Source organism: Haliotis rubra, unplaced genomic scaffold (assembly GCF_003918875.1).
Source record: "Haliotis rubra isolate DU_JTF1 unplaced genomic scaffold, ASM391887v1 Scf11, whole genome shotgun sequence".
Lineage (NCBI taxonomy): Eukaryota > Metazoa > Mollusca > Gastropoda > Lepetellida > Haliotidae > Haliotis > Haliotis rubra.
This window is the reverse complement of record NW_025765003.1, coordinates 383,723-672,080: the sequence shown is the minus strand read 5'-3', so window position 1 is coordinate 672,080 and position 288,358 is coordinate 383,723. Positions and strand designations below refer to the sequence as shown.

At 39.6% G+C, this 288,358-nt stretch overlaps 4 protein-coding genes across 4 annotated transcripts; 1 reads left to right on the top strand and 3 right to left on the bottom strand.

Annotated features, from left to right (window-relative positions):
- Positions 1 to 57,852: 57,852 nt before the first annotated feature.
- On the bottom strand, positions 57,853 to 259,769 carry LOC124284125 (zinc finger and BTB domain-containing protein 24-like). Its single transcript, XM_046720186.1, has 7 exons — positions 259,599 to 259,769; positions 256,909 to 258,128; positions 255,046 to 255,511; positions 253,980 to 254,087; positions 189,968 to 190,055; positions 89,941 to 90,003; positions 57,853 to 58,006 (listed from the first exon to the last, which is right to left on the bottom strand). The coding sequence occupies exons 1-5, from the start codon at positions 259,663 to 259,665 to the stop codon at positions 190,006 to 190,008; spliced, it is 1,911 nt and encodes a 636-aa protein (XP_046576142.1). The 5' UTR covers positions 259,666 to 259,769; the 3' UTR covers positions 57,853 to 58,006; positions 89,941 to 90,003; positions 189,968 to 190,005.
- LOC124285353 (extensin-like) lies at positions 145,556 to 148,141 on the bottom strand. Its single transcript, XM_046721568.1, is given in 2 exon segments — positions 145,556 to 145,906; positions 147,653 to 148,141. Coding segments are annotated over 2 exon segments (840 nt in total).
- Positions 164,939 to 165,520, top strand: LOC124285344 (proline-rich extensin-like protein EPR1). The gene has a single exon (XM_046721558.1). The coding sequence runs from the start codon at positions 164,939 to 164,941 to the stop codon at positions 165,518 to 165,520; it is 582 nt and encodes a 193-aa protein (XP_046577514.1).
- A 4,779-nt stretch (positions 259,770 to 264,548) lies between the features above and the next one.
- On the bottom strand, positions 264,549 to 267,550 carry LOC124284134. Its single transcript, XM_046720196.1, has 2 exons — positions 267,440 to 267,550; positions 264,549 to 265,444 (listed from the first exon to the last, which is right to left on the bottom strand). Exons 1-2 carry the CDS (start codon positions 267,450 to 267,452, stop codon positions 264,639 to 264,641), a joined length of 819 nt encoding a protein of 272 aa, XP_046576152.1. The 5' UTR covers positions 267,453 to 267,550; the 3' UTR covers positions 264,549 to 264,638.
- Between the last annotated feature and the right edge of the window lie 20,808 nt (positions 267,551 to 288,358).

The window sequence follows — 288,358 nt, the reverse complement described above, 5'->3', positions numbered from 1 at the left end:
GTGTTTGAAACCTCTAAACAGAAACTAGGATAATGCCCTTTATTTGGACCGCCTCCGTGGTGTAGTGGTTAGAGCGTCCGCCCGGAGAGCGGAAGGTCGCGGGTTCGATCCCCGACCGCGTCATACCAAAAGACGTTAATATATGGTACTGTTGGTCCCTGCCTGGCGCTCGGCATTAATGGGTACAACAAGGACTGGTCGGCTCGGAATCAGTATAATGTGCCTGAGTGGGGTATTCATGCTTCACTGCGGCATGGTATCTCAGTGGGCTAGCACTATCAAACCAGCTTCAGTCTGGGCTAGTACAAGCAGCCGCACACACGCATGCACGTCGTCATATCTGCGAAATATTCTCAAGCACGACGTTAAACCCAATTTCACCTCACCTCACCATTTATTTGTCCGATTTCTTGAACTGGGTGGGCATCACACGTACTTACCGAATGGGCATTTGAGGTAATATGTTTCAAAGTAATATATTCAGTAATACTTATAGTAATACCTTGCTATCGTGAGTTCATGGACGAGAGTAGTTCTGCCCCCAGTGCTGTAAGTTCACAGTGCTACCAGACAGATGAGAATGGAGCTGTACCAACATGTAGAAGTAGGTCTGTCAGGACAGAGAGGAGTAGGTCTGTCAGGAGAGACAGGAGTAGGTCTCTCAATACAGTCTGGTAGGTCTGTTCAAACAAGCAGCAGTACGTCTGGCAGTACAAACGGGAGTAGGTCTGTTCAATCAACCAGCAGCAGGTCTGTTCAATCAACCAGCAACAGATGTTTCTGTACAAGCAGCAGTAGGTCTGTTCAAACAAGTAGCAGTAGGTCTGTTCAAACAAGTAGCAGTAGGTCTGTTCAAACAAGTAGCAGTAGGTCTGTTCAAACAAGCAGCAGTAGGTCTGTTCAAACAAGCAGCAGTAGGTCTGTTCAAACAAGTAGCAGTAGGTCTGTTCAAACAAGTAGCAGTAGTTCAAACAAGCAGCAGTAGGTCTGTTCAAACAAGCAGCAGTAGGTCTGTTCAAACAAGTAGCAGTAGGCCTGTTCAAACAAGTAGCAGTAGGTCTGTTCAAACAAGCAGCAGTAGGCCTGTTCAAACAAGTAGCAGTAGGCCTGTTCAAACAAGCAGCAGTAGGTCTGTTCAAACAAGTAGCAGTAGGCCTGTTCAAACAAGCACCAGTAGGTCTGTTCAAACAAGCAGCAGTAGGTCTGTTCAAACAAGCACCAGTAGGTCTGTTCAAAGAAGCAGCAGCAGGTCTGTTCAAACAAGCACCAGTAGGTCTGTTCAAACAAGCAGCAGCAGGTCTGTTCAAACAAGCACCAGTAGGTCTGTTCAAACAAGTAGCAGTAGGCCTGTTCAAACAAGCAGCAGCTGGTCTGTTCAAACAAGTAGCAGTAGGCCTGTTCAAACAAGTAGCAGTAGGTCTGTTCAAACAAGCAGCAGTAGGTCTGTTCAAACAAGCAGCAGTAGGCCTGTTCAAACAAGTAGCAGTAGGTCTGTTCAAACAAGCAGCAGTAGGCCTGTTCAAACAAGTAGCAGTAGGCCTGTTCAAACAAGTAGCAGTAGGCCTGTTCAAACAAGCAGCAGTAGGTCTGTTCAAACAAGCACCAGTAGGTCTGTTCAAACAAGCAGCAGTAGGTCTGTTCAAACAAGCACCAGTAGGTCTGTTCAAAGAAGCAGCAGCAGGTCTGTTCAAACAAGCACCAGTAGGTCTGTTCAAACAAGTAGCAGCAGGTATGTTCAAACAAGCACCAGTAGGTCTGTTCAAACAAGTAGCAGTAGGCCTGTTCAAACAAGCAGCAGCTGGTCTGTTCAAACAAGTAGCAGTAGGTCTGTTCAAACAAGTAGCAGCAGGTCTGTTCAAACAAGTAGCAGTAGGTCTGTTCAAACAAGTAGCAGCAGGTCTGTTCAAACAAGTAGCAGTAGGTCTGTTCAAACAAGTAGCAGCAGGTCTGTTCAAACAAGCAGCAGTAGGTCTGTTCAAACAAGCAGCAGTAGGTCTGTTCAAACAAGTAGCAGTAGGTCTCTCTGTACAGACAGGAATAGGTCTGTCAATACATACAGAAGTAGGTCTGTCAATACAGACAGGAATAGGTCTCTCAATACAAACAGGGGCAGGTCTTTCAATACAGACTTTAGTAGATCTGCCAATGCTGACCAGAGTAGATAAGTAAATACAGACCAGAGCAGATCTATCAAGAGAGACAGAATTAGATCAATCCATTTTACATGGAATAAACTCGAGACATTCTTTTGCACTATGGGGCGGTGGGGTAGACTTGTGGTTATAGCGTGCGCTCGTCATGCCGAAGACCCAGGTTCGATTCCCCACATGGGTACAATGCGTGAAGCCCATTTCTGGTGTCCTTCGCCGTGATATTGCCGGAATATTGCTAAAAGCCGCGTAAAACAATACTCACCCACTTTTGCACTCTGCAGCTCCCTGTATTGTTTTTGTTGCTGGGTTTTTTTCAGGTGAACAATTGTCTTGCCTTTGCGTGTGTTTCTATGTGACGTCACCGGTGAGTCAGGAAACATTTCCACCTTCATCACTACGAGTAATACGAGTTGTATTACACAGTATACATAAGATACAGTCAACCAACTACAATTGACACTGCTTTTGGCATAGATTTATCATTATTATGGGCATTTATTTATTTGTCAACAAACCTCTGAAATCAACAATTCAACACGATCAAATATCACACAATGTCACCCCGACAGAATGTCAAGAAACCTGATATGAGGGGTTAAACAATTATATCAAATTATCAATCTGTCCTCTCGTCCGTCAAAGGACTGGTAATAGACATCGCTGACTATCCTCGACCGCTACTATAGCTGTCTGGCCAGAGTTACCATAACTCGTGCCAATCACTTCGCTTTAACATACCGGTACCATATGCACGACTAGCAATCATAACCACAACGCTATGCTGGTCAATCGCCAAGCATCTATCGATCCAAATATCGCTATGAAAAGGGATAACACGATCTAATGCACATTTCAACAGCATTATTTCGGAAATGAGTAATTGGCGATCATTTCATACATGATATATAGCTCTCTCTCTATCAGTTTTCATACACCGAGCGATAGCACTGTTCAGCAATTGATCGCGCGACCTCAGCGGCTGGTCGCGTGAAGGGTCCATCCTGGGTTATTTGCTCTAACGATCCGTCGATGTGAAGATATTATATTTTGAAAGAAATGTATTATATGAGAGCAAGTAATGATGGCAGGTCAAATGTAATAACTGTCTCCCGTCAACTTTCATCAAGCGCTCGCGCAACGTTGGCAGCGAGGCAACGGCACACAACGCCCGTTCCTGGAGACTGGTTTAGCGCTGGTTGGACGAAACGTGTTCGTGACGTCAGGGCAAATTGTATTACCCGGGAAAAATTGTCTTTTTATGCTTTTTTTCACAATTACAAATAGGAAAAAGATACCATTTCTCCCGATATGACGAGCACAGTCCATTGTTAGAGTAATTAGATTATTTTTAAGTGTTGCCAAAAACGTAAATAGGTATGGCGTTTTCGCCTGCGAAGGTTAATAACTTTTTGAGAGACATATTCTGCTAAAATAAGCCTTCCAGAATTGTATTATGTTATATTCTAAAACTAACTTTATGGCTAGAATGGTAATTATTTGAAATGATAAAACTCGAGACCAATCTTGGGTTTATATCGGGAACTTTTAGGCAGGGTGGTGTCCTTAGTTGAACTTGGATCAAATTTCACGGTAAACTGTAATAGAAATTAAGATCTTGTTGTTGTTTTTCAAAACGATACCTTGCTCGTTTGGCGTGTGGATACGGCAATTGGAAGTCCATTTGACAGTCGAGACTCAGAAAGGTTATTGAAAGATGTATTATCTCGAGGTAGTGTGTATCTCGCATAGTCAGTCGAACTGTGAAACCACGGGAATCCATTGACTGCTTATGTTACGTTCGTAGTACGTACGCACTCGGCGTCGATTCAGATCAGGAAGAATCGTTTCTAAATGGAAATATTACTGCGTTGGAATGTGTTGGAGAAACAAAATCCTTCACCCGAGACAAAGATTTGTTTGTTGGTATGTTGTTTAACGCCGCATTGAGCAACACGCCAGCTGTATGTAGGCCTGTAAGTAATGGGTCTGGACCAAATAATCCAGTGATAGATATTATGACAACGATCCGCGTCATTAGGTTATGATGACATACAAATTTATTTTCTGTTTCACGCCACTTTGAAAAGTATTTGTCAGTTACATCACGGAATGACGTGTGATGTGTTTTATTAAGTCCGAGTGGCGCAGGTCTTGGATGCTTCCATAGAGCAATGGTCGCGACTTCGGAACCCAGTCTGATTATGTGGCTATGTTTCAGGGCTTGTCAGCACCATATCGGCGCTGGTGGGCCAAAGAGATAAACATCGAAGACCCCCTTTAACTGAAAAAACACCTGCCTTCCCGAAAATGACGATACAACTTGTTTCAGCCATTTTCATGTTCGTTAGTGGACGTGTTTTTTGGGAGGTGGGGTGGGTCTGTGTTGTTTTTGTTAGGTTCTTGGTTGTTGTTATTTGTTGTATTGGGGAGTGTGTGTGTGTGTGTGTGTGTGTGTGTGTGTGTGTGTGTGCGCGTGTGTGTGCGTGCGTGCGTGCGTGCGTGCGTGCGTGCGTGCGTGTGTGCGTGTGTGTGTGTGTGTGTGTGTGTGTGTGTGTGTGTTCTTGAGTGAAAACTGGCAACTGCCTAATGTACCATCTCAAGGTGATAAAAAATTCGGCTCGCTAAAAATTGAAATGTTTGGTTATGGCATAACTATTTTTATATATTTATATTTAGAAACCAAAACTGTTACATTGGGAACTGGCCACACACTGAATAGTCATTACTACGCTGTGAGCTGACAAACATTGTGTCTTATGGATAACTCAGTATCTTTCTTATGACGATGGGGGTTTTTTTTAAAATGGCAGTAAAAGTGACCGACGCTCATGAGTGAGTGAGTTTAGTTTTACGCGCACTCAGCAAACTTCTTGTTATATGGCATCGACTGACGCTCATGATTTAAGTATCATTTTGAATAACGGGGGTGAATATACCATTCTGAAATCTTTATTATATGACGGTTAGTGTGGGTCAATGGCTTTTGCGCCACTTTCAGAATTATTCGAACCCGGCTCTTCTGAGTGGAGAGCTAACGCTTTAACCACTGGGCTACCCGATAGCCATTGATAGTAAGCCAGTGCAGATTTATACCTCTTTCAGCAATATTTCAGCAATTTCACGACCGGAAACAGCAGAAACTGACTTCGTACCCATGTGGGAATCGAACTCGGGTTTCTAGTTCGACGAGCGAACGCTTTAACCACTTGACTACCCAATCGTGCCTAATCAGTGCCTAACAGGGATAAAAGGTGACTAAAATGTAGAACCTATTGATTCATTTCTTATAAGCCTGAGAGCTAAATGTATCTACATCATTCTATAATTCTGTTATTTGAAAAAAACAACAGTGATTGCATCTTTTATGCGCTACCGTTCACAAAACTGTTACACAAACTAACTGACCAAGGAACCGTATGTACATCTCGGACAAGACTGCGACCTCCTTTGAAAGCCAGATTCCCGAGTTTTGATTCCGGAAACAGTCGATGATTGCCGAACAAAAACTTTGATGATTAGTACGGGCTGGACGTGCGTGACCTCTGTCGGCAGCGGCGAGAGGTCAAGAGGGCAGCTCAGATGAGGATCACCCAGGATAGGGTATATTGATTAGTGGGGATTGGGACTGTAATTGCACATTTTGTAAAATATCTCCATACACTCTCACCAGGGGGCGCTGTGAGGAATAGCGCCCTCGTTGTGACGTCACGAAACTTGACAGTTGCTTCCGTCGTTAATAAATGATAGCTCTGTGTCTAATCAATGGAACATTTTAGACAGAACTTGAAGCGAAAGGCGTTGATTTACTTCTAATGTTAAAGAAGGCGGACTTGCTTTTAAAATGGGAATTATATTCTTTCAGAAGTATTTAGTTTATATTAAATTATTTGGTCATTTGTTTCCGTACCGGACGTGCAAGAAGAATGATAGTTGAGATTAAGATTCACTAATATGGGGCTTCAGGTTAAACGAATTGTGTTGTTTGAAATAAACAATCGGAGCGCGCATCTGGGAAAAGCCTATATGATATCTCGTTCATCTTATCATCACGGGTCCCTAGAATCGGTGCGTGTCCTGAAAGCCGATTAGACGGGTAACAAGTATGTCCAGTGTGAGCGAATGACTATTATTTGCTTCTAGGGAAATACGACATCACGCCAAGAGGTCCAATGCCATAACAATACACATCACATACTTCTGGGCATCACACATTGTGAGCATCACACGTCACACATTACTAAGAACCACACATCACACATTGCTGAGCAACATAAAACACACTGTTGAACGACATATATTATTCACTGCTGAACAAGAAACGTCACACATTGCTGAGCCATAGAAATAGCGCATTCTGAGCAACAAACGTCATACTTTGCTCATCCAGACACACCACACATTGCTCTGAGCAACACACACCACAGATTGCTGAGCAACACACACCACACATTGCTGAGCAACACACACCACAGATTGCTGAGCAACACACACCACAGATTGTTGAGCAACACACACCACACATTGCTGAGCAACACACACCACACATTGCTGAGCAACACACACCACAGATTGTTGAGCAACACACACCACACATTGCTGAGCAACACACACCACACATTGCTGAGCAACACACACCACACATTGCTGAGCAACACACACCACACATTGCTGAGCAACACACACCACACATTGCTGAGCAACACACACCACACATTGCTGAGCAAACACACACCACAGATTGTTGAGCAACACACACCACACATTGCTGAGGATTGCTGAGCAAACACACCACACATTGCTGAGCAATTGCTGACACACACACACACATTGCTGAGCAACACACACCACACATTGCTGACACACACCACAGATTGTTGAGCACACACCACAGATTGCTGACACACACCACAAAACAACACACACCACAGATTGTTGAGCAACACACACCACAGATTGCTGAGCAACACACACCACAACTGAGCAACACACCACAGATTGCTGAGCAACACACACCACAGATTGCTGAGCAACACACACCACAGATTGCTGAGCAACACACACCACACATTGCTGAGCAACACACACCACAGATTGCTGAGCAACACACACCACAGATTGCTGAGCAACACACACCACAGATTGTTGAGCAACACACACCACACAGACACATTGAGCAACACACACCACAGATTGCTGAGCAACACACACCACAGATTGCTGAGCAACACACCACAGATTTGTTGAGCAACACACACCACAGATTGTTGAGCAACACACACCACAGATTGCTGAGCAACACACACCACAGATTGCTGAGCAACACACACCACAGATTGCTGAGCAACACACACCACAGATTGCTGAGCAACACACACCACAGATTGCTGAGCAACACACACCACAGATTGCTGAGTAAAAGACAACGCAGATTGCTGAGCAACACACACAGATTGCTGGGCAAAATACATCACAGATTGCTGAGCAACACACTCAACAGATTGCTGAGCAAAAGACAACGCAGATTGCTGAGCAAAAGACATCATAGATTGCTGAGCAAAAGACATCACAGATTGCTGAGCAACACACACAGATTGCTGAGCAGATTGCTGGGCCAAGACATCACAGATTGCTGAGCAAAGAAAAGACACATCACAGATTCACCAGTTAGCTGAGCAACACACACAGATTGCTGGGCAAAATACATCACAGCTCGAGTCACAGATTGCTGAGCAAAAGACATCACAGATTGCTGATCGAGTCACAGATTGCTGGGCAAAATACATCACAGATTGCTGATCGAGTCACAGATTGCTGGGCAAAATACATCACAGACTGCCGATCGAGTCACAGATTGCTGGGCAAAAGACATCACAGATTGCTGATCGAGTCACAGATTGCTGGGCAAAAAGACATCATTGCTGATTGCTGATCAGATTGCTGGTCACAGATTGCTGGGCAAAGACATCACAGATTGCTGATCGAGGCACAGATTGCTGGGCTAAGGACATCACAGATTGCTGATCGAGTCACAGATTGCTGGGCAAAATACATCACAGATTGCTGATCGAGTCACAGATTGCTGGGCAAAAGACATCACAGATTGCTGATCGAGGCACAGATTGCTGGGCAAAAGACATCACAGATTGCTGATCGAGTCACAGATTGCTGGGCAAAAGACATCACAGATTGCTGATTGAGTCACAGATTGCTGGACAAAAGACATCACAGACTTCTGATCGAGTCACAGATTGCTGGACAAAAGACATCACAGACTTCTGATCGAGTCACAGATTGCTGGGCAAAAGACATCACAGATTGCTGATCGAGTCATAGATTGCTGATCGAGTCACAGATTGCTGATCGAGTCACACCACACACAGCTGATGAGCAACAGGTATCACATATTGGCCCTTAACGTATTCAATATTTCATCTGGCCGAAAATAGTTTGACTATAGGAATTGTTTTTAAATTTCGTTTTTAATACTGTTATGATTATTTTCTAATCCGCAAACAAATTATAATTTACCAAAGGCTGATGTTCTTTCAAACTGTAGATCTCACATGTTTTGAGGTGGACGGGTGTGAATTGCAATTACACAAATACGAATAGGTACCCCAATAACACTAACAGCTGTACAATAAATGTTCCCTTTCCACAAATAATTAGTTGAAATGACCAAAACAAAAATTTCAAAGCGTTATTTACGAGTATTTCAATTTCTTGACATCCTTTGGGCCCTTTGTTTTAATTTCCAAATCGTCCCAATGCATGTTTTTTCATCATTGTCTATGGTTCAAGTCTTATAAATGTGAGACTTTTTTCTCCCGTGAAGAGTGTAATTTCCTCGCACGGTGCCTGCCACTGCGTGCTCCTGCTGCAGAGCCCGACTCCCCTAGTCTTTAATCAAGCCGGTCCGAAATGAACTTGCTTGATGAAATTCTCTAAATTACAAAATGTCACTTTGTCAATTTACTGTCTTGTCTTACGAGATCAATAATGCAGAAAATAAAAACGTAAATTAGAGCGGAGAACGTGGGGAATAAAATCGCAATGGCGAAGCAGACGAAACTACGTCGTCACTGCCAAGCCGATTTGCAGTTAGTTTTTGACAAATTCTCGCCATTTTATGTCTTAGGGCTGTCTACGGGAAAGCAAGCGACAAAATTCAAGTTGTTATGATTTTAAAAGGAAAAAGTGAAAGATGTCTACGAAGCGTGAACGCGAACGTGTCGCGCACGAGAGGGGGCGACAGTCATTGATGTAATCTCGCGTGTGGGGGGTAACACGGCGAGAAAATCACATTAAAACAGCGATGACGTTTGGTTGTAGTCTGAGAAGCGAAGCTGATGTGATCCCGTCAGGAAATTTCTGTTGACGAGTATTTGTATTAAAACCTTACAATATTACGTTGAATAGACTACAACGCAGTCACTCAAAAACCCATCTTCGCTCTCAGTTACAATGTAAATTTAGACACCATATGAAAATCCAATTTTTCCGCCCGGGCTCTCGTAAGTGAGATTGCTCGTGTTATGGGCGATCCAAGATGACAGGCTGGGAGAGATATTGAAATTCAAGTCAGGCTGCGCATATTGCTATATTCTCAGCTTAATCAGCCATGATTCTCTTGCATTAGACCGCTTGACCTCCCTGATTAACCTATAATTAATAAACAACCCAGTGTTAAAGCCGAAGAAAAGCCTAGGACGGAGGTCGCGTAACGTTCCCACCTAAACCATTTCAGTCGAGATGAACGTCCTCTCAACATTAAGCCTATGGGTGAGGAAAATGCCCCTTCTCTTTAGATAGGGAGTCTCTATAGATCGTTTCTCATATCGGAAATGTCCAAAACGGCTCGAAAGGGTGCATATTAAGTTACCAAAGTCAATCGGAACTACGCCGAAATTCAATTGTATGTATTAGTCACAACTGGGGGTCGAACAACGATAGAAACCCAAGCTGTCTGAGGCGGAAACTACCCGCGATCCTACAAAGAAAATATTGAATTCCATTGCTCCGAAAGACGTGGGGAAAGCCACAAATTTAATTACTTCCCTCACGTAGAAATTCCTAGGTATTCCCTGGCATTAATTTTTAATCTTCACAATTGGGAATTATGCCATCTCCGCGTATCCTCTTTCTTACCTTGTATCAATATGGTTTGGGAAATACCCCGGATTGAAAGATACAGCGCATGCTCAATCTAATTAGAGGCAACGGAGAAATTAACAAGCAAGTTATTCGTAGTGCAAACAGCACAAGAGCGTTTAGGGGCGGGGAAGAGGGGGAAATTTATCAGTATCCCCTCGCCTTGTATCTGTGTAACGATAGACAGGCTAGTTCTAAACGGGTTCTGGGCAGCGGGTGTTTTTATATTACCCTCCAATTGCTTCCCGTCGCCTAGTGTTTAGATACAATTTAATCGTTCTCGCAAAGACGTCACCCATGTTCAACCCCCACAGTTGTGACTCCCGACAAACCGGATCGCACCCCTGTGTGACCCCCACCCCCGAGACGGTAATATGACGGGGGTCAGTGCCACTACCTCCCAATTCTCGCACTAAATAATTTCTGCAGCAATTTGGACGTTGATAAGGAGGGTTTCTGTCTATGAAGTAATTAATTGTACAAGATATCTGAAATTGACCTAAACACGCACGAAGTCTGCGAACTATCACAAAGTTGGATATCTTCGGCTGAAGTCTATTTTCCCGACCCCCCATTTTAAACGCAGACCCTCCCCTTTTGCAGGTAAACTCATCCCTGCATGTATATAAATCGATAATTTAGTACTTCTTTACATAAACTATATTCGATTTTAAGGTCTGCGTGACTTAATTATTTCTCTTTAAAAACCTCTTGTAAAAAACAGCTGGTATTGGTTAATTGTCAAAATGATCCTTAAATAATAATTCCACGGCCAGAAATGCAGAAAACTGAACATATGTGTTATGGTGGATTTGCATATACGTGTACTTCAAGTTATGTTTTTCGACGAGTCTAATCTCCACCGTTTTTCTGATCGATTTTATAATTTAATTTGATATTTTTTCAATTAACCCATCGATTTCCGCAGAACATATTTGGTCAGATCGAATGTTGAGGTACAGATTCTTTTGTTCTTCAAGCATTTGAAGAACACACATTACGTTAACTTGCCAGGTAGTGCCACAGCAACAGCATCTTTCGGTAACCGAATCAGACTCTTTTATCAAATCCCTACTGTTATATCTGGCAAAATAAATTACGACAACAAGGCCTGCTTGTGTGTATCATCATTGGGTGGACAGTTAGACGAGACACGCCATCACAATGTTTCGAAAGTTCGCGTGAGGTTCATGGCCGATTAAAATATTTCTGTTTTCTCCTCTTCACCTTTCCCACTCCCGATTGTAAAACAACATGTAGTATTTGTCTGCAGACAGATTTGCATCATCACCAGAGCTGAGTGCTTCAGACGAACACAAGTAGCGCCCGTCACAACCGCTCGACATGGAAACGGCCCCAGATAGTTTTAATTTTGTTGTCAACTCTGAGCCTAATCGCCTCCCCTCCCGCCACTATCTGTGCCCCGGGGTCGTCTAGGTGGCGTTATCTTAGGGACTACATCGCGAAAAGATACATACGCGCTGACTGGCGGAAGCTTTTCCTGCACTGTGTGCCCTACAGAGGCCTGTGTGCATTGAATCTTTGTTGTTGAAAAGAAAATGAATACTCTTGTTACATAAAGCAAATTAAGTAAAATGAACCTAAAAGGCTTTAATAAAACCTTAAAGTTTAAAATGCATCATGCTTCATGTTGAAAGTCTCCGCTCAAAATGATCGACCTTTTATAACAACTCATAAGTTCACCATTTTTTAAGGATATGAAACCTCAGAGGCCTTGCATGATTATTGGAAATATTATCTGGTAATCTTTTAATGTATTTAAAAATCAGTTTACGCGGTTCAATGTACATGTAATACGACGGAAGCCACCTGATCGTCGTAACATCGTCTTGTATTCGTCGGCGTGTCGTTACACGCCGGAACCCTACATGGTTGTGTTATGTGGCAATGGTTCAAATTATATTGCTGTTATTAACATCAGCGCGGATCAAATGCGAATATTGTGTATAACAATAACTGAGTTTGACATGGAAGATAATACCCTCGTTTGTAAATGCTATAAACACTGTCTGTATTTTTTCAATGCATTTCAAGTTTTACTGTACATGACGTTGTTTATTTTTTCTTTCGACAATAATCGTGTTTTAATAGCATGATATCACGTGATATTTGAGAGCATAGTCATATTGACTGAATCAGGGCTCGTTGTAGTCTGTCATACAATCCCTGAAACAAATATATCCAAGAAAGCCCATGCAAGTCTAGAATATGTGTCAAGTCTAGATTTCCACAATGTCTGAAAATGAAGAAAGTCTCAGGGCTCCTTTTTATTACATTTTTTTTTTTTAAATGAACTGGGCTTTTTTCTGTAAAATATGTTCATTTCAGTGACTAGTTGTTAGTCAAGGCTCGTTGTGAAAGAGGCATTTTCAGTTGAAGACGCACAGAATAGCGTCTAGCTGTGTTATGGTAAAGCAAGGTGTATGGTATTCTTATTTAAGACTTCCAGTGTCAAATATAGATATGTTTTTATGCACACACATACACAGACACATACACACACACACACACACGCGCACGCACGCACACACACACACACCCATCCATCCATTACATACATACATACATACATACATACATACATACATACATACATACATACATACATACATACATACATACATACATACATACATACATACATACATACATACATACATACATACATACATACATACATACATGCGTACGTACGTACATAATGTATTTTATGTATACACTTTTTCACCTGTCACAGTTTACTGTTTTAAAGTTTCACTAAGGACTCGCTTACGATATTCGTAAGCCAGTTATGAACAATAGCTTTACGATCGCTCCATGGATCTGAAGACAGAATCTGTTATTGTTAAATGATTTGATAAAAAAACGCATGCTGTATATTAGCTCGCCACTTTATGCCACGCTTATAACGTCTCTGGGTAACTTCTTGGAGAACTTTATCAATGCTTATAGCTATGCCTGGAAAAGGACCATCGTTATTCAATACAAGTATACCTTATTTGAAAGAGTTATCCATGGGAATGTGTGTAAGAACTGAAGACCATGTAGGAATATAAATATACGTTCGACCGAGATAGTGGATAGCTAGCAAGATACCCAATCCCCTATATAGACAGTCGGATAGCTAGTTTGATAGACAGCTAATACTGTACACCCATAATAACATACCCAGCCTTGCTCCAAGGCTGTACTGAATGCTGAGCCTATCGATGTATAGTAATTCTATCCTTCGAAAAGGCAAGTCTAGATGCGCGGACAGTACTATGGACCCCAGTCTGTAATTTATTATTTTCTAGAAATTACCATTTAAACTATTATTTTTTACCTCAGAGATTTATGCAAGTCTATAATATACCCACTCCACCAAGATAGATAGACCAATAGCTAGATAGACAGACCGATAGCTGGATATTTTGACTGACCTCCACGGCACAGATAAAACGACAGACAGATTTCACCAAAGTTGTAAACGCAATAAACCTTGGGGACGTTCTCCCACCTCAATCCTCCACACTGTGAGACAGCTGCAAAAACGTTGAAGTTGGGGTTAAACCTTGTCTGTCATACAGACCCTGAAACAAACATATCCAAGAAAGCCCATGTAAGTCTAGAATATGTGGCAAGCCTAGATCTCCACAGTGTCTGTAAGTGAGTGAGTGAGTATGGTTTTACGCCGCTTTTAGCAATATTCCAGCAATATCACGGCGGGGGACACCAGAAATGGGCTTCACACATTGTACCCATGTGGGGAATCGAACCCGGGTCTTCGGCGTGACGAGCTAACGCTTTAACCACTAGGCTACCCCACCGCCCCACAGTGTCTGCAAATGAAGAAAGTCTCAGGGCTCCTTTTTATATTTTGATTATATTTTAAGATTATTTTTTACGAACAGTTTTCTTCTGTAAAATATGTTCGTTTCAGAGACTTGATGTTAGTCTAGGGTTAAACCAAACTCACTCACTCATTCAAGATCCACCCATAATGGCAGGGCTAAGTGGCTTCCAAGACAGCTTTTTCTTCCGGAATAATATCGAATCGCCCAACCACTAAACACGACTTGAAGGGTAGAGAAGCCACCCAGTCTCCCTGTTTACCGATAAGAGCTACCTCCATCCCATACCCACACCTCCCTAGGATCTGAATCTTTACCCCGTGCGCAGCGTAAGAATGCTGGAGTAATTTTTTATGATATTTTCTTAATACGAGGGACGGTGGGGTAGCCTAGTGGTTAAAGCGTTCGCTCGTCACGCCGTAGACCCGAGTTCGATTCCCCACATGGGTACAATGTGTGAAGCCCATTTCTGGGGTCTTCCGCCTTGATATTGCTGGAATATTGCTAAAACGGCGTAAAACAATATTCACTCACTCACTCTTAATACGACACGACAGCCCTTCCACCGAACCTGCCAACTGAGCGTATGTGCACCCAGACCCAATGGTTCTACCCTTTAACCATCCCCGTCCAATTCCAATCTCACCCCTGTTGGCGACGTCGTTGCGCGCTGAAGTAGTTTATGACGTTGACCGTTGCCCCAGTGGCACAGTTACACCGAAGCAAACGTGATTAACCGCTTTGTATTTCTGTAATAACCAACCTTCTGTTGATAAATTTCTTTTCTTAGGCGGATAGAATTGAGAGAAAATTGGCTAATTAATATTTGGGCTACCGGACCGGCCGTATAAACAGATTGGACAAGGGATGGCGCGGGCGTCCGACCTGGCTTGGAATCAAATTAGCATTGCAGTTCGTCATCTTTGTAGAGTGTTACCACTTTGTGAACAAGAATGATGCCACTGGGTTCTCCACGCCGTGCAGGATTGGGGTTAAGATACGGTGAAGTTGTAAACAGACGCTCAAGTCTTGCTTGGGGGCTATCGACACCGAAATACGATATAAGAATTACTGGTCCATTTTTCTACAGACATTTACGATCTCAGCTTGAAGAAGTCGGTTCATATCATAATGCTGTTATGATATCAAACGTCCATCATTCTTTTGTACATGGTTTTAGGAACGGAATTAATTCATTATGTATAATGATATTATTATATATTTTCTATAAAAAAAAATATTGATGTATTTTTGTGTGTGCGTGTGGGTGGGGTGTAGGGGGCAGTGGGATAAACTCGTATCAGCTTGAGCATATCGTTGTTATTCACGTTTTTACCCTTTGTCATATTACGTATATTACTGAAGAAGGTTATCCATGAAGAAATATATTAAAATTAAGTTTTAAAATGTTTGATCACAAATAAATACATAGTTTTATAACATTAAATTAAATTGGCTTAAAATTCTATTTCCACAAAGTCAAATATATATATATAAAAATTACCTCGGTCAAATTTAACCTTTTCACAAACAAAATACCAGAGTTTAACAGATGTCTTAAGAACAACAGAAATGGCGTCTATTGTTGCCATTTGAAAGAGAGTCAAAAGTCAAAAATGAAATAAAAACGTCTCCAAATCTGCATGAATGACGAATTTCACCCTGTTTCCTATGTAGGCGGGGTGAACTTTGTTTGGCTTAATTCAAACAATGGTGGTGTCTAGCTTCACAAATGGAACGTATGTATGAATTCCATCTAAAAAGCATTTGCTTTCCGGGCTGAAAAAAACAACCTTAGTGCAGCGTCTAGACCTAGATTCTTGTTATTTTCTCACAATAACTTTCACACCGTTGCCTATTAGATGTATACACAGAATAAAAGGTATGTATGATGGTAAATACGGAACATTATGATTGCATTTCCGAGTGCTTTGACATTTGAGGTTGCTCTCTCCGAGGTCCGCGCCTTGTTGTGTCGGTTTATCTCTTTGATCTCTTCTCCGGCGATGAGAAACATCGTTGCCTGCTGGATTCTATCATCGACAGATATGTGAATTTTTTCTTTCAAGATTATCTATTGAAAGGGTATCATAATATTGCCGTTGGTGCAACCCGATCTCATCCCAAACAAACGCTACCAACCCACAAAGGAGTGCAAACTGTTTTAAAATTTCATCTGTCAAAGACCAAGGAAACACTCGGGTGATATTTTAAGAGTATTTCCATTAATGTTGCCTGCCCTGGTCTTTGAAAAGATACTTCTGCAAGATGGCTTGATGTGACTGCTCTCTTTACCAGCCGCTGCAGTCATGGACCGGGGGAGGGGGAGGAGTATGAGGATGCTAAAGATGCGTTCTGTTGGCTTGTTAGCAGCTGACCCAAGCACCGATCCAAGTGAAACCTATAATTATAAAGTCAGCAGGCCAACTTGCTCCCTGGGCCCCAAATTAAAACATGTCACTCCTGTCATTGTAGTTTCCGTTCAAAAACACCGGCGTTGACTGCCCCTGAATATGAGAGGCAATATTCGTTTTGTGAAGCTCTCCTTCCTCTATCGGCCAGCTTCCCGTGCGCCATAGGTCGGTCCAGACTCGCAAATAACCCGCTACAGCCTCAGGAAAGCTGATTTTGAAGCTTTTATTCAGAATGGATACAGATACAAATTTGAATAAATGAAATAAACAGTGTGCACGATCTGTGCGTGCTAGTCGGACAGAGAGAGCGGACCAGGGCCGGCTTCTATTGACGAGTCAGTAGACCGCGGATCGCAACCATTCATTGCGAATTTATGGATTTCCTCCTCTCATGATCTACAATGCAAAACGCGACTTGACTGATTTTGGCTGCCGAAATTGATGTTTGCATATCAAACAGTGATTAATCTGCTCGAGGTGCCATTTCTAGCCATTCTTATTTCGAATGGACATGACAGGGATAGCCTTTCGGACAAGTTTAGATGACAGACGCAAAGGGGCGTCTTGTCCGACATGTCCCGCACGTGCTGGTCGCGCGCGGCAAACGGGTCACGTGCCACGCGACCTCTCCTGTCTTTGCTATATGAATAAGCAGACGACAATTTGAGGGTCAGACATCTCCAGGAAAAATAATTACAAGACACTTTTGTCATCACTCTCCCGGGAGAAGCAGCCCCGTGTGACACTTAAAAACACGATTATAATGAAGTAGAAGCTAAAACACAATAAAACAGCTGAAAAATGAACACCCTTGCTAATTTCGAAACAAAACAGGCGACACGCACCATGAACCGATCTTGTCCTGCACACACGTTGGGCTGACAGTCAGAGTAACACTTCTGCCGCTCCCCACACCCGGAGAATATCCGTATTGCTAATAAAGTGCGCCCGCCCGGGGTTAGGGTCGTATGCATTGCAGTGCTGGGGGCGAGTCTCAATTTATACTGGAGATATTTATCTGTGTGGTTTGTTTGGGAGAGTAACGTGTGGGAAAAATACTGTTCTGTTTACAAAACATCTCACATTGTTGTCGTTGTGCTGTGGCGTGAATAGCTGCAAGACTGCTGATCGCTCACTCACTCACTCACTTACTCACTATGGTGTTTAATCAAGTGAAGCTTTTTTCCGTTCGACAATTTTTCCTTTGCTTGACATTTTGTTTTTTGATTGAACATCTAGAATGATTATTACCAATAAATACACCAGATATGTATGGCTCGCACAAACGCGACCCAATGGTTGATACCATGAGCAACGCCGTCAGGGCAGGATGTCAGTCAGCAGGGTCACAGATTCAGGCCATCCAATACTCATTTGTCGGCGTGGGGAATCCCCGCAAAGGAGATTGCCAAGAGAATTGGAATCTTTTGAAATGTCAGAGTTACCCGCCCTTGTCGACAAAAACGTCTGTGTCAGGGTTCGAGCTGTATTTCAGCCGAGCATGTTCATATTCCTCCTAACATCTCTCATTGTGTATCGCAAGTCGGTACACGAAGCTTCCGTTTCAAGGACGCGTGTATTTTTCGAAGTTCGATGCAAACCAAGACGACACGCGCGTCGATGACCCTTATTGTCTGATCACGACCGGCATTAAAACGGCCACATTACAGTCTACAAGGTCAGGGGCTGGATCAAAAGTTCGTGTCAGATTAATTTTAATTCCTTCGGTTTGCCTATTTGAGAGTGAAACAGATTTACAAGTTGTCTTTTCGAAAAAAAGAAGGAAAAATACCCCGGTATATTTACAGGTCAAGTAAATACATACCACCTGCCGTCGCCAAAACGAACAGCATCTTCATTCCAGGTGTAAAAACGAGTTGAGTGAAAAAGCAGTCAACTTGACACACTCGAAAACCCTAACGCGCAACCGCCTTTTCGATTCATTGCGAAGTAGGAGCCGTTCACAAAAGAATATCCTTGAGGATGCCAACAATTTCACAATTAAGCTTTTGGTGTATGTCTCAAAACTGAAGAAATTAACCTTTTAATCCCGTTTCGTAATTTTGAACTGCCCCCTAATAGGGTCCAGGCTGTCGAGGTGTCACTATACCCATATTTACGTCATGCTGTTGAATGTGAAACACGCAAAAAACCCATCGTTTTTTATGATTAAAACAAAATCAATATTGCCATTTTTCATCATTAATGTTCGATGGACAACTATCCGAACCATTATACCTACGTGAAAGAAGTAATTACGATACATCATGTTATTAAGTCAGGAAGACATTAAATAGCGAGGCCAATACATCATCGTCTAAATCCTAGAAATGTAACTAGAAATGGGGATTTTGACAAATTAATCCGCTTACTGTTATTCTATATAAAAGTAATCTTCGATCATAAATTGCAAGGGATGACAGTCGTCACGATCGGGCGAGAAGAAACGCCCCCAGCAGCCGAAGATGATCAATGTATCAGTCAAGTTATCGCTATGCGAATATTCGCCTCGCCACAGATTGATAAATCTGGGCTGGAATCATGCAATATGGCAATCATCTGATGGTTCTCTGTGAACAAGAGGTGGGTCTAATTTCAGCTGGTCATAAGTCTTCCGCCTCCCGACCCTGCTCAGTCAGTTCCAGAGAGCGATCTCTGGTCTGGTGTGACCGTCTCGCGCATTATAAGAAGCGCCATCTATATTTCATCGATTCATTATATGAATACATGTATATGGGAAGCATAAACTAGGCGCCGTACTTGGAGAGAGGGTTATTAGAAAAGATGAATTTAATGGAAAATTGGTTCTTTAAAATTGTGTTTGTAAAAGATACGAATAACGAGTTTTGAGATAAAATGGTATTTTTTCATAATGTCTTCTTGGGAACGTTGCGGGAACGTTACAGACACCGCGTGTCAGTTGATATGAACATTTCGTGAAATCAAACTTTTAGCCAAACTTCAGATACTAAACAAAAGTACCTACAACACCTATTATTGGACGAAATTCAATAATATAGGGCTTCTATTGCAAAGAGGATATCTGGGTAGGAAATAGACATAAGCCTTTGATTTATCAGGGAAAACAGAACTTCTAGTCGATCTGGCAAATCGGTTAATTATATACTTTGCAGCTTTTGGCATTTTTTCGATAGTGGAAATCAACAGTGGTTTGGACACACCCATCAGTGGACCTGAACCTGGATTTGTGTAGAAGACGTAGACACATCAACTATTCTGCTAAATACCAGATAACATCCAAACCAACTATTTATAAACGTGTAAGTCAATACCCGTCGATATACCTACATATGTTGCAGAATCAAGGCATGAACACATATACACGTGTAAGTCAATACCCGTCGATATACTTACATACGCTACAGAACCAAGTCATCAATGCATATACACGTGTAAGTCAATACCCGTCGATATACCTACATATGTTGCAGAATCAAGGCATGAACACTTATACACGTGTAAGTCAATACCCGTCGATATACTTACATATGTTGCAGAATCAAGGCATGAACACATATACACGTGTAAGTCAATACCCGTCGATATACTTACATACGCTACAGAACCAAGGCATCAATGCATATACACGCGTAAGTCAATACCCGTCGATATACCTAGAAATGTTACAGAATCAGGGCATTAATGTGCATATTCGTGGCTCTCAATTCCCACCGATAATGGCCCAATCAGGGATTTAGTGTACGTACAATTCTGACTGATTTTGGGAAAGACTGAATGTTGTTTTACGTCATATTCAACAAAACAAAACTGTGAATGATCTGGCAATTCATTGGTCGGACACACTGCAGCCACTTGATTCGTGGTTTAGCCTGATTCACCGACAACCATGTTGTATTTGATGACGTGTACAGATATCCCCATAGACACTATTATCGTGGAAAAGGACAAGACTGTGTACAGCAGCAATGGTCGCTGCGATGATGAGTGAATGTTGCAATGATTTTTCAAAGATACAAGTGAAAAAAAATGGAATAATTACTCAACTGCGTCATGTTCAAACCGCTGGTTACTTTGTACATGCACAAAAGAATTGTAAATGATTCAATAAGAGCAAATCGAAGATCGATAAAAAGCCACATGAATATGTTCAAAACAGCAGGAGAGTGGGTACGTGCAGCGCGACATCTGATCTCCACGTGACAATACAGGAGTTACCTCCCTTGGCGATCAAAGCTCTCGCACCAACGGAGTTAATTTCCACAACGCATGTATGCACACAGGCCGTGAAATGGCATATTATATAGTCCTGCTTATGTCGATTATTGTGCTTTCTTTAACAAAGCACTGCTTTAGGATACAGCAATTGTGAATAATTTCAAACTATCTCCTGCCGTCTTGTAATAAAATATTGAAGACTTCGGTGTCAACATGGCCGACTGAAAGTTTTACATCTGACAAGAGGCTCGCGTTCATTAATTATGTATTATTTAAATAAACAGTGGCTTAGTGTATATAGTCATGAGAGACTCCGACCCGGTGAGCTGGTGTATCTTTTGTTGATGAGACAACGTCGGATGATGATGATGTACACGGTTCCATGTACTATTTAAAAGAAGCGGTTACATTTTTACAAAGGAATAATATATACAGCTTATTGCATATGAATGTGATTCTGTATGCGACATGCGCGAATAAAGGCCTTTGTCTAATCCTGTATTCACTTCCACAAATCATGCAATAAGCGGGTTTTTCAAAATGCGTCTTTTATGTGCAGCTATCTAGGCAGAACGTGTTTCATTAAAATGTCATGAAGAGTCGGGGTTGGGCGATTGAGGGGTTGAGGTTGGATTAGGTTATGAATTTGTTTACAATTTTTATTTTCTTTAGACATTGTTGAAAGTAACATGGATATTGAATGTGTCGACGCTGTGTGTAGTTTAGTTTTTTTTGTTCTGAAACGACGCAGACTAGCCGTGTTTACCTTCCAAACTTGACAATTTACCATTCTAAGCATTTTTCACCGGTTTATATCCGAGCAGAACGCATCCATCTCCCCCTCCTCTCCTCCCTAGTCTGATGGAGCGTACCTACAACATTACCACCACCACCACCACCACCACACCACCACCACCACCACCAACACCAACACCAACAACAACAACAACACCAACACCAACACCAACAACAACAACAACAACAACACCAACACCAACACCACCACACCAACACCACCACCACCAACAACAACAACAACAACACCACCACCACCACCACCACCACCACCAACAACAACAACAACAACAACACCAACACCACAACCAACACCACAACCAACACCACAACCAACACCACCACCACACCAACACGGCCGTCATATATACATAACAAGAGAAACATACCCACCCATCCACACCACCCCACACCCACAATCACATCCCCATTCACACACACATTTACACCCACACCCATACTCACTCTCACATCCACATCCACACCCAGACCCGCATTCCCACCCACTCCCACATCCACATCCACGCTCACATCCACTTTCACATCCGCATTCAAACAACACACCCACACTCTCATCCACCTCCACCCGCCAACACCCTATCTTACACCAACACCCATACCCACATCCACCCATACTCTCTACCATCCACACTCCCGCCCCATACACCTACCCGAACGAAGCACACTAACTCCAAACTCAGCCAAAAAAACAAACCCGTCCACCAACCTACCCCTAAGAAACCTATCACCGCCAAAACCCCGATAACGCTCACGAGTACTCCACCCCCAAGAAAAGTGCCAGTTTATATACAAACTTTCCAAATGTGCTGACCACCAAATCTCGGCACCGCTCCCCCAACCCGCCGCTCCCAGTGACAGCAGCATTACTTTCAGAGGCCGCGATCCCTATCCCAGACAGGAAGCCATTCATGTAAAATTTATATACCTAACAGAAATCTTTCTTTTTAGAGAACGCAATTGAAGAAAAAAATAATAAACTTTCCTGTGGTCTTGCGATGGTGTACAATGACGTCACTGACCTCGAATCTACCCATGCTTCTCCACACCGAAATGGACACGGGTTCAACGTCACGGCTTCGCGGGGTTTATCAATAATGCAACACAAGGCAGCCGATATGAAATAAATCTACAGCCTCATCAAATGATCGCAGTACAAGCGGGGTCTCAGGATATAATTCTTTGATTTCGCTTGGGTCGGTAAGGTAAATCGGAGGCAGATATAGCCATTCATCACGAATATGTTTTCCTGAGACGGGCCGGTTTCAGCGCTAATTGTTTCTGAAGAACGACGGCGAGGTGGTTGTCACGTCATTCCAACCGAACGCACCCAGTACACCCGGTGGCGATCGCAGTGCGCATGCGCAGACAGACCAAATCGTCATAAAATTACCTGGGTATGAAATAAATATGAAATATGACACTGTGTGCGGGCAACATGGCTATGATAGTTAATGAGTTAGTACCGCTGGCAGTTTGGAACTATCCTGGAAGTAGATTTTTTCCCTCCACCTGATTACTTTTAGATGGCTGCGTGTCGGGGTCGACAGGCTACCATTCAGGTCTTACTGCGTGAACTTTACAACGTCGGCCATTGTCTGAAGATACAGCAAAAGAGTCATTTTTTGACATCTTGAAAGGTGACAGAACGGTGTTTCTAATAAAATATTATTATGTTATATGCTATATAATTGACGTAGTATAGGGAGTGGGTGTGGTTTTACGCCGCTTTTAGCAATATTCCAGCAATATCACGGCGGGGGACACCAGAAATAGGCTTCACACATTGTACCCATGTGGGGAATCGAACCTGGGTCTTCAGTGCGACGAATGGGCGCTTTAATAATTAGGCTGTCCCACCGCTCCTCACGTATTTTATATCTAAAAACAAAGTTTGTCTCGTCGAGTAAGTGAGTTGGGTTTTACGACGCTTTTAGCAGTATTCCAGCAATATCACGGTTTGGGGACACCAGAAATGGGCTTCACACATTGTACCCATGTGGGGAATCGAATAAGGGTCTACGGCGCCACGAGCGAACGCTTTAACAACTAGGCTACCCCACCGGCCCTTCTCGTCGAGACTCCATTCCTTAGGTCGTCGCAATGTTACTGGCCTATTGCTGGTTATATACAGCAAAAGCTAAGTGTACAAAATGTGCTGGTTTGATGGTGTCAACCTACTGAGATACAATGCCCCGGTTGAGCATGGACACCCGACCCAGACACCGTGAAGTGACTCTAAGACAAGCAATCCTTGTTTCATTTTTATTTTTTCCACAAGGCACGGTAATAAGAATTAACATGTTGCAACGTCATTTTAGCGGTTATGACGCGTCCTGGCATGGAACCACCGACCTTCAGCTGTCCGTGCATACGCGCTATCCACTTGACCACTGGCCATCGAGATGTTCCATGACGTCTTAGTGACTTCCTGTTCTGTATGACCAGGATTTATTAGCAGATAGCCTCTGTGGAGTTTAGTTTTACGCCGCTTTGAGCAATATTCCAGTAATATCATGGCGGGGGGACACCAGAAATGGGCTTCACACGTTGTACCCATGTGGGGAATAGAACCCGGGTCTTCGGCGTGACAGGGGCGTAGGAACAGTTTTCAGAGGAGGGGTGGGGTGGGGTGGGGGCTAATTTATTCAAAGTATTGAAAATCAAAATGAAATTGTAGTTATGGTAAGGTAGATATGGTTTCGTCTTGAAAAAAGTCCCCCCCCCCTCCCTGTTCCTACGCCCCTGCGTGACGAGCGAACGCTTTAACCACTAGGCTAATCCACCACCCCATCAGATAGCCAAAATTGACGAACATATAACTGTTAAATAACCAAGAGAAATAAATAGAGTGTGATTGTATAATCTCATCGTGTTCACTACTCCACCTTTCTTATCTTCTAGTCTGCGGGCTCCTTACACTGATGGACTTTGCAACAAGATATACAACCGCTGATTAGCCATATCTGGAGTTTAGTCCATCTATTTCCGGTATCAGTTTAACCGCAATAAAAACATAGTAGAATATACACGTACGTGAGAAATTTCATCATATTTCCCTGATTTCCATCACATAACAATGTCCAACCCTTGTACTTAATGGAAACACCATGATCTTTACATGGTATCACAACAGCAAATCCTTGCAAACCTCGACCAGAGACTAGACCCATTCCTTAATACTTCTCTATCGGCCTGTTGTTCCTCACTTTCCTCCACCAGAGTCCATAGACTCCATACCTATCCCTTTTAGTCTCTCACCGGTTTTGTTCTTTCCTCTACCAGTAACTACACCCGTTCCTCTATAATTCTCTACGGGCCTGTTGTTCCTTTCTTCCGTCCACCGACCATACCCATTCCTCGAGATTAAGTCTCTATCCTTGAAAGCAGCCTCCCCTATTGTTCTGTCCCCTAGGGGTAGGGTAGCCTAGTGGTTAAAGCGTTCGCTCTTCGCGCCGAAGACCCGGGTTCGATTCCCCAAATGGGCATGTATGAAATGTGTGAAGCCCATTTCTGGTGTCTCCCGTCGTGAGATATATTGCTCGAATATTGCTAAAAGCGGCGGAAAGCCATACTCACAAACTCATTCACTCACTCTCATTCACTGTGTCCATCCCTCTTATGTCTCCACCGGTCTGGCTGAGGACTTTTCTTACCCCTGACAGAGACCACACCCATTGCCCTGTCTCTAGATTTGCACAAGTCTCCAAGGTAATATTTAATAGTTTAAATGATAATTCCTAAAAAAAATATATAAATATATCACTCGAACAGACTGAATATTTATCCAAGGTAATATTTAATAGTTTAAATGATAATTCCTAAAAAATTATAAATATATCACTCGAACAGACTGAATATTTATCCAAGGTAATATTTCATAGTTTAAATGATAATTCCTAAAAAAAATTATAAATATATCACTCGAACAGACTGGCGTCTTGTACAGTCCGCTTATCTAGACTTGCCTCTTTAAAGGATAGGATTATTATACATCCATGGGTTTAGCATTCAGTGCAGCCTTGGACAAGGCTACCCTGTACAGCTCTACCGGGCCCATCCCCTCTGTCTTATCTCGGTATATGGTCTGTGTAGCACCATAACAAATCCAGCCAGGCTGCAATAACCGAGATCAATTATACCGCACTAGCCTAATTCACCAAGACCATCTTCAAAAAAGTTATAAAAAATAAAAATAATGACACCCTGCCCAAACAGACCCCGGCGGAGTTATAAAAAACGAGCATGGTACCCCAATGGAGAATATATTTGATATCATATGAAGATCGATACCAATAAAAAACCGGAAGCCATTTCCGCCCGATACAAGCAACCTTTAACTTCATCGCCTGTCTGCGGCGCTAGGGGTCGCTGCTCCGCTTAACAGCCATAATTCCCTTCACGACCCTATTTCATGACCTGTCATCGTGATGCTCGTCCTTCGCAGACATGGCTGCCAATAATATTTTCGCAGACAACGTGATCCCAATGAGAACAGACTGGACCCTTGAGGGCTTCAGCCATACCCTTCATATGATTATGAAATTTCATTACATGTCTCGCGACGACCAGCGCTCGAAAATGAACGAGAGCGTAAAGGGGGCGAAACGTATCTTACCGTCAACAAACTTTCCTTAATATTTCTTGTCACAACGAACTGACAGACCCGTTTCGGCGACCAGACAGACTTGTGTGAATAAATTGTCCCTAGCGACATAAAATCTGATCAAAAATAATATCTGCAATAAATAAATGAAACGCCATTCTCCGTCGGGAATTAGTTGAGATTGGATAAACAGAATATTATTTTAGAAAAGCGAAGGCCCACGATGCTAAATCATGTATAATGACACTTACATATTACCTGAGAGAGGCGCGGTCCCAGGACAGAACCTTCTGAAACAGACAGGGCAAAACAGCGCCGGAGACGCCATTGTTTTTTGCAGTAACTCTTGGGGGAAGAGGTCCTTCAATATTTCAATATAAGGACGCAGTTATTGTCATCAATTATATTTGCCGTGGACAGGCTTACCGCACAAAATTGTAACAGAATAAATCAATATTTTTACAGGCACATAAAAGGCACCGCAGGTGTAGAGCAGGGCTGCATGTTTTTGTAACTGGTCCGGACGGAGTGTGATAAGAATTGGTCCCCGATATGCCATTGTCCAGACTTACACGACGATACTCGTTTTGTGTCATTGTAGGGCGTCAGGCGTATTCCTGGCGGAGAAGCATCCCTGTTAGCAAATCTTGAAAGCTTTTTACATAATTCAGAGCTGTATACATATTAAACGAAGGAATAGAACAATTGTACTTTCGATATTTTTGTAAGTTGTAATTTTTTGCCTTTGGTGCATGGGCCCTTTACTGTCGTTGTCATGATGATGATGATGATGATGATGATGATGATGATCATCATCATCGTCGTCGTCGTCGTCATCATCATCATCATCATCGTTGTCGTTGTCGTCGTTACCATCCAAACATCACTCAACATAATTATAGCATACAGTCCCCGAAAGCGTTACCGATAACGTTAAATTTAAATAAAAATTTAATTTAAACCCTTGGGTTTAAGGAACCAACGGGTCCTTCAATTTCAGAGGATAAACAGACAGATGGACAATACTTTATTATTGCATGACTTTTGTAAACGTATGTACATACATAAAACAACATTGTACTAATATACATTGACGACATTTCAAAAACAGGACCGAGTATTGACTGCTATTGGTCTGATTGATTGAGTTTAGTTATACGTCACCATTAGCAATATTCCAGCAACATCACGGCTCGGGACAACACAAATGGGCTTCACACACTGTACCCATCCGGGGAATCGAACCCGGGTCTTAGGCGTGACGAGCGAACGTGTAACCACTACCCCACCGTCCAGCTATAGGGATGAGAAGAGCTGACAATGGAATGGAGTCGGATGGGGTAGCCGAAGATCTATGGATAGGGGTTATGGAAGTGTTGTTTGTGGGGGTTGGCTGTTTCATGAAAACAATGGTCTGGCTCTCGTAAGAAAGACTAATATCAAATAACCATACTTCTCTTTGTCGCGCTTGTCGCTCAAGGGTTGTCACCTACCCAAGACATAACCTTTTTTAATAATGTATATCTTGAGTTATTATTTAATTTTTATCGCATTTGTAAAGTATGATCCATACACGAGTAATAATACTATTTTGTTAATTTTGTCGCTTCCACCACTGTTATGTAACAATCATGTTCATAATGATAATTATAATTATACAGAAAAATAGGCATGTGATTGATGTTCTTAAGTTGTAGTTCTTAAGATTGTTATAAAATAATTATAATACTATTACATAAATGTATGTTATTAATATGTTGTATGTAACTATTGTCATTAATATTATATCATTGTTTACAACCCGCCACACAGTTATGATAATTATTATGATAGAAAATTATTTCTGCATTTTATGCTAAATATGCATTCGTATCTGTGAGTGTCTTCATTCTCAAGGGGAAGTAACCTATAGTAGTTAATGCGTTCGCTCATCGCGCTGAAGACCCGGGTTCGATTCCCACATGGGTACAATGTGTGAAGCCAATTTGTCGTGTCCCCTCAGTGTACTTAATATTGCTGGAACATTGCTAAAAGCGTCGTAAAACTAAACTCACTCACTCGTGTTGTTGAGTCGTCGTTGCTGTGGTTGTATTGGTTGTGTTGGCTGTGTACAGTGTATCAGTTGCGGAGAGTCACCCACTTACAATCACCATACAATCAAGATTGTACGAAATCCCACAGCCAGGATGACTATGTACAACAAAGAAGATGAAAGAGCACAGGACGTGCGTAGTATAACTTCATCGGACACAGCTTACTCCAGGATGATAATTCACCGTTCCGTCCTGCCACATACATCAAGTTATAATTTACCGGAGTGAGAGAAAAAAATTATCCAATTACAAAATACCCGACACTTTAATCCAAATAGATTGCTCCGACACAGGGCCTTAACGAATAACCAGATATCAATGACGATATATACAAATGGGTCCCATTACGGACTGTTGTAGTTTAGACCACATCAAAAAATATTCTTGTTTCTCAACACTTTTTCAAATAAATATAGGTCGGGCGGTCGGATTTTATTTTTACATTTTAACTTATTTTTTTGTGACAAACCCCTTGATTTCTGTGGAAATTGACACCTTTTCTCCGATAGAAAATCAGAACTTGGAAGTGTCAAATATTCATGGACATTTTGAAAGTCAAAGTTACATTTTTCTCTTGTGTAATTTTCTTTTTAAAATCTTAGGGTCGGGTTGAATTTTTGGGTCAGGCGGTAATGAGAAACAATATTTTTTATATATATGGCCTTAGCTAGCCTTGCTCCACAGCTGTACTGAATGGTAAGTCGATGGATGTATAGTAATTCTGTCCTACGAAGAGGCAAGTCTTGATAAGGGAATAGTTAAGGACGCCAGACTGTTATATTTTTAAAAAATTGTCATTTAAACTATTTATGCTTACCTTAGAGACTTGTGCAAGTCTATAGTTTAGCAATCTATGGAAGACAACCGACGATCCGTTATAATTGCTTTTCTTTGTGTTTGGGAGCCTGGAAGATGGTTCGTAGGGATTAATTTTGGTACGCGATATTAAGATTGGCAACGTGCGTACACATATTCACATCAGGATCGGTATGTGACCAATGACCTTGCATTTATTTAGTAGTGTACTAAAAATAATTATATTGTGTTTTTGGTGTTGTGTAAGCCGTGGATTCTTCAAGATAGGACTTGCTTACCCTTTTCTCAAAACCTTGTCTAATCATGAGTTTCATTGATCTGTTCATATAATCATCACCTTAATTTGCCTTTTAAGTCCAATCTGTATCGATGGGTAATGACCACTGGTCATTCTCAGGATACCAAAAGACGTTAAAATATGGTACTTGTTGGTCCCTGCCTGGCGCTCGGCATTAATGGGTACAACAAGGACTGGTCGGCTCGGAGTCAGTATAATGTGTCTGAGGTATTCATGCTTCACTGCGGCATGGTATCTCAGTGGGCTAGCACTATAAAACCAGCTTCAGTCTGGGCTAGTACAAGCAGCCGCACATACACGTAAACACGCATGCACGTCGTCATATGAGCGAAAAACTCTTAAGCACGACGTTAAACCCCATTTCACCTCACCTCACCTCACCTCACCTCAGTTGTTGACATGTTATATTTACGGCAGGTGTATTTTCAGTACCATTATAACATCTGTTTTCACTTCATCTGGTTGACGTCGTTCTTTGATTGTATATATTTAACAAAAAAGATGATTAGAACAAATATGTTGATATGTGAATAAAATATCCTATCAAGGCAATCATGATTTCCTACGGTAGAAAACTCACCCGTGTTTAACTTAAATCGATATAATGCAAAAGATGAATCAATTACCTGTGATATCCCTACTGTTTGGCTTTGAAACTATTAGATAAATACATTTTATGTTGAAAAGTGCAAGACAAAAAGGGTTTTATTTCGGGTAAACTTGCCCTTTGACTTGAAGGTATGCTTGAGACAAGTCGCAATAATAAAATTGATAAATTTAATTCGTCCAAACATAACTTTGAAATTTAAAATATTAAATATCAGCCTTGGAGCTACAGATTACTTATTAGACACAATGTCTCAGTTTCTTCCAAGTGTCTAAATTACACCGTCTAGACATAGACTGGAAATGAGATCCAGAATTTTGAACACGGCATTGTTTTCCCTGATATACACGATCTAAGAAATAGAAATATACATACTATATTTGATATTAACATGACAAGGATGCCCATATGTTTCATCCATCCCCATCCGCGACTTGAGTGAGCTGAACCGTAACATCGGACCTCCTGGTTCAGTACCAACCGAACACTGATAAACCGAACAGTTAGCACTTACCCAAAAAGTCGCCTTTACCGTTAGCTACTTATACATTCGGTCAGGGGCAGGCGCAGTTAGCCCAGCATTGTTTGGGATCCTCAACAAGCGCGGCACTCGGAAGGGGTGAAGTTAACAGGGGGGATAGCTTGATCACAACGTGGGTAAATCCCCAATAAAACACAACAGCCTGTGAAATCAACACAGTTTCCACCAGATCCGCCCTAGTATCGTTATTCAGTTAGTTCCTTTCCGGTGGGGCCCTACATGAAAGCTTTCCACCATAACCCACCACTAAGCCAAACGGAATAAAATAAATGTCCAAATAAATTGGGCTTTAGAGGGATTAAGTGCTTTTTGGAGACACATTCGGGGCCGGGGAACCATCTTTATACGTACAGGCCAAAATTTAACAAAACAAATGTACACTAAAGTGGACTTGTAGAATTCTCTCCAAAACAATCTGACCTCCATTTGTCATGTAAGTACATTCTGTTATGTTAATGATACATCGAGATGTTTTTGTAACAAATAGATGACAAACGGTACTAATTCTTTGACTTAAACCGAAGTTGCCCCGTATTTCAGTTCAACTGATCATAAACTTGTATGTTGTTTGGGTTTTTTCTTTTTCTTTCGTTAATTTTTATTTATTTAAAAACAAAACATTTTGGGTCACCAAAGTCGTTATTTGTTCTTGACAAACTACTGGCAAGGACACCCAAAGAGCGACACCTTATAACCCTGTCCATTTTCTTCATTTGCCTTTATGAGAATTCTGAATCATTATAAATGTGTTTTTTGTGACATTCCCATTCCTCCCAGGTAATAACCAACATTAAGAATCAAATAAAACGCCCCAAAATCATATTTCAGTATGCTTGTTCGTCTACTAAGTCCTGTGAAATTAGCGTGGAAGAGGCTTGTTTTAATTAGAAAGTAGCCTTGTGTATTAGATCCGTGCGAACGAATCCATCCAACCACTGTAGCCCAAACTAATAAGACGTCACTAATTTTAATAGGACACCAATTGGTAAACACCAATTTTGATAAACCCTCGCTGGTGACTGGACCGAATATTGAGAGTTTTGATAATCTGTTCATTTTTAGGGTACGGTATTATTTTCCCAACAACTAATTAAGACTTTCAGATAGGATATTAACTCGGCCACCTTCCAGCTGGTATGGAACGAGGAACTAATTTGGTATGGTTGAATTTCGGTTTCTAAAAAAAGAATGAATATTATGGTAACTGAACTCAAAAGTCTAACGCCTTCGGGCTGTCTGTCCAATGATGGTGCTCGCCATTAATATTGGACTTTTCTTTGAGTGTATTGTCCTCTTCATGAGATTACCCTTTTTCGTAAGTAATGTCAAAAAACATGTGTCTTGGAAATTTTTCAACACATCAAATGGATTTGAACCTGACTTAGTTCAATCCCTGCTTTGGGATACAGTTTAGGTATAATGTTAGAACCCCTGTTTAGTATAATGGTAAAACTCATTCTTTGTGTAAAGGCACAGCGAATTCTTAGAATATTTGTATATCTCATGCAAACTATTCACTCCTTCTTTGCATAAAGGTATAAATATTTTTTGGTATAACAGAACAGGTTATTCATAGCATATGTAGCATACTGATATAAGTCGTTTTGGTATCATGGCAGAACATTTATTTGGTATAATGGTATAGCATTCTTAGTATAATGGTATAGCATTCTTAGTATAATGGTATAGCATTCTTAGTATAATGGTATAGCATTCTTAGTATAATGGTATAGCATTCTTAGTATAATGGTATAGCATTCTTAGTATAATGGTGTAGCATTCTTAGTATAATGGTGTAGCATTCTTAGTATAATGGTATAGCATTCTTAGTATAATGGTATAGCATTCTTTGTATAATAATATAGTTCATTCTTAGTATAATGGTGTAGCATTCTTAGTATAATGGTATAGCATTCTTAGTATAATGGTATAGCATTCTTTGTATAATAATATAGTTCATTCTTAGTATAATGGTATAGCATTCTTTGTATAATAAATTAGTATAATGGTATCATTCTTAGTATAATGCTATAGCATTCTTTGTATAATAATATAGCTCATTCTTAGTATAATGGTATAGCATTCTTTGTATAATAATATAGCTCATTCTTAGTATAATGGTATAGCATTCTTAGTATAATGGTATAGCATTCTTAGTATAATGGTATAGCATTCTTAGTATAATGGTATAGCATTCTTAGTATAATGGTATAGCATTCTCTTAGTATATAATAATATAGCTCATTCTTAGTATAATGGTATAGCATTCTTAGTATAATGGTATAGCATTCTTAGTATAATGGTATAGCATTCTTTAGTGGTATAGCATTCTTAGTATAATGGTGGTAGCATTCTTAGTATAATGGTATAGCATTCATTAGTAATAGTATAATGGTATAGCATAGCATTCTTAGTATAATGGTATAGCATTCTTGAGTATAATTATAGGTAATAATGGTATAGCATTCTTAGTATAATGGTATAGCATTCTTAGTATAATGGTATAGCATTCTAATTAGTATAATGGTATAGCATTCTTAGTATAATGGTATAGCATTCTTAGTATAATGGTATAGCATTCTTAGTATAATGGTATAGCATTCTTAGTATAATGGTATAGCTCATTCTTAGTATAATGGTATAGCATTCTTAGTATAATGGTATAGCATTCTTAGTATAATAATATAGCTCATTCTTAGTATAATGGTATAGCATTCTTAGTATAATAATATAGCTCATTCTTAGTATAATGGTATAGCATTCTTAGTATAATGGTATAGCATTCTTCATTCTTATAATGGCATTTCTTAGTATAATAATATAGTTCATTCTTAGTATAATGGTATAGCATTCTTTGTATAATAATATAGCTCATTCTTAGTATAATGGTATAGCATTCTTTGTATAATAATATAGCTCATTCTTAGTATAATAATATAGTTCATTCTTAGTATAATGGTATAGCATTCTTTGTATAATAATATAGTTCATTCTTAGTATAATGGTATAGCATTCTTAGTATATCATTCTTGGTATAATAGCATTCTTAGTATAATGGTATAGCATTCTTAGTATAATAATATAGTTCATTCTTAGTATAATGGTATAGCATTCTTTGTATAATAATATAGCTCATTCTTAGTATAATAATATAGTTCATTCTTAGTATAATGGTATAGCATTCTTTGTATAATAATATAGTTCATTCTTAGTATAATGGTGTAGCATTCTTTGTATAATAATATAGTTCATTCTTAGTATAATGGTATAGCATTCTTTGTATAATAATATAGTTCATTCTTAGTATAATGGTATAGCATTCTTTGTATAATAATATAGTTCATTCTTAGTATAATGGTATAGCATTCTTTGTATAATAATATAGCTCATTCTTAGTATAATAATATAGTTCATTCTTAGTATAATGGTATAGCATTCTTTGTATAATAATATAGTTCATTCTTAGTATAATGGTATAGCATTCTTAGTATAATAATATAGTTCATTCTTAGTATAATGGTATAGCATTCTTTGTATAATAATATAGTTCATTCTTAGTATAATGGTATAGCATTCTTTGTATAATAATATAGCTCATTCTTAGTATAATAATATAGTTCATTCTTAGTATAATAATATAGTTCATTCTTAGTATAATGGTATAGCATTCTTTGTATAATAATATAGTTCATTCTTAGTATAATGGTATAGCATTCTTAGTATAATGGTATAGTTCATTCTTAGTATAATGGTATAGCATTCTTTGTATAATAATATAGTTCATTCTTAGTATAATGGTATAGCATTCTTAGTATAATGGTATAGCATTCTTTATTATAATATAGTTCATTCTTAGCATTCTTTGCATGTATAATATAGCTCATTCTTAGTATAATGGTATAGCATTCTTTAGTATAATAATATAGCTCATTCTTAGTATAATGGTATAGCATTCTTAGTATAATCTATAGCATCATTCTTATATAATGGTATAGCATAATGGTATAGCATTCTTTGTATAATAGTATAGCATTCTTAGTATAATCGTATAGCATTCTTAGTATAATGGTATAGCATTCTTAGTATAATGGTATAGCATTCTTAGTATAATGGTATAGCATTCTTTGTATAATAATATAGCTCATTCTTAGTATAATGGTATAGCATTCTTAGTATAATGGTATAGCATTCTTTTGTATAATATAGCTCATTCTTAGTCATTCTTAGTATAATGGTATAGCATTCTTTGTATAATAATATAGTCCATTCTTAGTATAATAATATAGCATTCTAAGTATATGGTATCGCTCATTCTTTGTTACCTAGGAAAATTAAATTCATCATATAAAGGGCACGGATAAACTAACTCACTCACTCCTTCATTCAACAAAAGTGACCGCCAAACCTCGCCACTAGTTTTCACAAACTGTCACTATATGGACAGAAACCCTAAAGGGCCAGGGCCAAGACATCTGACATACGCCGAAACCACCTGGCATGGGTACGTAGCTAACCCCAGGACTCACAGACATAGATCCAAACCCTTTAGTAGAATCAACTGATGGCAGGGTATAAGGTGTACATTTCAGGTGGTCACAGGTATTGCAGAATCTACGTACGTAGGTACCCAATATCTATGTAGTTTACTCATAATAGCATCGTCGCTAGCATCGTCGTCGTCGACAATGTTGTCACCATCTCATTTTCCATCTCCCAACCTCCTTTTCCTCTTTGATTGTAGAAATAGTAGCAGAGACCATATAATAGATAGTAGTGAGTGAGTTAACATTTTACATCACATCGGCATTATTTCAGCCATTGAGCGACGAGACCAAGTCTGCATATATATAGTCCACTTTTAAGTACAAACGTAGTAGTAGTAGCAGCAGCAGTAGTAGTAGTAGTAGTAGTAGTAGTAGTAGTAGTAGTAGTAGTAGTAGTAGTAGTAGTTAGTAGTAGTAGTAGTAGTTAGTAGTAGTAGTAGTAGTAGTAGTAGTAGTAGTAGTAGTAGTAGTAGTAGTAGTAGTAGTAGTAGTAGTAGTAGTAGTAGTAGTTAGTAGTAGCAGTAGTAGTAGTAGTAGTAGTAGTAGCAGTAGTAGTAGTAGCAGTAGTAGTAGTAGTAGTAGTAGCAGCAGCAGTAGTAGTAGTAGCAGTAGTAGTAGTAGTAGTAGTAGTAGTAGTAGTAGTAGTAAGTAGTAGTAGTAGTAGTAGTAGTAGTAGCAGTAGCAGTAGTAGTAGCAGCAGCAGTAGTTAGTAGCAGTAGTAGTAGTAGTAGTAGTAGTAGTAGCAGCAGTAGTAGTAGTAGTAGTAGTAGTAGTAGTAGTAGTAGCAGTAGTAGTAGTAGCAGTAGTAGTAGTAGTAGTAGTAGTAGTAGTAGTAGTAGTAGTAGTAGTAGTAGTAGTAGTAGTAGTGCTTTTAAGTATTCACCCATAAGTATGATAAAAATTGCAACTGTTTCAAATACTAGTATCACTCTGTTGTCTTTAAGTGCTGATATTAAACTTTGAAACAATGGTTCAGGAGACATTGTGGTGTAGATTTGACTCAATAGTGGGGAGCGGAAAGTTAACTCCTGAGCATCAAATGTTTAATGTTGACACAATATGCATCTCTAAACATATTGGTTGTTGTTTCAGTTAAGTCAGAGATCGGACGTTGGCACACCACCGTATCCTGTTTCTTTGGAATGAGATACACGCTCTCTTTATCTGATATTAAGGACGCCATTAATGCCCCTGACCTCTGCCCCAACAACCGCTACCCCCGGGGCGGTGATGGGGGCAAGCTGCCAAATCTCTTGACCACCGTCCCAAGAGGTTTGCAGATAGTTTGTGATCATATTTACAACAGCTCATCGCCATTCGGACTAATATTTGTCCATGCGTGACCTGTCGTGCTCCGGCCATGTCCGGAGAGCCCCCATACGCGGTGAGCAAATAGCCCCCACATGTCGCGAGTGGCCAATTACAAGCAGCCACAGGTCCGGACTAGTGGACGGGGAAATATGATAGCTATTCAACTGACACCTTCGCAGTTTTCTCTCAAAACCTAATACTAGTTGACAGGCAAATGCTACTTGCCGTTGCCGCCACGTGCAACTCATTCAACCGTTATTGAGGAGCGGGTGGGGCGATGTAGAACCTGACTACAACATAAGATAAACTATACCCTTGAATTAACGCCCAGTCATTTTTCTGACCTCCCTATATATATTCTCCGAAGCCGCAGGTGCTGAGCGGAGCTGTAAGAATGGTGTTCAAGAGTTTAGAATTTCATCCTGTAAGTCCATGTGGACGGTTTGCAGGCATCGTACAAGTAATACAAGTTCATAAGTCTCAGAAATAAAAGTTCATTGTTTTGTTTCAAAGGAAATTCGTATACAATTTATTTAGCTGAAATTGTTTGAAAATTAAACATTCAGTTTCTAAATGAATGTATTTTTTGTTTTCTGTTAAATAGTGTTATAATGGATGGCCGAAAGATAACCCGAAAATCTCAGAGTGATTTCAGTTCTCAGAATTTACGGAATGGTTTGAAATAAAAAGTTTATGTTTGTCATAATGAATGTCTCTAAATATTGAACATTATCATCTTCCAAAACACTTTTCTTCACCCTCGATTACCCATTGTATTGTTACAGAATGCACTGGTTAATCGAGTATGTCTCAGGAATTTACTGTAAAGAGTTGCGCCCCTTAGATATGGAAGGATCCGAAACGTCGTGATGTAACTCAGATGTTGTTCAAAACTCAAATTATTCACGCAGTGAAAACAAATTCCTCTGGTCCATGCCCTTTTATCTCTAAACAACAGAGGCGCAGGAGGGCGGGGGCAGTGGGGTAACCAAATGAATTTTTAAAACGTTCGCTCATCATTCCCAAGACCGGACTTCGATTCCCCTCATGGGTACAATGTGTGAAACCAATTTCTTGTGTCCCCCGTCGTGATATTGCTGGAATATTGCTAAAAGCAGCGTAAAACTAAACTCACTCACTTATCTAAACAACAGCCATGCAGAGAGCTCCTGACCCCATTTGCACCCGGCATTAACCCTAGGTCATAATATCGACATTTAGTTGGATACACTTCGCTTTACACGCGTTTAGACCCTCACCCCAAGGTCGGCTTACTCCCTGACAAGGCCAGATACCCGCCCCCAACTTGTCAGTCAATCCCTCAGTCAGCAAAAACGCTGACCCGTGAAAAGTCAGCCACCCAGTATTCTCCACCAATTAAACTGGTTCTGGCTGTGTTTCGCGCTAGCTGCTTCTGCATGCTTGGCTAATTAGTGCATGTAACCGTTATACCCTACCCAGGGGACCCTCTCTCGTCTACATGCCACCCCCCACCCCTGAAGAATGAGCGCGTTACACACGACATGATAATTGAATCGATACAGTATAATTGGCGAACAGTTGCAGCCCCTATTTCAGGACCTAAGCCCTATTAGGAATTATCATGAAAATTAAATGTTCTCGCTGTTGCGCAATAATTTGATTTACTGAAAGAGCTGTTTATTTCCATATCATAATTACACTTTTGCATTATTCATGCAGTATTATACAATAGAATATTGAATGAACTGGAACAAATTTGTCAAATTTTGTCTGTCAGACGTTGATGCGAAATTAATTTGACCGTTTTAGTTAATGCCAATGTCCAAATTTCTATATTCCGACTATAACGTATAGGTGAACAGAGAGCCAGGGGACAGAGGGCCTTCTCGCGATGCTGTCGATTATTGTACATTCCGTGAAGGCATTTACAATGTATTCCGACATGTATATAATGTGCATTCCCAGAGGTGTTTTGCAAATGATGTGTAAACCGTCAATTTTGAGCAATAAATAAGATATTTAGTACCTTTCAATAAAACCTTGGCAAAAGAGTCACCATTACATCGATGACGTCAGTCATGCCAGGCATCGCTAATTTCATGAGGATTCTAGTTCATGTTTAGTCTGCTGCAGTCGAATAATGTCGCCTCTGACCCAGCGTTAAAGTGGTTATCCGGGCACGCAAAGGTTTCATTTTAAACTTACTGCTATTGTAAAACTTTTCAAAAGAATGTGAAAATGTTAACCGCTTGAATAATAAAAAACCTGATCGCATGAGTGAGTATGGTTTTACTCCGCTTTTGGCAATATTCCAGTTACCTTCAGCATGAGACAAATTACATGTTATACGGATTAAGGCTGACATCTTGTCTATGAAAATAAAGCCCGTGAGGATCCGGGTTAGAATGAACCTTCAGTAACCCATGCTTGTCGTTAGAGGCGACTAACGAGATCGGGTGGTCAGGCTCGTTGACTTGGTTGACACATGTCATCGGTTCCCAACTGCACAGATCGATGCTCATGCTGTTGATCACTGGATTGTCTGGTGCAGACTCGATTATTTACAGACCGCCGCCATATAGCTGGAATATTGATGGGTGCGGCGTAAAACTAAACTCACTCACTCTCTGAAAATAACTTACTTTACAGAAAAAAATAGTTCCTAAATTATACTTAAAATATAAAAAAGGAGACCTGAGACTTTCTTCATTTCTCAGAAACTGTGGTAGCCTAGACTTGCCACATATTCTAGACGTGAATGGGCTGCATTGGTATATTTCTTGCAGAGTCTGTACAATCTGTACTAATACGGAGTCTTTGCAGAGAAGAACGGACATTTCACATACAAGGAGTTTTTCAACGAACATTTAATACTTTTTTTGTGACCAAATCTAAAATAACTCATCCTCGACAGGTAAATATTTCCTTAAATAAACAATGTTAATCTTAACGCATTTCGGTGGGGAAAGAAAAAATGCAGGTGGGTCCAAATGCTTCAAACTTACTTTATACATACACTTACAACTGTACATGTGTACGGTATAAAATGTTCTACCCGTTGTTCCCTTCTCGTTACCCGTCACGTGATTGACAGATCACGTGGTGGTTGTCAATGCAGTGACAGACCAACTCTCGTCCCATCTCACTAACTGCGATAACTTGAAGAGTGCCACTTGACAGGCTGGCTACAGCAAACACGCCTGTCAATGACCATTCGCGGCTGAATGAGCCGGCCAATATGTATTCAATAATCTGCTCTGTATGATCACACATCGTAACTGTCTGCTCGCGGTGTTGCGCGCATTAACGCCGTGTAGCATTTGTTCTTAATGTTTGTGCAAGGAAATTGACAGTAGATGGCGCCGGTTGCAATGCGTTGGACAGCATCTGGGCAGGGCGGTGGACATAATTGCTGGTTTCCTCACATCACCATAACAATCGCCATATCAGAATCACCCGCTGTTAATACTCGCTGATTGTCAGATTCCGATGGAGATCGGGCTAACGGTAAACACATTCATAAACTCAGCCGTCCGACTGTGGTCAATGGTGGTCACTTGAAAAGTCTATCAGCGAGGCGATCAGACAGTGGACACTTGCGGTCAACACCTTCATGAAATCTCCGATTTGGGCATGAATATTGGCTTTCAAATGACGAGGGAGTCTAGAAGAGCTGTAGCTGACTGCCACAGTGGAGTTTGGGAGCCTGGAGAGCGTTTCACATTGGCGTATATTGTCGAGAGGGTCTTTGAAGTTGAGCAGTTACTGACATGATACCAACATGAGTGGCGTGTTGTTAAGTGTCAATGAATACATAAATAATCACTGAGCTTGAAAAACCCGCGGTGAAAATGTCATTAAAAGTGGATTTTGTAACTAGAGTGGCTCATATGCATAATATGCCGTTAACGCTCTCAAAACTGCAAGTATTTCTACGACAGCTGCCGCTACAACGTCGTCTACGACAATAAATATGCAATAATTATGACAATAAATGTATGACTTCCATGATAAATATCGCTACAATTCATACAAGTGGCATTTGGGCGGTGGGGTATAGCCTAGTGGTTAAAGCGTTGGCTCGTCACGCCGAAGACCCGGGTTCGAATCCCCACATGGGTACATTGTGTGAAGCCCATTTCTGGTGTCCCCCGCCGTGATGTTGCTGGAATATTGCTAAAAGCGGCGTAAAACCAAACTCACTCACTCACTACAAGTGGCACTACAACTCCTCCGACAAATTCTGCTACTGTATCTACTGCGAGAAATACCTCTACGTCTTCTACGACAAATACGACCACAACATCTTCTACTATAATTACCTCTACAACGTTCACGATGACAAATATCCCTGCAAATACTACCACAACATCATCAACGATTGCACTAATTTGAATCATCATGTGAAAATACAAATGTATTCAAGTTAGTGCAATCGTTCATTAGTGACATTTGTATAGCACATTGATATTATTCTGTATAAGCTCTATCTCTTTTTCACTCATATTACTTCTTTGTCCGCTATCTGTCATCTTTAGTCGCGGGAATTTAAATAACCTATGTACATACCAAGGAGAGGGTATTCTAAGTTGAAGAACTTGTTCCTAATCCTTTTATGTTTAAAACAAAACTACAGCATCTTCTATAATTACCGCTACAGCATCTACGAAACATACGTCTACAAATCTCGCTACAACTTCATCAGCAGTATAAACTACTTCCACAACAAAATGTACACCAGAATCTCGGCATGTTCTGTGCCTCCATCCACGCGGCTAGAAGTGAGTTGTTTTTCGCCGTCTTTATATTTCCTTTATATATTACAACATGGCAGATTGAAACTGGAGAAAATGATCACTTTGGTTAAACCCACGGGTTAGGCTTTGTCAAACTAAGAGTCATTATCAATACGAATCTGGGATTCGAAACCTCGATTATCGAATCCTGACACGACTAAGGGAGTATAATCAATGCCGATTTCACAATGCCAGTCCTCTGAGATATCCTACCAGTTTAGAAAAGATACCAATTTACATTTTATACGGAGAACTAGCCGGCCAGTCCAAACCTAAGGTTAACGTATTTTTGGTATGACGCGCCCAGGAATCAAACCACGACCTTCCAATCTCCTGGCAGACGCTCTATCCACTACACCATTGAACAGGTTTTCTGCCTATATTACAGGCATTACTGAGATCTCCTTTAAGATGGATCCCGACAAACGGGATTTTCTTCTAATAGCATTTCATGAGAACAACTGAAACGACCATATTGCCAGTAACCTGCCTATAGCTGGCTTAGTTGAGTGAGTGAGTTTAGTTTTACGCTGCTTTTGACAATATTCCAGCAATATCACGGCGGGGGACACCAGAAATGAGCTTCACACATTGTACCCATGTGGGGAATCGAACCCGGGTCTTTGGCGTGACAAGCGGCTGGCGTGGTTGAATGTATGTGAGTGAGTGTGGTTTTACACTACTTTTAGCGATATTCCAGCAACGGACACAAGAAATGGGAATCGAACCCAGGCCATTTTAACCGCTTGGCTAGCTACCCCACCGCCCGCTGCTTGAATATAGGCGAAGGTCTTCTTTCGGATTACCACGACGTGAATGAATGATGCTGGACACCACTCTGAGCAATACTACTGTAATATGACTGCGGAGAGTATGATTGACCTTCGAGAGACTCCAGATGTTAAAAGCTCAAAATGTGTTCCAAACCGTGGGGGAATTATCCAAACCGCCACAACAACCACATCAATGCCGTTCTCATGACTCGCGTGTCACGCCGACAGCGAAGGCAAGGCAAGTTGGAACATATTTGTGACAATAAAAAGTAAAAAGTCTTGAGATCGGTTGTATATACCGTCAGAAAAGAATGTCTGAAAGTTTTCTTGTCTTCTAATATGTCAGGTATTCTGCCAGTACAGGACCCAAACATCCTTTGAAACAGACCCGTAGGAAACCAGCAAGTAAGCGAGAATGTTTCACGCCATTCGAGCCCATTTACGGCGGAGAGAATCAAACCCGGTCCTCGTCGTAATGAGCCAGCGCTGTAACCACTAGGCTACTAGACCCCTTCGGTTACGAACACGTTGACTTGCACAAGTCTCTAAAGTGAAAATAATATTTTAAATGATATTTTCTAAAAAATATGAATAACATACTAGCGTCCTTCGCTTATCTGGACTTGCCTCTGTGAAGGATAGAATTACTATACACCCATGGGCTCAGCATACAGTGCAGTCTTGTAGCAAGGCTAACTAATACACTACACCCTGATTTCTCCATAATGTTTGACTGACCTTAGACTAATGCTTAGTCTCTGAATATATATAATTTTGATAGTAACAAACAAGCCCATTTAAATTGAAAAGGAGCCCCAGGGAGACCAGAGATTCACCCGAACCTGAGGAAATCTAGACTTGCTTTATTTAGGGCGTTAGCACTGCATAGAGGGCTTGGCAGTAGGGAAAATAGTGTGGTTCAGGACTGTGAGACAGACTAGACTGACCTCTGAATAATCCTTCGACTTCAACACAGTAGAACCATCTATTCCCGATTGTACGACCACTGCGTTCTATTCTTTCAGTTACACATTGGTCCGATCAGTATGACAACCAACCTTGCGATATATTGTGGCAGTATATATTGAAATGCATCGATAATCGGTTAATCGCAACAGACGTAGAAATAACTACTCAAGACGGAGCGGCCATCTTAATCACTGGGTTCATCCTACATGGCTTTTTCACTTCCAAGAATTGATGTCAAATGTCCGAGCAGAAAACTATGTTATTTACGAACACTGGTCATCTGGAATTCGGACTTCCGTAATATATTTTACAACAAAGCCCAAAACTAGCATTTCGGTCACCCTTGGCCCACGTGACGGGAACCAGACCCGGAAGATGACGTCCGCCATGTTTGATCTTGCCGCTCACAACATTAATAAATGATAGAACCCCGTGATTTAGCCGTCATTCAGCACCCAACATAGCAGAAGCCCTTCATCACTTCTGGAATATTTTCAATTCCGGACCAGACCATATATTTATGGTCAGACAAGCAATCTTTACTCGCATTGGTAAATCGGATCAGTTTAAGTATTTATTGTCTGTTGGTAATAACAGTAAAAGTAATGGTAAATATAATGAAGATTTAGAAAGACTTACGTTTTTTGTGTGGAAATCACATAAGTTCTATACCATTACAGCACACAGCTGGGGTTATCCGGCCCGAGATATGACAGCTAAACACGTGGGAGAAGTTTTCTGAAAAACATAGGGTTAAAGTTTGGCAGCATGATCGGAGACTGTTCTTGGGGAAAAGTACATAGGCGTCAACAACTGAACGGAGACTAACGTCACGAAGTTGTACCTTCTTTGAAACAAACTCTTCTGAAGGCTGAACGGCCACACCTTATTTCGACGCGATTGTAAGAACGAATCTATATAAGAAACAGGCTTTTACCCACCTGTTCTTGTTCGTTTTTTCCTATCCTATATTTCAGTGAAAACATTCTTGTCAATATTCATTCTTTGTACATGTTAGCTTGTGTATGTGAACGTTTCATTAACTTTCCGGGGATGCAATACATGTGATCCATACATCTGGAGATGCAATACATATGACCCAAACATCAACTTGACCCAAACATCTAGAGATGCAATACATATGATCTGAGAATACATATGACCCAAACACATCAAACATCTAGAGATGCAATAAACACCCTGAACATAAAGGGATCAACAAGGATCCCAAACAGCTAGGATTGCAATGACACCCACCCACCAATAAATATCCAAACCATCAACGGATAAAGTATATATATGGGGCGTGTTTTGCACCCTTCGATGTTTATAATGGGATGCAACAAACCATATCAAAAGTATCTGAAAAACCAAATAACACCCCAAACGTCTAAGGATGCAATGAAAACCCCCTACATTTTGGATTTGAACAAACACGCCAAACCTCTTAGTATGCAATAAACACCCAAAACCTATATAGCCTATATAGATATATCAAACCTCTATAGCCCATATAGACATATCCAGACCACTAAAGTCTATATAGATATATCCAGACCACTATAGCCCATATCGATATATCCAAACCATTATAGCCCATATAGATATATCCAGACCACTATAGTCCATATATCCAGACCACTATATATATATCCAGACCACTATAGTCCATATAGATATATCCAGACCACTATAGTCCATATAGATATATCCAGACCACTATAGTCCATATAGATATATCCAGACCACTATAGTCTATATAGATATATCCAGACCACTATAGTCCATATAGATATATCCAGACCACTATAGTCCATATAGATATATAGATATATCCAGACCACCATATAGATATATCCAGACCCATATAGATATATCCAGACCACTATAGTCCATATAGATATATCCAGACCACTATAGCCCATATAGATATATCCAGATCCTATATCCATCAGACCACTATAGTCCATATACAGATATATCTCATATAGATATACCCAAACCACTATAGACCCATATAGATATATCTATAGTCCATATAGATATATCCAGATATATCCAGACCACTATAGTCCATATCCAGACCACTATATATCCAGACCACTATAGCCCATATAGATATATCCAGAACCTATACCCCATATAGATATATCCAGACCACTATAGCCCATATAGATATATAGATATAAACCACTATAGATATATCCATATAGATATATCCAGACCACTATAGTCCATATCGAGTCCATATAGATATATCCAGACCACTATAGTCCATATCGATATATCCAAGACCACTATAGCCCATATAGATATATCCAGACCACTATACATATAGTCCATATCGATATATCCAAGACCACTATAGTCCATATAGATATATCCAGACCACTATAGTCCATATATAGATATATCCAGACCACTATAGTCCATATAGATATATCCAGACCACTATAGCCCATATAGATATATCCAGACCACTATAGCCCATATAGATATATCCAGACCACTATAGCCCATATAGATATATCCAGACCACTATAGCCCATATAGATATATCCAGACCACTATAGCCCATATCAGATATATCCAGACCACTATAGCCCATATAGATATATCCAGACCACTATAGCCCATATAGATATATCCAGACCACTATAGCCCATATAGATATATCCAGACCACTATAGCCCATATAGATATATCCAGACCACTATAGCCCATATAGATATATCCAAACCTCTATAGCCCATATAGATATATCCAAACCACTATAGTTCATATCGATATATCCAGACCACTATAGCCCATATCGATATATCCAAACCTCTATAGCCCATATAGATATATCCAGACCACTATAGCCCATATCGATATATCCAGACCACTATAGCCCATATCGATATATCCAAACCACTATAGTCCATATCGATATATCCTTACCACTATAGCCCATATCGATATATCCAAGCCTCTATAGTCCATATAGATATATCCAGACCACTATAGCCCATATAGATATATCCAGACCTCTATAGTCCATATCGATATATCCAAACCACTATAGCCCATATAGATGTATCCAAACCACTATAGCCCATATAGATATACCCAAACCACTATAGCCCATATCGATATATCCAGACCACTATAGTCCATATCGATATATCCAAACCTCTATAGTCCATATCGATATATCCAAACCTAATATCCAGGTGTGCACCCGTCGTACACATAAAAAGTGCACCTGTAATAAAGTCAGACTGTTATATACTGATATGGGTAAAAACTAGTCTTAGTGCACTGGTGCTAAACAGCTGTCCATGCAAACAAGTGATCATTAACATCAGGTAGAAACCTTTCATTGACACCTAACACCTGAGGTGAGGTGAGGTGAAATTGGGTTTTACGTCGTGCTTGAGAATATTTCGCTCATATGACGACGTGCATGCGTGTGTATGTGAATGCGCGGCTGCTTGTACTAGCCCAGACTAGCTGGTTTTATAGTGCTAGCCCACTAAGATACCATGCCGCAGTGAAGCATGAATACCCAACTCAGACACATTATACTGACTCCGAGCCGACCAGTCCTTGTTGTACCCATTAATGCCGAGCGCCAGGCAGGGACCAACAAGTACCATATGTTAACGTCTTTTGGTATGACGCGGTCGGGGATCGAACCCGCGACCTTCCGCTCTCCGGGCGGACGCTCAAACCACTACACCACGGAGGCGGTAACACCTGAGATTTATTTAGGCATGCAATTAACGTATTAAACATATAGGTATTCTATATGACAGTCTTCAGCATATAGGCATCCGTTTGACATGTCCCAACCTCTGTGGCACAATAGTGAATGAGAGGAATCTCAGGAATCTCACTTATCAATGGGGCTCCTTTTCAATTTAAAAGGAATATTTGTTTCTATCGAAATTCTATATATTCAGTGAGTGAGTTGGGTTTTATGCCGCTTTTAGTAATATTCCAACAATATCACGGCGGGGACACCAGAGATGGGCTTCACACATTGTACCCATGAGGGAAATCGAACCCGGGTCTTCGTCGTGACGAACGAACGCTTTAACCGCTAGGCTACCGCACCGCCCCTGTGGCACAATACGTTTTGCCATCTGGACTTATAAAGTAAAAACCATCAGATTGTTTTATTTATTATATTATATTTTTTTAAATATTTGTTCTACCTTTATAAACTAACTAAAATCCATTATAATGAATAGTGTCAATCTTCTTTCAGTGTTGACACAATAGTGCCGCGTCACAGACATGCATCATGGTGTCCAGTATTCCAGACCAACTATTGTACAACGGTAATACAAATCTGAAATCTAATCCTTTCGCAATATGTATTTCCCCTTTACATCGCAAAACTACCAGTGATCTTGTACACTCACAGTCACTCCGCAATACAGAATCCCCTATACCACATCCCATACTCCCCGCATCTAACGCTTTCATCATTTCATCCGAGAGGATAGCATCCCAATATGCATCTTTCCACGTAATACCTCAAAAAGCAAAACCTAAGCGTAGGAAGAATTCTGTGCCTTTGAGCTCACCATTCACAGGTGTTACCCGACGTTCAAGAAGTTATCGTTGGAAATCAGCGCGTGGAGTTACGGTCGTATCCTTGCTTGCGTTACGTGCCTCACGGCTCCGTGCGATGCCGACTGCCCTCCATCAGTACCAAGATACAGCATCTGGAGGGCCTGTTTCTCTCTGTGAAAGGTTTAAACAAGAAGGAAGCCACGTGGCTTTTTGCAGAGATATTTTTCGACTGAAAATATCTTTTATTGTCTATAAATCAAAGCATGTTTATACCTCTGATACCGCAATATACCGGCTCTGTTTCCAACCACGACGGCACGGCCTATCTCCCACGTTCCGCAGAGCAACGGCACGACGCAATATGCTTTATGCCTACCTTTGTGAAGCGCCATTTGGAAGATCTTTATAGATGTGCCAAGTGGCAATATGGAACTTATAGCATTAATGGCTCTACTATTTACTTAAAAACATTATGCTTCAAAGCCCACTTACGGGGAAATTGTAAACTTTGGAATCTTACAAAACCGGAATGTCGGTCTGAACGCACTGATAAAACGGAGTTAACAACAAATAAACACATGTTTTTTACGTCATCTGAGTATTATATGGGGAGTTTTTGCTGTACTTTTTTATGAGTGGAAATATTAACAATGTGCTACCTCTGGTTCTGCGTCTGTAGGGGATGCCAGTGAAAGAGGTAATTGATTGAGTAACTGAATGTTATTTAATGCCGCACATAGAAATTGTTCGGATATCACGACTGCCAATACATAATTGCTTCTCGGAAACACCAACTAGTGGCGGACAGCATGAACAACGTCCAGTAGAAAGATGGTGGTAGTAGTAGATGTAGTAGTTGTTGTAGTAGTAGTAGTAGTAGTAGTAGTAGTAGTAGTATATAGCAGTAGCAGTAGTAGTAGTAGCAGTAGAAGTAATAGAAGTTGTTGTAGTAGCAGAAGTAACAGTAGTTGTGATTGTAGTAGACGTAGTCGTAGTCGTAATAGTTGTTGAAATAATAGTTGTTTTAGTAGTAGTAATAGTAGTCGTAGTAGTAGTCGTTGAAGTCGTAGTCGTAGTAGTAGTAGACGTAATCGTAGTAGAAATAATAGTAGTTGTTTTAGTAGTAGTAGTAGTAATGAGTGAGTGTAGTTTTAGGCCGCACCCAGCAATATGGTGGCGGTCTGTAAATAATCGAGTCTGGACCAGACAATCCAGTGATCAACAGCATGAGCATCGATCTGCGCAATTGGGAACCGATGACATGCGTCAACCAAGTCAGCGAGTCTGACCACCCGATCCCGTTAGTCACCTCTTACGACAAGCATAGTCGCCTTTTGTAGCAAGCAGGGGTTGCTGAATACCTATTCTACCCCGGATCTTCACGGGTCAGTAGTAGTAGTAGTAGTAGTAGTAGTAGTAGTAGTAGTAGTTGACACGCACCGAGCCTCACCAACGATCCCTATTTGTCTTCTGGGGACATCTCCTAACCTGACTCGGTAGCTATAGTTGTTGTTGCAGTTGCTACAGTTGTAGTAGTCTCCATGGTGTCAGTAGTTGTGGTTCCTGAGATGGGGTGACGTGAAATGGGGCGTAACATCGCGTCTAAAGTCATTGCACCCATCTTGCGACATTCATGTACTGCCTACGCGTCACATTGATATTCCCATTAGACGCAGTATGCGGACTACAGATGTGTACAGGGCATTTTCTATACTTCAAGCCGTGCGCCAGGAATGAGTAAGTGAGTGTTTTTAGTGTTACGCCGCGTTCAGCAATATTCCAGTAAATATCACCAGTGGTGACCCCAAAATGGGCTTCACACATTGTATAGACCCGTGAAGAACCGGGTTAGAGTTGATCTTCAATAACCCATGCTTGTCGTAAGACGCGACTTTAAGGGGATCGGGTGGTCAGGCTCCCTGACTTGGTTTACACAAGTCATGTCATCGTATCCCAATTGCGTAGGTCATTGCCCATGATGTCATGGATTGTCTGGTCCACACTCGATTATTTACAGACCGCCGCCATATAGTTGGAATATTGCTGAGTGCGGCGTTAAACAACAACCCAGCTAACCAACCCAAATCACATATTGTGAGGAATCGAAACCCGGTCTTTGGCGTGGCGAGCGAACGCGTATACCACTAGGCTACCCCACGGTCCCACCCAGTACCAACAAAAAGTGACTATGGTTTCACGCCACTTTTAGCAATATTCCAGCAATATCAAGGCGGGGGACACCAGAAATGGGCTTCACACATTGTACCCATGTGGGGAATCGAACCCGGGTCTTCAGCGTGACGAGCGAACGCTTTAACCACAGTACCAATAAGTGTAACAACAACTACCATCTTTTCGTATGACGCGGCAGGGATTCGAACCAACACTCTTCCACTCCCCGTTCAGACGCCCCATCCACTAGACCACGATAAAATCCGTCTTTATAGTAACATCAGTATTAGAAGCAAAGACTGTCGTAGCAGTCGTCGTCACAGCAGCAGACGTTGAATTATTAGTTGAACTAGTAACCGCACTCGTAGCGGTTGCAGTAGTAACCGGCGTGGTATGATGGCAGCGTGCAGTGTTGTGTGAACCAGCGTCTCATCGTGGGAACCAGCACCAGAAGCCCACATCGTGTACAACGACGTATAAAGGCGCTGCAGCAACGACGGCAGTTGAGGGCCATAACTGTCATCCCCGCGAGAAGTGTATCCATGGATGTTCTCGGGAGTGAAACGCTCGTGGCATGTGCTTCAAAATGTTGACATCAAGTCCCAAAATGAGCCTGATTAATTACCAACTGCTCATTAATTAAAAGTGAAATACGTTTGGCATCCATGTTTGATATGAGTAATATTAGTTCCAAGTCTGTCACGGACGTTTTTCATTTCTCCTTCATTCACCAGCCTTTGAGAGCAACTGGAGATTTTATTATCCCGTTTTTGTCGAAAAATGTCAAAATCATTTTAGCTTGATTGAAAAAACTAGACAGCCCATGGATCATAATTATCGATTTGAGTCATATTTCCGATGCACTTCAATATTACTTCAAATTTGTAGACAGTCGTCAGTTGTTTCTTCACTTAGGTTTCAACACTAACTGAACGCTGATGAATAACTAAAGGGGCAGACTGGCTCTATTCATCACACACCACCTCCCAAAAAACCATTGATTGTGTCATAAACGCGCTAGAAGGATATGATATTTTATTACTTCAAAGAGAGGCTTTTTGTCCTAGCTTTGATGTAACCATGCCATATTTGTAAGGATCTCTGAAAAAGCTGTCTGGCTGATTGTAAGCTGGTTATTGGAATTTGATTGATGGTGTATCTTCCAAGAATGAGTGTCATCCATATTTGCATGATGCCAATGACCCGACTGGGTTATCAGAAACTCCTAACTCAGCAAGTGAATCAGACGACCCCCCAAACCCCCTAATGGCCTAATTTCGTGACCCTGCCTTTGAAATTAATTTTTCATAAGCCGCAATAAAATTCACGACCGCGACAAAAAGCGTGTCAAAATTATAATCGGGACTGAGAATAGGTTAAACATGCGAGTAACGTAATCCCACCGTCTTGAATTGAGCTTTCAAGGTATCGGAGGGAAGTGTCCATTGTTCACGGAACACCAACTCCACATTTCCAAACTGTTTCACAGGGACACAAACTTCAACTAGCCGTTTAGTGCATGGCGTTTCTGAATTGGAATATTCTGCAGTATATTCATGAGCGCAATATATTGAAATATCATTAACAAAATGTTTGCTCTGATTCTATTTCTGAATTCCGGTAAATTACAGCGACAAAACCTTTTCCCAAATTTAATGAATCCGCTGTATGATTCTGTCTACATGTGCATGTGTTTATGAATCATGGTACGACAATGGTGATACCAGGTGTTCGCGAAACACGTCGGAGTGAGTGAGTGAGTTAGGTTTTACGCCGTTTTTAGCAATATTCCAGCAATATCACGGCGGGGGACACCAGAAATGGGCTTCACACATTGTACCCATGTGGGGAATCGAACCCGGGTCTTCGGCGTGACGAGCCAACGCTTTAACCATAGGCAACCCACCCCTACCACACCATACCCCACCCCTACTCTCGCACACACACACCATCCAGAATGAAATAGTGTCAGTATTTCTGCATGTTTCTTATGATTTACATAATCCTTTAATCGACGATGACTGACTGACTGAGTTTGGTTTTACGCCGCTTTTAGCAATATTCCAGCAACATCACGGCGGGGGACACCAGAAATGGGCTTCACACAATGTACCCATGTGGGGGATTCGAACCCGGGTCTTCAGCGTGACGAGCCAACGCTTTAACCATTAGGCTACCCCACCGCCCCTAATCGACGATGATGATGATGATGATGACGACGATGATTATGATGATACACGTACTACTATCCGTATCACTACTAGTGTTTTACATCAATCATACCTCTTCTGTAGCGTCACGTGATACTCAAGACCTTGATGGTGACGATGAAGTTCAACTTGTAGTACAACTAGTCACTGATGTAAGACACACTACCCCTGCAACATCAACACTGATAATCATAATGTACGTAAGACAAAGAATTATTGTGTTTTTTGTACAACGAGTGATCCACAAAGAATAACCCCCTCTACACCAAACGGGGATGGCGACAAAATCTATATACTACTTGCAACGAAACTAGTCATTAATACAAAACTAGAACAACATATCATTTTGATATACGGAATTGATGAAAACAGAAAATATACTATTTGTCAATTGTGAAAAGTATTCTTCAAAAACATGACCGTGACAATAAAGGTTAAACTATTAATGCTACAACTAATTCTAGCTCTAAATCAACCCACCAGTACCATGAACAATGATTGCCATGAAGATAAATGGCAATAAAAGTGATGCTAATTGCTCTTTTTCTAGTCATTAAGTTTAAAAAAACCTTCACAACAATAATTTGCAACATTAGATATACGGTATGACCTTAGAGACATTTGACACCTGAAACCGGCACAGATTGTAATGAACTCATTGCACTTGTCAGCCATTGTTAGCGTCCAGCTAATTGTCTGTTTTACACAGATATGCTGCAAGTATTTATTCATCTGTGTAATTATTAATCTTATAATATTTTAATAACAGAAATATTCAAATAATTATGTTGTAGTTCTCCTAAGCAATGTTTGTCAAGAAGGAAATATCCTCTCTAACACAAATACAATGTTAGTTTCTATTTCGAAACATTTGTCATATAAGAAAGTGATATCACATCTTTGTAAACGGAGAAATAGTATCATGTGTCTGTGATAAAAAAAATCTTTTATTTCCCATTTAACGGGAGGTGCCCTCTGTTTTCAAGATACACTGAGAAAACACAGGATTCAGATTTGAAAATTGTCACAAAACTGTTAAGGCTCTGTTAATATTTGATCAAATATGATAAAAATGAAAACTTGTCCAACGAAGTTACGATTAACATTGACAAGTCTATTTCAATGTGGTCAAATTTAAATATGGGGTTGAAATGTATAATGTCAGATTTCTGAAAATATGTATTGTTAAACAAGATGCAATTCCAGCCTGTCTTAAAATATTATTGTTCTCATGACTAAGCTGTTTGTATACTGCTTACAAATAAGATAATGTTAGACCGTCAAATTAGATTTAATTTATTAATATCATGGCATAACATTCTTAAAGTCCATGAGAAAATTCTCACCTTTTGAGGGAAATAACACATCTCTGTTAGTTATCCAGTACTTAAAATGGACATTTACCTGGCACTCAAACTAAAGGGGAACCTGTTCTTAATTGACATATTAGTAATGAAAGATTGAATTTACCACAGTCATTCTCATGGGAGTGAAATAATCATTTATGCTGAAACTACTTAGAGTCTACTCCAGTGACACAATGGCTGGTTTGTTGTTGCGATTCTCAAAACCATGTAGGAAAATACACAAAATACCATATTGTCATATGATATATCTTACTCATCAGGTGACCTGGGTCCCCATCCACACAAAAATTATAGGGTTACAAGCAATTTAGTCTGTCATACAGACCCTGAAGCAAATATATCCCAGAAAGCCCACACAAGTCTAGAAAATGTGGCAAGTCTAGATTTCCACAGCTATGAAGAAAGTCTCAGGGTTCCTTTTCATTATATATATATTTTTTATTATGAGCTTTTTCTCTGTAAAATATTTTCATTTCAGAGACTAGTTGTTAGTCTACAAGCAGTTGTAAGTATATACTTTATCATAGGCTTCAGTAAGCAGATCAGTATCTTCATTACTGAGAATAATGTTGTTTGTGACACACAACTGATAAAAAGCTGAGGAACTTGAAGGAAACTGTCATTTTTTAAATAGTATAGTGAATAAGGTTTAGAAGGCAGTCCTGGTGTATGAAGTGTGTAACAGATATTGAGTGAGTGAGTTTAGTTTTTCGCCGCACTCAGCAATATTTCAGATATATGGTGGTGGTCTGTAAATAATCGAGTCTGGACCAGACAATACAGTGATCAACAGCATGAGCATCGATCTACGCAATTGGGATACGATGACATGTGTCAACAAGTCAGTGAGTCTGACATGTCATCATACACCATGTCATGGATGGTTGTTCATACTGTCAACCACTTGGTGTGTGGTCATATCTGCCTAGTTACTGTCTGGAAAAGTGTTTCTGTTACTATGGAGTCAAATACATCAACGATTGTCAATCATATATATATATATACACACACACACACTTATATATGTACATATAAATGTATGCACAGACACGCACACACACGCACACACACACACATACATACATACATACAAACATACATAACAGCAAAAGATCTTGTGCAGATAAAGGAGTTTTGGCAAGAAGAAATATCTGGACTCATCTTTTATATATATATTCTGATATTCTTGTTATACTTGTACACTTGTTATCAAGATGATGATGTGTGTTTCAAGATGCAACATCCCATTTCATCATCTAATTCATCATCATCTAACAGGCACAAATATGTTTCCTCTTTCCAGTAAACAGGCCAAGCAACCAAGTGTTTCAGGATCCAATGATGAGACTGAATCTCAAATCGGGGATCATCACCACCAGCACTGGTGGGTCTAACTGAATTGGTAAGAGTCTAAAAGTTTCCTCACCTTCATCAGAAATCCCTCAACAAACTCACACAGTGAATCAACCTAAATAGTGTTCCAAGCAGTATTGCACCCAACTCACTTCCAAAAAACCGTCCCATCTTAAAGAGTAATTCTATGGTGGGTCTAACTGAATTGGTAAGAGTCTAAAAGTTTCTCTACTTCAGACTGACCCCTAGACTGTGGCTTAGTCTCTGAATATAGCGGTGGGGTAGCCTGGTGGTTGAAGCGTTCACTCTTCACTCCGAAGCTCCGTGTTCGATTCCCCACATGGGTACAATATGTGAACACATTTCTGATGTGCCCCGCTGGAACATTGCTGGAATATTGCTAAAAGCTGCATAAAAAAACACATCTCACTCACTGAATATATATAATTTTGATAGAAACAAATACACCCACTTAAATTGAAAAGGAGCCCCAGTGAGTTGGGAGATCCTGAACCTGTGGAAATCTAGACTTGCTTCATTTAGGGCTTTAGCATTGCAGGGAGGGCTGGGTTGAAGGGAAAATATTGCGGTTCAGGGACTGTGAGAGAAACTACATTACAGGGAGGGCTGGGTTGAAGGGAAAATATTGTGGTTCAGGGACTGTGAGAGAAACTACATTACAGGGAGGGCTGGGTGGAAGGGAAAATATTGCGGTTCAGGGACTGTGAGAGAAACTACATTACAGGGAGGGCTGGGTGGAAGGGAAAATATTGCGGTTCAGGGACTGTGAGAGAAACTACATTACAGGGAGGGCTGGGTGGAAGGGAAAATATTGCGGTTCAGGGACTGTGAGAGAAACTACATTACAGGGAGGGCTGGGTGGAAGGGAAAATATTGCGGTTCAGGGACTGTGAGAGAAACTACATTACAGGGAGGAAGGGAAAATATTGCGGTTCAGGGACTGTGAGAGAAACTACATTACAGGGAGGGCTGGGTGGAAGGGAAAATATTGCAGTTCAGGGACTTTGAGAGAAACTACATTACAGGGAGGGCTGGGTGGAAGGGAAAATATTGTGGTTCAGGGACTGTGAGAGAAACTACATTACAGGGAGGGCTGGGTTGAAGGGAAAATATTGCGGTTCAGGGACTGTGAGAGAAACTACATTACAGGGAGGGCTGGGTGGAAGGGAAAATATTGCGGTTCAGGGACTGTGAGAGAAACTACATTACTGGGAGGAAGTTGAAGGAAAATATTGCGGTTCAGGGACTGTGAGAGAAACTACATTACAGGGAGGGCTGGGTGGAAGGGAAAATATTGCGGTTCAGGGACTGTGAGAGAAACTACATTACAGGGAGGGCTGGGTTGAAGGGAAAATATTGCGGTTCAGGGACTGTGAGAGAAATTACATTGCACCAAACTTTCCAATAAATCATGGTGTCTTCAAGAAATGCTGTAAGTAACACAAGTTACAGTCACAAGATTCCAAATGTCATCCATGGTATCAGTTTCACACAAGGTAGGAGTAATGCTTCACCTTATTATACTGATTTTCTGCCTTATTAAATCAAGATAAAGAAGACAAAATCATACTGGGTTTTTATATAAAATAGATGGTTTTAGGTTACCTTGAAGTCAATTACATGTACGATATTAGTTGTCAGGATATTAATTTGAAACTGGCTGTTGATGATGAGGTTAATTGTTTTCAGGTCTTCAAAATCTTAACAAAAAATTAAAAAACTATTTATAACGAATAGGGTTTGAAATACAAATACTTGTATTTGAGATCTGCATTTTCATTTGGTCTGGCTCATCTGTGTTCAGCCTTAAAGGACAGTGACACCAAACCAGGCAATGGGTGGTGGGTAGCCCAGTGGTTCAAGTGTTCGCTCATCTCACTGAAGGCCTGTGTTTGATTCCCCGCATGGGAGAATGATATGATAGATATTGGAATACTGCTAAACCCAACTCACTCAAACCCAGGCAAACTACTTCAAACTGTTTGAAACAACACAAATTTCAAACATTCAGATGTGAATCAAGTTGAAAAGAGTGATTATGAGTGTGAGAGTGCAGTTGAGTGAGTGAGTAAAACGCTGGTTACCGCAATAACTTTAAATTACCCCATGAAACATACAGGTTTGTGCGAAAGTTCATGATTGTGACAAATCACAAATATGGTTGTCTTTGAGAAACTTTGTAAAGTTCAGGTTTGTGGTTTAGAGGGGTTACACACTATTAAGAGTCTGGGATAAGAAGAAATCAACACTTTTTTGTCAGTGAAATACTTGAGAGATATTTCAGAGAGTATTGGCACAACCATTTAGACATAACGTCCAGGTTTGTGTATTAACGAGGTTACAATGTGTAAAGTCGCCAGGTTAGACACATTTTTATCACTTTACGGTTTACCTATCTTTTTGCATATTATCTAAAAAGGTGGAAATAACATTTTTTATGACACCTGATCAATCTGGAATTCAAGATGATGTTGGCAACATCTATACAAAGTTGAAGGGGCCTTACTATATACTGCTGGATTCTTAAAAGGATAATGTCATTCCATTTAAAACCTATACATCTGACACATCATGAGAATTGGTCTGTGTACCTTGGAACCATAAAAAATTCCCTTTCAAAAGTGCAGTTCTATACTAATCACTGATTTATTTAACAAGATTTCACTTAAAATATAACAGTCTAAATCAACATGGGTACAGAGTACATCAACGTTTCATTTTTTAGAATCACACTCTGAGGGTGTGACAATTTAGTGTAGAAATATACTGCTCAAAACAAGTTAAGAAACATCTACTGGAATTTAAAGCTGTATATTGCAAGGCCTCCCAGCTATGACCCAAAAATGTTATCACATGTTCAAAATATATCACTTCATAATTCAGACCTTTCATAAATAGTCCATCTCCAGGTCTTGTTCTGACGCAGAGACATCAAGCCAGGTGTCTGTTACTGCAAGGGTACACTTTGTGGAAAGTGCCCGAAAATAACATAAATCATAAATAAATAAACAAATAAATAAATAAATAAATAAATAAAACAGATAAATATGTAATTAAATAAAATCCTGATCATATAATTGAAAGGTTATATTATATTGATGATTGAAATAGCAGATCTAATTACCAATCAGCAAAAAAACACAAGTCCCACAATGCACCTGTGTTGTCATGGGAGACAAGAGGGCCTATATGCCTCTGGTGCTATTGGCCACACCACTGATATTATTCATCACAAACAAAGTGCATCAATTATACAGGGCAAGTTTATTCAAAGTTTACAGTCTGAACACATCGGAGTCTTCATCAGCCACTGAAGCTTCATTCTAGTGATGCAGCTGTTGCAGCCATCTTGGTCTCAAATTAGAGAGATCCTCACAGACTAGCTCCAATGCCCTTTAGCTAAAAAAGAAAAAATACAGTGATGATTATCACAGTGACTAAATGCTTCTTGAAAGGAAATCAGGGACGCGCACAGGAAACGTAACACTAGACGCTGTTGTCATAAGAATTTTTCTGCAAAAATTCTGTGCAATTTTTAAGTATCGTTCATCTACACAGTGTCATATCAGCACCCACCCATAGTTGAAAAAGTTCACAGATGAATTTAATACTTTCTCAAAAAGGTTTATTTATAAAAAAAGTATAGCCTCAAATGAAAAAAGATATATGCCAAGCTTAGGGGTTAAGTTACAAGCATTTGTAAAATTTGACAAATCATTTGTGAGTTGACCTGAAATGACACTCCCAGATGTCAAAATCTCGTATCTATGGCATTGTGTGGCCACCAAGAAGCTCAACCACGTTCTGTGAAAATTTATGTCCACGGAGCAAAATATACCAGAGTGAAGATCACATTTCAACCATTTGTGAAATTTCAGAAAGCATATGGTCTACCGCAGATGACTACTTTAATGGCCGTAGAGGCAAAACATGGTTGCAGCAGAGCAATATGGCTGTAATACCGCGCTCATAAATGTCATCCGTCAGAGACAAGCAAAATGTCATGGATAGATAGTGGGAAATAAGGGGACACCATAGCATTCAGCCTTCACCTTCTATCAGGCATAAACTGCTAATTGACATATGCCTGAGAAAATTGTTTCAAATTCCCTATTTAATCAAATAGCATGCAAACATTTCTCCTGTCATGATAAGATTAGAGATATGGAAAATTAATAGGTTTCCAGGTTTGCGGGGAACAAGACTTATGTGTGCGCCTATAATATCAGGGATAGCGAACAAAGAAATTTATGACTTTTGGAAAATATTTCTTTATGAGGCCGTGCATGTTTCTTCATGGCTGATTAGAGGTTATACGAGGTTCGGGAATGGCATTCGTAAGTTGGTTGTTACACGTCTCAGATAGGTGGCCTTCAATGACAGGCACAGATGTCTCAAATCCACCAAGGAGCAGGCATCCACGCAGACTCCAACTTGGCTCCAAGGCTACATGATGGAGCCATTGAGGAGTGAGTGAGTTGGGTTTAATGTCAATTTGAAAATTATTACAATGTGTCACCCACTGCTGAAAGCCAACTGTGACTGAGATTGTTTAGGATTTTAGTTTTGTTTAGTTTTACAAATTTTGCCAACACATGTATTGACTTACATACACAGGATGGAAGTAGATGCATATCTATGATATGAAATTATAGGATCCTGGAATGCAAAGGGAGGTAATTCTGTGCTGTGCCACCAAGTCTCCAAGTTGTTGTGGTAACTGTTGGATCAACCTAGTACTGACTGCCGTATACCCATTATTTACTAGTAACTTGTTTCTGTGTCAGAATAGGCCCCAGCACATACTCCTTGTCATCCTCCAAACATGAGTGGGTCGGTGGGGTAACCTAGTGGTTAATCGTTTATTTGTCATGCTGAAGGCCCACGTTTGATTCCCCACATGGGTACAATTAGACTAACAACTAGTCTCTGAAATGAACATATTTTACAGAAAAAAAAGCTCATTGTTAAAAAAATAAAATATAATGAAGAGGAGCCCTGTGGAAATCTAGACTTGCCACATTTTCTAGATTTACATGGGCTTTCTCGGATATAGTTGCTTCAGGATCTGTGTGACAGACTAGGGTACAATGTTTGAAGCCCATTTCTGGTGTCCAACACCGTGATATTGCTGAAATATTCCCGAAAGTGGAGTAAAACCTCACCTACAACAAACATGAGAATCAGGAGGTTACAATATTCCTGACTGTGTCATGTATCACATGGCATGCATTGGTGCTCATGCTATCAATCACTGGTCCAGGGTGGAGTTTTGTACAGATGTAGCCTGAATATTGCTAACTTCGCTATACAACAACATTCATGAAAATTGGAAGAATATCCAAGGGCTTACACAAGCACATTCTATTTCTTACCCTTATATTGTCTGTGTCCTTAGCCACTTAAAACATCTATGTCAAGTCGAGGCGGTGGGGACGCCTAGTGGTTAAACCGTCGCTCGTCATGCTGAAGACCTGGTGTTCGATTCCCCACATGGGTACAATGTGTGAAGCCCATTTCTGGTGTCTCCCGTCGTGATATTGCTGGAATATTGCTAAAAGCGGCCTATAAAACCATACTTACTCACTCACTCACTCACTCACTCACTCTATGTCATGTCAGTATATGGAGACAAGGTTCCGTGTACTACAGTAAGGCAGATAGAAACATGATGAAGAATACCACAGTTTACCATTAGGGATCATTACCTTGAAGACAACAGTTAGGAATATTAGCATCATAAACTTGAAAACAGCAGTTAGCCATTAGGATCATGTCTCAAAATGCAAAAATTAGGTACTTAGGAACAAGGTCCAATATTCTAAAGTTAGGCATTTAGGAACTTAAGCTCTGCCTCTGGACCAATGGCTACTGCTGACATGTTCATTGAGACAATCCACAGTCCATACCTGTATCAAGGGCTTTATTGTTAGGGCGGTGGGGTAGCCTAGTGGTTAAAGCATTCACTCGTCACGCTGAAGACCCAGGTTTGATTCCCCACATGGTGTCCCTTTCCGTGATATTGCTGGAATATTGCTAAAGGCGGCTTAAAACTACAAACTCACTCACAAATACGACTGTATTTCTAAGACCAATTCTGAATCAGTACATTTCAAAATTCCAAGCAATATGATTTTACAGTAATATTTCACTTTAAGTGGCAGTTATTTCAGTTGCAGGCTGTATTTCAGAAACACGATTCCCCATGTAATGTGCAGAATAAGTCCAGCTCCTCTGCATGTTGTCTGTCTTCCACAGATACTTGTGATCGGTGCTGTATATATAAAAGCTGAGCCGGAATGTCATAACTGTGCATGTGTGTAACGTAAATAACACACATGGCCCTGTCAAGCTTCGGTATGTGGCATAAGCTGTCTGTTTATATCATGTCTATACACACATGGCCTATTTATGAATGTATATAGCAATGTCACTCTGTCGAGATCAGCTGAGTAAGCAATTTATATATATTATCTTAGACAGTGGTATGTGGCATTGAAGTAGGTTTGATAGACACTAATAACCTCAAGTGCGGCTTGTTCAAAATATACCCTATCCTGAAAAAGAACCAGCTTCAAATTGAAAAACTGGAGTTGTCAGATATGATGAATTACAAATGTCACAAATTAATTACAAAAGAAATTTATAATGTTTAAGTTAAAGGTTACACAATCGTGGAGATTATTTTCCATTGAGGGCTTGTATTGCCTCTTGGATTAATCACTGTAAGTTGAATCATATGCTTACGATAAATAGTTATACGACATCCTTGATGGCAAAAGCATATTCTGCCAAATACGTTGAAGATAAAGAACGTCTGATTATGTTTCACTTAATGCTTGGTTTGCTGAGGAGATATTTTACCAGATAAGGTCTATAAACTTTTCAAACTGACGGCTGCCATTAGCCCCTCAACAGTTTTTTGTTTTAAAATAATGGATAGTTGATACGGGGTAAAAACAAATGCTGATAAATATATGAAAAAATATATAACAATTCCTGGAAAAAGTTAACAAATGTGAAACAAAGCATAAGGCACTGTAGCTAACCTGGTAAAATGATTAATCTGTGGGAGCGATATGATGGAAATCTGTTTGTGTAATCAGAGGTTTTCAAAATGGCTGTATTGGCAGCCATATTGCATTTCAGATCAGTATCTTCTTTACTGAGAATAATGTCATATGTGACACATAGCTGAACATAGCTGAGCAGCTTGAAGGAAACTGTGATTTTTTAAATAGTATAGTGAATAAGGTTTAGAAGGCAGTCCTGGTGTATGAAGTGTGTAACAGATATTGAGTGAGTGAGTTTAGTTTTACGCCGCACTAAGCAATATTCCAGCTATATGGCGGCGGTCTGTAAATAATCAAGTCTGGACCAGACAATCCAGTGATCAACAGCATGAGCATCGATCTCCGCAATTGGGAACCGATGACATGTGTCAACCAAGCCAGCGAGCCCATCGACCCAATCCTGTTAGTCGCCTCTTACAACAAGCATGGGTTACTGAAGGTTCATTCTAACCTGGACCTTCACGTGTCAACAGATATAGAAGTAATTGAGGCATAACAGATACAGAAGCCAGTTCTGGTGTACAGAAGCATGAAGTGTGTAACAGATGCAGGAGCCCCCTTATGCATGTATTTAGTGTGCATTGTATTTGTATTGTGTGTGCATTCTGTGCAAGCATTATATACATAGTGCATGCATTATGTGTTATTTGGATCATGTGCTTTCATACATGTGAACTATATAGAATCACTTGAATATTTTGAAAATACATCAGCATAAATTACTCAAAATATTATTGAAAATATTATTGTAAAGAACCAGTATGTGAGCATCATTGTCTTCTCCCCCTTTAAATCTGCCCGATACACCCCTCCCCTCCCCGAGCATATATTCCAACACAACAGGAGCTAACAGTGCTAAAGAAATACCGATAACCTCACAGCATTTATGATACATGAGTTGATATCTCTCCAAAACAATACAACATGAAGGATTCCAAGAATATAGAATAGCTCCTCATACAAGAAAACAGAGATTTCCCTTACAGTAAGAAGACAAAACATGGCTAGTTTTCTGTCACAGATGAACTTTTTCCACCCAACATCAGAAATATTTATGTTTTACGTGGAGACAGTGTTTCCAGTAGTCATAACAGAGTTACATTCCATATACATGACCTTCACCCAGGGGACATAACCCAGTGTATTACCTGTGTCTTCTGCTATATTTATTGTATTAAGACTATGTAACACAATACTGCTGTCCAATAAAGTCAGAAAAAGCTAACAGGTCATTGACAAGTACAAATATTTTCTGCATTAAGGGTTACAGTATAACAGCTATTTTGTTTGATAATTCATATTTCCTAAAAGCATTTAATTTAACGATCATGAATCTGTACATAATTGTTTCACCAAATCAAATATCTTTATATGCTTATATAACAATGTTTCCTCATTCTCAGAGACAAAACAAATCTGGAGAGATATTATTGCTTGAAATTTCACAATACTTGTAAAGATTCTTATCACTCCATCACTGACATGCCTTTGAAAGTGCGTGTGACGGGAATATGTATTGTGAAAGTGTGGTACTCTAGACTTGCCACAAATTCTAGAATTGCATGAGCATTATTAGGTATATTTGTTTCACGGTCTGCAAGACAGACTGCCATGGGAACATGATACTGTTAAACTGAACAATTACAACCTTGGTAAAACACGGGGGAACAGTCAGACCATGGATCATGACTGGATCTTTGATTACAATCCATAACCAGCGCCTCCTGGTGGATAAGGGACATAACTCAGGATCTTGTATCGCTGGCCATCTGTGTCCAATCGGGACCAGGGCGATGGTTTGAATCATACAAAACACCATACACTTAGAAGATTTTAAGCATGAATTAGTATGGTTTTGTCACTTTAGCGATATTCCAGCAATATCATGGCGGGGGACACCAGAAATGGGCTTCACACACTGTACCCATGTGGGGAACTGAACCTGGGTCTTCAGTGTGATGAGTGAACATTTTAACCACTAGGCTACCCCATCGCCCCTAGAAGCTTTTCAGGTGATCGTGTGTGCTATCAGGTGATCGGGTTTGGTAAAACTAAACATATTAAAATACTACAGCTATAACTATTTGGTGATATATTTTTAAGAAACAACAGAATTATTAAATGAAAATCGGAAATCACAAAGTGCATCCCTTTTTTTTCAGAAAATGTATTCATATTTGATGTTATACAATCCTGGGACTCTTTCACATAGTGATCATAAAGTTAACTAGATGAACGAGTGAGTTTAGTTTCACGCCACTTTTAGCAATAGTCCAGCAATATCACAGCGGGGACAACAGAAATGGGCTTCACACATTGTACCCATGTGGGGAATCAAACCCGGGTCTTCAGCATGAGAAGTGGGCTCTTTTACCATTAAGCTACACCACCGTCCCTTAACTAGACGAGACAATCTCAGAACTTCTGAAAGTTGGAGTGAAACTTTTCCTTGTGAGAACATAAGCCATTCCACTGTGATACTTCCATGCATGAAGACCTCAAAAGGAAAAGTGAGAGGACTGACTGATTGACTGAGTTTGGTTTTACGCTGCTTTTAGCAATATTCCAGCAACATCAAGGCGGGGGACACCAGAAATGGGCTTCACACATTGTACCCATGTGGGGATTCGAACCCGGGTCTTCGGCGTGATGAGCCAATGCTTTAACCACCAGGCTACCACACCGCCCCAACATTGAGAGGAAAAAATGACACTCTCCACGGCAGATTTTTTCATCTCTTCTTCTTTTTCAACAAAATGCAAGCTATTTGACAGCAGCCTGTAAATATCAATCCTGAAACCGGCTAGACAATGATTGATATCATGAGCAAACTCCACAACAATGTGGACAGACTGACCCAGCGTCACTACGTCACCCATGCAGTCACCTCTCTAAACTTGCATCAGTTGCTGGGAATCTATACCAACCCAGAATACCTGCTCAGGTCACTATAAAGATATACTGAGGGAAAAAAATAAGGGATCACAAGAAAGCACAAGTGTTCCCTTATTTCTTTCCAGGTTTCTTCACAAGCTATGTGATACAAAGCTTGTGAGTTTTAGTTTTTAGTGAGTTTAGTTTTATGCCGCACTCAGCAATATTCCAGCTATATGGCGGTACAAAGCTTGTGAAGAAACCTGGGATAAAAATAAAGGAACACTTGTCCTTTCATGTGATCCCCTATTTTTTTCCTTCAGTATATTTTGGTTTGATATTAAAAAACATGTCTTTTCAAATATTAATCAAAAAGATTATATTGATATTAAAATTATTGAATTTGTCTAGCAATATAACCCTCACAAAAGATTTTTCTAGGCTACCTAAATATATTGCAATTATTAAATAATTATAATGTATTCTGTTACAGATTTCTGTTATATATACATTTTACATATCTTCAGGATTGCTATACTGCCATGTTTATCATTGTATTTATAGGGAAATGCTTTTATATTGGTTTTATATGTCTGTTGATGAATCCTAATTCTTTCTGAAAAAAATATTGCTTAAACCACAGATGATAATCAAATCACACTGCAGCAATAAATGAAGCTGAAGACAAAGATATGATGCTCTCTCTTTCCCAAACCCTCCTCAACCACCACCACCCCTCCCAGATCTTCCCCCTCCCACACCCTGGAACAGGTGTCCCCCGTTTTCACAGCCAGAGAGAATATAGACAGCATACCATTGCTTCATATTTTCTACATAAACATATTAATCTGGGCCGATGGGAAGAATAACAGGCCTAACTGATAAACGGGATGGGTGGTAGGATGGGGAGGGGAGATTCCTAAATATGCCGGACCACCTCTGGGAGAGGGATATCTCCAAGGGAATATTTCCTGGATAATTGAAAGAGAGGATTTGTTTTGATTTGGGGAAAGCCTGTTACTGTAGCTGGTACCTGTCAACTGCCTGTTTCATCATAACAATCTTCTCAGCTTCATCTCCGCCACTTTCAAGCTCAGCAACATCTCAAAATGTAGCAGTACAAAGATTTAAAAAATTCAGTCACCATGACAGAATGTTTCTCCCAAATAAACAACTGGATACAATTACACTTAAAAATGGAAAAATAGATATCACCAGACAAAACAAACATATCAGATTTTATGCTTTTTTGTCTGTAATATACAAGGACACGTTTCTGAGAATTATTCAAGGATGGGGAAATATTACTGTTTTTACATGCTTGTGAAATAACACTGCTGGAGTGTCAAAGTATTGTACATATGTTGAGGCAAGCATTCAACATTGTATGTGCATTGGAGGACTAATTCAACATTGTATAAAACTTATTCAACATTATCCATAATTTACAGACCGACTTTCCATTGTATGAATCCAATTCATAAGTATCATATATATTCTATATATATCTTGCTGAAAAACAATCAACTTGGTAAATATTTTGCATGATAAATTCATCATCACATACAAGAGATTCAACATGGCAAATATGTTGCAGGATAAATTCAACATTGTATACACATTGCAGGAAAATGCAGGATAAATTCAACATTGTATATTCAATGCAGGAAAAAATCAACACGGTAAATATGTTGCAAGGCAGATTCAACATTGTTGTGAAACAGATTGACTCATTTAATAAATGTTTGATTCACCATTGTACATGTATTCTGTCTGTTATAGCTGTTATGTAAAGCTGTATAATGTTTCATGCTTCCACATAATTCCTGGGTCTCAATGCTATCACGACTTGAAAACTATGATGACAGTCTAAGAGTTGCAATTTGACTTCAACAATAGGCTATGGTATCTGCTTGGTAATAATGTTGACATTACTTGATAATATAAATAATGTCAATATTCATCAAAAAACTGTATATGATGAGTGAATCATTTTGACACATTTTATGAATTCTTTATGAACTCGCATATTTTAAAAATGGAAAGGAAAACACTCAAACAATAATCCAAGATAACAGTTCTGAAAGAGTTATTGCACAAACACCAGGTGTCGATGATACAATGTAACACATGTCCGATAATCCATCATTCACTGAAAGCTTTTTGTCATTTATAGGCACATCGACTTTTCTAAAACATATCACATTACCATATTTGTATATAAGATATTGTAGAAGATAGCTTGTTTTCCATATTTTTCACAATTTCTTTATAATGTTATCATTTATTTATATACATGTTGTGTCAGTGTTTTGTTATCTATTTGGGTGATGTCTGATATATAAATACAGCAGGTATTACTAGTATCTATTTTATAGGTTGAGTATAACATCGTCACAGGTGTAGGCACTTTACTGAGAGTCATATATAGGGTGATATTCTTATATAGGTGTGGGGGTTGATATAGGGAGGGGTTGGGGGTGTAAATTAAAATGTGCTTGCTAACTTCTGAAATGATCCTTGGGTTTTACAGAAAACAATATTTTTTAGCTGAAATACACTTTGATGTAGATTTTAATTTAATTGTTTCACTTCTCTTCCAAAGAGGTGAGGTGAGGTGAAATTGGGTTGAACATCTTGCTTGAGAATATTTCGATCATATGACGACGTGCATGCGTGTGTATGTGTATGTGCAGCTGCTTGTACTAGCCCAGACTTAGCTGGTTTTATAGTGCTAGCCCACTGAGATACCATGCTGTAGTGAAGCATGAATACCCCACTCAGACATATTATACTGACTCCGAGCCGACCAGTCCCTGTTGTACCCATAAATGCCGAGAACCAGGCAGGGACCAACAAGTACCACATTTTAACGTCTTTTGGTATGACGCAGTCGGGGATCGAACCCGCGACCTTCCGCTCTCTGAGCGGACGCTCTAACCACTACACCATGGAGGCGGTTTCCCTTCCAAAGAAAAATACTTTCATGTATTTTACCTTGACTGGAGAAGTATGCTAATGAAAAGATGTTAAAGGACATTATAGTTCATCTGTCATGCCACGACCTTTCATATTATAATGGTTTATCTGTCATGGCTAGCAATAGTATTTAATCAGCACTGAATAAATGAAATCAATAGTTTAATATAAGTTTTCATAGACAAGTGCAAGATTTTCACACACAAAAAAAATATATTGAAAAAAATGCAGTTTGTGTTTTTCTTTCACAAAACACACTGAAATATACTCAGTGAAATTTTTTTTAGGCTCATGGATATGTTTTTGTAATAAGACCAAGCACACAATTTCACAAAAGTATTTGGTCAGTATATTTAAAATCTAAACTCAGATAAGCTCCATCCATACTCCCTCACTTCATGCCCTTTATGGCAATTCTAGGAGATATAAATTGTCTGTGAATAACATCAATGATCCCAAATAGTTTATTAACGCGTTTGGTTTTTAAATTACATTTAGCGGTCTTAAATCAACGATAAAGGACCGCAAAATGGAAAACAGAGTTTTATCTTCTAATTATAACCTTTCATAAAGAGTGTACTCAAATAAAAGAATAAAAAGTGGGAAAAAGTATGTTTGTCAGTTAACTGTCAGTCATATCATTGTTATTTTTAATGAAAAGACGTCACAAAATAATTTATACAGCATTATGATTAATATGCTTCAAAAAGGGTTGGGGGAAGGCGTGCACCCCTGCACACCCCACGCCCATTTGAATCCTGGTATGAACATCACCATTCCATTAAAATAAATGTTCCTCTTAAGTTAAATATATAAAGCATACATTTGATAAGATTAATATATAGTATTTACTTTATTTCCACCAAAGGTATCTCTAATCTCCACCTTCCATACTGCTAAGCACCTCTGCACACCTTCATATGTCCCGCAAAAACGTCTGATTAGATTAATCTATGTAATGTGTTGATGGACGAACGTGAACTAGCAGCAATATTATGGATGCAAGGATTCTAGGGTGGTGAGTTTACTGCTTCTGTTATGATAAGCATAAGTTTCTCTGGTATGGCAGCAGGGAGGGCCCTGTCAGATTCTAATAGCCCATTACACACGTGTCAACACTTGCATATACACACACGGTGGGGTACCCTGCTACCGTAGTCTCTCCAGTTTAGCCCTGCAGGCAGATATGTTTTTGAACACTGCTGTTGGTTTTATTTATTCATTAATTTAAGAAACAAAATAATTTTCTTTGAGAGAAGAAACAGGTTTTATGTCACAACTAACAATTTTTTCCAAAGACAAGCAATTATATTTTACTATCCTACGGAAACTGACATAAGCAGTCTCTTAAGTGGACTATGCTCAAGAGTCTGGCTCTACTCTAGAATCTGGTTATGTTCAGGAGCCTGGCAGTGCTCCGGAGTCTGGCTATGCTCTGGAGTCTGACTGTGTTCAGGAATCTAACTATGCTCAGCAGCCTTGGAGTGTTCAGGAATCTGGTTATGCCTAGGAATCTGGCTGTGCAGAAGAGTGTGGCTCTGTTCAGGAATCTAGCTATGATCAGGAGTCTGGATACTCTGCTCTGCTAAGTTTTAGCCTGAAAAAATGGACTCACTCACTCACTCACTCACATGCACTTCTGGCCCAGAAAGGAATAGTTCCTATGATGTGACCATGTACTATTTCCCACACACAAATCTGTTTTAAACCAAACTTGCTCTTTCATTTCTCACCCAGAGATAAATATACTGGACAAAATAAGTTAGAGATATTGGTATTTTTATGATTGATATTTTATCAGTGTGTCAATGAATAAATAGATCATTATTTACAATTTCAAAATTTACATATATCCCAAACTATTTTTGTCCAGTATACTTCGGTCACTTTGTTCTGACATCACTCTATCATGTGATTTTTCCCACTAACAATTTCAGCGAAACCGATGTCTATATAAGACCGACCTATCTACGTTCTGTGTCATTTGTGGAAACCAAATATAATAATTCCTCCATTTAATGTTTCCTAAGACAAGGCTGTAGACAGGGAGATTTTAAAATCTCCAAGCAAAAACAGGGTGCTTTCACCTAACAAGAAATTTCTGTGACAGTGAGTTTAACTTAATGCCACTCTGAACAGCAGTTCAGTGATCACAGCTTGTCAGGTTGACATCACACTGATAGAGTCTATGAATTGTTTTATCACACAAAGCAGTACCAGTACTCTCCTTTAAAACATTGCTCTTTCCTTTTGGCTGCACCTGCTTTTATATCATAGGTTTGGGTTCAACAACATATACATAACATTTTTTAAATTCTATAGTGATGGTGTAGAAATTGGTTAATGTTGACGTTTTACACAGCACAAACCATGCAGAATTTGAACTAGATCCTGTAACTCTCCAGGGACACAACTCTTCACATGAAATTCTAAGTCTTTAGACCAACCTTCCCGTATTATCCTCAAACATGAAAAATGCTTAATAAACTAGATATATCTGCATCATTCGTCATACAGCTGAAATAAGATTGATAAGATATTAATTACATAGCATTCCATGAAGGAACAGTGGCAATATTCTATAACCTACAAATATATATTTGCTGGAATATTGCTGAGTGTTGCGGTAAACAGCAATCACTATTTCATACTAATGAAGCTGCCTTATTGTGTCATACCACTAAAATACACCTGAATTTCCACACCTGACTTGTTGCCACGACTACGGTTCCTGCTCCTCTCTGCTGGTGGCCATCCCATAATAACCAGGAAGTGCCTGACACACGCCATATCATTATAATCCCAACATTGAAGGAGGTGCATTCAAATGTGATTAGCGAAGAGGTCTGACAAACCCATGACATAACAAGTCCCCCCCATCAGCAAATGGCAGTGTTGATAAGTATGACGGCACCAGGGAGGTAGAGAAATTGGCCAAAATTGCTAACAGCAAGACGAAATTGGAGGAATTTCTCCTAAGTAATTTGTGAACCGTATTTGTGTAACTGTAGCTAGGTTGGTTTAGTAATGCGATAATGTTTGGAAGATATGACATGGAACCCCTCTCCCAGCTGCACGGCAAGGCTCTCCAGGTTACAAACATCCTCCCTCGTACATTCAGATCTGACACAACCTGTCTTCTTGCTTATTATATCTTTCCCATGGTTTAAATACTTTCCATTTACGTTTCGCTCTGTCTAATAGATTCCGACATTCTCCCCCGCCCCATCACGTTCCAAACTCCCCCTCCCCAATTCCACACCTATACCCTATTTATGTATTGATGTCAGCAATCATATTTCTTACTTCTGTCCAATGTCTCTTTGGCTCCTAATTGGCACCGCTGGCTGAGAGGAATGCAAAATTGCTCCCATAACACAGAAATCTTCAGGTCAGGTTTTACACTTTAGACGAGTGGGTGGCCATGTCATCTAAAGTGCCACTATTTGCTTACAGAGTTAAGTCCCTTAGGTATGCCTGGAAGCAATGATCATGGTTTTTACTGATTATTTTTTTAGTTTTGTCAGCACTATAACAGGGTTTTCACCTAGTGTAGGAGGGGTTTTACCTAGTGTAGCAGGGGTTTCACCTAGTGTAGCAGGGGTTTCACCTAGTGTAGCAGGGGTTTCACCTAGTGTAGCAGGGGTTTCACCTAGTGTTTTCACCTAGTGTGTCAGCAGGGTTTCACCAGTGGGTTTCACCTAGTGTAGCAGGGTTTCACCTAGTGTAGCAGGGGTTTCACCTAGTGTAGCAGGGGTTTCACCTAGTGTAGCAGGGGTTTCACCTAGTGTAGCAGGGGTTTCACCTAGTGTAGCAGGGGTTTCACCTAGTGTAGGGGGTTTCACCTAGTGTAGCAGGGGTTTCACCTAGTGTAGCAGGGGTTTTACCTAGTGTAGCAGGGGTTTCACCTAGTGTAGCAGGGGTTTCACCTAGTGTAGCAGGGGTTTCACCTAGTGTAGCAGGGGTTTCACCTAGTGTAGCAGGGGTTTTACCTAGTGTAGCAGGGGTTTCACCTAGTGTAGCAGGGTTTCACCTAGTGTAGCAGGGGTTTCACCTAGTGTAGCACCTGTGTTGCAGTGCATGGAGTCATCCCACAATGACATCCTTATCTTGTCAGGCTACTGTGGGGTTTACCTCCTTGGTCATGAGGGCGGTGGGGTAGCCTAGTGGTTAAAGCGTTCGCTCATCACGCCAAAGGCCCGGGTTCAATTCCTCACATGGGTACAATGTGTGAAGCCCATTTCTGGTGTCCCCTGCCGTGATATTGCTGGAATATTGCTAAAAGCGTAGTAAAACTAAACTCACTCACTCACCACTCTTTGGTCATGTAGATATCTGACCTTGGTTTCCTGGTTTCAATCTAATTAAGGAACCTGGAAATATTATGGCCACAACACCCACTTTCCATAGGAAACAAGCATGCCATGATTTGATTAAAGAAACTCAACTCACTCATATTTGGCCTGTTTAGATGTCTCTTTGAATAAAAGATGTTTCTGGCTGACCAATAGTTGACAGTATATGTGATACTACTGTTAAATCTTACTGACAACCAGTGGTCGACATTGTGAACACTGATTCCCACATCAACCAGCACCACACAAGCAATGACAGAGTCATCCTTCACCAGCCGCCTTACACCCAGTCATCATTAACAGTCACAGATAGGATAGGGTCAAACCAGCAGTTTTTATTTGGTCTCTGCAATATTTTCCCTTCCGCCCAGCCCTAATCTGTCTCACCTGAACCACATTATTTTCCCTACAGCCTGGCTCTCACTGTAATGCTAAAGCCCTAAATGAAGCAAGTCTAGATTCCGTCTCACAGTCCCTGAATCACATTATTTTCCCTACAGCCCAGCCCTCCCTGCAATGCTAAAGCCCTAAATGAAGCAAGTCTAGATTCCATCTCACAGTCCCTGAATCACATTATTTTCCCTACAGCCCAGCCCTCCCTGCAATACTAAAGCCCTAAATGAAGCAAGTCTAGATTCCATCTCACAGTCCCTGAATCACATTATTTTCCCTACAGCCCAGCCCTCCCTGCAATGCTAAAGCCCTAAATGAAGCAAGTCCAGATTTTTCCAAGTTCTGAATCTCTGGTTTAATCTCCTTTTCAATTTAAATGGGTTTGTTACAATCAATATTACATATATTCAGAGACTTAGCATTAGTCTAGACCCACCCTTTCTGAAATGCTGAAGCCTAGCATGAAGCAAGTCTAGATTTTCCCAGGTTCAAGTTCTGAATCTTCTACCTGACTGGGGTTCCTAGTCTCTCGTTACAGACCCTGAAGCAAATATATCCAAGAGAGCCCACACAAGTCTAGAAAATGTGGCAAGTCTAGATTTCCTCAGCTGAAAATGAAGAAAGTCTCAGGGCTCCTTTTCATTATATATATTTTTTTTTTACTATGAACTTTTTTCAGTAAAATATGTTCATTTCAGAGACTAGTTGTTAGTCTATGGGGTTCCTTTTCAATTTGAAAGGAGTTATTTGTTTCTATCAAAATTATAGAAATTCAGAGACAAAGTGACAGTTCAGTCTAGGGTCATACCACTGGGGGGGGCAAAGAGTTAATTGGGGGTGAGGGAGCTTAGTAATGGAGGGGGAGTTGGAAAAAAAAAAAAAGGGGTTGGACCTAGACTAATGCTTAGTCTCTGAATATATATAATTTTGATAGTAACAAACAAGCCCATTTAAATTGAAAAGGAGCCCCAGGGAGACCAGAGATTCAGAACCTGAGGAAATCTAGACTTGCTTTATTTAGGGCTTTAGCACTGCAAAGAGGGCTTGGCAGTGAGGAAAATAATGTGGTTCAGGGACTGTGAGACAGACTAGGTTGGACCCACACTGCCCTACCATGGACCTGGAACATTGCCATGTATCTTCCTTTGAATCAGTCTCTCCATGTCCTACTAATATACAACTTTAACAATGCATGTTGGGCACTGTTCCTTTGGTCTATCCGCAGCCATTAACAATTCATTAACAAGACACATTAACCTAATCCCTTCATCTGTGGGTGATCTGGTGCATTATCAGCTAACTACTTCCTTAGATCTTAATAAAGATAACTTTTACTGGTTATTTTTTGTAATTTCAGTATCTCTTTTCTATCCAATTCAATACTAAATTATACACCTTGTTAACTAAACTCAGTAACCCTGTTTCCAATTCCCCAGACAGCATATTCCCAGCCAGCATATTACCAACCTGCATATCCCCAACTGGACTTGCACAAGTCTCTAAGGTAAAATAATAGTTCAAATGATAATTTCTAAAAAATAATATATAACAGACTGAGGCCCTGCAGTGTACTGTCCACTTATTTTGAATTACTATACATCCATGGGCTCAGCATTCAGTACAGCCTCCAAACAGCACATTTGAAAATGTCTCGCCATAACAAGTAACAGTAAAAATGTGCTTTTGTCGAAACAAATTACAGACGTTTGTGGCTTACATCCTATTACACACAATTCCCCTCCCATGTGTCTTTGTCCACACTGTGATATATTAATAACAAGTCACTTTGTTATTCATAAACAATATCAATCAAACTCAAATTAAGATCAGAAAATAACTACCCATGCTCGAATTTCTCTTTAATTCCTCATTACCCTAATTCATTAATAAGTACCAACTACCTCTGTCAGTCCCCCCAACCCCTCCTGAAATAGTTATCCCTTACGAGAAAAACTACTCCTAACATCATTCCTCCACCACTCAATTGTCCCTCCCCTCCCCCCCCACCCCCACATACATATACACACATACCATCATCCCTTCACCATATACTATCAACACCCTAATTGCTCCCTCCCCATCTCTTCCATGTTGGTATAAGTATCTGTGTGGCACCCCACCCTCCCTCCCCGATCCCCACCCTGAGAGCTTCTGTCAATAATACCCCAGCTGGGCTGTCCGTCAACATTGACAAGTACTGGTCACGCCTACTTTGCTTGAAATTCTATAATATTGATAAAACTATTTTTTACCTAATTAAAAAATCTAGGTTTCACAGAAAAAGGTATGTATGTATATATTTTTTTAAAGTAAGAAAAATCAAATGAACTTGAATAGAAAGCGTGAAAATAGATGACTTTGACAGAAGGTTGAACTAAATTTATTATAATTCTCATAGTAACTAACTTTAATATATATATGGAATTGCTCAGTATCTCTCCTTCATATGTATAATACTGTTTATCTTTTTTCTTACCGAAACATGTTTGTTATTACTTTAAAAAATTACGGGTTCGTCTCATATTTGCCCTCTATTAACTGACATTCAATATGGTTGTACGGCAAAATGATAAAATAAATATTTTCAAAATAGATATACTTTCTGCAATTAGAATTTCAAGTTATTTTCTTTTCTTTAAAAACTGCCCTTAACAAACCACACCTCCATCAAGTGCCAATATGGTTTGTTATTTTGATACCATTTTCCATGAAACATATCTTCTATCTGACGAGTTAAAAAAATAACTAACAGTAAATAAAAATGAGATTTTGCAACTGTGCTTTGAAATATGTCAACAGAGAACCTCGAAGTGATGTAGATCCTATGCACCTGCCATTTTGGTGGGAGAGACATAATTGTTTCAATATTTGGACAGACGTACTTTTATGTTTACTTTGTATTTGCGACATCACTTGTCATCAGGTTGAAACTCAGAGGATTTAGATTCAGAGACGAGCACATCCTTGTTCTTGTGAGAGATGACAGAAATATATAGACAGGAAACTGAAGTTTGTTACCAAACCTAAAAAAAGACATACCCAATGTAACAAAATATTGGGAGGTTAAAGATTGTGTTGGGAAACATACATTCTAATTTACTGAAATAACTATTAAATCAATTTGATTAGGACATTTAACACTTTGAAAATAAACACATAATAATCAAATTTTAATGATTATTTTATGCATATTATACATTTATAAGTTTTATACATTTAATTTTAAATGGAAATACACATTTTTGAAAATTTTGGTTAATGTTGAAATTTTATTAAGGAAAATTTTAAGTTTAGCTATGATGCATTGCTGTTTCATTTTAAATGCTTTAAAAAGTTACGGAGTTCTTGATTTTATCACAGACTGATGATACAAAGTCATTCATCACTGACTGAGCAGACTCCTAGAGCTGAAAGAAAGCATTACAACATATGTAACCTGGTCTAAAAACTGTGGATTTTCTTCTTAATTATGGAAAATCAATAAATGGCATAGACATTATTGTTCTTTAAAGCTGAAAAGTTAATTAAATTAAGACATCTTTGAAAACATGTGTCCACTGAAAAACAAACGGGAAACTTGAACATAAGCAGTGGATGGCTTAAATCAACAGAAAACTAAGCAGGAATTGGAAAAAGTATTCCAAGTTTCATCGAAACTGTCACACACATACCTCGTGTAACACCATGTTTTTCTTGACAATTCATTCACACATGGGTTTCAAGACCAAATTAACTGGAGAATTGTGACTTTCAAAATTTCCTTTTTTTATGACAATACACAGGTTGTGTTATTTCCGTGAAAAAATATCACGACTGATAAATTGAATTTTTGGCAAAAAACACCATGACAATATGCTGTTGTTTTCTTTCGGGAGAAAGGCATCTTTAAGCAGGATGAAGACTGTAAAGCTTCTGTTTTGGTCTTCTTTGCGTACATCAACGTTTGTGGGATAAATTATTGATGTGATTGGCCTAGCTATCACCAACACCCTTTCACAGATTCAAAATCTCTTACTGAGCCTGTCACCTCCTTTCTCCCCAATAAAAAATATGACAAAAGTTGATAACGTTTTTGGTCAAAAATGTCAGTTTCCATGTGTGAACCCTTCTGTATTTGGCACTTCAGGAGATGAAGCACATGACACAGCATCAGAAAATGAAACGTTAGTTCTGTGCCGGGAATTGATCAGGGGTGCCCGTCAATCGGAAATGTCCATGTTTGTATGGAAGGCCGCCTTCGCCAGAGTCTGCATCTGACCGAAGCACAGCTAAGTAATTTTCTAGACACAATAATCTTGGTAATAACCTGCCCTCGGCCAAACCCTCACAAAGAACGGGATCGGTGCTTAATATTACATAACTCAAGGGTGTTATCTTCACTGTAAGGAGAAAAGAAAATTATATCGTTTGCTCAGAATGGCAAAATAATACCCCATGGCCTCGAGGGACATCTTGATGAAGAAACAATGCAAATTTGAATCGGAAAAGCGTGAAAAGAAAATCCATCCCATCTCCTGGAGCTGATAAGCTAAAAGAAATGACGTGCGGGAGAAAGAGGCAGGATATTGTCGTGCACAACTTATGTTTATTACATTACCATCGTAAGTTGTTTTACTTCTATCAGCCAACGAAATGAGCCTGGAGGGGCGTCGACCCACCATTACCCAGAGGCTGAAATATGATTAATCTCAGCTCATAGATTGGGGGGTCCACACTTGCCTCATAGCCTGACAGAGATACACTCAATTACTCTCGCATAAAACAGCAACGACAACGTTTGTCATACCCTCTAGAAATTAGTAAGGTAATTACTAAGCTTAACCTTCGACCCCTGGCTGTCACAAAGGTCAACAAAAAGCCCTAACCTATTTTCAGCTTTGGAAGTAAAACGGAAAAAGTGAATTTAGTTAATGAAATGGGAGTTTGGGCAATCGGGATAAAGGAGATTTAAACAGGAATGACACATGACACAACTCCGAGGTGAATTCGTAATTGTGGATTATTATATTGGTCATATCCCGGTAACACATTTTCATTGTTTAATTTGTTAGTTTGCATTACAAAAGGCAGATGCTCATCTGCATGGAAGACTGAGGGCACATTGTGAACCCTCTAAAGCTCTTAAACATGGAAATTTACGCATAATTATGCAAACATGTTTTGATTTTTTTAAATCAGCTCCAAACAATGACCATTTTAGCCAGTTAAGAAACCAAGATTAAACAATTAACGCCATACTGTTTCCTAAATAGAAGGATTTTGTTTGACATGAATCACAACCTTTTTAACTTTCTTCAAAGGTATCAAGAGTTACATGAATTGTTTTGAAAGAATACATTATTCAGTCTAGTGTTGTTTGAAAACGTAAGAGGTATTTCATAAATTCAACTGTATGACTGTACCAATGTTTGCTTAACCTGTGAAGATTGGAATAACAAAAGAAGGGGGGTTGGGATAAGGGGGTGCATTGACTCAATGGCCAGCCCTGGGGATATCACACGTGGGATGTTATTATGGTGTTGGGGGTGGGTATATATGCTGTGAGGGTGCTGGGGGTGCATAGGTGAGGGTACGGGATGTTGAGTGGGGTTGGGTGGGGGTGGAATGGAGGTTGGTTTGAAGGTTGGGTTTTAGGTTTGTAGGGGGTTTGAGATCTGGGTTGATAGGCAGTTTGTGTGTTAGGTGTGAGGTAGGTGTTTTAGTATGAGGTTTGAGTGTTGATTGTGGGATGTTGGTGCTGGGTGTGGGTGATGGGTTGAGGGGGTGTGGTGCAGGGAATGGTAAGTGGGTATAGGTGTGCAGGTTGATTGTAACTGATGTTCCGGGGGGGATTACTGGGGGGTGAAGGGTTGGGTTGTGGAGAGTGGATATAGGTTTGTTTGTTTGTTTGAGACGTCCACTTCTATATTGCTACACTTTCAGTGAGATATCCCCCAAAAGACTTGCTTTTAAGTGCTGAACAGTGACACACCCATATTCCATATGTACATGAGAGCTGCAAGAAAAAGTCTGCACCAGATAAATCAGTGATTGATTTTATTGGATACAATGTTATGAAGTTTGTTTGGTTGGTTGGTTTATGACGTACTCAGCAATATTCCAGCTATTATGACAGTGGTCTGTAAATCATCGATTCTGGACCAGACAATCCAGTGATCAGCATCACGAGAGAGTGGGTATAGGGTGCAGGGTGCTTGGTTGTGGGACCTGGAGTACCAGGGGTGGGTTTAGAGGACAGGGGTACAGCATGGGTTTATGGAGAGAGGTTGAAGGGGCTCTGTTGAGAGAGGAAATAGGGTGCAGGATGGTTGGGTGTGGGGACAGGGGTACAGCATGGGTTTACGGGGGGGGGGGTGAAGGGACTCTGTTGTGGAGAGTGGAAATAGAATGCAGGATGGTTGGATGTGGGGACGGGTACCAGGGGAGGGTTTATGGGAAGGGGGGTTGAAGGGGCTCTGTTGTGGAGAGTGGAAATAGGGTGCAGGATGGTTGGATGTGGGGACAGGGGTACCAGGGGTGGGTTTAGGGTACAGGGGTACAGCATGTGTTTACAGGGAGGGGGGTGAAGGGACTCTGTTGTGGAGAGTGGAAATAGCAGAGGCCCAGATAAGCTGCGTATCCGGGTAAAATACGCATAGAACATTTCCAATTACGCATTGAAAAAATAATTGTTGCGTACCAATTACGCATTTAAAATGTTAGAAATGCAAAAAGTTTAAAACAAATGCGTACGGAATATATTTATAAAAATCGCTTGCGTAATGAAAAAGACATCGATTGCTATCAAGTTGTACTGCTAGTATAGGACAAGTGTTGTACTGTCAGTATAGGATGAGTGATTTTTTATGAAATCATTTCCATTATATTAAAGTTGGTTTTGATTAGGTATGACATAAGGCAGAACATACCTGCTTGGTAAACTTAATCAATGACATAATACTTAGGTGAGTAAAATGACTGAAATACGCACATATTTGAAAGCAGTGGGTAACGGAAAATGAAATACCCACTCAATCTTCATAATATCCACTCCAAAAAAATACAGTGGGTACAGTACCCACATGAGCTAAATCTTTCTGGAGCTCTGAATAGGGTGCAGGATGGTTGGATGCCGGGACAGGGTTACCAGGGGTGGGTTTAGGGGACAGGGTACAGCATGGGTTTATGGGGAGGGTTGTGAAGGGTAGGGAGAGGGGTGAGGGAGGTTGGGAAGTGGAGAAGTCGTCTGAGTGTGAGGTATCATATGTATGAGGAATACATTAGGTGATGTTTTGCTGGAGGTGAGAGCTTCAGTATGATAGGTATAAAGACAGTGAAAGTATCCTGCCTAGTTTGCATATGAATTAATGGTAGGTGGGAGTGAAAACATTCATAGGAATACAAAGAAATTTAAAATCTGACAATTGATCTACCAACCAATCCATACAGAAAAATTATATGAAGGGTTCTAGGAGAACAATACAGTGACGTCAGGATCAAGGGAGATAACTCAGGGGTAGATTAGGTATACCACTAGGAATAGCTATGACTTTGTGTTAAAATTTCTTTTGATTTTCTGTATGTATTCTGTGAATCCACAGGAATAAGGCTACCATAATCCATTGGGAATGTTTACGTTATAATTACCGGTACAGTATTTAGCTTCAGATGGACTTATGAATTGAAACTCAGTAATAATCATGTCCTTTTCTGTGAGAAGTGCCACTTGATTCAACGTCACCGTACAGATTGATTACTTAAGGAAGCTCTCTCACCGTCATATTTTAATATCATACATAAGAAAGGTGATCTTTTTTCATAAACTCTTGAATGTAATTATAAGCCAATCATATTAATACTGTCTAGCATTTCATTAATCAAACAGCCATCAACCTAGACACAGCAGTAATAATATATCATAATTTCCAACTTCTGAAGGCCATTTTGAGACATGATGTCTATGAAGGCAACAAATCACCAACAGAAAATCTAATAAGAATCAAATACCAGGTTCAATATCAGCAAGGATTCCTTTCAAATATCATAATATCTGCAAGAAATTTCCGATGTGCAGATACGATGTGCAGATACAATATTCCTGAAATAGCTCCTTTGAGGGTAAAGGAATTGCACTGCAAATTTGCAATCAGAGATCAATTGCCTTGAATATTAAAATGGGGTTGGAAAAGTAAATGACTAACACCAGCAATCGGTGTATGATTGTGTGTCAATCAAAATGAGATGACCTGTTAACTTCTATATGTTACATTAATATAATGCTAAACTTTCAGTGGGATATCCACAAAAGACTTGATGGTAAGTGCCAGACAGTTAATCACCAGTCGTCATATGAGGGGCTTTTAGGATATTTTATGATTATGTAGGGTAGCCTAGTGATTAAAGTGTTTGCAGATAGTGAGAATATCTCTAGTTCAACATGCCATAATGGAAGATATAATGAGGTAATATATCAAAATATCTGATAAAGACTGGGCAAAGAGGGATTGACAAAAGAGAGTCTCTATTTCAAAACGTAAATGCTTTTGGGTTTGATTACCCCCATGTGGGTACAATGTATAAAGCCCATTTCTGGTGTCAAGAGAAAGAAAAATTAATTTATAACATTAATAGCCAATTCAGTACATTATAGTAGGACATCGAAACCTTTCACTTTATGCATTTACAACTTGGTCGACAAACCATCATAAATCATACTATTGTGATGTCTTTGAATTCATTTTAAGCGTTTTTTAACGTCATTTCAAATTTCTCAAAATGCCAAACTTGATTACAGAGTGTTACAGATCCTATCAGCACACTGCTAATTATATCATGGTACAAAAAAGGATCCCATAGAGCTGGGTCTAGTTAGGGACTGCATGGGCATTCCATCTCTCAGAATAATGGCTTTCCTGCAATAGTGTGACATTGAAACCCATCAGCATGGCTTGTTTTGCCCATATTCTGTTCTCTCGGCCACACACAGCCAACAAATTGCTGTCTCTCCTATGCCTCCTTAACCAGCTCCTGTAGGTGTTGTCCCATCATCAGAGAATGCAACCTGGTTTGTGTGTACCAGAATTGAACTTTGCTTCCACTATGCTACTGTCTAAATCATCTGATCAATGGCCTTGGTTTCATTGGAGAGATAAATGTGTTTGTGATATGTCAATTTGGGCTTTCCTTGGACAAATTTAACATTGTCAACATCAAACTGCAGAAACACAGTGCAGGCATACAGAGATGACACAGGTTATACATTTAGACATGACACACAGAGACACAGCACATACGGATATGTCAGACACATCAGACAATACACACCCACAGATGCCACACATACAGATATGTCACACACACAAACGTCACACATCAGATGTTACACAGAGATGACACACATACAAATATGTCACACACCCAGATACATCACACATACAGATACGTCACACACCCAGATATGTCACACACCCAGATACATCACACATACAGATACGTCACACACCCAGATATGTCACACATACAGATACGTCACACACCCAGATATGTCACACACCCAGATACATCACACACCCAGATACATCACACCCCCAGATATGTCACACACCCAGATACGTCACACACCCAGATACGTCCCACACCCAGATACGTCACATACCCAGATACATCACAGATACATCGGACACCCAGATATGTCACACACTAGTACATCACACACCCAGATACGTCACACACCCAGATACGTCACACACCCGGATACGTCACACACCCAGATACGTCACACACCCAGATACATCAAACACACAGATGTCACACACCCAGATACGTCACACACCCAGATGTGTCATAAACCCAGACATGTCACACACTCAGATATGTCACACACACATCAGACGTTACACACAGATAGATAGCACACATACACATACATTACACACCCAGATGTGTCACACACACATCAGATGATACACACACACAACAGATGATACACAGACAGACATGTCACACAGAGAGATGACACACACACATTCACACATTAGAACACACACTGATGACACACATAGATACCTCAGTCATCCACATGTCACACACACACATCAGACATTACACACACATAGATGACACACATACAGACATGTCACACAGAGAGATGACACACATTCAGACATTAGAACACACACAGATGACACACCTGTCATCCACATATGTCACACACACATCAGACATTACACACACACAGATGACACACATGAATACCTCAGTCATCCACATGTCACACACACATCAGACATTACACACACACAGATGACACACATAGATACCTCAGTCATCCACATGTCACACACACATCAGACATTACACACACAGATGACACACAGATACCTCAGTCATCCACATGTCACACACAAAAACAGACATTACACACACACATACAGATATGTCACTCATTCAGATAAAGACACATCACGTACAGAGAAATGACACACATGCAGATACATCACATACACATTACACACAAACATGCAGATACACACTGAGATGACACACATACAGATATTCACACACACACATGTCACATACATCTGATGTTACACACATACAGATATGTCACCCATCCAGATGTCACACACACATTCAGACATTACACACACACACACACACACACACACACAGATGACACACATACAGATATTCACACACACATACACATGTGTCACTCATCCAAACATATCACACACACTCAGACATTACACACACACACACGTGACACACAGATACACCACATACACATTTAGACATTACACATACATTACAGATACACACACACAGATGACAAACATGCAGATATTCACACACATGTCACACACACATCAGATGTTACACACACAGATGACACACATACAGATATTCACACACATACTGGTACATTACACACACAGACCTATCTCCCAGGTAACACAACAACCAGCTTGAGGCCATTGTGTCCAGTGGTACAAGGCACCTCCCAGTCAGCCAGACAAGGGTTAACGTAGTCCCACAGATGGGACAGCTCGCCCAGAGACAATCAAGTATCCTTATTATGAAATATTTCAGCCTGCTTATAAAGATCAAGGGAATGTTTCCAAGTTATGAATTCAAGCAGTTACTGTGCAAACACTGATATGAACTGCAAGTGTGAACTTCAGGCTGTCATAAGTCACCCCATGGGGTCCCAGCTGACTACTCTCCACACCGAACTTCCTACAACAAATGATTGATATGTTTACAATTTTCGTTTCAAATCAGGTGGTCATGAATTCGTAAGAACATCAAACAGCCTTTCAAATATACAATAAGATATTGTTTGCCTTTTCTTATAACTTATGATTGATGTGTTTAATATTTTCGTTTTATATCCTGCTTTTAACAATCCAAGTACATGCAAACACACATATATTAACCAATATGAAATATTCGCAGCATATGTTTGCTTATTTGTCGGAGAAACATGAATTAATGAAATCTTTGACCGGAGTGCCCGTGTCAAGAGAAAACAGTATCGACTGGGTGCTTGGTCTGTCTGCCAGATATTAAAACTCAGACAGTCAACTTGAGACAAACATACACAATTAATGGCTATGAAATTGGGGTTGCGATAGCATAGCTATACATATTAAGTTTACTTGTCTAAATACAAGATTAACCAGCCAACAGGCCTAATGGATTACATGTAAGTAGAAGGTTTTCAAACCTACAGATCAATCTGTAACTTTGAAGAGATGGTTTTATTGCTCTGTTGATAGTAATGTTTAATACTTTACTCTAATTAAACATAAATTGATAAATCTTGCTGATAAAGAAGAAAATGTGATAGTAAAACAAATTTCTTCTCCATTCCAAATATTTCCTTGGTGAAAGTAACGATATGTATTTATTGTACATATTTGTAAGTTGCATTTTTTTTAAAAATCTAATTTCTAAGATCTTTCTTTCATTTTTTTTTGGTACAAATGCATTGATTCATTTCATTTTGGTATATTCAATGATGCAATAAATGAAATGTAATTTTATATGTTTTATGTCCCAGACTGAGGCTACAGTTATTTTGTACATCTTTTAATCCAAACCAGTGAGAGGGCAGCTGAGTGTGAAAAATAAGTAAAAAATAACACATAAAAAAAGTAACTCATGAAATGTAAAAATTAACAAAAACATCAATCTGACCAGTCTTTTTTATGAGTGTGCATCTGTAAGAGTAGTTTTTTCATCACAGCAAGACAGAAATGTCCATAGCTACTATGAAAATTAAGATAGAAAACTATCTATTTATTCATGTAGGAATGAAAATTCAGGGTAGGTAGGAGATTGGAAACAGAAAGAAATATGGATAGCCCAGTTCAGGTGAGTGAGTGAGTGAAGGAGGGTGTGTAACAATATATCAGGTACATCCTGGTGAGTCAACGTGATGTGGGAGGAAGGTTTTATGTGACACAGTCAAACAAGAAATCAGCAAATCTTGGCAATCTTACTCTCAGTGCAAGTCATAATGTCTCAGAAATCTCTCAAAATGATCTTAAATCACATGTTCTTATTTTTTTCTAAAATATCATTTGAAACTCATTTAGGTATTTGTTTTGTTCCAGATGAGTAATTGACATGCCTTTGCATGCATTTGTGATGAGAGACACCAGTAACACATGATATCCTCATCTTTTTCTGAACATCTGGTATCAACCGTCACCATTTGATAATGATTCACAAGCACATGCTTATGATATAGTCAGAATTGTTCGATCAATGCTGTTTTAGTAGAGAGATCAGATTAACATGGAAAGGGTTTTGGTTACATTCATATATTAAAAAATCTTTACATCATATTCCATGCTTATAGAATAACTCATGAGGTAGAAAATTGCTAGTGTGTCACAAGTGAAATTAATGCTTTTCGTTCCAAGCTTTGCCTGATATATTTATTAGCCAATATGAGTGAACGACAGATATTGTTCTTAATTTAATATGCTATTTCAGGACCCCCCCAAACATTTACACAGAAATTACAAAGCACAGGAAAATATGTAAAAATGGTTATCTTTTCACATAAATAACATCGTAATTATAATTCAAAAACAAGATTCTGTGAACACATTCATCCTCGGTGTTAATTTCTTCCAAAAAATTAAAAATGTTTTAAAAAATGGGACATAACTTCATAGCAGGCTGTTTCTTAATCAGTCCCTTTATCTTGTAAAGAAAACTATTTGGCGAAAGTCTTGACACATGGTAACAGAAACAGCCAATGCCATTGTTGAATTATCATCCAAGGTCAAAGTTTATTCAAAACTGGAAATGACTTTCTTACTGAAATAAGATTCTTATTTCCACCCGTCTCGTCTTTATCTTTCAAGATGATGCACTTGTTCACACAATGCTAGGTCTTTGTTAAATGACAGTCTTTATCTTACAGAAAGACTTAAAGGTTGTCGCGCTTCCAAAACCTCTCAGAGATTGCACCCAATTGTCTATCCCTTACCAGCACTGAACTACTTCCCAACTCTTTATCCAGGAGTAACTCCCTATATAAACCAACAATAAATTATTACTTTATAGATAAAAGGAATAAACTTTTCCAAAGCATGTGAGGGAATGAGTCATTTAGCAAGCCTCCTGTTTAACCTCTATGACGATATGTTCGCGCAGGTGTCGGAGATATTTACGATCCAGCTCTGGTCCATGTTACCAAATCTCACCTCCGAGGCCTTACTGTTCACATTTACGGCCTACATCTGTAAGTTTTCCTTGTCAATTGATTTACGCTGCATATTTGCTAAGTAGAGGTCTATTTTAATCTGCAATTTCTCCTTTATAGCTGTGTGGCTGAACAGATCCGATTACTTGCAAGGATTCCTGTTCTCTGAACAACCAGTCCAACTCTGTAATTATGAAACTGATTAATTCTGATCAAACTTCGCAGTCCGGCAAAGGGTAGTAAATTTGGGGATCTGTCATTTATCCTCAAGAACCTTTGCTATATGAGCTTTCAAAATTGTTCAAAATCTGGGGGGTCGTCCAGCGGAGGAAACTGAAGCTGTAACGTACAATAGGTTCATTAGCTACCTGCTAACCCTGCTTCTCTAAGCAGACTTGTTATTTACAAATTAATAATAAAAGTTAATTTATGTGCAATATAAATTACTGCCATGTCAGCAGGTCTGTCATTATCTGGTTTTCCGCTAAGGTTCTTCTCAAACCGAACCTACCATTGTAATATAAATCATAACAATTAACATGTACATGATCATCATAAGTCATTTAACGTTACATAACTCATTTCCCCGGCCCCCAGCAGGGGGCGCTGTATTCAAGTCAACTTATGCAGTGGATATTACCCGTAAATTAAGATAATTAAGAATCCAAGATTTATCCGACTGTCTGTAATTTCAATTCAAATTACTTTCTCAGTGGCAATATATGTCGTCCACAACATATTTATATCATTGTATTGATTGAAACGGATATTTGTCATGCATTGCCATGTCTACATATTGGCGCTGGTTTAACTATTGCGGATACAGCAAAATATTGATTCAAAGTCTTCGTGGGCATTTCTTAGAAAAACGGGAGGAAATGGAAAAATGGCTTGGTACATAACAGTAGAAGAAACAGAAAGTATTTTCAATGGTTGTGAAAACGGAAACAAAAGAAACATAAAATATCATAATTCACTCATTTGTTTGAGCTTAAGACCACACAACTGGAAATTCGTCGTAGCGTCTGTGTAGTGGGGAAGTTATTATTCATGAGTCTGTTGATGTTTCGGGTGTTACAGGTCTCGAAATAGGGTTATCCGTTATCATTAAAATCTCTTCTTGCACAGGAAGTGTTATGCAAACATACCCACATGTGTGATACATGAAATAATAATAATGGTAATAACAGTGATATTACAAACAATAACTATCATCATTATGTATGATAAAAAAATCATCATCATCATCATCACCACCACCAATACGACCACCACCAACCTCATCAATAATAATAATCATGATCATCATCAATTATTAATCACCATCATCAATAATAAATCATTCATCATTATTAATAATCATCATCATCATCATCATCATCATCATCATCATCATCATCATCATCATCATCATCATCATCTGTAGAGGACCTGTCTCCACTTAGTGATAACTGGTCCAAGACACTACAGAGAAACCAGCTGTGACATGTTGTCCACTTGTAAGCCTGTGTGAGGAACAGTGTCTTTAGTTGAGATGATCTTGAAGACCGTACCACAGTACAGGTCCGGCTTTGGCAAAAGTTTGATCTCCATAGAAATAGCATGAAGGCTACAGCAATGATAAATGTAATATTTTCTGACATTTGATTCTATAGATATAATATGAATATTCGGCCATAATGAGTTATTTCATGTTCATCCTATCCCAGTAACATATAGCTAGCTCCATGAGTGTCTTTCCCAAGTTGATCCAAATAAAAAACCTACACATTTTGTCTTGTTTCTTTACAAATAAATTCTACAAAGTCCTACAAAATATTTACATTTCATCTGTTGATAGTGAATGTCCACAGACTAATGTATGTTTGAAAATTACAATAAAAACATAACTTAAAATAACTCTCCCCTCACAGCTTCAGAAGAAAATCTCAAAATATTTTTGGTAACCTTATATGACATACAACTGAAAAGAGTTATGATATAAAGCATGAGCTAAAATGTCATACATTCAGATATGGGGGAATGATATGATATGATATGATATGAGATATGATATGATATGATATGATATCTACACAATTGGAACAAAAAATCCTTAATTTAAATCTAAAATATGCAAAACTACATGCCCCCTCACAGCTGAAAACTACTCAACTCAAAGTGCGCTGTAAACACAATATGTGTTAACCCCCACACAAAAGTTGCTGTCTCTAAAGGATTATTTTTTTTGCATGCTATTGAACCCTATTGCAAAGCCATGTAATTGAATACAGCATTAAAAAAATAATTCCATTTTTTCCAGCAGCAAATCCATTTTTTGCAACAGCGGTTGACAGGTCCGCGTAGAATTTATAATGTTGAAAAGTGAGTGATTTGTGACATGACTTGTGCATTGAGGCAAGTCTGACGATCGCATTCCCAGACGGGTAAAAACAAGGAAGGTTAACCCCCCTCTTTGTTCAGGTCAAGGAGGGCATTGGCGCCGGAGTGATGAGCAGTTGGAACACAGAACATGGATGCTTTTATGTGATGTCATTTCAGATTGTATATGAGGCATTCACTCTGGATTAACCATAGACCCTGCTCCAAACAATCCTCAGCCTCTCGGAAACTGGACATAATCCTTGAATATTATTGCCCTAATAATGCTTTATGATTTTTGTAATGGATTTTGTTTTCAATATCATTGTTTCATTACATCTTGTTTTTGTTCATCAAACCAGATACAGAATAAATCTTTGAATGATGAGTTCTTAATACAATATGAGAAATTTAAAAAAAATACCTTTTTGGATAAATCATGTTATTTTTAAAACACATACATCTGATGATACAATCCTTATGATGATAGTTGATGCATTACTATAACAACACATTTATGTATTTACACCCTTTCACACATAAACATTTACTGGAAGATTCTCTTTCAGTTCCGAAACTGTCATCTCATTCTTAACAACTGAAAACTTGGATATTCTTATGAAATTATGAAATAACAAATTTATCAAAATACATCCAAAATGCATTCAATGATAATTGATGCTTTTCCCTGTCTAAAAGGTCACTTTCGTAATGTCTGTGTCATATAGCTAGTCTTTAACTAACCAATCTTGAAACATCTTTATTTCTCAGCAAAGACAGGTTAAATTTCCACGTGCTATGTTTCCATTGCATCTATCTGGCCAAAATCCTTCCAATAATGAATTTACCATGTTCCCCATTGCTACGCCCTTCTGGTCAAACCATACATCACAATGGCTGCTACATGTATCACCAGGGCGCCCTCTACCGCAGTAAGGGAGGTAATCTGTTTAACACTCCAGGGACCAGGTTAACAAGGTACTGGTCAAGGCAGGATGTAATGTATTTACCAAGTCAGGAATTTATGATGAGCTGACTCTGGTGCAATATAGTTAATTAGACAAATCTGGAGAATATTTCTCAAAGTTAAACCATTACTCATGCCTTTTACTCCGAGAATGTTCTCCAAGTGCAGCATTCTAAGAATACAGTTTATGAGGAATAGGCAGTTTAATGACTTTCCCAGACCTTCTAGTGTTAAAGGGGTATTTTTATATTTCGTAAAACAAAAACTTTTGTCAAGAGTGTTTATCTTTTTTAGCATAAAGATGCGGACATTCAGCAATCTATATTTAATACATTGAGCTTCCGGAAAGGTCTTCCATCATTTTCTTTCATGATATTATCAAGATAAGAAGTTAAACAGTAAATATATTCAATTCCCAACCAAATTTTAAGTAGAAATATACTTTGATAAGAACTCCCTTTTGTCGCTTCCATTTCGTAGATGCTTTGTTCTGTTTTTACGTCAAAGATCCATGTGTGAATATCTTTGAGGCACTGATTTTTTTTAAAGAAAATCTAGCTGCACATGAATCTAGATAATCAATTTATATAGCAATTACATTAGAAAAGAGAAATTGTAAGTTGACAAACCTCAGTGACAGTATTGATACCTCCAGGCAGCCTTTTGATATTCTGTGGAGTGGAGGTGATGGTCTGAAAATTGAAAAAATATATAAATCTGTTCTAAAAAATAATGGAAACAAAATGATATTTCTTTCTATGATTTAAAAAAATAAGTGGACATGATGGATGTTCTGAACGATAATGTGTTTTGGGATTCACATCAGTTGTCGACTCTTCCTTTCAGGTTGCAGTGGGGTAGGTAAGTGGTTGAAGCTTTTGCTTGTCATACCGAAGACCTAGGTTTGATTCTCCATATGGGTACAATGTGTGAAGCCAATTTCTGCTGCCACCTGTGGTGACATTGCTGGAATATTGGTAAAAGGCTGAGTAAAACCATACTCACTCACATCAGAAAAAATGTTTCATTCAAATAACAATTCTCCACTATTCCCAACCAAATATGAAAAATAAATGTATGAGTATTATCTGGTTGGTTTTTTGATGATCTGAGAAATCTCTTGTAGAACACACAAACAGTTGAGATTCTTTGAATCATACAGCTTCAATTAAATTATCAGCATTTAGTTTACAACAAGGACCAGTCTTGAATAACCATTTATGAGTCCCAAACAACTTGTTTTGAAAAGGTAGCAAAATTCTTTGTTTAAACTGCAGTATAACATAATAATTTCCCCCTGAAAATTCATACAAACTAATTTTTTTCGTCATAAACTTTATTTACTGTCTAACATATATGGTTAGATGTAAACCAAGTTTATGCAGTCACAATACTACAAAAACATTTCCTTAGAAAATTTCATTCTATTGCAAGATTACACTTTGTGTAAGTTAGAAATTCCATGAAATACATGTGATAAAAATGCCCGAAAATGATATACCGGGTCATGAAAATGAGTAAACTGATTAACAAAAACACAAATTCCACAATATTTCTGTAATTCTGCACTAAGTTACATTTTCTGCAAATCTTTCTGCCATTGAAGAATAGTCTAGAACTGACATATTGTGAAGAATATTGTAGCGAAAATTTGGAAAATCTAGTTTATAAGGAAATATTTGAAGCATAGTGATGTAAATAGATCACATCAACCCAATGTCTTTTGATACCAAATATATCAACATGAGCTGATAATACTTAAAATTGCAACTTTTTGGTGATATCATTAACAATTATTGAAATATTATTAAAATAGACATGAGGTTCAGATTGAAAATCATTCTTCAAATTTGGTCAGTTAGTAAACAATAAGAAGAGTGAGTGAGTGAGTTGAGTTTTACGCCGCTTTTAGCAATATTCCAGCAATATCACAGCGGGGGACACCAGAAATGGGCTTCACGCATTGTACCCATATGGGGAATCGAACCCGGGCCTTCAGCGTGACGAGCGAACGCTTTAACCACTAGGCTACCCCATCGCCCCAAACAGTAAGAAGAAATGTGTTGAGTGTAAAAGTACCCTTTTGAGCATTACTTGCCACAGATTAGTGATGTCATTTTGACTGTGATGTCATGGTAACGAGATGGTACTCACAATTGGTAATGGAAACCCAGCACACCTATTGTGATACCGGACCGAGAAATAAATTTCCGACTCACCACAACTAAATACTTGCACTATACTAAATCCCTATTTTTTCATATCGGGCATTTCTTCTGTCCCTATTGTCTACCTGAACAAATTATATTTATCAAACTATAAACATAAAACACAAAAATCACCCAAAACTAGATATTTTCGGTGTGATGGACAATTCTTCAGTTCAGCTGCTTCTAACAGATAATAAGAGGGAGGGATACATCTTGATCACAAAGCATCACTTTCATTGGTTGGTTCCAGCCTTTGATGTTGGCAGCTTATACTGAACCTGACACAAACATCACTGTTTAACAGATAAACTACTAATGTATTTTTCTTATGGCACACAACACTGGGGGCAACCCGATATTTTTTCCAAAAGTCGTCAAAATTTTGAAATCTCACTGCTGATATCGGTGGTAATATTCACTGTGTGTGATACACTTAAGATCTCGCTAAGTTTCTTCACAAACTAACACAATAACTTCAAAGAACCAATACCGAAATCATTTATATCATAAAACAGAGAGATATACAAAGGTGAACAGAAAAAGGGAGTTATGAAGTTTACGTATTTTGTATCATATATTTCACACCTGTCTTAACATCTTAAAAAATAAACCTTAGAACATCGTTGTTTACCCATCCCAAGTAATATTGCAGTTCTATTCTAACTAAAGATATTGTTTGCATAGTACGTATATAGAACATTAAAGTCAGTGGGTTGACTCTGGGATCAAAAGCATGAGTTTGCATAGAGAAAACATATGTCTCATCCATGCTCTGACAAATAAAATGAAATAACTGTATTTAGCAGGCAGTGTCAAGTACCTTCATGGCTTCCCCTTAAAGATAAAGTTGTCAGAATTAAACTGAAATTACTCAGAGCTGACACATACGACCACCAGTTTGTGTAGACAAGGGGAGACAACTAGTTCCCTTATCTTAAAAAACTTATTTGATTATATGATCTTTGTTTAAAAAAAAATCGACAATGATCTATCATAGTTTTTTAACAATATGTTTTAACAATTTTGAACATAAACATCAGAAAAATGTTAAATACCGTCAAGTGACATTTAAATTATGAAGTGCTGTCTGTGTGAATAACGGTACAAACAGCACTTTGGGGAATTATTTCTTTGAAGCGTTTATTCCATGAATGTTTTTTTGGTATGGCATTTGTGCTTAATTTGACGAGTACAAATATCATCGCTATTCGCCACTATGGCAATGTATTCACGAACCGGCAACTCGGACAACATATGATGTTGTACTCGACTATACAACACCCAAGGGGAACTTTAAGATACAAATCGCCTATGGAAATATCTTCCCAGGGAAAAAACGCCAAAGGTGGATAGAAATTTGTAAAAAATCGAGATGAACTTCAAATCTGTTTGTTGTGTCTAAATGTCAGAAAAAAATGTTGATTTTTTTGCTGTGAAGTTCTTTGAACAAAGAAATTTAGTATTGAAATTGCTGATCATCTTGGAGGTGAAGTTTACATGTACCAATATGGCTGGTTTGGCAAACCCACTATAAGCCCCACCGAGGGGCAGGGGAAGGTGTTTGAACAATAGATTTTCCCACAGCCCGTGAGGGGAGGAGGCAGGTGAAATATGATTTGAGTCGGTGTTAGTCCTCGTTCGCCCCACCCAGAGACAATAGGGTCACAGCCAAAGCACACATACACAATATTAAACAGGATATAGGCTTCATACAATGAGAGGACAAGATTTGGGTTGGGACACACATATTTCAAATACATCCAAACCATCAGAAACACTGTGGGAAGATAGGACATCCGTGCCCCTGTCATTTTGCCTCCTAACCCCCCCTCAATTTTCCTTAGGGTAACAACCATTGCATTCCCTCCTCAGACACATCACACTATCATTTTATTTCACCAAGCTGTGAAATGTGCAGGTTATCTCAAGAATTACAAATTCACACAAATCTCCCTACTAAGACCTTTAAGAGCTATCACCCCCTCTCAAAGGGCTCCTGGGTCAACCGCGGGCAAACCCAGCAAAGCTGACAACAAACAAGGCAGGGGGTTACTAAACTCCGACCCCACATGGAAAAAACTGGGGGACAGAAGAACGTTCTGTGTTTATTGATTGTTGAAAAAAAGATTGAGCATGTTGCAATGAAAGACAAGCGGATTCAGCCTGAGTCTTGTCCCTGATGAAGAAATTCTAGGTGTGAAGAAGACAAGAAGCGATGAGCCAACGGTGCCAGTATGATAGCAAGTTAGGGGTGATCCTTCACACAGATGGATCGCTCTCTACAAGACCATACACCTAGTCATTAGGAAAACACTACGTACTTTTAATAACTAGTTAGCCTTCAGGAAGAAAGTTTTTAGCCAAATCCAATCATCTGGGGCTGAATTCAGTGATGGGCCCCGACGGTAAATATATGCATGTCAAACAAATGTGTTTAAGGTCGTTTATTTGGCTTTTCATACCTGAAAATTAAAAAATCCATTGAATGTCCGAAGTACGATCTCACCAGCTCCCCACATCACGGTCAACAGACTGAAAAAAAATCACATTTTTCTCAAAAGGTACTAGTAGATTAAACTTTACAAAATGTACAAACTTTCAAAATCTATATAACTGTCTGTAAAAACACCCCTGTCACTTAACATTAACATTAGTTACTGAGAAGAGATTTCATTCAAAATACATACAATAATAAGTATTAAGGCGAATATGATTTCATTCAAAATGCATACAATAATAGATATTAAGGTAAATATGATTTTGTTCAAGATTCATACAATAATAAGTACAGTAAATATGATTTCATTCAAAATTTATACAATAATAAGTGATATATTAAATATGAAAACATGAGCAATTTATAAAAACAATATATTTGAACCGAGTAGAATTTAACGGACCTCATTTGGTTGAATTTTTATAACTAAAATTAGTTTTTTGCTTCACAGAACAAAGGTATAATTGATAACATTGTAAAGGTGAGCGAAGATAGAATGAGCCATCATTGGACCCTTGATTGACGACAAACAGAGTTTTTCACTGATCTTCGCCCCATCACTTTCTCACGGCACTCCTCAAATTCTATCTTTTTCCTTCCTCTTTTTTCCCATAGGAAGGCAGACAAGTTCAAAGAAATTTTTAATAAGAGAATCTTTATGTGCCAGCCTCTATCGTGTTCCGATATGTCAACTTATGCGGCACCTGACAAAATGCTAAGCTGCACAATCTGTTATTCTTGCTAAAAAACTGGCCCAACTTGCCAAGTTGGTTTGCGGAATATAATGTTTAACATGTAACGCTGAAACCTACAAGGGGTGAGATTGATGTACTAATGTTCATGACAATTTATTAAAATTAACATGGCACATTACATCCATAAATGTCACGGAATGAGACACGGTAAGCTCACACGGTCCGTTGACAGAGTGACTTTGTAGGCCTCATTACCAGCCTTTAAAGGATTTATTTGAAATCTAAGTTTGTGTTAACATCAGCGAAATCAGGATTTTATAGTTGGTCATATCACAAGGTAAAGATGCAAGTCTTCATGGAAGACTTGAATGATCACATGACACTCGGTGTAAGCGCAGATATGTCGAGACAAAAACGAGCAGCATCCGTGCCTCATTTTGATTGTTCCCACGGTGACGAAGGCGACTTGTCTTTGCTAAGTTGTTGATTCGATTCCAGAGTTTATTTGTCTTTGTCACAAATCCAATTTTATAAAAAGACGGTAAAAAAAGGGAAGACCCTTTTGCAGTGCATTGTCATAAATAATGTCGCAAATTGTGCATGTCTTTGGTAGCACGCTACCAGGTGTGATTTATCCCGGACACATTTGGGATTAGTTTTCTGTGATGAAATTCAATAGCATCATGTTAATTATTGCCTGTTACACCTCGCCTTACAATACCTGCTCCCAAACTTGAACAAATCTGCTTCTATTTACAATATATCACTTGCATATGTCCAAATGTGGGGAGGAAGGGGGTGGGGGATGCTGGGGGGGTGAAGTTAAAACGGATCAGTGTTGTCAAAAGGAGAGTGGGGCAGGGCTGATACACATGGGGATGAGTCAGGCAGAAAAGAGGTGTTGGGGGGAGGTTCGTAAACACGAAGGTGGTAGTCTGTGGGGGTGAGGGCAGAGACGAATACATTGGGTGGGGCAGTAAAGGAGAGAGAGGGGGTCAGCAAGATGTTTGGGAGGTGCAGCTGATGGGGGGGGACTTGTGGAAGAGGGGGAGAGCGACATTTGGCAGGGAAGTAATTTCGGGGAGGATTGGAAAACGAAGATAAATAGTGAGGATGGGTGGACCAGCAGGCCTAGGAGAAGCAAAGTTTGGAGGGAGGGGGCAAGTTCGCAGTGAAAAACAATGGAGGAAGGACAACTTTCAAAGCAGTGACACCATTACATACTGAAAAGTACTCCTGCACTCAAAGTTTAATGGTGACCATTATAATCTGTCCGCTGGTTTCTCTTCATCATGATAACACTGCCATTCCTTATGTTTTATAGCAAGAGGGTTGATTTTACCCGACTCTTTCATGGTTGATAATCTCAGAATCCATAAGCTGGATATAATTACAAAACAATTTCATCATAAAGTTTTTAAAAATCTGTTCAACTGATTGATTTTCTTCCTGATATAACACTCAGTGGTTTGACAGGAGATAGTGATTAACCTAATTACTTTTCAATTATACATATCACTGATATTATCTTACCACAGGAATACACTTCAGTCTGGGAATAAGAAGCCTGCAGTATCAATGAGCATTCAATTAGTTTAATAATTCACCTATAAAATTTCAAGTCATAAAAATTAAAATCATAAAATGCAATGAACCCAAAGTACAAATATGATGAAAAAGCATCATCAAAAACATAAAGTAAATCATATTACAAAATTAATATAACATGAATAAAGTAATGATAGTAAAAATTAATAAAATTAATATAAAATAATAACATATTTCTTTAACAGTACACTGTTCAAACCAGGAAATACCTATCTGCATCTGGGAGTTTATGCTACAAAAAAGAATTTTGGACAACTGATATATATATGATCACAATCGATATTGTTCACACCAGTAGGCCCTGGGTGGTAAAATGAAGGAATATTTGAGACAAGCGAAGTAGACTCTACAGAAATGATATGTATGTCTATGGTGGTATGGCTCCCGGTCTAATTTCCCCAGTTCCTTGACTAACCAAGTTGCTGTACGCTATGCTATTTTAGTGAATTCATAGTCTAAATGTGCTGTCAGAATCAATAGCGGCCACTCGGACTCCTGTTACCAAGAAATAGGGATTCGGGGGGCGCAGGAGCATGTTGTAAATATGAAATGTGTGAATAAAAACGAAAGTCCCTCGACAGCCATACAGTCAAATATACATGCCGCGTTCATAAGTCATTTTTTCTCCATGTGCTAACGAGCTTGGAGAAAGACTGGACTTTTTTTTATCACTCTCCAAAGAACGAAGAAAAATGTACACTGTGTGGCCTATTCAGACAGGGTAACGAGACGACTTGGAGAGATCATGTCGGCCACCATTAGATCGGTATTAGTTCATGATGCCATCACATTGGATGTGTGTAATTAGCAAACTGTTTCTAATTAATCAGTAATAAGCATTTGGGTAGACATATGGCGGGAATTATTGATGTGCTTTCTCAGCTGTGGTTAGCAAATGTGTTGGGGTTGTACTGTAATCATGAAAAGAAGACATTTAAATGTATCATTCAAACTGTTCTATACATATAGACGGGGCCATGGTTAGTCCTGCTGCCTCAATACACTTACAGGAATAAACGAATAAAATTGAATTCATCATTAATTGGTTAGATTATCTAAAAAAGACCACAATGGGTTTGTGTAAGTGAAAAATGGAAAGCCAGAAAGGAAAAAGTGAAATATAGACAAATGTTGAAATTTACATCTGGAACATCTTAAAATGGTAACATGGTAATGTTGGAAATTTAGTACTTCATTCAAATAAAGAATGAGATACCCTACAGCAGTAAGTATCCATACAAGATATCATTATGACTGATTACTGACGCATGGTTAACCTGTTAGCGGGTATTTTAAGTTGGATTACTTGTATCCAATCCCTTTCACATTTGTGAATAAAATATGTTTAAATCAAATCAACCTGTTAGCAGCATCCAGGATAGACTTGCACAAGTCTCTGAGGAAACAATTAACAGTTTTAATTATAATTTCTAAAAGATGATAAATAACAGTCTGGGGTCCTTATGTCTCTTCGAAGGATAGAATTACTGTACAACCATAGGCTCAGCATTCAGTACAGCCTTGGAGCAAGGCTGTATTCAGGCTTAATGGGGAACTAGTTTTGAATATTCATGGATTAACGATTACAAGAAGTTACCTGATGACAGAGGAAGTCATATGTACCTGATGAAAGAGGAAGTCATATGTACCTGATGACAGAGGAAGTCATATGTACCTGATGACAGAGGAAGTCATATGTACCTGATGACAGAGGAAGTCATATGTACCTGATGACAGAGGAAGTCATATGTACCTGATAACAGAGGAGGTCATATGTACCTGATATCATATGTACCTGATGACAGAGGAGGTCATATGTACCTGATGACAGAGGAGGTCATATGTACCTGATGACAGAGGAGGTCATATGTACCTGATGACAGAGGAAGTCATATGTACCTGATGACAGAGGAAGTCATATGTACCTGATGACAGAGGAGTCATATGTACCTGATGACAGAGGAAGTCATATGTACCTGATGACAGAGGAAGTCATATGTACCTGATGACAGAGGAGGTCATATGTACCTGATGACAGAGGAAGTTATATGTACCTGGTGACAGAGGAGGTCATATATGTAACTGATGAAAGAGGAAGTCATATGTACGTGATGACAGAGGAAGTCATATGTACCTGATGACAGAGGAAGTTATATGTACCTGGTGACAGAGGAGGTCATATGTACCTGATGACAGAAGAAGTTATATGTACCTGGTGACAAGAGGAAGTCATATGTACCTGATGAAAGAGGAAGTCATATGTACCTGATGATAGAAAAGTCATATGTACCTGATGACAGAAAAGTCATATGTACCTGATGACAGAGGAAGTCATATGTACCTGATGACATAGGTAATTCATTTAGCCATACTTATTTATTTGATCATGTCGGTCATCTATAACTAGAAGTGTAAGAAACACTTGGTATCAGACATCCGGAGATATCTGATACTTTTCACAACAACATTTCATATAAACTTATCCAGGTACATTTATCACTTCCAGTGGGTCTATCCCATCTTGCCCTTTAATCTTGATGAAGGTCCATATCATCATCATCATCATCATCATCATCATCATCATCATCATCATCATCATCATCATCATCATCATCAAGTGACTTAAACAAAATACAAATATAACGATCATTGATTAATCACTTTACACAGGTGTATCACAATCAACGGAGACGCCCTACAGTCCATCAAATTCACACTTCCTTTGTGAGAACTTACTTTAATTGTAAACAAGCCAGACAAGAAAGAAAATCAATTTTAAGTAAATTTCTCAAATCCCTCTCACACACAGAATGAGAGAGACCCTAGCAAAGGGAGATAACTCCATTTCTCTCCATTTTTTTACCTGCCAATCTGACTTTAAAGGTACATTACTCACAAAAATTACAACTGATAAACAATGAAAGATATCTAATATGAATGCACATTCAATGTTTAACTGTATCTCCATAATTTAGTCCCAAGCTTATTGCACTCTTTATTGTATATACATTAATTTTGAAAACAAATTAAATATACAATTTAATATTTTAACATTAAAACATTATAACACTTATACAATTTAATAATTTTTAACCGCCTTCATAGGAAGTGTATTTATTCTACAGTAACTGAAAACAATGTACATGTTCACATTGCCCACCTTGACACGTGGAAGGAGTTACAGCCCATTATGTTAAAGCATTAATATCGATTTGTTAACATAAATGTGAAAAGTTCATTTTTTTTATCAAAAGAGCACCCAGGTGCTCATGGCTACTCTCACGTGTTATTTTGTATTCGTCTTCCATTCAGAGAGAATTCCTTGCACATGAAGTCACAACCATATGCCTAAATACAAATATCAAATGTTTACACTTAATGCACTGAGGGAAGCCAAGCCATTCTGCAAGTCTTTAAAACATTTTTCAAAGACAACAATATCTGAAACAATATGTAAAAGAATGGGAATACTTCTCCATATGTAAGAAAGGCGAAAGTTTATCAAAAGACCGGATTTCTTACGAAGCTCTCAAGTTGCATAATCAAAACCTGTTCTTGACTACAATAATTCTAAACACATTTTTCATTTCCAAACAGCCTGGAAATTATATGGCCTTTAGAATGCTTTTATCTTTTTGCGGAGTAATAATATCAACTTGCAACATTCTTGTTAAATGCTGGTGAGGTTCCGGTGAAAATGGCGGAGCCCCCACCATCTGTAGATTATCAAAGCTCACACGGCCCCCCCTTGACAAATTAGGACTATTTATTTTTTATCACAACGGGGAAATTTGGCCCTAGGGGAGCTGAAAATAACACTGGTATATATTAGAACATCAAAGCTTTTGAACAGATTATCTCGTGGATTAGATTACACAGTGGGAATCTCGGCCTCAGATGCTCTCCTCTGCCAAAACAAAGCTGCAAATTTTTGCAAATATTTAGCAGGTGCATAAACTTCATTTTCACCATTCAAAGTTGAAATATCCACGCCGAAGAAAAAGTATCGAGAAAGATGTTAAAGATAAAAAGAATTTGTAACTCTCCAAACAAAGAGAAACAGATGTACAGACTTCCTGTACAGTGGGGATTTTGCCGATGATATTCACATGTACGCTAATTGAATAGCTCGGTTCTCTATGATATTCCAACGCCAAGACTGAAAAAGCTGCATGAAAGTTCAAAACACACTTATAAGCAAAAATAAATCTCCCATTAGAGAAACTATTTGTTCACTGTAACTGTGCAAACCCGAGAATAATGTTTGTTGTTGTTTTTTCTCGACGAGTTGAAACGTTCGCAACCATGTTTGAGTTATAACTGGAAGTCATCAAAATAACAAGCAAGAAAACACAGCCAGATGCCGGGGAAGTGAAGGTATCAAATCTACCACAAAACACCTCATGGACACACGAGGAAACACGACAACACACTCAGGTAGAGCCACACTTAACATCCTCTCCCTTCATCTATCTAAATACACATGGATACTGAGCATATAGGCAAACAGATGCCACAAAAAGCATGGCAAGGCAATGGATATGAAACTAGTCAGATAGAAACTAGGGGAATAAGGAAACTACTACAGGTATAGAATTTGTGCTGTAATGAAACTAACACAGGTATGAAACAAGGGCATCCATGAAACTAACACAGGTATGAAACAAGGGCATCCATGAAACTAACAGGTATGAAACAAGGTATCCATTAAACTAACACATGTATGAAACAAGGGCATCCATGAAACGAACACAGGTATGAAACAAAAGCATCCATGAAACTAACAAATATGAAACTGTGGTAGTTATGAACTAAGCCATGTATGTCAGTGTGGAAGTAATGATTCACAGGTATGAAACGTTGGTAGTCATGAAACTAACACAGGTAAGAAACTAAGGTAGTAATAAACGAACACAGGTATAAAACAAGGTTAGTAATGGAACTGTAAGAAACTATGGTAGTAATTAAACTAACACAGGTAAGAAACTAAAGTAGTAATTAAACTAACATAGGTATGAAACTTTGGTAGTAATTAAAATAACACAGGTAAGAAACTATGTTAGTAAATAAAAAAACACAGGTAAGAAACTAAAGTAGTAATTAAACTAACATAGGTAGGAAACTATGGGAGTAATTAAAATAACACAGGTATGAAACTAGGGTAGCAACTAAACTAACACAGGTAAGAAACTAGGGTGTAGAGATGACACAATCACAGCATGAAACAAGTGTAGACATGAAACAAGTGTAGACATGAAACTGCCATTACATTAAACTATCACAGAGACGAAAGAAGTACAGCCATGAAACTATCAGTATATGAAACTAGCATATGCATGAAACCATTGTAGATATGAAACCTGTAACAAACACAGACAATGAACACAGAGTGATGGGTGTACATGTAGAAACTAATTACACTGAAGAGAGAAACAGAAAGGTTATGTGGAGTAAAACCCAGGCTTTCTGAGCAAACACATGTCCCACCATGCAGACAAGCTAAATCAATGTCTTCAGTACAGAAAGGTCTCCACAGACTGCAAGCAAAGAGGCTGTGTTAATTGTTCTCAACATGGAGAAACCTGCAGGTGGAAGCACTGATCTCTGGCAGAGAGTTCCTGACAGTCACCATTCAACCATTGTACACGTACAGCTAAAAAGTCCCCTTGTGTTAACACAAGATGCTGATGTAACAGTGAACACAACTGTTTGTCTATATGTTTTTCAAATGCCGAGCATCATGATAAATTAGGGAAAGGTGAGTGAATGTTGTTTAATGCATCCATCAATTCCATGTTTTTCATAACAGGCAGCAAATAATCCAATCTAGGTGAGGCAAACTAGTGGTTGAAATCAAGAGCATCAACCCAGTATGTCAGAGCATGATGACATACAGTCAAACAGGCCATATACTGTAACAAGCATATTGACATTAGTTTCTAATATTCCCCAGTAATATTTCCCAGCAATATTCCAGCAATATTTCCAAGCAATATTCCAGCAATGACCCAGCAATATTCCCCATACAATATTCCAGCAATATTTCCCAGCAATATTCCATCAATATTTCCCTCCAATATTCTATCAATATTCCCCCAGCAATATTTCCCAGCAATATTCCATCACTGACCCAGCAATATTCCTGCAATATTTCCCAGCAATATTCCATCAATATTTTCTAGCAATATACCCCAAGCAATAATCTATCAATATTTCCAAGCAATATTTTAGCAATATTCCCCCAGCAATATTTCATCAATATTTCCAAGCAATATTCAACCAACAATATTCCAGCAATGATCCAGAAATATTCCAACAGCAATCCAGCAATATTTTCTTGACAAACTAAGAACTGACTTCAAACATGTACTGCTCTGGAGAATCCAACCCAAAGAACACTTGATCTACTACACCACCCTACTATCTCTAGTGATGATAGCTTAAAATGAGAGTACCTGTAAAATACACCTACACAAAGGCTGGAAACACACTTCAGCCAGTATTACAATTTGACAAACACTTTTGTAAACAGTGCCAGTGGTTGGCACTGGCTAAAATAATGAAGTTTGAAACCTGTCTTTACATATCCTCATCTGATAAGAGGCTGATGCACAGACAATAAAGTTTTAAAGAATGTTATTTTTAAAAATCATTCCACAATTCTGCAAATCAGGTTTTTATCTTGACCTGTTCACATGCCGAAATTCAGCCCCAAGTTTGATGAAATAGTCAGTACAATTAAAATCATCAATTCATGTAAAAGAAGTCTATTCATATAAAATCATCAATTCATGTAAAAGAAGTCTATTCATCTATTCATATAAAATCTCATTTCATGAATCTGTTCCAGCTATATGACATTATCAAGCATCATCTCCCTTCACATCAATATGCTTATTAGCAAGTAGTTATTTAATACAAGAAAAATTATATGCAAATAACCATATAAATTCAATTACAAATATCTGACTGACATGGCACATTATTTACAAGAAATCGATAAGCAGCCATTGTCTGATACACAGCATATGACCCATAATTCCAGGTATCGCTCCCGACACTCATCAGTCATCCCATTCATGTCTGAACCTATTAATTTTTTCACGTACTAGTTATCGTGGAAAAATTTGTCATCATTATCGACACCATAAATCAATTCTCTCCTGTTTATGACTAGTTTTCATAATTGATGAATATTGTACAATAACATTTTCGTATAACGTTGATCAATATATCCAATTATTATTATGACAAATGCGTGTTTGATGATACAGGCTTAAGCAGGTGTCACATACTACACAGAGATTGTCATTTCCGCGACGATGTTCGTGTCATAACATACATCAATCAAGTGAGATTGTATTATGATTAAATAATTCACTGGTATTGATCCGGTTGCCGTGTCGGCAATTCAGATGATAAATTCATAACTATGAGTGCTTGATGCGACATAAACGCATTACGGAGTGTTTTCTTTGCGCTTGACACGTCTCGTCTGTGACAAATACTTCTGTGATTGAAACCTGAGAGGAATACATATCGCGTGATTGACAGCTTTCAAGAGCAGGAGGAGCAATTTACGACTCTCTTCTTCTTGGAGTAATATCGCAGATTTATTAGAAATATTTCATCTTTTGTGACAGCACGCTCCGAGCCAAAACAATCATATTGTCAGAGGCTGTTTTTTCAGCTAATGTTTTAGGTTCATTATTATATCTTGCTATTGATTCCCGTCTGTTTTTGACAGGTTTATTATTTGAGTGATAAACAAATTCAATAACATTTACCTTTTTTATACTGCATTGGTGTGCAGTGCTTCTAAGGAAGTGGCTGTTGTTGCTTTTTGTATTGTCTTGAAATAACACATAAGCAATGTGACAATGTGTTCTGATTTAAGCATCGGTTTACTTAAAGACTGATTTCTGTCTTTGATCGGTGGCTTTACTGAGGTGGTTGTGGGACTGAGTATTTGGGGTTTGGGGGGTGTGGGGTTGAGTATTGGGGGTTTGTGGGGTGTGGGGTTGAGTATTGGGGTTTGTGGGGTGTGGGGTTGAGTATTGGGGTTTGTGGGGTGTGGGGTTGAGTATTGGGGGTTTGTGGGGTGTGGGGTTGAGTATTGGGGGTTTGTGTGGGTGTGGGGTTGAGTATTGGGGGTTTGTGGGGTGTGGGGTTGAGTATTGGGGTTTGTTGTGGTGTGGGGTGTGGGGTTGAGCATTGGGGGTTTGTGGGGTGTGGGGTTGAGTATTATTGAGGGGTTTGTGGGGTGTGGGGGTTGAGTATTGGGTGTTTGTGGGGTGTGGGGGGGGTTTGTGGGGTGTGGGGTGAGTATTGGATGTTTGTGGGGTGTGGGGTTGAGTATTGGATGTTTGTGGGGTGTGGGGTTGAGTATTGGGGGTTTGTGGGGTGTGGGGTTGAGTATTGGGGTTTGTGGGGTGTGGGGGTTGAGTATTGGGGGTTTGTGGGGTGTGGGGTTGAGTATTGGGGGTTTGTGGGGTGTGGGGTTGAGTATTGGGGGTTTGTGGGGGTGTGGGTTGAGTATTGGGAGTTTGTGGGGTGTTTGGGTTGAGCATTTGTTTGTGGGGTGTGGGGTTGAGTATTAGGGGTTTGTTTGTTGGGTGTGGGGTTGGGTTGGAGTATTAGGGGTGTTGTGGGGTGTACAGGGGTTTGTGTAGGGAGTTTAGGGTTGAGCATTGGGTGTTTGTGGGGGTTGAGTATTGGGGGTTTGTAGGGTGTGGGGTTGAGTATTGGGGGTTTGTGGGGTGTAGGGTTGAGTATTAGGGGTTGTAGTATTGTGGGTGTATGGGTTTGTGGGTGTAGGGGGAGTTGAGTATTGGGGGAGTTTGTGGGGTGTGTGGGGTTGAGTATTGGATGTTTGTAGGGGTGTGGGGTTGAGTATTGGGGGTTTGTGGAGGTTTGTGGGTGTGAAGGGTTGAGTTGGGGGTTTGTGGGCATTATATGAGTATTAGGGTTTGTGGGGTGTGGGGTTGAGTATTGAGTGGGGGTTTATGGGGTGTGGGGTTGAGTATTAGGGGTTTGTGGGGTGTGGGGTTGAGTGTTGGGTGTTTGTGGGGTGTAGGAGTTGAGCATTGGGTGTTTGTAGGGTGTGGGGGTTGAGTATTGGGGGTTTTTGTGGGGTGTAGGGTTGGAGTGTTTGTGGGGTGTGGAGTTGTGGGGTGTGTAGGGTGTTGAGTATTGGGTGTTTGTAGGGTGTAGGGTTGAGTATTGGGTGTTTGTGGGGTTGTGGGGTTGAGTATTGGGTGTTTGTGGGGTGTAGGGTTGAGTATTGGAGGTTTGTGGGGTGTGTGGGTTTGAGTATTGGGAGTTTGTGGGGTGTGTGGTTGAGTATTGGATGTTTGTAGGGAGTATTAGAGAGTGTGGGGAGTTGAGTATTAGGGGGTTTGTGGGATTGTAGTGGTTGAGTGGGGTTGAGAGGAGTTTGTGGGGTGTGGGGTTGAGCATTAGGGGTTTGTGGGGTGTGGTTGGAGTATTAGGGGGTTTGTGGGGTGTGGAGTTTAGGTGCTTTAGGGTGGGGTTTGTAGGGGTGTTAGGGGGTTGAGTATTGGAGGAGTTTGTGGGGTGTAGGGTTGAGTATTGGAGAGTATTGTGTGGGAGTTTGTGTTTGGGTGTAGGGTTGAGGTTTGTGTTAGTGTTGGGTGTGTAGGGTTGGAGTATTGGGGTTGAGTGAGTGGTTGAGTATTAGGAGTTTGTAGGGTGTGGGGTTGAGTATTAGGAGTTTGTAGGGTTGGGTTTGTGGAGTATTAGTATTGGTGTTTGTGGGGTGTAGGGGTTGAGTATTAGGTGTTTGTGGGGTGTGTTAGTGTTAGGAGTTGAGTGTTGGGTGTATTAGGTGTTTGTGGGGTGTGGGGTTGAGTATTTAGGTGTTTGTGGGGTGTAGGGTTGAGTATTGGGTGTTTGTAGGGGTTGTAGGGGTTGAGTGCTAGGGGTTTGTTGGGTGTAGGGTTTATATAGGGTGTGGGGTTGAGTATTAGGTGTTTGTAGGGTGTGGAGTTGAGTGTTGGGTGTTTGTGGGGTTTGGGGTTGAGTATTGGGTGTTTGTGGGTTGTGGGGTTGAGTGCTAGGGGTTTGTTGGGTGTGGGGTTTATGGGGTGTGGGATTGAGTATTGGGGGGTTTGTGGGGTGTGGGGTTGAGTATTGGGGGTTTGCAGGATGTGGGGTTGAGTATTGGGTGTTGGGGTTTATGGGGTGTGGGTACTAGTACTAGTATATGGGGGAGAAGCAACAATGTGAAGTTGGGCTGGGAGGACCAAGGAAAGTGAAACGTAAATGAGCTGGTATAGGAATTTAGCAGTAAGAGTGCATCAGTTTGGGGGTTGGGCAGAGTAGTTCAGCATTTTGGTGTTATGAGTTTGGTGGGTGGTCAGTTGTGTCAGGGGCGGTGCATGTGGCCTAAATCAAAATGCAAACTGACCTTACTGAGTGTGCTACATGTAATGTCAGCAACAGACCAGCAGCAGACCAGCAATAGTCCAGCAATAGACCAGCAATGGTCCAGCAATAAGTCAGCAATAGACCAGCAATGGTCAAGCAATAGTCCAGCAATAGGTCAGCAATAGACCAGCAATAGTCCAGCAATAGACCAGCAATAGACCAGCAATAGTCCAGCAATAGTCCAGCAATAGACCAGCAATGGTCCAGCAACAGGTCTGCAATAGTCCAGTAAAGTTCCAGCAATAGTCCAGCTATAGACCAGCAACAGACCAGCAATAGACCAGCAATGGTCCAGCAATAGTCCAGCAATAGTCAAGCAATAGGCCAGGAATAGACCAGCAATAGAAAGGCAATAGACCAGCAATGGTCCAGTAAAAGTCAGCAATAGAAAGGCAATAGGTCAGATATAGGCCAGCAATAGTCCAACAATGGACCAGCAATAGGCCAGCAATAGGCCAGCAATAGTCCAAATAGGCCAGCAATAGTCCAGCAACAGACCAGCAATAGTCCAGCAATAGGCCAGCAATAGTCCAGATAGTCAAGCAATAGGCCAGGAATAGACCAGCAATGGTCCAGCAACAGAAAGGCAATAGACCAGCAATGGTCCAGCAATAGGTCAGCAATAGACCAGCAAATGGCCAGCAACAGACCAGCAATAGACCAGCAATAATCCAGATAGTTCAGGCAATAGGCCAGCAACAGGCCAGCAATAGTCAAGCAATAGGCCAGGAATAGACCAGCAATGGTTCAGCAACAGAAAGGCAATAGACCAGCAATGGTCCAACTATAGGTCAGCAATAGACCAGCAATAGGCCAGCAACAGACCAGCAATAGACCAGCAATAGTCCAGATAGTCCAGCAATAGTCCAGCAATAGACCAGCAATGGTCCAACTATAGGTCCTAAATAGGCCAGCAATAGAACAGCAACAGACCAGCAATAGTCCAGATAGTCCAGCAATAGACCAGCAATGGTCCAGCAATAGTCCAGCAATAGACCAGCAATAGGTTCTCAATAGGCCAGCAATAGACCAGCAACAGACCAGCAATAGTCCAGATAGTCCAGCAATAGACCAGCAATGGTCCAGCAATTGTCCAGCAATAGTCCAGCAATAGACCAGCAATAGTCCAGCAATAGGTTCTATATAGGCCAGCAATAGACCAGCAACAGACCAGCAATAGTCCAGATAGTCCAGCAATAGACCAGCAATAGACCAGCAATAGACCAGCAATGGTCCAGCAATGGACCAGCAATGGTCCAGCAATAGGCCAGCAACAGGCCAGCAATAGTCAAGCAATAGGACAGGAATAGACAAGCAATGGTCCAGCAACAGAAAGGCAATAGACCAGCAATGGTCCAGCAATAGACCAGATATCGGCCAGCAACAGACAAGCAATACGCCACCAATAGTCAAACAATAGGCATGCAATAGGTCAGCAATAGTCAAGGAATAACACAGCAATAGTCAGGGAATAGGCCACCAATAGTCACACAATAGGCAAGCAATGGTCCAGCAATAGTCAAGCAATAGGCCAGCTTGATACACAGAGAACGGGCTTAACAGAATGTTCCTCACATAGATTTCACATTTAATGAACTTGTTATACTCTATCATGATGCTTTATAGTAGATTTTTGCATTTTAATTACCAGCTGCCAGGAGCCGAAGATAAAAGAGCAATAATATTTCAAAGCTTTGGTCATAACCAAACACAAGAAAGCCTTCCTAGACACATATTTTTAAATGAGACGGAAAATATCAACATGGATGACACACAGGACATCAATCAACTATTTCAACGTGATATCGAATAGATTGAAAATTTTCACAGATGCTTTCAAAGAAATAGGAAGTTATTACTTTTTACAATGATTTGCTGTCATGAAAAATGGCACGGAGATGAGATGGAGGAATGCTGCACCCCCTCAACCTGATGATAGGGACAATATGTTGCCCGCTGAGATGACCTGTACTCAATCCTTAGAGTAAATGCGTCTCGAACTGACCGATATTTGATTTAGTAAGTACTCGCCAACAAAAGTCATGTCAAGCCGATACTACCAGGAACAAAACGGGCAGGAGATAGGGGACAGATCGGACGGACCACGAAGCGATATTAAAGATTGATTTTTATACTGCAAATGAATGGAAGATCACAGCTGTCCGTCTTGGGCGCAATTCTATACTCATGTTGATACCACTAAATATCCTCAATCTGTCTGCAATAAAATTGCCAATATCCTGATCGAGGGCGAATGGCATTGCAGAGGAATCCGAAGTGACCGGTATCAATCGTGATGACCTCTCCGCAGTCTCCGGTGTCATCTTAACTCTGATAAGTGAGGGCAGCACTTGCTGGGGACGTGTATCAAATTGCAGGGTTTGATCTCTCCATGTTGCCTTTAATGATGTTTTATGCTGAAATCCCTATTCTAGCCACAGTTTCTAATGGCCCCTCCGCCAGACCCATGTCCCCTAATTATTGGAATTTCCAGGCAAATCGTAGGTGCGAAAGATGATACCGGCCCCACATACACAGTGCACGCTTTGATCAATAAACTCAACTAATGATGAAAATCTTAAATTCTTTCCTTTTCGGTGAGAGCAGAGGGATGAGTGAGTTATTCAGGTTTCGAGTATGATTTGGTCTACAAGAGCATCAATTCTATCAATAAAGAAAATTAGCGGGAGGAGAGAGTCTCACTGAGGCTGTGATTATGGTAGAGGCACTTCAATCATGTGTGATCGCGCCAGCCTTGACGGTAGTATATGGGTTATCATTTCAGGTCTGTGATGTAATGAAATTATTGGAGTATCAGCCAGAATTAACATCACTTCCTTAGGAAGACCATATGTATCGCGACACACCGACTCCAAGTTAATACTGACAGGAAATTGTTATCATTTCAAATTGAAACTGATTGAATTAGGAGGAAAGAGGTAAAAACGTTCCGATTGAAATGACCATCAAAGGCGGGCATGTTTTCTGAGAAATAGTTCAGCTGACCCAAGACATGATAGGCCGAGTCCCGACGCTGTAGATAACCTCCCATCTCCATGCTGACGCATTAGGAACCCAACAATACCAGCAGAGAGAAAATTCATCAAGTCAGATGAAAATAGCTCTGGTATGCCGATATATATCATACATCATGCAAATCAGATCTTTTCAGACTTTTTTTCGTCTGTTTGTTCCGAGAAATTATTTTGCCATCTTTCCAGGAACGTGTCGAATACGCCAGGACACACAAGTAGAGTCAGCAGCATGATAAACTATTCATTTAGAAAAAACACACCTGTGGTGAACAATTCTGTCATAAAAAGATTTTTTCTTGCGGGAGAAATTATTTTTCCATGTTTACTGAATGATGTTCATCAAAGCGTATATTAAGCACCACACACAAAGTCGCAGTGAAAAAGGTAAACTCTCACTTGCAGGGCCGACTGATTTGAAAGCCATTCCATACATTCATAACTCAATGTGGAAAAAGAAACCTGTTAAAGTATTTGTAGATGGGGAATCTCATGATCTGGTTAAATGTGTTAGCAACAATGGACGATGTGGGTTGTTTTTGTTTTTATGAACATGGTAAAATTGGTGGAATGGGGCTTCTGCAGCTTCTTTTTAAAATCTGGACATTTTTACGGGACATTGCGTGTAGGCGAACCTTACCATTATTAGCTAGGTTCAACACAAGATGTTTTTATCACCGTCTTGCAGATTTATTTCATTCAGATGTCAAGCTGTGAATTTTCATAAAAAAACATAGCTGTCCATTTTCCCATATGTTTGAATGATATGAAACTGTAATCAATATGGAATGTTCACCCAAGAAATATTCACATTTCCAAAAGTTTAAAAAAATAATTTTCCAGGAAAGAAAAATCACAGATATAAAATTCAGTGCATTATGAAAAGTAGGTTTGAAAGGTCAAAAATAAATGGTATGATTATTGATCACTATTTTTTTATAAGGAACTGATTACATTCAACCGGGAAACAAATTTAAATGGAACAACGAAAAAATCTTAAAATTTGACGTCATGCTTTGACAAAAGCCACAAACAAAAACAAAATGCATGCTTTCAGCACTTGCGTGTACTTGAATTCCCATTAACTGACTTCTGCAGGCCGAGGCGGATATCCCTTCATCTTAAACATATCAAACAGCAATGGTAAGTTATGAAAACACGGGCATTATCTGGCAGGATATGGCATGGGTCATGATAGGCCATTTCTAACCCCACACCCTTTAAACGTGCAACAAATGCAATCTTTGACATATTAAGTTACAAGTGATATATCCCTATGTAGCCATTCATAAACTTTCATATTTCCTCCCTAGCTCTGACTTTTACCATATGCGCCAGTGCCATGTTTCCATCGTGAACAGTATTTGGTCCTTGGACACAGTTTCCACATTTAGAGTGAGTGAGTGAGTTTAGTTTTACGCTGTTTTTATCAATATTCCAGCAATATCACGGCAGGGGACACCAGAAATGGTCTTCACACATTGTACCCATGTGGGAAATCGAACCTGGGCTTCGGCGTGACGAAACAAACGCTTTAACCACTAGGCTACCCCATTACCCCCGCTTGGAAAAGTATTTCAGTTATATTTACATCACAGTGTGTCAACATGAAGTGGGTAGAAAGCCCAAAGTGATGCAGGTGTCAGATATTAATATACTGAGGGAGAGTTCCTTTATTTGTTTCCAGGTTTCTTCCCAAGCTATGCAATACAAAGCTTGTGAACAAACCTGGAAAAAATAAAGGAACACTTGTGCTTTCATGTGATCCCTTATTTTTTTCCCTCAGTATAATTTGGTGAAAACCAACAAGCACGGGTATAGAGCTGACAAAAGCAGAAACATACATGTGGCAAATTTAGGTCCATCTCAGTTCAGCAACTACTCCTATGTGATGCTCCATTTAATTGACAAAAATCTGTGGAAAAGTGTTTGAATTTATGCTTCCTTTAACAATACTCCTGCAACATAAAGAAAGAAGAACAACCTGCATGGACTGTGCCCTATTGGGGAATCGAACCCAGGATTTAGGTGTAACACGTGACCACATGGCTACCTGATGACACCCTTAAGTCTGTGTGAATCACTGATGATCAGATGTATCTTTTTTTCACCCGATGATGTGACTGAATCAAAGTGTTATTAAATCAGACTCACTCAGTCAAAATCTGAGCAAGTGAGTGAGTGAGTTTAATTTCATTGACAAAAAGCTGTGGAAAAGTGTTTGAATTTATGCTTCCTTTAACAATACTCCTGCAACATAAAGAAAGAAGAACAACCTGCATGGACTGTGCCCTATTGGGGAATCGAACCCAGGATTTAGGTGTAACAAGAATTTGTTTGACCACATGGCTACCCAACGACACCCTTAATCACTGATGATCCGATGCATCTTTTTTTCAATCAATGATGTGACTGAAACACTGTTCAAAGTGTTATTAAATCAGACTCACTCAGTCAAAATCTGAGTGAGTGAGTGAGTGAGTTTAGTTTTACGCCACACTCAGCAATATTCCACCTATATGGCAGTGGTCTGTAAATAATCGAGTCTTAACCAGACAATCTAGTGATCAACAAAAACATGAGCATCGATCTGCTCAATTGGGAACTGATGACATGGGTCAACCAAGTCAGCGAGCCTGACCACCCGATCCTGTTAGTCGCCTCTTACGACAAGCATGGGTTACTAAAGGCAAATATTCTAACCCGGACCTTCACGGGTGTCAAAATCTGAGACTGTCATGCATAGATATATATGTTTTTAGGTGATTGCTTAGTATAATGTTCCTGAATGTGTGTGTATCTGATCCTTTGTGAAACACTTAAACAACATACCTGGCTGAAAAAAATAAACACCCTTCATATTTTGTGTTGTTATAATTTTTAAGATGAAATAAACATTATTTTGATACTGTTTTCTTCCCACGCTGCTAGTCACATCACTGCCATTAAGAGATAAATTGCCTGTTTGAAATAATAATCAGCTAAATTCTCTTTCTGTCTTGAGCTGAGCGTGACCTATTTGTAAAGTATGCTTGAGCATGAAAAAAATGGTAAAAACTAAGAACCTTTACTGAACAATACATGAGTGAGTGGGAGGGTGGATGTGTGCATGGTTGGATGGATGGATGGATGGATATGGATGGATGGATGGATGTTTGGATGGATTTTTGGATGGATGGATGGATCATGCCACAGTTAGTAATATTCCAGTTACTGACCAGAAGTCCACAGAAATCAGTGACTGTCAGCATGAACATAAGACATATAATCACTCACTAAAGCTCTACGGCAAAACTACGTTTAATATTCAGTGAACCAGAATCTGGGACCTTGACAAGCAGTGACATCAGTGAATTCCTAGCTCAGCCTGAACAGTCTCAACAGAGCATCACACAATCATCATGGTTAACTAATGGCGAACTTATTTAACAATGCCCCTAGATATTCCTTAATGAATTAACACCTGTAGTTCTCATCTTTGCTGGGGCGGTGCGGTAGTCTAGTGGTTAAAGCATTGGCTCGTCATGCCGAAAACCGGGTTCGAATCCCCACATGGGTACAATGAGTGAAGCCCATTTCTGGTGTCCCCGCCGTGATATTGCTGGAATATTGCTAAAAGCGGCGTAAAACCAAACTCAGTCAGTCAGTTAGTCAGTCAGTCTTATCTTTGCTCAATGAAAGATTTTACTAATTGCGTTACTGGTTATTCAGCCTGTTCAGCCAGCGCTGAAAGCATCCGATGTTTACTTTCATGTTTGACAGTAGCAGACAATTTCCTTAACCTTCTCCCGACTCAAACAATTCATGGAAGAAACGTGTTATGTCTTTGTGCATGCAAGCAAAATCACCTTTCAAACAAAGAAATTGCAGACTACCAAAAACATGATATTCCTTTACAAACGTAGTACCTATCAATTTTGGGTTTTATAAGATGGGGAATAGGGTTGTCAGTTAAATTTTTTAAAAACAAGAAGGACCACTTATACACAGATTTAAAAAGTATGTCTGCAGTCACATTCATTTAGACTAAAAAACACCTGAACCTGATGTGTTGTTTTGGTATCTCACACATTTCGTTTACTGTGAAGAAGAACACTTACTTACTATGTCTTAAATCACTCGCTGTCTTTAACACAAGTTTTTATTCCATCTCAAAAGCCATACCCATTGAAGAACACACACAAGTTTCGAAATGTTTATTTCCATTTTGTTTTGAAATTAAATATTGTGCTATGTAATATTCATTGTATTTAAGTGAGTGAGTGAGTGAGTTAGAATTTAACGTCACCTCGGCAATATTTCAGCCATATAGTGACTGTATTTAAGTGACACAGAATGCATACCAAACCCCACTTTTCACCTATACTTAAGCTCTCCTTAAAGACTTCGAAATGTCTTACACAAATTGAAATGACCTAGCGGAATACAAGCCAATGGAGGACAATGTTTTACTTACACTAGAAAAGCAAAGGACATATGCTCCATCAACGTCCGGTGACATCTTCCTTATATGCTTACTTGCTGAATTTATCAGACCGAAGGTGTTAACTCTCGCAACTTTCATAATTACTTTGTCACTTAAGTATCTGTATGCTTGTCCGCAGCAAATTCATCAGTGACAAAAAACTTGTCGTTCCCCATTTTGTAATTCATCTTTCCTTCCTGGCATCACTTGCTCTATAATCTAAAGATGGAGTTTTTCTCACATCAAAATAAGCAGTTTTTGCATAAGCTTCAATTATTCCCACTTCCTCCTCTGTATGTTGCCAGACCTAACTGAGATCAATGCTAAGAGTGTTATGGATATGTCTGTATCACATTCCAACATCTATTATAGCAAAGCCTTTTTCTAACATTTCTGCTGTACAATAATGATCATTTTTTTGATGAAAAGAACAAAACATTTTGGGGAGTGATGATGTGAAGATTTAGACCAAATATAATGTGTACTGCTTGTCATGTACCAATCTAGTTCAAATTTAACCCAAACAGTAGCTCATCTGCTCTGGAATCAACATGGAGAAGCCAATAGATACCGGCTAGCTACTCTGTTCAAGAATCCCAACAAAAAGACAAGCAGGAGGTACTGGAGAGATTCCTGCAACAGATTCTACACAGGGAGACAAGCAAGCAGTACTGGGGAGATTCCTGCAACAGATTCTACACAGGGAGACAAGCAAGCAGTACTGGAGACCATTCCTGTAACAGATTCTCCACAGGGAGACAAGCAAGCAGTACTGGGGACCATTCCTGCAACAGATTCTCTACAGGGAGACAAGCAAGCAGTACTGGGGATGATTCCTGCAACAGATTCTCCACAGGGAGAGCAAGTAACAGATTCTCCACAAGCAGCAAGCAGTACTGGGACCATTCATGTAACAGATTCTCCACAGGGAGACAAGCAAGCAGTACTGGGGACCATTCCTGCAACAGATTCTCCACAGGGAGACAAGCAAGCAGTACTGGGGACCATTCCTGCAACAGATTCTCCACAGGGAGACAAGCAAGCAGTACTGGGGACCATTCCTGCAACAGATTCTCTACAGGGAGACAAGCAAGCAGTACTGGGGACCATTCCTGCAACAGATTCTCTACAGGGAGACAAGCAAGCAGTACTGGGACCATTCCTGCAACAGATTCTCCACAGCAACAGGAGACAAGCAAGCAGTACTGGGAGACATTCCTGCAACAGATTCTGCAACAGACAGGAGACAAGCAAGCAGTACTGGGGAGATTCCTGCAACAGATTCTCTACAGGGAGACAAGCAAGCAGTACTGGGGACCATTCCTGCAACAGATTCTCTACAGGGAGACAAGCAAGCAGTACTGGGGACCATTCCTGCAACAGATTCTCTACAGGGAGACAAGCAAGCAGTACTGGGGACTGGGGAGATTCCTGCAACAGATTCCTGGGAAACAAGCAAGCAGTACTGGGGAGATTCTCTACAGGGAGACAAGCAAGCAGTACAGATTCCAGACAGACAAGGAATGGCTACTAGGCAGCAACAGAGTTACCATCTCCTTACAGTAGACGTCCCTAGCCGTATCTGTACACAGCTATCCTAAGTGTTGGCTTTAACTACAGTGTAACTAAAATACTTATGTTCTTATTCTACAATGGATGAAATAACATAACATCAAGAACCTGAAAAACTTCAAAAAAAACATAGGACGCACAACAGATGCTTCAGAACAGCAGAACACTAAAAGGGCTCTGGTTGTCCCCAATCCAGAACCAAATCAGAATACCATGGATTGAAATATTATCCCAGCTGTGAGAATTGGCTTTTCGGGATACTTCTGATTGTAATAGGGGAATCTGATGAAGCACAGTGGCCCCATTAGGGAATCCTGTCAGTAACTTGCAAATATTGGCAGAGGACATACACTGTGTGCGATAGAGTGGAAACTCACAAAATGAGATGATAATTCAAGTGGAAGGGACACCTACAAGAGCAGACAATACTTTCTAATTCCTGAGGTTTTTGTTCCATACCACTGCCATGATGCCAGTGACATTTAGTGAAATGTTTATCCATCATGACTGTTTTTTTGCTGGTAAACTTGTGGAAACAGTTACGTAACTGAGCCAGTCAGCCATTTGATATGATGTACACGGCTTGTTAATTTTCCACACCATAACACATTTTTGTTTAGGTGGTATATCTGTGGGCTTGATTCTCATGTGACGGGCTAGATAATTTACCACACCATAACAGATTTATGTTCGGTAGTTTATCTGTGGGCTTGATTATCATGTGACAGGCTAGATAATTTACCACACCACAACAGATTTCTGTTTAGGTAGTGTATCTGTGGGCTTGATTATCGTGTGACGGGCTAGATAATTTACCACCCCATAACAGATTTCTGTTTAGGTAGTGTATCTGTGGGCTTGATTATCATGTGACAGGCTAGATAATTTACCACACCACAACAGATTTCTGTTTAGGTAGTGTATCTGTGGGCTTGATTGTCATGTGACGGGCTAGATAATTTACCACCCCATAACAGATTTCTGTTTAGGTAGTGTATCTGTGGGCTTGATTATCATGTGACAGGCTAGATAATTTACCACCCCATAACAGATTTCTGTTTAGGTAGTGTATCTGTGGGCTTGATTATCATGTGACAGGCTAGATAATTTACCACCCCATAACAGATTTCTGTTTAGGTAGTGTATCTGTGGGCTTGATTGTCATGTGACTGGCTAGATAATTTACCACACCATAACAGATTTCTGTTTAGGTAGTGTATCTGTGGGTACCACACCATAACAGATTTCTGTTTAGGGAGTGTATCTGTGGGCTTGATTATCGTGTGATGGTAATGTAGTTAAAGGATGTTTTGTAAATAATGGTTTTGGTGATGCTGCAGCTTTTTATGCAGGTATTGTATTTTCATGCGTGCAACAAACACTTTTGCCCCCAACATACAGCTGTGAAGAGGGGGTGCATACTATGCATGCATACAATACAAATACAGTATCAATCATAATCAGCAGCAGCAACATCGGCATCAGCGGCGGCATCATCATCATCAGCATCACCAATATCATCAGCAGCAGCAGCATTGGCATCGGCGCCGCCATCATCATCATCATCATCAATATCAGCAGCAGTAGCAGCATCAACATCGTCATCGTCATCTTTATCGTCACCATCATCATCATCATCATCACCAATACCAGCAGCAGCAGCATCGGCATCATCATCATCATCATCATCATCATCATCATCATCATCACCACCAATATCAGCAGCAGCATCAACATCATTGTCTTCATCACTATCATCAACGTCAACATCATCATCATCTTCATCATCATCACCTGTGTTGTCATCATCTCCTATGTGATGCTGTCATCAACCCTGTGTTTTATCCATGATTCATAATGGAAACACCAACAAAAATCCATCATGTACACTGTGGAAAAAGTCCCTACTTTATTATAAAGTTTTTGTTTTTAAGTTTGAATGATTCTAAAAACAAATCAATGATGAAACCATTAATTGATAAGGGGAAGGAGTTTGGAAGTCATTGAAGACGGGCACGGCCACTACGAGTCAGGGCCTCCAGCAAATTTGTCAAAGAGCAAATTCCTTGCTTGACATTACAGATCAATTTTGTCTACGAAATGGCGACCTAATAGCAGAAATTGCATTTTCAGCGTTGGATACACCCTCAAGTCACAAATAATGTGGTTACATTTTCCATTTCATCAAAAAACAACCTTTATAGGGTGTCGGACATGGTCCGAGGAAAGTTGGTCTCCTGACGTTTAAACAAACGAGATGAAAAAGCTGCCATTGTTTCAGCAAACGATGTTTTTCATACGCAAAATCATACAAGTGGCAGGCGAATAAGATTTGTACATGCTGAGGGATCGCTATAACACTTTAAAATGTGTCCCAAGATTTGACGCCTCATTTGAAAGCATTTTGCCATTCTAAATGCGGCTCGGATGTGCAATAACTATGAATTATCCGACACAATTTGCAACTAAAGTCATCATGTTTTTTGTGTGTCCAGTCTATTGGGGTTTGGCGTACTCCTGGCTAAAGACTCGTTATGGGGCTCGGTACAGGTACAAAGTAACTCCATCCCCGCGAATGTCGGGTCCTCGCACCGAGATTGTGGTGTCCCCGCAGTGATCAATCCCCCTATAATTTTACTACATTTTGGTCTGAGCAGTAAATCATTTAGATAGCACATACAACAGTCTATTTGGAAACAAAAGTAGTTGTTGTCCGCTGCAATCTAACAAATGAGTCGGTGTGTAAAGTGCGATAAATTGTTCGAATGTTTCCGCAGAATAGAAAGCTCCAGTTTAGTTTCTGAATAATTCACATCAGCTTCTATCCCAGCCATGTTGTCTGCCATGCCAGCTGCAAATATTACCGTTTCATAACAATTATATGATGGCCATTCTTGTTTTAGTTCCACAAAGCATACATGTACCTTATCAGATGGGTTTCAAAATCACTGATACTTTTTGATTTTCGTTCATGATAATTAAAAAGATGTTTTTCATAATCATGCTGGACTCTTAAAACATTCTGTATGAATATTTGGGGTGATCAATAATGTTTTTTGTTTGCTTCAAAATGAGGTTTTGGTACTAGATGCATGGATGTCACAATTATTGTCAGATCATAGATTTTTGGACATTTTCAGATGGCAGTACTTACTTGGGCTATAATGAGGGGCATGGCATCACATAGACATTATTCTTGAATGATGGCATGTATTTAGGATAAAGTTATATTTTATAAGTTAGTGGCATATTTTAGAATTGTTCATGCAATAATCATGAAAACAACAGTTGTTCTATAATGTGATAAAATTCAGACCTCAAGGGTATCTTCTTCAGTTTAAATGTGAGTGAGTGAGTGAGTGAGTGAGTGAGTGAGTGAGTGAGTGAGTGAGTGAGTGAGTGAGTGAGTGAGTGAGTGAGTGAGTGAGTGAGTGAGTGAGTGAGTGAGTGAGTGAGTGAGTGAGTGAGTGAGTGAGTGAGTGAGTGAGTGAGTGCGTGGATGTATAGCATATGTAGCAATATTTCAGCATCAACACGGCAGGGGACACCAGAAATGGGCTTCACACACTGTACCCATGTGGGGAATAAAACCCAGATGTTTGGCATGATGAGCTTCAAGCACTAGGCCACCCCAATGTCAATGGTGACAACAAGCAAACAAATCCAATCCCAGAATCCCTCCAGGTCTTGATCCATTATTTACTACTCCATTGTAAATACATCAGATTTCAACAAAAAGATGCATGCCTAATCCCTGGGGTTTGAACCACCTACGACTGAAACATTGTATTTACCTCACTCACTCACTCACTCAAACGCTCACTCCTATCACCTACAGTGTGTCACTCAATCACGATCTGTGTTTTCAATGGGAACACTGATTTGTGATGAACATAAACTTTTACGTGAGGTGAGGTGAAATTGGGTTTAACGTCATACTTGAGAATATTTCGCTCATATGACGACGTGCATGCGTGTGTATGTGTATATGCGGCTGCTTGTACTAGCCCAGACTGAAGCTGGTTTTATAGTGCTAGCCCACTGAGATACTAAACCTTTAGGACACATGTGCATTGATTTGTGATGACAATGTGTAACCTTTGGGACACATACGTGCGTGTATCACATTCATGACAAAATGTCCCTCCCCCAAACCAGTAGCATGTGAACCCCATTACATTTATATAGCATGTATTCACCACAGTGCAAGACATGACACAGGATGTCTGTTTGTCATCAGAATTCAGGAACAGGAGATGATTTTTATAATCGTACGCCACAGATGTTCTTTACAAACTTTTATCAGTTTATCCATTTTTCAATGTATCATTTCAGAGAGCTTCATTACCCTTGAACAAATGCCAACCTATAACTACTAACCTACAAACCTGGATAAACATGAATGAAAACACACACACACACATATGCACACGCACATGCGAGCCTACCTACAAACACATACAAACGTACCTATGTACCAACTTACATCAACCTTGCTATCTACCAACACACACTTACCTACCTATCTACCAACACACTTACCAACCTATCTACCAACACACACTTACCTACTTATCTACCAATACACACTTACCTACCTATCTACCAACACACTTACCAACCTATCTACCAACACACACTTACCTACCTATCTACCAACACACACTTACCTACCTATCTACCAACACACACTTACCTACCTATCTACCAACACACACCTACCACCCTATCTACCAACACACACTTACCTACCTATCTACCAACACACACATACCACCCTATCTACCAACACACACCTACCTACCTATCTACCAACACACACCTACCTACGTATCTACCAACACACACTTACCTACCTATCTACCAACACACACCTACCTACCTATCTACCAACACACACTTACCTACCTATCCACCAACACACTTACCTACCTATCTACCAACACACTTACCAACACACTTACCTACCTATCTACCAACACACTTACCTACCTATCTACCAACACACTTACCTACCTATCTACCAACACACACCTACCACCCTATCTACCAATACACACCTACCTACCTATCTACCAACACACACCTACCACCCTATCTACCAACACACACTTACATACCTATCTATCAACACACACCTACCACCCTATCTACCAATACACACCTACCTACCTATCTACCAACACACACCTACCTACCTATCTACCAACACACTTACCTACCTATCTACCAACACACTTACCTACCTATCTACCAACACACCTACCTACCTATCTACCAACACACTTACCTACCTCTCTACCAACACACACCTACCTATCTATCTACCAACACACACCTACCTACCTATCTATCTACCAACACACACTTACCTACCTATCTACCAACACACACCTACCTATCAACCAACACACCTACCTATCTACCAACACACACTTACCAACCTATCTACCAACACACACTTACCTACCTATCTACCAACACACTTACCAACCTATCTATCTACCAACACACACTTACCTACCTATCTACCAACACACACTTACCAACCTACCTATCTACCAACACACACTTACCTACCTATCTACCAACACACACTTACCTACCTATCTACCAACACACACTTACCTACCTACCTATCTACCACCACACACTTACCAACCTATCTATCTACCAACACACACCTACCTATCTACCCACACACACTTACCTACTTATCTATCTACCAACACACACTTACCTATCTACCAACACACACTTACCTACCTATCTACCAACACACACCTACCTACCTATCTACCAACACACACCTACCTACCTATCTACCAACACACACTTACCAACCTATCTATCTACCAACACACACTTACCTACCTACCTATCTACCAACACACACTTACCAACCTATCCATCTACCAACACACACCTACCTATCTACCCACACACACCTACCTACCTATCTACCCACACACACTTACCTACCTATCTACCAACACACACTTACCTACCTATCTACCAACACACACCTACCTACCTACCTACCTACCTATCTACCAACACACACTTACCTACCTATCTACCTACCCCCTTATGTAACACCATGTGTCCCCATCTCCCCCTGTGTAAGGTATACCTCCCAGATGTCCGAGCTCCCCACTGTCAATACAATCATATTCCCAGCCAGTATCCTCTAACACTGCTTAGCAGTTGACATATTATTTCTCCTCAGCCTTCTGACCTATAACTTCCTCATTGTGCCAGCATCATATCACCAGCTTCTTCCATCCAGGACACTCCATGGCTTAAAATGGAGGACAGGAGACACTAACTGATGTGGTTTCAACAAAGGTTAAGAAAACTGTCAAATAACTGGTCAAAAACAGAACAAACAAAAGTGTTGCCAATGTCACCTCGTCACTTACGTATCACACTTACTCCGACTACACTAAGGTCAGTACATCATCATACATCTTGTAAACCTCTATCTTCAAATAACAAATACAAATATGAATCAACATGAATCCAAATTTGATAAAATATATTTAAAATATTTAGTCTGAATTTAAAAACGCATTTGAATAATTTCCAATAAAAATGATTCCCTATGTGAAGATTTCTTAAGTCTATGACTCGGATAGTAATTCAACCAAAAATACATTATTTATTTTTTCCGATAGATATGTAGAGTACAGAATCTGACTTCATATTAGATGGTCAGGGAATTTAATCATCAGCCAAAAATCACTGCAAAATACAAAGCAATCCGATAAAATTTGTGTACCTAGAGCTCAAGAGAAGTTTTGGTTCATCAGCCATGTAGTCAATACTCATGAAACTGCTTCTCTCTATGTTATGACTTTGCATATAAAACCCCAAGAAAAGTAAGTTTCAATTAGGCAAGATGAGTAATGTGGCGTGCTTCTTTTTCCTCCCATTTAGAAGTGGGTGAAGGATAATAGAAAACCATAATCATGCAGTAGCTTGCACACAAACACTTTTCCTTGCCCAGTCTTGTATCCCCAGTGCTGTTGAATTCAATTCACATCGCACTCGTCAAGATTTTCGAAGATAAACTCCAATTGAACAAGCGCTACTTTCAAAAGGCGCACATAATTGATGGTAGGGTAAACTGGGCTCTCGAATGCAAAGTGCAAAATACCTGTGATCAATCAGAAACATATAGCAGGCATAACTCCCGCCGGGGCCATTCCATCTGGAGAAAGTCATTATATATAATATGCAGGAACTGATCAAACCCATCATCATGGTATGATGGGTAATAAACTATATTAGGAATCGTTGCTAGTCATTGAAATGGGCGAGTAAGAATAGAAGAAACTAATAGAGGGGAGATGGCGACAAGATGTTAATATTGTTGGCACCCTTTACCATGATTAATGACATCTAATATCAGATTGTTGAAAATTATGGACGAGATATTGATATGGCCCATACAGCAAAAATGACACCCCATGGAAATCAGGCAGGACTGCAACTTTTCACTATCGTCTTCTAGTGTAATAATTTCATTCAGAAGTGCATTTCCTTCTGTGAGAAAATTTCATTACAGTCCACGAAGATTGATTTCATAAATCAAGCGTCAGACAAAGCCCAAATGTCCTGTAAGTCGTACCACAGTGGATGTAAACACGGCTTTCTGACATAATGCTCATGCTGACTGCCTATTGTTGGAAACGGGGTAATTTGAATGCATATTCTGCAATTACAATATGCTATCGCTGCGGCCCAATGATGATGGAGAGGCAGACGAGGCCCTGGCTGACAAAGAGCGCGGGCTTCCAAGTACATCAATCATAACGCTCTCATGAAATCAGACATCATGCATTAATAACGCGTTGACTCCTTTGCCATCCTAATGCCCCTGATATGATCTCAGAGCAACCCTCTTCCTTCTATTCCCAGGATCTAACGCATCTTTGGCACATTTCCCGTCATCTCGTCCGAAGAGCCGTGTTCGGCAAAGCAGAAAAATCGTTAGTCAAAGACTCCATTTGGCGACATGAGGGCCGCGATCCCAGTTGTCCCGAGTCACCCGGGTTAATTAGTGTGTCAAAACAATTAACAGCTTGACTTTGCAAGGTGAAGATGCCTTACACCTAAGCCATAATCGTGATATTGTAATGACGGCGTTTCCAGGCTGCTAGTACCGTCGTTCGTCATAATTAAACACCAAAAAATCTTATTTACTGACTTCCATCAGGACGATGGACGGGCCATATAATTTTCAGGAAACATTTTACAGGACAGGGCGAGAAAATTGAGAATTATCGTTGATGTAATAATTCCTTTCAACTGTAACAGATGATAAACCCACAATTTTCCCTGGTCATTCAAAGCCTGATTTCATCTATCCGTCTCTATTATTAAAGAGATTTGCTAGGGAGATCAGTCATTTCAGATTGGCAAGTATAATCCCCTTCTCGCATCTATGCTAAACAATGTGTCAATGTGTCCCTCCCTCTAACAATGACTCGCACCGCCACAGTCGAGAGCTAATCTCGGCGAAAAGACATCTTTTCAACTTGTTACCAGTTGAAGTGAAGATTACATCTGAGCCACTAGCAAAATTCAGAACATTGATTGTCATCTGAAAAACAGATTGAAGCTAATTAAACCATTAAAATCAGTGATTGTTATCATATATGGGTTACATTTTTAGGAAAGGTTAATGTACTGTTCTCCAGACAACCCAGGTGTCTCCTTAAGGTGTCTTACATAGGAATCCCAACACTAGATGTAACAGTGACTTCTTGTGTAGATAGGTACACCCACCTCATAGGATTAGCACACCATCTTCAAGTGTATCTTAGGCCTTGATAATAACATATTTGAGGGATGAAGCCTCAGAATGAAGTTAATGTGGTAAGCCATTATGAGTGAGTGAGTGAGTTTAGTTTTACGCCACTTTTAGCAATATTTCAGCAATATGATGGCAGGGGACACCAGAAATGGGCTTCACACATGGGGAATCGAACCCGGATCTTCGGCGTGATGAGCGCACGCTTTAACCACTAGGCTACCCCACCGCCCCGGTAAGCCATTATGAAATGTGTGTACATGCATAAGTTTCTAAATAAGATATAGTAAAGGTTTGTTATTTAAAAGGGGGAAATACATGGCATATTTTAGTTAGTCATTTTTAGTCACTTGGTTCATAAACTCAAATTGTAAGATGACTATCAATCAGGTGCTTAAAAATTATCCTGATTACACAGAGTCAATATTTCACACAAGTATTACTAATTACAACCTGTAATTACAGACTGTATTGACTGACTGACTGACTGAGTTTGGTTTTACGCTGCTTTTAGCAATATTCCAGCAACATCACGGCGGGGGACACCAGAAATGGGCTTCACACATTGGACTGTATTGACACTACAGACACTACAACAACACTTCTGTTCCTACACACTAAAATGATACTAATGACAGAAATGACACTTTAGACTGATTGACACTATAGATTTAAATGATGCTACTGACATATTAGACACTTAACGCTGTAATAAATTACAGGTATCAATGGTTCTATGGACTAAACTGACACAATATGCACTTAAGACTGCAATATGACAGATATCGAAGGTACTACAGACTAAAATTACACAATTGACTCTTAACACTGTAACAGATTACAGATATTAATGGTACTATCAATATAAATGACACAATTGACACTTAAGACTGCAATGATATGACAGATATCAATGGCACTATGGGCTAAAATTACACTAACAACACAATTGACACTTTAGACTGCATTGATAAAACACATATGAATGATACAATGGATTGCAATGATACCAAGAGCTTGAAAAAAAATAATGAATGTCACAGACTACAATGTCAGCTAAGAAAGACACTACTGACACTACAGACATGAATGACACAAATGACATTAGCACTGCAATGACATTATGGACTTAATGACACTAATGATACTACAGACGGCAATGGTACTAACCTCACAATTTGACACATTAGACCTAAATGACCACAGTTCAGATTCCAATGGCAATATTTACTGCAACGACACTAATCATAATAAATGTTGATATTGACCTTCTATCTTGACTCTATCCACTTGTTTCCTATGCTGACATAAAAAAATTTAGGATAACATTGATAAATGTTGATATTGACCTTCTATCTTGACTCTATCCACTTGTTTCCTATGATGCCATAACAAATTTAGGATAATATTGATAAATGTTGATATTGACCATCTATCTTGACTCTACCCACTTGTTTCCTATGACATAACAAATTTAGGATAATATTGATAAATGTTGATATTGACCTTCTATCTTGACTCTATCCACTTGTTTCCTATGACATAACAAATTTAGGATAATATTGATAAATGTTGATATTGATCATCTATCTTGACTCTATCCACTTGTTTCCTAATGCTGACATAACAAATTTAGGATAACATTGATAAATGTTGATATTGACCTTCTAACTTGACTCTATCCACTTGTTTCCCTATGATGATATAACAAATTTAGGATAATAAATGTTAATATTGACCTTCTATCTTGACTCTATCCACTTGTTTCCCAATGCAGATATAAAAAGTTTAAGACAAATGTTGATATTGACCTTCTATCTGGCCTCTATCCACTTGTTTCCTAGCTGATATAACACATTTAGGATAATAAACCTAATGTTGACCTTCTATCTTGACTCTATCCACTTGTTTCCTAGCTGATATAACACATTTAGGATAATAAACCTAATGTTGACCTTCTATCTTGACTCTATCCACTTGTTTCCTAGCTGATATAACACATTTAGGTTAATAAACCTAATGTTGACCTTCCATCTTGACTCTATCCAATTGTTTCCCAATGCTGATATAACAAGTTTAAGACAAATGTTGATATTGACCTTCTATCTGGCCTCTATCCACTTGTTTCCTAGCTGATATAACACATTTAGGATAATAAACCTAATGTTGACCTTCTATCTTGACTCTATCCACTTGTTTCCTAGCTGACATACATTTAGGATAATAAACCTAATGTTGACCTTCTATCTTGACTCTATCCACTTGTTTCCTAGCTGATATAACACATTTAGGATAATAAACCTAATGTTGACCTTCTATCTTGACTCTATCCACTTGTTTCCTAGCTGATATAACACATTTAGGATAATAAACCTAATGTTGACCTTCTATCTTGACTCTATCCACTTGTTTCCTAGCTGATATAACACATTTAGGATAATAAACCTAATGTTGACCTTCTATCTGGACTCTATCCACTTGTTTCCTAGCTGACATACATTTAGGATAATAAACCTAATGTTGACCTTCTATCTTGACTCTATCCACTTGTTTCCTAGCTGATATAACACATTTAGGATAATAAACCTAATGTTGACCTTCTATCTTGACTCTATCCACTTGTTTCCTAGCTGACATACATTTAGGATAATAAACCTAATGTTGACCTTCTATCTTGACTCTATCCACTTGTTTCCTAGCTGATATAACACATTTAGGATAATAAACCTAATGTTGACCTTCTATCTTGACTCTATCCACTTGTTTCCCAATGCTGATATAACAAGTTTAAGACAAATGTTGATATTGACCTTCTATCTGGCCTCTATCCACTTGTTTCCTAGCTGACATAACACATTTAGGATAATAAACCTAATGTTGACCTTCTATCCTGACTCTATCCACTTGATTCCTAGCTGACATACATTTAGGATAATAAACCTAATGTTGACCTTCTATCCTGACTCTATCCACTTGTTCCTTGGCAGATATAACAGAGGCCCACCAAATCGAAACAACAAGCATAACGTTTGATTACCTCACAAAACATCATTCTACTTCTTTACATTCTTGGGTCCCGCCACTGATTGGAAGCCAGTAGCATATCCTGCTCGGAGTGAGCATCACTGGGACACATAACAAGACTAATTGCCACACACCTAACTCCAAGTCCGACACCCCACCGGTGCTGATATTGTTTCATTACTGGAAGCATTTGTATTCATCAATCTTTTATTATGACAAAGAATAAATGCTTTTTATCCCCAGGTCTTGTCAATTAAGGGACAATAATTCATACAGTTCAAGATCTTGTGGCCAGTATGCATTCTATGATGACGGAAGACAAATACACGAACAGGGACTCCATTTGCTCTGGGATGACATCTGATGACCATGAAATAATATTCCTTCACATGGTGTCCATCTTAATGTTTAAATCTGATTGCAATTAGATCCGGCCTTTGTTTAGCGTCCTCATTAGGCAACTTTATCCATCAATTACATTGCAAAATTCAGAATAAATGAAAAATATTTTTTACAGTCTTCATTATACATGTGATATTTGTTTTTCTGTTATTCAAGGTCAGTCTTAATACTACCTTTATGAGTTTTATTATTTAATGGTAGAAAGGAATTGTTTATTTCACATGTGAGTCAACATATAGAAAGTGCGGTTAAATTAGAGGATAAAGATTATGAGTGTTTAATTAGAAGTATCCTTATCATAACAGCAGTTTTCTTTAACTTTATAACAATTTATAGAAACAATATGTCAAACATGAAATACATCTTTTTACTAAAGAGCAATAACATACTTGAGATAATTAGGTAATAGTTTAACCAAAAAGTACAACTAATCACACTAATTTGTCAAACAATAAACTAAACCCTTCCTCTCGTTTGAGTCTGAATTCTATTAATATTATACATACTATTTTCCTAAAAATGTACTATCATAGTAAGACAATAATTCATTTTAATAAGAACACAATGACATGATAATAAAACAATCTTACTAGTATCATTGATTATATAGAAGATTATCATATAAATTGATAATAATAATCATTTAATATATCAAAAAAAACAAAAATAACGAAACTGTAAAATAAAAAAAACATGATGTTAAACATGGTAGAAAATTTTGTTAATATGACTTCACAAGGGAGGTCACTGGTGATGAAAAAAAATACCCTTTTTCATTTCCAGGGAAAAAAAGGGCCCCAAAATTGTATCAATTTATAACAAAGGAAGAACAAGAATCGTAATGCTGTTACCGTTCCCCTCTTCCTTTGTCTGTCATCATTGCCGTTTGACTGAAACCTTTGTGGATCGCGTTGAAATCATATCTTCACAATGATTGACGCCAAAATTAGATTTACCTGACAGTCGTAGTGCTTTAAGATTTCTTAGCCATGGGCTAAATTATGATATCTTGTTATAAGTCTGTTTCTGCCATGTTCGGCTGTCAGCCATAACAACAAGAGCATGTCATCAAGCCCAGCTGAGACAAGCTTCATCGCAAAGTCTATTCACTTCCCCTTTTTATCAGATTTGGGAAAAAACTCATTTTCTCTGAGAGTTCATTTCATATAGTCATTGCAGGGCTCCCCTGTGTCACGGAGAACCATTCAACTTGTCAATCTTTTTGTCCATTTTTGAGCAAAACAGATTCTTGTGAATTCGCTCAAATTCCAGTCACTGCAATTCATTCATAACTATTTTTTTTTATGAAATTGTAGGAAAAACATTTTTTCTTTCGTTAACTTCATTTCCCCTTGTCAGCCATGCTACTATCTGGAGTGGTTGGGCAGGAGGTTTTTAAATTTTGACAGAAAATGATATCTTTGAAAAGAAGAAGTGAGATGTATTCCATTGATATTGACAGGGATAAAAATTCCTCAATAAATGGAAACATCAATCACAGACTGTTGGAGATGGGGACAGAATTGGTCAATGGCTTAAAGACTCACTGCATGACAGGAGCTGAGCTTGGGGATTATTTATATAGGATCTCCCGAATGGCTCCAAATCGAAGACCACTTTGGTTACTGGTTCCATGCTTGTTAAAGGACCAGCAAAATGTGGATTGGTTGGTTACAAGGCCACTGGTGAACATTCAAAGACATTAATTCTGGTCCAGATGCTAAGCTGGGAAGATTATTTAATTTTGATCTTCTTAAAGGCTCCTAATTGAAGACGGCTTTGGTAACTGGTTTCAAGCAACATGCTTGTTAAAGAACTGGCAAAATGTGGATTGGTTGGTTACAAGGCCACTGGTGAACATTCAAAGACATTAATTCTGGTCCAGATGCTAAGCTGGGGAGATTATTTAATTTTGATCTTCTTAAAGGCTCCCAATCGAAGACGGCTTGAGTTACTGGTTTCAAGCAACATGCTTGTTAAAGAACTGGCAAAATGTGGATTGGTTGGTTACAAGGCCACTGATGAACATCCAAAGACATTATTCTGGTCCAGATGCTAAGCTGGGGAGATTATTTAATTTGGATTTCCTTAAAGGCTCCCAATTGAAGACGGCTTTGGTAACTGGTTTCAAGCAACATGCTTGTTAAAGAACTGGCAAAATGTGGATTGGTTGGTTACAAGGCCACTGATGAACATCAAAAGGCATTATTCTGGTCCAGATGCTAAGTTGGGGAGATTATTTAATTTGGATTTCCTTAAAGGTTCCTAATTGAAGACGGCTTTGGTTACTGGTTCCATTTTGTTAAAGAACTGGCAAAATATGGATTGGTTGGTTACAAGGCCACTGATGAGCATTCAGAGACATTATTCTGTTCCAGATGCTAAACTGGGGATTCTTTGATTTGGATTTCCTTACAGGTTCCCAATCAAAGACCACTTTGGTACCTGGTTCTGTGTCCAAACTTGTTGATGAACCAGCTAAATGTGGATTTGTTGGTTAAAATGGCTGCTGGCAAACAGATAGAGACATTCTGTATTTGAGAAATCCTGAGAATCTGTTCATTCTACTTCTCAGATCAACAAATATAAAGTGATTTCTCTGACTTGAACCATGTCACGACTGATATATAAATATATAGTTTCTTGATAATTTTGGATAATGACCCAGTTGTGTCAGCTTAACTTGCACCAAATGAACATTCAGATCTGCAAGAAAATCATTGGCTCTGAGTCGACTGCAACAAAACATGATGTCCTCATTTTTGCAAAACATGTAACCCAGGCTGATTGTGTGTTCATAGTACCCTAGTATAAGCCCATGACTTTGTAGGAGACTGAGGTTCAGTAGGTTGAAACTCAACATGAATTTGCACATTTCCCTTAAACGGCCCACCATGTGAGACAATGTAAAATGTGTATCATAGATCAAACAAAAACACCTAGGACATCTATCACAACATCCCTTTCCTCTACCCTTCCTCAGCTGTCAAAGTATCCTGACAAATGTACCCTGTACCTTCCCAAAACCAACAAAATATACTGAAGTAAGTATCTTGTACCTTGTCACCTTCTTCCCCCAATCAAAGTATCCTGACAAATGTACCCTGTACCTTCCCAAAACCAACAAAATATACTGAAGTAAGTATCTTGTACCTTGTCACCTTCTTCCCCCAATCAAAGTATCCTGACAAATCTGACAAATGTACCCTGTACCTTCCCAAAACCAACAAAAATATACTGAAGTAAGTATCTTGTACCTTGTCACCTTCTTCCCCCAATCAAAGTATCCTGACAAATGTACCCTGTACCTTTCCAAAACCAACAAATATACTGAAGTATCTTGTACCTTGTCACCTTCTTCCCCCAATCAAAGTATCCTGACAAATGTACCCTGTACCCTCTCCCACCCATCAAAGTACCCTGAAATGAGAACCACATACTTTCATACCAGTGATTCTCCACTCACTCTTATTTCTACACAAAAGAAGTTGAACGTCAAAAAGATTCTTTCATATCATCAAACTCAATATGTCATACAAGAACAGATTAACTATAATTTGCTAAAATCAATGTTCTCTGACTCCTTTTGAGTAGTACAAAACAACTTAAATAACCATCCCAAGCTGACAAGTGTTTAAATATAAAACTTCAATTTTTTATTATTTTTAAAATTGAAATTCATATTTAAATTTCTCAAAATACAATTTATATTCATGTTTTTCTACATCTGAAAAACAAATGTAAAAAGAAGCCACAAGCTGACAAATGTTTAAATTTAACACTCCATTCAATTTTGTCACAAAATGAGAATAAATGTTCTTTATACATCTGAAAACAAAAAGTAAATTTGTAAAAAGAAAAAAAAATCTTACAGAAGCAACATGATTTCTTTTCTCAACAGAAACATAAAATTAGCACTATGTTCCATCCAAGGCAGCCTACATATATGTGTTGCCTTAATCCAGGGTTCTCTTAGTCTGCTCTTGTTGTGCAAATTGTGTTACTACACGATGCATACATCAAAATATATCTCCATCATCATATGAACCAGCTTCCCCTTCAAATGATAAACCAACATTTTATTCCCCCTTTTTGTCTTCCAAGCAAAGGTTTGGGCTTACATCTAATCTGAGTTTCACAACAGGCTTTGTTCATTTCATAACACAAAAGCATTCATAATTCAATCAGATTCACTATAAACCTTCTTCCTTGCAATATCATAAAAGAACAAGATAAAAACACGTTGAGTTAGATCACCTTGAAATCTTATTAGTATCGGAACAAAAACTTTATTACAAACTTATTTCCATCCTGCCCTCCAGGCCTAGCCATATCAAACACTAATTCTATATGATTTGCTCATCAAAGTTGCTTGGGGATCCAATTCCATTTTATGGCACATATCCTAATACCCCTCGGACACATAATGGGATCATCTTACATATGAGATTCCATGTTGTCCCTCTGGTAGATTATCAAGGAGAAACTATGTCAGGGGTAAGCAGGTGGGAACACCGCGAAAGATTTATGAAATCATACTGCCCTTTTCATGTTATTTGTGTTAGTCTCACAGATGAGGTCCCTCCGGGAGGACAAGACAACCATTGCACCTGTCGGGGAGATATACGACCTAAATCTAACCCTCTTCAAAACCTGAAAGCTTTCTGTTAGTGTGTTGATCTGCTTATAATCATGTTTGTCATATAAGTATTTCGCCAGTAACTTTTTCATAGCGAGTGTCCATTGTATAGTTTCATCGACTTTCATCGATAATTTTATTAGTGTTGTATGCTGGCCTTATGCCCGGGGCATTACGGTATTACCATATTTAACCAAATTGGCAGTTCCTGTTCTCCCGGGATTCTTCATGGTGTAAGACATGTTATTTCTCTATCAGCTGCTCCCTTGTTAATTGCTAATTATCTACAGCACTAGCAACATGTTAATTATTAACCATCATGCACCAGCAGTTGCCGGCATGTCCTCAGTGGACCACAAGGTACATTCCGGGACTGCCACAGACCGGTGTGGTCCGGTTGTCCAGAGAGGGCGTGGGGCGTGGCAGGGTCAAGAATTCAAGTTCTCGATCTCTCTTTCAGTCATTCAAATAAATAAATCACCTACCTCACTCACTCACAGAGGGAGAAGGGAGCAGGAAAGTGTGGGTGCGATAATAAAAATAAGTCACATAATGAATTCTTTGTTCTGAATAAGTGAGGTGAGAACAGTAAGTATAATATCACCAGCGTGGTATGACAGCCAGCCAGCCAGCCAGCCAGCCAGCCAGACAGACAGACAGAGAGACAGAGAGACAGACAGATAGACAGAGAGCCAGACAGACAGACAGACAGACAGTCAGACAGATGGACAGACAGACAGACAGACAGACAGACAGCATGACTGTCTGGTCCAGACTTGATTATTTACAGACCACCGTCATATAGCTGGAATATTGCTGAGGGCTAAAACTAAACTCACTCACTGACTAAAATCTACATTGCATGATTAGCTAACACTTGGACCACAAGTTTCCAAGACATGTAGGCTGACTAAATATACATGTACTCATGCAGGAAACAAATAACAACAAAACACACGAAGACATTTAAAACAATTTTGCATTTTCAAACAGTCAGTGAACATCTATAAAAACCTTTAGAAAGAAGACTTGAAAGTCATAACTCAAAGCATTGTTTCAAAGTTATTCTCTAGACAATCAAAATGAGAAAAGATCTCATCAAAAGAGTCATAATTCACTGTAAAACGAAAACTGCTTGCATGCACTTAAATGTCAGGTAGGATAGGAAAAGTAACAAAACATTTGTAGCATGTACACATCTCATAATTGTCAATATTGATAATCGAATCAATATTCTCCTTAAGTGGCACTCAACGACTTTCGGACTTGGAAACATGCATTTTCATACTCTCCACAGCTTATCTCGGGAAAAATATGATGGCCATATTTCATCCCCAGCCATACCAGTCTAAACCCTGGCAGAAGCCTTGTTGAGATGCTCCTTAAAATGATTATAATCTTTTATTGCACATTCGGAATGACAGTACACAACAAATTACCCCCAAATCAATGGGAACTGAAACAATAATACTCTTAGAAGGCTAGGGTGGTTTACATTGCAGGGTTTACCAATCCTTGGCGCCACTTCAGCGCCAGATTTACTGTCAGACAATAGGAATGTTATGAGGTTATATCCCATATTAGATATCATGATATATGATTTTGTCATACAATTGATTTAGAAACATGATGCCCGTCATTTTTGCAACTTTCATCAGCCAATACATGTGTTTTGAACAGGATTTTTCCCAAAGTTGTGATTTTTTATTGAGAGTATTTCAAGAGGGGTATTAGAGCTCTAAATCTCACTTATACAGATTAAACATAACATAAAAGCTGAAGATTTCTCCACAAACATTCTTGCAGTGATTCATGGCTCACTATTCCAGTTAAGCTGCTTTGAACATAGCACGGAACACTGTGTTCCTGCCGTACAGATTTCAATAGATAACCATGATATAATCGCATTGCCTTCATAGAATTACAGTGACGTTCTGGGGGAGAAATTGATATTGTTTTGCATGCATTTGCAGATTTCAAACAGCATGTTTGAGAGTTGTATGACATATCCATCTAAATTAGGTGATGTTCAGCAGTATACAGAAGTATATGTATATATAAATAAATCGTAAAAATAAGGACACAAAAAAATATCTTTCTCTCCTACGCGTTGAAACTGTCTGTCTGTTTGTCTGTCCATCTACACTACCTTCACACCCTTACCATACACAATCAAACAATACCAAAACACCCCTACACTACCATACACAACCCCGACCCTACCTACACACCCTACCCTACCTATACATACACCCTACTCCTACCTACACAACCCTACTCCTACCTATACACACAACCCTACCCTACATTCAAACCCTACCCTACCTATACACTACCCTATCCTACACACCCATTCCTACCTAAGCACACACCTACCCTACTACACAACCCAGCTCCTACCTATACACCCCTATCCCTACCTACACACCCTACCCTACCTATACAAACCTACCCTAACTACACACCCTATCCTACCTATACACCCTATCCTACTAATACACACCCTACACAACCTATACACCCTCTACCCTACCTAACTACCCACCCTACCCTACACAACCCTACCCTACCTACACAACCCTACCCTACCCACACACCCTACCCTACCTACACACCCTACCCTACCTACACACCCTACCCTACCTATACACCCTACCTTCTCCTACCTACACACCCTACTTCCTACCACACACCCTACCCTACCTACACACCCTACCCTACCTACAAACCCTACCTACACACCCTACCCTACACACAAACATCCTATCCTACCCACACACCCTACCTTCATGCCCTACCCACACCTCTACTACACACCTACACCCTACCCTACCTACACACCCAACCTTTCATGCCCTACCCACACACCCTTCCTACCTACACACCCTACCCTACCTTCACACTCCTATGCCCTACCTACACACCTACCCTACCTTCATATGCACCTACTCCCTACCCACACACCCTACCTTCATGTCCTACCCACACACCCTACCCTACCTTTCATGCACTCCACCCACACACCACTTACCTTCTGCCCTACCCTACACACCCTACCCTACCTACACACACCCTCTACCTTCATGCTCCTACCCACCCACCCTACCTACACACCCTACCTACACCCTCACCCTACCTACACAGCCTACCCTACCTACACACCCTACCCTACATACACACCCTACCCACACACCCTACCTGACTCCCACACACCCCTACCCTACCTTTCATGACCTACCCCTACCCACACACACCCTACCCTACCTACACACCCTAACCTACCTTCACACCATACCCTCATGCCCTACCCACACACCCTACCCTACCTCCACACACCCTACCCTACCTACACACACCCTACTCCTACCTTTCACACCCTTACCATACCTACACACACTCTACTCCTACCTTTCTCATGCCCTACCCCTACCAACACACCCTACATTCTACCTACACACCCTCCCTACCCTACCTTCATGCCCTACCCTACTCCCCTACCCTCTACCCACACACCCTACCCTACCTTCATGACCTACCCCTACCTGCACACCCTACCAATATACCTACACACCCTAACCCTATCTTCATGCCCCACTCCCTACCTACACACCCTACCTACCACACACCCTACCCTACCTACACACCCTACCCTACCTACACACCCCTACCCTACCTACACACCCCTACCCTACCTACACACCCTACCCTACCCCACACCCCTACCCCTACCACACACCCCTATCCCTACCTACACACCCTACCCTACCTTCATGCCCCTGCCCCTACCTTTTACACCCCTACCCTACCCACACACCCTACCCTACATACACACCCCCTACCCTACTACACACCCTACCCTACCTCCATGCCCTACCCCTACCTACACACACCCTACCCAACCCCACACACCCTACCCCTACCTACACAACCCTACCCCTACCTACTCACCCTACCCTACCTTCATGTCACTGCACTCTCTACTTACACACACACCCTATCCTACTCTACACACCCCACGCCATCCACCCTACCTACACAGCCTACCTATTCCTACACACCCTACCCTACCTTCATGCCCTACCCCTACCCCACACACCCCTACCCTACATTCATGCCATGCCCTACCCACACACACCTCCCTACACACACTATCTAACCTATTCACACACCCCACCCCTATCTTCACACTCTACCATACTACACTCCTGCCCACACACCCTACCCTACCTACACACCCTACCACTACCCTACCCTACACACCACCCTCCTACCCTACCTACACTACCACACACACCTCTACCCTACTTACACACCCTACCCTACCTACACACCCTACCCTACCTCCACGACCCTCCACATACACCATGTATGAATGAAGCAGTACACCGCCAGCAGTCAAGAGATGCAGTCACTCCTCATCATGTACAATGTATTCCTGTCCTTGCCATCAGTCAGTGTCTATAAGTCATCCCTCGGTTCCTGTCAAAATAAATCACCTGGCCATTTCTTTGTCTGTTAATAACAGAACTGTCAATGTAAAAGAATGCTATGCACAGCTCAATTCCTCATTTTAAGTCAAATGACAGTCATTATGCTTTCAAGGCAATTACATATAAGCCTTTATTTCAGATAGATATTCCATTATACGGATCCCCCTTCTATCCAGAGATCATTCCATTGGCAAGAAAGATGGCACAGATTTATGTATGCTTGCTGCTTTGCATGTCCGATTACATTGAACATTAACCCAAATGATGCATTGACCAAAATAACACATTAATAAACATATAAAAAATGGATTGGCTTATAATTTCACATTTAGAGCCTGACTTGATGGTATTCCATGATAAAATTCATTTCTGGAAATGAAACATTGATATATTGCTTGTTAATACCAAGAAAATAGTTGATCTGATGCTTTCCCAAATTATCTGTGAAACACACAGCTGGATAATCTTCCATTCATCAAGCGGGGCTTGTGGTTGGAAATAGCTAAACATTGAATGAAGCACATGAAATTTTGAACTTGGTGACCGAAATATATCATTTTCCTTCTGCACCCGAAATTGAGTACTCACCTCAGCCACCAAATTTGATTGACACTTTCAAGATGTTTCAGCTTTTTCAACGACTTAACCTCTTGTACTTACGATAAATTTAGTTCCCACATTGAAATTTTATTGCTTAATTTTCCAGGGAACAGTCTTCATTACAGCAGCAAAAGCTATGATATTGATATTACCCACGGAGCGAAGTAGCAGAACGTTCCGCTTGACTCCCATCCCACACGGAGCATGTCCTGCAAGGTCTGGCAAAGGGTGTTCCTCCAGAACATCAGAGCAATATTATGTGTGTAGACAGTCAAGGTGGCAATACACCATGTGCACGTGACAGGATTCTGACAGTTACAAACAAGATGCCACCACCCGGGAGGGAAACTTAATGACGAGGGTTAGTGGTGTGCAAGTCTTCGTGTCATGGACAGCATGTTGAAAGATGACCCACGTATGACAGAATAATCACCAGAGTTTATCACGTTTGGCATTTATCCTGATCTCCAAATGATTCTGTTTCATATGCAGATGTTTAGGTTAAAGGATGTATTGAATACAAACCTTAATAGAAAATGGTGTCATGATCAATTTAGATGGAGGTGTTATGATCCATGGGAAAAAAGTGACGTGATCCATGGAAATAAACATGTTATGGTTCATGGGGAAAAGGTGTAATGATCCATGGAACTGAAGGTACTATGATCCAAGGAAAAGACTGACTGACTGAGTTTGGTTTTATGCCACTTTTAGCAATATTCCAGCAACATCACGGCGGGGGACACCAGAAATGGGCGTCACACATTGTTCCCATGTGGGGATTCGAACCCGGGTCTTCGGCGTGATGAGCCAACGCTTTAACCACTAGGCTACCCCACCGCCCCCCAAGGAAAAGAAGGCATGGCCCATTGAAATAGATGTGTCATGATCTGTTACTAAATAGATGTGTCATGATCCATTGAGATAGATGTGTCATGATCCATTGAGATAGATGTGTCATAATCCATTGGAATAGATGTGTCATGATCTGTTACTAAATAGATGTGTCATGATCTGCTACTAAATAGATGTGTCATGATCTATTACTAAATAGATGTGATGTGATCTGTTACTAAATAGATGTGTCATGATCTATTACTAAATAGATGTGATCTGTTACTAAATAGATGTGTCATGATCCATTGCTTAATAAAGGTGTCATGATCCATTGAAATAGATGTCATGATCCATAGAAATACATGTGTCATGATCCATCGAGATAGATGTGTCTTGGTCCATGGAAATAGATGTGTTGTGATCTGTTACTAATTAGATGTGTCATGATCTGTTGCTAAATAGATGTGTCATGATCTATTACTAAATAGATGTGATCTGTTACTAAATAGATGTGTCATGATCCATTGCTTAATAAAGGTGTCATGATCCATTGAAATAGATGTCATGATCCATAGAAATACATGTGTCATGATCCATCGAGATAGATGTGTCTTGGTCCATGGAAATAGATGTGTTGTGATCTGTTACTAAATAGATGTGTTGTGATCTGTTAATAATTAGATGTGTCATGATCTGTTACTAAATATGTGTCATGATCTGTTGCTAAATAGATGTGTCATGATCTGTTACTAAATAGATGTGTCATGATCTGTTACTAATTAGATGTGTCATGATCTGTTACTAAATATGTGTCATGATCTGTTGCTAAATAGATGTGTCATGATCTGTTACTAAATAGATGTCATGATCTGTTGCTAAATAGATGTGTCATGATCTGTTACTAAATAAATGTGTCATGATCCATAGAAATAGATGTGTTATGATCCATGTAAAATAGATGTGTCATCATCCATTGAAATAGATGTGTCATGATTCATTTAAATAGATGCGTCGTGATTCATGGAAATGCATGTGTCATAGTCTGTTGCTAACTCGGCATTATAATCTGTTGATAAATAGTGCAATGAGCCATGGAAACAGGTATCATAAGCCTGATAATGGAAACAGAGGTGTCATGATCCACTGAAACATAGGTGTTATGGTCCATGGAAATACAGGTGTCAGGATCAATAGAATATTGACACCATCATATACCATCAAGTATACTGTTCTAATGTATAAATAATGTGTAAAAAGAATGTGTGGAAGGAACTATCTTATTAATTATTAAATTTAACTACATCTGACTTAAGAACAATTTCACAAGTAATTCAACAGAATTAAATCAGGTAATATTGCTGGGAGACATGAATAGATGGTGACACGTGAAAGTAAAACTGAAAACTATTTGCACTGAAGCTTATTGTTCCAGAAAAGAAAAAAATATCAACATCAGGACTTTTTTTCCATCGTTTAACCCCCCCTAATGTCCCCTTCCTTTTGGCATGTAACTGAATTCAATGAGTCAACAATTTCTACTTAAACTAGTGGCAGTTGGACTGTAGTATCTTTTTTAATGATCTTGAGACAAAAAGGCCCTACTCTCCCCTCCAAAAAAGTTTAACTCTCATATGACATGGCTTGACTGAATCCAGAAAACCTGGTCAACTCAATCAACCCTTTCACAATGCATACAAGAAAATGGCCTCAAAAGCTGAATTTCATTAATGTACACTGTTGACCAATTTTGCTGCTGAAGAGGACGACACGATTATTTTCCCTGTACAGGATTCTTCATTACTCTTACAGACTCCCCGCGAATTTGACATTTATGAAATAAAAAAATCTGGACAGGATCATTTGGAAAGATTAACTGTACAAGATTAAACCTCTCGAATGTTCGCCTCTCCTTCAGCATGGGAGGTCAATGGGCTATTTGTCATGAGGTCCTGAAGGTCGCCCTCTCTTGTCCCGCACAGCCCTCAAATTATTTCTGTAATCCTGTGCACTGACTCAAATTCCTTTTAATTCCATTGCGCAGTCATAAATCATAAGCCCATTGACCTGAGAACATCATGTTGCTTTTAACATAGAAGATGAGTTTCCTTGCTCATATAATGGCCTGCCGAGCTTTAAAATATCCCTTTTGGCCGGAGGTCCACGCAATATTTCTATTTTCTCGGCTCTATCTAACCAATAAATTGCTTGGCTATGTGACAGTCTCGCAGCAAAGCATGGAGGTAACCTCGACCAGTTTTTATCCAGACCTCTATCAAAAGAAGTTTAATAAATAGTGAACGGATAAGGGCCGAGCCGAATATGCTGCTTGTCTTATATTTCATAAAATAATGAGCCTTGTGAGGCAATTACTGACTTTATCAGGCGCGGATCTTTGCGTCTCATCGTTGTGACAAGGCCTGATGGATGTGGGATAACTCCGTCATTCATCTCTGCTCATGACAAAATTCAAAGCATGAAACTGGAGGACCTCCGAGCTTGGACTGTAATTGCATATTAACTCGCCAACATCCGACAAAAATGGATGGAAAAGCCCAAAATGAGAAAAAAACGTCAGCAGCTGACAGAGAAATGAAATTTTTCATAACTCGGATGCTGTCGCAGTGGCAATTATTTGCGTGGAATGTTTGATGAATGTAGAAGAGTGGAGAACGGGCCCCAGTAACTTTCTAGCAGGCTTAGATCAGGTGGCATAACAATTCCCTGTCATACATTTCAAGGCAGAAAAAGGAGAAAAAACATGGAAAAAACACTCCTGAGGTCATGGACCACCAAACTGGAGGTTCATTCTCCTGTTCAACTTTCTGAATGTTTCTAATCTCTCTGCTGTCAAGAAAGTGTTTTTACTGTTCCCAGACTGCCAATCAGCTGACTGCGAGAAATATGCAACAATGTAATTGGATTAATTATGAAAACACCTCGATATAAGATCTATGCGATATTCTCCCTGCCATTCCCAGCATGATCCTGTTTTCCTGACAACTGCTATACATTTATTTTGGTAAACTGGAATTTCAGATGAAATGATTGGACTAAAAACTACAATTTTTGACAAATCTGAAGATCAAGCCATGACTAAGAATAATTGCTATTTTCTTGTCTGTTTAGTTCTTTCTTAAATCATTTTTCCATTTTTCTGTCAATTTGCTCTGTATATACGGTTTTAACACAAACGCCAGCAACTCCTGCTTGTTGTAAGACTAACAAGATAGGGTGGTCAGTCTCCCTCATCAATCACAGATTTCCTGATGGATTCCTTGATTGGAAACTGAAACCAACCTTTCATTGATGAAACTGAATGATCAGGCAGAAATCTGTTGTATAAGATGATGCTTAAAGCAAACTTTGGTTGTAATAAACAGGAAGGGACTACTGATTTTAGTAGATCATAATTGTAGCTTGTTATATGCATTTGCATTTTATTAGACAGCAAATGACCGGGACAACAAAATGTTATTATATCAGTTTGTTATAAATGTAGAATACTGTATACACATGGGGTGAGAACAGGGGGTCTGAACTGAGGTTATACAGCTCCAGGGAAACAGCAGGGCGTCATAGATGTTATATAGGCACAGGGCAACAGCATGGTATCAGATGTTATATAAGCACAGGGCAACAGCAGGGTATCAGATGTTATATAGGCATAGGGCAACAGCAGGGTGTTATATAGGCATATGGAAACAGCAGGGTGTCATATAGGTGTTATATAGGCATGTGGAAACAGCAGGGTGTCATATAGGTGTTATATAGGCATAGGGCAACAGCAGGGTGTTATTTATGTGTGATATAGGCATAGGGCAACAGCAGGGTGTCTTACATGGTGTTATATAGGCATATGGCAAGAGCAGGGTGTCATATAGGTGTTATACAGGCATATGGCAACAGCAGGGTGTCATATAAGTGTTATATAGGCACAGGGCAACAGCAGGGTGTTATATAGGTATATGGAAACAGCAGGGTGTCATATAGGTGTTATATAGGCATGTGGAAACAGCAGGGTGTCATATAGGTGTTATATAGGCACATGGCAACAGCAGGGTGTCATATAAGTGTTATATAGGCACAGGGCAACAGCAGGGTGTTATTTATGTGTGATATAGGCATAGGGCAACAGCAGGGTGTCTTACATGGTGTTATATAGGCATATGGCAAGAGCAGGGTGTCATATAGGTGTTATACAGGCATAGGGCAACAGCAGGGTGTCATATAGGTGTTATATAGGCATAGGGCAACAGCAGGGTGTCATATAGGTGTTATACAGGCATATGGCAAGAGCAGGGTGTCATATAGGTGTTATACAGGCATGTGGAAACAGCAGGGTGTCATATAGGTGTTATATAGGCATAGGGCAACAGCAGGGTGTCGTATAGGTGTTATACAGGCATAGGGCAACAGCAGGGTGTCATATAGGTGTTATACAGGCATAGGGCAACAGCAGGGTGTCATATAGGTGTTATATAGGCATAGGGCAACAGCAGGATGTAATTTATGTGTGATATAGGCATAGGGCAACAGCAGGGTGTCTTACATGGTGTTATATAGGCATAGGGCAACAGCAGGTTGTCTTAAATGGTGTTATATAGGCATATGGCATCAGCAGGGTGTAATATATGTGTTATATAGGCATAAGGCAACAGCAGGGTGTATTATATGTGTTATATAGGCATAGGGCAACAGCAGGGTGTTATTTATGTGTGATATAGGCATAGGGCAACAGCAGGGTGTATTAAATGGTGTTATATAGGCATAGGGCAACAGCAGGGTGTTATTTATGTGTGATATAGGCATAGGGCAACAGCAGGGTGTCTTACATGGTGTTATATAGGCATAGGGCAACAGCAGGGTGTATTAAAGGGTGTTATTCATGTGTGATATAGGCATAAGGCAACAGCAGTGAGTGAGGCATAGGGCAACAGCAGTGAGTGAGTGAGGCATAGAGTGCAGCAGGGGTGTATTAAATGGTGAGTGAGTGAGTGAGTGAGTATGGTTATATAGGCATAGGGCAGGGTGTTATTCGCAGTGAGTGAGTTTGACTGAGTGAGTGAGTATGGTTTTCCAGCAATATCAGCAATATCGGCGGGGGACACCAGAAATGGGCTTCACACATTGTACCCATGTGGGGATTCGAACCCGGGTCTTCGGCGTGACGAGCCAACGCTTTAACCACTAGGCTACCCCACCACCCCTGTCTTCACATGATGTGTGTGAAGTCTGTCATACAAGCCCTGAAACATATATACCCAATACAAACCATGCAAGTGTAGAAAATGTGGCAAGTCAAACAGCTTCAGGTTCAGGGTCTCTGGTAATGAAGAGAGTCTCAGAACTCCTGTTTACAATATTTCATTATAATAACTTGAGAAAAGTTGTTTTTTCTTTGAATATGTTCATTTCAGGGACCAACGTTTGTCTAACAATGCTGGGATGCTGAGACAATACACGATGGAATCTGAGAAACAAAACAGAAAAATATACCCAGTGATTTGAAAACGAAAATAAATATTATAACATCAACCTGCAAATAATGAAAATATTTATGGTCAACATGGTGATCAACTCTGGATTATAACTGCTGTGACATTTCGGCATTGAGTCTTACACCATATTGAAGCAAGTCAGTATTAGAATGTTCACCAAAGTATCAAGGCAATGAACATAAAGAAGCCGATCATTCATATTATCCCATCATCAGTTACATCCAGCATCTGAAACCCACTCACATATCTCATACAGGTCGTTTAAGTTACGGACTGTGACCTTTAATGGAACGTTCACAAGGAAACCAATATGAGCCGGCGTGATTATCTTTTCTGATGAGAAGACATGTAGATAGACATATTCCATGAAAATTAGACCTTGTTCACATTTGTAATCTGGACATGTAATACATTATGCTGACATAATTTATTTAATTCATGTGAGATTTTCCCAAACTACGATAAGAGAAATGAGTGTTATAGTTTATGACATTTTCAAATTGTGTTATAATGCGTGCACAATAAGGTCGCATAGGAAAGAGAAGGTCACGGCAGACATCATCCGTAGTTATACATGGTAATATAGCAAAAACTCACATGAAAATGATACGCTTAACATATAAGTTCAAATCAACTATCATTATTGTGTAACAGCCGAAGGAAAATATGAAAAAAAAACATATTTGTGTTTGTGGGAATATGGGCGTAATGACGTGTGATTAATATAGAAGCTTGCAATGCTGTATAAGGAAATATCAGGGTCATTTTAGACTGGGGGGCTGGGGTGGGGGTTAGTAGGGGAGTAGATAGATGAGGGAGGGAGGGAAGGAGGGTGTTTTTTGAGGGGAAGAGTCTAAGATGGAGATGCGGGCAGATGTTGTGGGGAGGGGGTAGGGCTTCATCAGGTGAGGGTGGAAGGTGATGCAGATGGAGGGGGTAGGGCAAGGTGAACAAAGTAGAGGGAGGGTAAGATGGAAGCTAGGAGAAGGGCGAGTTGGAAGAAGGGTGGGACAAGGTGGATTGAGATGATAGGAGGTTGGGGCAGGGTTGAAGGAGGGTTGGACAGAGTGGAGGAAGAGTGGGACAGGTGGAACAAGGTAAATAAGGGTGGACAGGGTGGGAGAAGGATGTGGGGCAAGGAAGAGTGAGTGAGTGAGTGAGTTTACTTTTATGCCACACTCAGCAATATTCCAGCTATATGGCGGCGGTCTGTAAATAATCAAGTCTGGACTAGACAATCCAGTGATCAACAGCATGAGCATCGATCTGCGCAATTGGGAACCGATGACATGTGTCAACCAAGCCAGCGAGCCTGACGACGTGAGTCGCCTCTTACGACAAGCACGGGTTACTGAAGGCTCACTCTAACCCGGACCTTCACGGGTTGGGGCAAGGTGGAAGAAGGGTGCTATAGGGTGGGGCAAGATGAATAGGGGTGGCACAAGGTACATAAGGGTGGCACAGCATGGGGCATGGAGGAAGGAGAGTGGGATAGGGCGAGACAAGGTTGAAGGATGTAGGGACAGGTGGGGCAAAGTGGAAGAAGGGTGGAGCAGGGATGAGTGAGCAGAAAGGAAGGCGGAGTAAGGTTGAAGAAAGGTGGGTCAGGGTGAGACAAGGTTGAAGGATGGAAGGAACGAAGTGGGTGGTAGGGTAGGTCAGTGTGAGGCAGGGTGGAAGGAGGTGGGTAGGTCAGGGTGGGGCAGGGGGGAAAGGAGGGTGGGTAGGTCAGTGTGGGGGCAGGGTGGAAGGAGGGTGGATAAGGTCAGTGTGGGGGCAGGGTGGAAGGAGGGTGGGTAGGTCAGGTGTGGGGCAGGGTGGAATGAGGGGTGGGTAGGTCGAAGTGTGGGGGCAGGGGTGGAAGGAGGGTAGATAGGTCAGTGTGGGGAAGGGTGGAATGAGGTTGGGTAGGTCAGTGTGGGACAGGGTGGAAGGAGGGTAGATAGGTCAGTGTGGGGCAGGGTGGAAAGAGGTTGGGTAGGTCAGGTCAGGGTGTGGTGGGGGCAGGGTGGAAGGAGGGTGGGTGGGTCGGTGTGGGGCAGGGTGGAAGGAGGGTGGGTAGGTCAGTGTGGGGCAGGGAGGAAGGAAGGAGGGGTGGAGTGGGTCAGTGTGGGGCAGGGTGGAAGAGGGGGCAGGTCAGTGTGGGGAAGAGGGTGGAAGAGGAGGGTGGGTGGAGTCAGGTGTAGGGGCAGAGGTGGAAAAGGAGAGTGTGGGTGAGGGTAGAAAAGGTCAGTGTGGGGCAGGGTGGAAGGAAGGTGGATAGGTCAGGTGTGGGGCAGGGTGGAAGGAGGGTGGGAGGGGGTGGGGCAGGTCGTGGGTCAGTGTGGGGCAGGGTGGAAGGAGGGTGGGTAGGTCAGTGTGGGGCAGGGGTGGGGAGGTGGGTAGGTCAGTGTGGGGCAGGGTGGAAGGAGGGTGGATGGGGTCGAGGTGTGGGGCAGAAGGGTCAGGGTGGGTAGGGGCAGGGTGGAAGGAGGGTGGGTAGGTCAGAGGGGTGGGGCAGGGTGGGAGGGTGGATAGGTCAGTGTGGGGCAGGGTGGAATGAGGGTGGGTAGGTCGGGTGTGGGGCAGGGGTGGAAGAGGGGTGGGTAGGTCAGGGTGTGGGGACAGGGTGGAAGGAGGGTAGGAGGTCGGTGTGTGGGCAGGGTGGAGAGGTTGGGTAGGTCGGTGTGGGGAAGGGGTGGAAGGAGGGTGGAGTCCAGGTCGGTGTGGGGTCAGGTGTGGGGCAGGGGTGGAATGGTGGGTAGGAGGTTGGGTGGGGTCAGGGGTGGGGCAGGGTGGAAGGAGGGTGGGTAAGGTCCAGGGGTGTGGGGCAGGGTGGAAGGAGGAGGGTGGATAGGTCGGTGTGGGGCAGGGGTGGAATGAGGGTGGGTAGGTCGAGGTGTGGGGCAGGGTGGAAGGAGGGTGGATAGGTCGGTGTGGGGCAGGGTGGAATGAGGTGTGGGGGTGGAATGAGGTCAGGTGTGTGGGGCAGGGTGCAGGAAAGGGAGGGTGGGTGGGTCAGTGTGGGGCAGGGTGGAAGCTGGAGGGTGGGAAGGTGTGGGGCAGTGTGGGGCAGGGTGGAATGAAGGGTGGGTAGGTCAGTGTGGGAAGGGGTGGAAGGAGGGTGGATAAGGAGGTGTTGGGCAGAGTGGAAGGAGGGTGGGCTGGGTCAGGGTGGGGGAGTGGAATGAGGGTGGGTAGGTCAGTGTGGGGCAGGGGTGGAAGGAGGGTGGGTAGGTCAGTGTGGGGCAGGGTGGAAGGAGGGTAGGTCGGTAGGTCCGAGGGTGGGTAAGGTCAGTGTGGGGCAGGGTGGAAGGAAGGGTTGTGTGGGGCAGGGTGGAAGGTCAGGGGTGGAAGGAGGGTGGGTAGGTCGGTGTGGGTCCAGGGGTGGGGAGGGTGGGTGGAAGGAGGGTGGATGGGTAGGTCGAAGGGTGTGGTAGGCAGGGTGGAAAGGGAGAGGGTGGATGGAGGTCAGGGTGAAGTGTGGGGGCAGGGTGGAAGGAGGGTGGGTAGGTCAGTGTGGGGCAGGGTGGAAGGAGGGTGGGTAGGTCAGGGTGTGGGCAGGGTGGGGCAGGGTGGAAGGAAGGAGGGTGGGGCAGGGTGGGGCAGGGTGGGAAGGAGGGTGGGCAGGTCAGTGTGGGGCAGGGTGGAAGGAGGGTGGATAGGTCAGTGTGGGGCAGGGTGGAAGGAGGGTGGGTAGGTCGAGGTGTGGAGGCCTTGCAAGGTGGAAGGAGGTTGGGTAGGTCAGTGTACAGGCAGGGGTGGAGGAAAGGGGTGGTTGGTCAGAGGTGGGTGGAGGGGTGGATAGGTCAGTGTGATAGGGAAGGGGAGGGTGGGAGGGTGGATAGGTCAGTGTGGGACAGGGTGGAAGGAGGGTAGATAGGTCAGGGTGGGGGCAGGGTGGAAGGAGGGTGGGTAGGGAAGAAGGGTGGAAGAAGAGTGGGTAGGTCAGTGTGGGGTAGGGTGGAAGGAGGGTGGGGGCAGGGTAAAAGGAGGGTGGGATGTTGTGGGACATGGAAGAAGGCGGGTAGGGCAGGGTGGAAGGAAGGTGGCGCAAGGTAAGAGCGGGACATGGTGGGACAAGTTGGAATAAAAGTAGGACTGGGAGAGAAGTAGTGGAGTGAGGGTGGGGCAGGGTGAGAGGGGTGGCATGGCATGGCATGGCATGGCAAGGAAAGTTACAGGAAGGTGTATCAAGGTGGATAAGGTGGAGGGACGGCAATCTGGAAATAATACATTTCTGTCAAGGTCAAATATATCCACTTAAAAAATATTCACAAAAAAATCTCCATGACAATAAAAGTATCCCGCTATACATTATAAAGCAACGAAAACAAAAAGGACAAAGTATTTTAAGCACTGAGCAAAACAAATTCAATTTCCATGCCTTCTGTAACATCCAGAAAAAACCTGAGTATAAAACAGGCTGCACAATTAGACCTGACTCTGGGAGACAGATGCATCTCTCACTAGCTCACCCGTGACCCGTCATTTCATCTCAAGTTGTTAAGAATGTATTTGAACTTATTTTTGGTAAACTAGTTTGTTATGGAGTAGGCCCCTCGCCCATACAGAACACACAGGTTATAATATGCTCAGAATTAACAGGCTTGCCAGCTCCCAGCCTTATTGTTGAAAACAGTTGTTAAATAGATCCTGTCTGATGCTGTACAATCAATTAAACTTAAATAGGCTCTGTCAACAGAAACGGCTGACGCTGCACATGTAAGTGCATGTACTTCCCCTTCAGTACAGGGATAATCCGGATTAAAATTAAACCTTTATCAAATATGCACTCAAACAGTAAAACATAGTAAGTTTTCCTCATATCTATTTTCAACAAAATATAAGAAAGAAAAAGACAAAAAGTTAAGGTTCACTGGATTTAAAATATTTTTATAAGTTAGGTTTGGTGAGAACTGTTTATTCTTGTACCTACCAGTACCTAGACTAAGCTCAGTCTCTGAACATGAGGAAATCTAGACTTGGTTCATTTAGGGATTTGGCATTGCAGGAAGGGCTAGGTGGAAGGGAAAATAATGTGGTTCAGGGACTGTGAGTCAAACTTCAGGAGACCTAGTGAGTTGGGAGATTCAGAACCTGGGAGAAATCTAGACATGCTTCATTTAGGGCTTTAGCCTTGCAGAAAGGGCTGGGTGGGAAGATAAATAATATGGTTCAGGGACTGTGAGACAGACTAAACAGTACCCTTCCAGTACGTGTCTTTATTACCCACGTGGTCAACGTATGGGTAGTTGCATACTGATCTCGTACGTCACACGAGTGTCGTATCGCGTTGACCTCTGTCGTAACAATTTGAGCTGAGATTCTAACAATTTGATTGGATAACCGATGACCTCTCAATTAGGTCACGTTGTTACGGAACTACTTTTTCATTCATTACAAACACATGAATTCATTCATTCTACAACTTGTATGCATTGTGGGAATGTAAACATTGCGAATGTTGCCGTGTCGCTGTTTAATTGTGAGTCCAACAGAGACATTATATCCGTCGAAAATCTTAAAACGCAAAGTTTCCACCAGTGATGTTAGCCGGGTGAAGCAACTGCAAACTAAGAAACAGGGTGCTACGGAGTAGTTTAATGTAGGAGGCTGTACGAGGCGATGACAACTGATATGTATCGTGACGTCGGTTACCAAGGGGGCAGACGAGCAAGGCGTCGTGACGTCATTACAGTGTGACGTCATGCAAAAAGTGTACTACAGAACAAAATTCTTGCGCAACCTCTTTATGAAACCAGTTTCGGTTTGAAACCATAAAAATAACAAAAATACGCTATTTTGTCAATTTAATGCATGTAAGACGTGGGTAATAAATAAAATACCATACTCGGTCTCATAACATACTAATTATACATAACTCGTGACCTTCCTATGGTTTCTGACCTCGCTTTCACTCGGTCAGATACCATAGGAAGGACACTCGTTTCGTATAATTCATATGTAATGAGACCGAGTGTAGTATTCTCTATGTCTCCCAAATAAATTAAATATGAGATAATTTTGTAAGTCTAGATTGCCTCAGCTCTTCACAGAAATTAAGGATTGTTCTGAGCTCCATGTGGATTTGTTTTGTGTATAAATGCTTATATTTTCAAATAGGATAACTTATTTCTGGGATCTAATGTCAGTCTATACAGTACAAACTTTCAACAAAGACACCTATAGAACATGATCCATAACTCACAGATTTGTGAGTTGGTGAGTGAGTGAGTGAGTGAATGAGTGAGTGAGTTTTAAGCAGCACTTAGCAATATTCCAGCTATATGGCGGCAGTCTGTCAAGAATCAAGTTTGGACCAGACAATCCACTGATCAACAGCATGAACATTGATCTACGCAATTGGGATACGATGACATGTGTCAGCCTAACCACCCGATCACATTACTTACTTCTATTGCTTGCTTCAATGTTACAGATTTGGTGGTAAGACAGTAAAATTGTCCATAGCACGGCAATCCCCCAACATTGTGGATCAGTGCTCACAATATCAAGCACTGGTTTGTCTAATCCAGATCCAATTATTTACAGGATTGAAGAAAAATGGTTTGGAATCATGAATATTTTTTGGCAACATGGTTCTTACAATTTCCATAAAAATATTCATCATCTCCAATGCTTTTTATAAGTAAACATTGTGACATTAAGCCATGCAATCAAACATGTAATTCATATTTCTTAATAAGAATTTAAACCAAATAACATGACCTTAACTGAGGTTTCATTCCAGATGAATGTGTCTGTTTCAGTTGAAATTAACTACAGTCAATATCTTGTGCAAACACTACAATGTACATCAGCTGTTCTAAATTTATCTACCCCTCCTCTACACAGACTAGTCATATCCCTAAAGTAATTAAAGATCCAATCTGTGTCGTTTGTATGAGTAATCTGTTTGTGTTATGTCAGGTTGATTTTTTGTAAAACAATAGCCATCTCTGAGGATTTCATAAACAACGTTAAACTTATACCCAAAGATTACCTTAGTTCCCCACAGTTCCTCATAGCAATAATAGGCATCTCAGTATACGGCATTGCTGACTTCCCCAAGGATGACTCTATAAAACATATTCTCTTTATTACATGCTGGGAATAAGAAATATGGTTAAAAATGCTCCAATGTCACGTGAGAATGTAAACTCAGACCCTTGGACCAGGAGTGAAAGCTTTACCTACTAGGCCACCCATGAGGAATATGAATCTTGTTATTCTCCTAGAGTATTCTTATATAAATATTATTATCTTAATCACATGCTTGGAATAACAAATATAATTATAGAGAATTTATATATAATTTGAGAATCAAACTCAGACCCATGGTTTCAATGTGAATGCCTTTTTAACTGGGCCATACACATGGAAATAAGTATTTTGCTGTCCTACCAGAGAATACTTATATAAATATTATTTACTTAATTACATATGTTGGGAAAAACACATATGATTTCATAAAATACCCCATGTCACATGAGAATCAAACTCAGACCCTTGGCCCACGAGTGAAGGCTTTACCAAACAGGCCACCAACAGGGAATATATTTATTTATTTCCTCCAGACATGCTTATATATATATCATTCTCTTAATTACATGCTGGCAATAACAAATATGATTTCATAAAATACCCCATGTCACATGAGAATCAAACTCAGACCCTTGGCCCACGAGTGAAGGCTTTACCAAGCAGGCCACCCACAGGGAATATATTTATTTATTTCCTCCAGACATGCTTATATACATATTATTCTCTTAATAACATGCTGTGAATAACAATTATGATTTAATAAAATACCCCATGTCATATGAGAATCAAACTCAGACCCTTGGCCCACGAGTGAAGGCTTTACCCACTAGGCCACCCAGGAAGAATAAGTATCTGAGCATGTATTATATGAACCCTATGTGAGTGTGAATATTTACCAAGCAGCGGGAGCTTTAGATGAACGTGAGTAAAGCAGCATTAACAAAGCATATATATAACCAGCAGCTAATATTTGTTTTCTACAAGGCTTACAGCCTGCAATGCATCCGACTGTCGTGTTAATCAATAGTCACCATTCATTACACACAAGCCTCTTAATGGTCGTGTATGGACTGCCTGAACTTCTCATAGTAATTTCCTTTGACACCTGCCAACCTCTGTGTAGCGACATGTCCGATTGTACACTGTCCCATTACATATTAAATGAATGTTGTCTGTTATCAATATTTTCAACATACAGCGATGAACCTTATTAGATTGAAAAAGTGGTGTACATGTGTTATCTTAGAAGTGCCAAAATGAATTCCTGTATATCCTGTGTGAGAGCATGAGTGCTGTGTTGTCAGCACACCTGAATCCATTAATCACAGGATATGACATCTTGGAGTGTCCCTCGCTAGTATGGTTTTCTTTATGTATGTTAAAGTTGACGGTCTCACAAATTAAATCATGTCCCCCTCTCTTAAGCCCCACATGGCTCTGTTACATGAATGTACACTCGCATTTGAATTAAAAGGACATAAAGTTGACTCTCATCATCTGACACTTGCTATGTACAAGTCGTGAGGTTATCCTACTCAGCTGCTGATAGGATTCAACTTCAACTTTGCATTTGTAAGTATCACCCACTAACACTGTAACAAATCTCCACTTCACATCTCTTGGTATCACCCACTAACACTGTAACAAATCTCCACTTCACATCTCTTGGTATCACCCACTAACACTGTAACAAATCTCCACTTCACATCTCTTGGTATCACCCACTAACACTGTAACAAATCTCCACTTCACATCTCTTGGTATCACCCACTAACACTGTAACAAACTCCACTTCACCTCTTGGTATCCTCTTGGTATCAAATCTCCACTAATCTCTGTAACAAATCTCCACTTCACATCTCTTGGTATCACCCACTAACACTGTAACAAATCTCCACTTCACATCTCTTGGTATCACCCACTAACACTGTAACAAATCTCCACTTCACATCTCTTGGTATCACCCACTAACACTGTAACAAATCTCCACTTCACATCTCTTGGTATCACCCACTATCTCCACTTCACTGTAACAAATCTCTTCACATCTCTTGGTATCACCCACTAACACTGTAACATATCTCCACTTCACATCTCTTGGTATCACCCACAAACACTGTAACATATCTCCACTTCACATCTCTTGGTATCACTTACTAACACTGTAACAAATCTCCACTTCACATCTCTTGGTATCACCCACTAACACTGTAACAAATCTCCACTTCACATCTCTTGGTATCACCCACTAACACTGTAACAAATCTCCACTTCACATCTCTTGGTATCACCCACTAACACTGTAACAAATCTCCACTTCACATCTCTTGGTATCACCCACTAACACTGTAATAAATCTCCACTTCACATCTCTTGGTATCACCCACAAACACCTCCACTTCACATCTCTTGGTATCACCCACTAACACTGTAACAAATCTCCACTTCACATCTGGTATCAACAAATCTCCACTCCTCACATCTCTTGGTATCACCCACTAACCCACTTCAACACTTGTAACAAACTCTAACAAACTTCACATCTCTTGGTATCACCCACTAACACTGTAACAAATCTCCACTTCACATCTCTTGGTATCACCCACTAACACTGTAACAAATCTCCACCATCTCTTCACATCTACTAACACTGTAACAAATCTCCACTTATCACCCACTAACACTGTAACAAACTCCACTCACACTTGTAACAAATCTCCACTTCACATCTCTTGGTATCACCCACTAACACTGTAACAAATCTCCACTTCACATCTCTTGGTATCACCCACTAACACTGTAACAAATCTCCACTTCACATCTCTTGGTATCACCCACTAACACTGTAACAAATCTCCACTTCACATCTCTTGGTATCACCCACTAACACTGTAACAAATCTCCACTTCACATCTCTTGGTATCACCCACTAACACTGTAACAAATCTCCACTTCACATCTCTTGGTATCACCCACTAACACTGTAACAAATCTCCACTTCACATCTCTTGGTATGACCCACTAACACTGTAACAAATCTCCACTTCACATGACTTACCCACTAACCAAAGAACAGCTCTATCCCAGATAACCTACCAGTTTGCCCTATCCCAAGTACACCCCGGCCCAGACTGATAACCTTGATTATCCTTTCATTGGATAACTCACAAGTCAAGAAATACCTTTATCAAACCTAACCTCCACCCCAAGTATACCCTGACCAATACATATACCCAAGATATACCCCTGCAGAAGAACTATCAGTACCCAGGATATACCACAGTTCGAAATTTCCTTTGGAGAACCATCAGTCATATCAGATTACATTCTAAGGTAACAATTTTCCTTAATTAGCCCTTTCTCTAGCTCCTTTATACTCTTTACCCCAAGTCAACCACAACAAACCATTTACAGCCCTTATCAACTTTCAGCTAAGCATACATCTATTTATACAATAACCATAACCTAAACAATACACCCCACCCAACCCAAACTTACCCCACCCACTCACCCCAAATATACCCCTTGTACAATTAAAAACCTTTACCCACCTCCCTGAACGAAAAATATCACATAGAGCTTTTACCACCATTCCACCCAAATTCGACCTAACCCACCTCAAATATACTGGACAAAAATAGTTAGGGATATATACGTAAATTTTGAAATTATGAATAATGATCTATTTATTCATTGACACACTGAGAAAATATCAATCAAAAAATACCAGTATCCCTAACTTATTTTGTCCAGTATATATCCCAGTAGATGTAAAACCAATCAGACTGCTTTCCAAAAATGAAAATTTACACATCTCACAAACAGTAACAAATGTCCATTCATTAGCCTATAAAAATACTAACACACCTTAATCCAAGGCCCCACTTTTCCATTAAATCTGTACCCCCAACCGTCTCCACCTCACCCCCTGAAGACACAGGGCACCTGTCAAACATGTCTGCTATTCAGCATGTATCTGTTCTTTCTGTAATCCCTACTAACATTGATATGGGCAAATTGTCTCCTATTACCCTCAAATGACAAGGATAATAGGTGTTTGTTATAATTTACACTCATAAATCATCCGCCTCACAATGGTTTGATAATAAGCCCGAGTTTAACCCGGAGTGATCGGGATTGACGTCTCGGCATCAAGGATGCCGCATATTAGATTCGTCGCTCATCACAGTGATAATGGAATATGATCAATAAAGCTCCCGGCTCTATATCATACCACGCACAATGACGGTTATTAATCAAAGATGCGAAGTGAACAAAGTTTAAGAACGAGTTGATCCCAGCGAAAGCCGGGTTAAATGGAGGCGTGAGCCCGGGGTGTCACAGGATGACGGAGTCTGACAGCCGAGGAGGAGGATGTGTAAGTTTAATATTCCCCTTCTTTCAGAGAAGCGCTGACATTTTTTCTAAAAAATGCAATATTTGATCCATTCGTGGATCACACGTATCGAGATGCCAATTAACCTGCCCCTTGTCTGAATGTGATTGCCACAATGTCAGAGGGGGACACAGATTGAGTCACACACAACAGCGGATCTCCGCGCAAGTATTTTCTAATACTTCTGTCCCCCAATCCTACAGCGATTATGGCATTAGAATCTTCGACTCGTCTAATAACTAAGGGGTCAGCAAGCATTAACCCCATTTTTTGCCAATAATTGCATTATCTGACGGCTAAAATTGCCGGGGCGACCACTCGAGTTCCCCATTGCCATGTGACAAACCCATTACACCTCTTCTATTGATATAGTGCGCCATCGAAAACATATGAATTACATTTAATAATCCTGTATGACAAGCAGCCTTGCAAGTGAAAATGAAATTTTCTGGTCTTGAATATTAGGGAATTCTTAAGAATGGCGACCTGAGTGACACTTAATCAATAACTATAGCAACGGACCGCAGTTGTGCTACAATCCATGCTGTTATAACCCGGATTCATATTGCTTACAGCATGTGCTAAGAAATTGAAATGTCGTGGCCCCTTCACCGCGCTCCTCACACACAAAAATAATTTTGTAATTCACTTCAAGAGGCATGAGTATGAATTTGGAAACTTTATAAACACAACCCACTAAAACTTTCCTGCTATGGGCAGTCAGCGTTTGGCAACATAAATGACAGGTTTTCGTATCGCGGCGATAGTGCTGTCGTCTTTTTTATCCACTTTTACATGATATGTATGGGGCAGTCAATATTGAATTTGCGAATTCCATTTAAATTTGCATCACATAGACATGAATGCTTGATAACCTTTAAAACTTGGTCATATTGAAAAGTTGCAAACTTCCATAATTTGATGGAAAAAGCTTTGCCTGTCGGAACTTCATAGGACATTAAGTCCTGCAGCAGACATATTTATCTAATTTCAAGGTTATTTTGGAGTAGCAATATGATCATTTAAAATTGATTGCAGGAAGTCAACAGGTGAACACATCTCTGTGCTGTAACAATGTCAGGGCTGGAGGTTTTCATTTTATCCCGTTTTGTTACACTGGAATTAAATTAACAATTATTAAATCCCAGACTTTGTTCCTTGCTGTTCAAATACCTTATATATCATATTCAACAATACACATGTGAAACCCACAGTTGGTGTAGTTATACTCAAGTGAGTGAGTGAGGGAATGCTGTTTAATGCTGTTGTAAACACTATTAAGCTAACTCTAGCCCTAACCCTGACATTAATCTACCCTGACTTTGGAGGCCCTATCACTAACACATATTTACTATTGAGTCTAGAGGCCTTAACTCTTACTTAATCTTGACTTTGGAAGACCTTAATTCTTACTTAAGCATTAAAAGGCTTCTAAACCTAACCTTTACTTAACCCTGACTTTGGAGGACATTTCACTAACCCATATTTAACCCTGACTTGGGAAGACTCTAATACTCTCTTAATCCTGACTTTGTAGGCCCCAACCCTGACTTAAGATTGACTTTAGAGCCAAAGTATAGTGTTTCGAGCATGCTTAAGGCTGTGGAGTGAGTGAGTGAGCTGGGTTTAACACCACTTGGAATGGTATTCCAGCTATATCATGGTTTGCCAGCTGAATGGTTGTGGAAAACCTGAGTGAGTTAAGTTGTACACTGCACTCAGCAATATTCCAGCTACATGGCAGGTATCTGTAAATAATCCAGTCTGGGCCAGATAATCCAGTGATCAACAGCATGAGCACAATTGGGATAAGATGACATGTTGTCACCCAAGTCAGCGAGCCTGACCACCTGATCCCATTAATCGCCTCTTAACACAAGCATGGGTTACTGAAGATCAATTCTATCCCGGATCTTCACGGGTCTGTGGAAAGCCTGAAGTCATGCAGGTCTCAGATGTTCATATTGGTAAAGGTTCGCTGAGTGGGTTGACACATGTCATCGGTTCCCAATTGCACAGATCTATGCTCATGCTGTTGATCACTGGATCATCTGGTCCAGAGTCGATTATTTAACAGACCGCCACCATATAGCTGGAATATTGCTGAGTGCGGCGTAAAACTAAACTCACTCACTCACTCATATTGGTAAAACCAATGAGCACTGGTATTGTGCCGACAAACCTAGGGACATTATCATTGAGAATTGGGATTCAAACTCGGACCTGGGGGCAGTGGAGTATCCTAATTGTGATAGCACCTGCTCATCATGCTGAAGACCCGGGATCGATTCCTCACAAAGGTACAATGTGTGAAGACCCCTTCTGGTGTAGCCTGGCATGACATTGCTAGAATATTGCTAAAAGCAACGTCAACCATACTCACTCACTCACTGTTTCAAGCATGCTAAAAGGGAAGCTACTCTACACAGTGAATTCCTTAGATCACTGGGCGTCTGTTCCCCTTTATAGTGTAGCATAGCCTTGCTCCAAGGCTTTCTGAATGCTGAGCCCATGGATGTATAGTAATTCTATCCTTTAAAGACGCAAGTCTAGATCAGTGGACAGTACGGACACCAGTCTGTTGTCTATATTTTTCAGAAATTTCCATTTAAACTATTAACTATTACCTTGGAGACTTGTGCAAGTCTAAGTGTAGCACTATCATAGTTTAATACTACCCATGCCTGGGAGAATGTAGAGGGATATCCCTTATCCTGACCTTGTCATCTTGCTGATCAGAAGGTCTGATGTTCAAATCCCACCATGAGACTCCACAATAACATAAAACAAATCTACATAACTGAAGAACTCAAACCAGTGTCTTTGAATATTCAGTCATTTGAGGGCAGGAGTCTTTTCATCAATACTGCGTTACACATCAGATAAAGAAGCTGACATCCACAGACCAACTGTTTCTTCGATGCACGTTATCAATTCTCACCGATTCTTTCAACATTTACCTTGGCCACCATCTTTTTCCCCCACATCAAGCCTCAGTATTAATTACAGGCTTACATAGCTCTGAACACAGAGGTGCCCTTTCTTCTAACATATGCAAACTAGCTTGACATCCCTAACTGACAAAAAACAATCATTGATTCAGTCTGAAAAAACAATCCTGGCATTTATTTAGAGACAGGGCAGTTATTAGTGTTTTATTGATTAATTCATTCACAGTGTCTTGTGACTTGACACTTATTAGGCCTGAGCTCCATACACCTCCAGTACTGCTGGGGAGTTCGGTATTTAATGTCATACCATCATGGTTGAGATTGCCAGCTTCCTTAATGCAGGAATCCAATACTATAAAACAAACAGAACAGTAATGGCTTTGTCAAATTGTCAGTGACAACAAATGTTCCAAAGCTGCCAGTTTCTCTTCTTTATCTTGCCTATCCTCCATCAAATCCTAATTAAAAACATCACTCATACATCCAAAACATTCTTATCTTCCAACCATCCCAGCATTGCAAAATGTCAAATCACTCACAATTTCACATATCCCCTCTGATCCCATCCAATGACAGATATTCCTTCTTCTTTTCTAACTTTGCCAATCTCCTAGCCCTTTCCCAACCCTTCCTAATCTTCCATCCTACTCTTGAAAATCAATCCTGCTATCTTCAAATCTTGCCCTCCCAATCCCAGAAAATCCTTCTTCTATCCTACTCCAATCTTCTAACCCATCCTGCTATGCCCACTCTTTTCCATTCAAATCTTGCCCATTTTCCCAACCTTCCTAACACAGAAAATCCTTCTTCTATCCTACTCTTGCCAGTCTTCTAAGCCTATCCTCTATGCCCACTCTTTTCCATTCTTGCTATTCCCACTCTTTTGCCAATCTTCTAACCCATCTTGCTATTCCCACTCTTTTCCATTCAAATCTTCCCCATTTTCCCAACCTTCCTAACACAGAAAATCCATCTTCTATCCTACTCTTGCCAATCTTCTAACCCATCCTGCTATTCCCACTCTTTTCCATTCAAATCTTCCCCATTTTCCCAACCTTCCTAACACAGAAAATCCTTCTTCCTATCCTACTCTTCTGCCAACTCTTTTCCCATTCAAATCTTCCCCATTTTCCCAACCTTCCTATACAGAAAATCCTTCTTCTATCCCATCTTCTAACTGCTATGCCTACTCTTTTCCCAAATCTTCCCCACTTTCCCAACCTTCCTAATCCATCTTGCTATTCCCACTCTTGCCAATCTTCTAACCCATCTTGCTATTCCCACTCTTTTCCATTCAAATCTTGCCCATTTTCCCAACCTTCAAATCTTCCCCATTTTCCCAACCTTCCTAATACAGAAAATCTTCTATCCATGTTCCCTTCAATTCAAATCTTGCCCATTCTTCTCTTGCCAATCTTCTAACCCATCTTGCTATGCCCACTCTTTTCCATTCAAATCTTCCCCATTTTCCCAACCTTCCTAATACAGAAAATCCTTCTTCCATCCTACTCTTGCCAATCTTCTAACCCATCCTGCTATGCCCACTCTTTTCCATTCAAATCTTCCCCATTTTCCCAACCTTCCTAACACAGAAAATCCATCTTCTATCCTACTCTTGCCAATCTTCTAACCCATCCTGCTATTCCCACTCTTTTCCATTCAAATCTTCCCCATTTTCCCAACCTTCCTAATACAGAAAATCCATCTTCCATCCTACTCTTGCCAATCTTCTAACCCATCTTGCTATTCCCACTCTTTTCCATTCAAATCTTCCCCATTTTCCCAACCTTCCTAATACAGCAAATCCATCTTCCATCCTACTCTTGCCAATCTTCTAACCCATCTTGCTATTCCCACCTTCTTCCATTCAACTCTTGTCTGGTTTCCCACCAATTCTAATACAACAAATCCTTATTCCATTCTAATCTTGTCTGTATCAGACTCATCCTAATACAGGCAATCCTCCACCCATCCTAATCTTCTTTTTCAACCCATCCTGATATTGCCTATTCTTCTTCCACCCAAATCTTGCCAGTCATCCAACCCATCCTAAGAAAACCAATCCTCTTCCCAGCCAAATCTTGCCCATCTCCTAACCCATCCTAAGAGAGCTATCCCTCTACCCTCACCCATCCATGTTTGACTGTTTCAGTGATATTGTTGACTGTCACCTAAAATACAGCCTCAATGGTTAAGTGGATATAGCGTCTGCCTTGTGAGAAGGTTGATGGTTCAATCCCCAGCTGTTCTTTAACTTTAACCACTTTGGTTAAACACATGAGAAAAGGCATGATGGTGACAAACCAATAAATATAAACCTCCAGTGACCTCACTCTATTGTTCTTGCAAGGCAGTATTTCTAGTCATATCCCAATGGCCCATCGATTAGGGGATTACTTAAATATTGTCCCTCTGCCCCGGGATATTACTTCAATACTGTCCCTCTGCCCCAGGATATTACTTCAATATTACTTGTTTTGAAGATTGATATAACTTTGTCTTGCTATCACTGAATGCGATCGTAAAATATGACATTATTGAAAACTTTCAACATGTAGTGCCGATATCTGGTTTCGAACCTGCAACCCTTCGCTTATTAGCTTGGCAGTTTTATCCACTAGGTTACGAAGGATCGCTGTAAAGAATAAGATTGTTTGTCAGCATGAACCATGTGTTCCTCACAAGATGGGTAGTGCGGGTAGCACACATGCAGGACACGGGTAGCGCGTGCAGAGCACATGCATTGTGTGTGCAAAGGCAAGGTGTCGGCTGCCAGTCTCATCCCAGTTGATTCCAACAGTAAATACCAAATATTGAAATTATATCTTCGGTCGGTTTATAAGTTGAATATAACATGAGCGGTGGGCATTATTGAAAGTAAGCCCGCTCAGGAAGCGGGCTTACTTTTCAATAATGCCCACAGGTCATGTTATATCCTACACATATAAATAGTTGGATTTGAACACTATCACACTACTCTGCTATACTGAGATGCATACAACTTCTCACAGCACCTTAGACCATCCACCAAGCTAATTTGAAGAATGAGTGGTTCCGATCAGTGATTTGGCTCAGCATTCTGACAGCACCGGTCTTGATCCATCTATCAACCACTGGTTTATGTGATCCAACATTCACATTAAGTGATGCATTGTTTGACATAAAAAGCGTTTCCTCAGTGCCAGCTGTTACCTGTTGTGTACCTGTTGTGTACCTGTTGTGTACCTGTTGTGTACCTGTTGTGTACTTGTTGCATATTCCTCTTCTACTGCAGCTTCTGTTGCACAAAGCTTTCTTGTACTAAGATTTCATGAGTCTCACATACAACCTTCACAGCTAGTCTGTCTCACAGTCCCTGAACCACATTATTTTCCCTACTTCCTAGCCCTCCCTCCAAAGCCAATGCCCTAAATGAAGCAAGTCTAGATTTCCCCAAGGTCAGGGTCCTGAATCTCCCAACTCACTGGGGCTCCTTTTCAATTTAAATGGGTTTAATTGTTACTATCAAAATTATATATATTCAGGGACTAAGCGTTAGTCTACCCTCACAGCCAGTGAAACCCATTTTGTGCACATGACCCCCAAAATACCTCTTTGAATACCAACAGATATCATCCAATTGTGACTATGACCAGTGATGGGAGTTCAAAGTTTCGTTGAAGTTTGGACATCGTTGAAGTTTGATCACAAGGTGTCATTTCACTGTTGAAGTAAAGCTAAAGACACTATAGGGTGGAAGGACTGCAGTGGAGTGGAATCATATAGTGGAATCCACGACTTCAATAAGGGGGTTGCATAGGATGCAGTGCCAAAGTGACCTGGCACCTTTCACCCACCTTTGGATTGCTGCCATTTTCATAGACCGTTCTCCTGTTCATGGGAATGCAAGAAAAAGGTGACACTATCGTCCCACTGAATCATCTCCAAAATGAAAAACAGAAAGAACTTTCCACCCTAATTTTGAAATGTGTATTTTTTCCATTCAAAGTTGCAATCTGAGATGAATAATTAATAGGAAATGTGAAGAGTGACAATTGCCATCACTGGGGGGCAAAAGATTGAAAATGTAACTTAACAATTGGACTGCCTGACATTTATTAATATCTTTGGGAATTGTCCAGGTATGTGTGTTGCATTCCCAGAAGGTTACCCACCAGAAGAGATGGTGCTTGACAATGCTAGTTTGAACTTATCGTGAAATGCTGAGTCCTATTTTCTCAGTTGGTTTAGGAGAACAGCATGGAAATTGAACTTCAGGTGTTGCATTCCAGAAGGCCCCACAGAAAACAACTTGGAGTCATTGCCATGGAAACGTCTCTAAATATTGGCGAACGCTTGTGACACTTTCATGCCTTCTGTAGGAATATTACTGTGTGTTTAGTTGTCCTAGACTTGTCCTATAGTATAAGTTCTTGCGTCATGGCAACAAGTTGAATGCATCCCACTTGACACACTTTATCTTGCACACACTGATATCCTTCCTCCTTTTTCCCTCCATTGGTAACTATGGAGCCAATCCATGCCTCTCAGATCCACCCCACCAACCCTCACAGCTACCCTCATCTCTTTACTACACCTTAAAATGGTATATGTTAACACTTCTCATCCAAATGGAACATTTATACCCTTCTACCTCCCTCTACTACCCTGTCCTTGGCTAGATTATTGTCTAACATCACCACTCCTTTCACCATAGACTTGCACAAGTCTCTAAGGTAAAATTAATAGTTTAAATGATAATTTCTAAAATATAATAAATAACAGACTGGGGTCCTTGGAGTCTACTTATCTACACTTGCCTCTTCAAAGGATAGAATTACTTTACATCCATGGGCTCAGCATTCAGTACAGATGGAGCAAAGCTACCTTCACTCCTCCAGACCCTTGAGCTTGGCCAAAGTGTAACCCTTCCTCCATTTTTCTTCCATTGCTCTGTATTGAGCAAAGCCACATCCTTCACTTTTACTCTTTTAAACACTCACCCCACCATCTTTCTCTCACCTTCATCCTGAACCTACAGTACAATATTTTGACAACTTACCCTCCCTCTCCACCTCACCCACTTACCTAAACCATCCATGGCTGTATTTCACCCACCTACTTCACCTCACCCACTTCCCTAAACCATCCATGGCTGTATTTCACCCACCTACTTCACCTCACCCACTTCCCTAAACCATCCATGGCTGTATTTCACCCACCTACCTCACCTCACCCACTTCCCTAAACCATCCATGGCTGTATTTCACCCACCTACCTCACCTCACCCACTTCCCTAAACCATCCATGGCTGTATTTCACCCACCTACCTCACCTTCTCACCCACTTCCCTAAACCATCCATGTATTGTATTTCTCACTACCTCTACTCTCACCTCACCCACTTCCCTAAACCATCCATGGCTGTATTTCACCTACCTACTTCACCTCACCCACTTCCCTAAACCATCCATGGCTGTATTTCACCCACCTACTTCACCTCACCCACTTCCCTAAACCATCCATGGCTGTATTTCACCCACCTACCTCACCTCACCCACTTCCCTAAACCATCCATGGCTGTATTTCACCCACCTACCTCACCTCACCCACTTCCCTAAACCATCCATGGCTGTATTTCTCCCACCTACCTCACCTCACCCACTTTCCTAAACCATCCATATTGTATTTCACCCACCTACCTCACTCCTCACCCACTTCCCTAAACCATCCATGGCTGTATTTCACCCACCTACCTCCCTCCTCACCCTCTCACCCACTTCCCTAAACCATCCATGTATTTCACCCATTACCTTTACTCTAATCCTAAACCCATTTTCCTAAACCATCCATGGCTGTATTTCACCCACCTACCTCACCTCACCCACTTCCCTAAACCTGGCTGTATTTCACCCACCTACCTCTGCACTCACCCACTCTCCTAAACCATCCATGGCTGTATTTCACCCACCTCTCAATTTCTCACCTCACCCACTTCCCTATCTCCTTAAACCATCCATGGCTGTATTTCACCCAACCTACCTCCTCTCACCCACTTCCATACCTAAAACCATGGTTGTCTTTCACCAACCTAGTACTCTCCTCTCACCCATTTCCATAAACAATATTGTATTTCTCACCAACCTACCTCACTCACCCACTTCCCTTAAACCATCCATGGCTGTATTTCACCCACCTACACCTCACCTCACCCACTTCCCTAAACCATCCATGGCTGTATTTCACCCACCTACCTATCTCACCCTCACCCACTTCCCTAAACCATCCATGGCTGTATTTCTCACCCACCTACCTCACCTCACCCACTTCCCCTAAACCATCCATGGTTGTATTTCACCAACCTCACCTCCTCACCCACTTCCCTAAACCATCCATGGCCCATGATCCATCCTACCCTCACCCACTTCCCTAAACCATCCATGGCTGTATTTCTCACTCACCCTCCACTCCCTCCCATCCCTCACACTTCCCTCCCCCTACCCCCACTCATCCTACCCTCCCTCTCCCCCTTCCCCTACCCCTACTTCCACCTCATCCTACACTCCCTCCCATCCCTCACACACCTCCCTACCCCCTACCCTCCCATCCTACACACCCCTCCCTCCCTCCTCTCCCACTTCCCTCCCCCCCCACCCATCCTCCTCCCACTTCCCCACCCCTACTTCCACCCATCCTACCCTCCCTCCCCCTCCTCACTTCCCCCCCTACTTCCCACCCATCATGCCCCCTCCCACCCATCCCCCTCCCATACCCCCTCCACACTTCCCACACTTCCCTACCCCCTACTTCCACCCAACATCCCCTTCCCCATCCCACACTCCCCTACCCCTACCCATCCTATCCTCCCCTCCCATCCCTCACACTTCCCTACCCCCTACTTCCACTCATCCTACACTCCCTCCCATCCCTCACACTTCCCTACTGACCATCTCCACCCATCCTACACTCCCTCCCATTTCCCTCCCCCTACCTCCACCCATCCTACTCTCCCACAGCACTAAGTACCTCTAGCATTAATGTTGATTTAATGTCCTCAGTGAGATTATCCTAAGTGTTCATTACTCCCTCCAGTGCCAGCCCTGCTGCACGACATCCCTTCTGAATCCCCCGTGTCACACAAACATCCTTTGTGACACAGCTGGGACCCTCAACACCACCTCAGGTGCATACCCTCGTCATCAGCGTTAACCATGTAAAAGACAAAGTTAGCGCTAATCTGTGTCCATCGCTGCTAAATAGCCATTACACTGGGTAAATAATTACATGCCATACTGAATCATTTAGATAAGTAAATACTGGACTTCATACAAATCTGAGCAAGCAAGTTAAATAAGATGAATCAGAGATACCTTAACCTCAAGGATGAGTTATTCATTAAATCCATCTTTTGCATGATTCAGGTAAAATGGAGGGTAAAAGATCCGCCCGTAACCCCCACTTGAAATGTATTCTATTCCTTGGGATTATTTCGAGGGTTTAGGGTTAGGTTTGGGGCTAGATTTTAGGGTTAGGTTTAGGGTTAGGGTTTAGGGTTAGGTATAGGCTGTTTATAAAAAAAACCATAGGCGTATATTCTTAGTCTTATGATGCTTAAACAAAATACGGGAGGGGTGTCACAGACTGAACAAAACCCTACACCTGATTTGCTGATCTGAGCTGACAAGGGATCTGAAAAAGCGCAGACAAATCTGTCATACAGACTTCACACAAATACATCCTGCCCACGCAAGTCCAGATTTCTGCATTTTGAGGTCTGATATTGAAGAGAGTCACTGGGCCTCTGTTTGTTATATTTCATCAAGACAATTTAGAAACAATTTCTTCCATAAATCATTTTCATCTCAGAGACTAGATGCAAGTCTAATCACTGAATCCTAACTTGATACTAGCCAATATATTTATCTATTGTTATAACACTGAACAGGGTGGTGGTGTAGGCTAGTGGTTATGGTGTAGTTCAATTCTCCACATGGTCAAGCCCATTACTGGTGTCTCCCAATGATGTTAGTAGAACATTGCTAAAAGTAGCATAAAACAATCTGTCTCTATATATAGTTCACCCACCCACCGCACCTCTCCCCCATCCCTTCCCGATCCAGGGGATGGGGTGGGAGGGTGGTAGCCTAGTGGTTAAAGCGTTCACTCGTCACGTCGAAGACACCGGTTTGATTCCCCATATGGGTACAATGTGTGAAGCCCACTTCTGGTGTCCCCCGCCGTGATATTGCTGTAATGTTGCTGAAAGCAACGTCCCACTTACATTTTTAAGTCCCTTGCCAAGGGTATACTATTTTACCTTTTCAGGCCAATGAATCGAAATATAAATAGATAATACAGCCATACAGCCATCCTAGGAGACGCCATTTTGTATTGTGCCCAATTACCTGGGTGAGTGAGAGAATGAGTTGTGTTTTAGGCCGGTTTTAGCAATACTCCAGCAACATTACGTGGGGGACACCAGAAATGGGCTTCACACATTGTACCCATGTGGGGAATCGAACCCGGGTCTTCAGTGTGACGAGCGGATGCTTTAACCACTAAGCTACCCCACCGCCCCCTCTTCACCTGAAGGCAAGAGGTAAACACAGACAATCACACCAACACAAATGAACACATCACAGTCACCTGATATGACAATTAGCATTGACCAGAAACTGAGGCAGACGCTGATGAAGCAGGCAGACGTGAAGGGGTGGGATTGAGGGGGTGGAGTATTAGCATGGAAAAGGAGGAGGGGGAGGTGGGGGTCAGTGGAGTGGGCAGATGGGTGGTCAGGTGACCGGAGGCAGATCTGAGTTAATTTGGGGTGAATGAAAGGTTGGTCATATCAGGGTGAACTTTGGAAAAGGATGAAGAGCTTTGAAACATATGACATCAAAACCAAACATTCTTGGAATGTTTTTCTTATCTATGAAGCCTGCATCGACCTTTTAATGCTCTTCTCTTTCTTTGAAGAATTATTGGTGTAAGACTGGGATGAAATTGGTCTTTCACAGACACAATTTTTTTGTGTGATTTACCTTCTAAAAAACATACACCTCTTCATCTAAAAATCCACCAAATCTACCCAAGATAACCCATCAACCCATCAACACCTTTCCATCAACCCCACAAACTTCATACAACCACCAACCCTACATATACCTAACATATGAACCCACAAAACAACCAACTTTTTATCCATCAACCAGACTTTTTCCAACCCAATTGTCATACAAATCCACACAACCAACCAACCAACAAACCAAATGACCTACCAGACAACCAGAGAACCAGACAGTCAACCAACCAATCAACCAACCAACAAATAAACAAACAAACCACCAACCAACCAACTTTTTATTTTATCCATCAACCAAACTTTATCCAACCCAATTGCAATACCAACCCACACAACCAACCAATAAACAAACCAAATGACCTACCAGACAGCCAGAGAACCAGACAGTCAACCAACCAATCAACCAACCAACAAATAAACAAACAAACCACCAACCAACCAACTTTTTATTTTATCCATCAACCAAACTTTATCCAACCCAATTGCAATACCAACCCACACAACCAACCAATAAACAAACCAAATGACCTACCAGACAGTCAGAGAACCAGACAGTCAACCAACCAATCAACCAACCAACAAATAAACAAACCACCAACCAACCAGCCAGCCATCCAACCAACAAACTTTCCATCAAGCAAACAAACATCATCAAATCAAATCTACCTACCAATCAAATCAACCTACCAACAACTTGACTCCCTACCCACATACCCAAAAGCTCATCTTCATCAAATCCCATCACCGAGCAACCACCCCATCAACAGAATCCACCCAACATATAAACCCAACTGAGCGTATGAAATACCAGGAGTCATAACTACATACAAGCGTGAATTAGGAGAACAAGCCGAAAATGTTTCTGAAACCATAGCACTGGATCCAAGATTCCAACAGAAGCTGAATGACTAGAGGTGAGTGCTGATTCAATGTACCTACCCAATGGAGGAGAGGGCATGTTGAGATTAGGGCAATCAGGCAATAGATATACTGGAGGGACCTTATACCAGGACAGGAGGATAGCCCGACATGCCTGGGGTGGAATGGCTTGACAGGAGTGGATATTCAAGAGATTAGGCTAGACCATTCACTATGAGCGACAGATCAGCGATATTTAGTTAAGACTTTCAGTCAGGGGAGGTAAACAAAAACTGACAGGTGACTTAATTACAGGTGTAAATGACAGGTAGGTGGAACATCGGAGCTGACACCTTCGTGTCATGGCCGTGATTTATTGCCTGTTATCATATTTATGGAATATGATCAGGATGGACAAAACGGAAAGGTTGGCTTAATTTGCTCCATGTATTAAGCAAAGTCAGGAGCATTCAAGGAAATGAGGCAGGTGTTGATTGCAGTCATACACTGACTCTACCTGTCATGGGATAATTTGATTGATGCTGGTCTGTTGATATACAATAGCATGGACATGTTATAGCCTAGGTTCAGGTTCTAGTGTGGTCTTATGTTTTATTATGCTTGATAAACCATGGACCAATTATCTGACAAAACAGAGCTTCTGTTCTGCTGAAGCTTAATCTTGTTACTTTACACAATGCTATTATCTGGTCTAAGTCTTTGAAAGGCAAAAACATTCCATCTTACTCAGTAAATAACATTTAAATAATAAATATGTTTTCTTCTCAAGCCACATCAATAGAATGAGATGGACATTAATTATTAATGATTTCATTCATCCATAAAATTTTCAAGAAACAAAAGACACCAAAAATAGCATAAAATGAACCGTAAACATAAAAGTTAAAATTATAGTCAAGAATTGAAAGACTTCAATGCCAGTAACACTAACCAATGAGCATGATGAAGAATGATGGCCGCGTGACTCAATGGTTACATACACTCGCCCTTGACCACTCGGTGGGTGTTACCGAAACCAAGATGGCTGCCATGTGAGATGCGAGCAGACGACAGGGATGGACAGACCCAGTGAGGCAGAGACAAGAGCAGGAGGAAACATCTTGGTGTGTTCTCTCTGCTCTCTCACACAACGTCTGATGAGCCAGCCACTCCATCACGACAGTGCTGACACCATCTCTACATAGGCATAAGATGTAATTACCCTCACTATAGTATAACTTGGGTCGCCATTTATCATAAATGTCAGGCGGTGGGCAAGGCTGGTCTCCACAGGCCATCAACATACCCAATCTGCCTTCCCACAAGATTAAGTTTCGATCAATCATCAAAACCCCGATTTATGAGCTCAATGACCAAATCGTCCATTTTCTCTAATGTTTCATATACCTAATCGCCAAGACCCTTTCCTCTATTACCAAAGTAAATGGAGCTATTATTCATCTTTTATCATCAAGAAAAGCGTTTCATTTGCAGATTTTGCTATCTGTCTGATCCTTTGAAATAAAATACTATTTACCACATTACAGGCAATATGTGGTTCTGATCGTGAGAGAGCGTGTCGAAGCCTCCAGTAACGATAGTACCGTAATTATTTCCTGCTCAGATTCATAACATAGGATAAACACCGAATAGACCCCTTGACCTTCCAAGGAAATGTCGTCTTTCAACAGAAACAGGAAATGATCAGGGGACAAGCCCTTAATAAACAGTTCATACAGGACTATTATAAGTTAGTGTCAGCTCTTATGGGCCCTCATCATGCAATGTTATATGTGTTGACGATCCCAGCCAAATATCCCATAAATTTTTATATGGTCACAGTGCATTAGGACATGCCATTCCGCTAATCACTAGCTCCATATTAAATGGTGGAATAAGTCGGTAACGAGGATGATACAAGTGAAAGTTAATCACAAATTAGTCGGTACAGGGTTAAACAAACAGCGTACCATCCCACAGAGCACTGCCGACAAATATATTGACGAATGAATCAAAAAGTTTCCAAGGTCTGTAAAAATATTTGAAAATCTCTTAACGAGTGATTTGTAGAATAAACGCAAAATAAATGCCTGGAAGGGCTGTGTTTAAGTTGTGTATCGGTATTATTTGCACGTCTGCAGCACATGAAAATGACCACACATAGTTATTATGGCGGTAAGCAGCGTCTTCATTTTCTTGGATTACTTCAAAGCATGAAGTGAATATTTTTCCAATTTCCCAATAGCCAATTTTCGTCTTTAGCCCATATTCCGTTAGATTCCAATATTGAAAAGGAATCTTGAATTATTTGCTCAATCTGTCTCATCGGAAAATGGCACTCAAACTAACATTATTATCCCCAATATGATGAGCAAATTAAGATATGAGAATTATATTCCAATTACGAGCAGAAAATTGAAACTGTCTTAATACTGCTTAGGGTAATAGTATGTCATCACGCTGTAATCCCTTCTGAAGTGCCGTTGCTTCAATATCCCCCTTTCATAAAGTAATCCTAATATTTTGAGAGCTATCACACTACATGGTGCGTTGGCAGCCATTTTTCATAATTGGAACATGGTGCAAGCCCCACTTAACCTCGCGGGTCCATCTCAATATATGAAAGAGTTTTATGAAGACGATTTTCCCATGTGACAGGTCTTTTAACCAGCATCATCTCATGACTACATTTGGTGACGTTTTCCCTCAAACTAACAATTATTTCACATGATAGCTGTCTCATCGCAAATTTTATACCCTCAAGCGACAATGACCATTTTTATGGAGAATTAAAAAGCATAATCTGTGGCAGATGAAGATTCTATCATTTAAGATCCCAATAAAAGAGAAATTAAACACATGATGAGTGTCGTGCACCATTATTGAAAAAAATCGATTCATAGATACAAGATAATTATTTTCTCCAAATGGGAAAAATGTTATGGGAATGATGACATTTGAGACCAAACTAATAACATGTGTTATTTTGGTATTAAAACATCTGGGGCAAGCCTAAATATTCTGACCAGTATAACATATGAATTTTGAAATGCACATAAACTGCTCGCTTACCATTACTGATTAAAAACATCAGTAAATTTAATGATACACATCTCACAAACCTTAATAGAAGAAATCAAATGGCACCAAACTTAGCTGTGCCTGCCCAAATCTATCTCTAACTATACCGGGGTATATGCCACCAATCTATCTAAAACTCCATTTTGGTATATGCCCACAAACCTCTATCACACACTAAATTTGAGTATATGCCCAATGCAAGGGTGGTTTCAGTCTTATGAATCTAGTTACAGTGCATCGCAAATGCAAGATGGATTCCCCTTTGAGGAGAAAATAGGTGCCATGCACTTGTCCATTACAAAGGTGAATTCCACACTGTGAAACTAGTTACAGTATGTGAAACTACAGGATATCTGATCATTACAAAGGTGAATTCCACATTGTGAAACTAGTTACTGCATGTGAAACTACAGTATATCTGACCATTGTAAAGGTGAATTCGACACTGTGAAACTAGTTACAGTATGTGAAACTACAGTATATCTGACCATTGTAAAGGTGAATTCCACACTGTGAAACTAGTTACAGTATGTGAAACTACAGTATATCTGACCATTACAAAGGTGAATTCCACATTGTGAAACTAGTTACTGCATGTGAAACTACAGTATATCTGACCATTGTAAAGGTGAATTCCACACTGTGAAAATAGTTACAGTATGTGAAACTACAGTATATCTGACCATTGTAAAGGTGAATTCCACACTGTGAAACTAGTTACAGTATGTGAAACTACAGTATATCTGACCATTGTAAAGGTGAATTCCACATTGTGAAACTAGTTACAGTATGTGAAACTACAGTATATCTGACCATATCTGATAGTTACATTGTAAAGGTGATTACAAAGGTGAATTCCACATTGTGAAACTAGTTACAGCATGTGAAACTACAGTATATCTGATCATTACAAGGTGAATTCCACATTGTGAAACTAGTTACAGTATGAAACTGAAACCTGACAATATATCTATTGTAAAGGTGAATTCCCACACTGTGAAAATAGTTACTGCATGTGAAACTACAGTATATCTGATCATTACAAAGGTGAATTCCACATTGTGAAACTAGACAGTATTACAAGATGTGAAACTAGTTACAGTATGTGAAACTACAGTATATCTGACCATTGTAAAGGTGAATTCCACACTGTGAAAATAGTTACTGCATGTGAAACTACAGTATATCTGATCATTACAAAGGTGAATTCCACATTGTGAAACTAGTTACAGTATAGTATGTGAAACTACAGTATATCTGACCATTGTATTGTGAAAAGGTGAATTCCACATTGTGAAACTAGTTACTGCATGTGAAACTACAGTATATCTGACCATTGTAAAGGTGAATTCCACATTGTGAAACTAGTTACAGTATGTGAAACTACAATATATCTGACCATTGTAAAGGTGAATTCCACACTGTGAAAATAGTTACTGCATGTGAAACTACAGTATATCTGATCATTACAAAGGTGAATTCCACATTGTGAAACTAGTTACAGTATGTGAAACTACAATATATCTGACCATTGTAAAGGTGAATTCCACACTGTGAAAATAGTTACTGCATGTGAAACTACAGTATATCTGATCATTACAAAGGTGAATTCCACACTGTGAAACTAGTTACAGTATGTGAAACTACAATATATCCATCTATTGTAAAGGTGAATTCAGTGTTGAGGAACCAGTTCAAGTACATTTATAAATTGCAAAGGTGAATTCCACATGTGAAACTCTCCATTGTGTATTTGTCCATTGTAAAGGTGAAATCCACACCATGAAACCATTATAAAGGTGAATTCAATGTTGTGAAACTAGATAGAGACTTCATCTGTCCATCGCAAAGGTGAATATAATATTGTGAAACTAGTTGCAAAACAACTGTTCCTGCATCAGTTGATTCAGTATTGTGACACTAGTAATGGTGTGTTTGTCAAAACCTGGGATGGATTCAGTATTGTGACACTAGTAACAAAACCTATGGATTCAGTATTGTGACACTAGTAATGGTGTGTTTGTCAAAACCTGGAATGGATTCAGTATTGTGACACTAGTAATGGTGTGTTTGTCAAAACCTGGAATGGATTCAGTATTGTGACACTAGTAATGGTGTGTTTGTCAAAACCTGGGATGGATTCAGTATTGTGGATTCAGTACTAGTAATGGTGTGTTTGTCAAAACCTGGAATGGATTCAGTATTGTGACACTAGTAATGGTGTGTTTGTCAAAACCTGGGATGGATTCAGTATTGTGACACTAGTAATGGTGTGTTTGTCAAAACCTGGAATGGATTCAGTATTGTGACACTAGTAATGGTGTGTTTGTCAAAACCTGGAATGGATTCAGTATTGTGACACTAGTAATGGTGTGTTTGTCAAAACCTGGAATGGATTCAGTATTGTGACACTAGTAATGGTGTGTTTGTCAAAACCTGGGATGGATTCAGTATTGTGACACTAGTAATGGTGTGTTTGTCAAAACCTGGAATGGATTCAGTATTGTGACACTAGTAATGGTGTGTTTGTCAAAACCTGGAATGGATTCAGTATTGTGACACTAGTAATGGTGTGTTTGTCAAAACCTGGGATGGATTCAGTATTGTGACACTAGTAATGGTGTGTTTGTCAAAACCTGGGATGGATTCAGTATTGTGACACTAGTAATGGTGTGTTTGTCAAAACCTGGAATGGATTCAGTATTGTGACGCTAGTAATGGTGTGTTTGTCAAAACCTGGAATGGATTCAGTATTGTGACACTAGTAATGGTGTGTTTGTCAAAACCTGGGATGGATTCAGTATTGTGACACTAGTAATGGTGTGTTTGTCAAAACCTGGGATGGATTCAGTATTGTGACACTAGTAATGGTGTGTTTGTCAAAACCTGGGATGGATTCAGTATTGTGACGCTAGTAATGGTGTGTTTGTCAAAACGTGGGATGGATTCAGTATTGTGAAATTATTCATGTTTGTCACTTGTAAATGTGTTTGTGATCTCATGAAACTGTATGCAGAGTACAGTATGTTTATCAGTTGCTGACTTGGTTTCAATGAATAAAGATAAAGTACATGTACAACTATTAAAATACATTCATGAAACTATGCATGTTTGTCATTTATAAAAATGTTTGTGATCTAAAAAAATGTATGCATAGTACAGTATATGTGTCAATTATAGACTTAGCTTAAATTCATAAAGTTATTGTACAACTATTAAAATACATTCATGAAACCATGCATGTAGGGTTGCAAAGCCGACTTCAGCATTGTGAAAGTCCTTCCGTCCACTCAACCATGACTTCATCATGGTATCATGTACAGTACAGTCATGCCCCATTTATCCAAACCTCAGATATCCGGAAAACTCACCTTCCGAACGAAAATTCCTTAAAACAAAATTCGCAACATTGTAAAATTACTCACTTATCCAGAAATCCAGATGTGATTTTGTGTATGCATTGTTATTTGTTGATGTCTTATCAATAAAGATTAGGTCTGTTATGTTCGTTTCTTTGTACATCTTTTTACATATGGTCCTTGGTTCAGATATCCGGAAATTAATTTATCCAGACAATTTCAAGAAAAACACAAGTGTCCGGATAAACGGGGCACAACTGTACATCTATCTGGGATAGTGATTTTGATATCCTGAAACTCTGTACGGAAATGTTCAACAGCAACTATTTGATATCCATGGTGGTGGTGGGTTTAAAGTCGTGCTTGAGAATATTTCGCTCATATGACGACGTGCATGCGTGTGTATGTATGTGTATGTGTGGCTGCTTGTACTAGCCCAGACTGAAGCTGGTTTTATAGTGCAAGCTCACTGAGATACCATGCCGCAGTGAAGCATGAATACCTTGTTGTACCCATTAATGCCGAGCGCCAGGCAGGGACCAACAAGTACCATATTTTAACGTCTTTTGGTATGACGCGGTCAGGGATCGAACCCACGACCTTCCGCACTCCGGGCGGACGCTCTAACCACTACACCATGGAGGCAGTCCTTGATATCCATGGACTGAAGGGGATATGGGATTGTTTTATAAAACAAGCTTTTTCCCCAAAATACTGGAAAAATAAACTTTGGCTTAGGTTTTACAAAAACATATAAGAAATCACTGGACATGCTAGATATGCTGTTGTCACATAAACAATCATATAACATGCATGTCCAAGAAGGAAATTCTTGAAGTAGAGACAGACGTATGAACTTTCACCAAATTAACAAATTACCAGCCCCTCACATCTGTACTGCTCAAACGAAGTTGGAACACACAATTCCTTCAGACTGCTATAGGTTATCTTGTCATGGCAAGATTATTGAGTGAGTGAGTTTAGTTTTACGCCACTTTTAGCAATATTCCAGCAATACCTCAGCTGAGGGACACCAGAAATGGGTTTTACACATTGTACCCATGTGGGGAATCAAACCTGGGTCTTCGGCATGACGAGAGAACGCTTAACCACTAGGCTACCCCACTGTCTCATGGCAAGATTAAGTAAACCTTTTGAGTAGTATAGTGTGCTAATTCCTTCCTTATTGGGGCTAAGGGATATGAAATAAATTTATTTAAAAAAAAAACACTAAACTGAAATAAAACATCTAGAATTGTTGGAATTGTTAACCTTGCACTCAAAGACCTCATTTCCAGGAAGAGAAGATACAAATATTTTCATATTGATCTTCCTTTTTTACAAAATTTAACATCAATCAGAAATTATCAATAAAAGAGAAATAAGACAGAAACAGAAAAAAATTCCCAATCCTCCATTTCACTGTTCAGGGGGATTTTTTTTCCAACTTGTATATATTTTTTCCTCCAAATTAGGTATGTTCACATTTCCCCTTAACAAGCACAAAGGGAGAAATTTGGTGGCACAATCCTGGTGTGACAACCATTGGCCTCTTGACCATCAAAGAAGTTCATCTGCCGATGAATTATTACTGAGCGAGAGACGGAAGTGAGTTCAACTAGCCAGCATAATTACATCAAAGAGGTCGCACATTGCAAACATGACTGAGAAGACCCTAGCCAAGTAATTTGACCAATCATAAACAAGCTGACAGACAGTTATTGTATGGCAAGGGTTCGAAATGGATCATTTTTTGCTTCAAAAAAAGTTATTTGTCCAAGTCCCTGGTGGAAAGGCCTGAGCCCTTCGTCCCCTCAGTGTCTGCGGCAAGATCAACTTGTAATCGAAACTAATCCCTTCCCCGACTCAGGAAACCCATTTCGCTCACGTTATTTTCAACTAATTCCAGTGGTCTTTGAGCCTAAATCGCTTGCCGGCGACAGTAAAGACCTTATTGCGAGTCCAATTTTGCCAACATGCAAGAAGTTTTCATGTTGGTGCTATCATTATGTATGTTCGACCATCCATCATGGAGAGGGTGGTGGGGAGGGGAAGCAGGGGAGGGGGACTAGGGAGGGAGGGACGGGATAAGGGGGAGGACAGTATGCAAGGAAGGGGGGGTAGATGGTCCACACAGAATACAACTATTACACACAACTTTCACATGTTCCATCTTGAAGCATCCACGTATCCCACAATCCTTTAGTACAGACAGAGGGCTGGGCAGTTTCTATGGTAATGGATACAGTGCCACATCTGATGGGACGATACTGCTTTTTGCCTTTTACTTTATAAACACCTTTAAATCGTGTTTTTTTGTGAATATAGAGTTAACAATGAACTTGTCTGGTGCAGTTCCATCTGTCTTAACCACAGGTTTGATAAGAAATTGAATGATTTTCAAGAAATTGAATGATTTTCAAGAATTGATTGATTTTTGTAGAAATTGATTGATTTTTCAAGAAATTGTTTTTTTAAGATTTACCAGATAATTCAGCATACAAAAAACAAAGATTGCAAAATAAGAGACATGCTATTGACTGACAAGTCATATATGAATAATAAACAAATTAATTTAAACATTTCAGGATAGAAATCATCAGATAAAATGAAGGTTCAAGTGGAAAAAAATGAAATAATGTTGTTTTTTTAATTGCAACATCACAATAAGAACTTGTTTCAATCATGATTAGGAATAGTGGGTAGCCAAGTCGATACAGTGCTTGCTCATCATACAAGAAGCACTGGTCAGATTCCCCTTGTGAGTACTAACTGTGATGGCTATTCTCGGGGAGAGGGGTGGTTGGGTAGCCTAGTGGTTAAAGCACTTTCTCATCAAGACCCAGGGTTTGATTCTCAACATGCCTGCAATGTGTAAGCCAATTTCTGGCGTCCTATGGCATGATTTTGCTGGAATAATGCTAAAAACAGCATACTCACTCACTCTTGGAGAGAGCCACGATAATTTGGCTCAGATATTGATAAAAGCATGAAATACCTCACTCAATTTGATTATTAGTATTCCTTAAACTTCATTCTTCCGATTTACATAAAATATAAACAAAATAACAATAGACATCAAAAGAAGATGGCATCTGAAAAAAATGCAGAAAACCATTGCATACATGTATAAACAAATTATTATAAAGCAAAATAAGGAAATATATACTGAAATATTATTTACGCCTTTAAATTCAAGAACATATTGGGTTGAACAGATTTCGCTACCAGCAATCATGTCCCATAATGAGGTGTAACTCATGCAGGCCCAACTTTTGACTTGATGAAATTTTTTAAAACAAATATATGCTCGAGAGACATGGTTAAAAGCTGCATGTAATAGACTTGGGAACTAACTAAGACTGAAATCAAAAGCTAAAAGCTCTGGGCAAATAGGGACTTAAAAGTCAGGAATAATTTATCTGCCACGAAATATTAGCAGTGTTATTGAAGAAATGAGAACATTTCACGGCAAAAGAGCAGTGCGATGATTATGTGCAAATCACTGTGGAGAGTTGCGCTATAAGCCCGTGGTGTCAAACACACGGCACTAAATCAAAATTCCATTAGAACACTCACCAACAAAAATCATCCTGAAAAAATTATTATTTGAAAATGGAAAAATAAGGAAAAGCTTTTTGACTGAAGTGTTACCTCTAATCGAACACTGCCATGGATGGAAAATGAAATTGGCGAGAAAAGCGTTAATTTTCCAATAGTTCCTCTGGGACGAGTAAGCTGGGTTGTATGACGTTCCATGGACAATGTGGCAAGATAGTATTATCTGACAAAATGGTGAAACATTTCATGTCATAAGACTGGCAACCTTTAGACATTATCTCCCTTTCGTGTAGCCGCTTTTGGAAGTACCGTCTATTTATGTGTGCTCAGCATTAAAAGACGTGAACATAGGCTTGTGTTTTTGTTTGTAGCCGAAGTGCCGTCGGTGCCGTCGGTGATCGCACTCCTAGTTTGCAATGAAGCCCTGCCTCTGATGGGAAGTTAATTCATAAATTGATGACATGTTCTGGGGGCACTAAGTGACAAACCTCCATGACACTAATTGACATATTCATACTTCGCACCCTCGCCCAGCGTAAAAATTAAATTAACCCGATGCATGAGCCCTCCTAATGATTGCTTCATCTGTTAAATTTTGTAAAAAATGTGAATTGGAAGTGTCACCCCCATTGTCGGGCGTTCCTGTATGCATGAATTCTCCACAATAGACACACAGCCTCCAGGCCCCTCAAAAAACTTGCAGCCATGGCCGTAACAACAAAGTAGTGTCACTAATATAATTTAGTATGTGCTTAGGCCAGAGAGGCGAATATGTCTTCCTAATTCAATACACAAAAATTGATGCATAATTTATAAATAATTGGAAAGGCATCGGCAGTGCTGGCTAAAACGAGCAGAAATATTGAATTTCCAAGTTGCAATTACCACTTTACCTATGATAAATTGAAGGATGGAACACCATGATAGAGGCCAGACTCGGGTCAAGGCAGATTTACACACTTCATCTGCAACATCGGCCAAACATCGACTGCTTCGTTAGTCGTGAGCTCTCACCCATACATACGATCGCTGGACCTGCAGTTTACGATGCCAACACTGGTCCACATTTTCATTATAATCACTGAGAAGCCTCAAAAATACCACAAGGCTTCTTTCGATATTGGGTCCATAATAGAAACCATGCCTTTAGCTGTGACATTTTTCAGCAAGAAACAACTAACGAAATTTGCTTGATGGTTCCGATGTAATCGTTGGGTGTTTTTTTTTCCCTCGTGCTTTGTTTCAGTTCATGTCAATCCTCTGAAGAATAAATCATCGATGCAATCTTATTGAATAAGGCTGACAATTTTTCACAATTTTACGTTTTTATATTTAACATGAAATCTGGGCTATCTGATGTTCCTGCAGACGTGGTATGGAGGCAGATGACATCAGAAATGCCAAAATGAGGCTTTGTTTTCGTCAGAGCTGTTAAGGCGGGACCAAGATGGATGGCCAAGAAGCAAGGGCCAATTGAGTTATGGAGCCATAAATCATGTTTAGCGTTATTCACGTGATAAAACATATTCTAACATTAGTTTGCGTGCCTGTTTCTCTATGACGAGACAGACAAGTGAAGGTTCCTGATAGATCAAGAATTTAGCGACATTAGTGATAGCTGTCATGTTAGAACATGAGCGTTCAGTTGTAGACCAAACACATCTCAGGAGAACATCGCATACCCTCTCCATGTCCTATCTGAATGATGAATTACCATGCTAGAACGTACACATATATATGCTACTTGATCACCACTAGCTCTAGGTACAGGTGTTTGTTTCCTGAGGCCTAAACATTGTCCTCATATTTCAAAGTGAACACAAATAATTGTATGTTTACATCTGCATTTGACAAAATGTCCTTTGATGTCAAAGTGAATACATTCAAAGTTAGGGTATGCAATATCATTTTAGCGATCTCTGTATGTCAATTTGAAGGTATGTTAGTGTATGCAATATTGTATTAGCGATCTCAGTATATCAATGTGAAGGAACGTTAGTGTATGCAATATTGTTTTAGCGATCTCAGTATATCAATGTGAAGGTACGTTAGTGTATGCAATATTGTTTTAGCGATCTCTGTATGTCAATGTGAAGGTATGTTAGTTTATGCAATATTGTTTTAGCGATCTCTGTATGTCAATGTGAAGGCATGTTAGTTTATGCAATAGTGTTTTAGCGAGCTCTGTATGTCAAAGTTAAGGTATGCTAGTGTATGCAATATTGACTTAGCGATCTCTGTATGTCAAAGTGGAAGTATGATAGTGTATGCAATATTGTATTAGCGATCTCTGTATGTCAATGTGAAGGTACGTTAGTTTATGCAATATTGTATTAGCGATCTCTGTATGTCAATGTGAAGGTACGTTAGTTTATGCAATATTGTATTAGCGATCTCTGTATGTCAATGTGAAGGTATGTTAGTTTATGCAATATTGTTTTAGCGATCTCTGTATGTCAATGTGAAGGTATGTTAGTGTATGCAATATTGTTTTAGCGATCTCTGTATGTCAAAGTGAAGGTATGTTAGTGTATGCAATATTGTTTTAGCGATCTCTGTATGTCAATGTGAAGGTATGTTAGTTGTCAAAGTATGTATGATATTGTTTGTATTAGCGATCTCTGTATGTCAAAGTGAAGGTATGTTAGTTTATGCAATATTGTTTTAGCGATCTCTGTATGTCAAAGTGAAGGTATGTTAGTGTATGCAATATTGTTTTAGCAATCTCTGTATGTCAATGTGAAGGTATGTTAGTTTATGCAATATTGTTTTAGCGATCTCTGTATGTCAAAGTGAAGGCATGTTAGTTTATGCAATATTGTTTTAGCGATCTCTGTATGTCAATGTGAAGGTATGTTAGTGTATGCAATATTGTTTTAGCGATCTCTGTATGTCAAAGTGAAGGTATGTTAGTGTATGCAATATTGTATTAGCGATCTCTGTATGTCAATGTGAAGGTATGTTAGTTTATGCAATATTGTTTTAGCAATCTCTGTATGTCAAAGTGAAGGTATGTTAGTGTATGCAATATTGTTTTAGCGATCTCTGTATGTCAAAGTGGAAGTATGATAGTGTATGCAATATTGTTTTAGCGATCTCTGTATGTCAAAGTGGAAGTATGATAGTGTATGCAATATTGTTTTAGTGAGCTCTGTATGTCAAAGTTAAGGTATATGAGTGTGTGCAATATTGTTTTAGCGATCTCTGTATGTCATAGTGGAAGTATGTTAGTTTATGCAATATTGTATTAGCGATCTCTGTATGTCAATGTGAAGGTATGTTAGTGTGTGCAATATCATTTTAGCAATCTCTCTGTATGTCAATGTGAAGGTATGTCAGTTTATGCAATATTGTATTAGCGATCTCTTTGTGTGTGAAAGTGAAGGTATATTAGTGCACATGTTAGTGTGTGCAATATCATTTTAGCAATCTCTCTGTATGTCAATGTGAAGGTATGTCAGTTTATGCAATATTGTATTAGCGATCTCTTTGTGTGTGAAAGTGAAGGTATATTAGAGCAAGCATTGTTGTTTTAGCAATCACTCTATCTGTCAAAGTGCAGGAATATAATTGCAATCCTCAAAATGACCATTATCACTTTCATCAACATCATCATCGACATCATTGACAGCATCAGCACCACTGACATCAGACAGAATCACCTTCAGCAACAACATCACCGACATCATCATCAACATCAGCACCTCGAAATAAGCATCATCGACACCATCAGCATCATTGGAATCGTCTGCGTCATTATCACCTACCATTATAGCCTCACCAGAATACTCATCATCATTTCCACCAATAATCATAATAATCATCATCATCATCATCATAACCATCATCCACACAGCCACTGGTTGTTGTAGTTACAATCACATACTATTCTCAATCACCCAAAATAACGGCATACCCATACACCTACTGTATGAATCTGTCTCGGAGAGTCAACCATTTATCCAGTCAACCTTCAACCAGAGACAAATATCACAAAACATGGAAGCACTTGCTACATCTCCGCTCCAAAGTCGGCCTGATGCTCCACCACTAAAATACAGGCCATAACGAGCAATTAAAATAAAGCTCTTTTTGTTTTTTGTCTCGCAATCTAACACCAGATTTGGTTAAGTCACCGGATGCTACTGTCTGGTTGGGGAGATCGATACCAACACTTTATGTAGAAAAACATTCCCGAATCAAAGAGAAGCTCCAAATTAGGACTGAAGCTCTTGTTTCATGTCAATGCTTGTCTGGAGAAACAATTTTCAACTAATTTACATACTGAACTTCTATACTTACACATTCAGAGTCACTGTATATGTTGATTCTGAATATGTATTGGAATGAAAAATGTGTCATTCTAAATTTGATAATATATGTAATATACATGTGCCATTTTAAATATCACATCTTGAGGAGAACATGACATCATTTCTATCGGTGTTTCAAAATGTTGTTTCATACATACAGCATGGAAATGCATGCAAATACTTTCACAAATTTCACGGCCTGTAATTGTAGATTTTTTTATGGAAATGGATCAAGAAATGGTTCCAGTTGTATATAATTATACGTCCATTCATAAACATATATTTTGTATGCGGCAAAAAGGGGGATATACTCCCAAATTTTATCTCCCCTCCATTCCATCATGATGAGCATTATAAATAAAACAACATTTGGCCATTTTTCTGGTTAACATATGGATTAATGGATACTACTTTACAGGGTTGTTCACAAATGTATTTCTTTAACTGGATTAATCACAATTTATCATCATCATCATCATCATATGCTCATCTATCAAAATGTCACTACAAACTACTTGTTAAGCGCAAAAATGAAGACAGCCCTAGAACATACCCTGGTAATGTCAATAAATTCAAGATTGACAGAACACAAAATAATCATTGAAACGGTCCCTCAATTTAACCACAAACAATAGAGACAGTATGTCTCAATACATCATTTTTTCAACACTCTAAGGGCTATTTCCCCAAGAACTGTTTACACCTATGCTCCATCAAGGCACTTCTAACAACAGGTAAACTAATATCATGAAAAAAAAACCCACTTCTACGTAAAAACTCCAATATTTCCCCTCATTGGGGGACAAGAACCACAGAGGAAGTTTATTTGATATCCTGTTGCTGAGATGGGTCTCCTCCTCTACATTCACACTCAAAAATTTTAAGACATTGCAACTTTGAACTTACAAACTACCAGAAATAATAGCAGTTCATTTTACTGTTGACCTCAAATATTGAATTGAGGTCCGCTGAGACAATGGGCTAGTAGTATTCAATAGGGCTAAGCTTTACAATCGAGACACAGGACATTGTCAAACAATCGGGGCTCACAATTCCCTTTCAATATCGCCATTAATTACCATTGTTTGTGTTAACACAACCGATCACTTGCTCCATTACGAATTTTTGCATCTTTTGGAATGCAGTAATGTGACATTGTATGTAAGGTGTTTTTTTCATAATTGTTTAATCAGGTGTTTGAATGACATTTAGAAGTGATACACAAGAGGAAGAGAGTTTTTTATGGATGTCAACTTCTTTATTATGAGGAACACAACGTTTCGGAGTATATCATTACTCCTTCATCAGGTGACCATCAGGTGATGAAGGCGTAAGTATATACTCCCGAAATGTTGTGTTGCTCATAGTAAAGAAGATGACATCCACAAAACTCTCTTCCTAACTGTTTAATGATAAGACTGACTGACTGACTGACTGAGATGGGTTTTACTTTTAGCAATATTCCAGCAACATCACGGCGGGGGACACCAGAAATGGGCTTCACACATTGTACCCATTAATGATAAGAAAATAACTGTATATATAATTGAAATAAAAAACATTTAATTCTAAAATATTTTCCAAGTGATTTTTCAAATTATTATATCCAATTTTTCACGATTTATTATTTTCCTATCACTATTCAATCGTAATTCATCAAAACATGTTCATGATATGAACTTTTCATGTAGACTCTATTATTATAGTAAGGATTTTGTATCTTCTATTTACAATGGCAATATTAATTGAAACAAAAACTTTAAATTTTAAATATTTAAGCATAAATTTCATCAGTAAGTCATTTGTTACATTGAGCCATCTTTAAAACAGTCAGTGCTCCCCAAAACAAACAAGCCACAACCTGCTGGTTAAGTTTACAACACAGTGATGAGTGCTGAAGGAAGAAAGTGATTCTGACACCAATTTCATTAATTATCACCTAACGAGCATAAATCAAAATGTCCATTTATCAACAAGAAACTTTCAGAATGTTGAAAACTGGCTTTCCGAATTAGTCCCAAACAGTACCCTTGGGTTTAAAGTGATGGCAATTTGAAATTCTAAAACAGCCTGACCGAAATTTGACAGTGAAATTAACCCTGGCAAACAGCGAGGATTAGCGTTGGTATTCCCTGGTCATAAGCACCTTCATCTTGGTGTACAGGCCGCCCATACACCCACTATTTGCCTCACTACAAGTCATTTAGTTTGTCAATGTACATACAGATAGAACCTTAATTTCTCTTCCGACAACCTTTTAATATATATTCCCTCGAGGGGGAAACTTGGATGATGCAGCTAATTGTCAAATCAATGCACGAATCACACAACATCTGTAGCTAAAACTAACGGCAGCAAAACAGTCCACTTTAATTGCTGCCTATTTGGTTTGTCTTTGAAGTAAGCGACCTGGTGTGGCTTGTAGGAGACTTCTGATGCCTGTCCATTTCTTAGTTTTCATTATATCGCACAGTATAATTAATTCCTGCAAGACAAGGAGCTCCTTTAATTGACTTTTATAATTAAAGGAAAAGCAAATCTGTGGCTCTCGAAAAACCATCAATAAATGTCATTTCAAATAACATGACCTTTTCTTATTTGGAAAATAACAGATTATTTATTAACCCTGCATTTGCAGTTAATTTATATTCACATTATTTTCTTTACAGTTGAAATTCAGAAATAAATGGTACTGATGTTATTTGATGTTTAATGAATACATTTCCATTTTTATGTCAGTATATAGCAAATGACTATTTGTCATATTTCAGAAAATGAACACATTTTTCAAAAAGACAATGACAGTTCTGGTAATAAGATATGAACGTATGATTCCATCAAACATGTTCATATCATTACTTATATATTCAAATGACACCTAGAAAAATATGATTATTTTGCTGTAAATGTTATCATCCTGTAAAACATCTGTAATGTTTGGGCTGACTCTTAATGTCAAGTTCATATAATGATGTAGCTGATTTAAGGGAGATGCTAAGGTTGGTCCTTGTCCCAAGTCTTCAGAAAAAGGGACTAATAATTTCCTTCAGTGCCAGATACAACATATTGTTTTATTTTTCTTTAGCAATTATAATAAATGAATATTACATATAAATTTATATGAATATTAAGAGAGATATAGGGAGAAATATGAAAGTGAATATCAACATTGTCAGAATAATTAGCTATTTATTCAACAGTTAGTTTGATTGCTTTTTCTGTTTAAGAGTCAATTTTAATATTTTATTTCAATATAGCAGTAACTGACACAATAACTCATCTTTCATTATGAATAAACCCTATTGTTTGTTTCCCTCTCACTATGAATATTATTTAATGACATTGCTGAAACATATAAATATTATATTTCATAAAACATACTCTTAATTATTTTATGTCATGATAAGCAATCACAAGTAAATATGAATATCAACTAACCATCGTACATAATGGTGACAACATAATGGTTATAACATAACAGTTATAATATAACAGTTATAACACCCATGATGCAGTTCTGCTCACCACGTCAGTACGTGACTGGTCCGGCAACAAGCTAGGATTCACATCTTCAATCTGGCCCAGTTTCATCCTTGATAAGTTTGTAACTTCATCACTAGTAGAATGTGAAAGATACTATGACTGGGAGATGGCCTGTGCGTTAATGTTATCTACAAAGTTGGAACAAGACTGTTTTCAGAAATTATTGACTTGACTACCATCAGACACAATGTATGAACAACCTTCACATGATAGCATTCAATGTACAGGGAACAGCTAATGGAATGAACGTAGTGAGATGTGTTTTATGAAATAGTTCCTTTTCAGAGTTAATCATCCAATATATACCTACATCAATAACTTACGTGATCTCAGGATGCATCTAAATTTTAGATAACAGTTTGACGATTATAATTCCAATCAGAATGATTACTTTTAAATAACATATTTCATGATTTGTTTGAGTGGCATTCTAGAAGTTGGTGATATAGAGATGAACAGACTTTATGGATGATCAACTTCTTTATTTCCACAATAGTGCCGTATAGATTCTTATACCATTCCCCCATATGCTTGAAAATGGTATAAGAATCTATACCACAATGTCACTATTGTGGAAATAAAGAAGTTGATTATCCATAAAGTTTTGTCATCTCAACATATTTCATGTTTCAAAATTGTATGTATTTATATTTAAATTTCATCACTCCTCAACTGTGTAATACTATAGTGATGTGTCCATTCAAGATGTGTTTGGAGCTTGTAGTGGTACATTGACAGATTCAACAGATAGTAGTATATTTATGTGGGTGCTTGTTGAAAAGGTCAAGCAAATGTCAGCCCCTCAGTCAGGTGTGTGTCCTAACTCCCTGCTTGTTAGAGTGAGTGAGTTCCTTTCTGCAGCAGCAGTCACATCACTCCATCGTCATACAAACAACTACGACGGTACAAGCACATTTTAACACCTACACTCAGTACACACGTCTATTCAAAGACAAATTACACTCACATACTTTTTATAATACCACATGACTGTAAATTTTATTTTGCAAAATATACACATATTGGTGTGTGATTGGCTTGTATTAAAAAATGAAGATTAAATTGAAACACAAATTCAAATTTGGCTAAGAAATTGGATCATGGTTGTATGTATAGGAATTTGGATGGAAAAGTTGTGACTCTCATGGCTTTCAGTTTTAACCTCTTACACATTAAAACAACTTCATCCTACAATTATCAACTTGATGAGTGCTTCGTTGTTTATGTAGCCAGGTAGAATACAGATGAGTCTGTAAAATATTTAGTCTGAGGTTTTGCATTTGTTTACATAGAACAGAATAGAATTCTATCTTGATATTAAATGCTGAATACAATTCTTGCCTAATTATGCAGATAAATATAAGATACAAGCATGAACATATATATAATCGATTAATGAATGAATATAAGATAAGATATATAATTCATGATTGTAATTTTTATATTATCATAATACAAACAGACATTAAATATTTTATTATTATGGATGATTTATCATACAATTTCTGTGTTTACAATTATGAATATTTTTTTAACTATTAGCATGCATCTAGCATGATGTACATTTACTACACGTTTCCAATAACAACCAGCTGTATCTGCAATCATAATACTATTTTCATGACGACTTATTAAATAAGTACATATACATTTCTATGTTCGTAACAAGACTGTCAATTTATTTTCAATTTTTCAATTTTGTCAGTATAATTACTTTTCTTTGAGTACATTCAGTGTTTTCATTACAATAAACATCAATAAACAATCTATCCTAATCCTGCTATTTCAGGAATGTTTCACCTCAGAATGTTTTCCTGTGTTAAGTCAAGTTGAGTGTTACTCTTGTCTTCACATTTGTTTTGATGAATTTAACCTGTAAAGTGGATGATATCATACACACTCTACACAGATCATATCCCCCTGGACACTACTGTTATTAAATATTAATGATAAATCATAATTCACGATAAAAATATTAAATATAGTTTTATTTCCATCATGATTGTCTTATAACCCTTTTACCTGACAATGGATGAATCTTACATCTTATTTATTTGACATAATGATATTTAAATTTATGCATTTATCTTACATTTTCCTTACATTTATGTTAATATCTCATATCTTATCTGCATAATTATGCAAGAAATGTATATCACATATATAATCATATAATAATCTTTTTCTGTGTAACAAAATGCAAGAACTCTGTATATAATTTGAATATTTCTGCATGATCCTCTACATTATCCATATAAATATGAAAGAATATAGGTATAATTATGAAAGAAACAGATTTCCGTTCATAATTTTACAGGAAAAAGGGTTGAAGATCATTATGCAAGATATATGGATGGTGTTAATCTGATATAATTTATAAACACCATTTTGTATGGGTTTTCACGATGAGCATTTGATAATCAAGTCTATTGTGAGGTTTGATGAAGCATGCATATATTTATATGGAAACAAAAACTAATCTATACCAAATCTTGTGGTAAGGCTATTGCTAATGTATGGCTGAATTAAACCCCAAAAGAGTATTAAAACAATATATGGGAAATGGAAATGATTATTATGATCACCCACAAATGTTTACCATTTTATTTTGTGTCACTGAAGAGGGTTATCAACGTGAGCAAAAGCTATAAATATTTTACACAATCGAAAAACTAGCTGAAATCAGTAAAAAGGTCCACTCTGATTTGATCGATTTGTGTAATGTAAAACCTTTATAAGTTAGTATGTATGGGTTATTGAACAATTATGTTCCAATAAATAATATAAATTGGAAATAATATACACTGGCTACATATAATGGCAGTATAGAATGTTATACTGCAGGTGCAATATACGAAAGTTGTCAATAATTCATGAGATAATTTCCTAGTGGAGAGGCTATCTGCGCTGACAATGTGTCCCATAGCGTTTGTAATTCTTATCATGCAGCGTCCAGACCCTACACAATACAGTCATCACAATGATACCTAATTGTGTATCATGTCGAAAGTTTTCTTCTCAATGTACAACTGCAGGCTAGATTTACACTGATACAAATCAGTTATCATTACCAATATCCTATCCTCTTGTCACAGGTATAATCAAATTAATCACAAGTATATCAAATATTCAAAAAAGTTATTAATAATTTTAAAATTTCATTTAAATCTTATAAACCAAATCATCTTTCATTTTAGTTATCTCTGTGCATCTCTCAAATTACTGCTTTCTGTTATTAATATGAAATTATTTTTAACAAAATAACAGAACATAATAATTATATGAAATTCATGTTTAAAGTCTTGTTAGAAATAATTAAATATCCATCATCATTTGAGAAACATGTGACTTACATCCGAGACACGTTTGTCAAAATGTCGCTGTCGAAATAATACAAAGCTTTTCATTCCAGGATTATTATAACCAAATATAACGATTTATGACCAAACTGAATAATCATTGTCCAAATATGGTTTCATGAATTTGAACACACTTTCAAATTTGAACTGGAGATTGTCAGCAAGCCTTTTTTGAATCCCCATCAGTGCTCCTGACTGACCATCTCTTGCAGGCCTCGGGAATGTGCTTGCCTGATATCATACAACATTGGCATCTGAGTAAACTCTGAAATTGACAGGATGGAATGTAAGATGTGGAAGTGGAATTTCCTACCTGAAAGCTGTGGAGAATCATGAAAATACTCCATCTTTTCAGCCTGAGTTCCCTTCCAATCTCTGGTATTGAAGCAGAGGCGACATCTCTTCAAAAACAAGAAATTCCTTGAATTAGCTGAGGTGCATTTAAACATTTGATCGAGTCCGATACCCTCTTTCAATACTCCACACATACAAAGAGGATCAAGATGACCGCATTTATTTCAACAGATATATCTATTCAGTCATGTGTTAAGTTGTTATATCTCATTATTTTAGATGTAATATGAATATTCTTTATTAATGTAATAAAATTATAATCTGATAAAATCATAAAGAATTTTGACAATGCCTATAGTTATGTATTCAGAATTAGAAAAAGTTACTCTTAATATCACATGACATATAAAAATGAGTCAAAAGCTGATATTTTATATTTTGAAAGAACACAATTTATTTGGTGTTGTTCATGAGCACTACTAGTAAAGGGAGGTAACTCCCATTAAGCTATGCTCAGGTATGTTTACATCTCAAGTCAGCTGGTTCTTTGTAATCAATACCGGATTTAAAAAAACAAATTCTCACATCATTGCTTTTACAATCAGGAATCTGATATTTCTTCACCTTTTTCCGTTTGATTGGAATATTAAAAATAGTTACATTAAATGCCTGGTCTTAAATGTTAATGTTAGTTTTCATGGTAAAATATTTCTCTTTAGTATTAATTCAGATTACAATAGTTTAAAGTTATTTTAACCATATTTGCTTGCTAAAAAAATATTCCAAATGTGTTAACCCTCACTCATTTTGCCCATGCAGATTCAGTTTAAAACCGATCTTCAGCAACGTATGCTGGTTGTAACAGGAGATCAATGGATAAGGTGGACTTTGTTGGTGCATGCCATCAATCTCAGTTGTCTAGATTGATGCTCATGATGTCAATCACTGGATTGTATGGTCCAGATTTGATTATTGACAGAACTATTCAAATAACTTAGTTAAGTTAAACAAGCCAAACTCATTCACGCAGTAGACAATTACAATCTCTGCTTTTGAATCATTAGCCTAAGCATGACATTTGACCTTACCTTCAGCTGAGGTTTCCCATTGAGAGTGTTCTTCTGGGAAACCCTTCTCATTCCCTCACTCCATCACAAATCCACACACCTACCCCTCCCGTATAATATATGACCAGTCCCTAGGACCCATGTGGGGAATTGACAGGGTTTCACATTGTACCCATTTGGGAAATTGACAGGGTTTCACATTTCACCATGTGGGGAATTGACAGGGTTTCACATCGTACCCATGTGGGGAATTGACAGGGTTTGGCATTGTACCCATGTGGGGAATTGACAGGGTTTCACATTGTACCCATGTGGGGAATTGACAGGGTTTCACATTGTACCCATGTGGGAAATTGACAGGGTTTCACATTGTACCCATGGGGAATTGACAGGGGGCATTGTTGACAGGGTTTCACATTGTACCCATGTGGGGGGAATTGACAGGGTTTCACATTGTACCCATGTGGGGAATTGACAGGGTTTCACATTGTACCCATGTGGGGAATTGACAGGGTTTCACATTGTACCCATGTGGGAAATTGACAGGGTTTCACATTGTACCCATGTGGGGAATTGACAGGGTTTCACATTGTACCCATGTGGGGAATTGACAGGGTTTCACATTGTACTCATGTGGGGAATTGACAGGGTTTCACATTGTACCCATGTGGGAGGTCAACATGGCTTTACATTGTACCCATGTGGGGAATTGACAGGGTTTCACATTGTACCCATGTGGGAGGTCAACATGGCTTTACATTGTACCCATGTGGGGAATTGACAGGGTTTCACATTGTACCCATGTGGGAGGTCAACATGGCTTTACATTGTACCCATGTGGGGAATTGACAGGGTTTCACATTGTACCCATGTGGGAGGTCAACATGGCTTTACACTGTACTATTTCTATCAACTGTTGTGATGAGTTGTAACCCCAGAACATAGATACAATGTGAAGTACATTCCTAGTTTCCAAGAGGCACCATATTGGTCAATACCAACATACCAAACCAATCTCATTTTCTCCCTCCAGCCAATAGGTGGACCATCCCCACCCCAACCCCCGTCCCAGTCACCATGTATGTCAGTTACTCTGACAGAAGCCAGTGAGGACCATCAACTGGAAAATGTCACTAAGCAGATACACAATGATCACTTTAACTCGACATGTTAAAGTCTAGTCTACCGAGGCTCAGACGAATTTGCACTCTTAGAATTTTATCCCTTTTGTCAACTTATATCTAATCTGTCACACAGACCCTGATACAAATATATCCAAGAAAGCCCATGCAAGACTAGAATATGTGGCAAGTCTAGAGTTCCACAGTTTCAGGATTAATTAAGAAAGTATCTGGATTCCTTTATATCATATTTTATTTTTATAATTTAGGAACAGTTTTTTCTGTAAAATATGTTCATTTCAGTGACAAGATATTAGTCTAATTCAAATCTTGTGGAGGATTCTACAGAAACAACATCTCAATTTCAACATGTGTTTCTGATTTTCAGTTGTTTTGAAATTTGTCCAGAAATCTTATTTCAAAATAATGGCTAAAATAGATATTTTGTCCATTTTGTGATACAAAAGACAAAATCAATTACTGCTTACATGGTTATTATTTTCTTACAAATAAATTATTTGATAAAGGTTAACATTTATAATTAAACTAGATCAATTTTAAAAATAAATCTATCAAATCAGTAAAATCTATCTTTTAACATTTTTATCATTGTGTTTAGATACCAAGGAACCTCCAACCATTAATCAAAGTTAAAACACTAGCAGCTTCTTGCCACAAAAACATGACATAAAACCAGTCAAACTATTCAACCTATAAATGTTCTCTTTGAAAAAAAAGCTGACTTTGAAAATGTTAGCGTGGCATGCTTACATCACCATTAATCAGGGAAGGACCCCCACTTACAAATCTTAAAAAGAGTCTGCGAGCTAATACATCTTCCATTGACATGTTTCAGTTTTAATTCAACCACAGTCAAATATCAAAAGATTAGCAAGATTATTTGTGACCCGAATTTATAAAACAATGGCATATAAAAAGATATATTGAAGTAGATTAATGGAGCTGTAAAATCTTTTAAAAAAAGTTTTCATTCATTTTCTCAAATCATTTGTCATGATCATGACGTTGATAACATATCTGTCTTACACATTTTTCACCTTTTCTCGATCTTCATTTACCATACATATTTTTTCCAGTTGAAAAAAAAAAGCATAATGTCAAAAAAATAAATGCCTCCAAACTTTTTAAAACCGATCTACACCCAAGCACATTTACGATGTCATCGACATCCCTGAACTTTTTAATAAAACTTAATCTCCAAGGGGAAACTAAAGGCGGTGAATAAAAAAATCACAAAGCCAAAATGTACATCAATTTACTGATACTTTTAGCCTGAAACATCAAAGTCGAACCTCTCTGCCAAAAAAGTTTCAAACTCGCAGAATTGATTGGTGACACATTGGATGCCAGTGAGCAAAACTCAGTTATGCCGCAAGCAGGGGACGAATTAATAACCAACGCTATTCATCTCCGACTAGGAATGGCGGAAAGAAATTTATTTTGGCTATGCTCAGGCCAGGCCAATTCCAATTTCATTACAGCATAAAGTCCAGTTATCCCTACCAGTCCTCAACACTTTTATCATTAGTCATTAATTCATTCAGCCAAAACTGAGCGGGATCATTTTCTCGCGAAAAATAGTGTGATTTCTTTAGAAGCGTCCATTTGCCGTCTCGAATCCATCATCTAGGCTTCCTCAAGACATTGGTTTTGGAGCCCCCCCAAATGCCTTCTCATGCTCTCGCATTGACGCTATGATGCCGTGCATACATGCCATAATCAACAGCGCATTCAAAATTGAATGAAAGATGATCCGTACGTCGGCAATATTTAAGAAACGGCATTAGATATCTTCTGAAGAAAGAGTCCTCGGATAGCAGAGAGAGACTGCTTGAATTATGCATAAAATCAGGAAGTCAGATGGACCTGGGATGAATAATAGGACACCTTCCCTTTCTTCCCCGACAAATTCTCTCTATTTGAGTGATATTGAGCTTAAACTAATTACGCTGCCCCCTCCAATACAAAGGACGCGCATTTCCGTGACCTGTCTGGCCTCCTCTATTCTACAAATTGATTTTCAGTGCACAACGATATGAATATGAGCCAAAATATCAGTGATAAATATCAAGCCGTTCTCAAATTGATTTAGGCCTGACATTAGTGTCAAAGGGCCTATTCCCATGTTGGGGCGGCCATGCGAGATAATTTTTTTGCAAAGTCGCAGGGACTATTACATTGTGATGAACGAGTTGTATGCACACACATCATTAAATGTATTTAACCTCGCCCCCAACTGACGGAGGCAAATAGCTTGCCTGGCACTGAAGCATGCGTATAACTCAGGGCCAATCTCTCATCTGTGCATCATAGCCCTTGCCACAGATCATATCGTTTTGGAATGTGTGAATGATAGAGAGAGCGGCAAAGACGAACATATGCAGGGACTCGCGAAAATATGATTACTGTCACGTCAATCCCACGATGCCCCAGGCAGGCCCAGCTGCCATGACAAGGATGGAGCAGCGCCTCTCTGTGTCAGAAAAACTCTTCGGCAGATAAACCAGGACAATAAAAAGCTAACCTCTTGACAGCTACAATTGATAACTGTAGCTATTTTTCAAAACTTACAATTCAATGTTAGAAAATGATGACATATGAAATTTCAAGAAGTCAAGTTTCCAAAGAAAAGGGATATTTTTATCGCATATTTCAACGATTTCTAAAAGGAATAAATAACATTGTGGATCAAAATGTGCAAAACATCTGCTTGGGATTATTTTTTTTCTTCATTTCACCATTACCTTGCTTAAAAACATTTTCCGGGCAATTATTAAAGGACTAACTCATTGTATTGTTCATATGAGCCAATGGAGAGAATTTGAAAAAAAAAAGATTTTGTAAAAATATTCAACACTGATCAAATGTTTAGAGTTTTTTAATCATGTGTGATGAAAATAGGCTTTCTGAAGAAACTTCAGATTGAAAAGCCATACTCTTTAAAGTAGAACTATTTTTCATGGAATATACATTTTAAACAATTTCTTTGGAACTGCTACCATATTTACCATACTGAGCACCCTGCACCATTATGTGACACAAGAAATGCCTCAACCGATCTGTAGGCATGATGTAGTACAAAGATGAAATGTTTCCATGGGAACCTGCATTTTCTTGTGTATATTAAAGATGTTTTTTACAGAAAACACAACACTGTGGTAAGAATCTATAATTGCCTAGTAACTGTTGTTTAACAAGTCTCTGTTTTATCAAAGTTTGGACTGACATTAGTTTATTCCATTCAGTCTCTGACAAAAAATAACTTGATGTGTCCCTCTTGGGCTTCTTGCACTTTTTATGACAAATAATATAGACACTTATCTTGCCTCACACCATAAATGTCGTTTTTTCATTGGCTGAGCGCTCTTCTATTATTTTCAATGTACCCGGCTTACAAGTGAGTAACATTTTCTATGTACCCCGCTGGGAATGCCGAACACATTTGGTACTTTGTAGTAATAATTCTTTATCTCGAATAACACTGAATCATGTATGATGTACGAAAATTACCGATGGAAGGGAGATAACTCTAAATTTGTTTTTCTTGTTGTCTTGTCGTCTGATATCCGTGCTTCAAACCGTTCAAAATTACCATTGAGGTGTTCTGTAAGATAAATACGTTGTTCACTGGTCCCTCAGGGCCCATGAGTTGATGTTCCCTTGATGTTTTTTCATGTTCCCCACGCCCTTCGGGCTCAGGGAACATAAACAAATATCGAGGGTACATCAGCCCATGTCCCCCTCGAGACCATTGAACAACTTATAATGTCACATTTATGAAAGTTTAATGACAGAAGCATAAAAGATCACCTATGTATGGTAGGGTTAGGGTTAGGGTTAAGGTTAGGTTAGTTCAGGCACAATTTGAAAGGGTTAATTCAGATGTCTATGCTTATATGATACCATGTTTTTACATGGATTTCACTTGTGCGTCCTGCTGTGTACATGGGTTTCCCCAATGTGTCCTACTGTACACATGGGTTTCCCCAGTGTGTCCTACTGTGTACATGGGTTTCCCCAGTGTGTCCTACTGTGTACATGGGTTTCTCCACTGTGTCCTACTGTGTACATGGGTTTCCCCAGTGTGTCCTACTGTGTACATGGGTTTCCCCAGTGTGTCCTACTGTGTACATGGGTTTCCCCAGTGTGTCCTACTGTGTACAAGGGTTTCCCCAGTGTGTCCTACTGTGTACATGGGTTTCCCCAGTGTGTCCTACTGTGTACATGGGTTTCCCCAGTGTGTCCTACTGTGTACAAGGGTTTCCCCAGTGTGTCCTACTGTGTACATGGGTTTCCCCAGTGTGTCCTACTGTGTACATGGGTTTCTCCAGAGTCTCCTACAGTGTACATGGGTTTCCCCAGTGTGTCATACTGTGTACATGGGTTTCCCCACTGTGTCCTACTGTGTACATGGGTTTTCCCAGTGTGTCCCTCTTTGTACATGGGTTTCCCGAGTGTGTCCTACAGCACACATGGGTTTCATCAAAGCAGTACATGTCTTGGAACTGCATCACTGTGGGCTCCCCTTACAATGAACTGACAAATCAGGACATCACTAAAATACTGTTCGAAGTATCAAAAACACAAGTTGCTTACCAAATTAGTAAAGGTTATAAGGATAACCCCTGGCAACTTTTTTGAAAGAAAGATACAAAATGTCTGCATAAATTAGGAAGATGACAACATTTAACATTTACACAGTTTTGAAAACAAAGGTAGACCCAAAGAGTGGTGGTGGTGTAGTGGTTAAAGCGTTTGATCATCACACTGAAGACCTGGGTTTGATTCCCTGTATCGGTACAATGAACCCTATTTCAGGTGATATTGCTGGCCTATTGCTAAAAGCAGCATAAAACCCATCTCACTCCATCCGATACAAAGAATGCATGTCATTTTATCCATATATGCATTCAAACCCTGACCTAAATTGCAACAACCAAGCACACATTCTGCTGGGCTACCACTATTCAATGGTTGGAGCTTGGCAATCATCACAGTTAAGACTGACTGACTGAGTTTGGTTTTACGCCGCTTTTAGCAATATTCCAGCAACATCACGGCGGGGGACACCAGAAATGGGCTTCACACATTGTACCCATGTGGGGATTCGAACCCAGGTCTTTGGCATGACAGCCAACGCTTTAACCACTAGGCTACCCCACCGCCCCCACAGTTAAGAACATGAACTGAAAACACTTAAGAAACCGAGTTATAGATATGTGTATGTAACAAATTGAGTTCATGTCACGTCGCCACAAGCATACTCCTCAGGGAGTTGAGATTGTTGAGTCTTCATGTTACGTTTCCTTTTTCCAGGTCACACTGCCAGACATGAATGCTGACTAATTGGCCTGCGCCAGTACATACTGAAGCTATGCCATTCACTGTTGTTTTTCTGTCAATACAATACAGTGTTCTGGGACAGAACGTGTCATTTATAAAACCTTTAGCTCCTGTATGTAAGACAAACATCATTCTACCATTACTAACAAGCAAGTATTTCTTCCACAACTAAACACTTCAAACAAACAAGCGTAGCCTTGTACCATTTGATTCCATATCTAATTCAAAAGTTAAATTACAGAATTTAAAAATGTGTTTTTCATTCATATATTATTTGTTTGTGGGAAAATAGATTGTCCACATGACAAATATAATGAGTATATGTGAATGGGCAATGTCAACAATGTTACTGGCAAAAAATCTGAATAGGTTGTAAACAATGTCTTACATATAAAGGTGAAAGAGTGCAAATCTGATAATACAAGCCCTCGTATCTCACCTACCCATACCTCCCATCCTCTCTCACCTACCCATCCCTCCCATCCTCTCTCACCTACCCATCCCTCCCATCCTCTCTCACCTACCTGATCCCTCCCATTATCTCTCACCTACCTGATCCCTCCCATTATCTCTCACCTACCCATCCCTCCCATCCTCTCACCTACCCATCCCCTCCCATTATCGCCACCTACCTGATCCCTCCCATTATCTCTCACCTACCCATCCCTCCCATCCTCTCTCACCTACCATCCCTCCCATTATCGCTCACCTACCTGATCCCTCCCATTATCTCTCACCTACCCATCCCTCCCATCCTCTCTCACCTACCCATCCCTCCCATTATCGCTCACCTACCTGATCCCCTCCCATTATCTCTCACCTACCCATCCCTCCCATCCTCTCTCACCTACCTGATCCTCCCATTATCTCTCACCTACCCATCCCTCCCATCCTCTCTCACCTACCCATCCCTCCCATTATCTCTCACCTACCTGATCCCTCCCATTATCTCTCACCTACCCATCCCTCCCATCCTCTCTCACCTACCTGATCCCTCCCATTATCAGCTCACCTACCTGATCCCTCCCATCCTCTCTCACCCATCCCCTCCCATCCCTCTCTCACCTACCTGATCCCTCCCATCCCTCTCACCTACCCATCCCTCCCATCCTCTCTCACCTACCCATCCCTCCCATCCTCTCTCACCTACCCATCCCTCCCATCCTCTCTCACCTACCTGATCCCTCCATCCTCTCTCACCTACCCATCCCTCCCATCCTCTCTCACCTACCCATCCCTCCCATCCTCTCTCACCTACCCATCCCTCCATCCTCTCTCACCTTCCCACCCATCCATCCATCCATTCCATCCTCTCCCATCTACCATCCCTCCCATCCCTCTCTCTCACCTACCTGATCCCTCCCATCCTCTCTCACCTACCTGATCCTTCCCATCTTCTCTCACCTACCTGATCCCTCCCATCCTCTCTCACCTACCTGATCCCTCCCATCCCTCCCATCTTCTCTCACCTACCTGATCCCTCCCATCCCTCTCTCACCTACCTGATCCCTCCTATCCTCTCTCACCTACCTGATCCCTCCCATCCTCTCTCACCTACCTGATCCCTCCCATCCTCTCACCTACCTGATCCCTCCCATCCTCTCTCATCATCTACCCATCCCCTCCTATCCTCTCTCACCTACCTGATCCCTCCCATCCTCTCTCACCTACCTGATCCCTCCCATCCCTCCCATCTTCTCTCACCTACCTGATCCCTCCCATCCTCTCTCACCTACCTGATCCTTCCCATCCTCTCTCACCTACCTGATCCCTCCCATCCTCTCTCACCTACCCATCCCTCCATCCCATTCTCTCTCACCTACCCATCCCTCCCATCCTCTCTCACCTACCTGATCCCTCCCATCCTCTCTCACCTACCTGATCCCTCCCATCCTCTCTCACCTACCCATCCATCCATCCCATCCTCTTTCACCTACCCATCCATCCATCAACTCCCCCATTACCCCTCCCCATGCAGACTGCAGCAGCAACTCAGTGGTGGTGTAAGTGATAACGATCTCCGCATCACGACAGCAGGGCTGTAGCTACAGGTATACACACCATGATGTGTTGGGCAGAGAAAACAAGCCCTAGTATCAAGCTCAATAGCTCAGGTTAATGCTGAAAATACAACAGACATTCCTCTCCACATGGAGGTAACATGAACCAAATTCATTCGAGAGAAGCCTATCCTATCACCGGATATAAGTCAAGACGGATTATATCAAGCACATGCCGGCAAATGATGGACTGTTAGCATTATTTGTAATAATTGTCAAAGTTATAGAGCAGTGTTAGCATTGGTTACACAAGCGAACAGAAGATGGGTTTCCAGGGAAATCCTAAATTAAACAAAACCCACGATGCGCACTAAATAAAAATGTCAGATGCACGTGTATGGAGTCAGCATCTCGCTCTCCATCTTGGTGGGCCCTGCTTTCTCTGAACCATCGTTAAACGGCATTTGAAGCACAAGGACCTATCTGCCATAATAATTTACATTTACATGAATGCTCAATTGCAAGGAGTAAATGGACTGCCAATGTTTCTGAAGCTGCTCATACGGGCAGCCATTTCAAAGGCATTCCCCTGTAACATCTGGTAATGGCGGTATTCTGTTATATCATTTCTGGTGAAGCTTTTCCCCCCACTTGACAAAACGTCTACTTTGAGTGTAGGAATGGGTAGAACTACAGGGGCTGTGATGATCACTAATTAAATTGCCGTCTCTCATCAGTGCCATCTCTCCAACAAGGTGAGGCTTAAAAGTGAACATTTTAACAGATGTAACTCCCTCAGCAGAGAGATGGCAAGTCTATTTTTATTGTAGAGAAATAGGTCTTTGTCAAATTTGAGTCAGTCAGTGATTTACGAGTCTCTGGCATGAAGTTGAAACAGGCACGCTACAATTAATACTTCACACCAGGAAGTTTGGTGGATAGTTTTTAACTAAGTGATAAACAAATATGCAGATGAGCTGGTTGTATTTAAATGGCACACGATGCTCATGACATCACTGTCCAGACAGTCGTGACAATATCGGCATGGTCTGGTATCGTCACCATGACACTCAATGCTAAGTACAGGCATGACACTGTATCCACATGACATGTATCAATGTTATGACTGTCATGACAATATCAGCATGGTCTGGTATCGTCACCATGACACTCAATGCTAAGTACAGGCATGACAATATTAGCATGACATTGTATCCACATGACATGTATCAATGTTATGTCTGTCATGACAATAACAGCATGACACTGTATCAACATGACATGTATCAATGTTATGTCTGTCATGACAATAACAGCATGACACTGTATCAACATGACATGTATCAATGTTATGTCTGTCATGACAATAACAGCATGACACTGTATCAACATGACAAGCATCAATGTTATGTCTGTCATGACAATAACAGCATGACATTGTATCAACATGACAAGCATCAATGTTATGACTGTCATGACAATAACAGCATGACACTGTATCAACATGACAAGCATCAATGTTTTGACTGTCATGACAATAACAGCATGACATCCCAAAACAGTAGACCCTGTCGGGTATCAGTAGATGATTATATAAAGTTGTTCTACAGACTAGCCACATCATCCCAAAACAGTAGACCCTGTCGGGTATCAGTAGATGATTATATAAAGTTGTTCTACAGACTAGACAAGCCCACGACATCCCAAAACAGTAGACGCTGTCGGGTATCAGTAAATGATTATATGCAAATACACTTTTCAGTTATAATACATGAACCTGGAAACTGAAGAATTCTGGTAAGTGCAGCATTAGTATCAACAGCTGTGTTCTCCAGGGCAGTTGGGTAGCCTAGTGGTTAAAGTGTTCACTCATCATGCTGGAGATACGAGTTCAATTCCCCACGCAGCTTACAATGTGTGAAGCCCATTTCTGGTGTTCCTAACCATGATATTGCTGGAATATTGCTGAAAACTAAACTCACTCACTCACTCATTTCTCCATATCTACAATGTCTCCAGATGACAAGCTGATAGAGTGGTAGACTTGCACAAGTCTGTAAGGTAAAAATTGATAGTTTAAATGATAATTTCTAAAACATAATAAATAACAGACCGAGGTCAGCTTATCTAGACTTGCCTCTTTGAAGGATAGAATTACTATATATCCATGGTCTCAGCATTCAGTACAGCCTTGGAGCAATGATGATAGAGTCGGTACCTGGGGGATTGTGAATGCAAAATGAATGTTTTTGTTAACAGGGTGCGATTTAGCCATTAACAGGTTGAGCCTTTGGAAGTTGATGTTAGCAGGTTAACATTTATCAGCAGGTTGCACCCAGTGCAAGTAACTTGATAGTTTAAAAAATTAGTAAATCATCATAGCAACGGCATTAAGAAATGAATCTAAGATGTTCATTTATTTGATTAAATCTTTTTAAAGCTGAATTTATGTTTTTTTCTCTAATTAAAAGTTTCATTATGAAAATAGGAATTGAATTAATCTCACAGGGAGGTACAATCAATCATAACAATGAGTGAGTGAGTGAGTGAGTGAGTGAGTGAGTGAGTGAGTGAGTGAGTGAGTGAGTGAGTGAGTGAGTGAGTGAGTGGTGAGTGAGTGAGTGAGTGAGTTTAGTTTTATGCCACTTTTAGCAATATTCCAGCAATATCACGGCAGGGGAACCAGAAATAGCTTCGCACATTGAACCCATGTGGGGAATCAAAATCAGGTTTTCACATGATTTTGATTCCCCACATGGGTTCAATGGCTACCCCACCGCCCTCCATAATAATAATAATGTGTAATTCAAAACTAAACATTGCAAAGCATGCTTGATATTCTTCATGTTTAGACAAACTCTGTCTCCAAGAAAATATATTAAAAAGGAGAGCAGCTCAAGTCTAGAATGATTTGATCATTGTCTCAGCTCTGAAATTAAGAATTGTTCTGGTCTCTTTTGGATTTTAAAAATTTATTTATTATATTTTAATTTTTTTAAATAAGACATCTTTATTTCTGGGACTAAACGTCAATCTACAGTGTCCACTTGAACATGGCCCACAGACTGTGGCAGTAGCTGAGGTAGATTTCTCAATGATACATGCAGATAAAGTACTGGTGTAATGATTTGAAAAAACAATGTTAGAGCATACACAACGCCATGCTTGGTTTAAATGCTAGTATCGATGTTTCCTTTATTCAGATTGATTGAAGACCCACTCAAAACATTGAACCCAGCACATGCTACTTCATTCAACATTGTCTTCAAGAGTTTGCGTTAATTTTCTCATGGTAGAATGGATATTATGTTTTTAATGTTGTGCCAGGTTGCTGTAGATTTAACCACGCTAAATTTAACATTTGAAACCTCACACTGGGCGTTTGGTTCCAAGTTCAATTTGGCCCATTTTAATCTAAGGGTAACGTACACTAGGCCTACATTGAAACGTAAGTCAGTTTCACTCCTAATTTACTCATTCATGGCGTGTGTTAAAGGCCGACTACCAGTCATGGAGAATGGGTTTGTGTAACTCCCTCTGTCACTGTTGTCAGGCATATCTCATCACTTTGTCCCCATCAGAAAAAAACACTTAGTGTATTAAAAGTATTTAGTTCATTCTATTTTCTGAAACTTTCTACTTCTGCTTGTTTCAATGTATGGTTTGGTGTACACATACCTTGACTTTTATTAAAAAGATATTCTAAAAATTTTAAATTCTTCACGTAGAACAATGTTTCTTGAAATGATGAAATCCAAGCACCAAGACCAATGTTTGAGGGCAGTAGGGGAGGGTTGAATGGGGTGGTATAATACTTAATCAACATGCATAAACAGAGTGAGTGAGTGAGCATGGTTTTATGCCACTTTTAGCAATATTCCTGCAATATCACCAGAAATGGGCTTCAAATAAACTAAATGAGAGGCATATATGTTTATCAATATTAATAACAATGTTATGTAAATTTAATAGCTATCAAATACCGGTATGCCATATTTTTTGTTTTGAAGTTGTAATTCATTTTCATATTCATCAAACCTTCTTGATGAAAGCATATGCCAAGAGTGAGTGAGTTTGGTTTTATGCCGCTTTTAGCAATATTCAAGCAATATTCTGGGGACACCAGAAATTGGCTTCACACACTCACAGTACCCATGTGGGTAATCGAACCCGGGTCTTCAACATGACGAGCGAACACCTTAACAACTCACCTCACCGACCCCGCATACACTAGGAATGACACAGGGATTGACACAATTATGATGTGACGTTCCTCGAATTAACAACACTAATTGATGCATATAGACAAAGGATATCCTGCCTACTGATATAAAATAGCAGCTAGATACGGATGCTAGAAGGTTCAACGTGGTCAGGTTTTATTTCAAACACCTTTTGTCATGATTCGAGATCCATACGTAAGTGTACTTATTCTTTTTTAATCTACAAACAAACCAGTAAAAAAACAGGATAATTAAAACAGATTTTCAAATCAGAAAATCAAGGAGAAAACTTTAAAAAAAAGAAGAATATTTTCAGCAACACTGTGTACAAATTAGTTTCCTCAGTGTGAAACAATTTTACAAATGTCAAATGAAACACAATTTTTCGAAAAAATACTTCAACCAATTATTCTCTAGTGAATTTTTTTCCCCAGTTGTTGAGGTTATAGAAGTTCTATTCCCATAAAACACACCAATATTGCTTGTGAAGACAACAGTTGTCACTCCGCTAGTACCAAAGAAAGTCATAAATGGCTGGCAGTCCCCAATCAGACGGCCAGTACACAGATTGGTATAATTGTATAAGGTGCCTTCGACTTCCCTGTGAAGTTATATGAAGCAAGGGTCAATAGAGCCCACTACACCAGACAATCAGGAAACATATATGCTTGCAAATCTCTTTCCAAAGTAAACTCGATATTCTCTCCGCACCATAAGAAGTTTTAAGTCAAGAAATTGCTTTTCTTTGGAAAATGAAGAAATTGCTGGGAGAGAGAGATAACAACCCCGGCCTCATCAAGACCTTGCGATAATCGCGCTCTTATTGCTCGCGAGGAGAAATATTGGGAAGGGGATGGAAACTCATCAAAAATTAAGGTGGCCGTGCGAAGCCTCTCAAGTTTTATTGATGAAAGCCCGGCAAAATGACTCCCAGCAAATTAAGAGGGCTGAAGAGATTATTAATATTCTGTATTTGATTTCAACTGTGGCCGAATCAAAGGGCAGAAAAATCATCGCAAATTTCCCCGCCCTCGAGTTGTGAAGGGTCCGAAGCAGGTAGAGTGTGGAGATCAATTTTCCGTCACTGCCATCTATTGAACCTTTAGCCCCTTCCACCCTTTATGAGCTTCGCCAATTTTGAGATACTATAATTGAATTTGCATAAGGGCAGGGATCTCATGAACGGGCCTCATATGCAGGCTCCGAAAGCGTTATTTCGGAGATGACACACAGAGACAATATCAATTTCTACACAATCTATACATCAATTAGCTCAATGTCGAAGGCCGAGGCCAGGATATGAACGCAGGACAATTCAATTAATACGGCTATAAGTCATGGAAATGATTTTCGCGCGCAACTTGTACCAAATATTCCCCAAAGCACACATTTCACGCCGAAGAAAATGAAGTCTTGGCTAAGGCACTGGCCCTGTAACCCTCATATTAGTTTTTGATAGTATCAATTACTGGGTTTCACAACGGCTCCTCTTGAAGGTGATTTACACAGTATTATTGAGTAGCCAAAATGGTCAATATGAAGGCTTTTTCCTGCAAAAATGAGCAATTCATTTTGTGACTTGATGACAAGTCTCTCTGGGGTGATACATTGTTAGCGAGTAGTGGCACTCAATACTTTAAATAAGAAACAAGCGGAGAATTCTAATGCCGTCCCAATTTACTTTGTAGTAAATCCTCCCAACATGCCTTCAATGAAACACAAATAAATGACAAAAGGATGGCGCATTGTGCCGACAAAATTAGAACAAGAAAACGGCAGCATTACAGACTGAGTGATATATGCGGTTAGCGAGATGAAATTTGTGATTTGTCTACCAATGGCGGATTAAGAAATTGAAATAAAACTTGTTCCAACTGAGTCACATCTTCCGAGTCACCAATTTTCACCAACAGCTGAGCAAGATTCGATGACGAGCGCACGTCGCGGGAAAAAAACTGCTTGTTTTCTGAATATGAGATTAAACCTCTGAGCAGACAAAAAACCAATCGGCTGTTTCTCCTCTTATCTCATTCTAATATTGTACAAGTTTAAATCCATTTTATTTAAATTTGACTCCGGATTGTTCAAGTGTTGGTTGTTGGACACAGAGACTTGCCATATCCTTCAGTAATGACTGTATTTAGGCGGAAAATTTAATGCAATTGAATATCCAAACATTCAACCTGACACTATTCGTGGCTTGTAGTGCGCTGTCTCATGCTCAGTGTTAAGTTTCATGATGTTACATTTCATGATGTTACATTTCATGATGTTAAACCTTGGAATGTTCATCCCATGTAAATAGTTTAGAGTCTAGTGATCACTCTGCTGAAACAATTGATGCAAGTATAGATTATTTAGTTGTATCTAAATAAACTGTACAGTTTTCTTTCTGAATTTCACTGTGCATAGTGGACACTCCTTAATATGGATGGTTTTGCATCCAGGGCAATATCTGTAAAACATGTTATTATAACAATAGAAAATATTCATTTGCTGTTCTCAATGAAGTTAATCTTGATTACTGAGTTTCCATTTAAATAATACGGATGAATTCTGTAAAAAAGGGGAAATTTTAATCTGATTTGTTAGATTTTCATCTAAACCATCACATTAGACATCAACAACCGACTAAAAGTATATCGAGTGTTAAATTGCTTTCATGTTTTCATCTAAAGGCTATTATTGATATCAGAATTAATGATGTCATGTGTCAACAATCTAATCTATATTTCAGTGTGCAGATTAGTTTTAGTGCTGTTTTAGACAGTATTTCATTTATATAATGGCATGTCAGACCTGAGTGTCACGATCTGAGTGGGTATGTATAAGTATGTATAAGTAATTATAAGTACTGATGCTGGAATATTCAATGGATGACAGGCACATGTTTTTATCTTTTTTTTGTTTTATTTCAAAATGTGCTGCAACATCATACTTTTTTAAAATAGGGTAATGAGGCCTCTAATTCAGGATTACTTGTTCCAATAATGTTTTTATATTTTTTTGTTTTATTCAAAAAAAAGTGATGCAATATGGTAATTTTTTAAAATATGATAATCAGACTTCCAATTTAGCATTACTTGTTACAAGAACGTTTAGACATTTTTTTATAAAAAAAAGTGATGCAATATGATACTTTTTTAAAATAAGGTAATCAGGCCTCTAATTATGCATTACTTGTTGCAAGAACGTTCATCTGGCGAAAATGGGGAGAGTGACAATCACTGGATGGTCATGTGGGATAGTGCACATACGTGGATATCACTGTTCTTGTTGAATATAACACAAACGTTTCCATTGTATATCAAGATTAATGGAGAGAGAATCCAAAAGTATGATTAGTATAAGTAAAAAATATTAATTTACTCTAAAAAATACATGTCTGTGACACACAGATTTAGAGTTACCTGTCCTGTTGTGTACACAATTTTTGACAAAATGACAGATACGTTAGGTACAATATAATCGTCATCCTTCTCATCATCATCATCATCATCATAACCACCACCACCATCATCATCATCATCATCATCATCATCATCACCACCACCATCATCATCCATCATCATCATCATCATCATCATCATCACCATCTATCACCATCATCATTCTATTAAAACAAGGCGATAAAATACACAACTGATAAATGATATCATCGTGTTCTCCACACGTTCAACACGCCATCCCTAGCGATAGTGAATTACCTTTAAGACAACACTGACAACTTCATCACTGACAACTAATCAATGATTTTTTAACGCAACTGACAAAACTGACAAGCCATATCACATTACAAGCTGTTTAATGTCAAACTGCTACAAAAACCCACTTAATATCTGAAGCCAAAAAACATTTATCACCAGTCACTAATCATATTTCTTACTCATTCCCATGAAAAAACACACACTCATTTGAGCGAGTACAATGACAATACCCCCAAACCAATTTTCAAATCTGAAATATTGGATTTAAACTATTCTGAAAGAAAAATTTCCAAAGCCTCCTTGGTCGTGTCAGTACAGGACATCAAAACAGTTTTTGCAATAATTAAATGTAAACAGCTATAATTTACTGTGTTATGAAATCATTTTCTTCTAAAGATCCATAAAGATTTTTCATTATAGCATAAAATGTCCAATACTGTTCTTCATTACTATGAAGGGCAAAATAACCAGTTCATTTCAATGCGTTGTCAAAGAAGAGATCGAGACTTTTGATCTTCTTTATTGAAAAGTTAACGAGGGAAAATGATATTGTTTTCTATATATGAATACACGCTGTTAACCCCCGAGCCATGTTCATATATGGATGACAATGTCGAACAAAATACAATACATGTAATCTACATTATCGCTGCATCAAATTAACTTTAAACCCATAAACGGCAAGTCTTTATGGTTGTCCGAGAGCTCAAATGAATCCTGAATTAACCCTCCCGAAGGATTCAGCCATTTGGAAACTTGTAATAACATGATGGAATGCAGGTATATGTCGAGCTATTCTGCGTTATAGCCCTGTGCATGATTTCATCAACGCTGATTTGAAAACACATCATTTCCATAAAGGAATGGCGAATGACGTAGTTTTTATAAATTAATAAAGGAAAAAGCTGATGGCTGACTGTTGACATGGGACAGCGTTAAGTAACAACGATACAATCAAAAAGTGAAACAGCTTGATCAATGGTGTTTAGTTAATTAATTAATATTCCTCCCACTTTCTGACATGGCAAGTTCTGTCAATATTGGATAACGTTCTGGAGCCACAGACTCCGCAAACATCGGCACACAAAATATGCCCAGGAGGAGATGATTGAATGATAAATCTGCGAGAGTATTAATGTAAGCTGGAAAAATACTGCTGTTCTAATCAGAGCCACACGACATTTACCTTCCTAAAGCTTGAATTTTGACAGTTTGCGACAATAAACATGGTGTAGCAATTGATGACTACGCAAGCCTGACAACCATTATGCAGACGTTTTCTCCACGACCTATCCTATTACAATTCCTCTGCAGGTGAGCTGTGATATTAACGCAGAATCGGCACACAAATTTCCCATAAATCCCTATGATTATGCGAGTAACACTGATTTATCGCTTGACAGCTCATGATACATCATATAACGAGCTAAGAAGATGAAACATAATTGCTCTAAATAGACACACGCATCGGTAAAGCACCGCATCATATGTCAACAGGGCTTCTGACTGCGATTGAGATGATTTTCCTTGCATAATGCGCCCTCCAAAAGCCCAAAAGATCATTTTAACGACAACCAAGAAAAAAAAGGTTTTATCAATTTCCCCATAGATCAGACTCCATGACATTAAATATGTCTTAGCTGGGATTTCCCTTACTAGTGATTATTCATTATGAATAGGCTTAACAATGTTTAGTTCTCTTAGCTCAAGCTTTTATTAAAACTACGACCAGGTTTACGAGGCAAACTCATTCTGGCACAGGATCCGTTTCCTGTGTTTATATTTCTATGTTTAATGGGCTATTATCATGTCAAATAAAATATTCTATCGAGTTACTTTCTAGCATACCTTTAACAGAGACGACTTACAAAGGCGTTTGTATCATTTTCTGCGGGATTAATGGTGTTAAAGCATTGTCCTCGACCAAACAGCCATAAAGAGGTTACTCCTGCCCATCAGAGGTATCTAAGATGCTTACAGTATATCTTGTAATTACCGTGCGCACATTTAATTTGTATGTACCGCTTATTGACCAGTGAGTCAGAGAATTAGAAAGAGTGATCATATTATTGACTTAAACTATCAAATTAAGTCTGTGAAAATTAGATTCCTATAGAATGTGTTTGTAATTTGTGAAAATTTCACTTGATGAAAACGATGCATACAAATGTCTTATCCAACTTAATTGAATAAAATATCGTTTTTGATACTCGGTTACTTGAACTAATTGAAATCGTCATTTCAAACTGAGATGAAAGTGTCAGAAACTTAAGCACTTTATTTAAAATGTGGTTTTGAAATTGCAAACCCACTTGATAAAATTTGTGATCTTTAAAACAATCTCCCATTACCAACTTTCAAATGGATATTACAAATGTCTAAAACGAATCAAATGACGGTTGTTTGTTCAACAAGTAGGCACAGGAAAGCAGGAAGGTTTATGTAGTCTTGCAGCCATTTTGTTCTGCAAGAAATAAGATATGCTGAAGTAAAAAGTAAATGAATAATTCACAACATCTTAAAACTTTTTTATACATATATTTTGGCATTGTATGAGTGTGGTGACTGACTTTGTGAGTGAGTGAGTGAGTGAGTGAGTGAGTGAGTGAGTGAGTGAGTGAGTGAGTGAGTGAGTGAGTGAGTGAGTGAGTGAGTGAGTGAGTGAGTGAGTGAGTGAGTGAGTGAGTGATTGTTGTTTTATGCCGCTTCAGCAATATTCAAGCAGCATGACTACATGGGATAGCAAATGTGGCTTCACAAACTGTACCATGTGGCAAATCAAACACAGACTCTCAGAATGACAAGCAAACACTTTAACCATTAGGCTATCCTTTTACCGATTTTGTCTATTATCCCTGATCATGATCACGTGAGCCCTGTGCCCAGTTCTACAAAACGATCATCATGCTACAACTGTCATGAACCTATGTTGATAAATGGTCATTATGGTCACTGTGGTGCTTAAAGATCCGGGTAGGAATCGGTCCACAGCATCCCATACTTGTTGTAGGAGGCAACTGGGATCTACTCACTGACTAGGTTGATACATGTCATCGTAGTCCAAATGGCGTTGGGGTGGTTGGGTAGCCTGATGGTTAAAGCGTCCACTCGTCACACTAAAGACCCGGGTACGATTCCTCACATCGGTACAATGTGTGAAGCCCATTTCTGGTGTCCCCTGCCATTGATATTGCTGGAATATTGCTAAAAGCAGCGTAAACCCATACTCAGTCAGTCTCAATTGGCGTTGTACAACAAGCAAGGAAATGAAACAGGAGTTACTTGGTTCCAGATCATTAAGGTAGAATATTGATTAACTGGTGTAAGTGGAACATTTATTAATTATTGTTGATAAAATGCTAAATAATGCACATGCATAATATGTCGTAAACGACATGTCTACCTTGGGAACAGGCCAAATTCTCGTCCAATGAATAGGGATAAAATTTACTAAGCTCCTGTCTACCTCACTGAGTAGACCATTTCAGTTTCTTGTAGACCAACAGTTTGACAACAGTAGACATTGTATTCACTCATCCTTGTTATAATAGAAGAACATAAAATATTGGAACAAGAAGTTCGAGAGAGTAATACTTGCTATTGCAAGCTATAAACTTAACATCAGTTGAGTGAGTGAGTGAGTGAGTGAGTGAGTGAGTGAGTGAGTGAGTGAGTGAGTGAGTGAGTGAGTGAGTGAGTGAGTGAGTGAGTGAGTGAGTGAGTGAGTGTTGATTACAGCAGTGTGTAAATAATGGGTAGGCAAATCAATAATGTCAAGTATGATCAATGTCAGCCTGATGTGCACTGTGCCTATAACTTGCAGGAACATTTCCTTGTGCGGTATTCTTCGGGAGATAACGTAATTAAGTTCTCTGTCTTTGTACTCACATTGTTACCAACTGATAAATATCCACTACTTACATCACCATGGGCTTTCCTCCAAGCATATCATCTCTTCATACCTGACAGAATAGATCACAGTGCCCAAATCTTTGTCTGCTTCTGGGGATACACAGACAGAATAAACCACCTTCCATAAATGCTTCACTCCCCATGATGATTCCCTGCTATGATAGATCTTGACTGCTTGACTCCTTCATCAAACTCCAGGATAGATTAGATCACCTGTGCCCAAATGCTAGACTCCCTATTAGGATTTCCAGACTGCTTCAGGAAATTCTCAGATTGATTAGATCACCTGTGCCCAAATGCTAGACTCCCTGTTAGGATTTCCAGACTGCTTCAGGAAATTCTCAGATTGATTAGATCACCTGTGCCCAAATGCTAGACTCCATGTTAGGATTTCCAGACTGCTTCATCAAACTCCAGGATAGATTAGATCACCTGTGCCCAAATGCTAGACTCCCTATTAGGATTTCCAGACTGCTTCAGGGAATTCTCAGATTGATTAGATCACCTGTGCCAAAATGATAGACTCCCTATTAGGATTTCCACACTGATTCAGGGAATTCTCACATTGATTAGATCACCTGAGCCCAAATGCTTGACTGCTTCATCATCAAACTCCAACATAGATTAGATCATGTGTGCCCCAAGTTTGACTCCTTATGGGGATTCCCTGATAGAATAGATCACCTGTGTCCAAAGTTTGACTCCTTTTGGGGATTCCCTGTTGGAATAGATCACCTGTGCCCCTAGTTTGACTCCTTATGGGGATTCCCTGAGGGAATAGATCACCTGTGCCCCTAGTTTGACTCCTTATGGGGATTCCCTGAGGGAATAGATCACCTGTGCCCCTAGTTTGACTCCTTATGGGGATTCCCTGATGGAATAGATCACCTGTGCCCCAAGTTTGACTCCTTATGGGGATTCCCTGATGGAATAGATCACCTGTGCCCCAAGTTTGACTCCTTGTGCCCCAAGTTTGACTCCTTATGGGATTCCCTGAGGGAATAGATCACCTGTGCCCCTAGTTTGACTCCTTATGGGGATTCCCTGAGGGAATAGATCACCTGTGCCCCAAGTTTGACTCCTTATGGGGATTCCCTGATGGAATAGATCACCTGTGCCCCAAGTTTGACTCCTTATGGGGATTCCCTGATGGAATAGATCACCTGTGCCCCAAGTTTGACTCCTTATGGGGATTCCCTGATGGAATAGATCACCTGTGCCCCAAGTTTGACTCCTTATGGGGATTCCCTGATGGAATAGATCACCCGTGTCATAAGTTGGGCTCCCTTTGATCATTCCAGGTGAGCTCGGCCCCTAATCCCCCATTTGACATTCTAGGGCAGAACGGATCCCAATACACAAGTACTGAATACATATTGTCTTGTCTTTTTATACATTCAGCAGCATCTGCATGTCAGAACAATAATTAGAACAGAATCATTCCTCATTAGGAAATGCCATTTTTAATTTTCCTTTCATCATCATCATCATAATCCAAAGTAAAAATAACTGAAGCTCTGACAGGAAAACGCTGCACATTTTTCTTCTTCCACATCATCATCATCATCATCATCATTGTCGTCATCATCATCATTGTCATCATCATCATCCAAAGTAAAAATAACTGAAGCTCTGACAGGAAAACGCTGCACATTTTTCTTATTCCACATCATCATCATCATCATCATCATCATCATCATCATCATCATCATCATCATCATCACATGTGAATGTGCATAAATACGGCATTGAAAGAAAAGATATTGCTCACTTTTTCTCCATGAAGACATGGGTGGTCAAGTCACAGAAGGCACTTGTCTGTGCAGCAGAGTTGCATCCCCAAGGCATGTCAACTAAACCTGATTATGTCTGTAGGTTTGTCAGCACCATTCTCCTGCTTGGGGGTACATCACAGTGTTTACCATGGGGAACCTGCATCTCTTCAGGCTTTCCTCCCTCATCATGTCGACATGCAATGACATTACCGAAACACTGGTCAAAGTGACATTCAACTACACTCATTCATTCTATATCCCAGATATATAAAAGCATTCCTTCATTAAAGAGAATCACAAAGAAATAAACAAACTAATAATACATAGATACACACAAATATACTATTTTGTATCCCAAGCCACATTTCATATACCGGTACAATAAAAGAATACAATGTTCTTACAAGGTTAATTTTTTTTTTTTTAAATATTTTTCAAAACTTTAAACAATAACAAAACTTTAAAGCATTTATTTATAAAAATGCGTTCTTTCATGAAAAATAAATAATAAATAAAGAAACAACTAAAAAGGCACATATACACACAAATACTAGTATACTATTCGGTATTGCTAGCCATGTTTTACATACAATACAAGTTCAATAAAAGAATAGATTATGTTCTTATGAGGTTAAAACAGTTTTTTTTCTTTTTCCAAAATTTCAAACAGTTACAAATCTTTTAAGCATTTATTACAAGAACTATGGTAGAAATCTATCTGTATAATTAATCAATATGACCAAGGGCCACACAAACCTCTCGTCTGTTATACAAAGACGAAGCACTACCCACTGAACCCGATACTTTAAAGATGCTGTGGAACTTCAGGAAGTATTGTCCTATTTTTTAGTTATCTCTTATAGTAGAGAGGTATCACTATCAGCCATTACCATCAAAAGGTCACCCTCAAAACCTGTGATGGTACGTGGGATATAGGTATGCGCGTAAGTAAAAGCATCTATAACACAATACTGCCGACTTGCGTGCGTAATAAAAAAAGTCTTATTTAAAAGGGCTCTGTCACACTCTAAATCAGACCCATAGCATCCCATTCCAGTGGAGGACGTACAGCAGTAAGAGCTTCAGAAGCTGGCTTCCTGTTACAGGGTTTTACAATGAGGCTTGTTACAGGGTTCTTCTTCCACTGAATATTTATTATTTCTTTAGCTGTTTATTGTATCTTACATATAATTTTACGACCTCCTTCATCATGATTTGGATAATGTGGTCAAGGCTAGTTTTAGAATTTGTGATGGACTAATGGGGCTGGTCAAGGTTCCGAAAAACATTAAAACTATTTACGATGTGATAAATTAATGCATTAGATGAGTGAGTGGGTATAATGCAAACTTGAATAGTGTATCAGTTAATGATTTAATGTCACATGTCCAATATCACATGGTGTGGGAGAAGAGCGTAAGGTGAGGAGGTCTACGACAGTTTGGATGCTGATGTTTGTTTGCTTGTTGCTGATGCCGCACTCAGCAATATTCCAGCCATATGACATCACATGGAGTGTACCAAACATTACAGGACTTAATCCAAAGTTTGCTGAATTCAATAGGATGCACCTATGCAGGCAATTATTGCTTATTTATTTTCACTTTATCATAACTTGTTGTAAAGAAATAGTATGTTACATGTGCAATTTATTTCCCAAAATGTTCTTTTTCTCTAATAGCAAAAATAAAAGCCACAGTATACCAAGACCGTAAATAGTCTGGACCAGACAATCCAGTGATCAGCAGCATGAGCATCGATCTGTGTATTTGGTATACAATGACATGTGTCAACCAAGTCAGCGAGCCTGACCACCCGATCCCGCATGGGTTACTGAAGATCAATTCTAACCCTGATCTTCACGGGGGTTATTCCATGTTGAAACCCATGAGCAAGGGTGTGGTGCAGACAAAGATAGAAACTAAATCAGGGCATATTTGGATTCGAACCTACAACCACTGGCATCTAGCACACCTAAGGAATGCAACCTGCAAGTTTGGATGTCTGAGATATAATTTTGAAAAGTAGACACTGCTAGCATGCCTAATGGATTCCTTAGATGATTGCGACACCCATTGCCCCAAAGGTATAATGGTGTTGTCAAATTTGTTATGATTTTGATAAGGTAACAGGTATTTGAACTTTTATTGGAAGAAGAGACTTGGTCAGTGGATTCAGAAAAGTGAGTGAGTGAGTATGGTTTTACGCAGCTTTTAGCAATATTCCAGCAATATCACGGCAGGGGACACCAGAAATGGGCTTCACACATTGTGCCCATGTGGGGAGTCGAACCCGGGTCTTCGGCGTGACGAGCGAACACTTTAACCACCAGGCTACCCAACCGACCCGGATTCAGAAAAGAATTGTTTGACATAATATAATGATAGAACACATAGGTGTGTCGTTATGATGTACAGTGTTGTGATTAATGTACTTAAAGAATCATGTACAAACCAAGACATCAGTCTGTCATGGTAGAGACAAGTTTCTGTAGAATCTAAAGCAAGCAACAAAAAGTTTCGTGAACAGGACATGGATTAAGGAATCATATCCATTGTCACACAGAGTGTACCAAACATTACATGACTTAATCCAAAGTTTGCTGAATTCAACAGGATGCACCTATGCAGGCAATTCACTTTATCATAACTTGTTGTAAAGAAATAGTATGTTACATGTGCAATTTATTTCCCAAAATGTTTCTTTTCTCCAATAGCAAAAATAAAAGCCACAGTATACCAAGACCGTAAATAGTCTGGACCAGACAATCCAGTGATCAGCAGCATGAGCATCGATCTGTGTATTTGGTATACAATTACATGTCAACCAAGTCAGCGAGCCTGACCACCCGATCCCAAGATGGGTCTACTGAAGATCAATTCTAACCCTGATCTTCACGGGGGTTATTCCATGTTGAAACCCATGAGCAAGGGTGTGGTGCAGACAAAGATAGAAACTAAATCAGGGCATATTTGGATTCGAACCTACAACCACTGGCATCTAGCACACCTAAGGAATGCAACCTGCAAGTTTGGATGTCTGAGATATAATTTTGAAAAGTAGACACTGCTAGCATGCCTAATGGATTCCTTAGATGATTGCGACACCCATTGCCCCAAAGGTATAATGGTGTTGTCAAATTTGTTATGATTTTGATAAGGTAACAGGTATTTGAACTTTTATTGGAAGAAGAGACTTGGTCAGTGGATTCAGAAAAGTGAGTGAGTGAGTATGGTTTTACGCAGCTTTTAGCAATATTCCAGCAATATCACGGCAGGGGACACCAGAAATGGGCTTCACACATTGTGCCCATGTGGGAGTCGAACCCGGTCTTCGCGGAGTGAGGTGAACACATTAACCACCAGGCTACCCCAACCGCCCGGATTCAGAAAAGAATTGTTTGACATAATATAATGATAGAACACATAGGTGTGTCGTTATGATGTACAGTGTTGTGATTAATGTACTTAAAGAATCACGTACAAACCAAGACATCAGTCTGTCATGGTAGAGACAAGTTTCTGTAGAATCTAAAGCAAGCAACAAAAAGTTTCGTGAACAGGACATGGATTAAGGAATCATATCCATTGTCACACAGAGTGTACCAAACATTACATGACTTAATCCAAAGTTTGCTGAATTCAATAGGATGCACCTATGCAGGCAATTATTGCTTATTTATTTTCACTTTATCATAACTTGTTGTAAAGAAATAGTATGTTACATGTGCAATTTATTTCCCAAAATGTTTCTTTTCTCCAATAGCAAAAATAAAAGCCACAGTATACCAAGATAAGTAAATATTATCAGGACATCCACAAGTGTCAAAGTACTAAAGATTTTCTGAGACAGGTATTTCTGAAATTTCTGTATCTATCTTCCAAGGAAAAGGGATAACGTGAATTATGTCATGCAAAGTCATTAATGACTGCACCAAATTACACTTTATACATAAGGGGTATCATTCACAGTGTTCACAGTTTTGTACAAAAGTATATTAATTTTATCATTATATTTTAACAGCTTAAATATTTTAACCTCATATGGAGTAGATGTCATTCATAAGAAAACAAGTTAATTTCTGGTTTTAATAGTGCTAAATACTGAACAAATGGATTAAAATTTGGATATATATTCACATAATTCCCTAGATGTATAATAACCATTGATATTCCACCAAAACACTGTTCACTGTGTGTATTTTACTGTATTCAAATGAGATCAAAATACAGAAAAGAATTATTACATTATTTTCAAAATATTCCTTATCATACATATGAAAATCAAACAGAGAAGTTCGCTCACAACTATCTGCCAAAACAGACTTGATAGTACATAAAAGGCAAAACAGTTGTAAAATGATAAATATTGACCGTGGTTCCTTTCATATCAACAATATCATATCTGTAAAAAATTATTAGAATGAAATTTCCAACAGTCTTATTTCTGTTCTATGTGGAGCCAACTTAAAACAGAAAAATCGAAATAGAATAAAACAAAATGTGTATTTGAAAAAAATTTTTTATATACTTTTATAATATAACTCATTACTTTTTGGAAGAAAATAAACTCTTTGGTCAGTAATTATACAGGGAAAACCTAAATTGTTATGCTATCAATTTTACATTAATTAGTAATTTCTTAATGGCCATCTCACTACCCTATCACAGGTTTGCTTCTGTGCCACCTCTATGTCATCATACAGGCCGAGAAAATCCATTAAAGAGAAATACATTTTGTCTGGCTTCAGGAAACATGTTGTAATGTTGGAAACTCAATCAGATCCACCAATCTGTGAAGAAACAATTCAAATTGTGCAAAATGACTATCTCTGTGCCCGATGTTCATAGCCACCCAAGCATTTATTTTCCGCCACCTATCTTCTAATCTGACTTCACACCTCGTGCGAATCACAACACAGTTTACGAAGTGTTAGGGAAAATCTACAAAGAGCTGGCTTTGATATGACGAGTTGAAAATCCTCAGGGGTGATTTGCAAGTCCCATTTCCATATGAGATGTATGAAAGGCTAGGATTTCAGCAACTCTTCCCAAGTCTCTGCAATATGGAGATGACATTAACTCTAGCTGTCCTTGCGGGTTTGTTTTTGAATCGCGATGAAACCCACTGGTGCAAAATCATATCAACTGCTTGAGTTAGTCTTCCACAAACATACAACAAATAACTGCGCATCTAAATGAGAGAAAATTACCCACGATGCACGTAGAACGTCCGTCACCTGATGCTCAGTCTTAATGGAAGATAATCAAATATTTACTAAGCGCGCGGGATCTCTATAAACTTGCAAATACGAGATATAATTAAGCTCAAGGAAGTATGGGAACTCTTGATCAGAAATGTATTGAGTTTGGTGGAGAAGAAATCTCGTAATTTCTTATTTGCTGGTGCGCTTCTCGGGAGGTGGCCATAACCCCTCAAGTGTGGGGGCAGGCTGGCCACAAAATGGACAGTATCTCTAGAGGGTGTCATTCAAGCTGCTCCTCAAAATGTGTTGATTGAGGGAAGAGTTGAAATTCATATCAACTCCCATTTTGTTCGCAGATAATCATAATTGGGAGATCTAATCCCGATTTGATCGGCATTGAGAAAATTAAACAATTCTCGGCCGTCTGAAACAATTCGCGTTCTCATTTCTCAATGGCAGGGCTCGCCAACACAGGCCACAAACGTGGAATATTTTGCTGAAGGAATCGCAAGGTCAATAACGGTGAAATGGATAGCAATTTACAACATGACCAGTTATCTGGGTGATTTCTACGAGATTGTTTCATCTGGCATGATGTCCCTGCCAAGAGGATGGTCCAGTATCCCCCTCCCTTCTCACCCCCCTCCCTCTCCACCCCTACCCACTGTCTAACATAGTAATGGTGGACATTATTCAAGCCTTATTTCACTTTCAACCACTTGTAGAGGATGCCCGTGTTACTGGGTACAACATTGCAAAGATAAACAATAAAATGTATTCTTGTCAGCGAGGAAAACTTCTAAATGCAGTCCATCCAGCCATGCTAGGTAATTGACTGGGCTGTACACAAGACTTGTAAATAAGCCTTGTCAGAACGAAGATAACAGGGCCTCTGACTGGAATAACTATTTGGGCCCTTTAAGGCAATTTGATTTTCAGAAATAGGTTTGAAAGACTGACTACAGATTTGTTATTATTCTGTTCAGTGACACACATATACCTGTATCAAATATGGATGTTACCACAACATCACAGATACAGAATATCTAAATTAAATATGCTAATGAATAATTTCTTTTACTTTTTTTGTTTTGAAATTGACACTTGTTCACTACTGTCCAGATATTACAGAATATCTGAATTAAATAAGTTAATGAAAATCTAAATATTTTCTTATTAAATTCTAAGTTGGTGCTTGAAAAATTTGGAGTCAAAATTGCAACAAAAATTGAAAAGCCTAATCTCAATCTTTAAATATATAAAATGGGGAAGGAAAATATTAATGAAAAAAGATTCCATGTGATGTAATGTATTTTGTTTTGATCGATGTAAAAAAATAAAGTAATTCTGATTTGAAATCTATTTCACTCTTTGTAAAACAACAATGAATTGTTGAAGCCAAAGAAATGATTAAAAACTGGAAACCCCAACCGGTTAACTGGATGACATATGATAATGATGATTCTCATATTACTTTGAAATGTCCATTAGAAACCCATTTCAAGTCTTTTCAGAATTGTACAAAGTTAATTCTCTTCGTTCAGAACCCCATATTGATAATTGAGTGGTACGCCTATTCTTGTTAAATGAAAAAACAATATTTCCGAATGAAAACATCTGACGTCAAGCCCCAGAGATTAAAGCTGAGTACAATTATAGAGTGTGAATTTAAAAGAAAATTGATCTTGGGATGCTTTGGTACAAACTATGGTCACATTAGGAGGGCAAATCTAGGCGTGGGATGTGTGGCTGAATCTCTACTGCAAGACAACTGACAACTCCAGGAGATGATCTAATGATTATGGCTCCATTTCAGAATGTAATTTAGATACTCTGTATCAGCAGAAATGATTTTGAAGTTAGTGAAATATGGTGCCAATTAATTCAAAATATGTTCTGTGTAATGGAATGAGAAGTACAGTTTATAACAGGAGCGAGTAGGGGTCCTGATTTTATGAAATGGGAGAATTATCTGTATACATGTACCTGTAGCAAGAGTGATTTAAATATGTGGATTTTGTTTCATAATATCAGTGATTGTGAGTGAGTGAGTGAGTGAGTGAGTGAGTGAGTGAGAGAGTGAGTGAGTGAGTGAGTGAGTGAGAGTGTGAGAGAGTGAGTGAGTGGAGTGAGTGAGTTGAGTGATAGTGAGTGAGTGAGTGAGTGAGTGAGTGAGTGAGTGAGAGAGTGAGTGAGTGAGGCACTGCTTTTAGCAATATTCCTGCAATATCACAGTTGGGGACACCAGAAAATGGGCTTCACCCACATGGGGAATCGAACCCAGGCCTTCGGCATGATGAGCGAACACTTTAACAACTAGACTACCCCACCACCCTTTCATAATATTAGAGTGATGCATGCATATAAACTGTTTGATGTCAACATTTTATATTTAATGGTAGAGATGTTTTGTTTTCTGTACAAATAATTGTGTTGATGAGAAAACAGTTATCTCAGAGTGATTATCACTTACTGTGACCTCATTGTAAACTGTTTTAACAAAGCATCATAATCTAAAATGCAAAGGAATAAAATTAATGATACCAAAGAGGCGAGGTGAAATTGGGTTTAACGTCGAGAATATTTGTATGTGTATGTGCGGCTGCTTGTACTAGCCCAGACTTAAGCTGGTTTTATAGTGCTAGCCCACTGAGATACCATGCCGCAGTGAAGCATGAATACCCCACTCAGACACATTATACTCCAAGCCGACCAGTCCTTGTTGTACCCATTAATGCCGAGCACCAGGCAGCGACCAACAAGTACCATATTTTAACGTCTTTTGGTATGACACGGTCGGGGATCGAACCCGAGACCTTCCGCTCTCCGGGCGGACGCCCTAACCACTACACCACGGAGGCGGTCAATGATTCCAAAGAAATTGGCTAACTGCCATTACATTAGATATATGTTCCCAGTAACTGATCCATGACAGGGGCGGTGGGGTAGCCTGGTGGTTAAAGTGTTCGCTCGTCACACCGAAGACCTGGGTTTGATTCCCCACATGGGTACAATGTATGAAGCCCATTTCTGGTGTCCCCCGCCGTGATATTGCTGGAATATTGCTAAAAGTGGCGTAAAACTACACTCACTCACTCATCCACATCAAGCATGTAGCTGTATGTCCTGTCTAAGAGGATCATATATTCTACAAACCATAAAAAACATTGATTATTTTCTATTTTCATTTTTCTAGCACTGTTTTCAAACTTTACTTTGCACATAATTTGGCTCCCAAAGAATTGATACTTTAAGAACTGACACAACATTATTGGCATATGAGCTTAATGGAATCATGAATGTTTTAGATACCTCTGACAAAATATCGATTTAAATTGTTATAGAGAACAGAAAAGAACAAATGCAAGGGTTAACGTTCAAGCCATCAATGAAATTAAGGGTTAATGTCTAAATTCCCGCTCATTTATCATCCGAAATTTAACAAACAAGAATTCACATGAAACAAAAGTTTTTCCAATTTAAAAACATGTATTCAGCCAAAAAACACTTCCTTTTTCAAACAAAATCTATTCAAAACAAACTTTAAAGTTCCAAAGAAGCAAAATGCTGGTTTATAAAGGAGATTTTTACTCAATAAAGAAAATAGACAGATTACATCACGGACATCATCTGATACAAAAATAAACGTTTCATCTACGACAATTGCTCAAAACAAAAACAAAGCAATCAATTCATTGTGTTGCACCCAAGAGGATTGTAATGACTGGACTTTTTAACATCTGATATTGGCGGGAAATGTGCCTTAAAGAGGTTACCATCAATCTGAAGAACCAACTAAAATCAGTATATGTCCTTGATTTGATCTTACCGTAAATGACTCGTTTCAAAGTTATTCTGAGAAAATTATAGTGATAGGTTGACAAGATGGCGTGACGAATGTGATGAAGATGAAATTAAACCAAAGATTTGAACGTCCATTCCTCCAGGGCATGTATGTTCAGTGCTGTACAGCCTTAATTGTAGCAGCTTAAAGATGGGCTTGTCTCTGGCAAAATGTCTGGGACTGTTTTACTGAAGCAGCTCATTGATACGAGGTACAACACTGTTATCTCCTGCATGAAGACATATTAATATATTTTAGTACTGACTTCCTTGGTCCCAATCAACAAAGCTCTCGTAGCGCTATGACATTCGTAAGCTTATGGTAAATTATAGAGTTACGTCACGTTGTAACTTTTTACGAACACGTCTCTGGCAAAATGTCTGGGACTGTTTTACTGAAGCAGCTCATTGATACAAGGTACAAAACTGTTATCTCCTGCATGACGACATATTTATCAAATTTATCATATTTATCGGATTTCCTTGGTCCCAATCAACAATGCTTACGTAGCGCTATGACATTCGTAAGCTTATGGTAAATTATAGAGTTACGTCAGTCTAGTACTTTTGGGTGATGAATACCATCCCAGATTCGAACCCACTCTCTCTCACTCTCGAACTTCCAGCACTCATATTCAGCAATGTAATCCACTCAGCCACCGTGGCTCCCTCACTGAAAGGGTGGGTACAAATCACGGATACGACTCAACCCTCCAAATATAACACATGTTACACGTGACCACTTTCTAAAATACACAATAAATTTTTTGAATTGGCCTTCAGCAACCCCTGTGTATCATAAATAGTGGCTGACCAGATAGAATGGTCTGGGTTGCTGACTTGGTTCATGCATGTCTTTGTATCCCATAATAAAACACAAACCAGCATTCTAGAGGACACACAAGCACACATGTACACATACTAGGGGTGACTGTTGAGGGGGAAACAACTATGGCGATAGAGATAGTCTATTGCAGCGTACTATTGCGATAGTGATAGCCTATTGCGACCAAATATTGCAATATTATTGCAATTGGGTTTTTTTCTCCTTGAATTGTCTCATTCGAAGTCATTTCCCAAATGAATGTATAGTTTATATGAAATAAAAACAAGTTGAAGTAATTTCAGTCTCTTTTAATGAGTGACAAGAAACTTGAAACCCAGATCAAGTAAACAGTTAACACATGAACTGCATGTTTGCACCCAAACATCCTGTATTTTGCGCTGTGCATTTATCAACGGAAGTCACTTACTAAACTATCGATAGTCACGCATACTATCAATGCATCGATAGTTTTTCATTTCTACCATCGATTAATTGCTATCGGAGACTCAACAGTTGCAATCCATCGATAATTCAATGCATCGTTACAGCCTTAACACATATAGTCACACAAACACATGGATAAATACACACAAACACACCCATACAGAGAAAAGTCACACAGAGACACACACACAGAGACACAGTCACACAAACACACATGGATAAATACACAGACACACCAACACACCCATACAGACAGAAGTCACACAGAGACACACAGGCAGACTAACATCTAGTCTCTTACAGAAAAAAAAAAGTACATAAAACATAATCATAAAATGAAATGAAAAGGAGCCCTGAGTCTTTCTTCATTTTCAGAAACTGAGGAAATCTAGACTTGCCACATATTCTAGACTTGCATGGGCTTCCATGGACATATTTGTTTCAGGGTCTGTATGATCGACTAAGATACAGGTATAACTTCACAGAAGGACTTTGCAGGGATGATAACAAACTATTTGTGTTCACATCCCCTGCTTTTGCACCTGAGGGACTTCATCCAAATTATCATCTAACCACAAAAGAAACATTTAATATACACAATATTCAAAATCAAATCAACCATTGTCCTGGAAATATATTGGGCACATATAAGCACAACACATGTCTACCATAAAACGGCTTCATTGTTAAGTGTTTAGTGTTTGACCTGATAAAATGGTCGCTATCGTTCATACGAAATTTCGGCATTATGAGTCATGGATTAATTCCAAAGATGTTGGAATACATAAAAATACACGAAACATGAGATCACTGAAAACATATACTTCTAAACTGATGCATGAAGAAATTCAAGATCGCTAATGCTAAAGAACACCCACATGATATTTCAAGCTCACTCAATCAAGAACCTAAGCCAAAAAAAAGAAAGATAAACAAATTACGAATGGCAACAGATTTGTTCATGTATGAAACTAATCTTTAAAATATCAATCCACAATTGCCAAAAACAGAGTAGACATGTGACCAATATTAGAATGCAATCCCACAAAGCTCAGCTGATGACTTCCAAGTAAGATTTTTCCAAACTATCCTAAATAAGTACTATGGTACTGCATGCAATTGTGTCCTTTTTGTAGTCATTTAGTCCAATAAATGTCAATGAGAAGACTGATTTACGAAGAGAGAATGGCAAAAAGTTCAAGCTCTAATTCAATCAAAACTATACCAAATTCCTTCAATATCTAGTTTTTTCATTTTCCCCGAAAAGGGCAAAAAGTGGCCGATTGATTAAGTAGTGTATATGGCAATAAGTGATGGGGCTGGTAGTTAATCAGCAGCCACATGTCGAGTGACAGACAGGGGTCCATTTGGGCAACCAATCAAATCACAATTGAGTCGCAGACACCGTGGGTTATATGGTATACTTGTATTAATCAAAACGTTGCCCATGCAGACAATCTAATAATCATAGCGGGGATTAATCTAAGGGACGAAGGCACAAGTGTGTCGATTAATGTGGCAAATCGTAACGATATCACCGCAAACATACCTGTCAAGGGTGACAACTCTACTTGCCCTTTGAGTGGAACTCTCCAATCCCCTAAGGAGGAAAATAATTATCTTCATTAATCTTTCATTGGCTATTCAACTTTCAAAACTAACGTTGATAGGCGGGGGAATTCACGAGAAAATTCTTTGTCACTTCGTTCCCTTTGCAAGTCTCAGCGGATTTCAAATATAATAAATGAAAATTATCTCGGTGGGGGAAATCGCATTGTGAAAACTGCCCAGTAGCTGAAGTCCTGTAAATGCAAAAGGACAGGTGTCATTAAGTTAGACAGTTAACTTTGGATACATTGTCGCCACACGGCATTAACTTCCTTTCGCATCTACCAATGCATCGTTGGCTATATGCTAACGTACTATTGTAAATTGCACACTGTCAGCCCCACTTTTTATCACAACTCTGCTATTGACGGTTTCGAAATAGACATATAATTGTAGCCACTTGCCGGTGGCGATATGTCAACCCCTGAGGTGTATTAACTATACATGAGCTAGTCATTTACAAAGAAGAAATTTTCTGCCTTTATTCCTCATTATTCAAAATTTGTGTGAAATAATTATTCAATCAAGACTGAAGAGTGGGTACAGTTCGATCTCTTCACACCAAATGCAAACTTGCCCTTTCCTGCTCGAGGAAAATTGAACAAGTCTTTTTCACTCTACTCATAATTAACACCAGCATAATGGGGACTCAATATCAAATAGTCTGCAAGTGATAATGTTGAGTTTTTTACACCATCCTCGAATCAAAATCCATACACATAATCTGTTCATGAACACCTTTGTCAAGGCAATAAGCCAATCCTGTCCATGCTTTTCTTGATAACATCAGAACGCAGAGCGTTGAAAAAAGACGATTACTAAAATTACTATAATCATTAGAGCTGACCCTCATACAGCTTCTCTCAAGGACTCTGAAGTACAAACAAATTAATAATTCAGATATTGTTATAATATTTGATGGCTAATGACATGCTCAGCTGAGCGTTAAATGATTTTATTATTTCAAAGGAGATTTTAAAAAGTGGATTTCCTTATAAAACACATATTTTAATTTTTTTTACATATTTGATGACCACTGATTCATCATACAATCTGGATGTTGTACCGACATGGTTCTGCAGTCAGCAACAGAACCAAGCTTCATTTATCTTGCCAAAAAATTTAAAAGCACTTAAGTCTTTTTTATATTCATTTCACTGAAGTAATAATCAAATCAAGGGTAGCATAAAACACACTGAAAGTCTGAGCATTTAAAAAGGACAGAACAAAAAAATAATACTTTTTAAACAAAACTTTAATTATCAAACAAATACATTACTAAAATCCAATTTTATTTAAATCAATATTTATTTGTTTTACAAAGGCACTCTTTTGCTCAAAGTATAAAAGCCCTCTCAGTCTATTAAACTAGTATCATATTAGCTCCAGTTTACGTTTTATTCTAAAGCGCCAATTTGCCGATACAGATATTCCTGAGGATATTACATCTACAGGGCTCTCAGGAAAAGCCTTGCTATCCAATCAAATCCATCATTCAGGTTGTCAAATAAATCACAACCTTGATTATACCTTCTCGTATGAAAAAGAACCGTTTAATCACTTGCTTGTCACCAAAATTATTTTTTGTCCTTTTAAGTCAGCAGACGACTTGTTTTTGATGTGTAAACAAGTTGTGCTTAGGATAGTATTAACCATCCTCTGAAAGATGATCTACATATCCTTTGTCTTTGTGTCTGGCCTGACTCCATACATTTTGCGTGTCCCTGAAGACATTGAATATCAAATGTAATGAATCTCAGGATCTAGTTACCTACAACTATCTCTGATAAGGACACCTTATAGAAAACATTAAATAAAAACCTATCTGTAATTTGTAATCCAATACAAGTTTGTCGGTTTCTTTATTGTCTAGCATTATACATTCTTTTATAAGCACGAAAGATTCATTAAAGCTGTCTGGGTTGAGGCTATTTGTAGCTTTAGCCAATCACTGATCTTTATTTATATAAGATATGGAAATCCAATCTCGTTGACTTGCTACAGTTTCCCTTACAACTTGTGTCATATCAGATGGTTCACTTATTGGTAGTTGTGTAGATAGTATATCTGACAATCCAATTTACTCTGATAGATTATATGTGCGAGGTAATACTTCCCTAAACAAAACTGTACTTCAGTAACTGAATGAATACATTACGTTTTTTTAACCATCTGACATAAAACCAACATTAATCTGTCTCAGCTGAATGTATATACATTACTTTTTCAATGATTGTTTACATATATTTATTTATATATAATAATATATATATTGCCAAGCAAAAAAGAAACATGTACACAAATGGCTAAATGAAAAAAAAAACATTGGCTATGTTGCAGTTTGCAGAATTTTGGCAAGTGTTTTCACACTAATAATGTTTTGAAAATGATTGTATGTTTTGTCACCAAATTCAGTTTTTAAGTGTATAATTGTTTGAACATGAAACAGAAGTCCTGGGTCCTAGTTCACATTTGAGTAGAATATTGAAGCAGATTTCTGGAATATTGTTCATATTGTTGCAAGAATATTGCTAAAAGAAGCATGCTTACTTACTCACTCACTCATCCATCCACCTACTCTCACTCACTCACTCAGACCTGACAGTTAATTTTGGTTATAACAAACTCAAAGGGTCTACTATTAATAATTCCTTATAACCATAGTTAAATATATGCCTTTTGAATAAGAGTGAGTGAGTGAGTTTAGTTTACGCTGCTTTTAGCTATATTTCACCAATATCATGGCGAGGGAAACCAGATATGGGCATCACACATTGTACCCATGTGGGGAATCGAACCCGGGTGTTCGGCGTTGACTCGGCGTGATGAATGAACACTTTAACCACTTTAACCACACTTGGGGTGTCAGGTACTTGTTGGTTGTGAAAGGTACATTAATGAATTGTCATACTCATTGACTTGGATTGCATGCAGTAGCCTGGTCACTCGGGTGTTCACTATGGTGTGTCACTGGGGTGTTCACTATGATGTGTCACTGGGGTGTTCACTATGGTGTGTCACTGGGGTGTTCACTATGGTGTGTCACTGGGGTGTTCACTATGGTGTGTCACTGGGGTGTTCACTATGGTGTGTCACTGGGGTGTTCACTATGGTGTGTCACTGTGGTGTGTCCACTATGGTGTGTCACTGGGGTGTTCACTATGATGTGTCACTGGGGTGTTCACTATGGTGTGTCACTGGGTGTTCACTATGGTGTTATAGTGTGTCACTGGGGTGTTCACTATGGTGTGTCACTGGGGTGTTCACTATGGTGTGTCACTGGGGTGTTCACTATGGCATGTCACTGGGGTGTTCACTATAGTGTGTCACTGGGGTGTTCACTATGATGTGTCACTGGTGCCTCACTATGGTGTAGTGGTGGGGTGTCCACTATAGTGTGTCACCGGGGAGGGTGGTGGCTATGGGTCATCCTGGGGTGTCATCACAATGGTGTGTTCAAAATATGGTCACTTGTTGGTCCACTGCCTGGGTGTCACTGGGGTGTTCACTATGGTGTGTCACCACTATGGTGTTCACTATGGTGTGTCAATGGGGTGTTCACTATGGTGTGTCACTGGGGTGTTCACTATGGTGTCAGTGGGGTGTTCACTATGGGTCACTGGGGTGTTCACTATGGTGTGTCACTGGGGTGTTCTATAGTGTACACATGCATGCGTTCACTATGGTGTGTCACTGGTGATGTGCGTCACCTGGGGTGTTCACTATGGTGTGTCACTGGGGTGTTCACTATGGTGTGTCACTGGGGTGTTCACTATGGTGTGTCACTGGGGGGAGTGTTCACTATGGTGTGTCACTGGGGTGTTCACTATGGTGTGTCAATGGTGTGTTCACTATGGTGTGTCAATGGTGTGTTCACTATGGTGTGTCACTTGGGTGTTCACTATGGTGTGTCACTGGTGTGTTCACTATGGTGTGTCACTGGGGTGTTCACTATGGTGTGTCACTGGGGTGTTCACTATGGTGTGTCACTGGGGTGTTCACTATGGTGTGTGTGTTCACTATGGTGTGTCAATGGTGTGTTCACTATGGTGTGTCAATGGGGTGTTCACTATGGTGTGTCACTGGGGTGTTCACTATGGTGTGTCACTGGGGTGTTCACTATGGTGTGTCACTGGGGTGTTCACTATGGTGTGTCACTGGGGTGTTCACTATGGTGTGTCACTGGGGTGTTCACTATGGTGTGTCACTGGGGTGTTCACTATGGTGTGTCACTGGTGGTGTTCACTATGGTGTGTCACTGGGGTGTTCACTATGGTGTGTCTATGGGGTGTTCACTATGGTGATGTGTCACTATGGGGTGTTCACTATGGTGTGTCACTGGGGTGTTCACTATGGTGTGTCACAATGGTGTGTTCACTATGGTGTGTCACTGGGGTGTTCACTATGGTGTGTCACTATGGTGTGTCACTGGGGTGTGTCACTGGGGTGTTCACTATGGTGTGTCACTGGGGTGTTCACTATGGTGTGTCACTGGGGTGTTCACTATGGTGTGTCACTGGGGTGTTCACTATGGTGTGTCACTGGGGTGTTCACTATGGTGTGTCACTGGGGTGTTCACTATGGTGTGTCACTGGGGTGTTCACTATGGTGTGTCACTGGGGTGTTCACTATGGTGTGTCACTGGGGTGTTCACTATGGTGTGTCTACTGGGGTGTTCACTATGGGGTGTTCACTATGGTGTGTCAATGGTGTGTTCACTATGGTGTGTCAATGGTGTGTTCACTATGGTGTGTCAATGGTGTGTTCACTATGGGTGTCACTATGGTGGTCAATGGTGTGTTCACTATGGTGTGTCACTGGGTGTTCACTATGGTGTGTCACTGGGGTGTTCACTATGGTGCATTATGGGGTGTTCAATGGTGTGTTCACTATGGTGTGTCAATGGTGTGTTCACTATGGTGTGTCAATGGTGTGTTCACTATGATGTGTCACTGGGGTGTTCACTATGGTGTGTCAATGGTGTGTTCACTATGGTGTTCACTATGGTGTGTCAATGGTGTGTTCACTATGGTGTGTCACTGGGGTGTTCACTATGGTGTGTCAATGGGGTGTTCACTATGGTGTGTCAATGGGGTGTTCACTATGGTGTGTCAATGGTGTGTTCACTATGGTGTGTCAATGGGGTGTTCACTATGGTGTGTCACTATGGTGTGTCAATGGGGTGTTACACTATGGTGTGTCACTGGGGTCTTCACTATGGTGTTCATTATGGTGTCACTGGGGTGTTCACTATGGTGTGTCACTGGGTGTTCACTATGGTGTGTCACTGGGGTGTTCACTATGATGTGTCACTGGGGTGTTCTCTATAGTGTGTCACTGGGGTGTTCACTATGGTGTGTCTATGGTGTTCTCTATAGTGTGTCAATAGGGTGTTCACTATGGTGTGTCACTGGGGTGTTCACTATGGTGTGTCACTGGGGGTGTTCACTATGGTGTGTCACTAGGGTGTTCACTATGGTGTCAATGGGGGTTCACTATGGTGTGTCACTGGGAAGTTCACTATGGTGTGTCACTGGGGTGTTCACTATGGTGTTCACTATGGTATGGTGTGTTCACTATGGTGTGTCACTGGGGTGTCTCACTATGTGTGTCACTATGGTGTGTCAATAGGGTGTTCACTATGGTGGTGTCACTGGGTGTTCACTATGGTGTCACTGGGGTGTTCACTATGGTGTGTCACTGGGGTGTTCACTATGGTGTGTCACTGGGAGTGTTCACTATGGGGTGTTCACTATGGGTGTGTTCACTATGGTGTTTCACTTGGTGTTCACTATGGTGTGTCACTGGGGTGTTCACTATGGTGTGTCACTGGGAGTGTTCACTATGGTGTGTCACTTGGAAGTTCACCTTTGTGTCACTGAGGTGTCACTGGGGTGTTCACTATGGTGTGTCGCTGAGGTGTTCACTATGGTGTGTCACTTGGAAGTTCACTTTGTGTCACTGGGGTGTTCACTATGGTGTGCCACTGGGGTGTTCACTATGGTGTGTCACTGGGGGTGTTCATTATAGTGTTCACTATGGTGTGTCACTGGGGTTTACTATGGTGGTATGTCACTGGGGTGTTCACTATGGTGTGTCACTGGGGTGTTCACTGTGGTGTTCTATATAGTGTGTCAATGGGGTGTTCACTATGGTGTTCTCTATAGTGTGTCAATAGGGTGTTCACTATGGTGGGTCAATGGGGTGTTCACTATAGTGTTCACTATGGTGTGTCACTGAGGTGTTCACTATGGTGTGTCACTGGGTGTTCACTATGATGTGTCACTGGGGTGTTTATTATGGTGTGTCACTGGAGTGAGTGAATGAGTGAGTATTTAGCAATATTCCAGCAATATCACAGCCGGAGACACCAAAAATGGGCTTCATACATTGTGCCCATGTGGGCAATGGAACCCGGGTCTTCGGGGTGAGGTAACACTTTAACCATTAGGCTAACCCACTACCCCATCGTCATAAGCATGCTCATTCATATTAATAATATCAAAATATGCCTTAAAGGTTAACTGTGAAGCCCAGGACATGTCTTCTGCTCTGAGCCAAGTCTGGAGATGCTTTCTGCTGACTTGGCGCAGAGCAGAAGACATGCATATCTTGAAGGGACAACCTCTTTAGTCAAGTGACTCAAAACCATTACGGCGCTACACTTACAACACCTGTACCAAATCTTCTGTTACTCATCATCAGAGAATGTTATTATGCACTTCAGCTAGAGCATTATGACTTTTGTCCAAACTGTGTCAGATAAACAAGCCATTTCATCATACACAAAAACATACAGCATCAATTTACGCCATGACTTTAACATAAAAACAGTCATATTTTGACTTCAAGCTCGAGATGATAAAATGGTTGTGTTTTGTGATACAGAGTCATTACTGCTGTCTAAGATGTGCGATGATATGTCTGAAGCATGTTGTGATCAGACAGCCTTCTGTTTTCTGGGAAGGAAATATTACCCTTGCCAATTGTTTCTGCAGCATTTCTATGCACGGTAAGAACTCCCTCATACAATAAGCTGGTAGTTTTTATCCGAGAATATATATGAAACATGATGGTTTTGCACAGAAAATCTATGGTATATGTGATAATGAGGTTTCTGGAAAGGTTAGAAATAGGTTTGTAGAATCAATATGTATTTCTTATTTCAGCACTGGGGTCTTCAGCAGTGACAATTGTGCTGTAGGTTGATAGTGTTGACGCTTCCACTTACCATCATGTACATCAGGACCAGCATTATAGAGGGTATTTAGCTGAGGTAGATGGGTGCATGGGTAATAGATGGGTAGTGGATGGATGGGTAGGTAGTAGAAGGGGTAGCGAATGGATGGTGGATAGTAAATCGGTAGTGGATGGATGGTGGGTAGTAATTGGGTAGTGAAGGGATAGGTGGGTAGTAAATGGGTAAGTGGATGGATGGATGGATGGGTGTAATGGGTAGTGGATGGATGGATGGGTGGGTAATGGATGGGTGTAGATGGGTGGATGGGTAGTGGATGTGATGGATGGGTAGATGGATGGGTAGTGGATGGATGGGTAGTAGATGGGTAGTGGATGGAGTAGTAATTGGGTAGTGGATGGATGGGTGGGTAGTAGATGGGTAGTGGATGGATGGGTGGGTAGTAATTGGGTAGTGGATGGATGGATGGGTAGTAAATGGGTAGTGGATGGATGGATGGGTGTAGATGGGTAGTGGATGGATGGGTGGGTAGTAGATGGGTAGTGGATGGATGGGTAGTAGTGGTAGTGGATGGATGGATGGGTGGATGGATGGATATTAAATGGGTAGTGGGTAGATAGATGGTAGTGATGGATGGATAGGTGGGTAGTAGATGGGTAGTGGATGGATAGGATGGGTAGTAATAGTGGATGGATAGGTGGTAGTGGATGGATGGTAGTAGTGGATGGATAGTTGATGGATGGATGAGTGAGTAGTAGATGGGTAGTGGATATAAGTGGATAGATAGATGGGTAGTAGTGGGTAGTGGATGGATGGATCTGTATAGATGGGTAGTAGATGGGTAGTGGATGGATGGGTGGGTAGTAGATGGGTAGTGGATGGATGGATGGGTAGTAGATGGGTAGTGGATGGATGGATGGGTAGTGGTAGTAGGTAGTGGGTAGTGGGTGGAGGGATGGGTGGATGGATCAGTAGTGGGTAGTGGATGGATGGGTAGTAGTTGATAGTAGTAGTAATTGGGTAGTGGGTGGAGATGGATGGGGGTAGTAATTGGGAAGTGGATGGATGGGTGGGTAGTAGATGGATAGTTGATGGATGGGTGGGTAGTAGATGGTAGTTGATGGATGGACGGATGATTGGTTAGGGGGTGGATGCATAGATGGTTGGATAGGTGGTTTGATTGATAAGGCGGTAGATGGTGTAGGTGTTTGATTGATGTGTGGGTAGTTTGATGGGTGGGTAGAATATGGTTGGGTGGGTATAGAAACATGGGTTGTCGATGGTTGGTTGGTTGGGTGGGTGGGTGGTATACAGATGGGTGGGTGGATACATGGATGGATGGATGGATGGATGGATGGATGGATGGTGGATGGATGGATGGATGGATGGATGAATGGATGGATGGATGGAAGGACAAATTGTGGGAAGGTAGATGAATGGATGAACAGGTTAGTGCAGGTGAAAGGAATTTAAGGTAAGAGGGATAAGTGGAAAAGGTTTGTAAATGGAAAAGTGGATGGATGGAAAAGTGAACAGGTCTGAAGATTCATGGATAAATGATGATGGCCCATTGACTAATCTGAAAGATTTTCCAACCACTAGCTCTGCACATCAAACTTTCCTGCCCATAAATGTCTCCTTGACGACTGCTCAGATAACGCCTCTGTTTGGCCAAGCCATCATGCAACATAAACACACAAAGAAATCAGAAAAACAGTAACATCCAACAAATAAATTGGTTGCATATAACAATGATATTTTATTTCAATGATAATGCAACATTCTCAATAATGAAACAAAAATAATAGCAGGAGCACAATAAATTTGTCATTTAGAAATTTACAGCGTGCTGATGTCAATAAATGTCAGTGACACGTTCCCAGTTTATGTCAGATAAAAACCATTTCCATTTTGTGAATTTAATAGTTACCGTCTTGCTTTGCATACAAAATAGAAATTCATTCTTGGTCCAAAGCCTCTCCGAGTGAGAGTCTATTTGAAATGAACTTTATGAGAACGGGACCGGCCTTGCTTCATCTTAGCCAGATGAACACATGATGGGGACTTGGAAATGGTCAGTGATAAAACCGTGTTGTCTAGAGCTTTAATCCTTTATTGTCTATCAAACGACTTCTCATACGCCAATCCACCAGCCACCATATTCGTCTCATTTTTCTTAATTCTTTCTGTGACTATAAACTTGGATAAGATGGATGAAGGCTTTTCCGAGATGTATTAGGCAAAGTCATAAGAGGCTGCTCTCGACACAGGCATACAGGAGAGAGAAACGCAAAATGGCGTCAGGCAAATCACCACAAGTCTATGACTATCGTTATTTGGACTTTGGTTGACAGAATCGTGCAAGTATTTCTCATAATGCAGTATTAGTCTTCATCGCACTTGATTACTCGTCCGATTCTCGATTAAAACAAGACTGATCCACGACTAGCAAATATGGCCTCCTGCATTATTTACTCTGTTGGAAATAATGGCTTTTCTATCAAGCCCATAAACAGGGATAACATTGCCACTCCAGACGTCATAAATCAAATAAATACATGTTTTATGGCCCCCTTTTCACCTTCTGCGACCTGTCATTAAAACAATAAATCCTACTAACCAATAATTTATCATCCTCCGATGTGATCCATAACTAAGACGAGGGCTTAGGTGAATGGGTTTTTCATCTTCAGGCTTCTTAGAAAGGGCATTTCTGTTCTCTCCTCTATGGTTCTTCGACTTGGATTACTTAGCAAATTCATAGATTTATCACGGGAGTAGCTTCAGTGCTAAACATCAGGATGTGCATGTGTCAGAGGTGGATTTAGACAATCAGCATATAACACCCCACTGTGAGGAACACTGACAGTTCACATCAGCCCAGGGTAGTAAGTCCGACCAAGCTTTGTATTGCACGGGGTCTTACGCTATCCCTCATTGCATCACCTTATTCAAATGGACTGAAAAAAAAATGGAGAAAAATATATTAAAAATATTTATCAATTTTTAAATTATATCAAAATTAGAATATTTTGTTGTTTAAATTTTAAGATACCTTTTCATCCATTAAAATTTACTGTGATTTATACATACATACTTTTATGCTTTTTTTAAAAATATTATAATTTTTACACTTTTTACCATATATATTAATAAAAATGTGATCGGTATTATCAGGAGAAAGTTGCAATGCCAATATAACAAATAAGCTGTTTAATGAAAGAAATAGAAAATATAAACAAGACCCTGAAAAATAAAACAAATCATATAAACCTGAAAAAAAAATATCTGAAAATGTTTTATAATTATTGTTAAGTTGTCAAGAATTAATCTCCTCGCATCAACTACATCATCTGTGTTAAAAACCAATCAGTGAAACAAGCCAGTATTTCAAACCCCAAGCTTGGTAATAAAAAGATCCTTATTTGGGCTTGAATAACCACAAGACCCATGAAGTATGGGTAGTCTTCAGATTGCTAGTATCTAGTCCAAAGATCAAAGCCCCAGAAGAATCAGATTCAGATTGGTCCAAAATTTATGCTGAAATTTTGTCCGTTAACAGACTGATTTTCATGCAGAATATTCAAATTTTAGCAATCATGACAAAGATGGTCCAGATGTAAATGTGTCTCAACAAAATATTGTCATATAATAGAGTACAATTCTGAAAACATGATAGGCCAGTGAAAGGGAAGCAATTATGATTTATCCACCTCAAAAACCGTTAGTGAACACCTAAACACTGGAATAGTTCAAATATCTTAGAATGACCTCATTAAAAAAGAAGGAATCAGGTGTTCTTTAATTTCTTTTTAGTAATATACATTTCAAATTTATTAAAAATACTATTAATAAAGTTGTGGCCATGTGTTTTTCTAATTTTATTTAGATACATATTCAGTGCCGATATTTTGTTCTATTTATGTTTCTGGTTCTGTTCTGTATCAAGGGCATTTAATACAAAACCATATATAAGCTGGGAGGTCCTGGTACAATAATTGATTCAGATTTAATTTTCCGTTATTTTTTTTTATCGAAATCACGAGAGACTGTCACCTGATTGACAATTGTAATTATCGTAATCTCAGTGTGATATTGTAAGTCATTGTACCTAGTAATCCTTTTTATGTTTTTAATTTGTTTTTCTTCTCTTCTTCATTTTACTGAAGTTGTACAATGTTGCATCTGAATGTGCATTATATTAAAAAGCACGATTTTGCTGGAACTTGTACCCAAGAATGAACAGGCACATTATACCCAAGTACTGCACATAAGAAAACATGGTAATCCTTATGTTAAAGCAATTATTGTTAATATCCCTAGATATAAATACAATAGCAGCAGTCTACAGACCCCAAGACTCCTGCAATCTCATATACAGATTACTAATATCAAGTAATAAAGAATTATTTTTTTACACTGAAAGGTATTCCATACCCTTTTCCTGACATTTTAGCAATTGTCAGTTTTATCTTAAAATCAGAGGAGATGTAGTTTAGAGACATTTATCAGGTAAATATCTCACGGCACAAGTGTTAACGTTACACGTGATGGTTGAAGCAGAGGTAGCGCAGTGCTCTACCCATCCGATTCACATATCATACAATTGATCAATTCTCCTCGCCGATACTGGTATGAAAATAAAAAGCGAGGAAAAAATTTCATATCTCGGTTTTTGTCATATCTAGTGGGCCACCAATGTAAACCAACATGACAGCTCGGGAGTCAGTCAGTGTAGACATGTCCAGAATAAAACGCCAGGAAACTGTATATCATCTTTTTATGCAGTTGTCATAATTCAGAAAAACTTTCTTTCACAGCGTTAAGTAGGTTCACGGAGTAGACTCCATCTGCAACAATAGCGTCATTGCCAGATTACCACGGCAACTATTTCGTAAGACCGCCGCAAGCATATATAATCAGAGCCAACTCAACACCAATCAGAAAACTTTTAGATTTCCATTGTTTAAAAACAAATCTAAACATGACAGTATCAGCATCTAGATTATTTCTGATTTTCATCAGCTTACACCCCACATCCCACATGTAAGCCATTATAGTCATGTGGAGCGGAATTTGTATTATTTTCTAATTCAATCCGTGTGTTTGACATATCGCAACAACTGCAAGCACCTCCGCCCCCCACTCTCCTACTCAGCCTAAACTGGCATCTACAAGCAGCGACATCATGAATTAGTAGCTGTGAAAGCTAGAAGTGCCATTTGCTTTTGATGATCTGATAGTGTCGGGATGTCAGAAACAAGGAAAAAACTTGGAACCTGTTGGAAAGTTCTCCCCTTAACTTGGTCTGGCTGGCCATAGCATATATGGCTTGTCATCACTGCTGGTCCATCCATACATCAACCCCTCACTTTATGATATTTATGTGAAAACTCTTTGACAGGTAACAGGCAGCCCAGACTTCATCCTAAACTATTGTTGCCAAAATTCCAAATTGTACACATCCTGAAGCTACTTTCATCATAAATAATCCCTGTTCTATTCATCAATTTCTAATATGACAAGGCCGAACCAGTGCAAACCATCCACCCTTACTTCCAGACCTGGGAAAGAAAAATTTCCCATATCCCCGAAATTACAGTGACAGGTGATGTATAATTTCTTAATAGAAACGCGTGCCAAATTGGCAGAAAATATGAGCTAAAAACACAGCCATATCTACGATCTGTCAGAATTATCACAAAAGAAATGCACCTCTCTTGTTGTCCATAAAACTCTTCCCAGCGTTTTGCGAACTTTCTTGGAAATCGGTCAAACTGTTTGGTGTCAGAGTATGATGGACATGACAGAAGACCAGTTTTATCTGCAGGGTGTGTCATAACCAATTATTACACCTGTTACCCAAGTCATCTCACTGTTGGGGGAAGTCAACAAGTTCACATGCCTTAATAAAGCATTCCTTATTAATCTATTATCCAGGGCCCCTTCCGCAGAGTAATCTTAGTGCTGGAACTGACAGAAGTCTATATCAAAGTCTTAAAGCTGTGAGTGTTGGAAGCGTGTGTTAAAGTATGGAAGTCTTAGAGCTACAGGTATCAGAAGTCGGTTAAAGTATGGAAGTCTTAGAGCTACAGGTATCAGAAGTCTACGTTAAAGTACGGAAGTCTTAGAGCTACAGGTATCAGAAGTCTACGTTAAAGTACGGAAGTCTTAGAGCTACAGGTATCAGAAGTCTACGTTAAAGTACGGAAGTCTTAGAGCTACAGGTATCAGAAGTCTAAAGCACGGAAGTCTTAGAGCTACAGGTTAAAGCACGGAAGTCTTAGAGCTACAGGTATCAGAAGTCTACGTTAAAGTACGGAAGTCTTAGAGCTACAGGTATCAGAAGTCTACGTTAAAGTACGGAAGTCTTAGAGCTACAGGTATCAGAAGTCTACGTTAAAGTACGGAAGTCTTAGAGCTACAGGTATCAGAAGTCTACGTTAAAGTACGGAAGTCTTAGAGCTACAGGTATCACGGAAGTCTTAGAGCTACAGGTATCAGAAGTCTACGTTAAAGTCACGGAAGTCTTAGAGCTACAGGTATCAGAATTAGAGCTACGGAAGTCTTAGAGCTACAGGTATCATGGAAGTCTACGTTAAAGTATGGAAGTCTTAGAGCTACAGGTATCAGAAGTCTACGTTAAAGTATGGAAGTCTTAGAGCTACAGGTATCAGAAGTCTACGTTAAAGTATGGAAGTCTTAGAGCTACAGGTATCAGAAGTCTACGCTTAAAGTATGGAAGTCTTAGAGCTACAGGTATCAGAAGTCTACGTTAAAGTATGGAAGTCTTAGAGCTACAGGTATCAGAAGTCTACGTTAAAGTATGGAAGTCTTAGAGCTACAGGTATCAGAAGTCTACGCTTAAGTATGGAAGTCTAGAGCTATGAGTAAAGGAAGTGTAGGTTAAAGTATGGGATCCAGTCTTAGAGCTATGAGTAAAGGAAGTCTAGGCTAAAGTATGGGGGTCTTAGAGCTAAAGCTTGGGAAAATACATGTAAAAATTGAAAATGTGAACTTGGGTGTGAATTGTCTACACTGGAAAGTCAACAGAGCAAGGCCTAAACTGTAACTGTATAGTTTATAGAGAATACTACTCGAGGTCTCATTACATACGAATTATACGAAACGAGTGTCCTTCCTATGGTATCTGACCGAGCGAAAGCGAGGTCAGATATCATAGGAAGGTCACGAGTTTCGTATAATTCGTATGTAATGAGACCGAGTGTGGTATTTTATTTATTACCCACGTCTTACATGCATTAAATTGACAAAATAGCGTATTTTTGTTAATATTTTGGTTTCAAACCGAAAATGGTTTCATAAAGAGGTTGCGTAAGAGTTTTGTACTGTAGTACAATATTTGCATGATGTCACACTGTAATGACGTCATTGCCTTGGTAACCGACATCACAATGCATGTCAGTTGTCATCACCTCGTACAGCCTCCTACAGTAAACAACTCTGTAGCACCCCGTTTCTTGGTTTGCAGTTGCTTCATTCGGCTAACATCACTGGTGGAAACATTGCGTTTATGTTTTTCGACAGATATAATGTCTCACTTCGACTCACAATTAAACAGCGACACGGCAACGTTCGCAATGTTTACATTCCCACAATGCATTTAAGTTGCAGAATGAATGAATTCGCGTGTTTGTTATGAATGAAAAAAATAGTTACATCAGAATGTGACCTAATTGAGAGGTCATCGGTTATCCTATCAAATTGTTAGAATCTCAGGTCAAGTCGTTATGACACAGGTCAACGCGATACGACACTCGTGTGATGTACGAGATCAGTATGCAACTACCCATACGTTGACCACGTGGGTAATAAAAATAAATTCTTGTCGCCTAAAGGGCACACAAAGAAAGATTTATTTATAAATATTTTTCAGATTATGATGACCGCCTCCGTGGTGTAGTGGTTAGAGCGTTAGATTAGGGCTCGATCCCCGACCGCGTCATACCAAAAGACGCTAAAATATGGAACTTGTTGGTCCCTGTCTGGTGCTCGGCATTAATGGGTACAACAAGGACTGGTTGGCTCGGAGTCAGTATAATGTGTCTGAGTGGGGTATTCATGCTTCACTGCAGCATGGTATCTCAGTGGGCTAAGCACTATAAAACCAGCTTCAGTCTGGCCAAGTACAAGCAGCTGCACATACACATACACATACACATACACATACGCATGCATGCACGTCGTCATATGAGTGAAATATTCTCAAGCACGACGTTAAACCCTATTTCACCTCACCTCACCTCACCTCAGATTATGATAATGGTATATTCACTTTCACATATGTAAACTGGACTACCACACAGAAAAAACAGCATTGCCAAATCAATGAAAAGGTCAAAATTAGTATTAAACTCAAATGACATTTACTCAGTTTAAAGATGGCTCCAAAGTATTATTCTTGAGGGCACATGTAAATTGCAAGGGGCACACCTAAACGTCATTGTGAAAACCCTGAGGCACACTTGAAAAAAATACATTTGCGGACTGTGCAGTCTCAGAGCTAACACTACAGTAAGTTAAACACAGGCGTATGACAATCAATTGTTGCAGCACTGTCTAAACAAGCCTCCAGTCTACCTCTACTGCTAGTTCTAGATTCAGTGAATAAAAGAATTAAGGATATGAACCTTGTACTCTTTATATTGATAAAGGAATCATTAACTTCCACGTTTAATTATATTCATCAGATCTTGAATTGAAATGTCGACATCCATAGTCAACTGACTAGTTCTAATCTATTTGGAGTAGGCAAACCCTCTTTCACACAATATGACCTATTAAGAGTGTAAACGCATCAAATCAGTTTGAATCAAGAATGTCTGACTAAGTGAAATGTAAAATGTTCTTTCATTGAGTTGTCAGCAGGTGACTTGACCTCGAATCCGAATCCTAATAATGAGACAAGCATGGAGACTGGAGACCTATTCTGACCTGGACTCAAGAAAAAGACTTTAACCTGGATTCACCATAGAGAGAGAAGCAAGTGCTAGTGGGACTCGGTCTGACCTGAACTCACAAGAGTGACTATTGGGACCTGGACTCACCATAGAGATGCATGGGATACTGGGACTTGTTCTGACCTGGTCTCACTAGAATGACTATCGGGACCTGAACTCACCAGACAAATTTTTTACCTGGATTCACCATAGAGAGAGAAGCATGGGGTATTGGGACTTGGTCTGACCTGAACTCACTGCAGAAGCTATTGGGACCTGAACTCACCACATAGACTATTGGGGCCTGAACTCACCAAAGAAACTATTGGGACCTCAACTCACCACAGAGACTATTGGGACCTCAACTCACCACAGAGACTATTGGGGCCTCAACTCACCACAGAGACTATTGGGGCCTCAACTCACCACAGAAACTATTGGGACCTCAACTCACCACAGAAGCTATTGGGACCTCAACTCACTACAGAAACTATTGGGACCTGAACTCACCACAGAAACTATTGGTGCCTGAACTCACCAGACTATTGGGACCTGAACTCACCACAGAGACTAATGAGACCTGAACTCACCAGAGAAGCTATTGGGACCTGAACTCACCAGAGAAACTATTGGGACCTGAACTCACCACAAACAGACAAGCAAGGGGTACTGGAGACCTATTCAGACCTAGCGTCCACACAGAAAGACAGGAACAAAACAGGCAACCCACTTACCATCCAAAATATTTACTGCCCATGAAATGCCTCTGATAATGAGCACAAATTATCTTATCACACTGAAATGTTTCTACATGAAGGAAAATCATTTGAGCGTCACCCCTAATCATTTCTTCAAACAGTCATCAGCAGATCTTTATCATTCTTCCCGTTCAATTGTCAAGTGCACAAAGATTATAAACAACTTTCACCCCTCAAAACATCATAACCATGAAACTATAAATGCATCAGAAGAAAACTGAACTCATTCTTGGAAGCTTTGCACATATTTCTTGCATGATTTACACAACAACGAAACAATTCCACAGCCACATTAGGTCCCTGAGCATTCTGCATATCAATTATCGTTAAGACGTTTTATGCATTTGTAAAATATTCACATAAACATTCTATTTCCTCATCGAGATAGTTCCCGCAAAAATTGGTTTCTTTTCCATAACAGCCATTTCCAACATGAAATTTAAACAAACATAAACAAAAGCATTTTCCCTAAACAGATGAAAGCTGTTTTTCCTGTCTGACATTAATCACGGCAAGACACTTCCTTCTATTCTTTGTTGCAAATATAGAAATGATGTATATATCTTACATCTAACTCATTTTTTTAGGCTGCAGCAATTTCCTCTTTTTATGATTTATAGCGTTTTGGCTGTATAGTTTTTTTAACATTATGGAACAACTGTGTCTATTGCATTGGTTGAGTGAAAAATAGGTATTCTTATCGCTGCATCTTTGATGTAGGGTAGAAAAAAAGTATCTTGCGTTTGGATCATATTCCGTAAGATAACCCTCGCCCATATATGCCAACAATATGAAATACACTTAGCCGCAGTGAGATCATCACAATGTGCGCTATCCATTACAAGACGGTGACGAAATCAACCTGTCTTCGGTCATAGATCAGACTGACTTGGGTGAAAAGACAATAAAATATTTCAGAAGAATATTTGGGACGGGCTGACTTTGAAAGAAATATAGACAATAAAATATTTCAGAAAAACATTCAGAACACACTGACTTTGAAAGCAATATAGACAATAGAATATTGCAAAAAAATATATTCAGCAGAGACTGGCTTTGGTGAAAAAAATACAGATATATAATATTTCAGATGACTATTGGGGCAGACTGACTTTGAAAGAAATATAGACAATATAATATTGCAGAAAAATATTCAGACCGACTTAGAATGTAGAATATAATATTTCAGAGTGAATGAGTGAGTGACTTGTGACTCTTCTTTCACTAGTATTCCATCTACTTCACAGCATGTAGCTTCATGTGGAAGGAACACCAGAAGTGGATACATCTCAGAAGTATATTTGGGACAGTCTTCAACAGTCATTAACACTTTGGGCAAAAACTGCTTTTCTGATTTTATGTCGAAGCAAACGTATCATGTAACTTTATCAAGTCCTCTGATACATACACAGCACAGTGTTAAAGACATCCATATGCTCCAGCAGAATCTGACTTCCCAAGTCACAAGGGGCTGTGGGGTAGCCTTGTGGTTAAAGCATTCGCTTGTAACGCCGAAGACCAGGATTCGATTCCGCACATGGGTACAATGTGTGAAGCCCATTTCTGGTGTTCCCTGCCATGATATTGCTGGAATATTGCTAAAAGCGGCGTAAAATCTTACTCACTCACTCACTTACTCCCAAGACAGAACAAAATAGATTATTGGAACTGTGTCTTTATTCAAAAGTAAAGTATTTGTGACTGACTGAAGAGTTTTATGCCGCAGTCAGAAATATTCCTGCGATATCACTACTGTCAATAGATAACTAAGACTGAGCCAACAAACCAATGGTTGAGAGTGAGTGAGTGAGTGGGTATGAGTGAGTGAGTTAGTGGGTGTGTGTGTTGGTGTGTGTTGTGAGTGAGTGAGTGAGTGAGTGAGTGAGTGAGTGAGTGAGTGAGTGAGTGAGTGAGCTTCTAGCAAAATCCAGCAATGTCGATGCAGAGGATGCCAGAAATGAGCTGTTCGGTGTGCCGAGTGAACACTATACCCACTATGCTAGCATGAACAACAACGGATGCTGTAATGATGACAACACAAGCAAATGATACTATTGAGTAACTTATGAGGAATTCATCCAATACCTTGTGAATACCATACTTCCTCTAATAATAGTCATTGCTCCAGCTACCGTACCAAGTCGGTTACACTGGCACAGCAGTAGTAAGAGTGAGTGAGTGAGTTTAGATTTACGCCGCACTCAGCAATATTCCAGCTATATGGCGGCGGTCTGTAAATAATCCAGTCTGGACCAGACAATCCAGTGATCAACAGCATGAGCATTGATCTGCGCAATTGGGAACTGATGACATGTGTCAACCAAGCCAGCGAGCCTGACCACCATATCCCGTTAGTCGCCTCTTACAACAAGCATGGGTTGCTGAAGGGTCATTCTAACCCGGACCTTCATGGGTCAGTAGTACGAGACTTACACACATTGCACATTATCTGACATATTGCTTTGTATTATGTATTTGTCAGGAGAAGCTAAATCTAACATTAACTGTAATTATACCTGGTACTTGATGTGTTGTATGTTATTGGAGGTAATCCAGTATGTCTTACAGCTTGAGAATGTCTTACACCTGCGGAATATGTCTCATAGAATGAGAATGTAAGACAGTTTGAGAATGTCTCCCAGCTTGTGAAAATGTCTTACACCTTGAGAATATCGCATAAATTATACCTAAAAATATGTCTGACAGCTGGAGAGTATGTTTTACACATTGATATCTCTTACACCTTAGGAATATGTCTTATACTATAGCATGAAAATGTCAGACAAATTAAGAAAATGTCTCTTTGCTTAAAGATTTCTGATAGCCAGAGAATAAGTCTTGCAGGATAAAAAAATATATCTGATAGCTTGTGAATATATCTTGTAGCTTGAGAATATGTTTTATGGCTTAAGAATTTGCCTCACAGTTCGAGAATATGTTTCACAGGTTAAGTATATGCAAGATAAAACATGTTTGAAATTATTCTCTGCATTCTGTAAGCCAATGATTTGATGAAGTCATATGATACGATTACTGACATACATTGCAATAAAACATGGAAGTTGATTTAACAGTAAATATGAAAAAGAAATCCTGACATTTCACTCTCATTTTAACATTTCCAATTTTTTTTATCAAATTACAGAATTTCTTTCAAGCATGTTGACCACCATGATGGATGCTGAGGACAATGCATTGAAGCATATTTTTTAACACTGGATAATTGTCACAGATAACAGAGTGTGTTGTACTTTGCCATATGATATTGAATATGGCCTCATCAGTTTCTTTCTGGACAGTGATGGATTTAGGTCATTATTTTATGACATTGTGTTGGTGATCACATCCATAAGGTCACACAAAAAAATGACACAATGTTACTTTGTTTTTCTGAAAGTTAATGTTTCTATGATGATTCTAGAAGGAGGAGTAAAAGAATGATGATTGAAGATGATGATGATGATGATGATGATTATTATTTTCCCACAATTTTAAAAAACGTTTTCCACACAACCCAAACTGTCTTACTACAATCTTGAGGGAAATTCATATGTCATTTAATATCAAAAATAATATCAAGATTTAAAAAAACGAAAGTGCTTCAAATATATAAGCAAATGCTGCCTTAAACATAGTTGTGATAACCCATATACCAGTACCTAGTACCATACAGTGAATTAACACTTTATCCCTCAGGGTTAAACAACTAATCATACAACACAAACTTGCTATTCCACATTCCAATGGTGAAACACAGACAACAGATTCATATATTTTCGAACAAATTCTAAAATTACAAAACTACTCTCCATACAAATTACAGCATTTAACACACACACACACACACACACACACCCCCATCTAGTTATCAAATATATATCCTTCTACAAGATAGTTCCCTTTTTAACATTCTATAGTCATTTTTCCACATTTAGTTTCACATTTTGTATTTTCTACTATAGTGAAAAATTAATCAAAAGAATTATTTTTCTTTTTTTCCCACAAAATTCCCACAACAATTAATGTTTATGAATACAATACCATTATTATTCTTTTCTTTCATTAGAATAACTGTATGAAACTTGTCCAGAAATTTCAAATATCAAAATATTGTGAGCCTCCAAAGTCCAATGTATTTGGTTCACACAACTGGCACTGAAGTGGTAACTAGGAAATAATTGTGGTCCAACAGAGGATTAAAAGTGACAAACAAAAAATATCAAAATGACCTCAAAGATATTACACTTAAAACTCCACAAAACAAGAAAAAAAGTTCAAAAATCCACTTCAAACAAATACATGAACATAACAAAATACTACTTCAGGTTGGACTAAAAAAAATCAAAATGGCCACTTGTCCAGACAGAGCAGATGAGAGCTGGATATTGTATAAGACACCATGAATCTTCCTCACAGCTCCAACTCAATCAAATCAGCTTGAAACAAAAGCAATGAAGATTTACAGTGCCCCTGAGTGGTCCCAAACAATTAGATATAAGTCGAATCAATAAGTAACCATCATCTGTTTTAGAAAAAATTGGATTTGTTGCGTGCGTCTCTAAAAGTAACGATGTCACACGTTGAGTTCAACATCCAATACGCCAGATCCTGTTTTTATTCCATCACTTTGATATAATGTGTACATCTGTTAAATTTAAAACGTCAGTGATTTTGGCGAGTACTCGTCTTTCTTCCTCATAATGCTGGAGGCGAGTTTTATAATGAACACCAACTGGTTAGACTTGCCCTTGTAAAAATTACGCCCGGGTCAGGATGAAATAGCATCAAATTATGTTCAGAAAGAAAAATATATGTCGATTGAGCCTCTGTCAAAGTTAATTCTGTCAGAAAAAATGTTTGAAATTCTTCCGAAAATCAAAAACTATGAGTCTGATTAGTGTTACTTTCAGACATAATTTCAGCCATGGTTCTTTTAAAATGGAGAGAAATCTTGTTTCCTAAAAGGCCTCAAGATCATCAGATACATCTAAAGTTTTACAAGTTTCAAAGAAAAACAAGGTCTTATATTGATCATCCTATTTCCAGAAATATACAAAGTAACAGTGTCATGATGAAGCTAAGTATATATTGTACCATCAACATCACTTCACAGCTAAACAATCAATAAAATATTGATGACTTATAATTATGTGTATAAAAGAGGGACCATCGTCAACTAGATGAAGACATTCAGTTTTGGCTGTGACATATCAAGAAAGCAATGTTTGCTTGTTTCTTTGTTTAAAGCTATACTGGGATTTATATGTTCAAAAGTACGGTAATTTCTACCCATCTTAAAAATATTCATCAGTTATAAAATAATTTGAGAGACATAAAATAAATCCCCTCTGACATATAATATTGAAAAATATAAATTTGTTCAGCTTCCTTCATGAGATGAAAAACTTAAAGCAACTGGAAAATTTTAAAGCAGTGAAAGGAAAAATATCATCTCTAACCAAAATGCCTGGTTCCAAATGATATTCAGTGGTCATTCCTCCAAGCCTGATGCTCTCAGGAATGGCACCACTGGCACCAGGAGGTACAGTTACTATGGGTTTTAATTACAGGGGCTAGTAAAACAGTCGCATCTGATACATTGCGTAATAAGGCTCAGGTCCATGAGGTAGCATGTTAAGCCAGGTATCCAGTTACAGGGGTTCAAGTTTAAAGAGGGTGCAGTGTGTCAGCGAAAGAGCCTTCATCCTAAACTGAATGTAGCATATCTATATCTGTCTGGATACTCCAGTTCAGGGGAGAATTCTAGGTCACCTTGATTTGCCAAATTACATTAATCACAGAAAGAACCTGACCGTATTATAGCACAGGCTGTGGGATCAGTCCAAACACTGCCTCAGCTTCATTGTGGGTGCAGTGTCCGAGACAACTCATAGAAAATTCTCAACAGTTTCATTGTGATCAACTTTGCTCAGTGCTACTTTCAAACACAAGTCTAGAAGTTCCTTGACAAACATTTAATATCTGATAGAAAGTATTTTAGGAATATTTTTGGTCAATTCTCATTTGATGTTTTTGTTTGTTTGCTGTTCATGCCACACTTAGCAATATTCCAGCAAAGACCATGATATAAGATTCTTATTACATGGTCTCTGATTCCAGCTATATGACAGCAGCTTGTAAATAATCGAGTCTGGACAAGACCATCCAGTGATTAACAGCATGACAGAACAGAGCCAGTGCAGCATTTTATTTTTGGCCTAAGTACATGGACTTGTTGGTTTTTAAATTATTTCTGTTTAAAGGTCTGTATGAGACACTAATGAAAGAGAAAAGACTATTTCCATATTCAAAAGAATTTCTGCTAAATGCAGAGTTGCTGGACGATAGTGTAATATCAGATGTGTAAATGAATCACTATCAACAGTAATTAATATCAGTGTCCACAAAAGAGGTAAGCATCTGGTTCCCATCACAAAGAGACCGCATCTCTGCTCCATCACTTTCAAGGGATATATACCTGTTCTACAGGACCTATGACAAATTAGCAGAACTCTTATCCTATTTATGCACCAAGTGGCTGCTAAATATACTGTCAAACTGGCGTACGTGTGTCTACATATTATCTCATTTTCAAACTTATACATCAGTTTCCGTCCAATATTACAAGCTTGCACCTGTATTACAAGCTCCACCCTATGACATAGAGACAGGTATTCTGGAGTTGGGTATAGCATTTGAGGATTCATACGAATAAGGACATTAAGTTGGGTTCAGTTTACTTTGAGAATAATCAAACATTAGAGTTTCAAACAGCCTTATTTGGGGTAGGGATGACTATACGACAAGTCGGTATCACAACTAACCATATTTAGCTACCAAATTACCCACGCTACAACATACAAAATGACAAAATTGATTATTTGTCTTCTATTCTAGCAATCAGCATTGTGTTTCATTTATTGTCAAGAGACATTGTCAACTTGTAAAATCCATTATGAACAGGATTCTTAAAAACCAGAAAGAAACAAATTGTCACCAGCTTCTCATAGATAGCTTTTATATGCACATATAATCAATGATATCAGTGTTCAGGCAGCTGATGAACAAAAACTGTCTCCTTCTCTTCATCTTTTGTTCGGCTTATGAAACTGAAATGCTACTGTGTAACGAACTGTCTAACTATGGCATAACATTAGGCAACACTTAATGTTGTTTCAGTTCATTGACTTGATCAACTAGAGTAAAAACAACAATGAATTTTTTTTAAATTTTACTTGCCAAAACTATACTTTTGATGGATTAGAAAAATAGAACGTGTTTCCGGAGCTGATACAGCATTTAAATTGAGGGCCCCCCAAAAGAATTATCTTTTAACATTAGGATTATGACAATGATTGTTCGACTTAAATGACAAAAATAAACTAAAAATTAAACCAAATAAAGGTCTGGCTTTACTGTAAAAACACCAAAACACCCTAAAGTATAGCTTAATTATTTTTGTCACCAAAACAACATGTTAATGCAATAAAAAGTAATTGAGTCAAACTAATTTTTTTTTCATTCATGATGACCTACTCAAGCTAAATGGTTTGCAAAAATCAAATAACTAAAATATATTTGTAGTATGGCATTATTTATTCCTCAGTCTGGTGAAGACAAATGTAGTCCCACAGAACTTACAATAAAACCATTACACACCATTTACTTTACAGATAAATAACTAAATGATACATCTGGATGTCTAGACCCTCCTTGACCTTCATGATACTGTATGACTTGGGTATGTCACTGTGCATACCAATGTACATGAGTCTTACATATTACATTCACGGCATGGGGTGTATTACTGTGTATTGAGTACACTGACTGACTGAGTTTGGTTTTTCGCCGCTTTTAGCAATATTCCAGCAACATCACGGTGGGGGACACCAGAAATGGGCTTCACACATTGTGCCCATGTGGGGATTCAAACCCGGGTCTTCGGCATGACGAGCGAACATTTTAACCATTAGGCTACCCCACCGCCCCTGTATTGAGTAGAAGAATAGAAATTTCTTGAACTTTACTTTCCAAACAGTCATTTCTTAACTTTACTTTAAACAGTCATAAAAACGCGTAAAATCTACAGTGATTGATGCTAAGAGCTACTCACAACCTGGGACCAATGACACACAATCAACAAAGTCACTGATTTAAGTGATTATATTCATCCAATCCCCTTAATGCCTCTCACTACAAGACCAATTACTGAGTGATATTAACAAGAACAACTTGGGTAAATTTCACATTCTGAACAGAAAAATAAACAGGACAGAAGTGATGCATAATAGTTTCATAGTCTTATTTAAAAGTTTCAGTGTCATCGATATTTCAATTAAGTGAAAATAGAAAAGATTTAATGGTTTAAAAAAGCAATTTAAATGGTTTTAATTTGTGCCCCTTTGTCAGTTGTCTAAGTGCCAAGGTTATTTATTATGGCAAATATGGTTGGTAAATTGTTTCTGTATTAAAGGTGAGATAACTTCGGGACTAGGTTTTAAAAAAACAAGGCTCATAATTTTTGGGGAAAAAACAACTAAACCTTTATGAGTTAAAAAAAATCTCAGCCTCAATAAAACATCTCGACATCAACATGGCCATCCTCATAAAGACAGAGTCGTTTTCGAGAAAAGCAATATCTTTGTTACAGAGGCATCAACATGAATGACTGTACGCCTGTAACATGTATTTATTAATAATCATTTCAACTCTTCCATTTAAGGAGACCATTTTAAGCACATCTCATGTGAAAAGTGAGAAAATCTGAACATTCTTGCAATAGGTTGTATTGAAAATGTGACTAAAAAATAATTTCTTTGTTTATGTGGACAAAAACACTCAGATCTTAAAAATGAAGGAACTGTATCTCTAAAGGATTGGGCTGTACAGTCAAAAGATTTTGGCATTTTTAAGAGGACTTATAATTGAACAAATCAAAGCACTCAATGAGGCAAAAAGATTTATGCAATAATTCTCCCCAGTAGGAACCCGATATTTTTCATCATATTTGACTTTGACTAATTTTTTTCTTTAACAGTTGAACAATAAGTTAGCTTTATGTGGAAGAAATTCATATGTGATGACGGACACATTTTAATAAAGCCATGTACTCAATGCTATGTCCCAGGATTCCAGTTAGAACAAGCGGAAACGTTTAGGATGATCTCATGTACCATTCTCTGTGAAAACATTCCAAATTTCTCACATGACAACATAAACATAACCTATCTGTGTAAAAATACTTAGTCCATTTTTCTTCTGTTAAAACTTCACAATTAATCTATTTTAAGTAAATTATTTATATGGATATGCAAAACAGGTGTTTTTAATTGAACAAAAGTCTTTGGAACCAAATACACTATCACAAATAAGCAGAGATGTCATATATTATGCAAGTTCCATGTCTAAAATGTGAGAAAGCACATTATTTCCCATCTGTGGCAGCAGTTTGTTTACGAGGGAGGACAGTGTTTCTACAATGCTAACAAGTACACCAAACCAACTGTTTTGCAACATCCAGGCATAGTAATTTAATTACTGTCAGAAAACTCAACACTTGAACAAATGTTAGACTTTGCTTTTTCCCATGGGGTATGTTTCCCTTCCGAACTGCAAACAAAATAGCTCCATATTCCTTGCTTGATTCAAAGTTGCTTTCAGAAACACATGATTAAATTTTATTGTTTTCATAATGAAGAAATTGCCACATTCCTGACAGCTGAAGAAATAGTTCGTCGTGGGAGGTAGGTTTTATATATCACAGGTTTACAAAAATATGCCCAGGCAAATGATGGACAAAGGGAGATCACTGTGCCTAAAGATGATGTAGCCAGAATCATCCTCAAAAGAAAATCTGTCCAAAGGAATCCTGGTTCAAATCCCCATGCAAATATTGTTGTTGTTGTTTTTTTGGGGGGGGAGTTGGGTTGTGTTTTTTCAATATTGTGATAAAATATATTTCAAAGCAATTTTACAGACTGAGTTAAAAATTATTTTATACACCTATTCTTATAACAGACAAATACATTAGAAGCCTTGAATAATAAATCACAGTAGATTGAATTGTAATGTAACAAATATGATTCTAATGTAAATACACAATTTTAAAACACACACAAATGTTTATCGCTGATTTTGTAGGGTGTAATCATAGTTATAGCTATAATAAAGCAATTCATTTTTATCTGACTAAATATCATAAACGTAACTCAATGCAAAATATAAAGATAGTTGTCTCACTTTTACCTATTTAAACAAATGTCAGAGTATGATGGAAAAGGAAACAGAGGAACACTTCTAAATGATACTAAAATGACTCTCTCTTTATGGGGCAATGTATCAGCATCTGTCATGATGCCAACAGACAAGTCACTTCATGCTATCAAACATGTAAGAGTTATCTCCCTTTATTTTCCCCACTTTCATATCAAGTGAATGAATCTGTTGATGTCCAAGCTTGTGTTAGGTTCCTCTGGTTGAGAGGAAGAGTCTTACAAAAACTTCTGTCACAAAAACTATGGTTAACATAAGTTCAAAAGGACGACAAATGTTAGTTTGTTATTAACAATCATTGTTATACACATTTTGTCTAAAATTTACAAGCGGCCCAACCAAAGCCCCCACCCATAAATTTGGTCACATCTGTCAGTTCACTATGAGTAGTTCAGTATCAACATAGTTTAATGTAGATGCAATTCCTCTCCCCTAACATGACAAAGTGTAAAGGGTACACACCTGAATCTATCTGTGTCAGATGCAACTTGGTAATATGTGTCTTGAATTCGTATGATTCCTAATCCCTAGTACTATTGTCATAGCAATATCCTGATGGAGAATGTTAAAAGTAGGGCTTCACATTTTGTAACAGGCTTTGCCTGATGATCCTAGAAAAGGCAAGGGCAGATAACTCTAACCACATTTGAAGTGGGCTATGTGCATTTCCATGGCAGTTATTGTTCAAATGTTATTCTATAGTTGTACTCCACCTTCACCATTAACTAATGAAATCTGGACAAGTCTTGGTCTCAGTGCTACACTGTGGATATAGGCACTGAGGTTGCCTTGAGGTCAATGCATTTGTTTAATCCACAAAAGGTCAAGGTTAAATTCCCAAATGGGGAGAATGTGTGGAGCCCAATAGGGTGTTGTTGGCATGGTTACTGCAGAATGCTATACATTCCACAAAGCGAACTTAGCACTAAGGTGATATAACTCCCATGCTTTAACATAAGTGATCCTCTTAGCACTAAGATCACTTCTTGGAACGGGGTGCAGGTACTTTCGGTTATAGGAAAATGTACTAAAAATATATCATAATACTGTGAGAGAGTGAGTTCAGTTTTACGCCGCTTTTAGCAATATTCCAGCTATATCACGGTGGGGACACCAGAAATGGGCTTCACACATTGTACCATTGTAGGGAATCGAACCCGGGTCTTCGGCATGACTAGCAAATGCTTTAACCAGTAGGCTACCCCAAGGAGTTAAGTAAGCAGTACAAGCACAAAAGTAAGCACTACGGGCACTATAGTAGTGAGTGAGTTTACCCTGCTTGGAACAGTACTCTAGTTATATCTAGGTATGTCAGCTCGATGTGGGAAGAAAGCATGAAGTGATGCAGGTCTCTGTGTTTACCACTTTGGTAACCCGCAAAGATCCGGCCTAGAATTGATCTTCAGTAACCCATGCTTGTGGTAAGAGGCGACTAACGGGATTGGGTGGTCAGGCTCGCTGACTTGGTTGACACATGTCATCATATCCCATTTGCGTAGGTTGATGCTCATGCTGTTGATCACTGGATTGTCTGATCCAGACTCGATTATTTACAGACCGCCGCCATATATTGCTGTGTGCGGCATAAAACAACTCACTTACTCACTCACCATTTTGGTGGTGCTGCCTGGGAATACAAAGCCAATCCTGCCTGCTACAAGCACTAAAGTAAGCACTACCAGCACTCCAGTACACAGTAAAAGCACTCCACTACACACTACAAGCACAGATTACACACTGTACTGACCTCCATGGGATGACGTTGCTCCTTGTGCATCAACGGCAACAACAACTTCCTGGGACGTCACAGACGTACTGTCTGGTTGATAGCCTGTGTTCTGGCCTGCTATTGAATCTGTGGATCAGAATGTTGGCAAGTGGAGGCACAAACTCTGTCAGACACAAACTTCAATACAACTAACCTAGTCTGTCATACAGACCCTGAAACAAATATATCCAAGAAAGCCCATGCCCATGCAAGTCTAGATAACCACCGTCTCTGGGCCCCTTTTTATTGTATTTAAAAGATTGTAGGAGAAACTTGCTGTAAACAATTTCCCTTACAAGCAAAAACATAATGAAAGTCAAAGCACAATTTTTGTGTCAAAGTATACCCCAGTCAGGGCACATTTATAGGAGCTAATCTCTACATTGCTCTAAATTCCTATGCCTAATATGAGAAATGATAACTTCAAATTTCTCCCCCAAAACATACAGAGACTCCTTACTGCCCTTTTCATATACAAATATAAATTATGACTGATTTGTCAAATTGAAATATATATTGCAAACAACAACAGAATCTAGTGCTATCACTGGAAATGGAAGCAACCAACTTCTATTCTCAGGACCCGTGAAGATCCGAGTTAGAAATGCTTGTCGTAATAGGCAACTAACGGGATCAGGTAGTCAGGCCAGGCTCACTGGCTTGGATGACACATGTCATCGTATCCCAATTGTCTAGATCGATGTTCATGCTGTTGATCACTGGATTGTCAAATCAAGACTGGATAATTTACAGACTGCTGCCATTTTGCTGGAATATTGCTGAAAGTGGCGTTAAACACCAACCAACCAGTCCACAAATCATGATAACAAGTGAAGCATTTATAAAATATTTGTTCCAAGTAAAAGCTAAATTACTGTCTGCTTAAAAAATATATATATAGTTCTCAATCATTAGTTTTACCTTGATTCTGAATGTATTTGCTCATGATGAATCTTTGTTAACATGAAAATGGAGTAAAATCTATGTCTAAAATAGTCCAAAAACACCTCGCTTGAGGTATATGACCTATTCTGCTTTCAGTTACCTTGCATTCGCATCTGTGAGATGAGAGCCTGACAGACAGACGAGGACAGCGTAATGACATTTGGCTGTGGCGCAGGCGCCGACACTGCCGGTTCCTGGAACTGTACGACAATCTGTGGACGACCGGACTGTGACACCTGACTTGGGAGCGACACCTGAGGCACTTGTTGGTTGGCATGATGGGGGGAGGAGAAGCCACTTGATGGAAGGATTATTTGTATCTGTGCAGGCTGCGTTGCTGATGCTGCTCCATGATGCTGCTGTTGCTGCTGGGGGTGTTGTTGAGGTTGTAGGTGCTGAGGATGTGTATGTTGTGCCAGTTGGGACTGGTGCATATGTTGTTGTTGCTGCTGCTGCTGCTGTTGCTGTTGTTGCTGCTGCTGTTGCTGGTGTTGGTTTTGCTGCTGTTGAAGTTGAAGGTCACGTGTGACCAGGCTGACCGGGTAAGGGTCAGGTGGTTGGACAACCTATAATACAAAATGATGACAAATTATTGAGCCTTTTCTCAGGTGTAGCACAATGCAAATATCAAAGGTAAAGATTTATCAGTGGTATCCTGAGATGTACACAAATGAATGATATTCATGAAAAACACATCCTTATCTAAAGAAAAAAATATAATTTATGGAATGATTCTGCGATTTGCACATGAATGGTTCATGCATATCCCTAATATTTCGCACACCATAAAATGGAAAATCCTACTAAGTAGACAGTCAGGCATTGCATTATGTCACCCTCATTATAATTATCTGTATAGTTCGACAGGTAATGGCCCCATCTGTTTCATGTACAGATTTAAACTAAAGTACAAACTCCTACTTGTTCAACCCACAGGTACAGGGGTGGAAATAACTTTAAAATTGCTAGTGTACTCCGGTACAGTGGCACATGTAAAATCACTTGCCCTGATAATTTTTCCACTATACCGGCCGTTTTCTTGTTGATTTTTTTAATAAACAACATAATTAATATTGGAAAGTCAACTGGACACCATTACAGTGTGATATACAAATTTGCTTGCCCGACAGAAAAAAACACTGGACTCGGGCGTCGGGCAATGGGTTATTTCCACCCCTGAGGTATAGTAATACAGTGAGTGAGTCTGGTTTTACGCCACTTTTAGCAATATTCAAGCAATATTACGGTGGGGGGACACCAGAAATGGGTTTCACACTTTGTACCCATGTGGGAATCAAACTCAAATCTTTAACTTTAATCTTTAAACGTATATAACAAACAGTTTTACATTGAAACGACATAAAACAAACTTGTATTTTGATCCTGGCTGTATGCTGTATATTGTAGTCGAAATGGGTCTAATAAGCTATGGTTATAACAAAAGAACATTAGTAGATACTTTGAGTTTGTTACAACCGTAGTTTACTGTCTGTAGTGAATTATATTTTATGTCACATCAGCAGTTTTTTCAGCCATATTGCGATGAAACCAAGTCTATACATATAAGTCCATTCTAAATACAAAGTTAAAAGCAGTTTCTTTACATACATATTTGTCATTACAGTATTATTTACAATAAGAAAACATCATGACACCAAAAATATAAAGAGGCAATTTGTCATACAGACCATGTACAGCCCAGTTCTTAAAGGGCATTTAGAAGTTGGACGAACATGAATACATGACACGTTTTTTATGGATAACCTGATGAAGGAGCAAGAATTAGCTCTGAATTGTTGTATGAAGAATATAATGAAGTTATCCACAAAAACGTGTCTGTATTCATGCACAGATCAGTCTGCAACTTAATTCCCATGTCGATTATTGTATAATTAAACTAAAATGCAAATTTCAACTTGTTCAACAAGCATAGTATGAGTCCTGGAAATATTGTGTGACTTGCCTGTAAGTTAATGGCCCCTGCCTCAGGCTGCTGCCCGATGCCCCGAGGAGGAAGCTGATGAGGGTTCATGTGTTGGACCACCTGGTGGTGGTGAGGCAGGGAATGTGGGACTCCATCGTTTGATGGGTAAGGCTTGTTGTTGATCAGCTTCAGTCCTGGGTAGGGGTTCTGCAGGACTTGCATGCTCTGAGAGCTTTGTATAAATTGCTGATGATGCATATTCTGATGTTCTGACGTTGGAGGAAGCTGACCAAGGGACAGGGATTCATCGGGGAATCCCATATTTGCGGCAGTGTGTGCCCTGGAGGTGGTCACGTACTGCTGCTGATGCTGATAGGGTGATGTCGGTCGGACCGGGGAGGGACATCCGTGGGGAATCTGGGAGAGGGTTGCAGCAGCTTCAGCAATGTCCTGAAGCCCACCACGACTACTGGATCTCTTCCTCCTGATGTTCATCCTCTGCTGAGCCATCTGAGCAGACGTCTGGATTGTGTGGGAGACGACTGGCGACTGGACGACATTGACACTGGAAACGATGCTGCTGGGTGATGCCACCATCACCGCCTCCATCTCAGTCTCCATTTGGTCCCCAGGATGGACCATATTGGCGATGGTTGACACGACTGTGTCTGACATCTGGCTGTCACTTGGGCCTGCATTCTGGAGCTGAAGAACAGCCAAGGCTGTGCTCTCAAGGTTCTGTGCGATCTCCTTGCAGTGTTGTCTCATGTGGCTTCTCAGAGAGTCCTCTCTCACAAACGCAGCTGTGCATATATTACAACTGAATGTTTTCTTACAATTTGGTTTAAGATTGGACCCATATCCTCTCTCCTCTCGTGTTTTAGTTGGACTGGGTGTATTCGTAGCCACAGCCCTAGCACCCTTCTTCATAATTGTTCTGCCTGGTTTACGATCTCCCAGCATCTTTTCTGGGTGTTTCTTACGTACATGGGTTTTCACATTACCACTTTGCTTTGATGAGTAGGAACAGAAGTTACAGTTAAATGGCCGTTCATCACTGTGGATGCGCATATGAGCCTTGAGGGCACTGTTGTTAGCACAGCAATAATTACATGTTGGACACTTTACTGGATGGGTTGTGTCATGAATCTTCTTATGTTCCCGAAGTAGTTTCCGTGATGATGTCTGGAAGTCACAGTAGTTGCACTTCACCTCATTCTCATTGGAATGGTTTATACGGATGTGGCTTTTCAGGTTCCCTGAAACATATGGATGAAAAGAAAGCTGGTTCCAATTCAACAAAGCAACCGTAGCTCTATTGAACAATCAGTAGTATTATGGCACTTACCAGCCGACCCCCTTCTAGTTCTACAGACTGCTTTTTTGGTCCTCAACTTTGGTCATATACAGTAAGTATAAAACATATAGCTGTGTTGCTTTAATCACTTTGTGAAACTCGGCCATAGAGTGTACACTGACATCAAATAGCACTATGGCACTAAAGCAGGCAATGACAGACATTGTTATTTGATAACTAATAATTACTGTGTGCAATATTAAGTACAATGTTTAGACAACATGAACACCTAACATATTGGATTTATACTACCTTGGCCTTTGAGATTTGATAAAATATTAAAACTGTTCACTGTACTGGAATACATTGTCAGTGATCATGTTAAAGTGTAAAAGTATATGCATCTAAGTTTTCGATAGTGAGTGAATGAGTTTAGTTTTATGCCGCTTTTAGCAATTTTCCAGCAATATCACGGTGAAAGACACCAGAAATGGGCTTCACACATTGTACCCATGTGGGGAATCGAACCCGAGTCTTCGGTGTTACGACAAACTCTGTAACCACTAGGCTACCCCACTGCCCCTAAGTTCGATAGAAGGGAGACTGTAGCATGTGGATAATGTGATGATGGCGGGACAACAGCTCAAGGGCGGGTAACTACACCTTGGATGAAACTTTTTATAAAGAATGGGATACCTCTCATAGACTTTACACAGTACATTATGTGACAGATGGTGAAGCAAAGGTCCATTATCATCCAATACTGTGTTCCACTGGAGATATTGCTTGTGTGAGATCAAACAATGTCTCCTTGGAGATATCGTTTTGATAGTAGATTTTGTTCAATGCCCTGATGTCATCAATTACATGACGTCACAATGCTATGACATCGCTGCACTGCAAGCCTAATGGCAGTACCGTGTTCAGAGATGTACATTTTTCATTAAAAACTAATGAAGAGTGATTTTTTATGACAAATAGAATCTCACCCTGGTGTCCTCTGATACCAAATATATCAACACCCGATGAAAAGAGTAAAAATATCCTCTGTAAGGCGCGGTTATTTGTAACTTTATCAACTCAAATTGATATAATTGATATCAGTAGACACTTGGGTGAGATTCTCTATATCTTCTCTCTAGACAGGAAAGGACATTCAATGTGTCAGAGACACACTTCAAAGTGACAAAGTGACATTATCAAGGGCAGGTAATTCTCTTGATTGAGGCTTCTGAATATGACGAGTGGGGCATTCCATACACACTCTTGAACTCCTTTAAACAGGACAATTATACAGATAAACAAGAAACTGATTTCAGCTCTACATCAAGGGCAGGTAATTCTTCACCTTGGATGGAACCTCACTTAATACAGATATCTGCCGTACAATATATTAACTTTAGCAGCACATCAAGGGGGGATAACTCCTCACCTCTGATGGAACATCTGTAGTCACACAGTTCACAGCCATAGGGTTTCTCCCCTGTGTGTGTGCGCATGTGACGCTTCAGGTCAGAGTTAATCTTGAACTTGGCATCACAGAGGGAGCACTGGAATGGTGTGTCCCCTGTGTGTGTGTGTGCGGAGGTGACGCTTCAGGTCAGAGTTAATCTTGAACTTGGCATCACAGAGGAGCACTGGAATGGTGTGTCCCCTGTGTGTGTGCGCATGTGACGCTTCAGGTCAGAGTTAATCTTGAACTTGGCATCACAGAGGAGCACTGGAATGGTGTGTCCCCTGTGTGTGTGCGCATGTGACGCTTCAGGTCAGAGTTAATCTTGAACTTGGCATCACAGAGGAGCACTGGAATGGTGTGTCCCCTGTGTGTGTGCGCATGTGACGCTTCAGGTCAGAGTTAATCTTGAACTTGGCATCACAGAGGAGCACTGGAATGGTGTGTCCCCTGTGTGTGTGCGCATGTGACGCTTCAGGTCAGAGTTAATCTTGAACTTGGCATCACAGAGGAGCACTGGAATGGTGTGTCCCCTGTGTGTGTGCGCATGTGACGCTTCAGGTCAGAGTTAATCTTGAACTTGGCATCACAGAGGAGCACTGGAATGGTGTGTCCCCTGTGTTGTGTGTATGCGAAGATGTTTCCTGAGGCTGCTGCTGTCAGCTGCTCCATAGTCACCTGGGGAGATCAAGAATATACATGATACAATTAGGGACCATTCATAATTTATGATAGGACTGTGGGGAGATGATGATTTGTGATGGAGAAGCATGTACAATTTGAATGACTCCCCTAAAATTTATGTACAAAGTAACTTAAGTCTCCTTTTTTTTTTCCTCCCCCCCCTTTGCATGTTATGTACAAAATTCAATGAAGGGTCCCTCAGTGACTTCACTTGATGTTGATCCAGTGACTTCCTGATCTTGGCCAAGTGATATTCACCGACTAGAAGAGCCTCCACGAATATCACTTGTCCAGGGTCAATAAATGATTGGATCAACCGAAACTGAAGCCAATAACTGTTTCATATATGACACAAAACTAAGATGGCAATGTATTCCAACTGCGTAGGTCGATGCTCATGCTGAAGATCACTGGATTGTCTGGTTCAGACTTGATTATTTACCAACCACTGCCTCACAGATGGAATATTGCTGAGTGCAGCATAAAACTAAAATCACTCACTCACTTGCACACACCTACACATATGAAATTTACTCACATTAACAGGCACTCCTCATCATGTTTTAGTGACAACTTTGTGATACTTTAAAGGAGAATACGAACGAAAACCAAACTTTTGATATATTGTAAAGGATATTCTAAAAGTCACATTCCGTGATTAAAATTGAACAAAAAAATTGTAAAATAGCAATAAAAACACGAAAACGTACTCCTATTTCCGCCTATTTTGGAAACATCCGACAGATAATGAGCAGAGGGGGTATCACGTGACATGACGTCATATGTGCCTGTTGCTAATGGCTTCCCTCTTTGATTTTACCTCACAACTTAACAGTGTCCGTGGATTCTGAAGCAGTAAAAGATGTTCCTGATGTCATTACTGAAATGGATGTTAGACCGTATCAATACGATCTGATTTTACATCTTGCAAGACAATCTTCCACTGAAGACGAAGAAAAAGAATCAAGCGAAATGGAGGCACCGCTTGAGGTCAAAATAAATTTAAAAATAGACCATATCATTTAACAAGATTTCTATTTGTCAGTAAAATGTCATACAGTTCCAACCAGCAAACTCACCCCTATAAATATATGACCAGTCACTAAGAATTATTTAAAAAAAAATGTGATTACAGTTCATTTTGTGTCAAATGGGTGACTGTAGGGTGTCTGGGATTTAAAAACAAAATAAGTATGCTTCAGACGAGAGAAAATAAAGATTATCTCTTCAAAAATTACACTGAAATTATTTTGTTGAAAAAAATTAGGATCCTAGTTCTCATTAATAACGTATCAAGTCTTGATACAAGATCCCAGCCTGGTCGAGCAGAGATAATATTATTCCCCAAAAACTGGTGAATTATAAAATACTAGTCAGGACAATGTAGTATGTTCCCCCAGTGTTTGGTTATGGAAATAGTTATGGTACTGGGTCATAGCCTTATAATGACATCTTGTCAGCCAATGAGAATACAGGACAACTTTCACGGCACACACTACTGACAAATAGCGAGTCTGATGCCGACGTGCGTAATTGGACAAAAGGAAAACAATGAAAGCAACAAGTACTTCATGATTTGCCGTTGTATTCGGGAATGTTTCAAGTTGACTGCATTATTTAGGGCTCCAAACTGAAAAGATACTTATAGCGAAACATTTTCAAGCTCAGGTGAAATCTCTTACTGATTTTGATAATATATATCTCATGTGTACCAGTCGAACTGACCCAGCTACAAAATGCCCCAGCAAATTTGGTCATTCTTTCTAATTTGTTCAAATTTATTTATAATGATTGAATATATGCCGTAAATGCATAGTTTTGGTCAACTTATTATGATATTATGTTCTTCATATAAAAGTTATTAGGAAGTGATATTTCTGATAAAGGTTTCATTAGTAAACTCATAACTATGTATATACTTAAATATGAAGAACATAATATCAAAGTTGACAAAACTATGCATTTATGACCTATATTTATTCATTTTAAATAAATTGGGGCATTTTGACTGGGGCACTTTGACCCTACATTTTGTAGCGGGGCATTTTGACTGGCAATTTGACCAAATTTGCTGGGGCATTTTGTAGCGGGGCAATTCGACTGAGCAATCGGACTTGATTTAATTTATATTAAAAATATCACTGACAGTAAATTGTTACAGGGAATGATGGAGTATAAATGAATCTCGTGGGTACATTTTTCCTTCTTCAGCCTAGCTTGGGGATTTTTACCATACCATGCATGCATGTCTCTTTCATATGGCCCATCGACGCAAGTATCAAATAATTTCTGTGCATGTCTCTTTCACTTGGAAAAGCGGAAGAAATGGTGGTTCTTTCCCATGTTCGATGATGCCGTGCATCCTCAGGCAACGCAATACACTATCGTACCATTTAAAAAAACGACAGAAACAACACGATTTGTACAACTATAGCGCTTGGTCTTTGGCAATATGGCGGACTCCAGGCACATTTGACTTCATATGCATAATGGCCGAAGCTGAGATTTATAGAAACTGTTTTCGCGATTAAAACATAATTATACATAATTTTTAATTGAAAATTTGGGAATATGTTTCTGATGACTTTATCTTTCACCCAGCAAATTATTGCAATTCACTCGTATTCTCCTTTAAGTAAATTAAATTCAGTACTGAGTACTGGTGTTATTAAAAGTGTACAACAAACAATAAAACTGAGGTTAAGCAAGGAGTTTTGATTGGGCTGTCACTGCCAAATATTAGTAATGATAAGCATATCAAACATACCAAGAGCAACGGTGGTAGCAGCAGCAGTAGGCTAACATCTAGACTGTGAATATATATAATTTTGATTGAAACAAATAATTCCATTTAAATTGAAAAGGAGCCCAAGTGAGACGGGAGATTTAGAACCTGAGGAAAATCTAGACTTGCTTCATTAAAGCCTCTATCATTGCAGAAAGGGCTGGAATAAAGGCCAAATAATGGGATTCAGGGTCTGTAAGCCAGACTTGGTTCACTGCTAAAAGGGCAACTTGGGCCACAGAAGATTTAAGACTGACAGAGTTATTTCCCTTGCACCATGTTTTCACTCCAGCTTCCACAGTGGTCACAGGAATGTAATGTTGAACAATTTACAACAGCTTTGACAGTGACCTTGAAAACATATGAGAGACTAAAAAGGAGGCAAGTCTTGGGCCAGCTGGTTGTCCTAAAACATGTCACTATAACGATTCAAATCATTCATATCCCAGATGTTTTCATGTGAAAGTGTTGCATTTACTTACAGTAATGACATTTGAAGGGTTTGCTCCCCGTGTGTCCACGAAGGTGTATCTTGAGTTTGTCGCTGCGGCTGAAGGCTTTGCTACAGTGCATACACTGAAATGGCCGCTCCCCCGTGTGCGTACGAACATGGCGCTCCAGGTCACGCACATACAGCGTGATGAAGTTACAGGCTGCAAATGTGCACTTGTACTTTTTGCGACTTGGTGACACAGGGTCGTCTATTGCCAACATCAGCTCTGAAACACAAGTCATAGAAAATACCTGCCATAAGAAGAAGGATCAAAAGATGAATCTGGTTAATCTGAAATGTTGGAATGATAGCCGAGAATCAATTTTGGTATCAGAATAATACTGGATAGTGAGTCAGGTAAATATGAATGAGAAAGGTTATATATAAGTTTTGAAGAAACGATAACTGTGAGATATTTTTCACAATGTCAGCATTGTCAGGTTTAAACATCTTAACAAAAAACTGTAACATATGTTATATTTGGGATTACACTTTCTTAATAAAGTACAGATTCTAGTACTTTGTTGGGCTGAGTCCCATCTGGGATTCGAACCCACACCCTCAGAGTCAGGCAACTAATCGCCAGCACACAAAGTCAGCCGCCCAACCCACTCAGCCAACGCAACTTCCACCAGCCATGGGAGCAGCGCCAATTTACACTTATCAGAGGGGTACACAAAGTCCGCAGTTTAGACTATCAGTACCAGATAAGTACTAGAATCTATACTGTACTAAGAAAGTGTAATCCCAAACATTACACATGTTACAGTTGACCACTTTCTAAATGGCATTGTGTAACCTCAAGAACATATTCATATTAGTTGATACAGCATTAAAACTATTGGTTTTTTAGACATGTACAACATACTACTTAATAAAATAAAAAGAGAACAACAAATCTGAAAAACAAGTAATTGCGCTAGACTAACTGACACAATATACTGATTGGAAACATACTTACCCTGTCCCCTAATGCTAGTGAAAGGTCTGAGTGGAGGTAAGGGAGTCTCCTCTGAATACAAGACACTTTGAACTTCAGAAGCTTCTCCTTCTTCGCTCACCAAGTAGTGCTCCCCTGGTGGACAAGCTCTGTATTGGGCAGCAGAGACCCCGACTCAGTCACCATCCCCTGCTGTTCTGATGCCGACAGCATGGTCTCTGTAACAATAACCTCAGTTCTCTCCCCTTGTCGAGGCGACCCACCACTGCTCAGAGAGAGGCTGACACCACTGAATTGTTCTTCTTTTGTCTTCACTCGATTCAGGTCATAGTCTTGCTCAGGCTGTTGGATAGCCTCCACATAAATCGTCTGTGCAGGCTGTAACTGTTTAAGGTCATGATTGTCTTGACTTCTGGGTATTTTGTTCTTTTCGTCCAACGATGCTTCCTTTGTCTTCTGAAACACGGCAGCCTCTTCACTCGACAGAAACATGACACTCGACGTTGGAGCATTTTGTTCCACTTGCTGTGACCAACCTGAGGTAGAATCTTCTTGAGCTTGTAAGATGCCATCCTTGGTCAACACCATTGACTGTCCTGAACCTGACTGAACGGTGATGGAGGCCGAGTGTCGACTATCCACCTCCGACTCACCGTTCGAAATCTGTTGGGATGAGACCAACTGGCTCTCTGCGGCTTCAACAAGGTGTTTGATTGATGCCACTTCCCCTTCCGTTGTCCGGGGCAATTCATTATTACCGTTTGCTTCCAAACTGGAAGCAGACGACATCTTGGCAGCCATTTTGGCTCGCAATTCTGCCAAGGATGGGCATTGGCTCTTGTGCAGTAGAAACACTTCAACATTGTTGAACTGACTCTTGCAGGCACCACAGATGTGGATGTCAATGAAGGCATCCAGAGAACCTGGAATTACAGCATGAATCTCATGAAACACAGTAATCAAATATGTATATAACACATCGGTCTCCTAAATCATACTTCATGATATTTGTGAATTCGTGTACTTTTGAATTTGAAAGAGTTCATTTAAAATGAAATAACAAGTGTATAGTCATTTGGCTTTGTTTCTTTTGTTGTTTTCCATGTACTGACTGACTGAGTTCGAACTGTACTGATTCGAACCCGGGTCACAGGCATGACAAGCTAACGCTTTAACCACTAGGCTACCCCACCGCTCCTATTTCCATGTACCCTTTTCCTGAAAAAGACAAAAAGCAAAAGTACCTTAAAATATGTCAATCTATTCATCACACTCCCAATACATATGCACATTTTTACATTACTCTCCCCAAGAAACTGTCATGTTTTTCTCCCTCTGAACCACTTAAAACCCCACCAACTCAGATTAAAGTTCTTTCCTTATTGAACTTTAAAATAAATCTATCTTCTCCCTCTGCTACCAGATTCTTTCTTATGGGGTAAAAAAATGCCTTTCTATAATCTGCAATATTTGCAACTGTCAACCAAAAACTTGGCAAGCTTACTCTGGCTGAGTGGGTATTCACAGGGGCATGGTTATATTTAAGGTTTACAAATGTTCTGATACTGCAAACATATCAGTGGCACATAAACATGTGTAATTTGAAGATTTCTCTTGTTCCAGTGTCACAGATCATAGCTATGTGAGTGAGTGAGTTGAGTTTTACAACTCACTCAGCAATAGTCCAGCTTTATGGTAGCGGTCTGAAAATAATTGAGTTTGGACCAGACAATCCAGTGACCAACATCATGAGCATCAATCTACACATGGGATACGATGACATATGTCAACCACCTCAGTGAGCCTGACCTCTTGATCCCGTTAGTTGCCTCTTACGACAAGCATGGGTTACTGAAGATCAATTCTAACCTGGATATTCACTGGTTCATAGCTGTGTGTAAAATATCCTGTATGACAATATATGTATGCTAAACCCAAAGTTACATTGCTGATATTTTATAAAGTTCCATGTCTAAAACTTAAATCAGTTATATAAACCCCCTTTAATGAATTGTTTATTTCTGCATACATAGTATACCTGCAATACTCTTGTGGGGAGGTAATATTCATATAAAAGTAATAGTGTTATGTGGGTGTTGTTTTTCAATTTTCATTGAAGAAAAACATTTATAATTTCCAAGTAACTGTGATGATATTTTGTTCTGTTAATGATGAAATGTGTATAGTGTGCCAAATGGTGAATACATACATCTAACAACAGATATTGATTTTTTTGTCTTGATACATTAAATATTATTTTTCTAAATGTTATTTTGTTATTTGTTAATTCCATATGAGATGATTAATTTCTTCACAAAAACAGAAATGTTAATATATTTATATTCCATGCTCAAGAAAGTTTCTAATTATCACTGGATAAACTACAAGCATCATTATTCAACATAATGTTTTAAATACAGTTGCAAAAAGATGACATTTAATATTGTAAGAATAATGTACACATATCCCGCACTTATTCATTTCGGAGTCTCTTCCCAAATTTAAAGTGAGAATGGAACGCATGGCAGCGATCCCGTTTGTTTATAGATAAGCCCGGCACCAAGCACATGAAGAACGTTTATTCTGTCAGGTGCCCTTGAACGGCGTCATGCTAAAATAGTCAGACGTATTATTAGTTTATCAACAGATGACAGCTTTGATATGCAGCTTCAAGAAAACTAAACTAAGTCACTGCTCGTTGAATTTCACCATGTCAACTTCACGTTGCGGTTCATCTGGCACCATGGTAGAAGGGGCCCGAGTTGTCAGTGACTGCACAGGGCCCGGCGCCGTTCCTGGCCCTTCCTCGCCCCAACCGAGTGTCGCCATAACGAGGCCTCGTTTCAACATCGCCCCTCGCGCTCAGAGAAGTTTAAACTGGCAGGACATTAGGTTAAAACAGTTTAAAACATGCATACTCTGTTTCTCCATCGCGGTACCACAAGTTGTGGGACGCCTTAGTAATACAGGGTCGGGGTTATCCCATCAGCGTTCGTCTTCTTTTTACGAATACACACAATGGCGGAACATGGACGATTATCATAACGGAAGTAGATGCAACATTCCTCGCGCAACTAATACTACAGGCAACTAGGTCAACCATGTAAATCACGACTGGCGATTCTGAAAAGCACAGGAGATTAAATCAATCTTTGCATAATAATTGTTTTGGCATTTTCTGTAGATGAAACGAAACTGAAGCGTTTTTCAATGACATTCGGATGATATTTACGTTCCAAAGAAAGTATATGCAACCATTACAATTTACACAAAGTGTCAATTTTCACGGCAAATGTACGTTAACTGTCAAGTTATCATAATCTCATAATGTTTAAAAGCAGGACAAATAACCAAAATGAATAATTTTCTTTATTCCGCCTCAGTTCTTATGATATTATTGCTAATTCATGTACTAAAAATTGTCACCTGAAGAAGGGTCAAGAACTAGCACAGAAACGTTGTGAAACATAAATCAAGAAGTAAGATAAGATTTGTCTTGTATTACTACACCAACTTTTAAATGCCTTTGAAGAATTTAAAAATATTATAATTAAATTGTTAATTCAATATCAATATTTTGTAATCCGGGGCCCATATTAACGGCCATGTACATGAAACTTCCGTGCAACGTAAGTATTATACATACTGCGGAGATGTTCTATACATAAGTCCGATATCGAAGGAGCAGCAGCAGCAGCACTAGTAGTCGTAGTAGTAGTAGTCGTAGTGGTACTAGTATTTGTCGTCGTCGCCGTCATCGTCGTCGTCGTAGTAGTAGTAGGAGGAGGAGTGAGTGAGTGAGTTTTACGCCGCACTCAGCAATATTCCAGCTATATGGCGGCGGTCTGTAAATAATCCAGTCTGGACCATACATCCAATGATCAACAGCATGAGCATCGATCTGCGCAATTGGGAACCGATAACATGTGTCAACCAAGTCAGCGAGCCTGACCACCCGTTTCCGTTAGTCGCCTCTAACGACAAGCACGGGTTAATGAAGATCAATATTCTAACCCGGACCTTCACGTAGTAGTAGTAGTAGTAGTAGTAGCAGTAGCAGTAGCAGTAGCAGTAGCAGTAGTAGCAGTAGCAGTAGCAGTAGCAGTAGTAGTAGTGGCAGTAGTAGTATCATATTCTTCTGCTAAAGTCTTCGCAAATCAGTCTTGCTTATTTTTTTTAGTTTTTTTAATATTGCTTCCTCATGATCTATGGCATACTTTGTTCATTCAAAACCTGACAAAGTTGATATTTCCGAGCCTGCCACAGACCCCCAATCAGATACACACGATGTTTTACAAGAAAAGTTCCTTTTTAATGTATTATGCATTTTATCATCTATCTTCGTGATTCTGGGGCGGTGGGATAACATAGTACTAAGGCTTAGGTTAAAGCGTTCGCTCGTCACGCCGAAGGCCCAGGTTCGAGTCCCCACATGGGTTCAATGTGTGAAGCCCATTTATGGTGTCCCCCGCGGTGATATTGCTGAAATATTGCTAAAAGCGGCGAAAAACCATACTCACTCACTCGCTTCATCATTCGATCTACTCTAAATATATTCACAGTGATCTGCAGTAGGACTGCACGGTATTGTACCGGTATACCGGTATATTGCAATACGCTTGTCAAACGATTTTATATTTCCAAGATATTTTTATGGATTAAACTTCTTTGTAATTTCTCTCACGACGTTTCGAGACCATTCCAGGTCCCTTCATCAGGTGAACTGTATTATTTGTATTGCAATATATACTCATGCCAATAATGGTTGTCACCCCCTTCAATTTTTAATTGGAGAGGGGTGTGGGTGGGTGTGTGGGTTGGGGTGGGAGGGGGTGACAACCATTATTGGCATGAGTATATTTTCTGAGAACCGGTATATTGGGTGAAGAACTTATATGGAGTTTTTGTAATTATTTGTATGGTTTAAATTAAAACATACACAGACTTTCATTCACAACAAAAGTTTTCCTTCGTTATTCGATGATAAAACTGCATACTGTAATACTATAAAGTGCATACTGTAATACTATAAAGTGCATAAAAGAGAATGTAGAATCCCTGACTCTGCAACCAAATTTTAAGATTGCAGTAATATAAGAACCATAGCATATATGTTTAGGGTCTTATAATGTAGAAAATAAGATTGACATGAACAAGTAGTGTTATTCACTGTCAAACACTTGTCGCAATACGTATCGCAATACGGGTACCTGAATCGCAATATATTGCAATGCAATTTATTTGCCAGTTCACAGCCTAATCTACAGACAAACTAAAAGCAATATACGAATTTTTTATCCTTACGATATCAAACAGACGAAACTTCCCAATCAATAAAAAGCAATAGATACGAAATACTTGTATATTTATGAGTTCAAACGTTTTTCGGCATTTTAGGTTCAACAGAAGCACCATTACTAACACAGTAAATATAGTTGATATTTAAAGTGTGATGACGTCAGAATAGTTTTGACGTCAGAGACTAAAATGGAAACCCGTGAACCTATCCCAGATATAAATGGATGGCTTCTAGAGGTAATTCAATCAATATCATTGTGATTTTCTGTGGTGTTTATATTCCTGATGATACAAATGAAACGTGCTGTGCTTTTTTATTTCAGATATACTAGTGCTCAAAAGAAAGTACACATTGTGTTTGATCAAACTTGAAAACAAAAGAAAATCATATATAAATGAACATCTGTTTTATTTCAATAGATTATTCAATTCTACAGCAAATGTACACAGTTTCCTTTCACACAAAGTCGAAAGTACCCTTTGACTGACACTGAAAGACAAGTGGTATCATAGTCTGATATATGGATGAACTCGAAAGTGCCCTTTGACTGACACTGAAAGACAAGTGGTATCATAGTCTGATATATGGATGAACTCGAAAGTACCCTTTGACTGACACTGAAAGACAAGTGGTATCATAGTCTGATATATGGATGAACTCGAAAGTACCCTTTGACTGACACTGAAAGACAAGTGGTATCATAGTCTGATATATGGATGAACTCGAAAGTACCCTTTGACTGACACTGAAAGACAAGTGGTATCATAGTCTGATATATGGATGAACTCGAAAGTACCCTTTGACTGACACTGAAAGACAAGTGGTATCATAGTCTGATATATGGATGAACTCGAAAGTACCCTTTGACTGACACTGAAAGACAAGTGGTATCATAGTCTGATATATGGATGAACTCGAAAGTACCCTTTGACTGACACTGAAAGACAAGTGGTATCATAGTCTGATATATGGATGAACTCGAAAGTACCCTTTGACTGACACTGAAAGACAAGTGGTATCATAGTCTGATATATGGATGAACTCGAAAGTACCCTTTGACTGACACTGAAAGACAAGTGGTATCATAGTCTGATATATGGATGAACTCGAAAGTACCCTTTGACTGACACTGAAAGACAAGTGGTATCATAGTCTGATATATGGATGAACTCGAAAGTACCCTTTGACTGACACTGAAAGACAAGTGGTATCACAGTCTGATATATGGATGAACAACTTCTTTATTACAGTGAGAATATTGCTGAGTGCGGTGTACAACTAAACACACTCACTTGCAGTGAGAGCGACGTTTGATCACTTGCTTGATAACGGTGTCAGAATTTACACAGAAACATCGCTCTCACTTTAACAGTGCATGAGTGAGTGAGTTTAGTTTTACGCCGCACTCAGCAATATTCCAGCTATATGGCGGCGGTCTGTAAATAATCGATCCCGTTAGTCGCCTCTTACGACAAGCATGGGTTACTGAAGGCTCATTCTAACCCGGACCTTCACGGGACCTCACTGTAATAAAGGAGTTGTTCATCCATGTACTGTTATCTTTCCCTACTGCTCCGACTTCTAAATGTCTCTCAAAGAAGTTAGTATTGTCGTCCAGGAAAGCTGCCCCTGTGCTCAGAGGATGACCATGGACATGTGCTACAACAACCCTGTCCTAGATATCTTTGATGTACCGTCGTCCATTCAGATTTTGTCTGGTAGCCTTTCTCGAACAGCTACACCACCAATGAACCCCCGCAAGAAGGTACGTAAGATATTCTATCTATTTTCAGTTAATGTACTGTAGCTGACAAGAGCTGCTTAAATTTGTGTTTTGAAGTTTGCTTCGTAAAATAACTGAGTCTGTATTTGTTTCTAATGTTACTATAATGATCACACATTAGAAGAACATGTTATTCGTCTTCCTGGGCATACATTTATAGTATATTTGCACACAATAGGTTTGTTATATTATGAAATTGTCCCTTATAACACCTTAACTGATAGTAAACTGAACGACACTGGGATAAGGCTATTACTTGATTCATATTGATATAGCGAATATATGGTTCACATATGAAGTTTTCTTTAAACACGGAATACTGACTGACTGAGTTTGGTTTTACGCCGTTTTAGCAATATTCCAGCAACATCACGGCGGGGGACACCAGAAATGGGCGTCACACATTGTACCCATGTGGGGATTCGAACCCGGGTCTTCGGCGTGACGAGCCAACGCTTTAACCACTAGGCTACCCCACCGCCCCTAAACACGGAATAATCAATAGTACAGGAACTATTTTGGAGTTTTGCACGAAACTCTTGTATAAAGCAATCTTTGGTTCTTCTTCTTCTTACAAATAAATTTAAGAAGTTTTCCAACTCATTGTTATATCCACGCTTATATAGCCAAGCCCAAATCTAAACAGAACTGTTTTCACATGTGAAGTCCGGGGCGGTGGGGTAGCCTAGTGGTTAAAGCGTTGGCTCGTCACGCCGAAGACCCGGGTTCGATTCCCCACATGGGCACAATGTGTTAAGCCCTTTTCTGGTGTCCCCCGCCGTGATATTGCTGGAATATTGCTAAAAGCGGCATAAAAGTAAACTCAGTCAGTCAGTCAGACATGTGAAGTCCAATTAAACCTATTACACTCGGCGCTTGCATTAAATCTAGATTGCGTAACATGTTGTATGCTTTTGATGGGTAACGTGAAGAGGACACGGAGAGGAGATTCAACTAGTAATACCACGTGTAAGTATGTACACATGAATAAGATATCTACCAGTTTCTCCAAGAACAATAGTATTTGGTGTAGACATTCGCAAAACAAGGAATCGTTTACATGTGTAAAATATTACCTTTTCCAGGCAATCGTGGAATTCTGACTAGTAGCAGTTTACTTGCAATCTGAGAGGAATACACAAAAACGTGAATATCAGTTCTTCTCAAAGAACTGTTCAAACCATATCTTCCATGCAGACAGCTTCGCTCCAGTGACAAAAACTTACTTCACATTAAAAAATGGAAGTTGAAATCCTATGGTTTTCGTTCCTTTCAAGTGGCGGCCGCGATGAACTGGAATGAGCTACCAGCTCACCTTAGAACAAGCCCAACAGTCACATGTTTCAAAGCAAACCTAAAGACATACCTTTTCTCTATGTTTTACAAGTGACTCCTAAATTCTATCTTGTCTGCGCTATGAGCATGCTGTCGGTGTGGATTTAGCGCAATACAAATGGACTAATTTATTTTTAAGTATGGTCAACATGACTACACTACCAGTTTGATTGTCACACTGTTCTCAAATAATGATTGCTGTGATTGTATGAACCACCACTTGCGACCTCATCAGTACATCGTGTAGCACCTCTCACACGGATAACATCTGTCAGTCGCCTTCTCCCACTGGCAATCAAGCTTCGACTATTCTCAGCAACGAAATCATCTGCCATTCCTCAGTTCCAGCAGATAGGATGGTCTCTTGCTCGAGCTTGGCGTCCCAAAGATGTTTGATGGGTTCATATCGGGGTTCCGTGTGGGCTATGGTAATGCTTCGATGGCTTTGTTCTGCAAACCCACCAGATGATGGCTCGAGAATGGCGAGGTCGAGTTTTGTCATCCATGAATATCGGAGGACTGGCATGGGGATGGTTATCAAAATGTGGCACGACGTCTGTATCCAGTACTTCCCGTTGATTATAGAGTGTCCCAAGTAATGTAATGAGATCATATGAGAAGCATCAACCCACCGACCTGTGAAGGCCCGGGTTAGAATATTGATCTTCAGTAACGTGCTTGCCGTAAGAGGCGACTAAAGGCATCGGGTGGTCAGGGTCGCTGATTTGGTTGACACATGTCATCGGTTCCCAATTGCGCAGATCGATGCTCATGATGCTGATCACTGGATTGTCTGGTCCTGACTCGATTATTTACAGACCGCCGCCATATAGCTGGAATATTGCTGAGTGCGGCGTAAAACTAAACTCACTCACTCACATCAACTCACCACCACTGATCCACCAGCAAAGGGTTCTGCTGCATGGGACATCTCCTGATGCTACGCATCGTTATGACGTCTCCATACGCGACAACGCTCATTAGCAACGTGTAAATGATAGTAACTTTCATCAGATGAATGAACCCTGCGCCATGTCCTCAGCTTGCTTGCAGTTTTCTCGCATCCTGCACCATGACAGACGAATGTGTATATCTGTGAGGAAAGGGTGCCTGGCCGGACGACGTACCTTCAGAACAGCAGCCTGCAGCCTTCTTCTGATGGTACTCTCCATTGCCGGCGCAGTTCTTCGGCATGGGTCATGGGATTGCGTCTTGCAAGACGCATTACGACTTAGACGTCATGGTTATTGGTCTTCCTCGATCTTCCAGGTTTTGGACGATCCTTTATTTCCTGTCGGTCACGTTCTTATTCACAAGTGAACCCGTGTCGGTCACGATCTTCAGTAACCCTCACAAGTCGGGAACCCGTGAAGATCCAGGTTATAACGATGATCTTCACTGGTAACCCTCGATTATTTACAGACCGCCGCCATATAGCTATATAAAGATCCTATAATAATAAAATAATAATAAGCTGGAATATTCTGAGTGCAGTAAAACTAAACTCACTCATCACAAGTCGACCAATAACGGTTAATCGTTAAAGTTAGTATATTCTGAAGGTCTACGTCTTGCTATGTCAAGAAAAGAGAATGTTCAGTACTTTCGTCTCTTAAAGAACAAATAAACTTTGGTTTTTTTGTACTCTTTTAACTATTACATATGAAAGATTTGTGGTTAGTCTTATGCGGAACACCAAATGCATACTTTAAAAACTTGTGGTTAATTAATACCGAGCGATTAAAAGTTGCCAAAAAGTCGCCTGCTTCACTCTCGCCGCCGCCAACGAAACCACAGAGAGGTTACGTAACTCTGTCGCCAGAGCACGGCAGTGACGTCATATGAGGAACGATTTTCAGTTAGTTGTATAGAAAGTGTGTAATGCAAATTCCAGCTTTGAAATTTACACCCCATAGTGCTCTGGCACGTTCGCAGGACGTGAACATGCGACCCATAGCTTTTAAGATATTGTGTAAAGCATGTGCTGTACATGTGCATTCAAATGATTATCGCCTGGACCAAAACCTGCAAAATTGCACTTGGATTCCATTAATGCTGATATGTATATTCAACATCCTGCACTTCAAACAAAACAATCAATTTCCCTTCCATAACACTATAAAATATTACGAATATCGAGCTTCGAAACTCTATTTAAATTTGATTTACGACGACCTGTTTTTATCGTTAAAGGTTTTGTATGGTATCGTTCTTTCTCAGTGGTGATGAAACGGTACGTGGCAGTCAATAAACACTGCACTTTACCATAGTTATAAACAAATCTTGCGTAAAAAACATGAAAGACAAATGCATGAAATAAAATGTCAAAATCAAAATCTCAGCGAATTCAAGAAGACAGTCAAAGAGCATACCATACTGGCATGACAGTTTCCTGAATTGATGTGGTCGGTGTCTCACACGACGATCTATGACATTCCTGAGGTGTTCTCTGTGGAACATGTCTGGTAAGCGTACGTTGACTTTGATGGCAATGGACACCCATGACAGCTGTTAAAAATGTTGAAATGGTCCGACAATAAGGCGAAGAATGTCATCCATGTAAAGGCTGAATTGTCTAAATGCCATTCAAAGACATGTCAAATGTCCGTTAACGATGACCAGTCTTGTTCTCTCCTGCCCACAAATTCCTCCCTTCACCATAACATCTTTTCTTGCTCAACCCACCGATCAGTCTTCCTTAGGGAGGTAAGCGCACTGCCAATCTCAGCTCTGAACACACAAAATCGGCTTTCATCAGTGAAGACGACCCTCTGCCAGTCACGTCGCTGCCATTGACGTACACATTTGGCCCATCTCTGTCTTTGACTACGATGTTGCGTTATTTTAGGTCCGATGTAATGTAATGGTGTGTGGCCCTGTGCATACAGTTCAGGTCACAAATCAGCTGAAGTTAAGCAACGTTGGGCGGGGTTTAACTCTCGGATGGGTGACCCTGTTTGGCAGCTTGACTCCTGAGAGTTTCTTTGATTTCAGTTCTGCCCCACAACGAAGCACATGTCATACATATGGTCTCTTAGTCAAGTGAGTTTGTTCAAAATTGCCTCTGTTCACCCAGCAGAAAATGTGTACCCGATGGGATAAGTCATGTGACTATAACCTTCTTCCGCCTAACAGACAGGTCGGGTTATCCTGGGTAATAATGTGTTAATGCGCTTTGAGCATACCTTCATGGTGCAATATAAATGCCATTATTATTATTTATTATTATTACTTCAATACATGACCTAAAACACATCCAACAATTCAGGTAGATCTATTTATGATATTGATATTCACGTATTCATAAATGTATTCATTGAAAGACAACATAAGTGGTGCTTCGCACGACCATAGGATCTTGGCACGCCTGATACGCAGGTCTGCATTTAGTGCAGGGGCTTATGTAATTCCATGTTAATTTTTTGAAACTAATGCTAATTGTAATCACTGTTGTGTATGGATTCAGGAAAAACATGGTTCCATTTTTTTCTGTTTGCTGTAAGTGTCATTGTGGGGTGATTGAATATGAGTTCCCAAAATTGCTTGCGACACCATTTCGAGAAAAACCTGCTTTCATAAACCTATAACAACTAGTCATGTAGCATATCAAAAGGCAGCTTATGATGCATGGTATAGAGATAACCACATAATATGCTTCTAATTTCAATTTGGTGACATAAAATATGACATAATCATATAAATTAATCAAATATTGTCTTTCTTTCATCGGACACCAACATTGTAAGTATTGGCCTAAATTAATGGAAACCATTTATTCAATCAATGTATTCTCCCATTTCATAATATATACTACCATGACACACTAATGTACGTAGTAATAATAGTACCCAGATAAGGTTAATGTGACTGTCATATAGTCGTGCACAAGTGTCAAATAAGGCCTATCAGTACAGTCAGAATTGACACATTGACACTCGTGTCCGGATAATTAAATGACTAATGACATTAAGCCAAATCTGCAGTCAATACAAACTGAATGTATTAATACAGGAGTGACAAATTATATCACAGTAAACAGATAACTACATATAACAAGTGGGGTATGCAAGTGCAATATATCATGTGCACTAGTATATCTATTTTAACTTTCATATTGTTAAGTAAATCAACCCGTCATTTACCTGCAGGAACAAAATACGCTGTTGAAATACAAGCTTCGACATTATTTGTCATACAAACGCAAGCATGAATTCTTTTTTTTTTTAATTTGAAAACTAGAAGGGCCCTCGTTAGAGAACATGCCTCCGCCTTGCACAGCAGTTTCCTTTCACTATTACAGTTTTAAAGTACTACTATGTATTTGTACTTTAATGTACTTTCACCAAACCGTGCGTAGATAGCCCTTGTGTCATACCTAACATAACCACCAAGATTCATTCAAATCCATCTATTATTATTATTATTCATATTCTCCATTTATTTAACATTGTGATTATTTTCAAAGTACCTCTGTGTACATGTACTTTAACATACACTCTTCAAAAAAGAAAGAAAAAAAAAGAAACGCAAAACAAAATTTGAATAAATGAAAGTTTGTACGCAGAAGTCAAATTAAGCATCTTTTGAGGGTTGAATATTGTTGTTGGTATGGTTTAGAAGAACATGCGTGAGCGAATGCAACCACAAACGATTTTGAATGGTTTCATGGATCATGATTGTCATGATGAGCTTGACTGGTATTGAACACAACCAAAAGCCGCAATTATTGCTTTTCGCGTGCAACCTATATGACTATAAAAGACCCAAATGCATCTCGCAAATTCATCCAAGACCCTTGCAAATACTGGATGAGAAAATGGGACGTCTCTACGATGCCCACCGAAATATTGCCATTGGACAATTACAAGCTGGCGAATCCAAGAGTGTCGTGGCGATGACCTTCAGCATTCATCTCAGCACAATAACTCATTTGTGGGATCGTTTTGTGCATTCCATTTCGACATATGACCATCCAAGACCAGGCCCCGATTTCTCGAAACAAACTTAAGTCTGAGTTTTGACTTATGTTGGAGTTTTTACTCAAATTTGAGAAAACGCAGGAAAATGCATTTCCTAGAATAAACTGAAATCAAGCTCAAACATAGTAGACAATTTGAGTTTGGTATATATACTAGGCACATAAAGAAACTGTGCATACAAAAATTTAAAATCAAAATTTATCAAACCTGTGTAGACACATAAGGATTTAAACTCAGAGAATAGTGACATGTATCCAACATGCATGCACGTGCCACGTTCCGTGACGTCAGTGGGTTCGTCCTTGAGACGTGCAATACGTTGTTGCACGTGCATTCCGGGAAAGAGAAACAGAGCAAATGAATGCCACACAATACTGTCACTTTAAAAAGCTCAACCCCTGCCCTTGCGATCGTTCAAAAAATTAAACGGCTATTGAAACGCATAGCATGCCAAGGCTCACGTCTGCACAACGGCATGAGGCCATTTGGATGGTCCGTGGGGGGAATGTCTCAACGACAAGTGGCTGCACATTTCCACTGCCACCTGAACACCATTTCTGCACTGGTGAGACGCTACCAGAACACAAATGACGTCATCGCTCGGCCACGTTGTGGACGTCCACGTGTAACAACGCCAAGACAGGACAGATGGATAAGGGTGACCCATCTTCGCCACAGGTTTCAGACTGCAGTGATGACTGCCCGAACCATCCCAGGACTTCGACGTATCCACCCCAACACAGTTCGACAACGTTTACGTCATCACAGGATCAGACCACGACGTCCCGCCATACGGCCTATCTTGACACAACGTCATCGACAAGCTCGCCGAATGTGGTGCCGAAATTATGTCCGCAGACCCTCGTTTGGTGGAGAAATGTTGTTTTTACAGATGAGTCCAGGTTTAACATTTCCCATAGTGATGGACGTCAACGTGCCTATAGACGCGTGGGAGAACGTTATGCACAGGCCTGTGTCTTGGAGAGGAATCACTTTGGTGGTGGTTCCGTGATGATTTGGGGTGGAATAACAGCACGCCAAAGAACTCCTTTGGTGATTGTTCAGGGCAACTTAACTGGTGTGGGCTACAGGTAGGGGGTGGGTATTGCAGAGAATTTTCATATTGCGATATATTGCGATGCGAAAGCATGTTTTGCGATATGTATTGCAATATATTGCATGAAGTATTAAACTAAAAAAACTACTTATAATCGAGTTAATTCTTGATTTATAGAGCAAAAAACACAATGAAATCACTAGGCTTGATTAAGCCTTAATAACAACTTTTAATCATGATAAAATAAAAATATGAATAATATTTGGCACAAATGAAACAAGGACATATCCAAAGATTTCCGAGTGTTACGAAGTTTTCCGAATGCAAGTCAAAATACCTGTTTTCGATCAGCGTATCGCAATACGTATCGTTTTCATGTCTGAACCGGTAAATACCGGTAAACCGGTTATATTGCGCAGCCCTAGCTACAGGGATCAGATTCTTCGACCTGTGGCAATTCCTTTTCTGCAACGTCATGGCCCCGGGTTAACATTCCAACAGGACAATGCCCGTCCTCATACGGCAAGGGTTGCTATGGATTTCTTGCAACACCACAACGTTGACTTACTGCCTTGGCGTGCAACTTCACCGGATCTCTCCCCGATAGAGCATGTTTGGGACGAGATGGATCGACGTCTACGCCGTCTTCCTCATCCGCCAGATAACGTCCTTGACCTTGCAACAGAACATCCCACAAGCCTTCCTTGCACGTTTGATAGGCTCTATGCGTCGTCGATGCACTGCTGTTCTTAATGCAGATGGTGGACATACACGTTATTGAGCTTGTGACATGGTCGTTTGACCCCCTGTCCCGCTTGTGGACTCGTGACGTCATTGTGATTGACTTTTCAATTGAAATTCTCCCGACTTGTTATGGTCTCATGATCCCTCCATTAAAGTTTATATGTACCTTTGACATTGTTATCGTACTTATCAACTGGGATGATATTTTGACAATGCTGTGTTTCTTTATGTGGCTAGTATATATTACTGAAGTTATTTGGGCTTTTCTGTTTTAAAAATGCACTTGAGTTAAAAACTCACCTATTTGAAATGGTCAAACTCAGTTTGAGATTTGAGTAAAAACTTAAGTTTGTTTCGAGAAATCGGGGCCAGGAAGACCGTGAGTTACCACACAGCCCAAGATCGCTACATCCGGGTAACCCACCTACGTGACTGCCATCGTTCCGCCCGGGACACAGCACAAGAACGGTTTGGAGCACGGAGAATGTCCGACCAGACAAACAGGAACCGTCTCCGAGAGGTAAGTATGCGTGCCAGACGTCCAGAAGTTGCCCCCTCTCTGACACGATTACATCAACGTCCGTGAGGCAGGTTGTGTAACGCGGTGCAGCCATGGAACCTTGGAAACTGGGAGGCACATATGATTCAGTAGTCTGTCTCACAGTCCCTGAACCACATTATTTTCCCTTACTGCCAAGCCCTCTCTGCAGTGCTAAAGCCCTAAATAAAGCAAGCCTAGATTTTCTCTGGTTCAATCTCTTGTCTGCCTTGGGCTCCTTTTCAATTTAAATTGGCTTGTTTGTTACTATCAAAATTATATATATTCAGAGACTAAGCATTAGTCTAATGATTCAGTGGTGAATCGCGATAGCACCCCAAGCGCCGTGACGAAGACAACGTGTCTACAGACCACGCAATGAACGTTTTGCATCCAACTGCATCAGGCAAGTGGACAGATTTGGTAGAAATGGTGTGATGATGTGGGGAGCCATCTCATACTCCTGCAGATCGGAATTGGTGCTCGTCCAAGGCAATCTTACGGCCGCGAGATATACCGACCAGATTCTCTGTCCTTAGACTACCTCACGTGCATCGTCTTGTCGACCGCCATAGGGAGCTGTACCAACAGGACAACGCCAGACCTCACAGAGCACGTGCTACAGTGGACGACCTGGACAATAACAACATCATAATCAATGTCCTCCCCTGGCCCTCCAGATCCCCGGATCTGAAACCAACTGATTACCTGTGGGATCAGATAGATAAACGTGTACGTCAACGTCGTAATCCGCCATTGAGTCTTTAATAGTAACTGTTGTTCAACATGCTGCAGGAGGAATGGAGAAGGATTCCACAACGAAACATCCAACAACTGATTCAATCTGTTTCAAGGAGGTGTCGTGCAGTTCTAGCAGGAAGACTGACTGACTGACTGAGTTTGGTTTTACGCCGCTTTTAGCAATATTCCAGCAACACCACAGCGGGGAACACCAGAAATGGGCTTCACACATTGTACCCATGTGGGGATTCGAACCCAGGTCTTCGGCGTGACGAGCCAACGCTTCAACCACTAGGCTACCCCACCGCCCCTCCAGCAGGAAGAGGTGGCCATACAAGGCAGTAACGTCAACGTCACCTCGTGGACAGCAGTAATGACTATGATGACTATCATTCTTGCGAAATGTGCACGAGATACCAACGCATTGCTCTACATAATTTCAATGCTGTACCGTTTATTTTCGTTGATTTACATAAATGAATAAGACCACATTTTTCAATGATATTTTGCTTTTGCGTTTCTCTTTCTGAAGAGTGTACTTTTTCAACATCTAATTGATTTGTCCCGGGGACATACCCAAAGGATCAAGAAAGTTTCATTGAAATCCATCGAGTAGTATTTGAGTAAAGATGCTAACACATAAATACACACACACACACAAACAGGGTTGAAAGCATACCCTCTGCAACAAACCTTCGGTTTTGGTAGCACTTATGATCATAGTGATTATTATGCATACATATATTATTGAGATTCATGATATATAATGCTAGTTGTAAAACACACGCCAATGCTATGGATTCAGAAAAACATTGGTTCAGAGGGTTCGAACATGACTTAAGACCACATTGAAGATTTTTTGGGGGGTTGGCGGGAGCCAATGGGGGTGTGTGGTCTAGCTATGTAAATATAGTCTGAAAATAATGTGTGCTTGGTTCGTTTGTTGCTTAATGCTGCACTCAGCAATGTTCCACTGATATGGCGACCATCTCTAAATAATAGTCCAAAACAGACAATCCAGTGATCAACAGTCTGAACATCCATCAACACAGTTGGGATACGATGACGTTTGTGCCACCTGGTCCATTAGTCGCCCCTTTCGACAAGACAATGCAGTGACTGACATACTGAGCATTGGTCTGCACAACTTGGTTAGTAAGTGAGCGAGTTTAGTTTTACGCCATACTCAGCAATATGGTGGCAGTCTGTACATAATCGAGTCTGTACCAGACAATCCAGTTATCAACAGCATGAGCATCGATCTGCACAATTGGGAACCGATGACGTGTCAACCAAGTCAGCAAGCCTGACCACCGTTAGTTGCCTCTTACGACAAGCATGGGTTACTGAAGGTTCATTCTAACCCGGACCTTCACGGGTTACAACTGGGTTAGCATGATCCTTACAATAGCGTGATCCTTACAAATAGCTGAGGACCTACATTCTAACCCAGACTCCCCTGGGATTAGGTTCTTATTCTATGGTATGATGAAAATAATATGCCCAAGAATCCCAACCTGGATGTTGATACAAAGCTTTGTAATGTGACACAGTCATAGTCAGTGTTTGCCCAAGGCATATAAATTTAGGAGTCATCATGACTCCCTGGTGTCATGAGATGGAGATATGGACATGTTTTTGGGAGTCAACTTCAGTTTGGAACTTTCATAAAGACATCAGCTGTGACAAAATACAAGGTAAGGCAGGTCGGGTATTTTATCAGCACTGAGCAGTTAACTGGCAAACATTTAGTTTTAGAAGTTTAGATTATCTGAACTAAGGGCCCAGTAGAATTGGTCAAGCTTCTAAATTCACTGCATATTTGAGATAATTTGTGCGTCAAATACGCAGGTTTTCTGCATCATGGCAAACACTGATAGTACAGGTTCTTGAATAACAAGCAAAACAAGGTATACAGAAATGAAGTCATTTATTGTAACCATGGTAACAGATCAATTCCAAACATCACTGAGATTTCTCACTCCCGGTTAGAAATGTTTGAAGCAATTTAGCCAGTTCCTATCTAACAGCAAACCACACGGTCTAGCTACAAGACTCAATACTCAAAATACAACTTCAAATTTCACTCAAAACAGGCAACAATATAGACAGTAACAAATGAAAGAAATGTTGTATATAGTAATTCATCTGCTTGTGGCTGTGCTGAATTAAGTTCATGAATGGCAATACAATTCCATAACACTGACTCTAATTAAGTATCTAACAAACAAGATATCCTGCACCAAACAATACCGAACAAAAACAATACCTTAACAGCTATGACCTTCCCTGCAGGTTTTGCAGTATTTGCTGTCCGAGTTCCAAACATCGGAATATCTTATAATTTACTGTCACTTAGAAATGTATGCATTGAAGTAGATTCCCTTTCAGGACACAAAACTTGTCCAACAATGCATCGAACACTATGAATAATTTAAAAAAAGAAACATGTAAAAAATACCCAAGCATCTTTAGACCTGCATTATCATTATACTGAATCAGTCTTATGGCCATTTTAGTAAACATACTTCAAAAACCAAGAATGTTTTTCGGACAGTTCAGATTTGAGAGAATAAAACCAGGTTTGGTGTGAGATAACCCTTACCACTGTGCTAAATAACAATTTCTTGGGGATCTTTAGGGAAGAAAAGAAATTGTTATAAACCAAAGCAGAAAACATTTGTAAGTTGTATTTCTAAAGGCCTTGTAACACCATCTAAATGCTAGTTCTAACCCAGAATCACCACAGAGTCTTGTATGTGGTTTCCATATGGATCAAGCAACAAATGTCAGCCTTGATACCTGATTCAAATATCTTGATAGATCCTGCAAGATACTATAATATCCTTAATAGATATGCTACACATGTGGTGGGCGAGTGAGTGATTGATATGAAACTGATTCAGTATTTCAGCCACCTTATTGAGGTCACACCCAAACAAGGTTTCTACATGCTGGGAACTAAACCAGGCTATACATGTGACCAATCAAGGCTTAAACCACTCGGCTACCCCACACTCCCTTAGCCACACCTTAGTCACAATGTTGTGACTGAAAACAAGCTGTTTGACATTTTTGTATCAGTCAGTAAGTGAAATGCTTTTAACATTTGCTTTGAACAGTACGTATTCCAGTTGTTTCTCAGGAAGGCAGCTTAACTGGGAGGAAAGCCTGAAGAGATAAAGGTCTCTGGCGAGCACCACTTCAGGGAACCTATGATTGGATATGGTCCTGAGTCTCCTGACAAACCTGGAAACATAATCTGGGAGAAAAAGAACCCTCTGTCAATATTTTTCTGGACTTTACAAAATAGAAATCTTCAACATAACATATACATTTTAACACAAAAAACCTTTAGCATTGTATTTTCATATAAATAAAGACATTACTGCCTAGCATCTAAACACTTCAGTCATACATGTATCATATTATATGAGAATACTTGAGAAACGGAACTGTACAGCATTTACTAATAAACATTACACGGACCACACAGTAAAATATAGTGTTGCCATATATTTGTACATTTATATATACTTAATTCAATGATCATGCTCAATAACCATGTATTCATCATCATCATCATCATCATCAATACCTGTAGGATTACAGATGATACATGTAAAAGGAAGCTTGCTGGAGATGATGCTTTGGTAACCATGGTAACATATAAAATGCAATGAAAATTTTATACATAACAAGCTAAAACAATAATGCCATAAATGATCTATAGCTGTCATACTGAAATGAACGTGTTATGTTATGTACAACTTAAGTGTCAAAATACCTGACTAGTATTATGCTTTGCAGTAAACCACATGGACTGCCAACTATAAAGCATGCACATTTGTTGATACAAAATATTACTGTTAGGTCAGTAGGAAAATATAATTTACACATGTAAACAATGTGAAAGTTAAGTACGTAATAGTTGAATATTAACAGAGTGAACTATGTTACCGTTAACTCCCTTTATAGCACTACAGATACAGAAGGGTGTACACTGTCCCACTAGAGAAACAAACTCAGACCTTACATGTCATGGGCAAGGGCACCAACCGCTGGGGTACTCCACCACTCCAGAAGTGTAACCAGAGTTAACTTTCATGGACAAGAATATCCTCAAAAATTCAAAACCATGGCCAAGATTGTTGAAGCTCTCTTCATAAGTTAATGTTAATGTATGGCACTTACGACCATCTTTACACTAGGAGAGCTTCGAAAATCTAGGTCCATGTCTTAAAGTAACTTATTCTCCTTGAAACAATTAGCCACAAAAACTGGAACTCTTACTTCAAGCAGCATTGGACGACTTGTTGAGATTTTTCACACAGATCTTAGCATAAATGCATTGAATTTCCATGAGAACTGTTCATTACTGTGCCAGAATATTAGACACACAATTCAGTGATAAATTTCGAATAAATTGATTATCATGGCTGACACAAAGTTGAGGATCATTTTGACTACTACTACTTCTACTTTTCAAACGAAATAAGAAATCATTACCAGCATGTCTGATTATGATTTTTATGAAATAAATAATCTTTGGCATTGGGTCTTTTAGTAACCAAAAACTTACAGAATCTGAAATCTTCCGTTCATAAGCTAAAACAAGGAATTAAGATTTGGATGCATATGTGATAATGACTGTTGTGAGGTGAATAAATAGTTTACATTACAGGTGATTTCAACACTGTGAGGGTGCTGTCCTGATTGACTGGGATATCTGTGGCTCTGTTAATGTCTATATCCATAACAGCTACACTATACTGACAGTTCAGCAATGTGTACAAACAACTAACACATACATTCATTGTGTCTGTGTAAGACTTATATTACTGTATCAAAACGTCTATCAAAAAACAGAACAACACATCCATAATCACTATTATATAGGGTGATTTGGTTGGTTTATGGAATCTCAAGATTTTAAGGCTTTATTACAAAGACAAAAAAATAACCCTGACATGTAATGGTTTTGAATTGCAAACATACCTTAATGTCAAACTCAAATCACTGCAATAGAATACCTCCCTAAGAAATATCTCCGTAAGGTCAGGTGAACCCTCAGTGACAATCCAATCTCAATGGAGGATGTGTGGGTTATTCAGCCAATCAGAGCAATATTCCAGCAATATTAGGCGATACCAGAAATGGGCTTCACACATTGTACCCATTTGGGGAATTGAACCCAGGTCTTTGGTGTGACGCTTTAACCACTCGGCTACCCCACCCGCCCTCAGCCAATCAGAGCTCAGCTTCTCCAAACAACATATTCATTACTTCTTTTGACCCATGATCTAGAAATCTTAGCAACAGAAGGAAACCAACTAACTCCAGGAATATTCTTTCTTGTGCCACCTTTTGGATGCAGATACCATGGCACTCAGAGATGATGAGAAAAATATCAACAAGACAAGAATGAGGGACAATCGCCTCACTTTACAATTCACTTCCATAATGAGGCAAGAAGAGGGATATGATAGACTAAATGCTTTCTCATACATCATGAGATGTTAGACTGACATAGTTCACTTTCATCAAATGAGCTGCCCATCTATGGAGATATTCTCAGATCTTCACACAGTGAGTTTGTACACTGTTTTTAGCAATATTCTAGCAATATCATGGTGGTGTACACCTGAAATAGGCTGAGCACATTGTGCCTATGTGGGGAATCGAACCCCCGGGTCCTCAGCGAACACTTTGGCCACTCATCTACCCTACAGCCATTCCTCAAACCTGAGAGGCATGATATTGGAGTAAAAGATCTTATCTGAGATTGACATAAAGCAAAAATAATTAATAATTAACTGTACCCATTCTAGTAATTATCAATGAAATTGTACAGCAAAATAAGGAATGAAAACAATGTGATTTACAATAATTAATGACATACCCATGCAAGATAACTCTCCAAAACTGGTAACCAATAAAAGTAGATATCACAACAACGAAAAATATACACACAGAAATCTTCCATAATTCCTAATTGAATCAAAATGAATAAATGTTATTTGATGGTAAATATCGTATGACTAGAAATTATTGAGAATTTTAAGAATATGTTTAAATGGATTTCTAGGCCACAGTGAGCAGTACACAGATATTCTTGAGGGACATTTACTTCCATCTGCTCACATGTTCTATGGAATTTTTTTGATTTTCCGGCAGGACAATGACCCAAAGCATCGTTCAAAGTATTCACAGGCCTGGTTTCGGACCCAAAATATGACATTATTAGATTGGCAAAGCTATAGCCCTGACCTAGATCCAATAGAAAATGTTTGGGGACTTATGAAGGAAAGTGCCAATAAGAAAAATCTGACAAATATTGCTGAAATGAAAGAAGAGGTCGTCCGATATTGGGACAGCATGGACCACGACTTTCTAACTTCTTTGATCAGTAGTATGCCCCACCGCAATGAAGCCTGCATTGCTGCCCATGGTGACTTGACAAAATACTAACTGTTAAATTGTCTTTGAGTAATGAGTGAAAAAATATATAAAAAATTACAATCTTTAAATTCTCAATAATTTCTGGTTGTACTGAATATCTTATATTGCAAAAAAGGTTTAAGAGCACACTAGATGACATGGAAGACACATATATTAACAATGACAAATCACAATGATGAACACTGGGGCAATAGATGAACACATTTTCTGAAGGAATAGCTTGTGTAGAAATAATGAACAGGATACTATATGTGTACTATATGTACTAAAGGATATCTGTATTAGCGATCATCTGTCTGGACAGTCTTGGAGGGTTGTACCACATTGACATGGCTAAAATGCATAGAAGTATTTTCACCTGCAGGAGATGAAAATGTATTCCTATCTGAGAGAATTCATTTTTAAAGAAAATATATTATTTCTATCTCAGCAGTCACTAAACATGATGCACCAATTTCATTAAAACGAGCTCTCAGTGGCAGCAAGCAGTAAGATTTGACTTTAATGAGATTGAATGATACACAAAAGGTCCTAATGGCAAAACCTTTGGTAAAACCAAAATGATGGTTTTCTTCCTCACAATGCAGATAAGGGCAAATAACCAGAGGGTGTCTATAAAATAGGGCTGGGACAATTCAACGATGCATCGCGTGATACATTTAAGTTTGATACAGCTATCGTATCGTGGACTGGTGTACTGATACAAAAGGATACACAACTTTTTTTCAAAACAGTATTATCTTAAACATGTTTCAGTTCTTATTTAGAGTAAAATACGCAAGTATGATGGAGTTACTTGTTTCTTTATTACAATAGTGTTATTGTTGAACACAAATACCTTGAAATAAATCATTTTAAATCTTGATACCGTGTCATTCTTTCAAGGTGTATGTATTGTG

Excerpts from the sequence above, each read along its gene's own strand:
- LOC124285344 (XM_046721558.1), top strand. The coding sequence starts at position 164,939 with ATGGCTGTATTTCTCACTCACCCTCCACTCCCTCCCATCCCTCACACT.
- LOC124284125 (XM_046720186.1), bottom strand. The coding sequence starts at position 259,665 with ATGCGCACACACACAGGGGAGAAACCCTATGGCTGTGAACTGTGTGAC. Across the intron at positions 258,129-259,598 it reads CTACAGATGTTCCATCAGAG|GGAACCTGAAAAGCCACATC; the intron begins GTGAGGAGTTAT and ends CATATGTTTCAG. Across the intron at positions 190,056-253,979 it reads AGCAACGTCATCCCATGGAG|AGATGTCGCCTCTGCTTCAA; the intron begins GTCAGTACAGTG and ends TTGTTTTTGAAG.